This window comes from Trichosurus vulpecula, chromosome 8 (genome assembly GCF_011100635.1).
Source record: "Trichosurus vulpecula isolate mTriVul1 chromosome 8, mTriVul1.pri, whole genome shotgun sequence".
Taxonomy (NCBI): Eukaryota; Metazoa; Chordata; class Mammalia; order Diprotodontia; family Phalangeridae; genus Trichosurus; species Trichosurus vulpecula.
In genome coordinates this window covers 96,258,530-96,546,887 of record NC_050580.1, presented here as the reverse complement: position 1 = coordinate 96,546,887, position 288,358 = coordinate 96,258,530, and the positions used below count along the sequence as shown (strand labels likewise).

The following is a 288,358-nucleotide window of genomic DNA, read 5'->3' as shown; positions in this document are numbered from 1 at the left end:
AGGTTGTGCTGCTAATTAGTCTAGCATAGTTCGAAAACTGGACAGGAACTTAGAAGTGATCTTGTCTAACCCCAACATTTCACAGATGGGGCAGCGAGGCCCAAAGAGATTTAAAACAGATCAAAGGTCACAGAGGCAAGTAAGCGGCAAAGGAAGGAGTCAAACCCAGGTCTTCAAATGTCAAATTCAACCCTCTTTTCACTGTATCGTGTCTCTAGAATCAGAGCAAGAAATCAGTCTTCCAGCTTTTAGGTATTTCTATATACCCCATTACTTTGTGTGTCCCCATCTCATAAGGACATGCATAATAGACTGTCAAAGACAGAGCACAAACCATCACCACTCTGCCTAGTTCCAACCTATATTGTGTCAGTGATGGAAAGTCTGACCTGAGAAACAACATGATTCTCAGCACAATCTTTGAAAAAAGGGGGTAGTGAAGATGTTGAAGCATCATGAATACATCCATCTGGATGAGCACACACTCTAATATTACCTTTATAGCCCCATCACAGGGTTGTTGTGAGGATCACATGAGAAAATGTATGTAAAGTGCTTTGCAAACTTTAAAGGGTTATAAAATGTCAGTTATTATAATAAAAATTAGTTTTATGAACTAAAGTTTCTTGAAGTGTTGGTAAGATGGGTTTTTGTGAAAATCAATTAATTTTAAATTAATTTTCAATTTCCATTCATTGATTAAAAAATAAATTTATCCTAAGTAAAATCTTTTGCTTGCTACTGAAGTATCACCTTGACTTTTATAGGTCATAAGAAATCCCGTAATGATGCTGGATAAACCATATGCTACATGTAGAAACTGGACTTCTTTGGAATGGACCCTATAGTTGAAGTGGGAACTCTAAGCTCAATCCCTTTTCATCACATTATTTTCCTTTTGTATCTTCACCCTCTCCCTTTTTCATCCCTCCGAGGTCGAGGGGCAGCAAGAAAATTCTCAGTCTACTGGGCTTGAAGGAAATCTCTCATAGGCAGAACACTTTTCCAGCCTCCACTTCCACCCAGCCAAACTCTTTCTGGTGTTCCATGGGTTCCATGTAGACTCTTGTCTTGATAAACAAACTACCAATGTGCACTGATCAAGTGTTCAGATATTGAATGGGTCTTTGTTGAATGGCGTGCAGCTATCTATGCAAAAGCTTGATATCCTAACACGATTTAGAGTAGATCTTAAGGATCCTAAGCCAGTAATGGTTTATTCTAAATCAGTGGTAAACTAGGGAAGACCTGAACAGAGAAAGAGTTATTGAGAAGGCAGAATTTGTCTTCAGTGTCCTCTTCCCCTAGAGATGCCCCATTACTGGATCACAGCGCTTTCAACTAGGCTCCTTCACCTATGCTTGGAACCCATTCTTAGTGTCACAGGATCAAAAAATATGAAGCTAAAAGGAACCTAAAAGGGCATATAATTCAGCTCCCTTATTTTAAAGAGGAAGACATGGAACTTCACAGGGATTAAGTGATTTGCTCAAAGTTATACAGGTAATAAATGGCAGAGCTGCTATTCCAAGACAAATCCTCTTATTCAAAATCAGTTTTCTGGTTTATAGGTTCAGTTTCTTCAAATAGAAAATGAGGATGATAATAGATTACCTGCCTCACAGGGTAGTTATGGGGGAAATGCAATGTAAATTGTAATGTATTATAAAAATGGTAACTGTTATTTGGTAGTCATATCCATTCATTTTATACGTGAAAAATTGAAGCCCTAGTGATAAAGTCATTTGGCCAAGTTACAGAGTTACTAAATGGCAGCATTGGGAGTCAAACCCCAGGTCAACTTTCTTCATTACAGCACATTCATTACCTTTCCTTACTCTTCCTATCAAAGTTTACTTTCGAAAGAACTATCCTGGAATGATGGAATCCTGAAGAAGTAAAGATGAAAGCGACCTTGTAGGTGACAGCTATTTTAATACCACCATTTTAAAGTCAAGGAGTTAAAGCCCAGAGAAAAGTGCAACAGCAGAAAAACATCAAATATTTATTAAGTACCTATTATGTGCCAGGCATGGCAATAAGTGCTGAAAATACATGGACAAAATTGGAACTGTTCCCGTCCTTAATAAACATACATTCTAGTGGGTAGAAATAATATATGCAAGGCCAGGTGTACCCTGACCCCAAATGAAAATTCATATTCTGGAGAGATAAAAGCAAGAAAACAAACACACACACAGACACACACACACAGACACAGACACACACACACACACACACACACAGAAGAAGTGGCCACGGACTTGATGACTGCTTATTTCCACAGGGCCTATTTTTATCACCTTGAGTACATCACTGTGGGTAAGCGAGCTAGAGAGCTGCAATTGTTGATTTATATCTTTGACAAGTGTCAGTTTATGTTTAGGAAAAAAGTTTTTGGCAGTGATGGTGGTGGTGGTGGTGGAGGAAGGCCTTTGGTAGAATAGAAGGAACACTAGAATGGGAAATAGGAGGCCCAGGTTCTAGAGTAAGCTTTAATATTCACTTGCTGTGTGACTTTGGGCAGTTTACCCTCTCTCTATGCTTCTATTTTCTTCATCTGTTGCATTTTCTTTCAAGTTGGAAGCTATGTTTCTATAAAATTTAATATCAAAACCGGAATCTTTAAGAGTGGCTCAAGAGCTAGGATGATTTCTGAAGTTCAGCTTTGAAATGGAAACTCCTTTTCCTTATATATACTAGTTTGTTGACAGATACTTCCTGAAACTATTTCAAATAATTCAAGGCTTGGTCCTAGCAACTTTTTAAAGTTTTCATTGATATTTCTTTTCTTTATCAAAATCACTTCCCATGGACTGACTACTTTCCAAAAGAAGATTCATTGGATCATGGATTCAATATTGGGAGATGCATCAAGTGCCATTTAGTCCAACCCCCTAATTTTACAGTTGAGGAAACTGAGATAAAGAGAAGCAATTTGCCCAAAGTCACACAGGTAAGTAGGAGACATAGGTTTTGAGACATAGGTTTCATTTAAGTCTTTTGAGGTCAATATTGGACACTGTAGTGTTAGAGTTCTAAAACCTATCAGTGGTTTTTCTTCTTTACGTTATTGAGGTCATTATGTAAATTGTTCTCCTTGTTCTGTTTACTTCACTCTATATCAGTCATTCCAATTTTTTTTCTGTATTTTTCATATTCACTACCTACAGTGCAATAATACTCCATTACATTCATATTCCACAATTTATTCAGTCATTTCCCCTATCAATAGGTATTTAATTTATTTCCAGTTCTTCCTGGCAATGGCTCCTGGAAGTTATGGTAAAAGCAGATATTTTGTAATTATTAAGCCTATTCCTGGTTTTCCAAACTGCAAAATGGGCTCATTACGCCTCTGAGATTTTCCAATTAAAATATGCATAAAAGAAAACCAATATTATCAAGAAAGGATTCCATATCAATTGTCACAATAGATGAGGAGATGAAAGCATTTGACTTCATAAGCCACCAGGAGGAGCTGATGCACTCTCTTCAGAGCATTAAGTAATGCCTGCTCTTTTTGAAATCAAATAAGCAGGTACTGTGTCTTTATTTTCCCCCCTACTTGGCTCAATAATCTATTAAACAGAAACAACATGATTTGTTTTAGCAAATCAAAATTAGTTGGAGCACAAGGCTAATGAGGCCAAGGTTATAGCATTCTTTCTGGTTAGCATCACAGAGAGAATCAACCAATGAACAAACACTTGTGCACCTACTAAGTGTATACTGTGTAAAAGAGGTAACGTATTATAACAGAAAGAACTCAACTCTGATTCAGACTGATCCACAGTCTGGATCAGTGTTGCAGTTCTAGCTCTAACACACATTGTGTGAGATAGTGGATAGATTACTGCACTTCTTTAAATCTACCTTTCTTTCTTTGTCAAATGAAAACAACGATATTTCAGCAGGTTAAATATGGTTCCATTTAAGCCACTGGCCATGGTGCTGATCTGTCCATCCCATCAAAAAGTACATACACCTAGATATAAGACCATGAGGTCATAGATTCTGAGTTGTGAGGGACCTTAGAAGCTATCAAGTTCAACTTTCAAAAGGCAACAAGCCTCTTCTTTGACCAAGTCATTGTTACAGAGTAGTCCTTAGGCTCTGCAGAGGTTACAGCTATCCTAGCAGCTACATAGGGAGGCACCTACTTTCAGAGGTAGCAACCTAACCACTGTCAATTGACACTGTATTCGTTGTATTCAAGGTGTTTTCTTTGCAGTGTTTTCCATGGATGAGTTAGTTGAGAGGACAAATTTTCAGAATCTTGTTTTCTAAGAGACCCCCACCCCTGCTGTTGTCTGATGATCTGATTCTTGGCTAGTGGTATGTGTCAGGATGATCCAAGTCTGCTAGGTTCTCATAGGCTCAGGACAGACTTATTTGTGCCTTGGAGAACAAGTTCACCTATATAGACCCATTGTTTTACTCTACTAGGAAGAGACTGACTCTGAGTTAGTTAAGCCACTAGTTTGTTGGTGGCCTATGATGGGTTGGCTCTTATGTTAGTCTATCCTTAGATGAAAAAAAGGTGAACTTTATTATCTGTCATTCCAAATTTCTCCATTTTCTCTGTGTTTCCTTTCTCTTGATAGCATACTTTATATTTTTGTGAGACAATGTTTATTTATTTATCTTTGGGGAAAAAAACATAGGTTTCATTCAGAATAAGTCAGTTAGTTGCTGTTGCTTTTACAATTAAGGGCAGCCTATATTTGTATCATTATAGTAGATGTGAATAAAATCCATAAACACAGAAAAATAAAATAATGCAATAATTTTAAATACTAAATAAATTATATAAAAATGAATTCAGGGAAAGAAGATACAGAAAACCATTGCAAGAGTCTCAGTATGAAGTGATAAAGGCTTAAACTAACATAGTAGCAGTAGCAATGAAAATGAAGTAATACATATGAGAAACTGTTTAAAGGAAGAATTAAATTAGTGACTTATTAGATATGGGGGATGAAAACAAGTGATCAAGGAAGGAAACAAGCATTTATTGAGTACCTACTATGTGTTAGGCACTGTGCCAAGCACTTCATAAATATTCTCTAGTTTGATCTTCACAAGAACCTGGGGAGGTAGGTGCTACAATTATCTCCATTTTGTAGTTGAGGAAACTAAGAAAAATGGAGGTTAAGTGACTTTCCCAGCATCACATAGCTAGTAAGTGTTTGAGGCCAGATTTGAACTCAGGGCTTCTTAACTCCAGACCCAGGGCTCTATCTACTGAGCAAACTGGAGTAAAATGACAGGGAGAATGTTGGTCCCTTTAGCAGAAATGGAAATATTGTGAAGAATCAGTTTAGGGGGAGGAAACACTATTAGATAAAAGGTTAGTTCTGGATCTTTGTAAAAATACTATCAATAATTCAATAAGAGCCTTCAAATTAAATCAACTCAAAGTTTAATATTTGGTGACTTTAATGGGGGGTAGCAGCAAAAAGTATACAAAGAAAAATAATAATAGTGGGTAAAATTTATACAAGTGTTCAAGATTTTCAAGGAGTTTTATATACATTTTCTCATTTGATCCTCACAACAACTTGGTAAGAGAGTTGCCATTATTATTCCCATTTTCCTGATGCAAAAACTACAACTGAAAGTGTTAAAGTGACTTGTCCATGGGGTAGGCATCTGAGACAGTAGTCAAACTCAAGTTTTCCTGACTCTGAGTTTAGTGTTCCACACACTGCACTACCCTGCTGCCACAAAGCTCAAGATTAAAAAATGAAAGCAGCCAAAGGTTTCACAATACAAATAAACCTTATGTCCACATATCATGAATATTTTATTCAATAAAGGAAATAGGAGAAACTCAATAAGGCAAACAATGAATAACATTACATAATATTAAATATTATAACAACAATTAATTTGACTGCATTTTAGTAGACAGGACATGAATGGTTACAGACGTGAGTCCTTTCTGAAGTATACCTCTATGTACAAATTTTCAATTTATTAGAGCAAAGATAAAAATCAACATCAAATTAGAAGAAATGATAAAAATGAGAATAAAATGTAGTGTGCGATTGAAGCAACTCTAACCTGATCTACTGAAACAAGCTATTGATGACGAAAAATGGGAAATGAATGAAAAACAGATATCAGCACAGACTATCGCCATTTCATAAGGAGGTTGAATCAATGTATATCAATTGCCACAATAAGAAGGCAAAAAAAAAAAAAAACCACACCTAGAAACTGCCTCAAGTACTTGTTTTGCCTAACAAAAACACTTACAGCAGCCAAAGGAAACACCGGCTAAAAATACAAACCTTTTTGTAAACTATTAGGGAGGAGGATTCTAGACAATTATGAGCAGTATCACTTCATTAAACAATAAGAAATGGAAATAAAAAAACAAGATTTCAGAAGACTTGAGAGAACCAACTAAGCCTAAAAGCATTTAATGGTGAACCTAGAAAGAGAACATCAAACAAATGAAAAATAGGAAAATACTGACTAATTTCTACACCAAGCTATTTTGGATTGAAGACTTTGAACTCTAATATCCCCATTCCCAACACAATACATGAGTTACTAGAAATGGTATTAAACAAAGATAAGAAGAGCAGTCAGACCAGAAAAGGTATAGCCAGTTGAGGTCTGTGCTAAAAGTTACAGTTATAGGGCACTGAGGAAATAATTCTTAAGATATCTGAAAGAATAGAGAATACCAAATTCTTGATATTCAAAAGAGTGGAGGATACCAAATTCCTGGAAAATATCATGAACGTTATTACTACTTAAAAAGGTGATTAAAAATATTAGCAACTGCAAATTTATCTGTCTACTTACCCATCTATACTAAATCTTTACACATATCAAGGACATCCTTGATGAATATATGAAAAAGGAAAAGGAAGGTTTTTGGATATGATATTCTATGACAGAGCATTTCTTAAAAGTCATGCAGTTGACTGAAAGATAGAGAATATTACATCCTACTATGCTTGTTGTTTGTTGACTACAAAAATAATTTGATTTATGAAATAAATTATTGCCTTAAAGACTTTCCTTCAGCAAGGTGATTTATATACATATATGTAGATGTATACAAATCACCTTTCTGTATATATATGCTTGCTATATATATACATTGTGTGCTATATGTGTATGTGAAAACTATATATCATTACTTAAAAGATTCTGCAACAGAATTAACCTTTTTTTCAATGATCCTCTGACAAGTTAGGCACAAACCAGAAGAAATTATGTTCAACAAAGAATATTGCTATAATCACGGAGTATGTCCAGTACAGAATCTAAATGAAAGAAATATTCCCTATGGATGCTGAAGCTATCCAGATGTTCCTGTTTATGAATAATGTTAATACTGATCACATAAAGCCCTATAACATGGCAAATCCTAAATGAGACCCATAATCATTCAAGAGTTTGACTTAACCATCCACATGGGAAAACCCAAATGGATAATGAATGCCTATTACCCACATTGTGACATTCAATTAGGTGCACATAGAGCAATTCCAATACATATGTATTAGATATGCTACAAATGAACAAAATTCTCAACCTCCAGCATTTTGGGGGGGGGGGTATTTGCAGGTGAGTCACTTGTGGAGGATTTATGGGAGAACACAAAGTTCCCAGAAGCTAAGAAGACATTTTTGGGATGAGATCTACACTTTTGAAGGAAATACTCATGTGAAATAGGAAATCCACTAAAATATCAAAATCTCTGTATCTATATAGTCTGGTCATAAGCCTGGGGTGCAACCTCTCAAAAATATATAAAGCATCAGTGGGAAGAGTGGGCATACACAGGTAATACATGCAGCCAGGACACCCTTGGAGAGACATACATAGGGAGCATATGTGACCATGGTGCAGATGGAGGAGTAATCCCATTGCTCTCACAGTCCTCTAGGAAGTTGATGTGCTACTTCTTTTTTTTGGGGGGGGAGGTAGGGCAATTGGGGTTAAGTGACTTGCCCAAGATCACACAGCTAGTAAGTGTGTCAAGTGTCTAAGGCCAGATTTGAACTGAGGTCCTCCTGACTCCAGGGCTGGTGCTCTACTCACTGTGCCACCTAGCTTCCCCCTGATGTGCTACTTACATCAAGGTTTCTTCCCACTTATCTCAATCTATCAGATGCTGCTTAGTTTACACCTTGTCTCAAATCTGCTTTGAGATGCTGCCGCCACTGCAGTTTTCACCAGAATGCTTGAGTGTCATCTGAACTGTCTCCACCTTCTGGTTCAGTTGAAATCCTTAACTTTCTCATTCTCAAGAAAGAGTAGGGGCTGCCATGCCTTCTTAGCATAAAACCAATATAGGTTCCCCTGTTCTTTTTTTCAAAGGCCAAAAACTCTTGCTTCAGTACCAGCAAAAAACTTCCCCTATCTTATTTTCCCCTCAGAGTCTTGGCTACTGGGACCTCTCATCTTCCTACCAAGAATATTCAGCCCAGGCACCATAGTCTTTCCATATCTATTATGAACTTAGCAAACATCAACAAATATGAATATTTCCATATACAAAGAATTGAAAAGGAAGATCATATATGAAATTATAAATCTCCATCATGTGCAGCTTGGTTTCTTAAGTATATATTAAGTTTAACACTCCCTAATGCCCCCTAGCTTGTCTGTCTCCCTTTGAACTTCCTTCTGATTTCATGTATTTTTTAATGCCCTTTTGGCATTTTTCTTTCCTTTCTTTTTTGTATGTACACTACTATCATTTCCCACCTACCCTTTCCTCCCCCTCAAAGTTCTTTAGAGCAAAGACAGGGGCCCTCCCAGCTAGTCAATGCTATCATTCTTAGCTTTTTCTTTGGATTCTTTCTGATCCAGGTGCTTGAGCCTTGCTCCTCATCTTACACTGATTATTCCATATGTTTTCCAAATTTCAGTCTCTGACAGTAAAGGTTATTTGACTAATAGCTATCTAGGGTTTGGAATTCTTCATTTTTCAAGTCCAAAGTTGCTTGCATTCTCCTTTATAGATGAATGGGTGGGCAAACAGTCACAGAATGCTAAGTCCAGGGAGCAAGTCATTATCTCTGCTACTTACCTACCTGCATTTTTTGTTAGATTTACATGCAGAGATAGCCAACCAAAGTCTGCAGGGAGCTTTACCACATACCTGACATGTATCTATGTATGTGTGTATGTTTGTATGTATGTATATATACACACATGTATAATTCAATGGACCTGGTGCTTTACTCACCTGAACTATATAATAGTAAGTGGACCTCTTCCCCATCTTCTTAGAAAACACTGTAGAATTATCAAATTTGACTTTTCCAGGTGTTTTGTTAGTCTTGGGCTTCTCATAGAAAACCATTGTTTTTTAGATACTCACCCCTGTGTATGTGTATGTTCTAAATATCAGTAATTCAGGGGGGAAAGAAGGAATTTTATTATTCTAGATAATGAGGAAGGATAGAAAAATGTTTCATGGCTAAATGCATTTTGACTGATAGGACTTCGAGAGTGAAAGAGAAAGATTGACATTTGTTTTCCAGCTCCAGCCAAAAGCATTTTCCCAAAAACAAGTGGGGATGACAAGAGAACTGAACGAATATCATTAATCATCTACCCCCTTTGGGTATAGGTATCTCTTCTTCCCATAGTACACGATAGCCCCAAAGCTCTACTCTCAGAGCTGAGATCTGACCCAGGTCCTGTTTCATTAAAACACAGGACTTTGCTGCTAAGGAGCTCTTTAGAGGTCATGGAGTCTAAGACATTATACAAACAAGGAAACAAAGGACTAAAAATGTGAAGTGACTCACTCAAGGTCCTACAATTAGTGAGTAAAAAGCCTGTACTTGAACCCAAGACCCTGGTTCTGAGTCCAGTGCCATTTCCAATCTACAATGTTTCTGATTGTCTGATTCATTTTAACATCCTGGCACACAGGAGTTAAGATAATGGCATCCTGTGGGGTCTTTGAAGCAGCAGAAGATACCATGGCTCTTGCTTTTGGGAGACTAAAGATGTTTAATGGAAATTATGGAAGGATGAAGCTGCAGGCTGCCCAGCAACAGATTTTAAGCCTTCCCTTCCCCCCCTTTTAATGCATGCAACCACTTTCACAAAGATTTCCATATTTTCCCCTTCTCATTTGGATGCCAGACTATGCAGAGAAACTCGCGATGCCTTGGTCTCAGCCAAGCTGATTGATTTCTTGGCTAGGGCAGCCTGTAATTTACATGGCAACATAGCACCTCTCCCCATAGGCCTGGCCTGCAGTTGGCTAAGCACAGTCACGGCACCTAACGGGGCCACTTTATGAGCCATAATTTTCTCCATTCAAATGGTTCCCCTCTGATTTGAAGACACATAAAGAACCTGTCCATGTACACAAAGCAAATGCTCTGTCAAAATACACAGCCCTGACAAATTCTCCTTTGACTTATAATGTACCGGGAAACCAGCCGGGGGCTTTGACAGAACCGAACAGAGGCCCTTCAAATCATATTCTGTTGGACTGCTGCGCTGTCTGCCTGTAATTGGCTCTGACTATCCATCTCCCTTTCTGTCTCTTTCAAAGAAACGTGAGTCACAGTTAAATTCTCCCAAATAAACAAGCTATATTTTAAAGTTGTGTAAACCTACAATTTTATAAGGACTAGATGTTGCTGATACTAAATTGGCTCAAACACCTTCTATTTTATGTCTAATTCTGGGTTACTTTCATCAAGAAACATATATACTCACAATGTCATTTTACACAAGAGTAGGATGAATATAAATATATAGAAATCATAGATTCACATTTTCTTTTTTTTCAAGTGTATGTATTATTTGTCAAAGACCAATCTTCCACAAAGTTTAAAGAAATATCTAATCTTGCAAGTGCAAATAATCCTGCCATTAGTAGAAAGACTAAAGAAATTCTCTCTTGACATGCCCTGGAGGTTTGTTGTATACAACAGGTATAGGTTCTTAGAACATCTCTACTGGAGATGTTTAAAGAAATTGACAGAATAGAGAATTCAAGAATCTGCTCATATCAAGTCTTAAGATTTTTACATCCAGTCTGGCATTGGATCAAAAGGATAAAAAATATTGCAGCTATTACAGAAAATCTGAGGATGTTCACAATAAAGTCAGAGAACCTGATTTCACCACTTAGTAGCTATGTGCACAAGTCACTTATCCTCTCTTGGACAAAGTGTCTTCATTTATAAAATGCCCCTCATTTGACTAGATGATTTCCAACATCCCCCTTCCAGATCTTAACCTATGATTCCATAAATAAGAAAGAAATTATGGAAAGATAATTTCTGCATTGGGAAATAACCCAATGAAAATAAAATGGTAGTTTAAACCTATATTATTTATCTGAAACATGCCAAAGTATGTACAATTTCAAAAATATTTACTACATGCTCTAAATAAGGTACCAGACTGGGGAGAAATCAATATAATGGGCCATAATTGAAACCATAGGAATGAATGAGGTTTTTAAAAGGGACAATGTAGAAAGAGAAGGACTGAGGACAAATCCTTGGGGACCTTCATGTTTGGTGGATGGAAGGAGGAAGAGCCAGAGAAGGAAGCAGAGAAAGAGCAGAGAGGTAAGAGATCCTAGTGTCACAGGTGAGGGACAAAAGATACTAAGAAGTAATGGGTAGTCAATAGTGGCAAATGGTGCTAGGAGGTTAACAAGAATGAGAACTAAGAAATGGTCACACATTTGGGAACTTACGTGGTCATTGTCATTCATGTGGTCACACTGCTCAGAGGGAGCAGTTTCAGTAGAGTGGTGGGAGAAGTCAAATTGCAAGGGGCTGAGAAAGAATGAGTGGCAAGGAAGTAAAAATTAATAATATAGGAAATTTGGTAGCAAAAAAATGGCACGAAATGGGATAGTATCCTAACCAGGTAGCAGGTGAAAGAAGATTTTGCCTCAAGAGGCAGGTACAACTTCTATATGTTAATGCCTAATCTCCAAAACTCTTGCTCTTCCCTCAATTTAAAATATTTGTGCAACTTTATTTTGACCATAGAGTGAAAACGTATTACTTTTGTGAACACTAATAGCCACCATGGGCATAGGCAAGTGTTAAGATGGGTGCAAACATGTCCCTGTAGGGGACATGTACGTGCTACCTACCTTATATTATTTTAAAGTGCTACTGATGCTTTTTTATACCATAGTCCTTTGCAATATTAATTCCCCCACACCTATTCTTTTTAACAAAGAAAAACAGTTGAACAAGTCAATGGACAAGAAGATCAAGTCTGACAGTGCATACAATAGTCCTCGCCCACTAGTCCTCCAACTTTTTACAAAGATAAGTGTTTCATGATCTATTACTTAATAACAAGATTTTTCATTGCAATTCATTGGAAATTGGATAGCTTTCAGTGCTATTTTCATTTACTTTACATATTGCATTTTTATTCTACTTCGTTTGTTTTATATCAGTTCATGTAAGTCTTTCCTCCCAAACTCCTCATATTTGTCATTTCTCATGTAACAATAGTATTCCATTACATCTATACACTACAATTTGTTCAGGTATTCCCCAATTCATGGGTGCCCACTTTATTTCTAGGATTTTTTAGCTGCCATAAAAATCATCATTGTGAATATTCTTGCACATATGCTTGTCCAGTATTCTTAATGATCTCATAATCTTGGGTTCCTTTGTCGACGATGCAGTAAGATCCCAGAAGGAGGCTTATCTTATATTTCTTACTATTCCCCATGATGTCCTAGACATAGCTATCACATTGTTTTTGTGCTGTTTCTTCTTTAGTACCAAGTAAACACTTGAATTTAATTTAGTAAGCATGCATTAAGCCCCTGCTCTAAGGGAGGCACTGGGAAGGTGCTGGGATACTTAAATAGTGAAATAGATCTGTGGTTGAATTCAGGAGTTCTTTTCAGTGATTCAGATACCATCTATGCCCATTCATCCTGTCTGACTCGTCCATGTTCTTCTAAAAATTTGCCACGGATGAGTCCAACCAGTATGCTCGAGCCCTTCTTTGCTTTCTCTTGGCAATTTTGTCCATCCCACAGTCTCCCTTTTTGTTACCACACAACCAGCCCATCTTCTCTTCCTATGATAAAATTCTTTGATAAAAGGAAGTCTTTACTACTGTTTTTTTTAGGAGTTTTTCATTCATACATTGTGGCCTACTCATACTCATCATGAACCTTTCCACCGTCCTCTGCATGATGCTATATTTTAGCTCTTTGAAAGCAATATTATTCCAGATCCTTCTGCCATACAGCAACACTGGAAAAATATTGGTATTGGGAAAAATGAACTTTGCTTTCACAAGAAGTTTGGGGTCAGTTGAAGAGCTTTGCAATTTCGTTAAAGCAATCCAGTCCACTCTCTTCTTTTTCAAGTATGAGCTTAGCTCATTGTCCATAGGCATTATATGTATAAGATATATGTATAAGCTCTATAGAGAGGCTATTTCAAACGTATGTTGAAATCCATGTAATAGTCAGTTTCCATCCATTTGGTCTTTCCTGTATAGATAGACAGACAGACTAAGCTCCTTTGAATGATTATGAGTTCTTTCAAGAGTATCTTCAACGTTTTCGGGCTTGATACAATCAACAGACTCAGATATGAATCCATAGAGTACATTAGCATCCACAAAGAATACCTCCTTTACCTGTCTTCTACACTGGAGCTCCCCCATAATGATGGCAAATACCTTTGGCAAGTACACATCCATCTACCTACCTTATTCTTCTACTGGTATTTATTGTCAGAAGGTGATTAAACAGGGTTATTTCTGTGGTGACTATAGAAGCAAAAATTAAATAGTGCAAGTACTTACACTCTAGTAGGGTGATACATGTACACAGATAAGTGGACGTAAGGTAATTCAAAAGGGAGAATACAGGAATAGCTGGGGAAGTAAGGGAAAACTTCGCAGAAAAGGAAGCAACTAACCTGTGCCTTGGGGGAAGATAAGGATTCTAAGAGATACATGGGAGCCAGATGGTGCTAATGCAAAGATGTGGTACATGGAATGTTCAAAAGAATGTATGCTCCTTGAGGGAACGGACTTTTCTTGTTTTTTTTTTTTTTAAATTTACATTCCCAAAGTTTAACACAAAACAGGTGCTTAATAATTGTTGTACTGCTTAATCGAATACAAGTTTTGAGGACTAGAACTAGATAGTATTCCTAAATTGAATAGGATTAAAAAGCTTTTATTTTATCCTAGAGGTGTAGGAGCCACTGAAGATTTTTGAGCATGGAAGTGACATTATTAGACATGTGCATTAGGAAGATTGTTTCTTATAGCTGTGCGATAGCTGGATTGTAAAGGGAGAAACAGGAAGCAAGTACATGAGGCAGGAGCTATTACAATTGTGCTGTCCCATCTTTGTTACTCCCCCAACTTTCTTTTTTTTATCTTTCCCTGTCCTTGAGTTTTGTCCCCCAAATTATTATTTATTTTTAACATTAATTTGAGTTCCAAATTCTCTCTCTTTCTTGCCCCTCACCCGTCCATTAAGAAGTCGACATGTAATATGAATTATATATGTGAAATCAGGCAAAACATTTTCACATTAGCCACTTTGCAAAAAAAGCAAGAAAAATAAAGTGAAAGAATTATGCTTCAATCTTCACTCAGACTTAATCAGTTCTCTCTCTGGAGATGGTTAGCATTTTTCATCATAAGTGCTTTGAAATTGTCTTGGATGACTGTATTGACCAAAAAAAAACTAAGTCATACACTGTTGCTCATTGTACAATATTGCTGTTACTGTGTGCAATGTTCTACTGATACTTCTCACTTCACTTTGCACGAGTTCATATAAGTCTTCTGAGATTTTTCTGAAAACACCCTCCTTGTCATTTCTTCTACCACAATAGTACTCCATCACAATCACATGCCATAACTTGTTCAACTATTCCCCTATTGATGGGCAGCGCCTCAATTTCCAATTCTTTGCCACCACAAAAAAAGCTGCTATAAATATTTTTGTGCATATAGGTCCTTTTCCTTTTCCTTTCGTCTCTTTGGAATACAGACCCAGTAGTGGTATTGCTGGGTCAAAGGGTATGCACAGTCTTATAGCCCTTTGGGCATAGATCCAAATTGCTCTCTAGAATGGTTGGATCAGTCCACAACTTGACCAACAGTGCATTAGTGTCCCAATTTTTCCACATCCATTTCAACATTTGGCATTTTCCTTTTCTGTCATAGTAGCCAATCTGATAGGTGCAATGTGGTACCTCAGAGTTGTTTTAATTTGCATTGCCAGGAGCCATTAGGAGTCCTGAAGCATCAAAGGTTTTAGTTGCTCGTCTATGCATGCTCCTCATGTATAGGCACCTTATGCCTTACATTATGCAAGTCCATTCTCCCCACTGGTAGTGTGTCTATTTGAGTGAGGGTGTGTCTCATGTTTGAGTGGTGGGGTGGAAAATGTTCTTTTACAAATCTTTCTGTTATACTACCTCATTAAATATTTCTAATTTAAAGAAATTGCGTTTTCTCTCAGATTGGAAAAAAAGTAAACAGATCTGTGGGGGGTTTATGAGCTAATCTTTTTTGAGTGGATGTGGACTCGAGTACCTTGAACTTATAGTAGTTATTCTGAGGAGTTTACCAGTGCTGCACACAAATCACCTCCTTCCTCTCAATATACCTAAATAGACAGGATTCATGATGGGAAATAGTTGCCCTTAGGTCAGGCAAACCTTACAGAGCCTGAAAGTCAAATCTTTCTCAGGTGAATGAAATAGGCCAGGCTGGGCAGTGCACGAGTAGATGCCCTCCAAACACTCTGTTCAATGTAGGGTGAGGATTTCAAAAGAAGGTCATCCCTTTCTGTTGGATATCTTTCCATTTAACAAGGGTAAGGATGCCCTTACTGAAGCTTTAACTTTGGTATATAGAGGATTTTCTGCTTCTCCCTTAGGTTAAATCCAGTTTTGGATTTGGATTTGATCTTAACTTCAGGAACCCATGAAAGCCAGAGGAAAGTGGGGGGAGGAAGATATGTTATAAAAAGCACCGAAAAGTTTGCCAGAAAGAACCTTCCTAATTTTAAAACTGAGCCTAGGACCAACTGCTTTTGTTGTCCCTCTTTATTTCTTTCTTTTGTCTGTTTCTCTGCAACACAGATCTACACACCCCTAGTAACCAAAGTAGCCAGGCATAGTCCTTCCCATAAAGCAGAAACATAATCACAGAATTTTTGTTGGCGTACCTTTTAAATTAGAGGCTTCAGGAGCTGCCACCATGGAGTAGATTGTAGGCAGTACCTACTATTACCCAGTACCTGCAGTACAATAGTAATTCTAAGATAGTTTTCCTTGGAATGGACTGAGTGTATTGATATCTGTCCAGGAAGCAGTTCTTTCCCTTCTGAACAAACCACATCATTTGGAGAAATACAGCCTCTTAAATGAAAAATAGAATGCAAAAGGCAATGGAAACAGGATGAATTCAAATGCTGTATCCCCTGCCTGTTCTTCCACCAGGTAATTTTTATTTTTTGATGTACTCTAAGCATTTGTAATTTTATTGTTAATTTTACATAGATGCTCCCCTTGGCAACAAAGGGTATGACCTCTCCATTCAGTATTAATCTTCATGAATTTTGCAGGACAAAGAATTCACTATCCTATAGCCAAGTTGATGAAGACTATTTCCCAAATAAGCTAAGAGTCCACAGGCACCAAATATACAATCTGTTACTGGATCCAGATTTCTTTTCTATAATTTTTTAAATAAACAGACCAACAGGGTATGGTATAGGAAGAGCATTAAACTTGGAGTAAGAAATAAGTTCAGATTCTAGTTCTTTCATTTATTAAATATGCAATACTCCAAATTTCAGAGTATTTGCAAGACATAGGAAGAAGACTCTGAAAAATCAACTTAATTCCCTTCAGCAAGCACCTACCATATATCAGGCACTGTGCCAAGACACTGGAGATACAAAAACAAAATTGAAACTGCCCTTGTCCTTTAGAAATTTATAGTCTAAACTGGTGAGACAACATATACATATATGAGTGTATACAAATAGATTCAAGGTAATTTTGAGCGGAGAGCACTAGCTGATGGTTGGGAGGTACAGGAAAGGGGTAGAACAGATCAGGAAAAGGCTTCATGTAGAAGATGGTGTTTAAGCCAAGTTTTGAAATAAACTGAGAATTCTAAGACGGGAGCCAAGAAGGGAGTGAATTCTAGGAATGAGAGGACAGATAGAACAAAGATGCGGAATGAAAGGTGAAGTGTCCAATAAGATGGTCAGTGTGGCTGGACCATGGTGTATGTGTAACAGAGAATGCTACTGTTGCAGCTCTTCATATATAAAAGACCAGGGAACCTAGTTTTAGGGGAGTAGGGATAGCCTAGAATGGATGGACTTTGACAATTCTATCTAAATTAATTCACTTACTCAGTGCCATACCACTCAAATTACCAAAAAATTATTTTGTAGAGCTAGAAAAAAAATAATGACAAAATTCACCTGGAAGAACAAAAGGACAAGAAAATCAAGGAAATCAATGAAAAGAAATGTGAAGAAAGGTGGACCAGCAGTACCAGATTTCAAAACAAACTGGTACTGGCTAAGAAATGGAGTGGTGGATCAGTGGAATAGATTAGGTACACAGCACACAGTGGTAAATGATCATGGTAATCCAGGGTTTGATAAACACAAAAATCCGAGGTTTTGGGACAAGAACTCACTGTTCAACAAAAATTTCTGGGAAAACTGGAAAGCAGTTTGGTAAAAGCTAGATATATACCAACATCTCACACTGTATACTAAAATGGTACATGATTTAGATATAAAAGTTGATATCATAAACAAATTAGGGGTGCATGGATATCTTACCTGTCAAATCTATGGTTAAGGGACATATTTACAAACAAATAAGAGATAGAGAGAATTATGTATGAGATGTAAAATGGATTATTTTGACTGCATTAAATTTAAAAGGTTTTGTACCAAACAAAACCAATGCAACCAAAATTAGAAGGAAAGCAGGAAACTGGGCAAAAATTTTTATGGCAGGTTTCTCTAAAGGCCTTATTTCTCAAATATTTAGAGAACTAAGTGAAATTTATAAGAATGAGTTATTCCCTAATTGATAAATGGTCAAAGGATATGAACAGGAAGTTTTCAGAAGAAGATATCAAAGCTACCAATAGCGGTATAAATAAATGCTCTAAATCACTATTGATTACAGAAATTCAGAATAAAACTACTCTGAGGTACCACATCACAACTATCAGATTGACTACTATGACAGAAAAGGAAAATGATAGATGTTGGAAGGGATGTAGAAAAGTGAGGAATTAATGCACTGTTGGTCAAGTTGTGAACTGATCTAGCCATTCTGGAGAGTAATTTGGAACTATGCACAAAGGGCTATAAAACTGAGTACACAGCAATACCACTACTGGGTCTATATCCCAAAGAGACCAAAAGAAAAGGAAAAAAAGATATATATATATATATATATATATATATATATATACACACACACATATACATACACATATATACATATATATGTGTGTATGTTATATATACATATATATATATGCACAAAAATATTTATAGCAGCTCTTTTTTGTGGTATCAGAGAATTGGAAATGGAGGGGCTGCCCATCAATAGGGGAATAGCTGAACAAGTTGTGGCATATGATTGTGATGGAGTGCTATTGTGGTAGAAGAAATGACAAGGAGAGCGTTTTCAGTTAAATCTGAGAAGACTTATGTGAACCCGTGCAAAGTGAAGTGAGAAGTTTCAGTAGAACGTTGTACACGGTAACAGTAATATTGTACAATGATGAACAGCATATGACTTAGTTTTTTTGGTCAATACAGTCACCCAAGACAATTTGAAAGCACTTACAGTGAAAAATGCTATTTATCTCCAGAGAGAGAATTGATGGAGTCTGAGTCCAAACTGAAACATATTTTTTCACTTTATTTTTCTTGCTTTTTTTTTGCAAAATAGCTAATGTGAAAATATGTTTTACATGACTAAACATATAGAATCTATAGCAAATTATTTGCCTGATCAAAGAGAGTAGAGGAGCAAGAGAGAGAGAATTTGGAACTCAAAATTTTCAAAAATAAGTGTTAAAGTTGTTTTTTACATGTAACCAAGAAAAAATAAAATTTAAAAAATTTAAAAAAGAAAATATTGTTTTAAAATAAATAATAATTTTATTTTGAAAAACAAAAGAATGGAAGGGTCTTGGAGAGACTTTGGAGCATGCATAGATATTGTGTAACTGGTTCTAGGTTCCTAACCTTGTGGTGGACAACAGCCTTATTTGACTGGCAGCAGGTATAGACTCAGAACTATGGATATTTTCAAAAGGTCGTACTCAGCTGCAGCCATGTTCTCTTTGGCTTCTTGATCCTTTTCATAGCTGGAGAACTCTCTGCCTTACCCTCTGCCTCTCGGCCTCTCAGATGCCATTCATCTGAGTCTTATAAACCATTCCTTGCTCCTCTCCTTGGAGCAACAATACTGAATTGGTTGTAAAACTCAGATGCTAGGATATTGGCATGCCAGGGTGAAAGAGGCCTACAAGCTTGCTCTCTTGATCTTTCAAAATTCACAAGGTCAGAGCCACTGCATTAATCTATTTCACCCAGAATGAACTGAGGCAAGCAAAGGACCAAGGCCTGTATTCACAGGGCCACAAGGTGATTTCAGAGGGAGAAGGCCCAGAACATCTTCCTTTGTAGCATTGGTTCTTCACCAGGTGCCATAGGTTAGAGAGTCAAACCAAGAGTGCAGATCCAACTAGAAAGAGAGGGGCCAAGGCTGATAACAAAAGCCTTTCGATAGATGCACTCAGTTCCAATTGTATAATTAACCGCAGCCAATCAGAATGTCTGTGCATGCTCCGATGTCTTTTTTGCCGATCACTTCCATTACATACCATCATTTCTTCCAGAAGCAGGCTCCCCAGTCTCTTCCACAGAGGAAGCTGAGTCAGAGCATTAAGATGAATGTGTAACAGGGATAGAAAGGCAGGTTGCAGCCAAGTTGTAGAGGTCTTTAAAATGCCTACCATGTAAATGTGGCCAGTAAAGAGCTAGCCTGGGAATCAGGAAGACCTCAGTTCAAGTCTAGTCACTGATACCTATCACTTATGTGATCTTACTTAACCTGTCAGTGTCTTGGGTAGCTCTCTAAAACTATGAGTTTCAGAATAATTATTGATCTGTATTTTTCAAAGACTGTTTCTTCACCAGAAGTTTTCTAAACCAGTGAAATCACTGGTCATACTAAGAAAAAAATAGCTCTTGTCCTCAAGGAGATTGTATTCTATACACATAAATCCAGGTAGTGCAGTGGACAAAGCCTGTGGACCTGGGGTCAAGAAGCCCTGAGTTCAAATCCAGCCTCAGACACTTATTAGCTGTGTGACCCTGGGCAAGTCACTTAATTCCTATCTGCCTCAGTTTCCTCATCTGTAAAATGGGGATAATAATAGACTATACCTCCTAGGGTTGTTATAAGGATTAAATAAGATAACTATGAAGCACTGAGCACAGTAGCTGACATACATTAAATGCTAAATAATATTATATAAATATAAAATGCTATGTAAATATTAAATATTTATATAAATACTATAAATATACGTATATAACTACGGATATAAACATATAAATATGAAATGCTATATAAATGTTAGTTATTCTTATTATTACATACATTGTTATTATATTATTATGTGTATATTATATATTTGGGTATTGAATGAATTGAATCCCACACTTCTCTATACCTCAAATTTTCTGGAAGATTCTATAATGCTATGATCTGCCCAAAGCTACCTCCTTTAGCTTATAAGCTCCTTGAGGGTCTTTTGCCTCTTTTGTATCCTCAGTGTTTAGCTCAGTATCTGGCATATAGTAAGTATTTAATAAGTGTTTCCTGACTGGCTGATTCAGGGCAATGTTCTATCCATACTGAAGGATTCTTAATTAATCACAAAAGCTGCTGTAAGCCTCAGTTTCTTCATTTGCAAGATGGATAAAACAAAACTTGGAATATTTACCTTAGAGGGTTATTATGAGGCAAACATGTTGTAAACTGTGAGGTTGTTTATGTTAATTTTAACTACTCTCCTTATTTTTCTTTTAAAAAAATCTGTTCATTTCTTGGACTGACTGCTCAAGATTCCTTGTCACTGCCACACAGGCTCCAGGTAGGAAGGTAACATATGGCATTATTAGTGACACCATTGCTGTCTAAAGGGTAAAAGCCTGAATGCCCATGTATTAGAGGCAAAATTTGGTTTGATAAATCGTTATTCATGGAGTTGTAGATGTTAAACAGCAATATCAGAGACTGAGGGAGGACTAGATTTAATGTAAGGCTCTAGTAATCAGATCTCTTCAAAGAGGCATGGGCTGCCTCAGGGGGTAGTAGGCTTTCCCTCGCCAGTGAAATGACCTTCATGTGAATTCTGGATGATGACTATGTGGTAGAGGAGATTCTTGGTCAGGTATAGGATGGACTGGATAGCCTCCACCTCTAAGCAAAAAGCAAATTGGAAAATTCTGAGTGATTTTTTTCCAAGGTGTATGCATGAGAGAGGCAGCCATGGTATAATGGAAAGGACCCTGGGCTGAGCTGGGACATTCAGGTTCTAACTCTGGCTCTGCCATTGGCCAGCAAACAAGTCATTTCATCTTTCTTGGCCTCATTCACCAGTTGGATGACTTGACCTTTTGTGTCCCTTGTAAGAGATGGCTTGGTGGAGAAAAGATAGAATTCCTGGATTCAAGACGTACCCCTGACATCCCCTGCCTGGGGGACCATGGGAGACCATGGGCAAGTCAGTAATCTCCTCAGGACCCTAAGACCATATGTTACAGATAGCTTTCTGACATGTATCGCTGGAGAAGGTTTCCCCAAAATCCATAAAATCACAGGTTCAGATCATATAAAGGTTCCGTACTAGCTGTAACATTTTATGATTCCAAGGGTATGTGTTCTAAAATACCAAATCACAGAGCATTTGTCACACACACACACACACACACACACACACACACACACACACACACACAAACCTTGTAAACAAATTTCATCTCATATTCTCTCTCTTGTATTCCATGGATTTCCTAGAAGTCCTGCAACATGCCCTCATCTGCCCTCCTCTTTTGAATGCCTGGTCCTTACCAAAGGATTCCAGATTGAAAGCAAAAAAAAAAAACAAAGGGAATAAATGCATCAAGTATATTTAGGGAAAGATATTTTATTGTGTATTCCTATGCAACCAAATTGTGTGTGTGTGTGTGTGTGTGTGTGTGTGTGTGTGTGTGTGTGTGTGGAGGTCTGTGTGTAGGTGTTGTTTTTTTTTTTAACCAACTCTACTGCTTGGCTGTTATAAGATTAAAACAATTTTCTCCCTCAGTAAATACTTCCCTTGAAAACCACTGGAAGCACATAATTCACCAGCCCATTTGTAGCTTCTATTTTCTTTTGGGCTGGGAGGAAATCATGATTGTGTGCTTGTTTTCTCGTCTAAGAGTCCGATGTTGAACAAGTGATGGATAAAAACAGTAATGTTTCAGTGACCGCCCTGAGGTATTTTCCATTCATTTTGAAGTTCAAAAAAGATAGGTAAGCAATGGAGGTACTTTGGTAAAGATGGGTCGGTGGGGCTTGGGGGTAAATTATTCTTCTATCCTCAGTAAAGTGATGGGCACTTTCATTAAACCGGCAGGGGATTTTAAGGTAGCTTTATTCCTATTTCAAACATACATTCAGAGACTTTTTTCCCCTGGATCATTTTCTCCACTGTGAAACCTACTAAGCATTTTAGAGATGCAGTGGATCTTTATTTTAGTTGGAAATAATGGGAAAGAGCAGAACACGTGTGTGTGTATACACACACACATAAACAGAAGCATTACCTCAAATCACTCCAGATTTGAATGAAAAAGGCATTTAAGAGGAAATCATGAAAAGACTGCACAGTTGATGTCAAGGAATAGAAAAACTTGTGTTTGTCCTTGAAAATTAATTCATCTGTCACTGATCAGCTGCCCAAGTTTGCCTGGTGCTTTTGGGGGAAAAAGTATTACTGTTTATTGCAAATTGCTACATGGACATGGCTAGTACCAGAAGGATATAGAGAAATGTTATGCTGTGCTGAGAAACAATGTGGTTTTCCTCACTACTTATGAAATATTGTCAAGAAATCTTATATAATCTTATCAAATCCAAGAGAGATATCTTGTTAGAAAACAGCTGTTAAAGCTACATTTGTTCTGAATCAAGCTTTTTTTTCCTTTTAATAGTCAACAAGCAATCAGACCCACTGAAGTAACTGGCAAGGATTATTTTGGATTTTGGAATACAAACAGCCAGGGTGCTCATGTCCATAGGCCTAAAGAATCAAAACTATGGTAGGCAGGAGAACACGAAGTGAAAGCAGATATCAGAGAACTCAAGCAATTGGTCACTTGACACACTCAAGAGCAGTGAGAAGGTGGGGAAAGGAAGTGAACATTTCAAAGACAATCCCTTATCCAAGCTCAAAACATTAATTTTTCAAGATGTTTTCACTGCTATTAGCATAATTCAAATTTAATGAGATAGGTAAGGCAATCTCCCTGGCCATTTCTTCACCAGCTACTTAAATCCTATTCTTGCTCAAGTCAAGACATCATCCCATGATGTTATTGGTCCTCTCCAAAAATGAAGGACAAATAACAACCACCACCACCACCACCATCATGCTATCTGGAGGACTTAACACCTGTATCTCTAGAACTCCCGCTGTGCTGCTCCACTATCCCAACTAGTGGTTGCCTCAATTTCCCACTATATGTAGACCTAGATATGTAGATCTAGCCTTTCCTTTGCTTCGTTCCTCAGTTATTTCTTTGCCAGCTACTGTGACACCTTGACTTTCTGTTCCTCCATTCCTTCCCACACACCCCTACTGACTCCTTAGCAGTTCTGGAAATCATAATAAAAATTCTATCATTGCTTCTGGAAAAGGTATATCAATAAACTCCCCTATGCCTCCATTCACCATCCCTGTAACTTTTCAAACTAAAACACTCTTCTCTGGCTACCATTCCCCTGTATGCATTGTCACTCCAAAAAGAATGTAAATTGATTAATGTTGAAGAATATTTTTGCCTTCCTATTTACATCCCTGGCACTCAGCACAATCTTTAGAACATAGTAAGCATTACATAAATGCTTTATCATGCATTCATTCATTCGCTTTTAAGAGATAAGAAGACTGGCAGGGCAGAGCCAAGATGACAGCTGGGAAGCAGGGACTTGCCTAAAGCTCTCGCCCAGAACCCTCCAAACACCTATAAAAATGGCTCTGAACAAATTCTAGAAATGCAGAACCCATGAAATAGCAGAGGGAAGCAGGTCTCCAGCCCAGGACAGCCTGGTGGTCGCTAGGTAAGGTCTATCGCACGGAACTGGGAGCGGAGCAGAGCAGAACCCAGCGTGGGCTGCGCCCGGACCAACCAGACCAGGAGCTGGGTGGAACAGGCCCTAGCGCCCTGAATCAGTGAGCTGAGGCAGTTACCAGACTTCTCAACCCACAAACACCAAAGACCACAGAGAAGGTTAGTGGGAAAAGCTGCTGGGACAGAGTGAAAGGAGTTTGCGGTTGGGCCACCACCCCAGGGGGAAGCAGAGGTGGTGCACCTACAGAACTACAGCTGCAGTTGCTTCTGGCCCCAGGCCCACCTGGTGGGAGGAATTAAGTGGCGGATCAGAGCAGGAGTGCAGAGTCTGCTTAGATCGAGGTCTGGGTTGGTGGCTCTTGGAGAAGGAGGAGCACTGGTGTGGCAGAGCGTGCTGTGTAGAAATAGCTCTGAAAACAACAGCACAGCCCCTCAAGCTTGGGACAAAGTACTCTCTACTCTACAAGCAGTCATACCCACACAAAAAGCTCAAGGGTCAAGTAGTTGTCTGGGAACATGAACAAACAGCGAAAACGAATTCAGACTCAAACTCAGACTCTGGAATCTTTCTTTGGTGACAAAGAAGACCAAAACATACAGCCAGAAGAAGTCAACAAAGTCAAAGAGCCTACATCAAAAGCCTCCAAGAAAAACATGAACTGGTCTCAGGCCATGGAAGATCTCAAAAAAAGATTTGGAAAAGCAAGTTAGAGAAGTAGAGGAAAAATTGGGAAGAGAAATGAGAATGACATGTGAAAACCATGAAAAACAAGTCAATGACTTGCTAAAGGAGACCCAAAAAAATACTGAAGAAAACAACACCTTAAAAAAATAGACTAACTCAAATGGCAAAAGAGCTCCAAAAAGCCAATGAGGAGAAGAATGCCTTGAAAGGCAGAATTAGCCAAATGGAAAAGGAGATCCAAAAGACCACTGAAGAAAATACTACCTTAAAAATTAGATTGGAGCAAGTCGAACCTAGTGACTTTATGAGAAATCAAGATATTATAAAGCAGAACCAAAGGAATGAAAAAATGGAAGACAATGTGAAATATCTCATTGGAAAAACCACTGACCTGGAAAATAGATCCAGGAGAGATAATTTAAAAATGATTGGACTACCTGAAAGCCATGATCAAAAAAAGAGCCTAGATATCATCTTTCAAGAAATTATCAAGGAGAACTGCCCTGATATTCTAGAGCCTGAAGGTAAAATAGAAATTGAAAGAATCCATTGATCACTTCCTGAAACAGATCCCCAAAAGAAACCTCATAGGAATATTGTGACCAAATTCCAGAGCTCCCAGATCAAGGAGAAAATACTGCAAGCAGCCAGAAAGAAACAATTTGAGTACTGTGGAAACACAATCAGGATAGCACAAGATCTAACAGCTTCTACATTAAGGGATCAAAGAGCTTGGAATATGATATTCCGGAGGTCAATGGAGCTAGGATTAAAACCAAGAATCACCTACCCAGCAAAACTGAGTATCACGCACCAAGGCAAAACATGGATTTTCAATAAAATAGAGGACTTTCAAGCTTTCTCAATGAAAAGACCAGAACTGAATAGAAAATTTGACTTTCAAACACAAGAATCAAGAGAAGCATGAAAAGGTAAACAAGAAAGAGAAATCATAAGGGACTTACTAAAGTTGAACTGTTTTGTTTACATTCCTACATGGCAAGATGATGTGTTTAATTCATGAGACCTCAGTATTAGGGTAGCTGAAGGGAATATACATACATATATACACACATATATATAGACAGAGGGCACAGGGTGAGTCGAATATGAAGGGATGATATCTAAAAAAAATCAAATTAAGGGATGAGAGAGGAATATATTGAGAGAGGGAGAAAGGTGGAGATAGAACGAGGTAAATTATCTCACATAAAAGTGGCAAGAAAAAACAGTTGGTTGGAAGGGAAGAGGAGGCAGGTGAGGGGGAATGAGTGAATCTTGCTGTCATTGGATTTGACCTGAGGAGGGAATAACATACACACTCAATTGGATATCTTACCCCACAGGAAAGAAGGAGGAAGGAGATAAAAAGGGAGAGAGTAGAAGGGAGGGCAGATAGCAGGAGGAAGTAATCAAAAGTAAACACTTTCAAAAAGGGACAGGGTCAAGGGAGAAAATCGCATAAAGGGGGATAGGATAGGAAGGAGCAAAATATAGTTAGTCTTTCACAACATGAGTATTGTGGAAGGGTTTTGCATAATGATACACATGTGGCCTATGTTGAATTGTTTGCTTTCTTAGGGAGGGTGGGTGGAGAGGGAAGAGGGGAGAGAATTTGGAACTCAAAGTTTTAAAAGCAGATGTTCAAAAAAAAAGTTTTTGCATGCAACTAGGAAATAAGATATACAGGCAATGGAGCATAGAAATCTGTCTTGCCCTACAAGAAAGTAAGGGAAAAGGGGATGGGGGGAGTGGGGTGACAGAAGGGTGACTGGGGAACAGGGCAATCAGAACATATGCCATCTTGGAGTGGGGGGAGGGTAGAAATGAGGAGAAAATTTGTAATTCAAACTCTTGTGGAAATCAATGCTGAAAACTAAAAATATTAAATAAATAAATAATAATAATAATAAAGAAAGACTGACAAGTGGCAAATGATGGAAACTAGCTATTGGGTTGGTCAGGAGATGGCTTAAGATTAAAGGCTTTGTAGGAAGTGTTAGGTAATATTGGTGAGAGACTGAATTGTTAATGATATACATGCATACAAACACATACTATGTTTGCAAAATATTCTGACATTTCTTAATTTCTAGATGGCATTAAGTAGTTAGAATTATCCCAATTAACTGACTTAATACTTGTATTCTCTTTCACCATCAGATAATAAAACCTTATATTTATATACAAAAAGAAATAAGAAGACTGAGGCACAGACATATTAAGTAATTTTCTTAATGTCACCCCATTAGTTCCTGGCAGATCTTTGGACTCCTGGCTTTGGGGGCCTCTGCTGAGAGTACACTGTAAGTAGCTTTGTCTTTACTCCATAAGGTTGGTAGATTGATGTTTCTAGAGCCATTTTGACAAGATACTGGCCTCTTTATTTCATCAGATTGTGGATGATCCTCTTCTAGCTTTAAAGATATAGTAAATACCTATCCCTTTGGAAATTCTGGATTCTAGATTCCAAATATTCATTGTATGTATCATGACAAACTTTTGAAGCCTCTTAAGTTCTACCCTGTGATAGCTGGTACTATTACTACTTCCTTGGGGGTCACATCTTCCTTACTAAATGGGAAATTGTGGCAGGTATCAAAGGCATGTAAATACCAAACAGAAGCTTTCTCTTACACAGTCAGAAGAATTAAAAGAACATTTAAATAAAGAAGAGCTTTGGAAGGAAACTGGGTAGCTATCTCAAATGTTCTCTGCTGGGAACCCCATTTGTCTGTGCCCAGAGTTTGCACTGTCTTTGCACGAAGGCTTGTTTTGTAGTGGACACATCAGAGGAGTATGGAATGGAAGAGAGGACACTTCCTCGAATTCTGTTGGCCAGATATTATACAATTCTTGAGGTGAGGTTTTACAAATAAAATCTGCAGCCAGATGAGGAGAGATCTACAAGGAAGACCAGAGGAATACTTTGCTTAGTGAATTCACTGCTCCAGAGGTTACTTCACCCTGCACCCCAGAATGGACCACTAATCTTGCCTTATTTAATTCTGACAATTTAGTGTTTGCCTTCCACGATGGAAATTAAATGCTGAGCTGGCAGGAAGTGCTCTTGAAACCTCATGGCTGTGGCAACAGCTTCATTTTCAAGTCATTGTTTGCCTAAGCTTGGGCTCTGCCCTTCGGTATGGTTTCCCAAGCAGTCCCACTTAACTGGTCTTTTTTTCTTAATCATAAACGCAGGTCTGTAGGTTTTAATCCTTCCTGATTTAGGCATTATTTTTAAAGGTGGAGTTACTTATTGCTGCACAAACCTTGTAGGTCTGTATAAGGCTTTAACTTCCAGTGTATTTTCATATCCATTATCTCATTTTCATAAAAGCAAAGAATCATAGAATTTTAGAACAGAAAGGGACCTTACCACCCATCTGGTACAATTTCCTCATTTTCAATATGAGAAAACAGAGAAAAAGTGACTCATCCATTATCAGGGAGCTGGTCCTAATAGCACAAGTTCTGACATCCTGAGTACAAGTTGAGTCTTTCTCAATTGAACCCCACTGCTAAAAGTTGGAAGGGACTTCAGGTCTCTTCCTTGCTCATAAATCTTCAGGGCCTATAGAACTTTAAAAGCTCAGTTCCTAAGCAGAGTATTTAAAGCCTTTTATAGTCTGATTCTAACCCATCTTTCCATATTTGTCTCCCATTACTTCTCTCCACAATCTTGGTTCCAGAGTCATCAGGATTTCACTGGGACTTTTAGGTCTAGTACCATGATGGCAGTACAACTACAGGCAGTTTCCTTTCCATTTACCCACTCTGACTATAGCCCTCAGTCTACCTCTGCATCTCTGTTCTCCCATATTTTTTTGGTTCCATTTTTCTCTGTGAAATATCTTGCTCACAACTCCTTAGGACCATACCAATATTCCCTTTTTCACTCCTTTTCTATTTTTAATGATATAAGGGAGATACCAACTAAAACTGGCTGTTTCTATCAGGGAGAATGCACTAGAATGGTGGCTTAGGCTGAGGGCATTAGAAAGATACCCTCAAGTCTTTGGAGACACCCATATAGCCCTGAGGGGAAGCTATAGTCTTGCTCTGGGAACTAAGTTTGCCAGTGAAATTATGAATTCAGAAAAGGACACAAGGTTTGTAAAGGTTACGTTAATGTTCTTAAAATTGGACATGCAGGACTGTAAACAATACTCCCTATGCAGTCTGACCAAATCATAGTACAGTGGGTCTATTACCTTCCTAGTCCTGTACCTTATGCCTCTCAACAGCAGATTAACCTTTGGTTGCCACATCATACCATTGACTCACATTGAGTCTCCAGGTCACTAAAATCAACAGATCTTTTTCAGACAAACTGGTATCTTAATATTTCTTCTATGAAATTGATTTTGAACCCAAATATTAGATAAGGCATTTATCCCTGTTAAATTCTTCTTATTAGCTTTGGCCTAATGTTCTAGACCAGGGGTCATTAAACTGTGGCCCATGGGCCAAAAGCAACCCACCATTTGTTTGTATGGCTAATGAGCTAAAAATGGATTTTATATCTTTAGAATGTCGATGTAAATTTGTACTCTAAATTTTATATTTTAGATATAGATTTGCATTTAAAAATGTAAAGTATTTTTACATTTAAAACCATTCTTAACTCACAAACCATATGAAAAGAGATGACAGACCAAATTTGGCCTAGAGGTTGCTGTTGTTCCCACTCCAATTCTAGACTATTAAGATCTCTTTAATTCCCAACTCTCTGTGTGTTCACCATAACTCCCAGCTTTGTGTCATCTGCAAACTTGATAAACATGTTATCTATGCTCTTATTTAATTAATTAAAAAAAATGCTAAATTAGCATACAGCCAAGTCCAGATCCCTGGGACATTCTCATGCAGACCTCCTTTTAAACTACTGACTATTCCTTGGTTTTAGCCACTCATTCAATTCCAAGTTAACCTAATAGTACCATCATCTACCTCATATTTTTTCTGTTTTTTTTTTACACCATCATAGCATGAGATTTTTCCAGATGCTTTCTTAAAATCTAGATAAACTATATATTTACTATATTTCCTTAATCTGCCAATCTATTAACTCCATCAAAGAAGAAAATGAATTCAGTTTGGCATGACCTATTCTGATGAAATGACACCTTTTGTTTGTGATCACTGCTTATTTTCCTAGTTGTTTATTAAATATTAGAAGGATTTTTTAGCATCTTGCCAGGAATAGAAGTTAAGTTCACCTGCTTGTAATCAAAAGGTTTCACTCCATTTTTGAAAATTGAGTCAGTATTTGTCCTTCTACAATTCTGTGGTAACTTCCTCCTTCTACACAATTTTTCAAAGATCTCTGACTATGGGGGAGTGGAGCCAAGATGGTGGAGTAGAAGCAGGGACTTGATTGAGCTCTCCTCCTAAGCCTCTCGAAATACCTGTAAAAATGAGTCTAAAAAAATTCTAGAGCAGCAAAAGCCACAGAATGACAGAGTGAAGCAGATTTCCAGCCCAAGACAATTTGGAAGGCTGACAGGAAAAGTCTATCGCACCCAGCTGGGATGGAGCACAACCCAGCCTGGGTGTTGCCAGCATACACAGGACTGAAGCAGGCCTCAGGGCACTGAAACTGCTGCTACAGTTTCCATATTTCTCAATCCAAAACACCAAAGACAGCTTCAAAGGTCAGTGGGAAAGCTCTCTCACCTGTGTGAGAGAAGAGCAAAGTCCGGCCCCAGCCCCGGGGCGGCAGCAGCAACTGCTTGTATAGTTCGGGGCCTACAGACAGTGGGAGAACTGAGCAGCTGATCTGGGTCACAGTCCTGGGGTGAGAAGGAGAGCTGGCCTGCTGGAGCTGGTGGCAGCTGTGGAGAGGGAACCCTCCTCACAGTTCCAGGGCAGAAAAGAGTGTTTGTCATTGCTCACAGACCAGAGCACAGGCCAGGAGGGGAGTAAACACCTCTCTTTTGATCATACCACTTTGAAGGAACTGAGAATTTACAAGTCCCTAGAGATATCTCTAAAAACAGCTGCACAAAACCCCTGAAACTTAAGGCTGTACACCCTCCACTTAACAAAGAGCTCAAAAGTCAAATAAGTGGCTGGAAAAATGAGCAAACGGGGGAAAGAGAATATGACTATAGAAGGTTACTTTCTTGGTGAAAAGATGTTTTCTTACACACTTACTGATGAGGAAGATCAAAGCATATAGCCAGAGGGAGACAACAAGATCAAGGCTCCTACATCCAAAGCCTCCAAGAAAAATATGAAATGGTCTCAGGCCATGGAAGAGCTCAAAAAGGATTTGGAAAATGAAGTAAGAGAAGTGGAGGAAAAATTGGGAGGAGAAATGAGAGTGACACAAGAAAATCATGAAAAACGAGTCAACAAAAGATCCCTGACTATGGCTCAGCTGTTATGTCTACTACTTATTTCAGTACTCTGGTGACTTAAACTCAACAAGGTTGCTAGGTGCTCTGCCATTATCTCCCTCCTGATATTGGGTATCAAAGGTCTATTACACACTTTTATTCTGTTCCTTCTAGTTCAAAGAGCAATCTTCTTGTCAGAGAAGATGAAAGCAAAATAAGAGTTGAACAGAGCTTTTCTACAGAATATCTCCTGTTGCCCTGCTCAATAATAGAAAGATGGCCCTTTGGAAGGATTCCTGTGTTCTCAAACAGCTTCCCTGAAACAGCGAGTTTACAACATTTGAGCATTCCATTTCTCCTGAGGGAGGTACCTGTAGGTATAGCCATATTTTCCTTTGTAACAAGAATCAGAACAAGAGAGCCCCAACCAAACAGAAGCCTGCTGAAACTACTCCTTCTAGGCCATATTATTTGGTGGGGATTTCAAGATGTGGAGAGGACATGCAGACCATGCTTCACTTGTGAATCCAGTATTGTGTTACTCACACCAAAATCTTCAAGCACATCCATAGCACCTTTCTTATGAGGGGCGTGAAATGTTGGCCATGAGCCAGCCCTAATTATGCTTCCAATTATCGTTTGATCAATGCACTCTCGACCTTTTCTCACAAGCACAGGGGCTTTCAACAGCAACAACCCTGCAACTTCACAGCTCAGAAATCATTTCACTAAAAGAGCTGGCGGAGGAGGTGTTCCATGTTCCATGTACCTGACTTCCTAACATAAGGCTGACATGTAGCTATTGAAAACATAAAAGGTACCATCTTGCCCACATGAAACAGTCCTGACATCTCATTTAAATTATTGGAGCTGCTCTGGTCTGTAGGAGAATCTACAGCCCATAATAATATTGAAAAATTGGGGGATTTCCTTTCTCTTTAGGATTGTAAAACAATGTTCTTGAGGGTGAAACCCCAAGCTTAAAATCTCACAGGATCAGGGACAAATTTGTTTGTCTGGTGAGCTCACAGATTCCTTCCATATCCAATTTTCCCTGCCAAAACCTGGGATGTTCCATGGTTCAGTTTGAAGCATTTGCCATGTTTTGGTCTGACACAAAGCTGTCCTCTGGTAATGTCTATTTTCCAGATTGGAAAGTTCAGCCTTAGGCACGGTTTATATGGTGTCAAAACAACTGGTTGAAAAGTAGGACCGTTCATGCCATTGGACCAAATTTAATCAAATTGTTTTGCTTGTACTGTGTAGACAGAGCTTGCAAGCTGAGTCTGTTATTTGTCTTCTCTTATGATAACTATAAAATCATAGAGGGAAAAAGTCTGCAGTTTACCAGGATTATCTGGATCATTAATTTGAAAAAAAAAATGCATTTCAGAGACAGGAAGAGAGGAAAATATTCTTTGGGTAGTCCCTGTGTGCAAGGATTCTCTGCCCCTGCCCATTAATGAAAGTAGCTTTCTTTCATAATTAGTGAAGGGGGCAAGGACCCTTTCTTTAATTTTTGCTTGAGGATGTGGGGTTGAACCTTACATTCCTAGCTGTAGGCTATTGTCCACAGAACTCTAAATGCTACTCAGTGAGAAATATTTTTTTTTCCTAACAGAAGGTTTTGTAACTGTAGCAGATAAACCCAGCTTCTAAAGTCAGCTTGCTTAAGACAAAGGAAATAAAGAAACAGTAGAGAACAACCTGAAGGATTACTCTACCTGATCAGTAAAACCCATCCAGCATAAGCATCTGAGTTGATCTTAGTTAAGGCATTCCCTGAAGGTGCCAAGAGAGTTCAGGGACAGGTGGATATTCTATTCACACTTGGCAAGTATCAGGCTTGTAAAATCTAAGTAGGCAGGCAGGAAGACATTCTTATATTTACATCTAATTATTCTATGTTTAAGATGTCTGTCTGCTCAACCACTTCAGATCATGATGCTTGCCTGGGTCTAGAGGCAGAAAAGGAAACAGAAAATTGAGATAATTATCTGAGTATTTTAGGCCCTGTCACTTCTTCCCCCAAATTTTTGTCTGAAACATATAGATGAGTCCAGATAACCTGGACAAGATATGGATGATTCCCTGGCATCCAAAGAATATCCAGATAATTCAGCAGAAGTGTTTAGGAAGGGATGGAATAGGGACTGGATCTGTGATTTCATTGATAGGTAGGGAACTCCCACATGAGGGAAGTTCCTCTTCCAAAGCAGGCCACCATACCTTCTTTGCAGCTCATAAATAAAGAGTATATAGTTTGCCTAGCCTATTGAGAGATTAAGTGATTTATGCAGGATCACATTCAGCAGGTGTCAGAGAAATGGCTGGAATCCAGGTTTTTTGGCTCCAAATTTATCACTCCAACTGCTACATCATGCTGCCTTTCAGGGGTAGTTGCGAATCAAATAATCATGCAGCTAAAGTAATAAATACCATTTAAAGAAATTGTCTCTGTGTTATACCAGTAAGTATAGACATATTGGGTGATTTAACTTCAGTGTTTACAGTAGCCAAAACTGTCACCTTTTAGCTCTGATGTGTCCTTAAGAGATATAGTTGACAGATTAAATCTAACTGGCTCCAGTGGAGACGTTAGTAATGAAAAATAACAACTGATGTGTCTGTAGTGATTTAAGGCTTACAATTCTTCCCAACAACTATGTGTTAGGGAGTATTATTGTACCCATTTTTCAGATGGGAAAACAGGTTGAAAAGACTTGTCTGTGTTCACACTACCAGCATACGTCAGAATCAGGACAAAACCTCCTATTTACAAATCCAGGGCTTGTCCTCCTTTATTACTCAGCTTCTCTAAAAGTTCTAATATTGTCAAATCACAGAGAATGGAGGAGAACAGGGAGGGGAGATGGTCCTCTTTTGCAGAGAATCATCACCATGATATGACAAAAGCACATTTGCATTGTGTACCTTGTATGGACCAAGGCTCTTAATCTCAATCAATCTATTGATCTATTTCCTAGCAAAGATTGACCCTTGTGGTCATGATTTACCAAGTAAAATGTGAGCTGTATCGGGGCAGTGATGATTCCGTTTTTGTCTTTTTATCCCTAGCACCTAGCATCTTGTAAATAGTACATACTTAATAACTGCTTGCCAAATTGAAAAACGAGAAAAGGACCTAACAATGTATTTTTATCTGTCCTGAAAGTAAATGAAAAGGGATAAGGCAAGTTTTTTTAGTGTCAATAAAACATTTATATGTGTATACGCACATCTATATATACAGAAGAACAGGTAACAATAAATAAAAAGGGGGCACAGTAGAATAAGAAGTATTTTGGTGTAATTAAGCACAGATTAAGCTAAGAGCATTGGGGAAACCTAAGAACAATGTGACATTTCTTTTCAAAAGTGTATTGGGGAAAATAGGATGCTTGAAGAAAGGCCATCAGTGCTGAAGCAAAAGAAAGAGGAATAGAACTTACCAGAGTCCACCTCTCAGTTTCCCAGGCTTGCTTCCTTTGAGACTCAAGTCATATCTTACCCTCACCTCACCTGGTGGATTGAATGACTGACTATTAACCACTGGGGCCTTCCTCTCCTGGGGCCAGGTAGAACTATCTGCAGCTGGCAGTGGGGTGAGGTAAGGGAGGCTAAGGCAGGTTTTGAGACATTATCCCATTAGTACAAGTCCAGCCCAACAGAACTGATCTCTATTATCAAACATGTTAAGCAATAACAACTTTGGCAAATCTTATGATCCAATCTCCTCCAACAATCCACTTTAGGGAACATTTCAGCTTAAGAATTTAAATTTAAAAATAATGAGGTGTAATGGCAACAGACTGTGATGCCTGTACAGAAGCTCCTTAAACACAAGAGAGTAAATGCAGACACAATGCCAGAAATCACATATCATAGGATTCAGAGATAGAAGGGATCCAGCAGATCATCTGGCCCAACTCTTTCACTTTGCAGATGAGGAAATTGGAATCAGGGGCACAAAGATTTTCACGTGGAAGTGACCTTAGAGATCTGAAAACTAAATCTTGAAGAAGGCAAGTGACTCTCTAAGATTACACAGGTAGCAAGAATGAGAATTGGGGCTTGAACCTTAGGTGCTCTGCTGGTAAATCCAGTGTTCTTCTTTTTATACCACTCTGCCTTTCCAATAATATTGTCAGAGCTCTGATTCCTGTATCAGAGAGATTTGAGATAGGACTAGGGGATTGTCAAGTTGTTTGGGGTAGTCTACCATAATCCAAAAGTTGTTTTCCTGAAATGGTCCTACAAAATCAATAGTCATGAGCTCATGACCAGGGTTTCCTTGTCAGTTTCCACAGAAAAGGAGTAACATTTTGCAACTGGTCATGCATGGTAGTCTGGGATGTGCTATTCTCTTATAGATGTTTCATTATCACGATCAATTCTAGGTAATCAATTCTATCATTGCTTTCATGTGAATGATTCCTAGATATTCTGTATGTACCATGGCCAAGATAATGGGATTGACTATCTTGTGTAATAAAAAAATTATTTCCCCCAAAAAGACAGCCTTTATGTGCAAATAACTCACATTATTAGCTTTTATTAGCATGTTGGCATAAGCATGGAGCCAAAGATTTTCAATGTGGCTTCTGTGATGACATAATTATAGGTGTAAACTTACCCTTAGAAGAGAGTTTCACTAGAGGCTAGTGTTCAGCACAAATTATGAAGGTATAGCTGCAGGTATGGAGACTTCTGGAGGACTCCTGACTATCATCAAAACAGCTAGGGCTTCTTTGACAGTGTGTGTGTAGTTCCATTCTATAAGTGACATGACATTGCTCTTGAGTTGTAAGCAATAGGTGCATTTAGCATTTTATGGCCGAGCATGTCATAAGGTGAAGAAGTAGTAGTGGTGAGAAACAGTGGCTACTATTCATTGTGACACACTAGTACAGGTTCAAAAGCCAATGAATACTTTACATTGGGGAAAACATCCTCTTGCTGGTGAATCTGATGCCACCAAATGTCATGTTTTAGTAGGTGATGTAGTGGTTCAGTGATGACTCTCTTTGATGGAAGAAAAACATGGTAGAAACTAGGTGGTCCCAGGAAGTCTTGAAACTTGAGACTTTACTTTGTGTTTGGAAAAGGCATGACACAAATTGTGAGTAAATTCTCTTGGATGGTGGGAATATGAGCAGCATTAATATAGTCATGCTAGGAAGAAATACTAGAAGTTTTGTGTGCACATTTCTCCCTCTTTTTTTTTCCAATAAGACATTTGATGAATCAAACACAGTAGAAGTCTGAAGCTTTCCTGGAGTATATTCTGTCATACTCTTGATGAAGTCACCATTAAAATAGGGATCCTCATATGAACTTGAAAATCTCATGGGCAACAGCTATTATAAACTAAAGACACTTAAATTGGAGTTTCTCTAGATGGGTGATGATTGCTTGAGCATCTGCAGGAATATCACTGATGAAAAGCTGCTGATAAGCTTAAATAAAGTCAAGTTTCCCAAAACCTTCCCCCCTCCTTACATAAACTACAAGAATAGCAGAACTGTCTGTTGGCATAGGACTGTGACTGTGACTACAGATAAAATGCTTTATTAACAGTGTTTTGGAGACTCTGGGGAATCTCTTTTAACTATTAATTTTAATGCCTATGTAAAAGATATAGTCCAATGGATATGAAAAATTGGTTTGAAGATGTTTTCTAGGATTAGTCATTATCTATATTCCTCCCCCATACCTTCTCCTTACCCTCCCCAAAAGACACCCCTCATTACAAAGAAAAAAAATTAAAGGAATAAGAGGGGAGAATAATGGCAGCTAAGTGGCACAGTGAAAAGAGTACTAGGCCTGGAGTTAGAAAGAGCTGAGTTCAAATCTGGCCTTAGACACTTAGAGGCTGTGTGACCCTGGGCATGTCTCTTAATCCTGTTTGTCTCAGTTTCCTGCTTTGTAAAATGAGCTGGAGAAGGAAATGACAAACCATTCTAGGACCTTTACCAAGAAAAACCCCAATTGAGATCAGAGTTAGACATGACTGAACAACAAGAGGGGAGAAAAATCAGTAAAACTGATCAACATATTAAAAAAACTGACATTATATGCAAGGTATGTATACACATCTGTGGACCCCAACCCATCAAAAGAGTTGGGGGAAGGTATCATCTCATAGCTCTTCTTTAGGGCCAAGCTTATTTTTTTTTTTATAATTTTGCAACCTTCAGTTTCATTTGTTTCGTGGCAGTCATTCTATTAACATTGTTGTAGCTGCTGTATGTATTCTTTTCCTGGCTCTGCTTACTTCACTTTGCATCAGTTCAGGTTAGTCTTTCCATGCTTCTCTGTATTCATCATGCTCATTTCTTCTAGCATAGTAATGTTTCTATGCATTCATGTATTAATTTGTTCAGCCTTTCCCCAACCAATGGACATCTTCTACTTTGTTTCCAGTTCTTGGCTGCCACAGAAAGTGTTGCTTTTATGTCACTTTCATTCCAGTAGCTTCTCCCAATCATGAAACCCTTCACTGTAACAAAGTAGCTTTGTTGTTGTTTTGTCGATTAGTCATGTCTGACTCTTTGTGACCTCATTTAGGGTTTTCTTGGCAAAGATACTGGAGTGGTTTTCCATTTCCTTCTCCTGCTCATTTTACAGATGAGGAACTGAGGCAGACAGGATTAAGTGACTCACCTAAAGTCACACATCTAGTAAATGTCTAAGGTTGACTTTGAACTCAGGTCTTCCTGGTCAGAGCCACTGTCCACTGTGCCACCTAATTACCAAAAAAGTAGCCAAGCTAGACAAAACACACTCACACATTTTCTGTGTCCAATAACATGTCTTATTCTGTACCTGTAATCCACCAGCCCTTCGCCATGAGGACAGAAGCATTCTTTACCACTAATACTTGCAAGTCAGGATTGGTCACTGCATGGATCAGAGTTTGGTATTTTTCAGTTTTGCTTGCTTTTGAAAGTATTTCTATTACTGTGAAAACTTTGGGTTTTGGGATTTTTTTTGCTGTTGTTGTTCTTGGTTCAATCTGGTTCTTTTTAAAAGATCAAACTGGGAAAGAATATATTCAGTTCAACAAGGAATTTCAGACTAGTATCTAGGTGAATAAGATATTTGATAGCATACATATTTGAAAGACCTTTTAAATCATGTCATATAGGCAACTACCTACTTTGCCCATTTGTAAGGATGGCTGAGACCCTAGCACTTTTGTAGAATTTGCCCCAGGTAAAGGCCAGGGATGACAAAGTAAAATTATATGGAAACCAATCAAAAGCACAAAACAGCACATACCCAATATGGGTTTCCAACAGAGGAAAACATGCTGCCTGCTTTTCTGGGAAAGAACTACATGATTGGATAACCGTAGTTTATTGCCAGATTAAATTCTTCCATATAGGCATTTGAAAGTTTGAAGTAGTAAAGGATAAAAAGCATTTTTCTCTTCAAACCTTCTATTTTCAGAAAAATACAAGTTTAAAAAAATAAACAACCAATCAGGAAGTTTAGATTTGGCACGTGTTTCATCTCATAGAGTAAATGCTGCTGTCCTTCTTGAATTTTCCACTTCTATTGCTTCACTTCAGGCTCTTGGATGAAGCTACATTTGGTCTCCTTAGCCACAAGGGGAAGCAGACAAATTCATAATTTTCTACAATTTCATCCTTTAAATCACCAGTCAATTTTCTGAGGCCACAGACAAACTGAGACAAAATGTGAGCATGGAAAGAAAGTGTATGTGATATCCATTCTTGATCTTCCTATGAAAGTTAAATTTGCTTTTTAAAAAAATTGTGCTTGATAACCATTTCTACTCCATTGTTCAAAAATTCAGTAAAGATTCACTGAGCCTCTACTATGTGCAAGACACTGCTAGGGAACATACAAAGATGAATAAGACACAGTTCTTGCCCTGATGAAACTTAGTATAGTACAGTATATCTTCAGTGAATAAGAATGAATGAATGTATATATACACATATACATGTATGTACATATATATGTGTGTGTATACACAGATGCATATATACATTATACATAAACATGTATATATATTATATATACATATACACTTTATGGAGGTGGGTGAAATAGATTTGGCAGTAAACAAGAAAGAGAAAATAAGCAAGAAAGTGTCAATCATTTTTCTCATTGGGATGGACTGAATTTCTTTCCATCCCTGTATGCTGAGAATTCCAAAGTTTTTCCTTAAATAGAACCCTTCTGAAGGGTGATTAGAGACAGAAACTGGAAACAAACTCTCACCGACATAGTTATTCATCATTCCCAAATTACTTTCTTCACAACAACCTTGTAAGGGCAGTATTATTTCCATTTAATGGATAAAGAAACTGAGCCACAGAGAGGTGAAACAGCCTTCACAGTCATATGGATAGTAAGTAGAGAAGCTAGGACTTAACTAACTTTTCTGATCCTTGTAAGTTGAGTTGGCTGTCTTTTCCACTGTCCCACATCATCTCTCACAAAACTGTAGGGGCTTCCAGTTGCACTATCCTGTATGCATCCTCTGTAGTTCACATCTAATATGCCACTAGTAGTGGTAATAATATTCAGAACTTTCCAGGCATCCATGTGTACCTAATGTTCATACTGTATCAGCTATACTACTGCTACCTACACCTCAAGGAGATTAAAGGAAGAGGTTAAGGTCCTACATGTACAAAAATATTTAGAGCAGCTCTTTTTGTGGTGGCAGAAAACTAGAAACAAAGGGGATGTCTATCAAATGAAGAATGGATGAATAAATTGTGGTATGTGAATATGATGGAGTACTATTGTGCTATAAGAGATAAGGAAACAGACGATCTCAAAAAAGAAAGACTTATATTAACCCCATTCCAATGAAATGACAAATGCTTGAAGTATTGAAGCAGATAGAGAACTTAAACATAAATGATGTTTTTCTAATAATTAAAAGTAAAGATATGAATTAATGCAAGGAGATATTTATATTTACTTCTCATCCATCAAGTAATTACAAAGCACCTATCATGTATTCAACACTACGTATTAGGTTATGGCAAGAAAAAGAAATATAGAACAAAGTTCCTGACATCAAGGGTCTTATAATTTAGTGATAGATATATGGTGACAAAAATACAAATAAATAACAAGGCAAACTTGCCAGAAGGTAATATATCTTAAGTGTTTAATAAATACTCAATAATGCAATATTTGGACAGCTAGGTGGTGCAGTGGATAGAGCACTGGGCCTGGAGTCAGGAAGACTCATCTTCCTGAGGTCAAATCTGGTTTTAGACACTTACTAGCTGTGTGACCCTGGGCGAGTCACTTAACCCTGTTTGCCTCAGTTTACTCATTTGTAAAATGAGCTAGAGAAGGAAATGGCAAACCACTCCAGTATTTTTGCTGAGAAAACCCCAAATGGGATCATGGAGAGTAGGACATGACTGAAATGATACAATGACAGCAAGACAATGCCTACTATAGAAGTTCAGATGGGAACAGAAAGCATTGCAGACTTCAGTCACTATAAAAAGTAGGCCTTGAATGTTAGTTAGAATCAGTTAGATTAACAAGAGGGGCTCCAGGTGATTTGAATAGCATGAGCATGAGCAAAGCCCTGGAAGAGGGAATATATGTGACTTATTAGCAAGTGGCTAGGTGGAGCAATGGTTAGAGCACTCAGTCTGTAGGCAGGAAGCTCTCAGTTCAAATGTAGTATTTTCTAACTGTGTGGTCCTGGGCATGTCAGTTAACATCTACCTGCCTCTGATTCATTAGCTTTAAAATAAGGATAATAATAACACTTTTCTTTCAAGGTTGTTGTGAGGACTAAAAAAAGATAATATTTATAAAGTGCTTTGCAAACCTTTAAGTGTTAAATGCCAAATAGTATTACTGCAGCTAGGTAGCGCAGTGGATAGAGTGCCAGGTCTGGAGTCAGGAAGACTCATCTTCATGAGTTCAAATCCAGCCTCAGATGCTAACTAGCTGTGTCACCCTGGTCAAGTCACTTAACCCTGTTTACCTTACTTCCTCACATGTGAGATGACTAGAAAAGGAAATGACAAACCACTCTAGTATCTTGGCCAAGAAAACCCCAAATGAGGTCACAAAGAGTTAAACATGACTGAAATGAATGAACCACAAGAACATTACTGTTATTATTAATTATTACTACAATGTTATTAATATTATTAGAACAGTAATTAAACCAGTCTGGCTAGAGAAGAGTGCTTCTATAGGCAATCAAAGGGGTTAGAGCTGAAAAGTTAGGTGGCAAATTCATAGACAGGTTGTAGAGTAACATTTAAAACCTATATCTGTGCACTAATAGTGGACACAAATTAATCTGCCCTGCTCAATGTAAAACAGGCGTTTCACTATAAAACCATATGAACTTTATTTTTACGAGCAATAATCATCCAAAGTGTAGATCGAAGAATAGTTTGCTTTCACATGGGCTATTTTTGAACTTTCATGGAAAAATTTAGATCTCACGATAGTCACTTAGCTTCAGCAAAAGCCTTCTGGTTTTATGCTACGGCTATTATCAACTTCAGGTTATTAGTAATTCCTGCCATTTCTTTAATGCCCAAAGTGCGCATAGCAAGTCACAATAGGGTGAATGTGTCAAAGAATTAAAGCTTTGCCCACAATAATTAACAAGCTGAGGCTCAAGTGGACTGAATAGTAATGAGAGATATTTGAATAGTGTATAGTTTGTGGTCACTGTCCCTAGCACAGTTCACGGAAAAAGAAAGAAGAAAAAAAATCCTAATTGTATGTATGTATACTTCCTCTAGTGCCTTTTCTGTCTTAGGAATAAAATATTTAATTGAGAGAGTCCTTTAAGGGTTAGTGAATCAGTTCTTTGGGAATGGTTAGTGGCCTGTATAGCATCAGGAGTCCTACCTGACACTAAGATCGGCTTAATGATAATAACCTCCTAGTGGCCTGGGTTCGTTACTCACCTGCCAATGTCCAATGACAAAAAAACAACTATAGCAATAATGATTTTGTTCCACAGTTATGATGAATTTCAAGATATTAGTCATCCCTGTCACTTATTTAGAGCCTGAAGCATGTATGGCACTTTACAATAGAAAGAACATGTCAAAGAACCAAAGCTCTGTCCCCATAATTAAGCTGAAACTGCATGGCAGAGTTGAATGAATGTTGTCCTCAGAGTTAGGAGAACCTAGGTTCAAATGCTGCCTCTGACAAATACTGGCTGTGTGAGCTGGTATAAGGCAGAATAAGGACTTGATCTAAGGAGAACAGATCTCAGTGTTCAGAGAATGATTAGGTAGATGCCTACGGACTAATTTATGTGATTGATGTAAGAGAGATGGGCAGTCTTAAGAATGAAACTCTGAAGATTCAAACACATATTTCCAATGGAAAAGAAAAAGGAGAATTGTCTAGAGAGAACTAAATACATAAAACTCCTAAGCCGTCTTAGATTTTGAAAAGGCATATAAGCGAAGGAAGCAAGGATTGGCAATAGAGAATGAATTCAAAAGCATGGTCCAGTCCTGTAAAAATAGTGTCAAGAGGGCTAAATCTGGAATAATCTGAGGCTGGTAAGAGTGCTAAGTACAAGAAAAAGCATTATTTTAAAGCTATATTGGAGGAAAGAGGATGGTAAATGTTGCTCAGGGGGATGGGATAATGATAATGGATGATAGGGGAAAGCAGAATTACTCAACTCTTATTTTTGCTTCTTTTTTTTGTCTGCCAAGGAGAATGATCTTTGAACTGAAAAGGGCAAAGCAAAAATGGCTAATAGTTGGAATCCAAGATAAGTAAGGAGATAATAAGTACTTACTGTCATTGATGAGTTCAAGTGACCTGGCCAGACAAACGGTATCCTGTCATAATGAAAGAACTAGCGGATGCCATCTCTGACAGACCGTAGAGAAGTGCCTTGGGACTAAAGAAAGCAAATGTCCCTATTTTCTTAAAAGAGAAAATGCAATGCCAAGTGACATATTAGAATGTATAACTCAAGAGATAGTTAGTGAATATCTCAATGAGCACAAAGAATTAGCCTGGCTTCATCAAAAACAGGTCATACCATGCTAATCTCTCTCTCTCTCTCTCTCTCTCTCTCTCTCTCTCTCTCTTTCTCTCTCTCACTCTCTGTCCTCTCTTTCTCTCTCTCTCTCTCTCTCTCTCCTCTCTCTTTCTCTCCTCTCTCTCTCTCTCACACACACACACACACACAAAGTATCAATTTTGTCCAAAATGCAATAGATTATTTTCTCCACCAAACTACCCTTCATTATGAAATTCACTGTTTCTAATGAGGGAACCATCTTCCTCCTAGTGGCCTGGGTTCACTACTCACCTATCAATATCCAACCAATTTCCAGATCTTGTTGATTCTACCTTCACATCACTTCCCTTCTTTCTCTTCACTCATACAGCCACCATCCTAGATCAAGACCTTATTAACTCTTGCTCAGACTTCTGTAATGGCCAAATAATTGATCTTCCTTCCTCTCATCTCTTTTTAATCCTCTCTCCCACACCATTGCCAAAATAATCCTCCCAAGCAACAAGTTGATTCCCTGCTCGAAAAGACCTCAGTGGATCTCCATCACCCCTAGGACTCCTCAGGTTAGCATTTAAGACCCACCACAATATGACTACTAACTACCTTTCCAGTCTATTTCATGTCATTCCTTTTCATTCATTTTATTTTCCAGAGAAATTCATGGGAGAAGAGATCATAAAAATAGGAAAAGGACCCACATGTACAAAAATATTTGTAGTAGTCTCTTTTTGGTGGCCAAGAACTGGAAATCGAGGGGATGCCCATCATGTGGGGAATGGCTGAACAAGTTATGGTATATGAATGTAATGGAATACTATTGTTCCATAAAAAATGATAACAGAGCAGACAGTAGAGACTTACATGAACTGATGCTGAGTGAGGTGAGCAGAACTGGAACATTTTACATGGTAACAGCAACATTGTGCAATGACTAACTTTGACAGACTTATCTCTGTTTAGCAATGCAAGGATCTAAGGCAACTCCAAATGACTCATGATGGAAAATGCTATCCATATCCAGAAAAAGTACTATGGAGTTTAAATGCAGATCAAAGCATACTATTTGCTCTCTTTCCTTTTTTTGTTTTGTTTGTTTCTATGTATCAGTAAGGCAAGATTCATGATCTCAAGGATGACCATGAACATTCCTGTATGGTTTGGAATTGCAAAGTATGAAAAACTCTCTAGGTAGAAGGCAGAGGAAGTACAACATTTATTTAGACACCAGAGGATCCAATTCCAAGACCAATGACTCCAATTTGATATAGCAGTAATTATATTCCAAAACCAGTAAGCCCACTTCAATGTAACAACAAGGAAATTATAACACAGTATTATAGCAAGGAACCGAGTCATCCTGTAACCTTGCCCCCTGCTAGGACCTTCCTGTAAACAATCACTCAGGAAGCCTAACTGCTTGCCTGCGTCCTCTCCCACAGTTCTGAAAGCCCTTGTAGTTCTCAGCATCCTTGCAGTCTCCTGGATTCTCTGGATTCTCAGTCCTCCAATCTCTTGATGCTGTAGATTCTGAACTCTTTGATCTCCACAACTCTCTATGTCTGCTGCCTCAATGTCTTCTTGATGTCTGCTTCTCAATTCTGCTTCTCTCAAATGCTGGACTCTCTTTATGTACAGTTCTAGCTGGCATTTGATTGGCTAGAACACAGGTCTCTGGCTGAATTAATACACATCTGATTGGCTAGAACTCAGTGCACATACAATTGGCTCTGGTCTTAGCACCTCTCCTTAGGGCCCTGAAGGCTTCATACCTCTCATGGCCTAACTAGCAAAAGGGTGTGGGCCTGGGACCTCAAAAGGGTGGGGAAGATCTGTAATCTATTAACACCACATTCTTCTTTCTTATGGTTTCTCCCATTGGTTCTAATTCTTCTTTACAACACGACTACTGTGGAAATATGTTTAATATGAATGTATATATAGAGCCTGCATCAGATAGTATGCCACTTTAGAGATGGGGGAGGGGAGAGGTGGGGAGACAATTTGTTATGTGAAATCTTATGGAAATAAATGTTGAAAACTAAAAATAAATAAACAAACAAATAAATGAAGAAAGAAAGGAAGGAAGGAAGGAAGGAAGAAAAAAAGGAAGAAAGAAAGAAGGAAAGGAAGAAAGAAAGAAAAGAAAAGAAAGGAAAGAAACAAAGAAAGGAAGAAAGCAAAAAGAAAGAAAGAGAGGGAAGGAAGGAGGAAAGGAGGAAGGAAGGAAGGAAGGAAGGAAGGAAGGAAAGAAAGAAAGAAAGAAAGAAAGAAAGAAAGAAAGAAAGAAAGAGAGGAAGGAAGGAAGGAAGGAAGGAAAGAAGGAAGAAGGAAAGAAAATGACAGAACAGAGCCATAAAACCTATATCCTTTAAGATAAATGACTATTCACTTGGTGGCAGAAGATTAAAAGGACTAGTAGTTAGTGATTTCCTGCTCAAGAGCACATTTGTCCACGTGATTAAAACAATAGTGAGCTCTGTTGCCTTCCTGTGACATATCTAAGACTTAACAAAGAAGCTCCCAAGATTAACCAAAACTGGCAACAGTTTCCATTTCTGTGATTTACATTGGCACAAATGGCACCTCCAGAAGAAAAGTAAAAAGTTTTGCCCATGATTATGAAGTTTTGGGCAAGAAATGGAAGACCATAAAAGCACCAATGGTGTTTTCCTCACTTTTGCCATTGAAGACAAGGGATGTATAAGATCAAAGTTAACTTAGGAAGTGAATAGCTGGTTAAGAAGATGGTATCTAAGAATGGTATTTGGCTATCTACATCGCAGCCAGGGGTTGCCTGGAGCCAGCGCCAACCAGCTCTTGTTAAATTGTGTGAGTACTTACACTTCAGAAATCAGCAAATTCTACAAATCAGGGCTTGATTTATTGTTTGGTGAAATGTCTAGACTGAAGAAAGTGATAGAGAAAATACTAATAATGCAAATTAAACTTAAAAATATGCACATATATCTTTTAACAGAGAGTTGATTGTTAAACATTTACCAGCACACTCCTGATCACAGTTTCTAACAAGTGGTTTACAGATTCCTGGCCAAAGATGGAGTACACTTGACAAAGGGTGGTAAGAATGTGTTTTCCAGGTATCTTGAAAATCTAATAAAAAGAACTTTAAGCTAAAAAAATGAGGGAGAGAGAAGATTGCCTGCAAAAATCCTCCAGGTTAAATACTACAGGGAACAGCCACAATGCAGAAAGAACAGCAGCTGGGATACCCACAGATTTACAAGAGACAAAATCCAAGAAAGGATCCAATAGAAAAAAAAAAACTCATAGCCTCAAAAGTCTATACATGAATGCCTTGTGTTTAGGTAAAAAAACCCAAAACATTCTAACACAAGGAGGGAAATTAGATCTCATAGAGTATCACTGAGATTTGGTAGGAAGAAATTCATGATAAGAATAATACTCTGCATTGATATAACTTATTCAAAAGAAATAGGGTAGTTAAAATTTGGGGGCACCTTTGTTTATTAAGAGGATATACTCATGTAGAGAAATCCAGGAACCAGAGGGAAGAAGCATGACAGAGGGTATTTGGGTGAAAATCAAAGGAGGGAGAACAGAAGTGATTTTGTCATTGAAATATATGACAGACCAAAAGTTTGGAAAAAACACCATCAGCCCAATGCAGAAGCATGATATAATAGTGATGGAGAGCTTCAATTATTTAGATATCTACTGAAACTCCTTGCCAAAAACAGAGGAGGTAAAATTGTTTTTTTTTTCTTGACTTAGTAATAATCTCACCATTTTAAAGGTAGAAGGGAACAAGGTGAAATTCTATTCTGGATTTGATTCTCATGAATAGGCAGGAACTGGTTGCTGAAGTGGAAATGATGGGAACTTTGGAAGAAGTAACCAGTCTTTCCTAAAATTTTGATAGAGTAGAGGAAGTCTAGCCATTGTCTGACAGGGACACTAGATTCTGGAGAACCTGATCTCAAAGCATTCCAAGGAAAGCTAAGTTGGATTTTATGGAGTAAAATGTTTTAAGGGAAGTTAGCACTTAGGGGATGAGATGAAATTCTGAAAGACACAAAGGAAAACAATTCCATTGAAGAGGAAACAGAAGTCTGAACAGACCAATGTGGATGCACAGGAAACTCACCCACATTTTTTAACGTAAAAAGGTGGAATCAACAGCAAATAAATGTATGTGTTCATAGTCCAAAATTTGTGTTGGAATGCTAAAACTTATAGTGAGCTGAAACTGGCAGGGAAATCTAAAGACAACAAAAAGAAATGTATTATCCTATACTGGGAGAAAAAGGAAGATCAAAGGAGAGAGAAGACGTTTCCTTGGGGTAGTTGGATGGAAACAAGCATTTATTTTTTTTCTTTTTATTTCTTTCATTTATTTATTTATTTATTTTTAAATTTTTAGTGTACAACACATGGTTCTACATAATTTTGAGTTCCAGACTTTCTCCCCTCCCTCCCCCCCCCAAGATGGCATGGAATCTCATATAACTACCACGTATAATTTCGCATTGAATTAATTTATACACTAGTCAAGTTGTGGAGAAGAATTATGACCAATGGAATGAATCATGAGAAAGAAGAAACAGAACAAAAAAAAAAACCCCAAAAACAAAGAGAAGAAAAAAAGGGGGAAAAAAGGCAAGCATGAAGTGTGCCTCAATCGGCATTCAAACTTCATAGTTCTTTCTCTGGATGTAGATAGCATTCTCCATCGTGAGTCCTTTGGAGTTGCCTTTGTACCTTGTGTTGCTGAGAAGAGTGAAATCTGTCAGGGTTGGTCCTCATGGAATCCATATATCTGTGGTTTGTGCAATGTTCTCCTGGCTCTGCTCCTCTCACTCAGCATTATGTTGTGTAGGTTTTTCCAGGTTGTTATGAAGTCCGTATCGTCCCCATTTCTTATGGCACAATAGTATTCCATTACCTTCATATACCACAGCTTGTTCAGCCATTCCCCAATTGATGAGCATCCCTTTGATTTCCAATTCTTGGCTACCACAAAAAGAGCCGCTATAAATATTTTGTACATATGGGTCCTTTTCCCATTTGTGTGATTTCTTTGGGATACAACCCTAGAAGTGGTATTGCTGAGTCAAAGGGTATGAACATTCCTGTGGCCCTTTGGGCATAGTTCCAAATTACTCTCCAAAATGGCTGGATCATCTCACAACTCCACCAGCAATGTAACAATGTTCCAATTTTCCCACATCCTCTCCAGCATTTATCATTTTCCTGTTTTGTTATTTTAGCCAATCTGACAGGAGAGATGTGGGATCTAAGAGTTGTTTTGATTTGCATTTCTCTAATCAGTAGTGATTTTGAGCATTTTTTCATATGCCTATAGATAGCTTTAATTTCTTCCTCTGAAAACTGCCTGTTCATATCCTTTGACCATTTCTCAATTGGGGAATGGCTTGTATTCCTATATATTTGGCTCAGCTCCCTGTATATTTTAGAAATGAGGCCTTTTTCAGAGATACTAGTTGTAAAGATTTTCTCCCAATTTTCTGCTTCCCTCCTAATTTTTGTTGCATTGGCTTTTTTTTGTACAAAACCCTTTCAATTTAACATAATCAAAATTATCCATTTTGCATTTTGTAATGCTCTCTGTCTCTTGTTGTGTCATGAATTCTTTTCTTTTCCATAAATCTGATAAGTAAACTATTCCTTGCTCTCCAAAATTACTTATAATATTATCAAAGACAACTGCCCAGAGGTCCTAGAACCAGAGGGCAAAATAGTCATTGAAAGAATTCACCGATCACCCCCTGAAAGAGATCCCAAACTGAAAACACCAAGAAATATTATAACCAAATTTCAGAACTACAAACTGAAGGAGAAAATACTGCAAGCAGCCAAAAAGAAGCAATTCAAATATCATGGAACTACAGTCAGGATCACGCAGGATCTCTCAGCTTCCACATTAAAAGAGAGGAGAAATTGGAATACGATATTCCGAAGGGCAAAGGAGCTGGGACTACAACCAAGGATCAATTACCCAGCAAAACTAAGCATAATGTTTCAGGCAAGGAGATGGACATTCAATGAAATAAGGGAATTCCAGACCTTCCTGATGAAAAGGCCAGAACTCAATGGAAAATTTGATCTCCAAATACAAAACTCAAGAGAGACATAAAAAGGTAACCAGGGGGAAAAACACCACAAACCTTATTAACCAATAAGGGCTGGTTGTTTACATCTTTAAGTGGGATTATATCATCTTATGTATGTTTTATATATATATACATATATATGTCAGTCTTGAGAATGGTACAGCTATTATGAAAATTGAAAGGGATACCATAGAGTGTGAATGCCTGTATAAATTAACTGATATAAGGATAAAAAACATAAGTAAGAGATGTAAAGGGAAGGCTATGAGAGAAGAGGTAAGGAGGTAGTAGACAAGGGTAAATTACACCAAATGAAGAGGCACAAAAACATAGTAGAGGGAAAGAAGGGAGGGGAAAGAGGAGTATTTGAGCTTTACTGTCATCTGATCTGGTTCAAGAAGGGAATAACATACCCTGATAAGTTTAGAAATCTAACTTGTCCTACAGGAAGTAGAAGGGGAAGGGGGGAAAAAAAGGGATGGGGTAGTCAGAAGGGAGGGGAGCAGTAGCAAGTGGGAAACGGTAAGATAAGGGAGGGGAATAAAGAGGGAGGGTAAACTGAGGAAGGCGGTGGTCAAAAGCAAAACTTTGTTGAGGAGGAGAAGGGGAAAGGGAGAAATAAAAGCATAAACAGGGGGAAATAGGATGGAGAGAAAGACACAGATAGAAATCATAACTGTGAACGTGAATGGGATGAACTCCTCCATAAAACAGAAGCAGACAGCAGAATGGATTAAAAACCATAATCGTACAATATGCTGTTTACAAGAAACACATTTGAAACAGGGGGATACACACAGGGTAAAGGTAAAAGGCTGGAGTAAAATATATTGCGCCTCAGCTAAAGTAAAAAAAGCAGGTGTAGCAATCCTAATCTCAGACAAAGCAAAGGTAAAGATAGATTTAGTTAAAAGAGATAAGGAAGGGCATTATATCCTGCTAAAAGGCACCATAAACAATGAAGCAATATCATTGTTTAACATATATGCACCAAGTGGTAAGGCATACAAATTCTTAGAGGAGAGGTTAAGGGAGTTACAGGAAGAAATAGACAGCAAAACTATAATATTGGGAGACCTCAGCCTCCCCTTTCTGAACTTGACAAATCTAACCTCAAAATAAATAAGAAAGAAGTTAAGGAGGTAAACAGAATTTTAGAAAAGGCAGATATGATTGACCTGTGGAAACAAGCGTTTATTAAACACATACTCTGTTCTAGGTATTTCCTGAGGCCTTCGTAAACATCTCATTTGATCCTCAAACCCTGAGAGGTAGGTGCTATTATTATCCTCATTTTACAGTTGGGAAAACTGGGTCAAACAGAAGTTAATTGACTTGACCAAGGTCACACAGCTCATACATTTCTGAGGCCAGATTTGAGCTCAGGTCTTTCTGCTGCCAGGCTCAGCCTTCTATCCATTGTATTACCAGTTATCTCTAGTAGATAGAATGATATTAACTGTCAAAAGAGAGAATACAGAGTTATTCAGTTCTTATTTTGTTCCTGTTTTCTCTTCAAAAGAGAATAACATTTACCCTGGAAATGAGAGAATGACTAACAGAGAGTTGATACCTAAGGGAATTAAGGAGATAGCAAGACAGTATTTGTTGTTGTTCAGTCATATCTGACTCTTTGTGGCCCCATTTGGGTTTTTCTTGGCAAAGATACTAGAGTGGTTTGTCATTTCCTTCTCCAGCTTATTTTACAGATGAGGAGGTGGAGGCTAACAGGATTAAGTGACTTGCCCAGGGTCACACAGGTAGGAACTGTCTGAGACCAGAATTTGAACTCAAGAAGATGATGAGTGTTCTGACTCCAGGCCTGGCACTCTATCCATTGAGCCACCCAGCTGTCCCAAGAGAGTAATAACTGCCCTTCGAGTCACCTGCCCAGAAAGTTTAGAAACTGGAAGGTGGTATTACTGAATCACTGTTAGTGACATCTGTAAGATTGTGAACAATGAGAGAGTGCCCTCAGGACTGGACAAGGTAAATTTTCATCCAATTTTCAAAAAATAGATTCTGCAGATTTGTGATCTATGATCCTGAGTTCAATTCCTTAGAAAATTCTAGAATGGCTCATTAAAGTGATATTTCTTGAACCTCTAGGAAAAATTTGGAATAAGCTTGCAAAGCTTCACCCAAAACAGGTCATGCCAGACCAGCTTGATTTCCTTTTTTCTAAGCCTACTAATTTGGCAGACTGAGAGAATGCTGTTAAGAGAAGACCCAGATTTTGGCAAAGCATTTAATAAAGCATTTCATAATAGAAGAATGATGGAAAGAAGTGCACTAGGTGATAATATGATTAGGTTGAACTGGAATGGGTTGAGTAGCTGAGCTCAAAGGATACTCATTAATGACCCGATGTCAGCTTGATGAGAGGTGTTTATTAGAGTGCCCAAGGGACTTGTGCTTTTATCTGTGCTGTTAAACAGTTATTGATGACTTTGCCAAATGCATAGATGGTGGACTAATCAAATTTGCGGATGACAGCTGGGAAGGACAGCTAATACACTGTATGCAGAATTTGTATGAAAGAAGATCTTGATGGTCTAGAGCCCTGAGCTGAAGCAAATAAGGTGAAACTTAATAGGGACAAATTTAAAGTCTTACATTTGGGTGCCAAAAAAATGAACATCACAAGCACAAAATTGGGGAGGCATGGATAGACAGCGGGGAAGTTTAGTGGATTATAAACTCAATGTAATCCTGCAGCTTGATGTGGCAGCCAAAAAAGCTAAAGCAATCTTAGGCTGCATTAAGAGGGGCACAGCTTGCGGGAATAAATGGGGGGTATTTGTATTGCACTCTTCCTTCATAAGACCTCACCTGGTATACTGGACCTATACCATGGTTCCAGAAACTGGGCATGTTTAGCCAGAAGAGAAAACCCAGGAGGAACCTGCTAGCTATCTACTATCTTCAAGGCCAAACTGGAAGCAATAGGTAGAAGTGTCAAAAAAAAGTAAATTTAAGCTTAATATTCAGGAAAAACTTTCTAATAGTTAAAGCTGTCTAACAGTGGAATGGGCTGTCTGGAAAGGTCATGAGTTCCTTCTTGGAGGTTCCAGAAGAGAGGCCAAATGACCACTTATCAGGGATATTATGGTGGAAATTCTTTTCATGTATAGGTTGGGCAGATGGCCACTACGGTCCCCCTTCCAACTCTCAAATTCTGTGATTCTATTTTACTAGCTGGAAACTCCATTTCCCATCTCCACGTATTTGCATAGACCATCCCCTGTACCTGAGTACCTGGTCAGATCACATCTAGACCATTGTGTCCAATTAGTGGTCTTGCATTTTAGAAAGTACATCAAAAAGCCAGGGATTGTCTTCCGAGTAGAGAGAATGGGACAGAAAAGAGCATTGAGATCATACCATGTACCATTTTGAGTAAGTGGGAATGTTTAATCTAGAGAGAAAAATTGGTTGATAAACTTTTACTGTTTGCTATGTGCCAGACACTGTGCTTAACCCAAGGAATACAAAAAGAGATAAAAGACAGTCCATGCCCTTGAGGAGCTTACAGTGTAATGGGGGAGGAGACTTAGTGAAAACATCAACGCAAGCATTTGAAGGGCTCTTATTTGGAAGGGAGATTAGATATATTGTGCTTGGACTCAGAAGGCAGAATTAGAAACAATTCATTTCAGGCACACAGAAGCATGCCCTAAAGAAAAACTTCCTACCCAGTAGAACCATCCAAAAATGGAATGGGTGCCTCAGGAGGCAGTTGGCTCCTTTACTCTAGACACCTCCAAACAAAGATTACCTTGATATGCTATGGGGGAATTCTTTCTGAGGCATATGTAAGACTATCTGAAGTTCTTTCTATCAATCAAACTGTGATTTATCTTTGTCTGCATAATCTCATTTGACTTTCTTCTATGGGCCTTGCTTCTGTGTCTGCACTTTATCATTATGCCCTCATGTGGGGCCACCCAGGGAAGTATCCAGGGAAAGACCTTGTATAGAAGGGCCCAGCCATATACACCCATTGACAACCAACTACCACCTAGTGGGCGAACATGACAACCTAGCTGAAAGAGCAAGGCAACCTAAGGGAAAGACAGGAATCAGCACGCCAAGTAAGTTCCAACTACCCTCAGCAGCAATTCAACCACCCACCACCTCCACTCATACCCCTATAGACATAGCTCAGCACCCTAAGCCCAAGAACCCTGGGAATGGCAGTGGCCCCCACGCCACTGACCTAGCTTCCAGGGAAGCAATCTTTATGGAGATATGACCTGGTGTCTGCTTCTGCAGGGGCTTTAGCCTCTACCTTCTTAGCAGCCACAGCTCCTGAAAACCAAAAAGCAAAATTTCACCACAAAAGTCCTTGGAACTATCAAGTGGTTCTGCATCAGAAACGGATGTGGTTTTATCAGCAGAAAGGATATCAAAGTTTCATCACCACCTCCTTTGCCATTGCCTCTTAAGGACCGTGGGATTTTCCATCCTTGACTAAAATGACCTTACATTCTACTTGGGGGGTAGGAGGGTGAAGAAAGATAAGTGGATACCAAAGAAATACTAGTAGAATTTTGGAGGTGAAAGCATGGACAATTGGAGAAACCGGGAAAATCTCTTGTAGGAGGTGTCACTTGAAGGGAGGGAAGAATCCCAAGAGGCAGAGGCAAGGAAAGTGAGTACTCCAGGCATGAAGGGTGGCAGGACAGCATGAGCAAAGCCAGGCATGGAACCCAGTGTGGGTGTATGTACCAGGGGGAGTAATAGGAAATCAGTCTGGGAAGATAGGGAGAAGTCAGCTTGACATGGGCTTTCAATGCTAAGCAGGAGAGTTTTCTTCATCTTCTTTTAGAAGCCAAAAGGAATCAGTGTAGCTTAGCTTGTGAAGAGAGGAGAGTAGGTGAATGGTGGTGCCACTGACAGAGAGGAAGAGTGGGTTGAGGAAGAGAATAATGGTTTAGGACATACTGAGTTTGAGATGTTGATGGGGCGTTCAAGAGGACATGTTCTGATAACACAAATAATCATTTTTAGAAGCACTTTCTTGGAAATGCATTACAAATTTTACCTAATTCCCAATTTATTACTCTGTCTGTTCCTGTTGAATACTATTGGGGGGAGCAGCTAGGTGGTGCAGTGAGTAGAGTACGGGCCCTATCGTCAGGAGGACCTCAGTTCAAATCCAGCTTCAGACACTTGACATACTTACTAGCTGTGTGGCCCTGGGCAAGTCACTTAACATTCTGTGACTCAATCTCTTCATCTGTAAAACAGAGATGACAATAACACCTACTTCCTTGGGTTCTTGTGAGGATCAAAAGAGATAACAAATGGCATAATAGCAAAGAGTTTTGCGAATCTTAAAGTATCATACGAATGCCATTACTATTATTAGGGCAGCTAGGTGGCACAGTGGACAGAGTGCCAGGACTGGAGCCAGCAGGAATTGAGTTCAAATGCAGCCTCAGATATTTACTAGCAAGTCATTTTACCCTGTTTGCCTCAGTTTCCTTACCTGTAAAATGATCTAGAGAAGGAAACGGCAAACCCCTCCAGTATCTTTGCCAAGAAAGCCCCTAATAGGGTCACAAAGAGTTGGATATGACTGAAATAACTGAACACAACATTATTATTGTTATTGTTATGGGTTTTTTTAATTAGGAATTCTCTCTGATCCAAGCAATGTCTACTTATGGTAAGTAGTAATCACAAAATAAAGACATGTTCCACTGCAAAATTTTTTTAAATGCATAGTTTAGGCTTATTTTTTTATTTGCTAAAAGAAAATAATAGTAATGTTAATGTGAGCATAACCTTGAAGAAATAAATTCCTGAAACCAATCACCAGACTTTAACTCTGCTGACTAAGGAACAAGGAGGTACCACTGTTTTTCCCCCTAATATATAATATTTTATTTTTCACCAATTTCATGTTAAAATAATTTTTTTAACATTTGGGGTTTTAAAGTTTTGAGTTCTAAATTCTATCCCTTCTTCCCTCCTTTCCTCCCTCCCTGAGACAGTAAACAATCAGATATAGGTTATTCACGTGCAATCATGTATAACATTCCCGTATTAGTCATTTGCACAAGAAACTCGAATAAAAGAAAAAGAAAGTTTAAAATAGCATACTTTGGTCTGTATTCAAACAATATCAGTTCTTTCTCTGGAGAGGGATAGTATACTTCATCATGACTCCTTTGGTTAGTCCAGGATTACTGTATTGCTGAGAATAGCTAAGTCATTCACAATTCTTCATTGTACAATATTGCTGTTACTGTGTACAACGTTCTCCTGGTTCTGCTCACATCACTATGCATCAGTTGACGTAAGTCTTCCCAGGTTTTCCTGGAATCATCCTGCTTGTTATTTCTTATAGAACAACAATCATATGTCACAGCTTGTTTGGCCATTTCCCAATTGATGGGCATCCTCTTGATTTCTAATTCTTAGCCAGGAGTTACCACTCTTAATTGGCTTATGTAAGAAATCATTTCTACTCCTACTTTAGTTACCATAAACAAAACTAACTTTCTTAGTTTTAGGAAATCAAGAGCCTTCCAGGAAACTGATAAAAATTTTTTTACATTAGCTTTTTATCTAATCTTTTATCCAGGATGATTAAGTTTGTGGTTAAAATTGGTCTAAGAACTTCAGACTAGGATATTGTCAAAATATTATTTTTAACATTTTATAATTCAGCTGAGGCCTTAGTTGTATAATGCTTCCATACCAGGTTGCTTATCATACATACCATGGGTAAAACTTGGTTTTACCTGATTACATATGGCCTCTCATACATATTGTAATCCATATTCACAAAAATGAAAAAGGGAATCCAATTAAAGTAGGAAAGATGTAGTAATGATCTTATGATATATGTAACATATACAATATAAAAATTATATATATATAAATATAAAAATATAAATATATGTTATATATAATAACCATATATACTGATCCAGTGTCTTCTAGTGTTTTGATTTCCATGCAAAGTTAAGTAGTACTTCTTGCTATTAAATATTAACATACATCCATCCCTTTGTCTCTCTAAACCAAAGCAATTTACTCTCTTGATTATCAACTTTGGGGATTATCTGCAAAACTGTTTCCAAACCTGATTTCCAGTCACCACCTAGAATTTCTCAATATCATTCCTCTAATCACCCAATTGTATGTGCTTAGGGAAGGTAAACTGAGCTCAAGTAAATTGTGATTGGAAACCCAAATCAACTAGGTGGCACAGTGGATAGAGTGCTGGGGCTGGAGTCAGGAAGTTGTTGTTCAATCGTTTGTGACTTTTCATGGCCCCATTTGTGGTTTTCTTGTCAGAGACACGAGTGGTCCAGCTCATTTTACAGATGAGGAAACTGAGACGAACAAGGTTAAGTGACTTGCCCAAGGTCACACAGGCTAATACGTGTCTGAGGCTAGATTTGAACTCAGGTCTTCCTGACTCCAGGCCCAGTGCTTTATCCACCTAGTCATCTATCTGTCAGAGTCAAGGAGACCTCTGTTCAAAACCAGGCTCAGACACTACTGGCTGTGTAACCTTAGGCAAGTCATTTCAACTGTGTTTGCTTCCATTTCCTCAAATGTCAAATGATCACAATAGCCCTTGTCTCCCAGCATGGTTGTGAGAATCAAATTAGATAATATCTGTAAAGTGCTTAGCACAGTGCCTGGCATAATGGAAGGAGCTATGTAAGTGTTAGTGAATCGATAATTTATGAAACTATGAAATTATGAAATAGGGGCAGACACACGCAGTTCTTTGGGTCCATATCATGAGAGACCATGATCGGCAGTGGGAAACTGGCCAGCAATTACACTTTAATTAAACACAGAGGGCAAGAAGTCCAGAAGGGCTGGGACACGTGATGAAAGGCGCTACAAAGGCAGGCAGCAGCAAGGGGACAGGAAATGGGATGGAGGAGAGGCACAGAACATCACTCACGTAACCTTGGATTCGAATGGGGAGCACTTGGCAGTATGGACCCCTCAGAGATGGAAGAGAGTTTGGGGACAGGAGTTTGAAACCTCATTTTTATAGGATTTATTTTTTGGGAAAAATAGACCAGCTCCTATTTGTGCCACCTCAGGGTTAGTTTATTAATATGTACAAATCATCTCAAAGTTATTAGTAAAACTTCAAAGTTGTCATTCCAAAGTTATCAGCAGCTTTTTGATGTTCTCCTGGTCTGGAACTGTGTAGGTGTGAATCTTATCTGGATTTCACATATCAAAGAACCGGAACCTTGACAAGCAGTGCCTAGACAATTTCCCCCATACAGCCCATTTTACCAGAATGTGAATTTGGATTAATTTTGTTGTTGTTGTTGTTGTTTGGTCATTTTGGTTGTGTCTGACTCTTTGTTACCCCGCTTGGGGTTTTCTTAGCAAAGACACCCAGAGTGGATTGTCATTTCTTTCTCCAGCTCATTTTACAGATGAGGAAACTGAGGCAAACAAGGTTAAGTGACTTGCCCAGGGTCACACAGCTAGTAAATGTCTGAGGCCGGATTTGGCATCAGGTCTTCCTAACTCCAGGCCCAGCACTTGATCCACTATTCCACCCATTATTAACAATATTAATAGTTATTAATGAATGTGTTAATTATTAATAATGCATTATTGATTGTTATTGACTAACCTTAATGGTTAATATATGATACAATTTATAAATTTTGCTTCTTTGATCTTTGGAACTCTTTGTACCTGACTTTTAGGTTCCCTTTTGCAATCTCACTTCCTGTTACTGATCCTTTACACCAGCTGCCATAAACTTACTATGCTGACTAGAAGGTGAGGGGGTGGTCAGGGAAACCAGAAGAAGATACAATTTTAACACACCTAGCTATTATTATTATTATTAATAATATTAGAGTTCTTTTGCCTATACTATTTAATCAACAATAAATTAATCATTAAGTATTTTATCATCACTAATGGCAAGAGTAGGAAGACTAGAAGTCAATAGGCTCTATTACTAACTGGCTAAGTGACCTCACCTCTCTCTCAGTTTACCCATGTGTAAAATGAGAGTGTTGGACTAGATGAACTCTAACATCCCCTCCAGCTTAGATATGCATTGATTAAGGCTACTATATACTTGTTATTGGTTTTTTAAAATTTTGCCACTTAAGAAATTATGAAGCATTTATGATAGTTCTGAATCTACCACCAGTGCTCTTCCTCACCCCCCCCCCCTTTTTTAGCATCATTAGAGTTTGTGTAACACGTAGAAGGCTAAACAGAGTTCTTATTTTTCTCTTTCTCTCCACAGAAAATAGAAACCTTTTTTTCAACACCCCCAAGCCCCTCCCAAAATTTTTAGGGAGAAAAGTTTTCCTGCATCTGGGTTCTGAGATTCTTATGATGTCTGTGCCCTGTGCCCAGGGGAGGCTGTTAATGACCTCCCAGGGATAACTCAAATTGCTGATTTAGGGAAGCCCATTCTTGACCTTGACACAAGACAGGACAGGCAAGGGGGAAGAGCTTGCGAGGGAATTAGTCAAAGAAAAGAGATCATGGAAGGGCTCAGGTCTCGCCAAGTTCCCCCCATTCAGCAAACACCTGGCTGAGTTGGAAAACATGACCGGCCCAACCTTCCCATTGGAGCCGATTGAAGCTGTCAGCTCTGGGCTCGTCACCCGTTGCACTGGGAGGCCCTCGGGCAGCCACAAGAGCCCTAATTAGGCAGAAATGGCACTTCTACAACTGACCTGCCAGGACCTTTGGCAAACCATTTAACATCATTAGTTAACATTTTTTTAAAGTGTGAATTTAAATGAACAGCCAGTGGCTTTCAATGGAGTTTGTCGGTGGCATCTCCCCCTCCCTTCTCTGTGTGTGTCTGTGTGTGTCTCTCTCTCTGTCCCTCTCTCTCTCTCTCTCTCTCTCACTCTCTCTCTTTCTTGCTCCCCCCCTCTCTCTTTTTTCCATGAATAGTTCACTTGTTTTCTCCATAGTTGGGGGTGAGGGGAAAGAGAAGAAGGAAGACAACCAGGCTCTCTAAGAAAGAGCAGAACATGTCAAAAGCACAAACAAGTTCCAAAGAGCTGAGAGACAGTCTCTTCTTCTCTTTGTGTGGGCCACCAAACACAACCAACCTTCCTGTGATCCCAAAGCAGCTAATAACCAAGAGAAATATGGCCAGACTGAGCTGTAGGCATACCAAGAATAAACATAGAGCTGTGTTATTTCATCTTCTGAGTTCTTCAGGTGACTAGTCCCTGGATTGTTCACACCCAGGCATTCAGTTTTCCTTCTATTCCTTTTTATCTGAGACATTTATACATCAAAGGAAAGCACCTATTACAGTTTCTTGGTAAATACCCATGTGTACCTGATCCAGAGCCCATGAGTTCTCTATAACTAGCCCCTTCTCTATATAGGAAAGTAAAAGAATATGATTCTTGGGATAATGATGTCAGATATATACCTGAGGAGGACATACATTAATTATTTCCTATCCTACCTGAGGTTCTAATCCTCTAACTTGTGTTCCATTTAATTTCTTTCATTTAATCTCTTTGCACTCTTAGAAGATAGCACGATCAGTCAGTGAGAGGAAAGAATTCTACTGCCAAAAGGTTCTTTTTCCTCTACACTATCTCAACACCAACTAATAGCTCAAGGGTACTGAGCTCCTGAGTTGGGGAACTGCTCTTAATTTTATTTGCTATATCACTCTGTCCTTAATTCCTATGGGTTCCTATTTGTTAAACCCCCTGCCCCCGCCCCAACCCACCACGCTCAGCATTACTGTTCAAAATGTCTAATTAAGAAAAAATGTGTTTCAATAAAGTCCTGGGACATAAAGAAATCCAAAATAAAACCCTGTATCACCCAGATGATGACAACAACAAATTCCCAATGCTTTATCTGCCTCGTTGCCATGCATGTCCCAGTTGTATACTGGGAACCAATCTGAATGTCTGCTCCATGAAGGCACCCGAAGTTCCACGTTCAGATATATGCCAGTATTTGGCTTTATTTGTCCCTGAGTGGAAGAAAAAAAAAGCAAAATCAAACAGGAATCTTGTTCTGACAAGAGTGGAAAATGCCTCTAAATGCTAACAAGGAAGGAGAAGAAGAAAACAGCTTTGGTGTTGACCAGGAAGACTGTGAAAAATACTAGGAAATATCCCTCAACGACAAATGGGAATGAAGATGGGTATGGGAGGAGAAACTTGCTCATCATAATGGAACATTTAGTGCTTTTAAGCTAAATACCTCAGCATATTAAGCAAATAGAAAAAAGCCAGTTAGAAGATGTCAGCAAATTGAACCACACAATGTTCAGAAAGCCGATAGGAGGTGTCTGTCTCTGACCCTTTTTCCCATCACATGCCTAGTCCGAGTCGGCTTGTTTAGGGTTGCCTCTTCTCTCCAGCTGGGGAGCTTATTGAAAAGCTCTCGCTCCCTGCCTGGTTTTGGCACATTTTCTGCAGGTGCCTCCTACTGTGGCCACAATGGGCTGCTAGGGAGGTTTAGACCTGTCAACAGCTACAGGAGGGGGACGCAGTCATTGTCTTAAAGGGCCAGTGACATTGTGTGCAGCTCTGGACCCTGCAGCACGGGCACCTGCTAATGAGATGAAGCCTTTCTCCTTCTCTCTCTCTTTCTCCCCTTTAATGATTTAACTTGATCGCTTCGGTTCTTTTCTGGAGGGGGGAATTGCTTCATTGATCATATAAAGTAATTGCCTGTAAAACATTGCTCTGCAACAACTACTCCTTCCCTGGCTGAAAATGTCACAGCAATTGAAAAGCTCTTAGCATGGTTCAAGAATGAGAAGACTAAAGAGAACAGTGTCTTTGCATATATCCCCATGTACTCATGCGTTCCCACAGTTGCGAGTCTGTGGTATGACCCATGGGTTTGAAGTGAGAGATTTCCCTTCCCTTAATACACACTGTTAGTTTGCAGAAAACCAGAGACTAATGGAGTATATTAAAAACAATAACAGCAAAAATCTCTCCTAAATCAGAAATACAAGTTGGAGATAAATTGTTTTTATAATGCCATTTCCCCCAGAATTCTAGGGGAACTTATCACCAAGTGGGCTGATGTGTTGACATTTTAGTAAGGAGTCTTCATTTTTCATCAAGATAAAACTAGTACATAGTTTTGTCTTATCACATGGCCAGAGGACAGTATTTCTATCTAGGAGGGAATAGGGACAACTAAGGGGAATTGTTGCTTTAATTGTTCAGGGTTAGACAACCTTGCAGACCTGTCACTTGGCGGCAGCAGTGACACGTGTTTGAAGGAACAGGACCACACAATTATGAGTTTTGCTAAATAGCTTTATTAGGCAATAATTTCCACTGCAATGCCAAGGAGCAATTCATTTGGGGGGCGGGGAGGGGGAAGATTCACTCTGTCTTAGATGTGAAACTACCGGAGGAAAAAAAAACCCAGCTGCTGGTGGATCTTCCATTTTCTCCTGACAGGTGAAAGAAAGACAAATTTATGTTTGATTAAGAAACGGGGCTTTATATTATTCCAACAATGCAATTAGTAAGAAAGGCCAGTGCAGAATGCTCCTGCAGTATTGCGAATTCTAGAGCAGAACTACAGGTGAATTACCTTTATTCTAAATGAGCTGTGGAGTAGGAAGGTTTTCACAGAATCATCAACTTCCCTCCTAAATTGGAAGAATAGGAGTGGAATGTTGCATTTGTGTCATTTTAGCCAAATACCTGATTTAAATAAGAATATGGGGAATAGCCATGAATATGTTGAAACATGACATCTGAGTGGAAGTTTTTACACTCAGGCTGTTTATATAGAGGATTGGGAAACTAAATCCAGGGCATGTGTGTGTACACATATACAGCATACATAGATGCAGAATTGTGTTATTTTTTAGTATTTAGAAACTGCTTTAGTTGAACATTTTAAAATCTTATTAATAATCCACATAGTATTCAGAGAGTATTATCATTCTTCCAAAAATGTACCATATATAATACACTATATTTTTCCACTATCCACCTACAGAACTGAATTTAAAATATATGCCCCTTCCCCCAAAAAGGTCCTGGGATGCACTAAAAAAGTTAATCTTTAATATTCACAGCAAGTTGATGTTGTTTTGTCAGTAATTTTTTGTCATTTAAAAAATGTTTTTTCTTCCACAAAATAAAGAATCTCATGGTCCTTTCTAGCTCTAATATTCTATGATTCATGGTCTAAATAATTATCTTTTCCTTGGGGAATAGATTGATGAGTTAACTACAACCTGTAGTTAATTCTATCAACATCTCTTGGTAGGTAGAAATAAAATCATATTGACTGAGTGGAATTTACGGACAGACAGTAAGAAGGTGAGAGTACCAATTCTGAAAATCCGAACATCACTGAGTAGGCAATGGTAAAGGGATACAAGAGAGGGAAGGGAAGCAAGTGAGGTGGCATTCAGTATCTGGGATGGGGTTAGCTTGGGGGGGGCACAGAGTGGAGGGTAGCGGGAAGGTTGGGGGGAGGCGGGGAGGGAATGTCTGGACCAGGAAGGAGTTGTGAAAGGAGGAGGGAGGTGAGGATAACTGCTGCCACTGTTTGTCCTCCAGCCACATGTCCTTTGAATGAACTCCCATTACAGTGTGAAAGAGTGCTTGGAAAGTTTTAACACCATTTCATCTTGTTCCAGAAAAACAACATTTGAAGAGGAGAAAAACTAACAAAGCAAGCAGATCTTCAGCGGAATGAGTGTCAAATCTAACAACATCTATGGAATATATTTGATTTTTGTCTTCTCCTTCATGGATATCTATGGATATCTGTGGATATCTTTGACTGTCTAATGATAAATAATTCAAGAGGTATGAATACAATTTGAGAATTAGGAGAGAGCTAATCTGACCAGTATAACTTTTTATGTATATGAATCATCATAGCACATTTACTAATATGGATTGTCCTAATACAGTTTAACTTCTCCAAAGTATTCATTAACCTTCAGTTTAAACTGTCTGAACTTCATGCTAACTCATTTGTAAAATGACCTGCTATGTATTTAAAATTAAGATGAATTTAAATAATATATCTTAAACATCTGCATCATTATGCCATTTATATGGAATTGTTAAAGTGTATACAGGGCAGCGATAATTATGCCCAAGCATTGTATATGTTGTTTCTTTATGGCTTTTAAGTGTGTATTTATATAGTAAGAGACATGTCACTTCAATCTAAGAATTCTATTTACTTGGGAAATCCACATGTGCACATTTATTACAATTTTATATCTCATCCACTCAAAGTCAACCCTTCGAAATGTAAGCATCATCTTAAGTAAAAAAAAAAAAAACAACTATGGGGCTGGGATTAATAATATTTTCTTAAATGTTAATATAAAATATAGATGTTTTTTCCAGATGAAATTGTGATGTCAGTATGTTCTTTGCTTTACATCTAGTAAATCAACATAGAATGAGATTCTGTGAGAAAAAGAATTTAACTGTAAAAACATAATTTTATGTCTTTTCAGTCTAATTTGGATAGTTCTGAATAAACATTTTAACTGAAGCTGATATGACTGAAGTTACAGCACCAAGTATACACGAGCATTGACTTTTCTTCTACCCAAGGAGGTTATAATAATTATTATTTTCCTTTTTTTTCCATATTGCTCTTAAAGATGCAGGCAAATATTAATACACGACAAAGTTATCCTTCTTTCAGGAGTCAGAAACACCAGGAATAAATGACTTTTTTCCATGGCATATTTTTCCTTACTTGCTTGTTTGACACAGCATTGTAAAGCATACCTCCCAAAATTTCATTCTCTAAAAACTGCATCTTGTTTCTTCCCATTTTTTCTTAAATATATTGATTTAATAATAGTTATATTTAATTGCAAGAGGCTAGTCACTAGTGAATCCTTTTGTAGCCTACTTACATGTAAAGGTCTAAGATTTTGCAAGGGATATCTGGAAGATGAGAAAGGAGGAAATAAGGGCTCACACTTTGTCAGAGAGAGAATAAAATATATCTATATCATAAATTGATGTGATCTCATGGAATGTTCCTAATGTGAGAACCAAGCCTTTACTCCAGATGATGCAGTGGTGTTTGTAACATAAAGTGTGAACCATAGTCCTGAAATCTAGTTCCGTGCCAAGGAGCAGAGTGCATTATTCTTAGCATCAGGGCTTGGAAAAGAGGGTTAAAAGTTCAAGGCATGCCCCCAAGTGATTTAGAGTGTAAAGACTAGCCAGTGCATGTAGGGGAAAATGTTATTTTTAGTGAAAAACTATTTACCTTTTCTTTTTTATAGAGTATATTGGAACAAGGGGATAATATGAATATAAGTGCACAATTTTTTCATTTTCTTTGAATTCTCTCATGCTCCTACAAATTTGTAAAGATTTGCAAAAGTATAAAAAAATGGATTCATGAACAAAATCAAACATTTTCCTTGATAGTCATAATTAAGAATTAATAATAAACAGCCAAGGTACATAACATGGTAAATTCGAAAGGTTCTAGGCTAGGAAATATTGAGTGTCTTATTTCTGAACATCACAGGTACAAGAAATTCCCATTCTTTTTAGCAACAAAAACGTCAGTTCTATACAAATTTTTATTTGTTTTTTACCCATTGGTAGAACCTTTGGTTGGACATTTTTACTTTCAAAATCAGCACAGATCTATTATCTTGCCTAAAATGATGACAATTTGAATATAAAAATTTTAAAAAGCATTTAAAACTAGGGAACCAAAGTTTATGTCAGATGGGTGTAGGAATACAAAATGTAACAAACTAACTGTGGTTAATAGGAAGATTTCTTACACTGAAAAAGCATTCTTTTTTTTCTACAACAGAAATTCAATAAAAGAACTTTAAAATTTTTTTAAACATCCTTAAGATATAATGTATTTCATAATGATTAAAAGGTAATAACATCTCATGTCTGAGAATTTTAGCTTTATACAGCCCCCTGCTTTTATAGTTTGTTTCAGTCTTCTCTCTTGATCTTCAAACTTTTACAAAGTCTGAAAGAAATTAGGTACATATATTTGGTATTACACATTGAAAAGGATGGACACTAACAAATTTGAAATATATCAATTATTCTTATGAAAGTTTTACTCTATTAAAAAACAGTCCACTTATATGTTGTGTGGTTAAATAAGCATGATTGCTTAGTGAACTTTGCTGGAAAATCTCAGAGGAGCAAATGAACTTATTGGGACTATACAGTGCAGTCCCACACCATGTGAAATGGTGAATGAGGCAATTATCCAGCTATTTCAATCCAAATCTCATTTTTACCTGAGTTAATTGCATATTGCAAATAAAAGCATCTTTTGGACCAAATTATCTATATAATTGCTTCAACTATCCATTTCACTTGCATATAGAGATGAACTCACTGAATACTACAGTGAAATGCTTCTAAGATTTCCCATTCTAACATATAAAATAATGATATAGATATTTATGCTGATTTTGGCCAAGTAAAAGACAAATATGTGGCAAAAAAAATCCATTTCCATTCTTGGAATAAGATTTAATGAGCATTCTTTTACCTACAATCTGCTTTTCAAATAACAGTTTAGAACCACAAATTTTCCCCACCCACCCACCCAGGTGGTTGTTTTTATTAGGAGAAACTGACATTAAATGCCAGGATGTATTTAAAGAGATTTAAAGTAAATTACATTTCATGGTTTTGTTTTCTCACTATAAAACATTCCTAGTTAACAACAACAAATATTAGTAATTCCATTATTTGACTAAAGATTGGGGGGCATCTTGGAATGGTGGAAAGAATTCTGGATTTTGAGTCGAATCTTTGGAGTCAAGTGTATTTTCAAATCTTCTGTCATTTAGCACCTGTAAGGCTTTAGACAAGCCACTTAACTCTGGGCCTCACTGTCCTCATCTAGAAAATGAGATTTTAAGTAGAAGACCTCTAAACAGATTATGTGACTCAGTTATCCTTGTAAACATCTAATATCAAATATGAAAAACTTGTTGTAGGACACTTAAGAATCTTAGTGTATCCCCAATAATTTTGGAAATTTTGTCTCATGCTTTTTAGACTAATATACAAAACTATTTGAAACAGATATAGATAGACTATAGTAATGTTAGAAATTTTGCTTAATATGCTAAAGTTCCATTGGCACCTAAAGTTGGAAAGGATCTATGAGTTTAGTCTTATGAAACATGATTCTTTATTAAACTAAAATTTCTATATCCACTTGTACCAGTGAAAAAAGAAGGTTCCTTTGTCATTTAACAGGATTTCAAATTTTTTTTTAAACTCAAGACTTCTGGATGAGGCAAAACAGGTGACTTTTTCAAAGAAAAACCCTCTCTTCAATAGAAATGTTATACATACAGGTAACATTTTTAAGCATTTCTGGAAATTCAAGAAAAAAACTACTTCTAAAAAGTTGAGTATTATTATAAGAGTTTGTGACAAGATTGGAAGCCTTGGCCGTAGGGAACTATGGAATATAACAAACAAGTCTCTTGGTCTTGCTAGTAGGCTAGTAATACTCCGAATCAAGTCGAATGAAGTATGTGTTCAAGAAAAACTGAAAGTCTCTTTAATTATAACCCCAAGTGTCCCACAAATTAAATATGATTTATTTATGTTTATTTAAGTGCCCCAACAAAATAATTGGGTTGTTTAACTCAGTAAATTTTATAGTCCAAGACACAAGTCCTGGTTTTGTGATGATGACTCAAATGGATCTCTAACCTTTTCCATTTGAGGGCTCTCTCCAACAACATAGGTAACAACCCAACTGTTTAATGATAGTTAAAACTAAAAAATGATTCTTTGTCATAACAACAAACTCACGTAGTAATGACAAAGAAACCTTTTTCCTAAATCGAATTCTCTACATCTATGTTCCAGTATGCTCCTTGTGGTGAAGAGGAGTAATAAACTTTTAATGTGCAAATTCTTCCTTCATTAACCATAAAGCCAATCATTTCTTTTCTATTTTCACACTATTTACGGTAAAAAGTTAGAAAATCAGGTCTCTGTAAAACTTTTCACAGGTATACATTTCGCTCTGTGGCATTCTGACCTACATCACAATACAATAAACTTAGGTTCTGTTTATTATTATAAAGTAGAAATAATTACTCAAAGAATTCTGGGTAAAAACACTTGTCTGAAGGATTTTTGGCCTGATTTATACTTTTCCTTTTTTTTTCAATTCATTAAGTAATTGTCCTACTGTCTTCATCATTTTGCTTACCTAAACAAAGTCGCTATGTTGACACCTTGAAAAACATCAATTAAATTGGCCATAGTAACATGTCCAAAGGTATCACACTATCTACCGTTCAAATATTTTGGGAATGCACGACCTTAAGTCTGTGTCTGACAGACTTTGATAGGATCCCCAACTAGAAATCAAACACTGGAACCCTAGTTTCCTGCATTATTTGAAAAACCAGAGAAGAATGGTACAACAGCTTGGTTATTTTGTACAGATGTGCAAAGGTTATAGATGAAAGAAATTGCCAGCTAGTTTCATTCTTTAAAATGATCATAAATATCACTTTTAAACAAAGTAGTTCTTCCTTAGAGGATCATAGGATTTAGAATTGGAAAGAATTTTGCAGATTACCAAATTCTACCTCCTTTGGTTTGTAAATGAGGAAACCAAGGTATACAGGTAATAAATGGCAGGGCCAATATTAAAAGATACCTCCTTTAGCTCCCAGTCCTACTTTTTGTTACACCTGATTATTATTTCACTCATTTCAAGTAGAATATTTAAATAAAGCCAACTCAAAAGCTTTTAAATCTATGGTGCATACATAGGCTTTAAACAATGTCCCATTTTTTCTCTCCTGTTCTGATTTTTTTCTTGTTTGGTGTTTGGTGGGGTTTTTCATACATTTATCTAAACTGTTCATAACACAACCCTGTATGCCAGGTGTGGGTAGATACTCATTTTAAATAAATGCACTACTATAATGGTGCTATCTTTGATGAAAAGTGATGCTTCAAACTGTGGTTATGAAACAAATATTTTATTAGTCAAATAACTGCTTTTTGTTACTACTTCAAGGATTTGTGGTTTCACTAATGTGAATGCTCCTTCCACCCATGCATATTGTTGACTTCCTTGTCTTAGTATCCTTTCTTGTGTCATGGATCACATTGGCAGTTTAGTGAAGCCTATTACCCCCTATAAAATACATAGGATTACAAAGAAAACCAAATATATTGAAATGTTTTTATAAAAATATTTTTAAAGAAAACAAGTTCAGGGGCCACAGGTTAAGAATCTTGGCCCTAGTAGATGGTGCTCAAAAACCACTGTGGCCAATAAAGTTCATCATCCTGTGGCCAATGTGGAAATCAGCTTCTCCAAGCTTAGCTAGTTTGGTCCTTGGACAATAGACACACAGTCCTTCACTGAGCCCATATTCATTCCTAACACTTGTCATTTTAAAAAGAGTTGTTATATTTGCATAAGATTGGGTAATAACATTTCTTCCTCATGAAAAATGTATGGAGGAGGTCAACATTAAAAGCAATGTGGTATGGCAGAAAAAGAACTGGATTTGAAGTCACAGGTCCTAGATTTGAATCCCAGCTCAGATAATCACTACCTTTGTGACCTTAGTCAGGTACCTTAATCTTCTAGGACCTTAGATTTGTAAAAGGAGGAGGTTGAACTAAATCACCTCTTACTGTTATAAATCTATTATTCCATGATCTCTGCTTATTGCTAAGGTTTCTTCCAATTCTAAATCCTTGATCCTATGAACATCATTATTCCCACTTTTAAGACAAAGAAAAAGGAAATATATTCAATCTTTTCTGTCTCTATGGTTTCATGACTGAAAGCACCTGAAATCCTGTTAATTAATTTTCACGGAAAATTATATTCAACCCAGACGTCAAATCCAAGAAAAAGTATTGAATAAGCATATGGAATAACCCTAAAAGTAACAATATTCAAATAAGTTATCTCATAAAAGAAGTTGAAGGCATCAAATTTCTCTTCAAATAAAGGTTTCAGATGGTGTCAAAGTAACAGGAAAACAAACCAAATGAATTAGATGCACAATGATATAGTGAACAGTGCACTGGCCTGGAATTCAGCAGGCCTGGGTTGAATCCTAATTCCATCACTTACTAGCTGTATAACCTTGGGCGAGTCTAATCTCTTTGACCTTTAGTTGCCTCATCTGTAAAATAAGCCCAGTAATTATTCAGTTATTTACCCTACAAAGTAGAGAGGAAAATACCTCGCAAATAGTACAGTGTCATACAAATGTGAAGTATTCTTATTCATGTTGGAAATATCTGGTACTGGTTTAGAGATTCCTTGAAATATAGGTAGAAGAAAGTTCAATGCCCTTAAAAATAATGAATAATGTTCAATAGATAGCAAAGCCTTACCTGGCAAACCTCTAAGGGAATAGCTGTCCTCTCATCCCTCTCTCAACCACATCCTCTTCTATGCATGGTATTTCCAATGCGGGGTAGAGAGGACATTTGATAACACCAAGTTCCTTGTTTTACTCAGGGACTTTACAGTCAGCAATATACAGAACTTATTTGGGGGACTTCAGGCTAAAAATAGTATCTCTTATGTACAACAGGGAAATAAAATTAAAATATTCATTTTAATTGTGAAAACTTGAAGTTCATGAATAAAACCTTACTTTGATGCTTGCATGTTTTTGCTAAGAAGATATTGCCCACACCAATGCAAGTCACAATCTCTCCCTGGCTTTTTACTCTTTTAAATTCCTACTTCTGTTTCTTCACAAATCCTCTATAGAGGTAACTCTTGAACGTTCTGAAAGCCTTCTTTTTACTTTTTGAGTTTTTTCATACCTAGGGGCAGTAATAAAACACGAGTAAATCCCTTTGATAATAATGTTTGATATAGTCAGTTAGCCAATAAGAATTTATTAAGCATCTATTATGTGCTAGGTACTGTGCTAAGATTTGGGATACAATGAAAGGCAAAAAAACAGTTCTTATTCTCCATGGGGAAGACAACATGCAAACAACTATGAACAAACAAGATGCATACATGATAAGATGGAGATGATCAACAGTGAAAAGGTATTAGCATTAACGGGAATTGGGAAAGGCTTATTGTAGAAGGTTGGATTTAGGTGGAACTTGAAGAAAACAAAAGAAGACAGGAGTAGAGATGAGGAAAGAGAGAATTCCAAGAATTGGAGGATGGCCAGTGAATATGTCTGAAGTCACAAGATGGACTATCTTGTGTAAGGAACAACAAGAAAGGACTTCTGGGTCATGTGAACAAAAGATGTTGGACTAGACATTTTCTCTAATCAACACAACATCTAAAACCTTTCCAAAACAAATTATGCACCAAAGATAAAGCAACTTCAGCTTTGTCCATGGTCTAGGACACCCAGAATCCAAAAAAGAAAAAAAAAGGTTTCAAAAACTCCACACAAAAACCCATGACCTAATACTCACTGACACTGAGCTCACTCAGCACTCTTCACCTCCCACACTACTGGCAGTGAGGCTGCACTGACAGACCCAAGGACCCAACAAAGGCTTATAACACAACCCACTCCCAAACTTGAGTCATCCTTCCATCTTTTCAGTGCCATAGAGATCCTGGCTCTAAGCTGCATAAATTTGCTCAGACCTCCACAGTCCTATAGGAGCAAAAGCTTGCCAGGAGATGCAACTCCTTAGCACCAACACTGCAAAGCTCTGAACTGCCAGCACCAGGGCAGACAACTCTATAGCACCAACAAAGCTGATGCTTGGGCAGATAACCTTTATGGCACCAGCACAGCTACTCTCTGAACTGCCAGGGTCTGGCCAGACAACTAAGGAACTGAGTGAATAGGACAAGACTTCTTTGGGGGATGGAAGGGAGGGGAAAAGGACTATGCAGTACTCCATTAAACCTAAGGGAAAGAGTATAGCATTCAGTTGGAGCCAGTTCTGACCACTCAAAAGTCATCTGGAGCAGAGACCTAGGTTAGTGTACCAATGTGGAAAGAGGCTGAGATGCTTTGAGACCCAGTCCCCAAAGAAACCACCATCAGAGTTGACAAAGTGAAAAAGTGAATAGGGAAAAACCAGGAAGAAAAAAAAAGATCGAAATTACCAAACATGTCAGGAAGAAGACTTAAAGACCTTGAATTTAAGCAGATAAATCAAGAAGGGAAAATGTTAACAACAGAAGGAACTATGTTCTACAGATCTAGTAAATGAGTTCAGGCATCTATGAATAAATACTGTAAAACAAAAGAAACTGACCCAATACTTGATGAGACAGAGGACCCTGTAGAATTTGAGGGGAAGAGGAAATCATAACACATTGTTCCTGAGTGGTTTGAAAGAGAAATGAGAATTATGAGAGCACAATTTTATATCCTGCCCTGAAAAAATAATAGTCAAAATAGACAAACTGGAATCTGCAATGGAAGTCACACCAAAGAAACAAAAGAGAGAACAATAAAATAAGAATGTGAATATGGAGAAGTGAAGGAAAATCTGATGAAGAGAAGCAAGAAACAATAACATTAAAGGAAATATGTTTCCTACCTAAGCAAAATATACTGCTCTCAAAGCTAGAATATGTTGAGGCAACCTAAAGATCATAGGTATCCCAGAAGAATGCAACAGCAAAAACAAAACAAAAAATCTTAAAGCAACAATGCAGGAAATAATAGAAGAGAATTTCCCAGAATTTTTGAACTTAGAAAATGATATACTACTTGAAAGAAGTCACAGATCAACCCTCCCTCCAATCCTCCCCTGCAAAAAAGACAAACAAATAAGTGGTAACAAGTGGTTAACCAATACTGGTTAAATTTAGCAATTAAATTTAGAAATAACAAGTCATGCAAATGATTAGGAGAAAGACCGTCAAATACAAAGGAAATAAAATTCGAGTAATACAAGACTTTTCTGCACCCACCAGAAAACACAGGAAGGAAACAAATACTGTGTTAAAAAGAGCAATGGAACTCAGGATGCAGCCCAAAGTTATCTATGCTGCAAATCTAAGCTTAACATACATGAAAAAAGATGGACAAACATTTTTAGAAAATCAGAACTGAAGAGATTATTTGCTCCTCAAACACCACAAATAGAAATGCAGGAGGATTGAACAAATGCAGGAGCTAAAGACAGCAACAGCAATAGAGTAACAGCAGAGAAATCAATAAGGAACTTCTTTTTTGATGTACACAAGGAGACACAGGTGAAGGAGGAAGTCTGATGGAGGTAATAGGGAAGAGATGGACATGGGGCATTTTAAACAGTGGAAAAGGGAAGTCTATTGGGCAAGCTTTATAAGGCAATGGCAGAAACTGCCTAGAGGGGAGAACCTAGGATTGAAATCCTGGAAGCTTTGATTTCATGAGGAATACTAAGAGAAAGACCACTCCATTTTAGGCACATAGGTACATAGGAACATGAATAAAAGAATGAGAATCTAGAGTAGACAGAAAGAGGGTGGATAATGAAGGAAGTAAAAGAAATCTCTTTTGGGAAGGGTCATAAAAATGAAATTTAAAAAATTAAAGAACCAGACTAGTTGAAGGGGAGGAGAGGAAGGAGGAATCTACTTGACTAATGAAAGGGGAAAATGGGGGGAGGGGATTATATAACCGTACAAAAGCAACATAGAAAAAGGAATTAATAAGCAAAAACTCAAAGGGAAAGGGATAACAAAGGAGATGAGGGAATCAGGGGTGAGGGGAAGAGAACCAATGGGAATAGGACCACCTTATAATATAAAATAACTGAAGGAACATGGTACTGTGTTCACAGCCAAAGAAGGGAAACATTATAACTTGAAAAAAAAAACCCAGTATTAGTGAAAGATAGAGGAAATTATAAATCTAACTTATAATTTTAAAAGTGAATAGATTAAATAATCCAATAAAATGAAAAGGACAGGCAGATTGGTTAAGAAAATGAAAACTCTTCAATCTATTGCTTAGAAACACATTTAGACGACAAAGATATACACAAAATAAAAGTGAAGGCATGGGGAAAAACTTCCTATGCATCAAGTGAATCCAAAACAGCAGAAGTTGCAGTCATGCTCTCTGAGAAAGCAAAAACAAACATTCAAAAACTAGAAAGGGATAAACAAAGAAACCATATTATGCTGAAAGGAACCATAAAAAACAAAACCAATATCAGTAATAAAGTTACATGCTCCAAATACCTTAATCTCCAGATTCATAATGGAAACATTATCAGAGCTTCAAGAAGACATAGACAGTGACATGATAATGATTGGAGACTTCAATATTTCTCTCTCTGTTCTGGATAAGTCTAAGAAAAAGATAAACAAAAGGGAAAATTGAGCTGAGCAAAAACTGCTAGAGAAAGTAGAGTTAAAAGATTTATAGCATCTTCTAAATGGTACAGCAAAAGAATGTACATATTTCTCAGCACTATATGGAACTTTTATAAAACCAATCACATTCTAGGGGCTAGAGATATTACAAATGAATGTAAAAAGGCAGAAGGAGTTAATACATCCTTTACAAGCCATAACAAAATAAAAATAGTAATTGATTCAGGGACCACAAACAAAAGATGCAGCCTAAGATTTAACAAAGAACAAATCATAGAAACAACGCATAACCATGTAAGAAATAACACATAGAAATGTCTGGAATGCAGTTAAAGCCATCCTCAAGAGAAAAATCAAAATGTTATTTAAAAAGATTAAAAAAGGAAAAATATAATTTGTGAACTGGATATGAATTAACAATTTAAAAAACAATAAATAAGCAAACATAAAATAACATGAAAGAGGAGATATTAAACATTAGAGGAAAAATATATAAATTGAAAACAAAAATCCCATAGAAATGATCACTAAAACGAAAATCTAATTCTTTGAACATTAATGAAATTGATAGACCCTTAGCAAATCTCTCCCTCCTTGTCTCTGCCTTCTGGCTTCCCTCTCTCAGCTAAAATCTTACCTTCTATAAAAAGCCTTTACTGGTCTCCCTTAATGCTAGTCCCATTCCTTTGAAATTATCTTCAATTTATCCTGTATGTATCTTGTTTGTATATAACTGCTTGCAAGTTGTCTCCCCCATTAGATTGTGAGCTCCTTGAGGGCAGGGGCTGTTTTTGCCTTTCTTTTATCTCCATCACTTAACACTGTACCCAGCATGTAGTGGGTGCTTAATAAATGCTCATTGACTTGATTCATACAAAATTTGAGCAGGAAAAATCCTCTCCTATAGCATGACCCACTCTCCTGAATTTTCTGGTTCTAGCTCCCAGTAAGACTGAGGGACAGATCTAAAAAGAGATGGCAGAAATACCCTCAATGTATTCATCCATGTATGTATAGTGAAGATATTTTATAACAATGCAAAAGTAGTCATGTGGGTCCATAGTTGTTCATATCCTCTCAATTACTCTTTTTTTGGGGAAACAGCTGTGATTTTTCAACAAGGAAAAAAACATATCTGTATGTAAGTACATATGTGTATATAAATATGTGTATATGTGTATCAAATGTGTGTCACCTCTAAGGAGATTCTTCCTGACTTTAAGTTCTTAAGTGGTATTTCTGCTTCCTCATTTATCTCATTGGTTAAGAATTTGTTAGTTTGAAAAAAAAAAAGGTAGCTGTTAGGCTGTCATGTTTCCAAAAATGGAAGGTTTATTTAGTCACTTGGAGAGAAACTTCAAATTTCTATTTATTAGGGTTCAAAACCAGGTGTCAATCATACTCTACAACTAGGTTTAACATAATCTGGGGAACAAAGGCATTCAGAAACACGTTGTCTCCCGTGGAGTTAAGGAAGATAGCAAATATGTTTCAGCTGCAGCAGAATCACAATGATATGTTTAATGATGTCCTTGGCTTCTTTGTTTAAAATGAGAAGCTGGTAAGGATGTGACAGTCTTGAGAGAGAATAGCATTTATAGAACACTTTAAAGTTTGCAAAGAGCTTTACAAAAATCATCTCATTTTATCTTTACAACATCCCCAGAAGGTAAGTGCTGCTATTCTTATCCCCATTTTGGATGAGGAAACTGAGACAGAGTTTAAGTGACTGGCCCAGGATCACACAAGAAGCAAGTGAAGTGGAACTCAGGTCTTCCTGACTCTAGCATTCTAGCCACAGTGCCATCTTGGAAGCTGTACAAGATTACAAAAAAGCCTAAATACAATATTCAACTTTATTCAACAAGTGTCCTCAGTCCCCTCCCTTCCTCTTCCTCATTTTTACCCTGCCCCCTTCTCTCACTCCTCCTCTCCCTCTGAAGCTCAAGGTTGACATTTCTAGCCTTCTAGAATTTCTGCCTATCTAGAGGGAATTAGTTGTCTGGGAGACATAGAGATAAAAAGACTTGGCGAGAACCACACAACTAGTAAGCGTCTGTTAGAGATGGACTTTGGCCTTCCTGACTTCCAAAAGTGGGGGAAGGGAAGGGAATAGGGATTTTTATATTGCCTATTCTATGCTAGGAACTTTGCAAATATGATCTCATTTGGTCTTCACAACAACCCCGTTAGGTAAATGCTGTTATTATCCTCAATTTTACAGTGGAGGAAGCTGAGGCAGATTAAGTGATTTACCAAGAGTCTCACAGCTATTAAATCCAAGTCCAGATTTGAACTCTGGTCTTGCTGACGCTAGGCTCGGCACTCTATCCACTGAGCCACCTAGCTACCTTTATCCACTATGCCATATCCCTCTCCTTTTCATTTAGTTCTCGTTGTTTTTGCCCCAGTCTTTCTTCTCTCTGTACTCTAGTAGAAGGTGCCTAACTGATCTCCTTGCCTCCAGTCTCTTCCCCCTCAAGTCCAATCTCCACACCGCTACCAGATAAATCTTTGTAAGCCATTTGGCATTCCCCTACTCAAAAAACCTCTGATAACGTCCTATTGCCTTTAGAATAAGGACCGTCTTTGGCCTCTGCACCATTTATTCATTTTCATTCACTTGCACTACTTTCTGTCCTCCCCTCTTTCTGTTCCAGCTTTATCAAATCTTCAAAGCCCAGCTCAAATGTCACTTCCCCCATGAAGCTGGGTCTCTGTTAACTACCCAAGTGAACACGAGCTAATCAATTTCACTTCTATGCACCCCATTTCCCTCAATTATAAAGATAAAGGGGTTGAATTAGATGATCTCTAAGGTTCTCTCTAAATGCTATGAATCAGTAAAATTTAAAAGCTCCCTCCATCCTCTGAGGAGCACTGAATTTGAAGAGGATGTGCTAACTCCCAGTCATCTTTGTCAAGCAACTTCATATCTTTGAATTTGTTTGCTTATTTATAAAAATGGTCATAATGATAGCACTTTAGGGTTTGCAAGGCACACGTTATATAATCTTATTTGATCCTCACAATGGGAGTGGGGTGGTGGGGAGTAGGTACTGCTATTCTCCCTATTTTATAAATTAAGGAGGCTTCAGTGACTTGCCGAGAGTGACCAAAAAAAGCATCAGAGGCATGGTTTGAATATGAATTTGAGTGGTCATTTTTTGTGAGATCTTTTGTAAAAGGGCAAGGAACTGTCTTTAAAGATGGGGTGGGAGCACCGTGGGTGGGCAGAGAGACAGATTGCGTTCAAGTCTCTGCTTTGCACCTCCTTGGTGCCCAGGGGTTTTTTCATCTGAAACCTGAGAAGTTTGTACTATGGATCATAAAGGTCTCCGTGATATCGGGACAAGATGCAAGCAGACAGTGCACCAGGGGAAGGAGGGAAGGAAGAGAGAGAAAAGAATGGAAAGGGAGAGAAGAGGAGGGGAAGAAAGGAGAGAAGGGAGGGAGAGAGAAAAAAAACTGAGTGATTGAGTCAGAGATAGAGAGAAAAGAAAGGGAAAGGGAGTGGAAAAGGGAGAGAGAAAGGAGAAGAGAAGGGAGGGGAAAAGAGAAAGAAAGAGGAGAGGGGAGGTTGATAGGGGAACCGAGAGATAAGGAGAGGGGAAGAGAGAGAGGAAAAAGGGGAGGGGAGGGGAAAGGGAAGGGGGAGGAGGAAGGGAAAAGAGACGAGGAGGAGGAGGAAGGAGAGAGAGAGAGACAGAGAGAGGGAGGGAGAGAGAGACACAAAGAGACACAGAGAGAGACAAGGAGACAGATATAGGGACAGAGAGAGGAGAAGGAGAGAGAGGAAGGGGGAGAGAAAGGAAGAGGGAAAGAGAGAGAAAGGAAGGGGGAAGAGGAAAGAAAGAAAGGGGAGAGGGAAGGCAGAGAGAAGTGGGGAGCAGAAGAGAGATGGAGAGAGAGGAAAAGGGGGAGGGGAGGAGAAAGAGAGAGATAAGGGAGACATAGAAAAGAGAGAGAGACAGGAATGGGGTGAGAGATGGGGTAGAAGGCAGAAAGAACCACGAGCCAGAACTAACTAAAAGAGCTCTCGCGAGGTGCGAGCTCGGGCCATTGTCATGTTGCCTAGCAACGCCGAAGACGCTCACGAGTCTGGGGCTCGCTCCAGCTGTGGTTCTGGCCGATTGCGACGATGGGGGATGGAGGCGGTGGCCGAAATAATGCCCATGAGTTGTACAAACTGAAGCAGCGGGCCGTGGAGTACTATCAAAGGAACGATGTGCCCCAACAGCTGGAGGACCTGCTCAACTCCACCTTTTACCTCCAGCCGCCCGACATCTACGGGCACCTGGTATGCACTTGGGCTGGCATCCCGCCCGACTGTTCATGTCACTCTGCCAGGGGTTGCCCAAAGCGGCTGCGCGGAAGAGATTGCACCCCCGAAAGGCGCGTCTAGCGTGCTGCGTTCTGTGGCCCTTCGGATTGGGAATGGGAAGGGCTGAGCTAGAGAAGAAACGGCTGGAGGGCAGTTACCATGTATCCAGTCAAAGGGAATGGAAAAATAGACGGAATTGAGAGTGAAAGAGTGCATGCGTGAGTGTGTGTGTGTGTGTATTTGTGTGGTGGAGAGAGGGGAGGGGAGAGGAGGAGAAAGAGAAAGGTGGAGAGGGCAGAGGAAGAAGGGAGAGACAGATGTGTGTGGTTTATGGGAAACAGGAATGTGAGATTTAAAAAATAGTCATTGAAAATTGAATAGCAATATCTCTCTCCTTCAAGTCAACAAGTGTTTATTGAGCTAGGTGCTCAATAAATGTTTGCTCTTGATGGGAGATACAGTTTCATAAAAAGAAATATAGACCCAAGGGAGTTCTTAAAAGTTATCTCCCCTTCATTTTACCCATGAAGAAACCAAGGGGAAGATGGGTAAAGGAACTTGCCCAAATTCAGACGCAATGAGAGAACCAGAACTAAAATCAATGTCTTTTGATTTCTAGTCTTAGGCTCTTTTCATAACACCAGGTTGACGTAACATAGCTCATTCCCTACTGTAGTTTAGACTATAATTGAGAAGAAAAGACCTGATATATGAAACAATTGAAGCCCTAACCAAGTTAATCATGGTAAATCAAATAGTTGAATATATGACACACATTATAAACATATTAAGATTTTGGAGAAGGAAAAGATCAATTTTCAAGCTTCTCCTTTTAGATTGTAAACTTGAAAGCTGAGACTGTCTTTTGCCTTTCTTTGTATATTCAGCACAGTGCCTGGCACATAGTAGGTGCTTAATAAATATTAGCCAACTGAGAACAAAGTAGGCTGTGGTGATTAGGGAAGGCTCATAGTAATCATGGGACTAGGTTTGGATCTTGAAAAATGTTTAGAATTTGACAAGGAAGAAAAGACACTCACTAGAACTGTACATATAGGGTACCCAAATGATCACAAAACCAAAAGAGAGTCTATTGAGCAAATGTCCCCTGGCAATTTTTACCTATTAGAAAGTAGGAGGCTTCAACTACGAAGCTTTCTTCTAGCTTTGTCTATAAACTACTTTTGTCATTGTACTAAACTAAATAAAACCACTTAATATCCATGTAACCTGGTTTTGCTGTAGAGTAGAAATCAAAAAGTGGATGCCATATAATTATTTTCTCATATATAATTTCAACGAGCCCCCTACTCGTTCTACAATATAAATTAACCTTCAAAACTATATCCAAAGGGAGAAAAAACCTTTAGATTATTTTTTTGCTGTAGCATCTTCTCTGATACATTGTCAAGTTCTGGTATTTGGATGTATATTTTGGATGCTTATATTGTTTGTTTTAGAATGTATATTATTGTCTGTCGTGCAGAATGTGAGCCTTTAAATTGATACTATATGATGTTACAGTAAATCAACAATGTCAGCATGAAGTAGGGTGTAGTTTTGTTTCTTAGGCAAATTATTTCCTCTCTTCCTCTTACCTCCTAGCTCTTATAACACTGTTACGAGAGGAGGATAGTTTTTCTTCATTTTGTGTACTCCTCTCTCCCCTCTGTCACCTGGTTTCTTTCCCATTGAAAATAAATGGTATTTTAAGAGAGCTTCCTACCTCATCTGCACTTTCCATCTTCAATCTCTTTTCTTGAAATCTCTCCAAATGACTTCTGCCCTCTCCACTTCCACAAAACTGCTATTACTAAGGTTTCCAACAAACTCCTTTAATATCTAGGATTATTCATGGATTCGTGGTGAGTGAAATACAGCTGCTGCGTTTTTCCTCAGCATTACAATGTTAGATAAGATATCTCACTGAGAGCAATAGAAATTGGTTGACTCAGGATTCCTAGACGAAATTTATATGGATGATAACATTCTCTGCTGCCAATTGACCCATGTATTTCAGATTGGGTATATTGGTTAGAGAATTAGGTTGACATTTGGGGTATGCATTAAAAAATATCATGGGGCACTTTATGTTGGTTCAAAATTCATCTTTCCATGCTGTCATGCTGTCTGAAGAGGCAAAGAGCATTGGGATAAACTTGTATCTCTGTACCTGAGGGAAGAGTTGTTCCAACTGAGCTGTCATGGTCAAGTTCAGGCATTAGGAACTGAACCCAAGAATAGGTTTAATACAGGCAGCAAAGTAAATTACATGATTGACACTTTAAATAAAAAGAAATTTGTTATTTATAATTTTACAATGCTTATTTTTTATTTTGAAGGCAAACTGCTTTTCGAAGCTTGCAAAGGCTCCTACCATATACAAAGTAATAGGGAGAGTAGTACTGGATGGTATGGGTCATCAAACTCTCAAAGTCGAAGTATTCTGCACAGTTCAAAACAAGGTTAAGGTATGGAGCTGCGTGGTTTTCTTTACTGTGTTTTATTGTGCTTTATTCATGACAGTTCTTTACTGGGCTTTGGGTTTCAAGGTACTAACAGAATAATGGTGATCTATTTGAATTTCAAACTAATAATAATAATAATTGTATTACTTTCCCTCTGTGACTACCTCTAATTTGTCTTGTATATATGTTGCTAGGATGTAGTTTTTTGTATGGTGTCTCCTACTTTAGACTGTGAGCTCCTTGAGAACACAGACTGTATCTTTGTAACTCCAGATCTTGGCATAGCACCTGGCACATAGTAGTTACTTAAATGGTAGCTGACTGACTAACTAAAAACACTCTTAAATTCAGTCATAGTAATATTGTTTACTTTCAGAGAGAAAACTTAGTATAGTTGAAAGAACACTGGGTATAAGATCAAAAGATTTGGATTTGAACTCTGGCTTTGCCATTTAATGACCATGTGATTGGGACCTATTTTTTTCACCTTTCTGTATCTCAGTTACACCATACTTAAAATGAGGATGACATCTGTGCTCCTTTATAGCTCTTATACTCTATGATTCTAAGATATATAAATTATGTAAATAACACTGTCATCTATAAGTGATTTTTAAAAGTCTTTAAAAATATACTAAGGAGCTTTAATAGACAACAGTGACTATCAGTCGACAGCATGATATGACCACCAAAATAGCTTATACATTCCTTGCCTGTTCTAGTATCCAGAACCAGGAAGGTGGAGTTTACAGTATTGTAACAAAAACATTCCAAAGGAAAAGAAGAGCAAGAAAGCAAAATGGCTATCTGATGAGGCTTTACAAATAATTCAGGAAAGAAGGAAAGTAAAAGGTAAAGGAGAAAGAAAAAAATATATCCAACTAAATGCAGAATTCCAGAGAACAGCAAGGAAGGATGTAATGCTTTCTTAAATGAGCAATGAAAAGAAATTTTTAAAAATTACAATGAGAAAGACATGTGATCTCTTCAAGAAAATTAGAGATATCAAGAGAACGTTTCATGCAAAATGTACATAATGAAGACAAAAAAAAATGACAGGGATTTAACAGAAGCAGAAGAGATTAAGAAGAGGTTTCAAGAACACATAAAAGAACTATACTATCCAAGAACACACAAAAGAACTATATATTGAAGATAACCACAGTGATGTAGTTACTGAGCTACAGCCAGATATCCTGGAAGATGAAGTCAAGGGGTCCCTGGGAAGCATTGCTAACAGTAAGTCTAGTGAAGATGATAGAATTCCAGCTGAGCTATGTAAAATCCTAAAAGATGATGCTGTTAAAGTGCTACACTCAATATGCTAGCAAATTTGGAAAACTCGATAGTGGTCCCTAGATTGGAAAAGACCAGTCCCAATCCTAAAGAAAAGTCATGCCAAGAAATGTTCAAATTACTGAACAATTATACTCATTTCACATGCCGACAGGGTTAAGCTTAAGATTCTGCAAGCTAGGCTTCAGCAATATGTATACTGAGAATTACCAGAAGAGTAGGCTGGTTTTTGAAGAAGCAGAGGAACTAGAGACCAAATTGCCAAAATTCACTGGATTATGGAGAAAGCAAGGGAGTTCCAGAAAAACATTTATTTCTGCTTCATTGACTAGTAAAGCCTTTGACTGCATGGAGGGCCACAAAATGTGACAAGTTCTCAAAAAGATGAGAGTACCAAGATCATCTTACTTGTCTTCTGTGGAACCTGTATGTGAGCCAAAAAGCAACAGTTAGAACTGAACGTGGAACAACTGATTGACTTAAGATTGGAAAAGGAGTACCTCATTTATGCTAAAAGACTCAAAAGCTGTAATTAAGGTTGCCAGGAGAAATCAATAATCTCACATATGCAAATGATACTACTTTGGTGGCAGAAAGTGAAATTAAGAAGCCTCTTGATGAGGGTGAAAGAGAAGAGTGTAAAAGCTGGCTTGAAGCTCAGCATTGAAAAAACTATGATCCTAGCAACTGGTCCCATCACTTTTTGGCAAATAGAGGGAGAAGAAATGGAAGCACCATCCACTTTTATCTTCTTGGGCTCAAAGATCACTACAGACAGCAACTGCAGCCATAATATTAAGACACTTGCTCCTTGGATGGGAAGCTATAGCAAATCTGAATAGCAGACTAAAAAGCAGAGATATCACCTTGCCCACAAAGGTCCATATAGTCAAAGCTATCATTTTTCCAGTAGCAATTAATGTATGCCTGTGACAGTTATACCAGACGAAAGCTGAGTGCCACAGAATCATTGCTTTCAGATTGTGGTGCTAGAGAATACTACCACTCAAAGAGATCAAATCAGTCAATACTTAAAGAAATCAATTCAGGTTATTCACTGGAAGGTCAAATACTGAAGCTAAAGCTTTAATACTTTGGTAACATAATGAGAAAATGGGACTCATTAAAAAAGTCCCCGGTGTTGGGAAAGATAAAAGGCAAAAGGGAATGGCAGAGGATGAGATGGATAAAGTATCATGGAAGCAATGAACACAAGCTTGGACAGACTGTGGGATACAGTCACGGACAGAAGGGCCTGGCATGCTATGATCCATGGGGGTCACAAAAAGTCAGACATGACTGAACAACAAATGTACATTGTCCTGATAATCTGTTGATCACCATTATTTTTAATATCTCTCTAGAAATCTGTCTGACTCACTCAGAACTTATTCTTTGCTTAGACCTGGAGTTTGTTTCCTGGAGGTTTTGTTTTATTTTTATTTTTTCAATTAGAGAGCATTAGGAATTTATTATATCCACATTTCCCCAACCTAAATAACACCAACAACTTAGCCTAATATATTGTCTTCAGTTCTGTGTGTAACATTTTAAGGAGACATTGGCAATCAGAAACATGTCCAAAGGAGCATAATGCCCCCTTCTTTTGGTATAAACCTAAATTTAAATATTTTAGGTACCTAACTGATTTGTTTTGGGCCTTGACGCAGCAGAATGAAATAGCAGAAAGACCACTGGACTGAGAGTCAGAAGACCTACATTCTAGTCTCAGCTTTGCCACTATGAGACCCCCATCCTTCCAGTTCCCCAGCCTCATAACCTAGGTGTCATCCTCAAGTCCTCCCTCCTTTTTACCCCATTACATCCAATTTGTTGCTAAATCTTGTCAATTTTACCCTCATCACATCTGTCACATAGGACCCTTTTCTGTCTTCTGACACCATCCCTGCCCTTGTCCAGGCCTCCATCACTTCACCCTAGGCTGTTATAGTAACTTTCTGGTTGGTCTCCCTGCCTCAAGTCTCCCCCTACTCCAGTAAATCTTCCGTGCAATTGTCAAACTGATCTTCTTAAAGTACAGGTCTGACTATGTTAATCTTCCCCCTTTCCCCAATGCAATAAATTCCAATAATTCCCTGCTACCCCCAGGATCAAATATAAGATCCTCTGTCATTCAAAGCTCATCATTATATGACTGCCTTTGACCTTTCCAGACTTCTTTCATCTCATTCAATCCCGCATACTCTTCAAATGAGTGTCACCAGCTTGCTTACTTTCTTCAGACATCTTCCAATTCTCAGCACTTTCACCTGCTATCTCCCATGCCTCAAATTCATTCCTTCTCACCACTATTTCCTGGTTTCCATGAAGCCCTCCCCTTGCTTATAAGAAACCTTTCTCAGTCCCTCTTAATGCTTATTCCTTTCCTCTATTGATCATCTCCAACTTATTATGTATATATCTTGTTTGCATGCCATTTCCTCTCTTACACTGTGAGCTCCTTGAGAGAAGGGACTGCTTCTTTTGCCTTTCTTTGTATCCCCCCAATTAGTATGATGCCTAGAACATCATATAAATGCTGGTTGACTGATTGACTTTGGACAAATCATTTCTTCTCTCTAGGTCTGTTTCCTCCTTAGTAAAATGATTGATTTCTGAAGTCCTTGCCAGCTGTCTGTCATATTCTATACCAATATAATCAGTGTTATGAACCTAATCAAAGTATTGTACTATTGCTGTAAACTTTACATAAAAAGGAGCTCATTTATAAGAGCTATTTTATTGTCATAGGCATTTTTGGTGTGATAAACTTAATACTATATTTAATAGATAATTGTTGTTAACAAATAACTTTGCTTCTGTCTAGTTCTTTCTAGAATAATAATTATCATAAAATTTATTACTGTGTTAGAACCATAGATTGCTAGAGACTGGAAAGGGGCTTTAGCACTCAATTATCTAGCCTTTCATTTTATAGATGGGGAAACTCACAGTCATAAGTTTGTGCCAATCAGTGCTAGAACCAGGTTTTGTGTGTCTCAGACCAGTGTTCTTTCCTCTACGCCATGATAATAATACTAATTGATTACTTAAAGGCACTTTGAGGCTACAAAGCATTTTATATTCCTTACTTCATTTCATCATTTTAACGTCCTTGAAAGATAAGCATTGCAAGGTGCTATTAAATATTTAATGCTGAGGTGCTAATGCGATATAAAGGCTGAGATCTAGGAATTTAAAGAGTTAATTTAGTTTGGCTTCCTGGAACAAAATGACATTTTCCCTTTCTCTCTCCAAATGATGACAAAATATCTCATTGTTAGGATGCATTATTTCAAGAAGAAAGAGTGCATTTGTTCATTTTGGTGATGTGTCTACAACTTAACTGGAAAGTAGAATCAATTTGTGTGACTTTCAGAGCATTACTTCTGCTGTCATCTCTTCTCACTTCGAAGTGCTGGAAACTGCGATGCCTGAGGTGGTGGATGCAATAGAATTAGAACGTAATGAAGCCATCAGTGTGGCTTTGCAGTGGGTAAACGAGTCAATGACCGAGCTTCTGGAAGGATTGGAACCAACCCAACAGGAGGTGGTGGATCAGTTACTTGCGTAAGTTGAGTGTCTGCTTCATTTTGGTTTCATGTGCCATGGTGAAGGGTCTCTATTTTCTAAGGGGAACTCCCTTACTGGTTAGGAAAGAAATGCTAAGTTCTGGAGCTGGGATTTGAACACAGGACTGATGACTCTAAACCCAGTGCTTCTTCTATTACACCATACTTTTTGCACATGCCATTCATTTATTTGACAAATTTGCTTGATTCTAATTCCAGGCTAGGTCCCATATTTGTTCTCTCCTTTCCATTTCTACTGACACTACCAAAATCCAAGCCCTCAGTATCTCTGGATAAACCTTTGTAAGAGCTTGCTAACTGGTCTCCTTGCCTCCAGTCCTGCCCCTTTTCACAGTTCTGTCAAAGGAATCTTCCTAATTCACTGATCTGTTTATGTCAATCCTTTGCCCAAAGAATTCAGTGGCTCACCATTAAATACAAGATCAAAGTATAATTTCTTATCCTGGAATTCAAAACCCTCCCTGGTCCAGATATTTCTTTCCTTATTTTATACAACTCCCCTCTACAAGATCTACATTCTGTTCAGACTAGACTAGTATTCTTTTCTCTGTCCACCTCAGTTTCCCCCACAGGGTTTTTGTGAGGATCACAGAGATAATATTTGTAAAAAGCACTTAGCACACATGACACTTAGCACTTAGCATACACGGTTCCTGGCATATAGTAGGCACTACATAAATGCATATTCCCTTCTCTTCCCTTCTGCCTCTATGCATTTGAGCAGGCTCTTCCCTCACCTGAAATGAATTCGTTCATGTCTCCACTTTCTGAAATCTTTCTCTTATTTCAAGACCCAGTCCCACTTCTTCCATGAAACTATCACAGACTCCCCCTCCCAGCTACAATTATCCCTCTCATCCCAGTTTTGCACCTGTCACTGACCTTTCCCACAGATTCTGTATGTAATACATATATTTCCTACGTATTCCTACATATTCTACCTGCCGCATGGCTTGTCATCCCATGAGTTTATAAGCTTCTTGAGGGTGAAGTGTATCATTTCATCTTTTCATCTCCAGTACCTAGCATAGGGACTTCCATGATAGGAAGTATTTAATTATAATGCTTGTTGGATAAATGAAGGACAGATAGGAAAAACACAGTAGAAGGGGTCAGAAGACCTTTATTTGAATCCCAGCTCTGCCATTTGTTTGGTGTCTCTTCACTCTCTCAACCTCTATGTCCTCAATGTAAGATGGAGGTTAATAATACTTGCAGTCCTTACCTCACAGATATTTTATGAACAAAAGATATAATAAACAATAAAATGTGGCATCGATGAAATATATTATTATTGTTGTTAGAAAATATACCACCACATTTTGTAATGATTGCCACCTTTTTTTTACAATAATATAATAAGCAAGTTAGTGAAGATACAGTTTTATTCTTCTTTACTTTCTCACGTTGCTTTTGTTGTCATTCAGTTATTTTTCAATCATGTTTGACTCTTTGTGAGCCCATTTGGGGTTTTTCTGGCAAAGATACCAGACTGGAGAGGTTTTGCCATTTCCTCCTCCAGCTCATTTTATAGATGCAGAAACTGAGGCAAATAGAGTTAAGTGACTTGCCCAGGGTCATACAGCTAGTAAGTGTCTGAGGACAGATTTGAACTGACAAAGATGAGTCTTCCTGACTCCAGGCCTAGCACTCTGTCCACTGTGCTACCTTGCTGCCTGCAAGTTTGTCCATGTAAATTAAACACACACACACACACACACCCCTAATAATTATTCAGATTAGATGTTCACTTTTTTATTAAAATGTCATTTTTCAAATATTTCTAAAATAAGAATATGTGGAATCTAAGCTTATATTTGATTGATTTAGGACCAAAATTAACTTCAATTTTAAAACTTTCTTTTAGAAACATCATTATTAGCCTTGGAAATTCAAATGAGGGCTTGTTTTTTCTGAAGCAGTAGTTTAAAAGTAGAGTTAATCCATGAAACACTAATAATGTCTCTGTGGGCAACTCTATGACAAAATTATATTCTCGAAAAGAGTATTATAATAGAATATTTTTGACCCCATCCAGGAATTTTTTTGCAAGTAAAGTACAAGAAGATAAAGAGAGTAAAGAATTAGAACTGAGCCTGGAACAGCCATTATCCCTGGGGTCTCTTGCACCCCAACCATCACCACCACCACCACCACCTCCACCGCCACCTCCAAAGAAGAAAGGACAAAGAGGTTTGAGCTTCATGAATTCATGGAAGGTTCTTTAGCATTTGTGTGAGAAAGGAGGAATAGGAGATCCCATTGGTTCTTTTGACTTAGATTCTGTCTCCATGGTCACTTTGAAGCAGATCTGAGCTAGATTTTGTAACCTGCTCATCATGGAATTATGTCTCATACTTACTAAAGTGGTAGATCTTTAACCAGAAAGCTGTGATGGGACTGCCTCCTCCCTAAGACTTTCCTTGGTTTGCAGGCCATTGCTCTCCCCTCCTATCATTTTCTCTGCCCCTTCTCTATAGCTCCCAGATCAACAATGAAGCATAACCATGCTTGTTGGCAGACTAGAAACCCAGACCCTATTTGGGGGCAGGTCTCTAAGGGGAAATAAAACAGCTCCTTAGAAGGGAGCTTCCCTGTGTTTGAGCATGCCCGTGCTGGATCCCTGTCACGTATTCATCCTTGCTGGTTTGGTCTCAAATGAATATGCAAGTGTAGAAATGACCCCCAAAGGCTATGCAAACTACCAATTATAGCTATAATAATGTACTAATAGTTCCGCTAAGAAGGAAACATGAACATCTAACAAAACACTCAACAAACCAAAAAGGTTCGAGAAAATGTCTCCCATGTCCACTTATCATATGTTTGTGTCTCTTTTCCAATCTTCCAGGCAGGAAGGAGACTATTGCAGAGAAACCAATACCACCAGCAGAGCCTCCTGAGCCCATACTCCATGGTAGTATGGCCATAGGGGCTGTATCATTAGCTGTGGTTAAAACATGTGCCACACTGACCAATACTCCATTGTATTTAAATATTGCGTCACTGAAATACAAACAGGTCAGTATCTATTGCAGGGTAAAGTTAATTGCACAGTCAGCAATGAACTTTTTGTTACTCTTGTTTTCATGTGTCCCCATTTCTAGGAATCACCGGGAGCACTGACTCTTCCATTATTGATGGTCACCATGCTCAGCTGTGGAAAGTCATCACCTGGAAAACTCAATCTGATGAAAGAAGTCATCTGTATTCCACACCCTGGATTAACAGTTCAACAAGTATCTCAGGCTGTCTCACAATTTTTATAGAAAAATACTCTTCTCAACAGTACATTTTTCTTTTAAGTTCACTAGATTTATGGCCCCAGAGGTGGAGGAATTAAAGGAAAGAAATGGAAAAAACCTTTCTGGAAGGGGTGTAGTAAAAGGAAGAGATGTCACAAAGTAGGACATGAATCAAAATTAGACCATCTCCATTTATTCATTTTATTAAATAGCCTTCAAATGGAGTATATGCATCTAATCAGCCAATCTTCCCTAATAACTAATTAGTTACATAATAGCAATACTGACTCGTTAGGGAAGCTGGAGTTTGTTTATTAGTGGAAAGTACAGTAGATCTGGGCAGCTAAATGGTACAGTGGATGGAGAACTGGGCTTGGAGCCAGGAGGATCTGAGTTAAAATGTGGTCTCAGACACTTACTAGCTGTGTGACCCTGGGCAAGTCACTTAACCACCATTTGCCTCAGTTCCTCATCTGCAAAATGGGGGACACACTGAAAAAGATAAAGCAAACTGCTCCAATAGCTTTGCCAAGAAAACCCAAAATGGGTCATGAAGAGTTGGATACTACTGAAACAACTGAATAACACAATTTCTCTTTGGTGGTAGGTTTGGCCTCTCCATGATGTAGCAAATATCTATATTTTAGACTTTCATGACAAAGATGGGAATAATCAATTAAAAAGCATTTATTAATCTTCTCCTGTGTGCCAGACATATATGTACTAGGCACTGGAAATGGAAGACAAGAATGAAGCGGTCCTTGCCCTGAAGGACTTTACATTCTAACAGCGAGACCATGTAGCCAATAAATACGTGTATATATATATGTATATATATATATATGTATGTATATATATATGTATATATATATATGATACACATAATATAATAATGCATAATAATAACATATGTAATATGTTTACGAAGTAAATACAGAGAATTTGGAGAGAGGGTGGAGAGGAGGAAGGGGAATATTGCCAAGTTAAATTGTGCAGTGGATAGAGCCCTGGATCCAGAATTAGGAGGACTTGAGTTCAAATCTTGCCTCAGAAACTACATATGTGACCCCAGGCAAACTACTTCATTTCTGTCTAAGTTGACTCATCTGTGAAGTGGGGATAATAACAGCACCTATCTCCCAGGGTGGTTGTGAAGATAAAATGAGATAATATTTGTAATGTGACTCATCACCTTAAAGCACTATATAAAGGTGAGCTGTGGATGTCACCGCTGTCATCATCGTCATTGTTTGTTGTAGCTGGAAGGACCAGGAAAGGTTTCCTGTAGAAGGTGGTTCTTGGGCAGAGTCTTGAAGGAAGCCAGGGACCCTTAAGGGGCAAAGGTGTGGTGGAAATATATTTCAGATATGTACACAGTTGATAGGCATGGGGCGAGGAGATGGACTGTTGTGTGTGAGGAACAAGAAAGCCAATTTGGCTGAACTACCTACCCAGGGTGTCTGGCAGTGAAGTGCAATGAGCAGAAATCAGTGCCTGTGTTAAAGCAGCTATACGTTCAATGGAAATTTTTCCATTCAAAAGATACAAAACTGCATTTTATGAAGATCGTGATTTCATTTGCAGGGTATCACAATGCTTCTAGAAATTCAGAAACAAATTATAAAGATTATTGACAAAGTAAGTAAAAAGATTTAATTACTGTTTAATGTGTTAATATGTACTCATACACTTTCTAGTATCAAATCTGGCATATGTTATGGAATTATATAATGACATTGTTCTGGAAAATGTACTGTCTTTTTTACGGGGTCCTTTTGTCAGCTATGTTTATATATTGTCTAATGGGTGAGGGTCCCAATTCTTGTTTCATGTGGAGGTTTCACTGAGATTTCAAAAGGAAATAATCCCAACGTAGGGCCTTGTCTGCCTTTGGAGGGAACAATTCTGTGATTCCATGAGCCTAAAGTCACATACTGAATGTAAGAGGAAACTCTGGCCTCTGGAATATGAGGTAAGAATCTTCTGTGGGAGGGAATAAGAATAAAGCCTGGCTTTAAAATAGTAACAAAGGAAAAGTATTGCTTTTAAGCCTTTGGACTTGATGCCGACTTTTGGGGACAGAGTCATGTGTTTGAAACCTAGACTGAGGTGCTCAAGTAATAGCCACCATTTTCTTATTAACTATACCGATGAAATTAAAGACCTACTCCCCTTCCCCCCAAAAGATAAATTTAAAAAATAAAATATTCAAATTAATGAATGTTGGATGTCAGCAGTGCAAGAGACCTTGAAGATTCTCTAGTTCAGCTTATATCATTTTACAAGTGTGGAAACAGCCCCAGAAAAGCGAAATGATTTACATGAGGTGATACAGAAAATGGATGGTAGAATCAAGCCTAGGAACCCAAGTCTCCTGACTTCTGGAGAAAAAAGCACGTTTTTCCCCTTTATACCATGCTTCTTTTGAAAGGAGATATAACAAAATTCCAAGTGTTTAAACATAAAAAATATGACTATTATGTTACTTGACCAAATTCTTTTAAAAGATGTTTTACGGGTTAGAATACTAACAATGTGGAGAGAAAAATGTTATTTTAAGGGCGTAAGGTGGCATCAGATTTTTTTAAAATAGTTAAGCACATCCATCCATTAGTTCTTCATTTTAAATCCATTTTGAAAAATGGACTGAAGAAATGGAATATTTTCAGTGGGTAATGACTGTCATCAGTCACATTAAAGCTCAAATCAACACAAAGCATTTATGAAAATGAATGAAGGCACCAAAGGCATGGCTTCTCTTTTCAAAGTGGAAAATGCCAAGTCTGGGACCACAGTTTATTGCCATCACTATTCTTTGCTTCAGTTACAGAATGCTCGGCACTGATATTTTGGGCCAATGGGGGTTGGTAGAGATAAGTGACAATCACATTTTCCCCCCTAGATTCTTTCCCTGTAACTGCATGCACTACTCCATGAGGTTACTGAGTAGCAAATGCTTACTAACAAAAAGTTCTGTCTGTTAAGTTTGGATTTTAGTTTTGTTTTTCAAAAATAATTCATCTATAAAGAAAACATTCATTCTGGAACACATTTTATTTTTTCACTAAGTAAAGGATGGGAATCTGGTTTTATGCCATTACTGAACAGAAGTTCGGTGAGTCAAGAGAAGAAAGCTATATGTTTTTGCCGATCAATCAAATGTTAATTTAGCCTCTACTAGGTGCAAAGCCCCACGGCGGGAGGGAAGATGAAAAGAACTATATATGGTGACATACTAGCCTTCTGTAATCTTGTGTTTCGCTATGTGGAGGTGACAGTGCAAAGCAGACAGAGGATGCATCCTATATGTATACATTTCTGACATAGGACTGTAAAAGAATGAGACTGATTTCAACAGATAGACCAGAACTCATTAATCCAAATGCATATAGTTACCTTTAAAGCAATAACTTCGGAAGGCTATATATATTTATTCTAGTAATGCTTCCATAATTCCACGTGCTTTTGGACTCCTTTTTTATAACTACCTCCAAAAGCCTTTTTATAAGGCACACAAGACAACTATTCTTTTGTAGTCATTTCATGCTTTTTTTGAGCCTTAAGGAGTTTTATCCAGGTTGATTATCCACCTTACCAAGTTAGGCTCCAAAATGACTTTTGGCTTTTTCCAAAAATAAAATCCACATTCGGAGGATGGTGATTTGCCACCATTAAGGATATGGAAAGAACATAATAACTAATCATATGTTGTAGACCTGGAAGATAATTCCTCAAAAGGACCTTGCTGTATACCTTTTGCTCTCCATCACATTCATTCCCAATCGACAGATAGTTACACGCCAAAAAAGTTTTGGGAGTCATCGACAAGATTTCACACATGTGTATTAAAAATGTTCTACGTTCAGTCTCTATGTAAAATTCTCATGGGTTACCTAAATAAAAACCCGATCCCAAAGATATAAACAGAAAAGCTGCAACAAATACAGACAGAACCTGTGGTTCTGTATCATTGCCGTGATGGCTCGGAAAGCAAATATGACTGTTGCTTCTGCTGATATGTTTCTTTGAATCCCATATGATTCTGGATCAGCTTTCTTTCTTGTTTCTCACAGCCTCATACTCCAAAACCAGAGACCAAAAAAGGCCATAATGGAGGGAAAAAAGGTTCAGTAAGTAAATCATTCAATAAACATATATTCAGTGCCTACTATGCTGTGCTAAGCACTAATAAATTTGGATTCCAACCTTGTAAATAATTCTACAGATATATGGGCATATTCTTTTCTTTCTTTCTTAAATCAGATTAACCAATGGTTTATCTAGCTTAATTTTTTTTTATAAAACCAGCTCCTAGTTTTATTTATTAGCTCGACAATTTCTGACTTTCAATTTTTATTAGCCTTACCTTTGGTTTTCAGGATTTCAGATTTGGTGTTTCATTGTGGCTTTTAATTTATTCTCTTTCGAGTTTTCTTTAGTTACTTGCACAATTCATTGATCTGCTCTTTCTCTATTTTATTGACATAAGAATTAGAGATAGAAATTATTCCTAAGTACTCTTTAGCTGCATCCCATACATTTTGGGATATTGTCTCATTGTCATTCTCTTTAATGAAATTATTGTTTCTATGATTTGTTCTTTGACCCAGTCACTCTAGGATTAGATTATTTAGTTTCCAATTAATTTTTAATCTGTTTTTCTACTGCTATATGGGCATATTCTCACACTAGAAAGAAATATAACTCCTATAGTCTTTTGAAACTAGGGCCCCCTCCCAAGACAACCAATCTAAGTCCTGATGGAAGGACTCTTACACACGTGTATAATGCCTCTTATGTCTCCTCCACAAATATTTTATTTTTCAACCTTGTAAGAAGGGTTAGGACATTTGATAGGTACAGGGTTCTGACAAGCTGAATCAAGCTGTTGGATATGTAACCTTGCCTAAACAGGCTGCCTGCTTGTTAACACCAGTAGTGAAATTTTAGAAAGTGGTGATAACCATGTACGTGAAATAGGATTATTTCTAGAATTTCTACAAGTGAAGGGTTGCCCAGTAATAACTCATTCAGACTTTTATCAGAGACAGCCAGGACTTAAACAAACTAGAGTACTATGGGACATTTCTACCTGTCCTTTTACCTCAATTGAGTTAAAAAACCATTTCAAAGACACTGATGCCACGAATTCAAATTGGGTCAGGAAAGCCAAGGAGTAGCATCCCTCTTGGTGACAATCTGTAAATATAGTAGCAAGAAACATATCTTAGAATAAAAGTTTTGCAACAAAGACAGCTCCTAAAAACAGGATATGTTGAGTCAGTAACACATTCAGATTGACTTAATTTTACTATTACATTCTCATGAAAAGGGAGAGTTCTATGTACTTTATATAGCTAATTTCCACCAAGGCCAGCCAATTCTCTAACAATTGAAGATGACAACCTAGTGAGGTAGGTAGAGAAAATATTATTTGCTCCAATTTTCAAACAAGGAAACTGAGACACCATGATGTTAAGTGACCTGCTTGTGGTCCTGTACCTAGCATATGTTAAAATAGAATTAAAACCCAGATTTCCTGAATCCATGTCTCCTCTACTACAACATGATGCCTCATTTTAAACCTATTTATTGTGTGCTTTTGAGTATGACTGACTTATATCCCACTTGGACTACTCATTTGCAGTATTTAACCTAAGGAGAGGTCAGAACTTTTTATATAACTAATGTTGTCTAGACTTGCCGTATGAGTGGAGCAGACCTCTACCAAAGCCCTTCTCCCATATAGGTCTTTCCCCACTGACTGCCTGGGGTCTAAAATCAAATTTCAGAACTTCATCTCATTAACTTAAGACTTTGATTTCTGTTAAAATTTAAATCTCTGTGGGTAGAGTAACACTTTTTACTTGCCATAAACCAATCAGTAAACATTTATTAAGCACCCACCGTGTGCCAGGCACAGTGCTAGAGTGGTAGAGACACAAAAGAGGCAAAAGATACTCCCTGCCCTCAAGGGACTCACACTTTAATGGGAGAGACAACAATTATGCCTTAGTATGAATGAGGATCACAAATCCAAGGTCCCACTAAAGCAGGTATAAGGGACAGAATTTGAAAGTTCCAGCTCCCAAAATGAACTTTGCCTTTTAACAACTGAGGAGTGGAGGGTATTACCATGACAGTGGGTACTGAGAAGTAGAGAAATAACATATAATACTCACAGCTAAGCAAGGAAAATCCTGCCCACAGATGAATATGGAACTATTACCAAATCTTCTACATCATTAAATTTGCTTCCTGATATAGAAAGCTACTGTCGGGGCAGGGGGTGGGGTGGGGTGAGGAAGCTAATTCCACATACCGCCAGGGAAGCCGACTTTTCTAGGATATGCCTATTGACAAAGTATCCCTCTGCAAGATAACATGTTCTATTCATACATACTGTTTTGGTTTGTCTTGCAGACTCAAATAGCTGGCAAGCTGTCCTATATAGGTTGCTTATCAATCAACTACGATACTATTGAACAGCCACTGCTCTTAATACAAGGAATCTGTGGCAACCTGGGACTGGAGCTAGGAATCAACTTGTATTTAGCCATAAACTGTGCCGCACATGAATTGATTGACTATGTAAGTTTTACTTTTGGTATCTTCACATTTTTAGTCTCCTCCATTAAATTAATGCTTATAAAAGATGATAATGTATGTTGAATGAATGGTGGTATGAGAACTGTATTTATGAGTCAAAAGACCTGAGTTTTATACTCTTCTCTGCTATGTCCCAGCCATGGACTTTGGGCAAATCACTTCATCTCTCTCGAGTATCATCTCAAATTGGCCATTCAGTGTGCTATTTTGTATGTCACTTCACCTCTCTGGCTTCAGTTTCCTAATCTATCAAGTGAGGGGACTGGAAACTAAGGGTAATGTGTATAAAGTGCTCTGTAAACCTTAGTGTATTATATACACGTGAACTATCATTATTTATCATCACCATCATCATTAGAGCATCTCTAAGGTCCTTTGCTTTTCTAGAATTCTGCAGCTACATAACTCAAGTCCTTGGAAGTTCAAGAGTGGACATCATTTCCCTGAAGTGATCCCCAGCTATCTTCTCCTTCCTCCAGTGTCTCTGTGAAGAAGTGGTCCTTATCCATGTAAAGGCCAACCCCTCTACCTGTGTCCTTGATCCCATCACCTCCTGCCTCTTCGGCAGATTTCCCCCACATCTAACTTCTCTCTCTCTCTCTCTCTCTCTCTCTCTCTCTCTCTCTCTCTCTCTCTCTCTCCCCTCTCTCTCTCCCTCCCTCCCTCCATCCCTCTCTAGTCTCTTAGTATCTACATCTTTCTTGTTTCACACCTGTGTAAAGATACACTTAAGTCTCCCCCATCCTATCAAAACAAAATAAAACTCACTAGATCTAACCTTCTCCACTAACTCTTTTCCTGCATCTCATATCCCTTTCTCAGCTAAACTCCTTGAAAAAAGTCATTTATACTAGCTGCCTCCATTTCTTCTCTCACTTTCTTCTAAACTCTATGCAATCTGGCTTCCATCCTCATTATTCAACTGAAAACTTTCTCCAAAGCTACCAGTGGTCTCTTAGTTTCTGAGTCTAATGGTCTTTTTCATTACCTCATCCTTCTTGACTCCTCTGTAACATTTGACACTGTTGACTACTCATTCCTTCAGAATACTCTCTCCTTTCTGGGTTTCCGTGACATTGCTCTTTCCTGCTTTATTTTATTTGATCTATTGTAGTTTGATTTTTCTTCTACATAGCTGCCCCTTTTCAGTCTCCTTTACTGGATCTTTGTCCATCCATATCATGTCTATTAACTATAGGTATACCTCTAAGATTCTATTCTGAGTCCGTTTCTCTTTTCTTGCCACAATCTCTAGTTTAATGAGCTCATCGACTCTCATGGACTCAATTATTATCTATATACAGATAACTTCTACCAATGGGCAAAGAAGCCTTAGAGTAAGTGATTATACCCCCAGAGTGCTCTGCTTCCAGCCCAGCTTTTGCAGCCATCCTCTCTGTGGGATATGACCTGGCAGCTGCTTGTTCAGGGGCTGCAGACTGCACCTCATCAGCAGCCAGAAAGTTCTGGGCCCTCAAAGTCCTTGGCACTGTCACGTGATTCAATATCAGAAATGGACATAGTTTTATCAGGGAAAATTACATTTAAAAAGTCATATTACCTGGAGACCTTTACATCTGACTTGCAACTGAAACTCCCTGCGTCTGTTAGCTTCCCTTTTAAAATGTAAGCTTCTCAAGAGCAGGGATTTTCATCACCTGTCTACTTGTACCCCCAGTGCCTTGAATAGAGTCATTGCCTGATTTTTCATTCATTCACTTATTCATCTATATATGTGGCCCTCATGTCTTTCATGAACTCTAGTTCCATACAACAAACTGATTATTAAACGTTTCAAACTGGATGTCCCATAGGTGTCTCAAACTGAATATGTCCAAAACATAACTCAGGAACTTTCCCCCCAAGCCTACCTTTCTTCTGAACTTCTTTATTACTGTTGAGGATTTCACCATTTTTCTATTCCCGGGGGTACATAATCTTGGTGTCATTCTGGATTCTACTCTCACCACCCCCCTACATATCTAATTAGTCATTGAATCACATCATTTCTGTCCCCACAACATCTCTTCCATATGCCCCCCTTATCTACATTCCCACAGCTACCACTTGGCCTTCATCACCTCTCACCTGGATTATTGCTATAGGCACCTAATTGGTCTCTCTGCCTCAAGTCCATCCTCACACATCCCTCTCATATGCCCCCTTCTCTTACTCACATGGCCACCATTCAAAATCAGGCCCTCATCTCCTCTTGTATGGACTATTGTCATAACTTTCTAATTGGTCTCCTTTTCTCAAGTCCTTTCTCCACATTGGCCGCCATTGATTTTCCTAAAGCTCAGATCTCACCATGTCACCCCTCCCACTAAATCAACTCAAATGGTTTCCTATTACCTCTAGGAAGAAATACAGTTTCTCTGTTTGGCATTTAAAGCCCTTCACAAGCTGGTGCCAGTCTACTTTTCTGCCCTTATTCTGCCCATTACTCCTATGCACACATTCAATGGTCAAGCCAAACTTTATTTAAAACAAAATAAAACCAAACACTTATCTATACACATGATGCTACCAGATCATTTTGAAAGTATTCCTCTTAGTAGGAACTCTTTTTTTTTTCCGACTCCTGATATGGTCAGAATTTAACATTACCACAACCACTTAAATGTTCTTCCTAGTTCTTATGGCTGTTACAGCTTTTTTGAATGACATTTATGTTTCCATCTTGTTCAAAGTACCATATTAATTTCTAAAAGGAAATTATACTGGAGATTTCTGCTGTAGGATTATAGCTCTTAATGGCCTTCTTGCTGTTCTTAACATGGAACACTCCTCTGTCTCTGTGCCTTGGCATTGGCTCTCCCCCCGTTTGCAATTCTCCCCCTCCTTAATTCTGCCTTTTAGACTCTCTGGTCTCAAGACTCATCTCAAGCCCCCCCTTCTGCAGGAGGCTTTTCAGGTATCCCAGTTATTAGTGTCTTCTGTTCTAAGGCCCCCCTTGTATTTGCTTTGTATATGCCTACTTATGTTCACATTTTCTTCCCCAGTGTAATGTAAACCTTGAAGGATGGTGCCATATATTGCTTTTTTTTCTATGTCTAATGCATGGCACAGTGCCTGGCACATAGAAAACACTTAATAAATGTTTTCTGATTGACTGTTTTGATAATACCCAGCTGATTCAGTGTAGTGGTGCACACCTATAATCCTGCTTCTTGGGGAGCCTGAGGTTTGTCTATCTCTGAGCTGCAATGGGGTACACCAATCAGACGCCCACACTAAGTTCAGAATTAATATGCTCAGCCCTTAGCAGTGGGAGGCCACCAAGTTGCCTAAGAAGGGGTGAACCTGGCCAAGTCATAAATGGAGAAAGTCAAAGCTCTTGTCTCATTCAGTAGTGAGATTAGGCCTGTGAATTGTCCTTGCATCAATAATTCTGGGTGAGATGGGGACACTCGGTCTTTAAAAAAATACATAGCTGAACATAGAATATTTGGCTGGTATTCTGGCTGCTGAAATGAAATCTAATCCTTCAAGTCTATTTCTCATAAAAATCATAGTGTGTTAGAGCCGGGAGGAACCACGGAAATCATATAATCCAGTCCCCACTTTGGACAACTGAGACAGTGATTCCCGGAGAAGCCAAGTGATTTTCCCAGAGTCATACAGCAAGTCAGAGACCGAGCTAGGACTAGACCTCAGCGTTCCTCACCCTATGTTCTTTCTCCTAGTTCATAGTTAACGATTTTGGGGATCCACAGTTTCGAGCGAGGGACTTTTCACCAGAGTGGCATGTCATTTTAATGATAGGATTGAAGCCAAAGTACTAGTCTGTGCTATTGTGGCATAAAATTATTGCCTCCACATACATCTACATTTGGTTCATATTCTTTTTTGATATGCCACCAGCCTAATGGTTATTTTACATCTCAGGCTGTTTAAGAACAGAAGTATAACCTACCTACAATGACAAACTTGTTTGCATATTGTTGGTGGAAAAGCTAATCTCTATAGTTAGACTCTTGTGAGTGGGCAGGGTTCTCACTGTTGTTCTCTTGTTCCATGAGCTTACTTCACTTTATTGTCCTTGTACGCAGACAGTCGGGTGTCTGGCACCATTTAAAAAAACCTAAATCGAAGTAATTTTTCCATCCCACTCTGTACCTCCAGGTTTCTCTCTATGTATAAGGCTCCCTTTAAAAACAGTGGGAAGAAATCTGTGGGGTCCTAAGAGGGTTGTGTGAATCTGACTCATAGCAGCTACTTCATTTCAAACAGCATTAACCTTTTCCCCAGGTCCATGTTAAAGCTACTATTTGCCATAAAATATGAAGGTTTTTTTTTCCCCTGGATAAATACAATCTGAAATAATCTGTTTTACTAGACCTTTCTAGTTTTCTTATATCTTACTCCCCTTCACATTCTCCGTAATCCAGTGACACTGGCCTTGCTGTTCCTCTCACAAGACAGTCCGTTTCCAGACTTGGGACATTTTCACTGGCTGGTCCCCATACCTGAAACGCCCTTCCTCCTTCCTTCAGATCCCAGTTAAAGCCCTGCCTTCTGCAAGAATCCTTTCCTCTTAATGCTAACGCCTTCCTTTTGAGATTATGGCCAATTTGTCCTGAATATAACTTGTTTGGACATAATTGTCTACATTTTGCCCCCCCCCCCTCCCCGGTTAGACCATGAGCTCCTTGAGAACAGGGAATGTTTATTTTGTAACCTCAGTGCTTAGCATGGTGGCTGGCACATAGTAGACACTTAATAAATGCTTGTTGACTTACTTTGATTCCATGAGCCTGATTAGAAAGACACCACACTGTAGGGACAAGACTAAGTGTGGAATTCTAGTTTTCTCACTTAGTAGTTGCGTGACTAAGCCTGTTTTCCTGTCTGTAAAATAGGCATAATAATCCTTGCTTAGGATTCTTGTGAGAAAAGTATTTTGTAAACCATAGAGCATTATAATAGTTCACATATATATTACTCTTGAACAACAACTTTGATGTGAAAAACATATTCACCATCCTTATTCTTGGGGCAGCTAGGTGTCATAATGGATAGAGTGCTGGGCCTGTAGTCAGGAAGACCTGAGTTCAAATCCAGCTTCAGATACTAGTTGTGTGATCCTGGGCAAGTTACTTAATCCTGTTAGCCTCAGTTTCCTTATCTGTAAAATGAGTTGGAGAAGGAAATGGCAAACCACTCTAATATCTTTGCCAAGAAAACCTCCAAAAGATCACAGAGAGTCAGACATGACTGAAATGACTAAACAACACCCTCATTTTATTTTAACTTTTTACTTCTCTGTATCAGACTAGAGGAAAGTATGAAGTGACAACAGGAGTATTCAAAAATCCATCTGAGATGGTTGATATATATGTGGACCTGATCAATAAGTTCCCTTCAATTACTGCATTAATTGATCCTGTGAGGAAAGAGGTAAGTAAGGTAGTACTCCTTAGCTCATGATTGATTATAAAGTAGAATCGTAAGATGATAAATTTATATCTGGGACCATGTAGGCTGAATCTCTTATTTTGCAGATGAGGAATTGGGCCCCAGAGAGGTCAGACAGCTTACCCAAGGTCACACTGATGGCAGGGTTAGGATTTGAACTCATGGCCTCTGAGTACAGTGCTGGGGTGGGGTAGTATTGTATAATAGAAAAAGTACTGGAACTGGAGTCAGATGACCTGTATTCCCACCCTACCTCTGAATCTCAATTTCCTCATTTGTAAAATGGTACCTCCACCCTCTCTCTGACTCAAACAGGAGTTATAAGGATCATGAGATAATGTACAAAAAGGCCAAATAAATGTCTGTATTATTTTAATAAGAACTAATTTATTTGGACACCACTAGTTCCTAGTTTGTGATCATTTGGACTCGTGTTGCTGACATTTAACCCTGTACCATTTTTTAAACAAGATGACTCAGCAGACAGTTAATGAAAACACACTTACTTGGGGTGATAGCTACATACTCTAGTAGAACTCTGGACTTACTTTCCCATCCAGCGTGCACACTAGCAGGCAGGGTTCCTTGAACAAGGATGGCTACCTCTCCACCTCAAGATTCTAGGGACATCCTGAGGAATTGGGGTGACTCTGTTCTAATGCTGTCAACTCACATCTCCATTCTGGTATATGTTCACTCTAATATCATTCCCCAGTGATTAGTACACTCAGTTTTATTTAACCACTTAACATCAATGAGCTTTTTTACAAAGGGATAGTTACTGCAACAAGTCCAGTAAGATGAGAATTTTCAAAGCATTCCCCTCAAACTGGAACTTACATTCTCCCATCTACCATCTCAAACCCTGGGAAGAGAAGGCGCAAATGTTAAGCAGTTTCAATTCACCCCACTGAATAGTCACTAGCACGGTTGATTAATGAACCGCTGTTGCTCCTAGTCTTTGATTTATACTGCGCCAAATATGGCACTTGAACCTTCGAGCTTCACTGTCTGCCTTCTAACAAATCCTGGAATGAACTCCAGTCTCCAGACTTCTGGCTCTTGATATTCTGACCTTTTGAAGCTCATGTGTTTGTAGACTTCTCTAATACTTCTTTACCTAAAAGAAGGAAAGATAGACACCACAAAGAAAGAAGCCACCACAGGACTGTGTGCTCATGGGCCACATGGCAGGAAGATCCTGTGGGGAGACAAAGGTATGAGGCCTCTAGCCTTTACCAAGGGCTTATGGTGGTCCTTGCCACCTAATTTGAAGACAGCCAAGACGGGAATAGCAAGAGCAGGACATTCACTTTAACTGGTTAAATACCTTCTGAATGCACCTCAGTTTGGGTGCAATGATGAATCAAAAGTCTGTCTTTTCAGAGTGCAGATTGGAACCAGTTACAGAATATTTGGGCATGCTCCAAATCAGGCACTGTTACATTCGATGATGCCTTTTCAGAAGCAAGATTCTTCCCACTTCTGGGAAGTGGCTGGCAGCAAGCAGAGCTTCAAGCTACACAGGCTCTGAGAATGGAGGTTCATTGACCAGACCCCTACAACATTACTTAAGGCCAAGTGTCCTTTTAGCAGTGATTACTTATGTAGAAACATATCATTGCTACATAAACAGACTTCTCCCGTTTTAACTGTTGCTAATAGGGTAATCATGTGCATTTTGATCTGCTCCCCAAAGGAAGAAGGAAAAATTGTGAGTTCGAAAGGATTTTTACATAAAAGATCAGAAGATCCAAAATAAGTAGGATTTTAGAGATTGTATCTAGTGCTCCCATTTTACAGATGAGAAAATAGGCTCAGGGAAGCTGTGATTTGTCATCACAAGCCATCGAGCTAGGATGTGAATTTAGCCAAATCTAATGTTCTTTTCATAATACTCCCAACTTTTACTAGACAACATTTTTAGCCTAATACACATCTATGTATATGCCATATATACATAGATGTGTATATATGTATATGTGTGTATGCATGTATATATATGTATATATGGTACATCAAAAATCTTGATGCATTTTTAAGCTTTCATGGTTTATTTTAAACTATGAAAGCTTTAAAATGCACCAAGGCTTTTGGGACACTCTTTATGTACTTGAAAAAAGACATTGCATTTCAAATAATCTAAAATAGTGAGATTTATTCTTGGTCCAAATTGATCCCCTTGAAAAGAGTCATTTGCTCTTCGTTGACTCAAACTTTTAAGAAAAATACACTTTCCCCATCCCGCTCTAAATTAAAATCACTGATATATATCTTATGTATTTAAAAACTATGGGACAAGATTAAAAAAAACAGAAACAAATAAACACGATTTTCTTTTCTCTCTTTCTATGGGGGAAGAGATTTGTGCTGGCCTCTCCCTGGAGTGCCATGTGCCAGCTCAAGGAATCCTTTCCTCTCCGCAGCTTGTGCTATACTCTAACTGGTGAACAAGATGGCATCTGCTCCCTTCCCCCCCCCCCACAATGCTTCAGTGTTTAATATCACAGTTAAATTATTTGTGGGAGAGCTGGCCTTTGGTTTACATGTACGAGGCTCAACATTTTTTTTTATGGCTTTAACAACCCCAGTACATACAAATGACAGAGATGATGATGTTGATTATCTCATTTGGAAATAATAATCTTTTTTTAATATGATAGGTTCTATTAAAAATGAAAAGGCCTGATTTGTAGCCCTTACAGTATTTTCTAAGTAGATTTTCTCCTTAGTCTGCAAAATGTTACTGATTGACCCTTACTTACCAGTGCAGCGGAGATAATATATCTGATGGAAACAATCGGAGTGAGAAAGATTTCCCACCTTTTGTTCATGTGGAAGCAGTGGAGTTAGTCAAACATTCTGTACTTATTAAAATAGTTTTTCACCTATGGCCTGACTACTTCTGGACCTGATCCAGATGTTTTCAGGCCCTTGTATGAAGGATGTATTAATCTTTTCAACTGTTTTAGCAGCCATCGCCTCAATCTGAGCAAAGGGAAATGGGGTGTGTTTGCTAAAGTGAATATTGTACTCATTTTTGCCAGATTATTCGTATTTTTCTTCTAGATTCCATGCAGTAAATGTCAATAATCATTTGCTTCTTTAACCATTTGAACAGGACATTGAGCAGTGGGACAGCATCTGTAATGTTCTTGGTTCCAGGTGTAACATCATCGCGGGGACCGCATCCAAAAGTGTCCCCAAGCTTCTAGAAGAACAAAATGTCAACACCCCTAAATCCAGTGGGCTGATCATAAAACATACAAATCAAACTACAATATCCGACTTGATTGAAGTTACCAGGCTTATTGAGAGTGAGTAAGAACATGGATTTGAAAGAGCTAGCATGAATTTAATACAATAATGCAAATAGCCCCCAGACATTGAGCACCTCGAGCTTTGTAGAAACTCTAGGTAAACTTCCAGGGAAAAAGAAATCCTTTCTAACTCAGGGAAATCATGTTCAAGTTAATCACTGGGTTCCTCAGGGCTTTGATACTACGCTTTGGTCAGTTCAATTCACAGGAGATACAAGGACAAATGCAAACTTAAGTAGTTTCTGTCCTCAAAGAGCTTACTTTCTACTGGTGTCTCATCTATAGCTTTTGATGTGTTGTCTCCCCCTTTAGGATGCGAGCACCTTGAGAGCAGTCTGTCTTTTCTGTTTGTATCTTTAGTGCTCAGCACAGTGATTTGCATACAATACGTGCTAAATAAACAACCAAATAACTTAATAAGTAATTAGATAAAGGGGTGGGTGGATAAATAAATCATTCATTCATCTAAACAGAGAAGTAAATACAGTTTGAGGAGCGAGAGAGGTCTAGCAACAAGGGGATTCAGCAAAGATTTCTTGTGGCTGACTTCCAGCTGAGCCTCATAAGGGAAACTCAGGATTCTAAGAAGCAGAGGGAAATGTGGGAACAGGCTCAGTGAATGGGTCGCTTTGGTGGCAATATAATGTACGTGATGTGAAATAAACCTGCAAAGGTGGACTAAATGACTTTAAAAGCCAAACTGACGGCTTAGATTTTGTCTTAGAGGGAAAAGGGAGCTATTATCCCAGAGAAGAGCAAACTGGAGTAGGAGGAAAAGGAGAGTGGCCTCCAAGTATGTGAAGGGTTGCCAAGCACAAGAGAGAATTGGCTTCTTTTTTTTGGCATAAGAAGGTAAAATCAGGTGCAATGGGAGGATGCTGCAAAGGCAAATTTAAGCTTGATGTCAGAAAACACTCTCTAACAGAGTATCCAGAAGGTGAATGGGCTGGCTACATAGAAGGTGCATTTACTGCCCCAGCCCACGCCCCAAAATGAGGGAATGATTCACTTCTAGCAGAGACTGTACAACCATTTGTTGGGTGTGTTACAGTGTCGTTCTTTTGTGGGTATCATTTGAACTGGATGGCTGAGAGCTTCCTTCCACCTCTCAAATTCTGTGATCTTCTGAAGATTCTGAAATGACTGAATAGAGAGTTTTGCAACAGTAATTACACCGGACAGCTTTTTTTTTTTTTAAGCAAATCCTACTGTTACATAACATTAAGAATGATGATAAACTCCCTAGGTCCAGTTTCTGGAATGTGAAGTGTGAAAACTACCAAGGAGGCAGAGACTCCCTCCCTACATAATGCTGTCAGTTGTAGTTGTGAAGGTTGGTCATCGCTGATCTATTCGAAAGGAATCAGATTGATAAAGCAGAAAGTAATGAAAACATAAGTGTTTCTGTTATGATAAGGTACTTAGCTATTCAAATAGTTGCATTTATTTCTCCATAGCAATGCTGTCCATCTGTGAAGAGTGAATAATCATGCATAGGAGAGTCCTATTTCTATACAATCTATAAAAGTTAACAGTGGAAGATAAACAATTTCTATGCTTATAGGTCAAAAACGCATTGCCATCTTAGGAAGTACCGAGGGAGAATCTTCTGATGATAGCCTTGCGGATTTGGTAAGTGTTGAAAGCTGTTCAATTGCAGAATGCCCAAACACTCCTTTTATCATGAGTCGGTATTTCAGAGAAATGCAGTCTTGGGTGGAGAAAGCCATGTCACCTTTTATGAAACAGGCCTTCTCCGGCCTGGAAAGCTGCCTTTTGAGATGAGCTAATCTTTGAACTTTTAAGAAAAGAAAAAAATGTGGTCCACGGAAAATGGCTCACATATCCATCTGCTACATTAGTCCCTAAAATGTAAGCAAGACAGGCTCTGGCTGTGTTGTTTATAGCGATGGCAACGTGTTCCTAGTGCAGTGATTAATGACCAGTGATTCAATTTACAGCTATTTTTCTTCTCCGCAAACTGCCCATTTGTAAATAAGGTGACTTTTCTAATGTAGAAAAGAAAATTACCATGTCAACAGCCACCCCGGATGGGAAGGTTTCCTTTTCCTCTAGTGGGAGCAGTCTTTTGTGGTATTAGGACACCAAATTAAACAACTCTCCCCAAATGACTTCCTCTTTCTTAAAGTGAAATCGTCAAATTCACCTGCTCTCTTTTCCCCTCAGGCTGTTGGACTGGGTGTTCGTTTTCTCAAGTTGGGAGGTCTTTCTCGGGGTGAGCGGATGACTAAATACAACCGCCTTTTTACCATAGAGGAAGAACTCGTCCAGAGCGGAACCCTGAGTACGAGCTTCATTCTGGCTTTGTTTTCAGTGGGCAATGAATCAGTGTAAAAAGATGGGAGGAGGGAGAATAGAAATCACTCAGCAGGAGGGACAGGGAATCCAAAGACTATAAATAGATGCTGACAAACACTAGCATGGCATTTGCCACAATGTATATTGTCGTCCTAATGGATGATCTATTTACCTGAATGTTTCAAATTCTCACTCTCCATCTTGCTGAATGGACTCCGTGATGCTTTTCAACAGAATTAATTGATTGGAATCCTCACTCATACCTTTTGTTACACTCCTCATTACACTGAAAGGTTTGCCCACATCATGCAGAAGTTACAGGCAGGTGTGCTGCCGACCGTTCTTGGTGGAAGCCCATTTCCTTATATTAACACGCTTATTTGTTGAGTTTGTGTTTTGACTGGGAAAGGCCAAGGATTCTATTGAAAGGCTTCAGCCTTTCTTTAGAAAGCCAGATTTTTGTATATCTATGTTGTAGACGGTACTGGTCACAGTAATGATGATAATAGCTACGGGCTTATTTATATGATTAATAGAGCTTGATGTACCATATTGATCAGAATTTAGGCATCATTCTTCCCTCTCCCCAATCTGGCTGGCAAACAATCCCCTTCACCCCCTGAGAAACAAACCAAACCAAAACCTTATTGCAACCTACAGCTTCATTCCTTTATACTACAAACACAGCTTAAGGTACACCAGTCTTCCAGCATCAGAAGTGATGACAATGGTTCCCGTCAGCAATGGTCCCCCGTCAGCAATACACTTTGAATTATAAGATTTAAAACTGGAAGACAAAGATGGCAGAGATCATCTAGTTGAGAGGTTATTACCAATCTAGGGCCTGTGAATTTTCTTTTTTTTTAAAAAAATGTTGATAGTTGTATTACAATACATTGGTTTCCTTTCCAATTTTATGTATTTTATTCTATGCATTTTAAAACCTGATTCTCAGAAGGGGTCCTCCATAGGCTTCCCCAGACTGCCAGAGGGGTAGAAGACACAAAAACAGTTAAGGAGCTCTGCTTCAGAGGTTATCTAGTCCCCTGGAAGAAACCGAGGTGAAGACAGGCAAAGTGACTTGTCTAACCTCAGACAGTGAGAGAACCAGAGCGAAAATCAAGGTCACTTGGCCTCCATCTTGTAGAGAGGACATTGAACCACAGAGATGATGACTTCCCCAAGGGAAAAAAAGCAAGGATCCAACACTAGGTCTTCTGACTCTAGATCATACAGCGCTGCTCAGTCCCCTCATTTTACAGAAACAGAAACTGAGGACAAAAGAGGTTCAGTGATTTGATCTAAGATCTTAGGGCCTGGGCGAACAAACCCACTGCTGGTGCTCTCAGGGAAAGGAGGCAGATTCTTTGTCCTTGGGCAGTCTCGGCAACAGCTGCTTCTCTGTTTACTTAGAGATAATCCAGCAGACCTCATCCATTCCATTTCCTCCATACCCATATCCCTCCCTGGGACTGGAGAGTTCTACGAGGACTTGTTAGGAGAGGATGCCTGGAAATCTCTAAACAGCTTTGTAGTCCCAGGGGCTGCTGCTTTGCCTGAACCTGTAGAGGCTTCCAGAGCTCACTGTACTGGGAATGGAAGAGTAAGCATGGGAAGGAGGTAGGGGAGGTAGGATTATAATAATTTCCAAGCTTTAAAGTTTATTGAAGCTTTACCAGTAAGTAGCTATGTGCCACTGGGTATGTGACAATCTCTGTGGTCTTCAATTTTTTAATCTATAAAATGAAAGAGTTAGATTAGAAAAAATCTCTTAAGTGTCTCCTAGTCTGAATAATCCATAAATCAAAAAGGGATTGTTTTTGGAGGGGAGTTAAAGTCTGGGGAGAGAGAAGACAAGTCTCTCAACTGAGGACTAGCTTCCTACTGAGCCTTGAAAAAATACACACACACACACATATCCCTTCTAAATTTCATTTTCTAAGGTTTCTTTTAATTTTTTAGTGATTTTTTTTGTATTGAGAAACTTATTTACTCTTAGAAAAAAACTCAAGATTTTGCATTATTTTTTGATATATATGCATAATAAAACACACATACATACATAAATTTACTTTCCAATCATTTTCCATCATCTTGAGGGAGTAGCCTATATTCAAATGGACATATGTCATCTCATTTGATTCTCACATCAGCGTATGAGATAGTGCAAGAATGATTATTCATATTTTACCAGTGAGAAAGTTGAGGCTCATTGAAGTAGTGACTTCCTCCCAAGGTCACAAAGCCAGTAATTAATAGGGCCTGAACTTGAACTCATAGCTCCTGCTGTAGGGTCTCCCCTGTTCTTTCCATGTCAGTCTGCCTCCTTAAAATAGACACTGACATTTTTCTTTCACTGTTTGGGAGAATCAGAGACCTCAAGACACACAGAAACATCAGTAGAAATCCACTGAAAGTATGGTAATACATTTCTCATGTTTAACAATAATTTGGCCATGAAACATCACTGGTCACCAAAATGACTAAACTGAGGAAATGATTAAATCATTGAACCTTGAGAATGTGTAACCTCAGAGAACTAAAGTGACTTGGCCAGAATCACACGGGATTAGTGGATGAACAAGCTATGGAACCCAGGCCTTCTCCATCTCATAGGCCAGTGGTCTGGCCAAGATGCCCAGCTCTGGTGCTACCCTACCTTGCCTGCATTATCTCAACCTTCTTTCTACTTTGTACTCCAGTCAAACTGAATTGTCTCCCTGTAATATGATTTTCCTGCTTTCCTGACTATGCTGTTCCTTATGCCTAGAATATTTCATCTTCTTCTGCCTATCCATTGAAGTCATACAAAAACAGTCATACCCAAATGCCAGTTCTTTGCAGAAGCTTTCCCCAAGCCACCCAGTCAGCAATGATTTTTTTCCTTCTAGAGTCTTACATAGCATTTTTTGAATCTTTATTCATTTATCATATATTACAGTTTTTTTAAGTATATGTCATTTCTCTCCTAGACACTATAAACTCCATAAGGGCAGGGACCCTGTCTTATTTAAACTTTATCTCTGCACATATCAGTAATTTAATGGTTGTTGGATTCTATAATATGTAACAATTTCTTTAAAGAAGCAATTTTCCATTTTTCACTGAAAATGCTTCTGTATTCTTTGCCTCCTCTTTTCATTTCTTACTTCATCACAAAGGTAAGAGGCAACTTGTACTGTATACAAGTACAGCAGAAAGGGTGCTGGCTTTGGAGTCAGAGGACCTGGGTTCAAATTCTGTTTCTGATGCTTACTACCTGAGTGACCTTAGGCCAGTCTGGGCAACCCTTCCTGGCCTTGGTTTTCTTATCTATAAAATGGAGATTGAACTAGATGGCCTCTGAGATCCCCCTCAGTTCTAAATCTATGAGCCTATGAGTTCTGAGCCCTGGCACTGCTGTTTACTGTGACCAGGGTATGCCCTTTAATCTCTCTGAATGTGTCCTATCTGTAAAATGGGGACAATCATACTTGCCTATTTTTCTCAATTTTTTGGTAAGAAAAATAGTTTTACAAATACGTGCTCTTATTGAACCATTTCAAAAGTTCTTGGTCCGATGCGCTAGTAGGGCATCCATGTGAACGGCAGCACAGGACCTCACTGCTAACAATGGAACAATGCTGTGTCCTTGGCATGGAGAAACAGACTGGTAGCCTTGCTGGCATTCCTGTGATATTGACAACAAAGTACAGAGAAACAGACCCACAGAGAATCATAGAATGTTGGAAATGGAAAAGTAAAGCTATGCGTGATTTTGTACTTCCCCAAACCATCCAGATAACTATCCAGACGACGTGGGAAATCCTAGTAAAAGCACATCTTTTACAATATTGTTAGTGCCTTCACCACCCCATGCCAACTGCACTTTTGGGGATCAAAAAAGTCTGCAAATATGTTGAGTACTAGTTTCACAGTTGGCGATATTTTGCATTCTGGTACAAAACCGCCTTTTCCTCATGGTTGATTCTTCTTCCCGTTGCTGTGTCTCCTCCTCAGGCTTGGCAAATAATCCACAAGTAAGGTCCTGCTGTGCAGCAAATAATCTACACTGCTGAATTAGGGTGTATTGTAAATTGAATAGGGTGGCTGCCCTGCACAGTTAATGTGTGACTGAAGAAAACACAGCTTTAAATGGGTCTGAAATCTTTCAGGATTGTGGTCCTGAGACTATTAAGTGATGTTTTAACCTGTCACATGCATACAGATTTAAAAAGTAACAACTAATGGTCATAGCATTTGGATTTAGGCATCAATCACTTATTTTTTATTTTTTAGCCCCAACTGCAGGGCAAACATTTATTGACTTCAATGAAGAAAGCCAAAAAGCAGAAGAATCACTCATGGCTACTTTGTCTTCTGTCGATGCTGGGAGGAGAGAGAGTGACATCAGCCACTTCATGAAACCTGAAGCAGTAAAATAATGTGGATCTTCTATGATGAACTGCATAGTGTTCCAGTGCAAGTCCAGGTTATTCATGTTAGGAATGACAAACCTTTTAAATAATGTTTTTGTACTCAACTTCACTTTCTATTTTCACTATGCAGTAAAATATTTCTAGCTACCAAAAATGGTCACTACCAACCTTTTTTCATACCCGCCACATTTCAAAAGGGATTTAAAAAAATTCCAATTCTACTGTTTTCTGTTAAGTGGTTGCTGCCATGGGAATACATTAATTGACTGAACCAGCCCATTTTTTTTTTGCCAAGGAAAGCCTTAGATTAAGAAACTGATCTCTGAGTATGTTAATTTACTGTTTTTTTAAATCAGAATTTTTCTGAGAATAAATACCTGAGTTTCCTAGGAGTGGTTCAAACCAAATCATTTATGCTTTTACATTTCATATAGATTGGAAAGCAAATGATTTGAAAAAGATGAAAGCAAGATGCCAATTTCATTGCATCCTCAGCAGGCATCTATGGGTTATTGAATTTCATGAAACCTTACCTGATTCCTTCCCCAGCCCATGTCAGAAGAGATCTTTCCTTCCCATGATTATGTATCACACCAGCCCCTCCCCCCACCCCACTATGTGATGAGCATATTCAAACCCTGCATTAATAATGTATTGCTCTTTCAATATATCATATTGCTCTTGCTTGATTTTAAACTACATGAGGGAATGGAACATGATTGCGTCATCTTTGTATTTCCCCCAGTGCCCAATACAATGCTCAGCACTTAATCAGTGGTTGCTGAATGATCCAATCAATCGATAAGCCCTGAAAATTCTAAGTGTTTACATATATAAACACACCTATATAGTATATAGAGTAAAATTGCCATATGTGAGTTATGTATCATGATAAAGGGGTTAGTGATTTGCTATTCTGCAAGAAATAATTTTTTAAAAAAATGCCTTGGACTAACCAAAAGTTAGTTGGGTTTAAATTTCTGACAGATACTAGAAACTTGCCACACATGTTGAAGATTACCCAAGATGAAGGGATTTAATGTCCCCCATAGTAGAGACGAGAACTTACTCTTAGTATTTGAAATTGACTCAGTGGCAGTCTTTCTCAGAATATGGTGCAGTAGAATTGGTTGGTAGCGCTCTGTAGGTTGGAACAACTGTCACAGTCTGTAGCTGCCACTATCTCTGCTGATACTCATCAACAATCAATGGGATATGAACAGGCTTCCTGTACTTCCCACAAGACAAAAAAAAACACTTGGGAAAGAGGAAGGATGTGATTGGGTGTTTTAGGACACATAACTTTGGCTCATACCTCAAAATACAAAAAGCTGTAACATAGTATAACTGTTTATTGGTCCAGTCTCTTACATTAAGAGCTTAATTATAATTAGTTCAGGCCTGAATCCCCAGCGACTAAAATGCAACCAACTGGAATCAAAACATTCACCTGAAATTATGAATCCAATTGGTCACAAGGTCCATCTAAAGAAGTCAATGGCCTCAAGAGACTGGGCGCTTTCCAAGACAGTCCTCATTTCAGGATGACATTCACTGATGTGCATACAAACATAATTGATTCTGGGTGTTTTTTATCCTTTAAGCTGATGCCTATAACCACAAAGAGACTATCGAAGAGACAATTTAGAAATTAAGAGAAATGAAAAAAGACTAAGCAAACCTATTTTAAAAAAATGTGTGAAGAAATATCCTTGAGAAAAAACTGTTTAAACTCATCTCTTTCCTCTGTAATGGTTGCCCAATAATGTTGCTCATGCCCACATTAATTAAAATTATCTACTATATATTAATGCCTGTCAATGAAGTATAAACTACTCAAGTCCTCTATATTAAAAAAAATGTAACCTCAACAAGGCTCTGTGAAATGACTTTTAAAAATGTACTGTTGTCTAATGCATTTTAAAAGGTCCTGTTTTAGATATTTGACTAATATGTACCATATTCACTTCAGTAATTCCTTATCTACTTTTGCTTCTAAAAAGGGAATTAATAATGGAGAAAGGAATTGTTTGGTGAGCAGCCACAACAGGAACTGCTTCTTAACTTCCACTTGAAGGTTGTATCACTATCAGTGGCAGAAATTCCCTAGCTAATAAGAATTTCAAAAGGCTTTGGTTGAGGGACCTTATAAATGCAATAGGGTTATCTGAAATCACTGTGAATGTGACAATATGGGCTGCTTAAAGCTCTAATAATGAACCAAGATTTTTATTAGAGAGTGCTAGGACTTCCCAGTTTTATTTTCCTACTGAAAAGAGGGGGAGATATTTCTTCAGGCTAGAAGCAAGAAGACCAAGAAATAACTTCCATCAGCCCCTTGCCTCATTCTGGTTCAAAAGAACATAGGAAAAAATGCTAAATTTATCATGTTATGACTCCAAACTGCATCAAGAGAACCAGCAGAAGTGTCTTAATGTTGGGAAAAAAAAAAAACAAACCCCAAACCCAAACAACCATTAATGTTCATTTTGAAATCCCATCTTCTCTTTCCTAAACACTAGTAACAGAAATAAGCCCCTGTATAACATAAATGGTTCAAAATATCCAGAATTAGTTTTATGAAATGCTGCTAATCATGTCTTGAGGTTGTAAAGACTTGGCTTACCCTACCTTCAGAAGTTCGGGACTGCTGCTGGTGACAAAAGAAGCTCACACAGGGAAGACACGATGAGTCTCAAAATTTGGGTAAAGGGGAAACTTGCTAAGAATGTGAATGTGGAAACAAGTATGAGAAAAGAAATTTTAAAAAACTTTCTGCTGACGGTGAAGGGAAGTTAAGTGTTTTGTAAAAGTACGTAAACTTTTAGCTTGAATTGATTAATTTCTAAACTCTAAAACCAATGCATTGCTAAAGTTGCTAAAATTTTTTTGAATGGCCTAATGACTGGATTTTGATGATTTCATTTAGTGTTTTTTATATTGTACAATTAGAAATATTTTAATTTTTTTTCTTAGGAAATGCCACTGAATCAGTGAGGTATATGTTACCATATGGAACACTGTCTTACAATAAAGTTTTGTTTTCTTTGAACTGAGGTTTTTTTTTTCCCTCTAAGTTGAATGTCTGGAAGTCAGAAGGCTTTCTTCGTAAAATTACACATAGACCAGTGGGGATGCATGTAAGTAGTCTCTGCCTGCCACTTAGTGTCTAAGGCTGGTGGAGCATTTGAATTGTAAAGTTCTGAGCTGCAATCTAGAGTAAAAGCTGAGAACTAGAGTTAAGTCTTGCATAGATATCGTGAGCCCCCGGGAGTGGCAGGCCACAAGGCTTCCTAAGGTTCAGTTCTGGAACAGAAGTCGGGTCAAAGTTTCCATTCTGACCAGCAGTGTTATTGAGGCTTTGAATGGCCACTGTCCTCTGCTGTAGGAAGACTCAGTCTCAAAATAAAAACAAAAACAAAAAAACCCGAACATAGCCAGCATCACATTCCAACTGCCACTTTGCAGTATTATTAATGAATTATAACCAAACCCACTGAAACATGATAAAACCATACTCAAGTGGCAAAGTAGAGATGGCTACCAAAATCACCAGTCTACTTTTCACATTGCTTACCGTATCTACATAAATATAATTCCCATCTTACTGCCTTCACCTATATCACTTGTTACCTGGGTATACCTTTAAAATTGCTCAAAAACATACCGAATCTTATCATCTAAAATGTTTCTCATTTCCATTTTCAAAATGCAAATAACAAAATGGGAAACTGTTGATACTTTTTAATAAATTGTGATGAGGTGCTATATAACTTGTCACAGCAGATCAGAAAAAAGTTTAAGGATGTACAGATTCAGAAACTTTTTAAAACAGTTGGTAGCCCCCATATATATCACACAATAGTGCTATTATTTTGGGGTGAGTTACAGTTGTGAAGTGTCACATTTTCAATTCTCTGTAAGGAAACATACCTAAGTTTAAAATTTATTACTAGCAATTGCAGAAAGACAACTCTTCCCCAAATTTAGGAAATTGCCTATCCAGCTCAACCAATCCCTGCTTATTAGCACTCGTGCAAACATAAAATAAAATACAACTACTGCAATTAGTACTTATCATTTTCTTTTGCCCTTAGGTGAAGAACACCTGACAGCTGCATGCAGAGCAAAACTAACAAAACAAAACCATTCGTTTGCTTGAAGAGTTAAATTACCATTACTGAATCATTATCATAAAAAAATCTTACAGTGCATTCAAATACATTACCACGTATTTTAAATAAACACCAATTTTGAAACAACCAAGTTTGAAAAGCTGCACAAGTTAAAAAAAAATCCCTGATTACATTTCTATTTGTTCACTGTTGTGGCCTGAAATATTGTATTTTTAGAGAATACCTACCACTTAATTTCTTTTTAAAAATCCCCTATGTAATGTAGACTAGCAGTGAATCAGGAAAATTATGTACCTGTCACTCACTTTCACCGTAAATAAGAGCTGTGATAAAATGTGGTACTTCTGTCACATCAGTACACGATACTACACAGATCACCACGGTATATGGCTTAGAATGTCTGCACTGCATGGAACTTAAAGGTTTGAGTTTTACCTGACTCTAGCAATCATGCCAAATGCAGTAGTGTATTCCCACTGAAAAATTTCCCATGGGAAATCTTGGCATGGTTCAGCTGCTAGAATTTTCTCTTCCCATACACTAACCATGACTATGTTGAGGTCCACTTTGACTAAGGGAGCATCAGTTACATGTCAGTATCTCAGATGTAAATTCTGTTCCAGAAACCCTCAGAAAAGCATTTGTATTCATGAAAAGCAAATAATTTCAATGATGCTGTAGTCACTCCATCACAAGACAGTCAGGTATGATAGAAACTGACTTCTTTGGGGTCTGTAAAGTTGCCAAAAATGCTAGATGCCAATGTTGATTAAACTACAGTATGGTCATATACATATATAAAATATTTACAATGTGTGGTATATCAAAAGTTAAATTCATTTGGGTAACCTCATTATTCAATAAGTGCCATAATTTTTTTTTCCTCATTAGAGATGATGAGTGGTTAGCACATCATTTAAAAATGGATTTTTTTTTAACCCTTGGAAGGTAATGACAAAGAACAAAAAAACAGGTAGGAAAAATCTTATCCCTATATAGCACAGAAAGACCAAAACCCAAACTGACTTGAAATCTGTGTTGTTACAGAACTTACTAATGTGTACAGCTAAAATACATACAATGGGGCATTAGAATAGAATCTGAATTCTTGAATACATTTATACGTTCAGAATTCACAGCCCTTGACAAGACACCCAATTTCATTATGTGCTTATTGAAAAGGACTTCCAAAAATGGCAGCCTGTTGGCTCATAAGTTAGCAGTTGGAACTGTCTGTCTCTTTGATTTTCTCAACTCTATCTTCTTTACATTCTTGGTTGTTGCCATCTTCATCCTCCTTGGGTTGACTTGACTCATTTTCAGCCACCTGGTCTTTGGTTTGGGGTTTGCTTGTGGAAATGGGATCTAAAAATACAACTGGACCGGCCTGTTTTTCATTGCCCATATCTCTTCTTGCACCTCCAATGTTACTGGGTGGTCTGTGGAAGGAAGAGTTAAAAACAAAACAAGAGAAAACAGAAAAATAAAAAAAAGCAGAGAGAGAGAGAAAATATTTGTCTATGATATTCCTTGGCTCAAAAAAAAAACCCTAGTTAACTTTCAGAATTTCACTAACATGCACAGAGATAGATTTGTATTCAGAGATGCCCGACATTTAACAATGAGGTGGAGCTATTAGGTTAGATATTAAGTGTACATGAAAAAGACAAAGAAAGGAGGTGATGGGGGAAAAGGGAGGAGAGGCAAGTAAGAGTAACTACAAAAGTTGTGGAAAAGTAAAATGTACCTACCTTCTTAATTACATGCTCTTCTCAGGAAGTATAAAGCCAATGGATACATTGTGCTTTTTTCCTCACTCATTGGCTGCTCCTTAGAACTCTCCTGTTAAAACCTCACACAGCTGGAAAGAACACCTTATCCCCTATTCCAGGATCTCTAGTGTTTTCTCAGAGAATACTGTCATGGCTGAGAGTCTAGCTGTGGCTCAGCTTGAGGATCAGAAGGAACACTGCTTGGGCACTTCTGTTGCTCACTGCCAAGATAGATGCCTGCCCCAATATAGCTAGATTGCTCTAAGACAATGTTCTTGAAGGAAACCTGACACCAGTTGCTGGCATTACCAAACGGAGTAATTTAGTTAGAACTGTTGTAGAGTAGAGAAAGAGGCCCAAAAAAGAGGTTAGGAGCACGTACAGAAGAAATCTTCCAAGATCTTAAGCATTAAAACTTTTGCTAATGCCATTTTCAGATCTCTGGGACTAAGGCTCTTTTCCAAAACCAGGAGACATGATGTTTTCTGAGTATACTTAGGTAGGGTCTCTTACCTATTTGAAGCTGTTGCCACAGATGCTTCCTCTGTCCTTTCCTTTCCTCTCTTGAAATTATGTCTCAAATCCCAATTTCCCAATCTGAGCAGTACTACACTTTTGTGAACAGATTTTGCAAGTACCTTCTCAATTACTGAACAGTAGAGAGCTCCCTTGTCTATTCTATGTGTTAGGGACAAGGGCATAACTAGCAGAGGGATACTAAGACCTTGGCCCCAAAGTTTATGGGACACCAAAGTTTAACACATGCTCTTCTTTGGCAGTTCAGAAAGATACTGAGCTTACCACCTCATTAACAAATTAACTCATTAAAACAGGAAGCTTCAATATACACCCATGTTCAAGTCACTACAACAAACTCCCCTACCCACTCAACTCAATTTTTTTTTGTTTGTTTGTTTACTTGTACTACCTTAAGTTTCAATGCTAAGTATATATCAACCAGCTTAATTACTATGCATATAATTGCCAGGGATGTTGCATACTAAAAACTTACTGTTAATGTTTAATATCCCACTTATGGCCAGGATGTAGAAAATGGCAGCCCTGTTGTTTGTCAGTATCCTTATTTTCTTACACCTTCTTTACTAAAAACGCCTTTCCAGGTAGTCTCTATTAATAAGTGAGATCTTAAACTCTTAGGGCTTGAAAGGGATGAGCTTTGGAGGACTCCATTAAGATGGTCAAATAGAAGTTTTGTTACGAGGAACTCTGGAAACCTTTTTTTTTTTTAACTAAAAAACAGATTATTTTCCTTCATCAGGAAATTAACTGTGTTACTTAAGTTGTTATGAGGTGGTTTTTTTATCATCCCAAACCATCTGGTTGGTCTGTCATTCTTTGCTAGAATTACTAACAACTATTAGAGAATGACTCATGGCTATTGGTTTCTACAGTCTAGGGGTAGAATTTAATCTTTCAGTTACTAATGAATATTTCATTTCCTTTAACTCATGGTTAAATTCTACCAATGAGATGAGAATTTGAAAAAACTAGTGATGGCCAATCTAGAACATTAACCAAAGGAAAAGAGGTCTGGGGTGAAAACTTACTGATCTAGCTAGTCCACATCTGCCATTAGCTAAGATCACCGCCTCTCTGGTCTATCCTCCCATTTCTAAAATGTGAGATGGAGGGGATGGACTAACAATTCTTAAGGTCCTTTACCGGTTTTCAATTATGTGATTCTGGTTCATGTTCAATCCTCAGCAATATTTTAGATATGCTTCTAAGTCTGGAAGAATCTCTTTCCCCTCTTGGGCTTTAATTCAACTTTTTTTTTTTCTCAGAAAATTTTGGGAATAAACTCAAGACCCAACACAGAATTATGAACATACTGTCCCCTTAGAATTACCTCTCTAGGTTTAAGTTCTTATGTTCATGGAGTCACTCTGTCTCAGTATCACACAATTACCTAATCTTAATTTCCTATAATTCCCCACAACTATCCTTGTGTATTAGCCAGACTGGAAAATTTAGTGTTCCTTGAAACACACTGTGTGGTCTCTTGCCTCCTATCTTTGCTCGCACTTTTCCCTTCAGGAATGAGCAAAACCTATACAATTTTTACCTATCCTTCAAGAGCCCATAGCATTTTTCCCATTTAGTTTTCCTGGATCACCCCCTCCTCTTAACTAATAAGACAGTTTATAACTCTTATTTTACTTTTATATGATGGTTATTTGCCTTCCTGTCCCTTCAGTAAAGTTCCATTCTGATACCCCATCGTGATATGAGTGACCCTGAGTTGTCAAATACAGTCATCAGAGTATAAGACTTGGCAGGTTTTACCAATCAGTATGGGCTCTGAGTATGATCCCAGCCAGAGATTATGTGATGACAGCCGAGGAACAGCTAACTAAGTTTGGAAAGGGTCATCCCCAAGAGTGTCTACCAGATGATGTAATGTTTTTAGTCCATAACTCATAAAACTATGAAAGAAGTGTAATCTCTGCTAGTGGAGGGGTAAACATATTGAAGAAACCATAGATCTGAATAAGTTAACATGATTTCCCTCCTCTCTCCCCAGTCCTGAGGAAGTTCCATGAAGGCAGGAACCATGCTTTATTTTCTCTGCACTCCCTCCCCTCTACCATGGTGCATCTCACATAACAGGGGTTCAATCAAGATGAGTGTCATTGAATTGTATTTCCCACAGGGTGTTAGAAATTATGCCATTTCAAACTCTGGGAATCTCTTTCTTATACTTAATACCTTTCTTATACATGGGATATTTATAGAAGTTTTCCATATGAACCAATCTATCTTGGGTATAGGCAGAATGCTCATTCAATTTGCCATTTGTTTGAAGGCCAAGAATGAGATCTTTAGAGAAGCCCACACTTTTCTGCGCTATATATGTGTACATGTATGAATGTGTCCTGACCACTGCACATATCTTAGAAAGTGACAGAGATACTTTGACCACTTAAAAGTTTCCCTGAGTGTTTCTGGGCTCTACCACTAAGATGAATGGCCATGCAACGCTTAAAACATCTAGAATTTTTCATGCTAACAGTTTTCCTGAAAACACCTTGGCCTACATATGTGGTTCTTTTATCTCTTTGTGGTAAATAGTATTCCCAACCACAAATTTTCTTAATCTGCTAAATTGGCTAGAACCCTTCCTCTTTACTGTGGGTGCTAACACAGGGCCAGTTCCCTTGAGTTACTGATTTATAAGGATTACTGTAATGACTCTTTCAAAAACAGGCCCAATCAATTAAAAGTCAAATCTGTAGAGCTGAAGTTAACCTTATAGATCACATAGTCCAGCTCCATAATTATATAGATGAGAGAACTGAGACCAGCAAGGTGAAGTCATTTGTAAAGGTCTCACAGAGAGTCTCAGGGCTCAGTTCCAGCTCAGTGACCCCTCAGGCCTGATGGTTTTCATACAATGCCACATCATCTGTGAAAGGCATGTTCTCCATGAAAGATGAAAACCTGCATCATGGCAGTTTTGATGGACAATTTTTTCTCTGCCTGAATTCCAAGATCTTTCCTGGGTACAAAGGCAATTTGTAGCTTTTAAAGGTGAATCACTTCATGCTATCATCATTTGACTTTCCTTTTCTTTTAGCTTTTCCAAACTCCCAGTTTGATTTCACCACTGAACTCCCCCACCTCCAAGTCTGCTTAGCTGGTGGTCAAGAATTCCCTTTGGAGGGCTATAAAAATGTGCATACCATTTGACCGAGCAATAGTGCTTCTAGGGCTGTATCCCAAAGATATCATAAAAATGGGAAAAGGTCCCACATGTACAAAAACTAAATTTATAGTAGCTCTTTGTGGTGGTCAAGAACTGGAAATCGAGGGGATGCCCATCAATTAGGGAATGGCTGAACAAGTTGTGGTATATGAATGTAATGGAATACTATTGTGCTATAAGAAATGATGAGCAGGTGGACTTCAGGAAAATCTGGAAAGGCTTATATGAACTGGTGCTAAGTGAAGTGAGCAGAACCAGGAGAACATTGTCCACAGTAACAGCCACAGTGTGCGAGGACTGATTTTGACAGACTTAGCCCTTCTCAGTAATGCAAAGACCTAAAACTTTTCCAAAGGACTCATGATAGAAAATGCCATCCATATCCAGAGAAAAGAACTATGGAGTCAGAATGTAGAGTGAAGCCGCCAACTCTTTTCTCTTTTGTTTTGCTTTCTTTCTCATGGTTTCTCCCATTCATTATAATTCTTCTATTCAACATGACTAATGTGAAAATAAGTTTAAGAGGAAAATACGTGTAGAGCACATATCGGACTGCAAAGCCATCCTGGGGAGGGAAATGGGAGGGAGGAGGAGAAAATTTAAAACTTATGGAAATTAATGTTGAAAACTGAAAATAAATAAAATGTTTAAAAAAGAGTTCCCTTTGGAGTTTGGCCTCTGTTAATTTTAGAATGGCCCATATTTAACTGACCCTTATTTTTATCTCATTATTAGGGTTTACACTCTTCTTCCATGGAAAGGGTGATCATCAAACAGATGTTTTCACCATTAAAGAAATACCGAGTCAGCAGTTACTCTTCCCTAAAAAAGCCTGATAACACTACTTAGCTTCAAGTTTCACTGTCTTGTCCATGCCAGAAGCAAAAGTTCATGTGTTGCATAGTAATTGTTACATGCTGTACCCAAGTTTCATTTTATCTTCTTTTATTGATCCTCCAAGGAGGATGTAAACAAGATGGGAGGGAGTAAAATAATACAATATTCATGGAAATTCTTATCTGTTATTGCCCTATATACTTTAAAACCTAATTGACATAATTAGAGGAATGGGTGGTGAAATATAACATTAGCCTCACAGAATCGTAGAGCTAGAAAGGTGGCTTAGAGGTGGGCTAAATCCAAACTTTCATTTACAGATGACAGCCTGAGGCCTAGGCCCTTGGGCAAAGTCACACAGTAGGGCTGGTACCTAGAAACCCAGGTTTCCTCACTCCAGTTCAGTGCTCTCTCCATAGATTCATAAGATACTTAGAGTTGGAAGGGTTCTTAAAGACCACCTAGTCCAGCCTGCTCATAAGGAAAATGAGATTTAGCTAGAGGTAGTGACTCGTCTGATAACACCTAATAAGTGTGGAAGTTGGGCTTGTACGCTGATTTTAAGGACAAGATTCTTTCCTACCCTTTACTACTAGATGTTGTTCGAGAAATCCAGTTAATTTAAGTACTTGTAACGGCTGACTTTGGGGTTTGTGTTTTGAAACTTTTGTAGTCTAAAAAACTAAGTCCAAATGATTTGACAATATATAACCCACTCCAGGGCCGACATCATAGGCACATCTCTGGTGGACTATTAGATATGGACTAGTTTTTTTCCAGCAAGATATCATGCTGAATTTCAAAGGTGGTGTCACTTGCTGATAGAAAGGGGAGACCTGGCTACAAAGACACTGCTGCTGGATGAATCATAACAAATGAAAATCATTCTGGCCCAGTAGAACTTTAGGGAATTGGTGAATTTCTCAGTGTTTGACAAGGGATGGAAATTCAGCACTCTTGATTTTTAAAAGCACATCATTGTTTGTATTCGGTGAAATTCCTTTTAAAATCAACTTTCCATGTTCCAATTATATTCAACAACATCCCAGCTAACTGCAATTCATATTAACTAATGCCCAAACAAGCCCTAATAGATATGGTTCTGAGGTCAATTGAAAACAATCAAAGCTCATGAAATGAAGGGGGAAAATGCTCATTTTATGCAAATTCTACATATCACTCAAGCTTAATTTTACTGATAATACAAGGTGGGACATTTTGAACATTATAGTGAATGTAACTTTTAAGCAGTGAGAGTTATTTTATAAAATGCTACCTCTGAAAAGCTGATTGCCAAACAGTACAAAAACGGTTTCTGGAATAAATGCCAAGTTCATTTTTATTTCACTTCGAAGGGAACTATCTTTCAAATCTCAACAGCTGGACTATTTAACACAATCTGGTGAATCAAAGTATAGTTCTTCTCTGGGCTCGCAGTAGGGCGTCTGCATTAGTGCATGGCAGTGGTCCAGCAAATGACGCACAGCCAGACAGTTTGAACTCTGTTTCATTTACAATAAAAATGGATAAAATGGCAATCATATTTACCACCTTCATGGACAGAAGACTGAAAGATTTAAATCTGTCTTTATAAAGTAGTTTACCAGAAAAACTCCAGAGAGGACATCCATTTTATACTTTCCCAAGGTTAAAAAAAAAGAATGAGAGCCTAGAAGCCCTCTTACATATTTTTCTCTGGTCCTTTACCCAGTTACTTCAGCAGTTAGCAATGCCATGATGGCAGAGATGGCTGTATTGTCTCTTTTAGAAATCCTGCTTTTCAGGGCCTTCTAATACATTTGTAGAATTTCTCCCTGTCTTAAAACGTGACCAAAAAATTTCCAAATAAAAGATAAAACTTTCTGCATTTCTGCTGACATGCTGCCATTTTCAAGTGTCCCTAGGAATTGGCAAAACCCGAGTCTGTTTCTGCGATTTTTCTAAAACCCTTTTTAGTTGAAAAGTAAAATTTAATTCTGTATTTTGGGCCTCTTTTTGTCTTCAGGCGGAGAGGGGGAATTCCGGCTATGTTCTTTAACTCTGACAAAGCAGCTCAGCCGGTAACTAGAACAGTGGCCACAAGTCAAGATTTTACTCTACATACCACATAAAAGTTTCACTTGTGTTTATCTTGGAGATTAGTCTTGGGAGAGCTCTTTTTTATAACACATATGTGCCTAAAACATGACAAGGACGCCACAGCTATTTTTCTTAAGTGAATAAATGTGCTAACATACTTCATGACTTCAAAATCTTTTTAAAATGCACAGGCATTTTAAAAGGCAATGACCTAGCTAATAATGCTTACTGCCAATTTTTTCCCTCTTAAAAAAAACATTTTTCAGATGGTGCCACAATTTAGCTGAACATAAAAACTTTGAGCTCTTAAAATACAGCTAGGCATGATTAATCACATTCTCTAGCCAAGTCAGTGCTGCTAATTGTTAGCTCTTACTGATTTCATTTTAGTTTTGTATCTGTAGTGCAAACAGTGGGTGCTTAAACAATGTTTGCCAGGCTGGGCTGGCTTTTAGTTGTGGCATAGATGCTGAAATCTATATGACCTTGATTTCTACCTGTTTGTAATACCCACATAAAATCAGACAAAGAAGAGTATGGGTCTGAGACTGTACCTTAACCTACCAAAAGCTGGAAAAATGAGACAAGTCAACTTAATCCTTGCCACCCTTACAACAATATTGCAGCTTAGGTATGTCACTCACATCGAAAACTCTGATCATCTAAGCATTGCTTAAAAACAGAGACTTTAAAGAAACAAAGTCTCCTGTATCCCTTATGTGGTATAGTCTATATGTCATACAAATGTCTGCCCCCACAAAAAGGTCTTCTTCTTCAAAATGCTTATATTGGCTCTAAGCTCCCAAAACAATTTGATTCTATAATGATAACTTTTTAGATATATGACAATTTATGAGTTTTTTAAGGTTGCCCAAATGTTATGCCTTTTCAACAAACTAACGAAATAAATAAGAATTTTGAAAACTGCTTGCTACTGTGAGCCTAAAATTACATATTGATTTTAGCGAACTACATTTTTTGTTGGTCATTTATTAATTTGCTTGTTTGTTTATTTTTTTTAGGACTAGACCTGTGATTTCATTAGTGAAAAATTCCTCATTCCCATCATGGACATTCCTTCTATCAATGCAGTTCTGTATTTGTTCCATAACTCCTAAAAAACCTCAGATTTGCCTATTTTTAGAAATTAAATTTTGTTTTCTCTATGCTAAATGTATCTAGAAGTGTACACTAAGACCTTGCAGAGACTGCTGAAAGGTAAAGAAAAAAGTACTGCAGCAAAAGCAAATACCTTCCTTAGTATTTACCTCTATGCTCAATTCTCTATGTAGAAAGAAATAAGATATTCTGTGCTAAGTCTCTGGCAATTACCAGTGCTTTCAATCAGAAGTGAATGTTATGCAGAACAAAATTAATTCATTGAGGTATTTACATTTTTGGAATAACCAAAGAGCATTTTAACTGCCAGTTTTACACTGAATGTAATATGTCTTTGACAACTGGTGGGAAGGTGCTGTTAAGCTGTAATTCAGAACCCTTACACAACTATTAACTAAACAATCTTTCTAGATAAGATAGCCCCTTAACAAACAAACTGGCAGAGAGAGGCAGAGAGAAAGAGAGACAGAGACAGAGAGGAGAGAGAGGCAGAGAGGTGAGATGGGGGTGGGGCAGGGAGAGAGAAAGAGAGAGAGGGAGAGAGGGAGAGAGAGAGGGAGAGAGGGAGAGAGAGGGAGAGAGGGAGAGAGGGAAAGAGGGAGAGAGGGAGAGAGAGAGAGAGAGAGAGAGAGAGAGAACTGGATTGGAGGGCTAGGGTGGAGAGGGGAGGAAACAGAATCTCAGCTTCCAGGACATCCAGTTGTTCTCCTAATTTTGTTGTTAAAGCTTAATTGCCCATGTACAAGCTGCACATGGAAAACCTTTTGTAGTTGCATCTTGCTGAGGCAGGGCTGTTTCCTGCAGTGTGAGTAGACAATTCAGTGGTACTAAGATTACAGCAGAGAGGAGAGCAAATCCTTTAATTGCACCAGATCATCAGATTAGGCTGCACCTTCTCTGCGGCTCATTCTGCTAACCAAGAAGTCCACTGCCCAGAAGCCAATGTTTACTAAATGCAGAGAAGGTGAACACACACAAAAAGAAAGAGAAGGAAGACCAAGCCTTGGTCTCGTGGTGGGAGCAGCAGTGTGAAAACACACCTTTTTTTTTTTTTTTTTAAATGTAAGTGTGCACCATAGGGGCCAGGAGGACCTCTTGGGTTTCCTGCTGAACAAAACATTACCTAGAGCCTTCTTAAGGAATAGTTGTGTGTCCACCCAAATTAAATTCCAGCTGAGATAAACATTTAGGGAAATAATTATATACCAAGTTTCCCTAAACAGAGCTCAGACCCTCAATTTCTATTTGGTGGTTTTAATCAGGTTTGGCAACTGCAAGCCAATGATTTGGTCATTTTCAACAATACTTTTCTAAATTAATATCACATGGGAAGTAATAAATTTTGAAAAAGGTTAAAGGTCAAATAAGTCAATCATCCTTTTTGTTACAAATATGAAAGTCAATTGAATTCGGTTTTTGGTTAACAGAAAAGTTTTATTTGCCGACATATCGAAAACTGTTTTTTATTCACTATTCTTAGGTTTTTGAATAGCGGCCCAAATGATATGATCTCAGAAAAATACATAGGATATAGAGGACATAAAGTCAAATATCTATAGAGACACTATCAATCTGAAATACAACTTGAAATAAAAATGGTTACACTCTATATTAATTTTAAAAAATGAAAATCAAAGTCCCGTAGTTATAATATTGGATTTTTTTATCCTTCTGGGCCAGGATGTCACCCTCTCAAACCTCTTCCTCACCCTCTCCCCTCTCCATGTACAAAAACTTGGTAACTGGGGGCAGCTAGGTGGCGCAGTGAGTAGAGCACCAGCCCTGGAGTCACGAGGACCTGAGTTCAAATCCAGCCTCAGACACTTGACACATGTACTAGCTGTGTGACCGTGGACAAGTCACTTAACCCCAATTGCCCTGCCAAAAACAAACAAAAAACCACCTTGGTAACTGCTTAACTGACTAATTAAAGAAAGAGATATGTATCAACTGGAAAAGCTTATACCTGGTGACCGGTGGGTCTGAGGATGACCTAGAAGAGTTCCCTTGCATTTATGGCTTAAGTCAGTTCATACAAATAAGCTGCATCCTCGCTGGTTCTGGCAGACATATGGCCCCTTCTTACAACAAACTTTATAAATGTTTTCTCATATAACCTTCATAGCAATGCGACAAGGTATCTAATGCAAGTACTCTCTCCATTTTACAGATCAGGAGATTAGGGCTAAACTACTTGTCTATGGTCACACGGCTAGTTTGTGGCAGTGCAGGGACTTGAACCCAGGTCTTCTAACTCCAACTTCAGTGTTCTTTTCCACCACACGGGACCATTATTACTCTCTGATGATCATTCAGAACGCAGGGAAACCTCTAAGCTGCATTTCCCAGTTAATGATGGAAAAAAACCCCACAAACAAACCAATAATCTATGAGACTTAACTGTCTCAGTAAGTTTTATGTGATATTAATCTTCCTGAAACAGATTAATAGGAAGAGTAAATACTGAGGCTCCAACTTCAGCAGAGTAAACTGACCTGACCGTGTCTCACAGAAAAGGCAAACAGTTTCCCGTTCATCACCTACAGAACTGTAACCTTTATGGACTTTGAAAGAAACACTGTAGTTTTCTGCTGTCTAATGCTGACCAAAAAACCATGTTCTGGTTGTTATTAGTGACAGGCTATCATTTTTATTTATTCATTTGTTCATTCATTCGTTCGTTCGTTCGTTTGGATCTATGATTTCAATGGAATCACTCCCTCGACTAATGTATACCTGCAATTTTCAGTCTTTGAGAACAGGGAGAGTGACATGGCAAGCACGAAGACTCGCCTGTAGCCATATAACCATTATGCATCAGAAATGAAACTTGAACTCAGGACTTCCTGATTCCAAGGTTTTGTCTCTGAAAATGCTTGGGGAGATCAAGATTCTCTTGGAATCCCTGTCTCAGCTGTTTACTCTCTAGAAGCCTCTTTGGTGAAGTCCTTGGTGATACCCCAGTGAAGGACTAGGCTGGGAGTGTCTACCACTAAACGGTCTGCCTTCCCCAGGAAAGGGTGTCCCACAGACACAAACAGTATTCTTCTAATGACTTATCTCAGACCTAGCAAGAATAAGAAGAATGTACTTCCCCCCCTTTTTTTTTGGCCAAATTGGGATCCTATAATGTGGAATACAACACACCCGTTTGGACCAGATGAATAGGAAAGAAGGAAAGAAGGAGGGAGGGACGGAGGGAGGGAAGAAGGAAGGAAAGGAGGGAGGGAGAAAAGAAGGGAGGCAGGAAAGAAGGAAGGGAGAAAGGAAGAAAGGAAAGAAGGAAGGAAGGAAGGAGGAAGGAAGGAAGGAAGGAAGGAAGGAAGGAAGGAAGGAAAGAAGGGAGGGAGAAAGGAAGGAAGGAAGGATGGAAGGAAGGATGGAAAGAAGGAAAATAGCTTTGGCCCACAAGGTAGAGATGTCCTGAAGTCACCCCTGGGAACACACTGACCATTAAGCAGCATAATGAGAAAGCAGGGCTCTCTTCCATGGAAAAGCCTCCAGAAGCTCACATTGTCATCACAACCAATACAAGCAAATGAAAATCGATCTCTGTCTTTACATAAATGAAAACTATTTTTATCTACTATGCCACAGTGCCTCTCAGAAAACCATGTAAACATTAAACAAAACAATATTCAAAAACAGTCAAAAGGTGAAAAATCTAAATAGTCCCTTGAAGGAACACAGGGGTAACTCTCAATTATCTGTAATAAAGGAAACGGGAAGCACAGATAGCCCACAGTAGTGGATAATTAAAATCAACAAGATTTTTTCCCTTTGGCTTTGTGAGTTTCTGAATCTGTAATGATTTAAACAGGGGCTTGACCTTTATGGTATCAGAGAAACAAAAAGCTTCCAGGTAATCACTAATGACAAGTAGAAGCACAATTTCAAGAAATGCCATCTATCCAGGAGACTGAAGGCAGTAGGGCACAGTGGAGAGGAGAGGGAATTTGGAGTCAAAGACCTCAGTTCAAATCCTGGCTCTGATGCTTCTACATATGTAAATAGGCAAGTCACTGAATCTTTCAGGGGCTCAGTTTTCTCATCTGTGAAATGAGCTGGTTGGATTAGATAACTTGCAAGATGCCTTCCACATTAATGCATGATCCTATGATTATGCCACACTCATTTACTCTAGCTCGAGAATATTTTACATACTTGAAAATAATCATAACTGGATTTCTATCCAATTATTTTACAACAGACTTTCCACTAATCCATTCTGGCCTTCTCCCAAGTAGCCTGAATCCTGAGGTTTTGCAGTGATAAGTAATTTGGTTTTGCTTTGTTTCTCTAGCAAGTTTACCTTTTAAATACATTTTTTTTTCCAGGCCAGTTACAGAGAAGGAAAGAAAGAGAAGAGGAAACCCAGAAGTGTGGTTTGAAAAAGGAATCAACTGTCCTGGAATAAAAATCAGGCGCTTCCCACTTCCCAACCTATGAATATAACTGGGCAATGGCTACAAAGCCATGCAGATGGAGAACTCGGAAATCAGGCCCTCAGAAAGAAGGAAGGGGATAGTTATAAAACATCTCACATGGCTCTCTTTTAATGTTTAATAAAGTTATTCCCGTTCATCTCTGGGGAGAAACCTGTTTCAGTATCCCCCATCCTTCAACCAGCTTGTTATTTCTATAAATCTAGTATCATTCACTCCTGGTCGTATTAAACCACATTTCTCCCTTTTATGTAGTTTGTGGTGATGGGAGGGAAAAACCCAAATTGTCACTCTGCATTCTTATGCCAGTATAAGGGATAAGGAGACTACATGTATTAGGATCAAATGACATAGCACAATGTGGGAGTCCTTTAAAAACAAACAAACATTAAGTGATACACAAATAAAACATCGAAGCTTTCTAAGCATTTATGATAGAAATACTAACACCACTTTTAAAACAACATACTAGAGTATTACAGGCTCTTTTCTTCCTTTTTTTACTCTAAAAACTTTTTTTTTGTGATCAAGTGCTTAGTTTGACTTCTCCTTCTATTTAAATCTTAATAGTGCTATCTCTTGATCCCCAAGTATCTTAAAAAAACCATTCAAAAAATGGTTTCTCCAGTTTGTTTCCTTTTCACTCTCTCCTGTTCAGATCTCAGATTGTCCCCACACGCTAATTACAAACTATTCCAATTTTGTCATGAAAACTGGACCTCTGCATTAGCTTAGTCTCAGGTATTACATATTTTAGAAAGTAATAAAATGACATTTCTTTTCAAGTTCCTACAATTTAAACTTTTTCTTAACATGGACTGGTTTTCCCTAATTCTTTCAAATGTTTTGAAGTAATTAATTTTAGTGTAGCTATTCTAAATTCATAAAATTGATCTGCCTCTATTATATGATTACACCGGAACTGTACCATATTTAAAGGAATATTTATAAAGTGCTTGATGAGATCTTTCACTAGCAACAAAAAAATAAATCTCATAGAAATAACTGTAATGTTTGATGGATGAGACAAGTAATATAAGTGCTTTGTAAAAAGTATTAAAATAGTTCTGGTCCCTTACATGTGGTGTGATTTGTTTTTTGACAAGATGGTCACCATGGTGCTAACTTTAATTCAGTCTTGCAAAGAAATCATGAAAATATATCATCTCATCCCAACTGCTTTGCAAAGACCCACAAGTTATAGTGGTGGTGATAGCGGCCATAGCAATAACAAAAGTCGGCATTTATTTAGCACTTTAAAGTTTGCAAAGTGTTTTACAGACGTTATCTCATTTGAGCCTCACAACAATCTTGTGAGGTTAGGTGCTATTATTATCCCCATTTTACAGATGAGGAAACTGAGGCTGAGAGAGGTTAAGTGACCTGCGCAGGGTAATACAACTAGGAATTATTTGAGGCAGGACTTGAACTCAGGTTTTCCTGATTCCAATTCCATCACATTACCCCTGTGCCATTTAGCTGTCTCAATAGGAAGATGAACTAAATGATTAATGATAGCATATTTTTAAACTTATATTTTACTTTATGATTTGCAAAAATTTTCCTCACAACAATCCTATGAAATAGGTTCTGTAGCTATCATCAATACAGATGAGAAAACTGAAGCTCAAAGAAATGAAATAATTTGTCCACAGTTACACAGTTAGTTAAGTGACAGGGCAGGGATTTGAACCCAGGTCTTCAGACTTCCAAGTATAATGTCCTCTCCTCTGTACTAGGCTGATTTTACAATTTTAATGACAATAATAATGACAGTAAAATCACACTAGCTCACATTTATATAGTGCTTTTAGCTCTGCAAAGTATTTTACAAATATTCCGTCATTTGATTCTTCCACCACCCCAGGAGGTATGGGTGCTATGTTATCCACATTTTATGGATGAGGAAACCGAAGCTAAAATAGGTTAAGGGACTTGCTGTGGGTCACAGGAAGGAGGTGAACTCTTAATAGATAAGCAGCTCACTGCTGGATTCATTCAGCTCTGCAGAACTGGGTGTTTTCTCTTTCCTATAATGTCACTGCTGACTGATAGCCATGTGAAAAGGAGGGCTAACTCTTGGTCACAGAATCCTAGATTCAGGAGGAAATCTTGATCCTACTATTGTAAAGGCCTGCAGAAGCAGCTTTAGGGATTCAGATGAAACTCTACCAAGGCAGGGGCGTCACCAGCAAGTCTTCATCAATAATTCCTCCAAATAAGCTTCTTGTTTTTGTTAACGCAGTTTTGTCTCTTTTTCAGCAAAGGGGAATCCAACAGCTTCGTATTGGAGGGTTCCATTTAATCAAGGCTTTTATGTCTCAATAATTACAACAAACAGTCTACATTTTACTCTGAATACCTATTAACAAAAACTGATAATAACACATGGCAAATAACAGTAATTTAAAACAACTGTTCTTTAAAAACATTTCTCAAGGGCACTTTTTCACAACAACTCTATGTTAGGTAGTATAACTATTATTATGCCCATTTTACAGCTGGGGAAACTGAGGCTCAGGGAGGTATATAAGTCCTGAAGTACTTCTGAGCCCAAGTCTGCTGACTTCAAAGGCTCTTAGCATGCTGACTCTCCCACTAACACTGCTATAGGGTTTTCTCTACCGTCCAGAATCGCCACTGCCAACATTCAGAATGAAGCAGTGGTCTGCAGACAACGTAAGTAAGTTTCAATAACTTCCTTTTTCAAGTGTGGACACATAATCTCAAATACTCTGTCAATTAAGCTTTATGCTGCAAGGCAACAGAAACATCTTAATTTGGAGTAAAGAAACATAGATGGAGAGATTTAAGAGATGGTCTAGTCCAAGCCTTTTTATAGAAGAGGCCAATTAGTACCAGAGAGGCTGTGACTTATTCAATGTCACACAGAAAGTTAAGAGACAGAGTAAGAATTCAAACTCAGGTCCTCCTCGGATTCTAATTCGAGAACAAGACTCTTCAGGCATATAACTTAAAAGAGCATCTAGTGGCTAAACCAGAATTCATGAAGTACTACTATTAAATAAACACTGTGTAGCTTCACTTTTCAGTCTTATATGTCACTGTTAGGTTAAACTTCATTTAGATGCTAAGGTACCGGATCTCTGCCTGTTTGGGAAGTGAATAATTACCATGATAAAAAAAAATCCCCGGACTTGTTTTAGTAGCATAATTGTACTTAAGAAACGGGTTTTTCAGGAAGGTGCTGTTATTCATTAATTGACTGTCAATATGAAAAATACGTGCCGTTTAGTCATTTCAGCCAAAGAATGCCAAGAACTAAATAATCCAGCATTAGGTTACAAAGTTGAAAAGTTAACACAGCAATGCACAGTGTTTGTATTAGTGCTTTAAGTAGGTAAATTAAATTGAAATGTGTCTCTTAGGCAGTCATTGAACAGGCAAGACGAGAAATAAATTGAGCTTCACATATGCCTTTAAAGCGTCTAACAACTGTGTCTGTCAACACACAGATCCCTTTCACTGTCAATTCACCACACATTCTGCAGACCGTGGGCCTGCAATTATTTCATTTCCTTTCTTGGAAATGTAATTTCCACTTACTTTTGTTGAATAAAAGGCAGACAAAAGGTGGAAGGAGTTGCAGTATTTTCTGATTAAGATTATCTGTGTAATATGGTAGAGGGGGAAAAAAATCTATATACACACACTGAAGCATTTCTCAGAAACTAACTTGTCTCAACCCAGTGGCTTTTATGTCTGGGTATCGGTTCCAATGCAGCCAGATTGTTGATGCCAAATTAGGTGTTAAACAAATTTAAACACAGAGATGAAGGGTGAGTATGGATCACCTTTCTGTCTAAATGATTCCAGTCAAAAGGATGGGAAACATTCCTGGAAGGAAAAAAAAATGTGCCTTTGGAAACACAATAAAATTAGCTAAAACTATAAGTCAGCAAAGAAGGTCTTTCATTCTGAAAAAGGTGGGGGGGGGGGAGGTGGCGGGGGGGAGGAGACAGGGAGGTAGAGAAAGGTTAACAACACCAATAAGAGAATGTAGCAGTGGGAAAAAAAACACCACTTGGTAAAAATAGATCCAAACTGAATTTCCAGTTCATTTGTCCAGGATTCACCCTTTGAACTAAGTAAGACAGCACAAGCTACAAAAAGAGGGTCCTTTTTCTCCTGGTGGAACAGGAAATCAGAGGTTTAATTAACCATGATTACAATATTCTGCTGATCTGATTTGTCTCACCTACTTCCTTTTCTTTAAGTGACAAGCCAGATGACATCCTGGCAAGAGAACTGAAGCAAAACTGTAGACTAATTTCGAAAAGAGGCTGGCATTGTTAGAAAACAAAATGATCGTCTACCGGATCTGTTGGAAACATAGACTTCTGTAGCAGGATTAACTCCCTGATGCTGACAGTGGCACTTTGAAGATCCAGGTCTGTTGAACCACATCTCTTTACCTAACCTATTTTCTCTCTTGGGACAGCTCAGCATTCTCTGCTGGTAAATCTTCTCTTAGGGTTGGAAAACGAGGATGTGAAAATAGACATTTTTAAACAGATCCCTTGGACATCTATCTAGTGTCTTCTCGAGTTGGTCAGGCACCAACTTAAGATAGATGAATTAAGTATGTAAATCTTGAAAAAAAATGACTAAATCCCCTAAGATGGGAAATATAACTAAGACAAGCTAAGTTGTTTCTTCATCCAGGATTTTTAAGGTCAAACTTTTATCTGGAAGAAACTGGATACTATTCAATTTAGGGAAAGGAATTCACTTGGAAGATATACTTTCCACCAGCCCTGAATGACATCATTCCTTGAAGGGAACTCAACAGAACAATTACTGTCTATCATAGGAACATGACCCTTCAAATGAAGAAAGAGGAGATGCTAAAAGAAGCAACTATAACACTTCAAGGACTTATGGACTATCTAGAGTATTCTCCAGAAAGAAAGAAAAAATACAAACAAGAGTAATAAATTAGTAATCACAAATTCTGCTACATACTATATAAGAAAGAGCATCATTACTTACTGAAATGTAACCTTGGAACTTGTGCTTCCTTCCAGTTTATGAGGCCCTCCACCTGGCTCAGGTGTTTTGGGGGCCGGGCTGTTGAATTCTGCCTCCAGAGTTTTCTTGTTCAATGCAGTTTTTGTTACACTGGATACAGAACCCAACACTGGCATGGATTTGGACTCTGAAGTGGCTAATATCCCCGTTGGACCTTAAAACCAAACACATACCTACAGTTTAACAATCGTGGGTTATGCCTGTGCGTAGGGTATTGAAAAATAAAATGCCTAGGGCTGGCTGGGCAAACTAGGCTTGCTGTATACAGAACAGCTGAAATCTCTGGGACATTCTGAAAGCCATTCCTATTGGAAATCTGCTCCACTTCTACTGTTCTGTTGCTTTTAAAGGGGTGCTGAGTGACCAACCTTGGAAGATCACCTGGGCATTTCCCTGAGCAGAGTGTATGGCTGCCCTGGGATGAACAAAAACTATTCTCATGAAGCTCTGGTTTACTAACAGCCCTCCTTGAAGCAACCCTTTATCCTTCAAAAAGTTAATTCTTCACGTAACACAGCTCCTCATTTTTAATGGAAAAGGGAAAAGACTTCAAAAGGTTCTTTCAAAAGGCTCATAAGGCTTCTCTAATATAAAACAGCTTTTATAAAACATTTCCATTTTCAATGTGAATGAGAAGTAAGTGGATTTGTTTCCTCCTAACATGGAGACAGTGGGTGAAGAAATTAAGGGATAAATAGAGGTCTAGACTTTTCTGATCTCTAGAAAGGTATTAAAAAACTACAGAATAGGATTTAGTTCACTGGTTATTGTAATTATTGCTGCATGCATTATTATTAATATTTATTAAGCATCAACATGGAGCATTTCTAGCCTTATGTTAAAGGATGCTATCTAGCTGATTTTCCTCACAACAGGACTTTAGCCTTTATTTGTTTTTGCCCCTGAAAACTTATAAAATCCCTGGAAAGGCCAGATCCATGTCACAAGAAAATGGGCAAGCATCAGTCTATGTAGAAAGCAGGGCCCTTTTCTTGTTTATCTTAAAGAGAGGGTAGGAGTGAATTAGGTGAGGTAATTAAATATCCTGATTTCCCTTTGCCCTTCAGGTTGTGGGCATGAAAATAGAGAGATGGTATTAAGGTCAATAAAAGAGTGAATGTAGCCAGAAGGAGACTGCCTTAAGCCATCTAATCTGCATTTCTCTTTCCTCATTTCTGAATACACTAGTTCCTGCTGCTCATTCCGGAACTGAAGCCTTATTAAGGAGGAGGGGGAGTGGGCGAGCCCTTGCTTTTCCTACATCTAAAAAGAAATAAAAAAAATACATAATGGTTAAGTTGGACTTTTCTTCATCCTGTCTAAGCTTCCCAATGTTTTTAGAGAGGCACTTGCTGCTCTCTGAAAGACCAATTTTGTAGACCAAATTACTAGGTAAAATGTGGGAATGACAATTAGAGCCATATGAAGTGTTTTACAGGAAAATACACTTTAACAGGCCACTGGAGGAGACCAGCTGCAACTTAGGATTTGGGTCCTACTAACCTCAACCCTGCTCCCAGCTGCCCTAACTGTGTATTTCTTATTATAATCCTCCTGTTTTCTGCCTGTCACCTTACATTTGAATACATCTTTACCTTTTCCATAAGCTTTTGTGTGCAGAATAACACACTGTACATAGTGATATCCACTTCCTTCCCACTAGAGACAAACACACCTGTCAGGACATAATCTCAATAAGTTCCTCCAATTGCTTCCAGGGGATGGAGGGGGTTCAAAGAGTCCTTTTTCTTCAAATTCTCACCATGACTGTAAATTTGCTCCTAACACCCTCTATACAATTAAAGGTAGGTTTCACAGGATACAGAGCTGACTAGACTTGAGATGACCCAGTCTAATCTCCTCATATAACAGAAGAGAAAACAGGAATCCAGAGAAGGCAACTGACTTGTCCAAGGTTACACAGGTAATAAGTAATAGTGCTGGAATATGGACCGAGGTCTTTAGATGCCAAATCTGGTATTAAAGCCACTGTACTATGCAGTCTCTTATTCTGTTCCTCTGCATTTAAATCTCCCCATTAACATACTGGAAAACTTCTCATTTCTGCTGAAAAAACAAATATCTGAGGAGCATTTTGAATGAAATGTTTGTCTTTCTGATACCTCTTCACTGACTGCTTTTAGAGGGTCATCATCTTGCCTCAACAGCGACAGGAAAGGAGTAGAAGGCAAGAAATCCAGCTAAAAGCTAACAATCTTGCTTATAGCTTACATGGGTGATAGTCACGCTCAGAAAGAAGAATCTAGTTTTACTTCATTCAGGTTTCAAAGCCGCTCCTAGGAAGGGAGTAATTGTAAGATTTTTGGAATTCAAAAGTTCAAGGGGGTATTTAGTTAGTACAGTGAGTTGGGAATAAGATAGTGGAATCAAACTGACTTTGAAAGTATAACAGTAAGTTAGGCAAAATCCAAGATGAAAAGTGAAAGGGTAGAGATAGAAAGCTCAACAAACTTCTACATTAGCCAGCAGAAGAGGCACAGATGTGTTTTTTTTCCAAATGCAAGGTACTTTTTCAATAACTGATCAAACATCACAATATTAAGTGCTTCCCTATGTTTAAATTCCATTAATTTAGTTTCTTTTAGGGAAATCATTATCAGCAGTAAAACTGGTAAAGAAACCCATTGGGAATAACTTCTATCATGAGAGAAATAGGTTTCTTTCCTTCTCTGATCTCCCCCCCCTCCTGGTGACTTTTCTCTGGGTTTTTCTGCCACTGTTCTCTCCTGGTTCTCCTCCTATCTGTCTGACTATTCCTCAGTCTCCTTTTTACTCCTTGCTCATCATCCATTTCACTGTGGTCCATCCTCAACTCAGCTGTCAAAATAATCTTCCCTATTCAATAAACTCCAGTGGCTCCCTATCACCTCCAGGATGAAAAAGGAAATCCTTTGTTTGGAGGATTTTTTCAAAGCTCTTCACAACCTGTCCCCCTCCTATCTTTCTCCAGTTTTCTTAGACCTTACTTCCCTCTACCCACTCTATGAGCCAGTGACACTGGTCTCTTTGCTGTTCACTGCACAAGAAACTCCATCTCCAGATTCTAGGCATTTTCTCTGGCTGTTCCCCATATCTGGAATACTTTCCCTTCTCATCTCTGCCTCCTGACTTCCTTCGAGTCACAGCTAAAATCCCATCTTCTACGAGAAGCTCTTCCTGATCTTCTTTAGTGTAAATGCCCCCTCGCTATTGATTCTCTCCAATTTATCCTGTTGTTGGTACAGAGTTGTTTGCATGTTGTCTCCCCCTGTGAGCTCCTTGAGAGCACGGATTGTCTTTTGCTTTTCTCTGTATTCCTAGTGCTTAACACAGTGCCTTGTACGTCACAGGCACTTGATAAATACTATTGATTCATCTCACTCCCCCTAATAGTAGGTGTTTCCCAAGGTTCTCTCCTAAGCTCCCCTATACTTCGTCTTTTGATAACTTCGTGAGCAACCATAAGTTGAACTATCATCTCTAAGGCAGATAAATTACAGATCTTTATATTCAGCTCCAGCCTCTCCCCTAAGTGTCAGACTACTGGACATTTCAAATTGGATGTCCCAGAGGGAACTCAAATCCAGCATGTCCCAAACTGAACTTATTATATTCCTCTCAAATCCCCCTCCCTTCTGAACTTGCCTATTTCTGTCGGAGACACCGCCGTCCTTACTGTAACCTCAGCATTACTCTCAACTCCTCACTCTCTATCACCCCACATATCCAGTCAGGTACCAAATCTTGTCACTTCCACCTTCAAAACATCTCTTGCATCTGAGTCCTCCTCTCTAGTGACCTGACCATGTGACTACTCTCTGTGGAAGCCCTACATAACCTGGCCTCAACCTATTTTTCTCATCTCAACAGACATGACTTCCCCCTCTACTCTGTACAATCCAGGCAAATTGGCCTTCTCTCTGACTCTTACGACATATGACTGCCTATCTTTGTACTGGCCATCTGCCATGCCTGGAATGTAGTCCCTCCTTACCTTCTCTTCCTTCAAGATGTAGCTGAAGCACTATCTCTCACATGAAGCCTTTATCTGTCACCCCAAGTTCTAATGTCCTCTCCTTCTCAAAATACCTTGTATCTATTTGCATTGTATTTACTTCACATATTTCTATATGCACTATATGTATTTATGTATGCACTTGTTATCTCCCTGTCAGAATGGCAGCCCCCAGAATGCAGCGTTGTTTCACTGTCTCCACCTGTATCCCTAACACTTGGCGAAGTGCTTAGCACATAGCAGGTGTTTAATACTTACTGATTGATTGCTTATTCTTTTAGAATTTTATTACTCTAATTTTTACGCCAAAATAAAAGATATACAGCTGCATACCCACCCCTCTCATAGAAAAATAATTTTTTTTTAAAAGAGAGAATTATATTGCAATTTGACTTGCTTGAATGAATCATCTGTCTGACCAAACCATTATGTTCAAATGGAAGATGACCTCTGACAGACACGTTGTAGAAAGGATTCAGGCTTAAGGTAGTGGTTCGACCAGATGGTCACTGAGGTCCCTTCCAATTCTGTCATTCTAGAATTGTAACTAGAATAATTTTGGATTCGATAAAAGCTCAAATTCTCAACATATTCTGTTGCTTTCTCAAATGTCTAATACCCTGATGATTTGAACTCTCATCCTGTAGACACTATGATTCCCTGAATGTTTAAAAAAAATTCAGAAAATCTGCAATAGGTGATGGTCAATTTCTTGTGTAGCAACAACAAAAAAATCTTAAACGCTGCTTCAAAGTCTTAAGAACCATTTTTTTTCTGTCTATGGGATCACAGAATTTTAGAGTTGGAAGAGACCTTAGAAAACATCTATTCTAATATCCTCATTTTACAGATGAGGATACCGAGGCTTAGAGAGATAAAGTGATTTGTTCAAAGGCATACTGTAATTCCACTAATCAGCAAACTGCCCTAATGCCTTTAAAATATGACCTGACTTGTAAAACTTTAATTTATGTAAAATGGTTATATAATTTTTCAATAAGCTAGGTAGATGTGCAAAGTGTTTCTATATCTGGATTTGTCAAATCATCATGGTGTGGTGGGAAATGTTTGGAATCAAATGTCCTGAGTTCAGATGAATCCTGTTCTGCTACTTACTAGTCATGTGACATTGGGCAAAGAACATATATTACTAGGTCAAAGTTACTTTGAAGCTGAAGATGATAATGTATGTAAAGCACCATCTAAATGAGAGTCACTACTATTAGCGATATTAATCACAGAATGTTAGAGCTAGCATGGACTTAGGAGACTGTCTAATCCAACAGCCCCGTTTTGCTGAGGTGGAGAGGGAAATGACTTACTTCTCTGGTCCTTAACTTCCTCACATGTCCATCGAATACTTCTCACTCACATTAGAAAATTCACTCAATAATTGGGAAGAAATTATTTCATATTTAAAGAACGAATTTAAAGACAAATACTACAGAAACTGAAGAGTAGGACTGTGAAGAACTCAAACCAGCTTACTACTGCTATCTGGTTCTGTTGTCACCTTTCTGCGCCGTAAAATTCTTTCTAACTCAGTTTCATTGTTTTCAGTATCAAGAGATTTTAAGTTTCTTGAACTAGCAGATGTGTTAAGTGTCTCCTAAAGTAAAAACAAAACAAAACAAACAAAAGATTAATGTCTTAATACAACACAGAGAAATTTATAAATTCAAACAACAAAATCATTACCAGAATTCAAATGGAATTTAGAAACAAAACACAAATATCTGTCACAGAACCAAAAGAAAAAAAAATGTGAATTCCACTGAACATCGTGAGGATTTCTTTTTCCTATAATCTTTTTAGGAAGTTAAAAGATGCTACTGAAGATGTGGATGGTAAGTTTCATGTGGAAAGAAGACAACAGCTGTGTTTCTTTATGAACTACTTCCTACATGAAGTTCAATAATGGAAAAGTTCTGTACATCAATGATTCAATTTCTGATGTTTGTGGAGTCAATGTTGAAGAGAACAAATGTGATGAACTCACCTTGGAGAGAAGCACATCTTGACATGGCAGCCATGTGCCAAGGAACCCAAATCCTTGCGGTACTTGGAAAAAAAAAATTGCAGCTGATCCTTCAAACACAATGACTGTTGATTCATGGTTGCTCAAAGCAAGTGGAGTTATTGCCAAAGGAGGTCTATCACAACCTCAAGTTGGCTACCAGAAGAGAGGTTGCAGCAAATGCACCATGATTCAGGTGAGAATTAGACAAAGAAGCAATACAGCTCTTTGGGGGGAGTCAGGGGACAAAGGAAAGGAAGAAGGTGATTTTCATTTCATTTTTCCTAATGGAACTGGTCTAGAATATATCCAAAGACCAAAAGATTCTGGAAGAGGTAGAAGGTACAAAAGTTGTCCTTCACACCATCAATGCTTACTGTGGCTTCAAGGAAGACAGAGATGACCTGGTAACTCTAAGATCCTTTGGCCTGATTCCTCTGTGGTAAGATTTCTGAATGGAGATCAATGGAAACATCCCCACAAACAGCCATTGAACACACACACACACACACACACACACACACACACACACACACACACGCTACTGCTTTTCCTTACATTATATGTAAGAATGTATCGCAAGATGTCAAAAATCACCACCAACCCATTTTATATTTCATGACATGCCTACTGTTTTTTACAAGTAGTTTTCCTCAGCTATTTTACAGGTAGGACTTCTAAAAGCACAATACTGACTTGATTATAGTGAATACTAAATCTGGCATCATTTATTTACTCAAATGGTAATTCTTCATCACTTAAAATTTCTAGTGCTAGAGTTTGAATGAGGTGACTGTCATCATTGGTAGATCATGACCTAAGTCCAGCCTTTATCAGCCTTGAATTAAGTACAAGTTATTGAATGCCCCCATTTAAAAAAATGTTACAAATCATGACTTATAAAGTTAAATGGTCAGAAATTTCAGAGTGTGCAGCTATTTTGCCATTGTGGTTGGAAATTTTTTCATTGCTTAAAGGGGTCACACTGCCAATCCACTGGCAAGCCCAAACCAGGTAAATTAACAGAAGAGCTCGTGTTCTTTTTAGATGCATGCTCTGCAGATGCTGACTGTGGAAATAGCAGCCACTTTGTAATTTTTAAAAGAATCTTGTTTCAGGAAATATATCTATAGATATTAAATCTATACTTACTACCAAAAAATCCAGAGGGCACATTTAGAGGAATACCATATCATATACTATTTTGTGTAGGCCAAAATAATTACTGTATGCTGATTATGACAGGCAGTGTCACAGAAAAGACAGTCCACTTTACTGCATATATAATGCTGCACACCTAACCCTAATATCCTTGCCTCCTGTCCCTCACCTCTACTCCCAGTTTCCTTGTATGTGTCATCTTCCTCAAATAGAATGAGAACTCCTTGAGGACAGAGACCATTTTGCTTGCTTGTATTTGTATCCCCAGAACTTAGCACCAAGGGCCTAGAACATATTAAGGGATTAATAAATTCACTCTCTCTCTCTCTCTCTCTCTCTCTCTCTCTCTCTCTCTCTCTCACACACACACACACACCTTTATGTCATCTACAAATCTGATAAGAATGCTATCTCTGCCTTCATCCAAGTCACTGATTTTTATCTACATCACAGAAACACTCTCCCATATTCATTCTTTTTTAATATCTGGGTAACCCCCAACAAAATTCAAGGCTTGAGAATTCCATTGTCTAGTAGATTCCAGATCTCTCAAAGCCAAGATCTCTTCCTTCATCAAAATGCCAATACATGTGGTTTAACCAAGGACACTAAAATGTAGTGTTACTAAAACTAAACTACTAATACTAAAAAATACTAAACAAAAGAGATGTCACTATATAACTCACATTTGTACTTGGGAAGGAACTAGGTCAAAAGAACATGAAGTTTTTGATGTGTTACTCAATACTAGGCAATTAATAATAATAAATATTTGTTGACTTGATTTGAAATTGCAGACTCATAGAGCCAAAGGGGCCAAACTTAAAGATCAGTTGGTTTAATCCTCTCACTCTATAGATCACAAATTTACTCTCTGAAAATGTCATTTCGTTAACTAAAAAAAACTCTTAATATCTAACAGTGTAAAGTGGCTTTCAAGTGACTAAAAAAAGATTTCTTGGTTCTCACAATTCTTATAATTCAATGACAAATTCAGTGACAATAAAAATAATTTTAAAAATTATGTGGAAATGATCTAAGTTCATACAGAAACTTTAAAAAATAATTGGCTTTCTGTCCCACTTAGAATAGAGCTAGGTTCCTCAAATTCTCCTGACTGTGCACCTGCCAATAATCTATGACCTGACTATAAGCAGCAGGCCCGAATGCCACCATGCTTTTCACAGCCAAAGACTCATTGCATTTCGGCACATAGCCCTCTATTGCACCATCTGATTAGCAGAATTATGGCTTTGCCTTTTGCCTTACATTGTTCAAGGATTTTTATGATTATCTCAGCCCAAAAGAATAAGATACTATCTGGCTTCAATATTTACTGCTTCCCCATTCAAAGGAACACTTTTTTCTCTTTCAAAGGAAGTTAAAGAACTGGAAGAACATTACTACATAAAATGTGTGACTGAAAAGCACTAGCATTAATGAGGTTGGGGGGTGTGGTAAAAATGTAGTTTCTAGTCAGGTTTTATGACAGCAGTCATTTAATAATAATGGAAGATGGGCCTGAGAACAAGTAACAGCAGCGTATAAAATGTGGTAAGCACAGCACTTCACGGTGATAATGCCAGCCTGAATGTACACACCAAGCATTCTGGGAAGGGGTTCTTCAGTAAAGTGATTCATCTTTTGAAGATAAAAAAAAAAATCCTCAGTCTAGATGTAGAAGAGAATGTGAGTTTGTCATAAGAACATATTTTTGTTTGAGTAGTTTGCCTGTTGTACATCCAAATGAAATTCTAAAAATTGGATGTTAGAAGACATAAAATTTATGTCACATACATTCCTACCTCAAAAAGGTACACAGTTCTGAGGAAAGGCCTTAAGCTTATAACACCACTGATAGGAAGTTAACTCTGTTTTCCAGCATTATTGGGAAATGGGCATCAGAGATTCAAGTTATTAGAGTTGACATATATCCCTAATAGATCTGACAGATTTTTTTTAAATGAAAATATAACATAAAAAACTATATTAAAAAATTTCATTAATCTTTCATAATTCAGAAGGTACATTAGGATCTTCTATTGCCTGACACTGTTATTATTAGTATCAATTAATAATAACAACTCACATTCCTATAGGGCTGCAAGATTTCAAAGGTGCTTTCCCACAACAACCCTGTGAGACAGGTAAGTACTGCCATTATCCCCATTTTAGAGAAGAGAAAATTGAAGGTCAGGGGAGATGAAACGTGATCTAACGTATATAAGGTCATACAATGGTCAAGTGCTAGAGCAAGGAGTTGAACCTGCGTCTCCTGACTCCAAGCTCCAGCATTCCTTCCATTACATTGTACTAGGACATGTAAAAGTCCTGGCTTATAGAAAGTTCTTACTAATAGAACACCGAATAGAGAGTTCTCTGCATAATAGTCCTGTTAGATAACCACATTTATTCTACAACAGCTTAAATATGCTATTCTGTAGGTTGAACGGACTACCACTGTTAACCAGTGATATGCATCACTTCAGAGCTAATCCTACTCACCTAAAACTAAAGCAAATAACTGAGCTCTTTTGCGTTAACTCTACAATTTAAAGACAGACTTAATGAAAATAATTTTGTTTACGACAATTATGTGGATGTCTGCATGAAATGCATAATTAGCACAGTAACAACAAACACAGGAGTATTTAGTCCTGCACCTCCCGCCCCCATGTTTGTTGACGTACTGTGCATAATAACTGGTATTGAGAATAGAATCCTTCGTATCCTAAACACTTTCCAAGCAATGAGTTTGCCGCTGAAAACTCAATGATTAATCAGGGTAGTGCAACAGTCATTTACAGATTCAGTGATGGCTCGTGCACATGCCTGAACTATAGAATGGAAAACAATGGCTAAAGATAAGGACACGAAGCAACTTAAAAAAATCTTTGAATTTCCTTTAGAGGATAAATTCAATTGTTTACAAATGAATCTTTTTTTAATATGATTTCTCATCAAAGGTTCAAAAGAAAGAATACAAATGAGAATGGGTGACATCACTCTATTACTCAGTAGCTGTCCTGTTTCCCACAAATTCAGGGTATTCTCAAATTTCCACGTGAATGTCAGAATTTTCCTCTCACATACTAAACAAACTTCCATCTCTCTAAAAAGCCCTGGTGTACTTCTATTGATTAACAAGCATGACGATTCTAATATATGGGTCAACATTTATCTTCAAAATGGAATTCTAGAATTAGAAGAAGAAGAATAGGAAACAATCAGTTTGGCAATTTAGTGTAACAAGTATAAAAAACTGATTAAGGCTAAGGCTTGAATGGAAACTACAAATGTGTTATTTGATATGTTATTAGCACCTGTGAAAGAGAAAGGGAAAATAAATATGGCACAAAGCAAATAATCGGAGAAAGAAACAAGGCCTCATAAAAGGCCTCAACATATATGAAATGTAATTGTTCAGAAAAAAAAATTAGATTTATAAAAACACTTTCCTCTAATCCCCCACTAAATGAAAATGATTGAAGATAAGCTAAGGTTTGTTCTTACCAGTATTCCTTTTAGTTCATTCACTGCACTTTCAGAGCCTTTTGAAGATTCTGGCTATAATTAAATGGGGAAAGGGGTGGGGAGGAGACAGAAACAGCAGGTGTATTATTCTGAATTTAAAACTACTAAGCCACAGAAATATCCATTTGTCAAAAGGTGCTATCGGTTATACTGGCAACATACATGAATTGCATCATTTTGTTAGGTCCACTTCTTAGGGTAAGAAAAAAATAAAATTAGAAATGTTAGTGTTCCTATGGAACAGTTATATGGAAAACTTATAAAAATAGTTATGTTCAAAGCAGCGTGGACTCCCCCCAGTCAAGTCAAAGACCAACACCTCCTATGTAACTTGAAAAGTTGCCTGAGGCACTGAGAGCCTTGGCCTTGACCTGGCCTTATGACACAGACAGGTTTTATCAGAGGTGGGACTGAACCCAGGTTTTCTTGACTCCAAAGCTGCTCCTCTCTGTCTACCACACTATGCTGCCTTTCAAACACAAGATAATGGACTTAAGTACATATAATGTGGCTTCTGTATTTAATTTGATTAACATCACAGCCAAAATAGATGTCAAATAATAAGTTTCAAATATTTCTTTTAGGTCTTCTCAGGACTGTCCCTGGCACACTTTTTCATTTTAGCTACTTAATATATCCTATCGAGATGAATGGGAAGCAGCCGTACTGAACAAGAAGAAAGGGAGAGGGCACAAAACTCCTCTCTCCACTTCTTTGGGGTCTAGCTGGACACCTATTTACCATAGACTATCAGTGACTGCCACCCCCTCCTCCCTCTTTCCTTTTAGGAAAGTCATGAGGAAGGGACAGTGGGCAGAGAGATTCAGAAACACAGAATGGTCAGCGCTGGAAGGAACCTTGGAAACATGGTCCCTCTTTCCCTTGTGATTTTACAAAAGCAAAATCTTGAATAGTTTAAGACCGTTGTTCAAAGTCATGGAGCTAGAAAGTTGTAGAGTGGGAACCAGAATCCAGTTTCACTAACTCCCAGCACTGCTCTTTCCACTACACTAGAATGAAGGAAGGGAGAAATGTGAAGATGGCTGAATCTGAAGCCCTAATGAAGCTCTGGACGCTCAATGGCACCTAGCAAAATTCCTGTTAATGCTCAATTCATCCCAGTTGATGATGAAGATCAATTCTGTTGTGAGACCTTCCCACAAAACTTTCCTATTGTTTCCTATCACAGGAAGGCAGTGATCAAGAAAAACCAATACAGTAATTAGGATTACATTAATAATAATAGCTATCACATTTAGCATTTTGAGCTCTGCAAAATACTTTACAAATATTATCTCACTTGATACAACAACTCTGGAAGGTAGGTGCTATTATTATCACAAATTTATAGATGAGGAAACTGAGGAAGATGATAATTAAGTTACTTTGCCCAAGGATATATAGCCAGTAAGTATCTGAGGCTGAGAACTCAGGTCTTCCTAACTCTGGGTCTAGCACTCTATCCACTGTACCACTTTTCTCTGGACATGGAAAAATGACCAACACTTCTCTCCAAACAAGAAGTGATAGTTTTAAGAGTAACTTGCAACTTCCTCTACCTAAAGGACAAAGGAGGCCTCAAACCCACCCTCCTCAGCAAAAAAAAAAAAAAAAAAAAAAAAAAGTGGAGAGAGCCAGTCAGGTAGAGGGAGGGAGGGAGGGAAAGGGCAGAGAGAGACAAAGAAGAGAGGGAGAGAGAGGTTTGTTGCTTATATGCAAACTAAGCAAAGGAGCTAAACTTTCACTGCCAACAGTTTTCCTTAAAGATGCCACATGCCATCAGTGCCAGTCAAAGCTTTGGAGACACTAGCTTAGTCACAGGACCCACAAATTCATTTAGAAAACATGGCCTCTGGGCAGGCCTATGAATGCAAATTGTTCAGCCAGAAAGCTGGTGCTCTTGAACTCACTGCCCAAGCCAGCCAACTGGAAGGCAGCTGGGAACATACACTCTCTTCACTTCTTGCACTACAGGAAAGCAGGGATGGTAATGCAGAAAGGGGCCTGGACTTTAGCATGCATCAAGCGTGAAGGTTATTAAAAAAAAAAAAAAAGGATTACTGACCAGTTAAGTCAAAACTAAATCTACACAGGTTAATTATTACCAGCGAAAAAACCAGTAGTCCACTGATCGTTGTTCAGTTTCTTTCCAGATTTTGAACTGACTTTAAATAATGTGTAACTGCTGAAAGAGTCATGTGAAGAAGAAAAAAAAAGATGACATACCAAAAGTGGGGTGGGAGGAACATAACTAAATATCGATAAGCTTAAGAATAATAATTTTTTAAAAAACATTTCTTCCTAGACAACATAATTTAAGATTTATTTGGGTCAGTATATTACATTGGTTTTGTAATAGTTCAGGTTTGCTTATCTATTCAGAGTAGCTGTGTTTATTAAATTATAAAAAATATTCTTTTAAAAAATGCCCCTTCATTTTTATGGTGCTTTCACTTGCATTCTTATCACTATTATTATAACCCTTCCAGTCAGGCACAGAGATTGTATTATTTCTACTTTCCTTATAAGCTGAGAAATAAAATGTGGTGTAATTTTCAGGTTAACATGACAAGTATATACAATTATTATCTATTAGAATCAGATGTCTAGGGCAACATGTGACCTCAGAAGCCAGCTCGTTCACCTCCTTCATTTGATGAGGAAAGTGGGACCCAGGGTCTTTAACTTGTCCAGGATCATGCAGGAAATATGCATCAAAGGCAAGATTTGAATTTGGGAGATAGGTTCAGGACTAGAATCTAGATCTCCTAATCCCTAGTTAAGTACTTTTTTTGTTGTTATATCACTGGACATGAACACCAAAGAGCCCAAAACAACAGAAATTACTTGAGGCAGAGGACTTTAGTCTAAAGGCTAAGCCATCTTACCAGATGTAAATTCTGTATCTTGGTTAGGAAGCTGTTTTGGATTTTATGGGTTATCAGAGTAAGAATGAACCTCCTTATGTGGAAATCAGTTACTTTCTATTTGATAAGTTACTTTCTGATCAGTCCAAGCTGAAAATATAGAAGATTGCTCTCTCATCTCCCTATTTATTCTCTTGGGGTAATCTACACACAGTGGCCACTCCGGTAGTAACCTAGCCAAATTTTCTTCCTACTTATGGCAAAGCATAGTTTGAATGTAGGTACAGAAGCATATGATACTAACAGAACCCCAGCTAACCCTAAAAGGCACAGATCTATATGGGCAGAGAGGCACTCCTGAGGGTAAGAAAGAGCTTTCAAATTGGGGGAGGGACTTCTAATTAAACGGAGGAAACTATCCAGCAAAGTGATTTTAAAAATCCCATAGTCAGCATCATTTCAATGAAACAGGAATACAAAGCAAAAAGAAGAGCATGGTGCTCATCACTGTATTATAGGATCTCAAAGTTGGGAAGGACCAAATAATTTAACAAAATCTTCCACTATATTTTCTTCACATCTGTCTTAAAAGCAATTTGATGATTCAATTTTTTAAAAGTAGCAACTCTGGATCTTTTCAGTGTTTTACAAAACTATCTCTGTTCTGCTGGCAATATAAACTTCCTAAATGAACCTTAATCAAATGAAAAATCAAGGAAGCAAGGAACAGAAAACATCATGGGGATGGACTACCTCACACCTTGTCTTTTATTTGTGGGATAACTAATTTTAATGTCATTATCCTTTATTAAGGAAAAAAAGAACTGGAATATTTCGAATACTGCATGGATTTGGGTTTGCTACAGAACTAAAACATGTCTCTCCCCAGCCCCTCCCAAGCAAAACTGCACAAAAATAATGACATAATTGACATAATGCAACTATGTCAGTCCTGTTCCCTGATGTGATTTCTACAAAGGTACTACTCTATATTGCATTTTTCACTTCTAAAGTAAGCACCAAAACAGGAAAAAAAGGAAGAGGATTCAGCTGCTTTATACCTTGGCCTTTGGTCTGGTTGCCTGATTAACTGGTCTAAGATGAACTCCCTTCTTAATCCTATCCATCATTTCTTCAACTGCTTGTCTCTTGAGGTCTGTGACTTCTTCTGCTGTTCAAAGAAAATACATTTCATTGAGTTTCAAATGAAGAAAGCCCAGGAAAACTGTAAGAAGAAATATTTTCTGCTGTGAAGTGAGAATTATCTTCTCAGTCCACTGCTACTTTTCTGCAATTTTTGATTTAGAAAGATTGCAATGTGCCACACCACAGAGTCACTATTCAGATGCCAAGAGTCACAGAGCACCATGACTCTATTCAGGTGAACAGCAGTCAGGTAGCAAAGTTTCTGTAACAGAGCTGAGTCATAAAAATGGGAAGGCTTTTGTTGTTGTGTTTTTTTTTTAATTAAGGCATTTAAGTCAATAATGACTCCCCCACATCAAACAATTAAAATGAATTTTGCCCTATTTGTCAGCGTAATTACAGACTTTATTGAACACTTGGTTCATTTCTGGAATTTCTCCAGGTCTTATTAAACCCAACTTTGCACTTAATCCTAAATAATCATGCCTTTTTTCCTTGAAGGGGATTTTATACCTTATTGGCAGACGTCATATATTGTCCCTCCAAGAAATTAGTGTAAAGGAGGAGAAAGTATCAAAGGTTTGACTAAAAAAACATGAGAGATATTTTCCTCATTGGAGGAAATCCAGACAAAAAGCAAACAAATAATAAGAAAAATTTATTTTCCCCCCATGTCCACCTTTTTAATGATAAATCACATGAATACAAAACATTCACACAAGCCTGTTAAAGGCATTTTAAATTTTCTGTTGGACAAAAACATAAATCTAGGAATGATTTCAATTAAGTAATTAAATTTTAAAAGAAAGTTCATCTACACTGTAGGCTAACCTTTGTGGTATAAAACACTATTAAATCAATTGAGATTTATCTAGATTCAGTGAATGTACCTGATATGAGTTACTAATTCAAGGCCATTTGCTATTATGCTGAAATTTGGTACTTTGTCTCAATCGACTTCCAGGTCAAGCTATGCTTACATTAATTATTGGGCCCTATACAAAAGTCAATCATTTGCAGTCTGTCCAAGGTTCTGGAGGATTATTAGCTCTAAGCAGGATGAGCAAATCTGGATTCCTTCAAAGTATGTGTTGTTAGTTGATTTTGAGTGGTCCTTAATATTCTGCTTATTTGGGCATGCATGCCTTAGGCATCCTAAAGTCTCAGTTTTTGAACTGGGACCAGAATCCATATGCCTAAGCCAGTTGGCCCTGACACAGTATGGCACTAACAAAGCCAAGATCAACAGATTGTATCTTCAGAATGGGCGGTTTGCCTTTTTATATTGTTACTGTCTCAGGGAACCCTTAACTCCAGTTAATCATCTCACAAATGGATACTGCTGTTCACAAAATGAGACAATTTATTTGTTCCAGGCACGGTGGGTCAGTAGTCACCTAAGTATACACTAAGGCCAGAGTGTTACTTATTATGTTGCACACTGCTACAACTTGGAACTTTCCTGATAACCTTAATGTATAGTTAGTTCATAGATGTAAGATGTCAAGAAACTGAGATATACCAATGAATCATTATGGGTAGAACTAATATCTTTTGCTGAAACTGCATTAAATTGGATGACACAAACCTCAGGTCTGCTATTTTGGCACCTTTATAAATAAACGACTCATTGAAAAGTAAAAGGTGGCTTCTAAAAAATGCTAAATTTAAAAAAAACATTCTGAATTAGGATGGAAAAATTGCACAGCAATTGATGGTAAAACACTTCCTACTAACCCATCAGCGCTCTGGAAGACATGACTAAAGCCCAATTAATCACACAAGACAAAAGCCAATTAAGGCAGACAGATGGAACATTATGGTCAAAGCTATTTTATTCGTCTAAAACATCTAACATAATAGGAATTTTAAACAGTTTCTTATATTTGTTGGTTAGGATAATATTGATGATTCAGAGATGGATAGCTATCTGTATTCTACGGAGATTTTAAATGAGAATTTAAATCTTTAGTTTTTTTCAAATAGAAAAGCCTAACTGGCAGAAAGGAAAAAAAAGATACCAGATTACCCACACAAATACAATACAAGCTTCAAGTTATCTATCTATAAACATACAATATAGACATTTTTTTCTTTCTCTCACCCTCATTTGTGTTCACTGTTGAACTAGCCAAAAACAATCTATATGAATTTCAAAATGATTAAGTGGCTTTATAAAACATGGAAGAATAGCCTACAGAGAACTCATGGAATATTTTGTAATTCTTTCTGTAATGATACATGGGTAATTGTCTCACAAAACCATGTAATCAGAGGGACAAAAGAAATATCCAGTATGCTGGAGACTAAAGAAAAATGACAAATGAAGACAATTCTAATGTTACTGAACTACCCACCAAATAATCAAATTTTCCTAGGAAATAGTGCCGTGAGGTTAGTCTTGACTCAATAACCCAATGCAATTAATCGAGGCTTAAATTTTTAAGATCTACTTGAAAAATAAATAGCTTCATAAGAGAAAAAAAACCACCCTCTATAACTGTCTGTTATTAGCTAGAGGTGATTAGGACTTTTTTTTTTTGTCACCTTTTATTATCACTTAGAGGTGATTGGAATGAGTTTCTGAATTTCACTGGATTCCCTAAATCTAGTAATTGGTGGGAGGGTGGGGAATCTTTGCTTATTCATTCAGTCACTTATGATATTCATAAATCATTCCTTGCCACTCTTTGGAAAAACTAGAGGCAGTACCGTGCACAGCAAAATGTACTGGATTCAATTGTGACATTGGGCAATTGGTTTAACCTCTTTGAGGTTGTCTCCTCATTTGTAAAATGGGGTTAAAATACCTTATAAAGTTGTTGTAAGAAAAACACTTCTAAAATCTAAAAGCATTATAGAAGCGTGATTTTGTCATGTTGACACTGATTTGATTTTTTTTAAACTAAGGGTCATAAGCATAACTTTTATCTAAAGTAATTATAAAGTTCCCCTCCCCGCCTTCAGTTTTCTGATTCTTATCCCTAGAAGTACATTTGGTAGGAGACTGGTAAGAACTTAAACTCAATAGACACATCTCTTGGGAGCCAAAAATTGGCCTAGTAAGTTGATTCTTCATAAAATTAAACTCTTTTAAAGTCATAATGGCATCTTAATTTGAGACCTTAAAATATATGTAAAATAGCTTCATACACCCTAACTAAATTCACCACAAGTTACTTCATCAAACAGCAATAACTACAGTTAAGCAACAAGAAACCAGTTTTCATGGGCTCCTATGCTCAAGGAAGTCACAGTACAAATGGTCAGCTGTATCTCATGGGCCACTGTAGGATGCAATTCCAAATATGCAAGTTATGTTGAGACCGAACTCCAGACTAAACATTCCAGTTTCCAGTTATGAACACAATAGGAAGTTCCACAGTTGAAGTCTGGAATTCTCCCATTCATGTATTCCTTCATACATTTATGGTGTAACCACCATGTCTAAGGTGCTATGAAAAAAATAAGTCACCACCAGGAGCACAGAGAATGCTGTTTAATCTGCATGTGTTGTTGGTAAGGTACTATGTATCCTTTCTATCACTATGATTTCAAAGTTATTCCCAGATACCTTTCAAAACACCATGGGCAGATTAAAATGCTCCATTGTGCAGCTGGCCAAAATTGTTTTCAGAAGCTATCAAATAATTATAACTCTATATAAATATTTCTACTTAGTTTCACAAAGCAACAATCTAATGGCAACAGCAGTCATGAGGAAAGCATTGCTACATTTCAGTGAACTGCGAATAAAATTTCATTTTTAGAGATTGAGAGGATTCAGAATACTAGATGCTTTAGTGTTATGAAAGGGTATAGTCGAGGATAACATATTCAAGATACATTCTGCGTCAGGCGGAATACATCTTATTCTGAATGACCCCACTGAACCTTAAAAATAAACACAATCATCCTAAAGCAAGATTAGACCAGAGACAAGTTCAAATTGCATAGCTGGGGGGAAGTTAACAATGAATAATCAAGGCAATTGGGTAATGCTGAGAAACTGCCAAAGGCAGAGCTGTTTCTGAATCCAATAATCCTCAGACCAGGATTCTGCCTTCCTGCCATTCTAATGCCATTACTATTTCCAGGAATGACCACAAAAAGTGGGAAGACCCCAGTTCCCAAGTCTCCTTCTGATGCCTCCCCAATACCTGAAGAACTAATTGTTCAGGGTTACTATCAAAACCTCTGTGGAGAAACTACATCAAATCTCTATTCATAAACCTTATTATTAACATTTCAGAGCCAGAGAGATTTCATATTGGGCAGTATTCATGCATAAATGACTAACATCACATAACTGAATAAAGTGAACAAAGGTGACACTTACCAGTTTCTGGCTGAGCTGCTTTTTCTTTCTTGGCTCCACTGCTGCTTGGATGGGATCTCTTTCGTATCATGGACATAAGAGACCTTTCAAGAAAAAGACCAGGAGAAGCCCCTAAATTCCTCTTCACAGTGATATTTTTTTATAACTCTGAGATATCACAATTTTTATGTTTTAAACAACTAATAAATGTTTAGCTTCTCTGTATGAGCATAAGCCTTTTAACTGAATATCAAGGACATATATGGCTGATATTGCTTCCTTATTACTCCTAGAGTTTCTGAACACAGAAAAATGTGACCTGCCTCTGTCTAGGCATGGAGAGAACTACAGTGGAAAGGACAATAGGTTTAGAGTCAGAGAAATTGCTCTGCTACTTACTATTTGTGTGACCTTCAATAAGTCATGTCATTTATCTGAGCCTTAGTTTCCTCATCTGTAAAGGGAAGAGTTGGACTAAACAACCTCTAAAGTCCCTTCTGGTTTCAAATCCATGATCCCACCAAGTACTGCAAGGCTTGCTTTTGATTTTTTAAAAATAATTATTATCCATGAAGAAAAAAACAGTTAAGAAGTCAAATGTACAGTTAGATAATAAAACAGAAGTCTTTACATCTAGAATGTTCTCAGAATTACTTTCAATTTTATGGATAAGGCAGGTAATTCTCAAGACTTTGTTTTAAAGGATAACTTAGGACAAGTGAAAAACCTTTTAACAGTCCAAAGAGGAAAAAAAAAATAGTGCATACAATCTAAAAAAGCTCTTATCTGCTCAGTCTCATTTGATATGGAAAATCATAATGCCTTAACTGAAATTCCTAAAGGCAGAAAACAAAACTGGGGAGGAAAAATAAACTAATCCCACTAGTTTCCCAAACCTAGGAGGAATTTGGAACTTTAAAACCTCTTCCTTCTGTACTCAACGAATCTGCAGTCGTTAGGTATTCTCCATACCAAAAGAAGAGTTTTCAAGTAATACACTATCTTCAAAAAATGTTTTCAGGGCAATATGACTGGTCACCATCTACTTTTGTACTTCCCAACACTCTAACCAAGATATGTAAGCCTTTCCATTTATTCTTTCCTCAGCCAGGCTAGAAGTACAGGGACTATTAACAGTTCTGATCCCACCATCAATTAGCAGAGCTGCTTTGACCCGTTTTGGACCTGGGCCGGTTTGGCCCTCTTTATAGGCATTCTGGAGGACCTCCCTGCCTCATATTAATGACAAACTTAGTGTGGACACCTAACTGAAAGAGCCCCACCATAGGTCAGAACTCCTGAGCACAAGAGATCTGCTAGCCTCAGTCTCCTCAGTAGCTGGGACAGTCCCATGGGAAACTCACCTAGCTATAAACCAGTCTTGAAAAATGTTGCTACCATAAGGAAATCCAAGTGCTTTGGTACATTTAGTTTCAAAAGTATAACCATCTTTACAGATTTACTTACCGGATTGGATTAGGAGGTGGTGGAGGAAGTGGTGGAGGAGGAGGCGGCGGGGGTGGCACTGAATTTTCTGACTGGTATACTCGTTTCTGGAGTTCATCAACTATATGGAGAGCAAATATGAGGGGGGAAAAGCATTTAGTGGGGAAAAAAAGCAATCATGGGCCTTCAAAACAAAACAAGATTAGGACTAGAGGGTTTAGAGACGAAAGAGGCCTTATATTTTATCTGATCCAACCTCCAAATTTCACACATTAGAATATAGGCTCAAAGACTGAGAAAGTTAACTACCTTTCCCAAAGTCACATAGATTGTCACTAACAGAGCCAAGATTAGAAGTCACTACTTCTGACTCCAAATGCTGTGCTCTTTCTACTTTCCACAATTGTGTAACTCAAATACAGGGCGTTTCAAAAGCTACTAAAACGTTTTAAAATGTACAAAGATCTTTGGGATACCTTGTACTATCAATAAGGAAAAATCAGAAAATAATACCAAGTCCCTTCTAGAATATCATGTTTTCTACCATATGGCTCTACTTTTCCTCTAGCTTAGTGCTGTTCCCCCATAGGTGATGTCAAAAATTGCAACCACCTGCTATAGTTACAACTGTCGAAAATTAAGTCAAAAGAGCTGGTTGGGTAGGTGAGTCAGTGGATAGAATGAAGAGGAAAAGTTTATTCACAAAAGAACAAATCAGCTAATATAGATTTTCAGAACTTTAAATGATCACCTTCAGAAACAGGTGGGCCAGTCATCAATTTCAAGAATAACATCTAACAATGGATTCTAATGGATACCAAACTCTCCTTATTCTCATTGACAACGATGGCAACTTGTTTTTTGAGGCAACTAGTGACAGCATCTGAATTTTAACCATTTTATTAGTATTCTTTTTTATATTAAATTTAACAGCTTTCGGAATGTTTGTAATTTACAATCTCTGTACCTATGAGAAAGCATTATGGCACTAATCATTAACTAATTCATTCAGGTAACAATTATTTGTTGAGTATGTGAAAAGCTATGTACTAGAAGCTTGTAATCAAGAAAGAAAGAGAAGCCATATATATATATATATACATATACATAAACATATAAAGTAAGACATTACAAGGGTACAGATTGAGGGCTATGGAAATTCAAAAAAGAGGCTCCTCTCAGTTGAGGAAATTTGTGGAAGCATGGGAGGTGATTTTTGAGTGGGGTTTTAAAGGAGAGGTAGGATTTCAAACGGAGATCTAGGGGGAAGATATTATAGGCATAAAGCATGCCTTGAGAAAAGACTCAGAAATCTCAGGTCACATATATGGAACAGACTCATTGAACAGAGCGTACATGGGATTTTTAACATCTTCTAAAAAACCACTCAAAAGAAGCAGGCCCAATAATATACATGGGAGAAAATGGATATAAAGTGTCTATTTTCCAGATTACATATAGCATGCAGCTGGCTAGATAATCCATTGGCAGTCAATTAGTACATACACCTAAGACTGATAGAACAGATATACAACGACCAAGGCCCAGAACTGAACCATCAGAGTAGGCTGGATCACACGTAGAAAGTTACACACTTTTAATAATCTTAAACTGCTGACACATACCACACGCATACATGTGTATGCATATATGTATTGGTCAGTCAATAAACATTTATTAAGCACCTACTATATGCCAGGTACTATGCTAAATGTGTTAAATACAAAAAGAGAAAAAAGACAGTCCCTGCCCTCAAGGAATACACAATCTGATGGAGGAGGAGGAGAAAGCAGGAAAACAATTATGTACAAATAAGCTACATATGGGATAAATAAGAAACAAGAGAAGGCTCTAGAATTGAGGGATTAGGAAAGGCTTCATGTAAAATGGGACTTCAGGTAGGACTTAATGGCAGCCAGGAGGCAGAGATGAGGTGGGAGAGTATTCCAGGCATGAGAAAGGACCAGAGAAAATGCCAGGAGCCAAGGAATGGAGCATCTTGTTCATGGGCCAGCATGAATCAGAGTATATGGCAGGGAATAAGGTATAAGAAGAATGGAAAGGTAGAAGGGGCCAAGGTTACGAAGGCTTTCAACAAAAAAACCAGGATTTTTTTAATTTGATCTAGGAGTGCAGTAATGAAAGCCTCACCACCAGGGATAGTAGCTACCATGGTAGTAAGGTCAGAGGAGATAAGGGGTAATACACAAAAGATAAGATAGTATAAACAACAGGACCTAGCAACTGATTAGATATGGAAATGAGAGTGAGGCATTGAGGATAACACTTACGTTGCTAAGTTGGATGACTGGGAAGATAGAAGAACCTTTAACAGTCATAGGGAAAAACGGGAGGGTTTGGTGAAAAAGATGAGTTCAGTTTTGGACATGTTGCATTTAACACGTGTATAGAACATCCAGTTTGAGATGCCCAAACAGCAGCTGGAGAAGTGAGTCTGGAGGTCAGCAAAGAAGTTGTTGTTTAGTTGTTTTTCAGTCATTTCTGATTTTCTGTGGCCCCTTTTTGGGGTTTTTTTTGGCAGATATTGGAGTGGACTGCCATTACCTTCTCTAGCTCTCCATCCTTCTCCAGGAAACTGAGGCAAACATGGTTAAGTGACTTACCCAGGATCACAAAACTAATAGGTTATCTGAGTTTATCTGAGCCCAGATTTGAACTCAGGTGTTCCTGATTCCGGACCTGGCACTCAGTCCACTATGCCATGTAGCTACCCCTCAGCAGAAAGGTTAGCACTGGACAGATCTGAGATTCATCTACATAGAAACAACTGAATCCATGGGAGCTGATGAGATCACTAAGTGAAATATTACTGAGGGCCTTGAACAAACTGTTGGGAGACAAGCACTATTAGCAGCACAGAGGGAGTGAAATGATCAAGTATTGCATTATGAGGAGAAACAGTAGCATGTTGGAGAAAATAAGAGGGGGAAGAGAGAAGCGGCTACTTGAACATTTTAGTCATGCAGACCTAAAATGGACATAGCAATAGGAATGGAAAGAGAGGTGATGATGACAATTTAATATTTCACTGGCAGAATTGATAGGATTTGGTGACTCACAGAATGTAGGGGGCAAGGAATCAAACATAATTTTAGCGATTTTATCATGCATTGTCTCTCTAACAAGACTACAAGTTCCTTGAATGCAAAAGCTATATTTCCTTTTATTTATAGTGCTTAGTACAGTGTTGGGCATAAAGAAGCTACATAATAAATGCTTGTTGAATTGAAAAAACTGAGGAGCCCCAGTCTCTGTTCCTCCCAACGACAAAATCAACAACAAACATAATTGTCTATCATGTATAAAGACCATACTACGAACTAGGGGCAGAGAGTGGGAAAACATGCCCTCAAAGATCTCATAGACTAATTAGGGTTGATTAAAAAAACCCACATAATTATGACACAAGGCAGATAAAAGGAGAGGAAGAAGGTAAACCAAGTGCCACAAGAAATACACTGGAAAGGTCCTTTTCATCTGAAGGATTAGGTACCTCGAACAGGTAGTACCTAAGCTGGACTTTGGGAGAAAAAGACAATTTATTTGCCAAGTTAAAAAAAAAAAGTTTAATGAGCATACACCAAAAACAACCACATGATAATGTTTAATTTTTACAAGGGAATAAAACTATTCTAACATTTCACCATTTGCTAACATTGTAAATCAAACTATCAAATTTTACAAGTTACAGATTTCTGGCTTGTTAGCAACTTCAAACCAGATAGGAGGCCCAGATGGCAGCAGTTTAGGGTCCCAATGTGAAACTTGCAAAATAAAAGTACTCTTGAGATTAATCAAAGAAGATTGCTCCTTAGAAGAATTTTACCCATTTGAAAACAGTACTCTGACAATTTGTACAAGGAGTCTATAAATAAGGACAGGTCCCCCTTTTCAGTTAGCAAAGTAAGAGTTATCACCATTCATAACCTGAACTAAACGGTCCTACATCGATGGAAGGCAAAGAAAGTGTCTGCTGCTCCTCTACTGGGTAACTTTGATTTGAGGGCGGATGTTCCATCACGGTATCCTTACGGGACTGGGACAGCCAAGCAACAGTGCACAAAGCCTCGGTGGGAGGAAACGGGGAGTCTCCCCGGAACTAGTGAAAGATGATTTTTTTGTGCTTTGAGTTGGGAATCTGCCCCCTCGACTTCAGCCTTCGGACAGCCTCCCGCATGTGTTTGGGCTGCAGCGGGGGCAGCTCTCCCCATTTCTCGCACACATCCAAAGCTTCTTCCACCACTTCCCCGACGAAAACCTTGGAGATGCCTGACATCGCAATGACGACATTCTGAGACACCGAGGTGCCCGTGATGGACTGGATGAGCCGTTTGATGGCGGCCTTGGGGAAGGCGGACCGACGGTACATTTCATAGCGATTTAGCTGCTCTTCGGAAAAGGAAGAAACCAGGATCTGCATCTTCTGAATTTCGTCCTCGTCTACTTTGTGCTCTTTCTCTTTCCTCTCTTTCGTCTCGATCTTCATCTTCTTGGCCGCAGGAGGAAGTAACGAGTCTTCCCTTCCAGCCCCAATGAAATCCGACGCTTCCTGGCCCTTGAGCTCGGCGTCTTCGGCCGAAGCCTCCTTGGAGTCTCCGTTCTCTTCGCCGTCTGTGTCCTCCGGGGCCGCGTCGGGAAGCTGGGCAGCTCCCGGGACCGGCTCAGGGGTGGCGGCAGCTGCAACGACAGGCACCTCGTCCGACGCGGAGCCCTCTCCTGCCTTCTCCGGGGACGACTCACCGGGATCGTCCATCACGGCTCTGCGGGGCGGAGGAAAGCGCGGAGCCTCTCCGCCAGCACCCAGTGAAGCCGGGCCGGGAGAACGAACTTCCGGCGGTCGCGCCGCGATGACGACACCCTACGGAGCGTCGGAGGAGCCAGAAAAGATCATGTTTAACAGAACGAAAAGAAATGCGGAGAGGCTGCATCTAATGAAGGAGGAGCAGGCTACAAAATGCAGACCGGGAAGGCTTAGAGCAGGCAGGAATTAAGAGCCAATTTGGTTCAAGTATAGAGCATATGCAAGAGAGAAGAGTAAAATAGGGCTAGAAAGGTAGTTGGAGGTAGGCTCTTTAAGACTTGAAGTGCCAAGCTAAGGTAACTTATATTTTATCATAAACTCAATGGAGAGCTAATGAAATTTTATTTTTTTTAAAGAGTAAGAGGGTCGGACCCTTGCATTGGGAACATCACTTCAACAGATGTGTGAAAGGGGCCTGGAGAGGGAAGAGAATGGAAGCAAAGAGGCCAGTCAGGAGGCTGTTAGAATATTCCAGGGAAGAGATCCTGAATGGGGGGGGGAGGGGTCAAGGGGGTGACAGATGGAAGGGAGGAGTGAATAAAACCAGATATTGTTCAGTATGGGATAGTAGTACTGGACCTAAAGTTAGGAGACCCGAGATTAGAATTAGACCCCACAAATTACCAGCAATGTAGCCATGAGCACATTCCCATTTTGTCGTTCAGTCACGACACCATGACACCACTTGGGGTTTCTTAGCAAAGATACTAGAGTGGTTTGCCATTTCCTTCTCCAACTCATTTTATAGATGAGGAAACAGAGGCAAACAGGGTTAAGTGACTTGCCCAGGGTCACACAGCTAGTGTCTGAGGCCAGATTTGAACTGAGGAAGAGGAGGCTTTGCGATTCCAAGCCCACTGCTGTGTGTACTGTGCCAGCTAGCTGCCCCGTACCATTTACTAAATATTACTGCAGCAGGATCCTATGACTTCACTATGGGATTTAGGAATACTGTATCAAGTATGTTGCTGCAAAAATTGTTAGGATAACCTTATGTGAGATTTGCTTATATTTCTAAAGTCTACCGCAAAATTTAAAAATCTGCAACAACAAACCTCACTGAAGCAATTATGGAGAGAACCATCTTTCTTTTAAAAAATTAACCTCTGAAAGAAATTTATTCCACTGTGTGTGGTGATCCAAAGTTTACAAGTCCCATGCTATCTTTCTAGTATTTATTGGTTTCCTCATCAGTATAATACAGGAGTTGAACCTGGTGATTTCTAAGGTTCCTTCCAGCTCTTAGATCCTATGGATATATTCTTTGAGTTATGCTTTCACTAAGTTTTGAGGTTACACATATGGAATACTGGGGATGCAGTGTGGTACAAAGGATAGAGAACCAGCTTTAGAGTCAGAAAGACCTGAGTTCAAGTTCTACTTCTGACCTATACCACCTATGTGATCCTAGGCAAGTCACCTTACTAATCAGAGCTTCTGGATACAAGCTGCACATGGTGCATTTGTGAAAGGAATATCCTCATTGGAAAATCAAGCCACACACAAGTATTTATTAAGTGCCTACTATGTGCCAGGCACTGTGCTAAGCACTGGGGATAAAAAGGCAAAAAAAAAGAAAAACAACAACAACAAACAAACAAAAACAAAAACAGATCTTGCTCTTAAGGAGTTCACAGTCATAGGAGGGAGACAACATGCAATCAATATGTATAAACAACATATATATTGGATAGATAAATTCCTCATTAATGAAATCACAAATTTTGGCCCCCAAAATGTGGGTTACTGCATGCACTATACTGTTAAGTGTGGTGTTAAGAATATTATTATCCATTGGGTGTCACGAAATGTTCACTATGCTGATGGCTACAGGCTGTCTTGCTTAGGTTAAAAAAAAAAAGGCAAAACAGCACACAGTAGAAAGAGCAGTATTCCCTGGCAATGTCTGAAAACCTAAAAAAAAAATCTCCCAAGTTTGGCATATTTCCAGTTTGTTTCAATTAATTCTTAAATCCTAGATAAGAAAGCTCAAAGTTCATGAAAAAAGCCCAAGGACCAATGGATAGATTGTTATACCACCTCTTGTAATTCTGTAAAGCTAGAACAGTTTTAGCTAAGGGAAGTTAAATGCTAACCCTGCGTCTGCACAATTTTACCTGAATGCTTTAGGTTTTTAGCCCTCTCCTCAGAACTCTGACACTTCAGCTCCAGTTCCTTCTTATCTTCTTCCAGGAGCTCCAGTTGCTGTTTGAGATTATGGATCTCCTTCCGGAGTGTTTCATTATCTAGCTGCTCTTCCAATTCTTTAACCTGTAAATTTTAAACATTTCATTTTGTTACTCTTATCCTTCAGCAGGGAAAACAGAAACGATTGTTCTTTTGACTATATTTCATAGGCAGATATGCCATGGGATAATTAAAAGTTTACTAATTCTGGACTGAAGATTATTACAATCAGAATCACAGAATCTGAGAATTAAAAGAGACCCCGGTGGCCATCTAGTCCAACCTATACACTCCCACTATCACCCACTTGACATGTGGTCATCTGGCTTCCGTGTAAGGACCTCCAAGGAGGAGGAACTCCCCTATTCTTCAGGCAATCCATTCCACTTGTGGATGGTTAAGACGTTTTATTATTTTTTTTCTGAAGCAAAACCTCAATTGGCCTCTTTGTAACTCTCTCCCCTGTGTCCCCACTCCCTGGGGCCAAATAGAAGGAGTCTAATCTCTGATTCACACAATATCTTTTCAAATACTTGATGCCAGCTTCCATATCTTTCTTAATCTACTCTTCCCCAGGCTAAACAGGTGTACTTCTTTCACTTGATTCTTTTGTATTGTGGAGTCCTTCACCATCCTTGGTGCCCTCCTCTGTACACTCTCCAATTGATCAATATCCTTTTTAAATTGTGGTGCCCAGAACTGAGAGTGATACTCCAGAAGAGGTCTGATAAAGGTAGAGTGGAGTGAGACTATCACTTTCCTGTTCCTGGACTCTGTCTCTCAATGCAGCTCAAGACTTCATTAATTCTTTTGGCTGCTACATCAATCACCCTAGTAACCTGTACTGAGTGTTTTTAGGAGTGCACCGAACACCAGATATTTTTCAGAACAACTCTGTAATCAATGCTTCCCCCATCTTGTACTTGTCAATTGTACAATGCAGCTAGGTGGTTCAGTAGATAGAGGACCAGCCCTGGAGTCAGTAAGAACTGAGTTCAAATGCTGCCTCAGATACGCATTAGCTTTGTGATCCTTGGCAAGTGTAACAACAATCTGGCTAGCAGCAGCTGTAGAGGTGTAACACCCAACAAGACTAGCAATAAGAGCTGCCAGCACAGGTTCTTTTGATCTGCTTTATTCAGGAAAGTAACTTCAAGGGGTTAACAATCTCACTTTAATCACACATGTAAATATAACTCATTTAATTCAGGAGGAAAAGCCAGCAACCTGAACTTCAGAGCAAATACAAATTACAAACATCAACAGACAGACCTTGTCTGATTCAAATCACAATTCATAGTTACCAGAAAAGCATCAACATCTGAGTTTGCGTGGTGGGGTGGGGGACACGCGGAGTGGGAGCCCTGGGGGCACAGCTCTTGACAATGCTGGCCCAGAATCTCCATGAGTGAGAGCCCCAGACAAAATGCTAACCTTTGAGTTTTTATACTTTCCTCCAGAAGGATTCACACCTAATCAGCAAAAGGGTGTGAGCCTGGGGCTTAGTACCTAGTTAGCAAAAGGGTGTACCTGGAGCTTTGCACCTACTAAGGCTTAATCAAAGGCACTTAATTAATTTAGCATTCTAAAAGAGAAAACAGTAAAAAAAAAAATCCCACCTTAATTACCAATACAGCAAGTCATTTCACCCCATTTGCCTCAGTTTCCTCTTCTATAAAATGGGGATAACCTCCTAGGATTGTTGTGAGGACCAAAGGAGATAATAATTCAAAAGCATTTAGCGTAGCACAGAGTAAGCATTATATAAATGTTAGCTATTATTATTATTGTTTTGAATCTGAGCACAATACCTTACATTTGGCCTGACTGATTTTAGATTGAGTCCAATGCTCTATTCCATCAAGATCCTTGTGAATCCTAACTGACATCTATTGCATTATCAATTTTTCTCAGCTTTATGGCATCTGCAAATTTGATAGGCACACCATTTATGCCTTTATCTAAGCCTCTGATAAAAATGTTAAACAGCATAGAACCAGCAAAGATCTTCACTGGGGCCCTCCTGTCATACCCACCTAGAACCATTAATAAGTACTCTTTAACTCCAATCATATAACCAGCTCTGAATCTATTTAACTGTATTATCATCTATTCCATCTCTCTCTCTCTCTTTTCTATGAAAACAGTATGAAATAACTCTATCAAAAGCTATGCTAAAACATAGAAAACCATTTTCACAGCATTCACCCTCAATGATTAGCTTAGAAATCAAGCCAAAAAAAAGAAACAAGGCTGGACTGGGATGACTTGTTCTTATTGAAATTATGCTGACTCTTTGTAATCACCATTTCCCTTTTTTGAACTTCATCAACTATAAGAAGCTGATTTTGAAAAAAATTTACTAGGCCCAAACAAATGGCAGAACCTCAAATAGTCTAGAGATGGGTGAAAATTTACTTAAAGCAGTTAAAGCCCTCCATTTGGATTCATGTTCTAGTAAAAAAAAAAATCAGTTATTTTGTAAACTTTCAGATCTGAAGTGTGTTACTCAAACAACAAACATTTATTAAATGACTTCTTGTAGCAACAATGTGGCTAGCAGCTACTGTGGCTATTTAAAACCAACAACAACCAGCACACAGAAGGCTGCTAACACAGGTTCTTTGATCTGCTTTACTAAGGAAAGTAACTTTAAGGGGTTAATGATCTCACTTTAATGGCACATATATAACTCACTTAGTTCAGGAGGAAAAGCCAGCAACCTGAACTTCAAAGTAAATATAAACAAATTATAAACATACACAATATAAACAGACCAAATCACAATTCATAGTTACCAGGAAAGTATCAACATCCCAGTTTACAAGTCAGGAGGCTCTTAACACAGCTGCCCAGAGTCCTATGCCGCTCTTCCAGCAGAGAGCCCCAAAAGTCAAAGGCCAACCTTGGATCTTATATATCCCTGTCAGGGCCTGAAGGATTCACACCTAATCAGCAAAAGGGTGTGAGCCTAGGGTTTAGTACCTAGTTAGCAAAAGGGTATGGGCCTGGGGCTTTGCACCTAGTAAGGCTTAATCAAAGGCATTTGATTACTTTAGCATTTCTAAAAGAGAAAACAGTAAAAAAGTCCAACCTTAATACCAATACACTTCTATATGTCAGGTATTGTACTGGCACTTTGGATACAAAGTGAAACTTCCTGCCCTCAAGGAGGTTACATGTTATCACAAGAAACAACACTGATCCGTAGAAGTATTTCCAAACTAAGTACAAGGCAATTTTAGGGAAAGGCTACACTGATCAAGGCTATGTTGATCAAAAATAGCCTCATGCACGAGGTAGGGCTTAAATTGAACTTTGAAGGAGCTGGGGATCCTTGATAGGCTTAGCGCATATCAGGCATGAAAAATAGCCTACCTCTAGAGATGGGAAAGAGGATGTTGTATTTGAGGAAGAACAAAAAGGTGGTCCGAGGAGAAGTCTGTGAAGGGGAGTAATGTGTAATAAGCCTAGAAAGGTAAAGCTACATTGTGAAATATTTTAAAAGCCAAACCAAGGAGTTAATATTCGATTCTATAGACAACAGAGAACCACTAGGTAATTACTCAGGAGAGTGACTGGTTAGACTTGGGCTTTAGGAATAACACTTTGGCAGCTTATATGGAGGGTGGACTGGAGAGGGGAAGGATTTGAAATATGACAGTCATTTAGGAGGCTATTCAATATTCTAGACGAAAGGTGATGAAATCCCAAGCTAGATGATTTGATAGCAAAGGTCTAGAAAGATCCAGTAAAACTGAAGAGTGCTGTAAATTTTTCCAAGAGCATGAACTAAACTACCAACAATACTACAGCTGTATGTGAATTACCTGGGACAAACAATGATTCTGATAGTCTCATTTTCTGATAGTAATTCTCATGTATGTGTGCTTCTACTGACAGTGAGATAACTTAGAATATCTGATCCTGACAAGATGAAACTTGACTGAGTTGGTTTCTCTACATTTAATTAGCTCTTTGTCAGCTGAGGCTGGATTTTGTGCCACATACATGTTTTATTGCTCTCTTTTGTTGTGTTTTTAAGAATGGATACAACTCTAGACAAACATGAAAAAGGAATATAGTTCTTAAAGAGCACACTTTGATGACTGATAGAGATGTTGAAGTGGCTGTTGGTATGGAGAAGTCAAATGTTTTAAGGATCATTCAAGTCCACAATGAAGCAGGATTAGTTGCACTGAAGTGGAATTTAAAGTATGATAGAAAATGAAAAACAATGCCAAGAACTGACAGACTGAAGAACAATCTAATCCTCAAAAATAAGCAATGATCTTCAGGTAGATAGGTGGTACAGTGGATAGTGTCGACCCTGGAGTTAGGAAGACTTGAGTTCAAATTTGGCCTCAGACACTTACTAGCTATGTGACCCTGGGTAAATCATGTAACCTGTGTTTGCCTCAGTTTCCTCAGCTGTAAGATGGGGCTTATAATATCATTTCTCTCCCAGGGTTGTTGTGAAGATCAAATTGGATAACGTTTCTAAAGTGCTTGGTAAAGTATTTGGTACACAGTAAGTGCTTATTAAATGTTCATTCTCTTCCCTTCCTTAGAAGGGTTGTTAGTGGTTCTCTACAAGGTAGCACAAGATTCTTGAAGTTGGAAGAATAATGAGGGGAAAAACAACCAAATAGTTGCTTGTGACCACTATGAAGAAAAAAAACTTATCAGCAATACAGTTTAGAGCTGGAAAGAGGTAATTTTTTACTCATGAGACTTTTTTATTCAGTACTTTATCAAAACTGTTACCAGAAGTCCAAGTGATCCTGTAAGATCATCAAACATATACACTCAAAGATTGTTTGAGGGATTTTTTTTAACTTCCATTAGATCTGAAAGGTTAGCCCTCATAAAGGGAATGATGGACTCTGATAAATATAATGATATACTAAGACATAAAACTTTTCTGGAATTACAGAAATTCTTAAATGGGGATGGACTCCTGCAACATGGATTTTGCACCATGCCACACATCATGAAAGGTTAAGAAATTCATCAAAGACATGGAAATAAATTTCCTCCTCAAATGGTCTTGAAACTCAACTGATTAAAACCAAACTGAAAAACTATGGTTTATAATAAAGGCTAAACTTGGAAAAATGGACTGTTCATCAGAGTGATACTTAATATTCAGTGTAATTAAACAAATGTGGTTTCATGATGAAGAATGAAAGATGTGTCTTGATCTTGCAAATTTAATGACATATCATGTAAATCAAGCAGCTACCTCAAAAGGAAATCTTGCATATTGACATACACACATATAAAGTCGTAGATAATAAAAAAGAGAGAGGATCCAAATATACCAAAATGTTTATAGCGGCACTTTTTGGGTTAACAAGGAATTGGAAAGAAAACATATGCCCATTGATTAGAGAATGGCTAAACAAGTTGTGGTACGTGAATATGACGGAATATTAATGTTCTTTAAAGAAAACATTAAGGGATAAATACAGAGAACTCTTAGAAACTTATATGAATTTATGAAACATGAACTAAATAGAACCAGGAAAACAACAGACATAATGTCTCTTGCAAGGTAAATTGAAATTCAAAGAACAACTACAAAATAACCAAAACTAAATAGTGAAAAATTTTAACGAATAAGGAAGAGATGTAAAAAAGACACTCCTTTCCCCCGATCCTTTGCAGAAGTAGGGGCTCCACGGGTGTGACATAGTGCATATAATGTTTATTTCTGATGTACTGATTGATTTTGCTGAAATTCTTTTTCTTTTTTAAATTCTTTGCTATATGGGATGCTCCCTGGTAGAGTAGAGGGGAAGAAATACAAAGAGAAAATATGGGCAATAGAAAAACAAAAGATATCATTAAAGATACACATTAAAATATTTTTAAAGATGGAAAAAATTCTAATGTTAATCGTACATCAATCAATGTAATTATTTCACTTTATCTCAAATAATTCATACACAATGGCACCTAAGTAGATTAAGTTAACTCTGTCCCTCCACCCTAACCCTTCCATGGTTATTTTGTAAAAATATTAGCACACACAAAAAGAAACTGCAATTGTTATTCAACAGAGGGGACGTGTGAGCATTAACAAATAGCATCTTATAAACCCTTTCCTCTCTCCACCCCCAGCTCCACCCCCAAACATATTAAGTGCTGCCAGTGTTGATGTAATTTTTCTAAAGTAGATATTTTAATTTTAAAGTCCTCATTCCACCTCTTTCCCTCTCTCTTCTCCCACTTCCTCTCCCTCTAGCTACTACAATGACTGTCCTTTTCTTCTTGAAGCCTCCAGTTTCCCCATGGGTAGGCTATGTTGGCTTGAATGGCACACTGAAAGAACCACTCACCAACTCTTCAAATGTATACAATTTGGGCTAGTTGACAAAACTAGCCTTTCTATAAGCAAGCAATTACTACTCCCATGGGTCTCTTTTCCTCTCTGTGAAAGTTAGGGAATAAAGCGTCAGTATTCCTAAAGATAAAATTTGAGAATACTGTTCACTTTACTTCAAAACCTAAGACATACAATCAACTCTCAATTATCCAGTTTCTGTATTATCCATTCCCCTTACAAATTCTGCTTCCTTCCCTTGCTCCTTCCTATCTTTTACCATTCATTCGAACTTTAAATACAGTGCGTCCTTTAGTTCAATTTGGTAATTTTTTTTTGGTCAAGTCTGGCTGCAAGAAGACAGAAACCAATGAATAACGCAAAGTGTAGAATTATGTACGTAGACTTCATTCATCCATTCTGCACTGACCCCTTAGTTAGAACAAATAATCAATAACTAGCTAACTGTGTTTAAATTTAAAAGAAAAAAATGGTTTTTTAAGTCTTCTGAAAGAAAATCTAGCTTTACCTTTTGTTGATGTTGAATTCTCTCTTCTTCTAAGATCTGGGTGAGTTTTGCATTTTCCTCTAAGGTTTTCAAAAGCTGCTGGTCAGGGGCCGAGCTCTGCAGCAGAAGGTGGCTTTGTCTCTTAAGCTTGTTTTGTTCAATGAACATCTGCAAAAGTTAATAACAAAGAAATAGACAAACTGTTCCACTTAGATCTCCAAGTGCAACTTGATGAAAAGAAAAAGAAAGCCCCATTGAATTTTCATTTCCAGGGTAGGTAAAGGAATACATCTTAAAGGCTCTTTAGCTGAGCTAAGATGCTGGAAGAAAAAAAAAAGACAGCATTTAACGCAGCTGTATAAATACATACCAAAAATATCCTAGACAATTTTCAGGGGCCCACTTTGTGTTTCCTCCCACAGAGATTACAACAGTAGTTAGCAAGAGTGAAACTGATTTTTTCTTTTTTACTTAACTAATTTTTTTCACCCTATACATGTAAACAGGAGGGTGACCCCAGGGTCAGATTTTTCAAACTCTGAAATTAGGCTGATTTTTCCGGATCAGTATTCCAGTCTTCATCTCTACATCACTTCAACTGTACATTACTTTAAAAAAAGATATAAAGGCCACATGTCCCATAATCACAACTAGATAAACTCTTACTTTTTTCCAAGAAGGGCAAAGATTTACCATAATCCTCCAAATAGACATGATCCTAAAATGTAATCACCTTTTGAGGCCACTTTCCTCCTTCCACCTTTCCCTTTCAAGGACAGGGCATGAGAATAATCTATTAGCACTAAATTCACTACCAGGGGAACACAAACCAGCAGGTGGCACAGAACCTTGCAAACAGCACACATCCAATAAACATTTGTAGAATGACACAGGGTGCAAGCTCCTTGAGGACAGGGGCCATGCACTCTTCATCTGTATTTGACCTGGCCCTAAGTATCAAGATACATAGCAGCACTTAATTAATGATTCTTAAGTGAATCAGGGACAGGGACAGGCAATAATGATTTCGCTTTGCTTGGAAAACAAAACATATCAATTCCACCATCTGTAGGAACTAGAGGCAGGAACAACATGAATGCTGCCGATCGGCTCTTTGGAAGCATGTGCTTCCCACCTGTCAGTCTCTCATGTGTAGAATACACTCAACTACGATACTTTTTTCATGCAGAAAAAATGACAGAACACTATTATTTGCACCCTGATTAATTTTCAGAGCTTGGCATTCACAAACAGCAACATCAGCTGCAGGGAAGCCTGGCATAGCCTGTCATCCAGCATTATTTTGTAAAATGTGTGCATTTAAAGCCTTAGGACACTTGATTTCCTATAGGACTCACTGCCTGTGTTATTTATTGGCACTAAGCATATGCCATGAGCATCAGAGCAGTATAATGGACAGAGTGCTGAATTTCAGGTCAGACCTGAAGTTGAACCCTGGCCCTGTCACTTGTGCCACCTTAGACAAGCAATTTGTCTTTTCTGGGCATCAGTTTCCTCATCCATGAAAATGAGAGGTCTGGATTAAAAAGCAAGAGATAGAGCGCCAGACCTGGAGTCAACATGCCTTGAGTTCAAATTCTGCCTCTGACACTTATTAGCTGTGTGACCCTGGACAAGTGACTTAATCCCTGTTTGCCTCAGTTTCCTCATCTGTAAAATGGAGATAACAGTGGTACCTACCTCCTAGGGCTATTGTGAGAACTAAATGCCATAAAACTGTAAAGCACTTAGCACAGTGCCTGGCACATATTAAGCACTATGTAAGTGTTAGTTATTAGCATTATTATTATTATACAATTATAGTGGCCTCTGGGAGCACAGGGAGCCTGTCCCAAGGCTTCTTTTGGTGATATCTCATGGTCCCAATCATGGCGTTTTGTAAGTAGTAGGTATTCAGTAAATACTTTTTGACTGAGTAGTGGAGAAGAAATCTCAAAGACCAGTATTTGTAGCTGAATGACTGAGTAAGAAGCTTTGGAGTACTGACTTCTCCTTTTAGATTGTAAGCTCCTTGAGGGTGGGGACTGTCTTTTGACTTTCTTTGTACCCTAAGATCCACCACACAGGAGGTACTTAATATATGTTTATTGACTTTCTCTAATGGATCCACTGGGATTAAGTTCAATTGCAATTCAACAAAATTTATCAAGTGGCTTCTATACACAGGGTTAAGACCTAGTTCCTGACCTCATTGAGTTTACATTCTAGTTAGATCTACCTTTGAGGCAGCTAGGCAGCTCAGCAGATGGAGCACAAGACTAGAGTAAGGAAGACCTGAGTTCACATCTTATTTCAGAAACTTACTAGCAATGAAACCCTAGGCAAATCACTTAAACTTTTAGTTCCTCAGTTTCCTTATGTGTAAAATGGGGACAGTAATAGCACCTATTTCATAGGATTGTTGTGAAGACCAAATGAGTTAACATAGGCACAGTTCTTCGCAGACTTCAAGCACTATATAAATGTTAGCTGCTATAGCTGAGCAGAAGGGAAAGAATAGGATGCACACACAAGAAACTACAAGAAACAGCAACATATGGGAAATGCATTATGGAGACACAAGAAAAAAGCTACCTGAGACTGCAGGGAGGGTTGCTCCCTGGAAGGGTGAGGGATGTGCCCCTGAAGGAGATGGCAATGGAGAGGAACTTTGAGAGATGAAGTGGGACAATGGGATGCAGGCACAGGGAACCGCTTGAGCAAAATTCAGGGAGGCAGAAAAGTATGGTGAGGGAAGGGAGATGACAGGGGACACCTTGGCTGGAGCACAGAATATGGAGAAGGGAAGGATGTGATAAGAGTTAGAGTAAGTGATATCAGATCATAGTAGGTCTTGAATATCATGCTAAGGAACTTAACTCAGGAGGCAGCAGGGAGTTACTAAAAGGTTTTGAGCAGAAGAATATAACCAGATCTATGTAAGGACCAGACCTAAAGAAGTCTGTTGACAAATAATTTAAATTATGAAGGGCTGACTCGGAGTCAAGTGAGCAAAACCACTCTCTTAAGATTCAAAAGTCAAGAAGCAGAATTATCTCTGTCCAGGTACTGATGTAGTCTGTTAAATCATCTCATGCTACTCTTCCTCATCAGCCTTCAGTTCCAGATACTTCACTGGGTACCCCCACAATACCTAACATTGTTTGTCCCATAGGAGGCTGTCAAGAAATATTTATATAAATATATACACTATATAGTCCTATTTCCATTAGAAACTAGTAGGGGAAATAAAACATACACATCAAACTTAATCTGTTTTCTTGTTTGTATATGCCCCATTAAGATGGAAACATCCTGAAGGTAGAGACTATGGTTCATTTCAGTCTTCATAAGCCTAGTGCCAGCAGGGAGCTTTACCCAGAGCAGATCCTTTACAAACACCTGTACACTACAAAGTTTGCCATATGACTAAATGTCAGGTGAGTGGGACAAACAGTGGACATTAGGGGACCTGTCATGAGAAAGAGATCTGTGTGGGCTAGGAGAGAGAAAGGTTTGGGACTTAACTTGGACAGGGAATAACAGGGCAAATTTTAAGAGAGGAAAGGGGACTACAGGAAGGAGGAAATGGACGATCAAAAACTTAGAGGTATATGCCGCAGACAACATAATCCCTTGCGGTATTAGTAATTGTGTGACCTCTGGTAATTTCTCTGAGTTTAAGTTTCCTTCTCTGTACAATGAGGATAATAATACCTCCTGCCCAAACGACCTCTCAAGGTAATCATTAGGATCAAAGGAGGTAATGCATGCAAAAGGGCTTTGTCAGTAATAAAGCAAATTTATACAAATCTATACAAATATAAAGGACTGCTATTAATGTCAACATTATTATTACAAACACATATGCAAAATGAGGCATGCATGGCCTGGAATTCATTCCTCCCTCCTTATATTCATCTCTCAGAATTCCTAGTTTTCTTCCAGGCTCCACTTCTATAGGGAGTTTTCTTGATTCTCTCCCAACTGCTAGTGCCTTCCCCACCTAGAAGCACTGGTATAGAGCACTGGACCCAGAGTCAGAAAGACCCAAGTTCAAATCTAGTCTCATCCACTTACTAGCTGTCCAACCCTGGTCAAGTCACTTAACTTCATTGTGCTTCAGCTTCCTCATCTGTAAAGTGGGGAATAATAATAATATCTATTTCCCAGGTTGTTGTGAGGATCAAATGAGCTAATATTTATAAAGCACTCTGCAAACTTTGAGGTTCTACAGAAGTGCTAGTTTGAATTATTATTATATTATTACTATTTCCTACCTATATATCTGTATGTTGTTTTTCCCAGCTAGATTTTAAACTTCTTATGGGCAGGTATTGTTTTACTTCATAAATATTTGTTCATTTTAAGTTATATTAGCTAGCACATGGACCATATAATCAATAAGTGATAAAGGTATCTTCCAACAAAAAGCTGGAAAGATATATTGAAAAATCAAGGCACAAATTTTCAAATCTTAATACAGTCCAAAAGAAACAGCCGAGTTAGGAGTTGCGTTAAGTGTTCTGAGTCTCATATTTTCTAGTACGATTTCACCATTTCTTGTTTATTTTTTCCCCTTATGCTGTTTTCAATCTGATTTTATCTTTAAAAAAGAGAAAAAGATTCACTATCACAATAAAGCATATTTGCCCTAGATTCATAAAAATGTTTAAGATGATATCTTGGGGTTTTTTTTTGTTTTTTAATGTTCAGCATTAATGCAAGTATCCCTATTACTGGTACTATTAAATGCCTCTGCTCCTGTTCTCCCATCCCCATCTCACATTTCCATTTTGCTCTCTCATTGGGGTTAACATGCCAATGTTGTTATCACCACCAATAAATATTTATTACAGACTTGCTACATGCATGGAAGAGTAGCTAATTCATTTTCCTTATTCTTTGTGGAATCTTGCTTCTTCCATCTCTCCTCTCCACTACTACCAGGGCCTTCAAGGTCTTCCCCAAGAATCTTTGTATTCTAACAGTTCTAATAAAAAATGGATGGGAAACTTAAAATGTCTCTCAAAATATGGCCCTGGCATTCAAGTCAAAATCAGCCAACCTTTTCACTTTAGCAATGCAGCTATATTCATGTTGCTATCTCCTTCCCCCCATCCCTCACCACCCCATTGCTTATTTATGTCCATTATTCATACTTCTACAGCTTTTTCCCCCAGAGGGCTCTGACACACTTTGGTTCCTTTTTCCCTCCACAGTAATAAAATGACAATATTTACTTGCCTTTCATTAGAGTTTCTGAAAGAAATGAATCATAATGCTTTGAGGCAGATCATCTTCGATTAAACCTTTCCCAAAGCACAATGGCAGGATAATGACATTTAAGCTTGGATAAGCTATTTCACCAAACCAGAAACTGATTTTCAAATGTCGTCCTTACAACCCTGATTCTTTGGCTTCCTTCTACTCCTCCTTTTCAATCAGGGCTTTCTTTCTTTCCCTTCAATCAATCAATCCACAAGAATTAAATGCCAACCAAATGCTAAGCACAAGGGATATAAAGTCTAAAGTGAGTTAGTCCTTGCTCTCAAGGAGTTTATATTCTAGAGGGAAACAACATGTGAAAATGTGGGTCTATTAAAAATAAATAGCAGGTGATTTTGTGGGAAAGACATTAGTGGTTGGGAAGAGATGGGGTTCAGGAAGTGTTTTATATAAAAAGTGATGCTTGCGCTAAATCTTGGAGAAAGCTAGAGAGTCTAAGAAGCAGAGGAAAATGAGGTGGGAGGAGGGGGAAGCTGAACAATCTATACAGATCATGAAGGCAAGCAAGAGTATAATATATGAAAAACGGAAAAAAGGACAGTTTGGCCAAACTAAAGAGGGCATGAAGTCAACAAGCATTTATTCAGCCTCTACTACGAGCCAGGTACTGACTGTGCTGAATGTAGGTATACAAAAAAAGACAAAAAGCAAAATCAACAAACAAAAACCCCCGTCTCTGCTCTCAAGGAGCTCACAGTCTAATGGGGGAAAGTAATTTATAAGAAGACTAAAAAGATAGATTAGGGCCAGTTCCTGAAAGGCTTTAAATGTCAAACACAGGAGTATATATTTGATCCTAGAGGTAATGAGAAACCATTGACATTGAATAATGGAGCTGACATGGTCAGACATGTACTTTAGGAAAGTCACTTTGACTGCAGTGTGGAGGATGGTCCAGACAAAGGGAAGGAAAAAGGCAGGGAAAACTATTAGAAAGCTATTGGAATAGTCCAGGCCAGAGGTGATGAGAGTCGAAACTGAGGTGGTGGCTGGGTGAGTAGAAAGAGGTGGAGTCTTTTTTTTTCCATTTCTCTGGATTTATTATTAACATCTGCTTGTTTCTACGCACATGCTAATCCCATTTATCACCATCACAACAATCCCAGCTTCCACTGATACTTCCTAGTGATGACAGCAAAGTTACTGTTGGACTCTCCATTACTCAGACACAAAGAGGTGGATTATTGTGGAGAAAGAAACAAAATGATTCTGCACAACTGATTAACCATGTGTGGTGAGGTAGAATGAGGAACAAGAGATGATACTGACTGGAATTCATGTGACTGGAAAGATGGTAGTGACCTAGACATAAATAAGGAAGTGCAGAAGAAGAGTGAGTTTTACAGGGAAAGATATTTAGTTTTCTTTTGGACATGCTGAATTTGAAATGACTAATAAATTGTCGAGTCTGAAAAGTGGCTCTGAACTCAGAAGAGAGATGGATATCTTGGAGACATGCATTGAAATGATTATTAAACCCTTGAGAGGTGATGAAGTCACCAAATGAAGACAGAGAAAGGAACAAGAACCAGCAGGACAGAACCTTTGGGTATATACTAGCACATGGCTAGGGAATGTGAGAGATGATGATCCAGCAAAGGAGACAAAGAAAATGCTCTAAGACAGAAAGCAGCATGAGGAAAATTCATAGAGGAGTGAGCGCTCAGGAGGGGAGGGCAGTGAACAATGTCAAACATTGCTCAGAGGTCAAGGATGAAGACTGAAAAGAAGTCATTAGATTTTCTAAAGAAGATGCTCCTTGCACTGTTATCCTTTAAATAGCTTCCTTAAGTTCCACAGCATGATACACAGATTCAGGAGACTACATGTAAATAAACCTTATTTGAGTCACTTAAACAGTTCCAGTTACAGTATCTATCATTTCAAAAGGTCAACAGGACTAAGTGCCACAGTATTCAAACATTTTAACTGCCCATCCTAGTCTTCCACCTGCTTTATAATGGCTTCTTTTCTCTCTTCTTCTTATTTTTCTTCCTCCTAACCCCTAAGCAGGAGTTGTTAACCTGGGGTCTGTAACCTTAGATTTTTAAAACATATTTTGATAACTATTTTAATAGAACTGGTTTCTTCTATAATTCTATGTCTTTTATATTCTGAAGAGGGGTCCATAAGCTTCACCATGTTGTCAAAAGGGTCCAAAATACAAAAAAGCTGCTGTAAATGTTGGATTTTCCTAGTCGGCTGACTTTGACCTTTCCTTTTTCTCTCTAATCTCTCCCTTGGTGAGTCAATACACCTCTCTAATTTCTACTGTCAATTCAGCAGATGACTCTCAAATCTAACTCTAGTTCTAACCTTTCTACCAAGCTCTAGATCTGAATTTTGAACTATGTCTTAGTCATACAGACCCTCCAAGCTAACACGCCCAGAACTCATCATCTTTCTACACAAACCTGAATTTCCTCCTAATTTCTCTTTTTCTATTAAGGGTATTATTACTCTTCCATGTTCCAATCTTAACACCATTTTTGAGAGTCATCTCTTTCCTACAACAAACAGGTATCAAGTATTGTAATTTTTCCACATCTACCCCATTTCCATGCTCATCGCCACTTCCTTAATCCAGCTCCTCGTTATCTCTTATCTAAGAAAATATAATTGCTCCTGGAGAAACCATTAGACACTGATCTCTCCCCATTTCAAGCCATTCTATACAGCAACACCAGCTGAATAAACCCTATGCACAAGTATATACTTTTGCACAGCTTCAAAAAATCTTTGCTAATTCTTATTTCAAATGCAGGATCAGAGATTGAGAGTGAGAAGGATCCTTAGAGTCCCTGTCTAGTCCAACCTCTTTTATTTTATAGGTGAGGAAATTGAGGCCTGAAGAGTTTAACTGACTTGCCCAATTTGTGCTGCCAAGATATCAAAATGCATTTCTGCCAGCCTCAATTCTCAAGTCACAACTATGCCTTGCTTGTTACAGTTGCATTTGTCACAAACCTAATGGCAACAGAAGCAGTACATGACCTTTTGAAGAGGTTCCTATGTATGTAGTACGGCTGTATCTTCAACGTAAAGTGTGAGGTAGAACCTCTGACTACAAATGCAGCATTCTTTCCAGTGGACCGTTTAAGGCATCTAGAATCTGGGTCTGCCCCACAATTCTATCTTTGTTTTATGCTGCTCCTACCTCACATACGTCTGCAACTAAGCCAAATTGGAGCTTCCTCTTCCATAAGCCTGTCACATTGTTTTTCTACCTCTATAGTCCTCTGCTCATATTTTTCCCTCTTCCTGGAAAACTGTCTTCCCCCTTTTTCCACCTGGTAAAATCCAATCTATATTTCAAGACCCAGCTCACATTCTGCCCCAGTTAGAATAGATTTTTCCCTTTTAAGAGGTACTATTATCTCAAGTGAGATAATAATTCTAAAGTACGTAGCACAGTGCCTGGCATGTAGTAAGTGCTATATAAATGTTAGCTATTATTATTATTATTGTTATTAAAGAAGGATCTTAACAGCACCTACCTCAGGATTGTGAGGACCGAATGAGATGATAAGTATAAAGCACTTAGCACAGTGCCTGGCACATAGTAAGTGATAGATAAATGCCAGGTGGTAGTGGTGGTGGTAGTAGTAGTAGGAGGAGGAGGAGGAGGAGTAGGAGCAGGAGGAGGAGGAGTAGGAGCAGGAGGAGTAGGAGTAGTAGCAGTAGTACTAGTAGTAGTAGTAGTAGTAGTAGTGGTGGTAGTAGTAGTAGTAATATGGTATAGTGGGAAAAGACCGAGGCTTGTTGGGAGAGGCATACATCTGAATCTAACCTCTAGCACTTACTAAATGTGTGATCAAAGACAAGTTACTCATTAACCCTTCTGAGCCTCAGTTTCCTCTTATGTAAAATGAAAATTAAAAAATACTGTAGTGTTTTTGCACTGGTTTGTCAAGTGAGGAAATATATACAAAGTATCTTACAAAGCTTGAAATTGTCACCTATTGTTAATACCCTGCTCTAAACTCCCACAGCTCTCTGCACTTCTCTCATGTACTTATGTTATTTGTACATCTGTCTCATTCCCCCTAGTAAACTGTATTCTGTCTAAAGGCAAATGGAAACCTTTAACTTTTTTTTTAATCTTTTTATTTCCCTCAGTGCCTAGCATAGTACTCTGTAATCAATCAATAAGCATTTATGAGGCACCTTCTATGTCCCAGGCACTGTTCTAAACGCAGGGGATACAGAGAAAGGCAAAAGACAGTCCCTGCTCACAAGAAGCCCACTCTAATGAACCAGATCGACCTGCAAACAACTGTGTACAAACAAGCTACAGATGGGATAAACTGGTGGTAAACAATAAAGCAAACACAGAAGGTCTGCTGAAGAAATGAATGAATCAGTGAATTGAAAAGCACACAGACAAAAGGAACACAATCGGAGTGCTACTTGCTAGCACACTCTTATCTCTAAGGGTAAGAAGAGAACCATTACAACTGGGGAGTGAGTGGGATAGTGGATACACACTATGGCAACATTCCAAAGCCAGTGGAAAAATCGCCTGACATAAAGATAGCATTGTGGAGTAACTGAAAAGAATCATGGGGATAGAGATCCTTTGGCATCCTGCCTCATCTACACAGAAGAGTGCCTCAAATTCCCAAGGCTCTCTGAAGCTTCCTGACAACCTGGCTGTGGGCAGTCCAGCCTTTAAGTCCTATACTTAGGTATATGGTGGGGCATTAGTGGACGATGAATTTTATGTGCCATGTTCTACCCCTGCCTCAGAAAGTCAAACTGATGTGTCATTGGCAAAGATCTTTGTTGATTTTATTTTGTTTTGTTTTAAAACCAGCCCCAGTTTTGCTTTCATGAGCCATACTCACCTCCTGTGCAAATGTCTCGGCTTTCTTCCGAAGATCCTTTTCCAGTTCAAGGTTCACCTGCATTTCTTCATACTCTTCCACTGCTAGTATGGACACTGTTAAAAAGATGAGGATGGGATCATGATTAAGAAGCTTATTATATATGTGTTTAAAGAGGCAGGTAGATGGAGCAGTGACCTGGACATTGGACCTGGAATATGGAAGACCTGAGCTCAAATCCACCCTCAGACATTTACAAGTTGCGTGACCCTAGATGAGTCACTTAGCCTTTGTTTCAGTTTTCCTCATCTGTAAAATGGGGATAATGGTAGCACTTCCCTTTCAGGATTGTTGTGAGAATCAAATAAGATATTGCATTTTGCAAACCTTGAAAAGCTATAAAATGTTAGCTACTATTTTGTCAAAGATGCAGATCATTTGATCAGAACAAAGAAGATCTGTGTTACATACTGATGTGGCTCTGAGTAAATAAATGACTTTGCTTCCCAGATCCTTGGTTTCCCTACTTAAAAAATTAGAGGGCTGGATTAGATGATCTCTAAGGACTCTTGAGCTATACCATGAAATAGTTTTAAATAATGTGGCATGTTATAGTACAAACAAAGAAAGAATCAGAAGTGACCCAAAGGATGTCATAAAAGAAATGAATGACTGGGAAAAAAAAGATGGGCTAGCCCCAAGCCAAGAGCAAGGGATAAATGATGGACAATCTATATGGCTTCATCGATAGCCACAAGAGTTTCACGGAAGAGGCAAGAATGGATGGGTTGTGATCAACATCACTGGAGTTATACCCACATCAATGAGATCACAGATTCAGGAATGCTGGTATGTTTTAGACAGGAAAGGAAGGACTGTGGACTTCACAAACTGAAGAAGCAGCATTAGAGGTTTACACTGACACTATTAAAAAAAGCACATTGGAAAACATCAGACCAATTTCTTTGTCACCTTTTAAATTGTGTCATATTTTGTTAAAATGCAATGCTGATGGAAGGGAAGGAGTAATGATACTGACAGACATTAAGCATATTACAGGGGAGGTACTCTGTTCACTTTCTCATCCTCTTTTGCCAATGTGCCTCAATCTTAACCTGCAAGTCATATCAATAAAATATATATATATTTTTAAAGAGCTCTCTTAATAATTGCTTTCACTCACTGCTCTGTCGATGCACTTCAGTCCTAACTGGCTAAGGACTGGTTTCCAGCATAATGACATAGAATTTCAAACTCCATACTCTATAAATCCTCTGCCTCCCTGGACAAAAGCCTAACAGTCTTATGGTGGTAAAGCAATATAAGTGGCACTTTGTGATGTGGATTATAGGTCAGTGAAAGTCAACTGATTTTCCATCACATTTTAAAAAGAAAGTTTATGAACAAGACAAAAACTAAGACAATTTTAAGGCCTATAGCCAAAGCCTCTTTTTCATGGCAAGACCCTATAGGAAAAAAAGGTGAGCTGTGACATGCAATGCCTTTTGATATCCCCTGATTCTTATTCAAGGAAATCATTCTCTAATGTACACTTATAAGCAATCTAATGTCAGCATTATTAACCCTTCATAACAACATGATTTTTAAAAAAAATGTATCACTATCATAAAAATATAATATAAGGCTCAGAGAGTAAGCTTGTTAAAAACTCAGCATGGTCCTTGAAGAAATCAGGCATGATAAACTTAGGGCCATATCACAATCTCTTTGGGCCTCAAGCTTTCAGTATCTATAAAACGGTAGAGAGGGTGGCACGCCGCAAAGAAGATGAGATGGACCAGATGAACTCTAAGGCTCCTGCAAAATCTAAGACCTTATGATCCTCCAATAAAAAGAATAATATCACTTAACACTAGTATTTTGCTTCTTAAGGGTTCTACAGATCAACAGCTAATGATGTTTTTATGAGTTGCTGGGATATCTGCAACCTAATGGCAAAGATTCTTTACAGTCCTCATAGAAACTGAATTTAATCATTGGAAACCCAGCTAGTGCGAGCTCCTTGAAATCAGGGGCTGGTTTTTGATTTCTTATTATCTCTGGCACTTGACACTGTGCCTGGAACTTAGATACTTAGCTAATTGACTGACTGACTACTGCTACAAGTAGCAACAGCAGCCAGAGCTGACACTGATATATCACGTTAAAGTTTGCAAATGTTTGAATAACTATATTACCCAAGCTTCTGACACATATGGCCTGTGCGACTGGGCAATTCACATAACCTCTAAGCGTCACCAACAACTGTCTGAGATTGTAAGCTATGAAAGAGTTGGTGATCTGCATTGGTGGAGGCTGTTTCCTCCCTCGAAGTTCTCTTCACTGATAAAATTACAGGTCCAGTCCTCCCCCACCCCCGCTAAAAAATTAGTCTTTATAGAAATTGTAAGGTATTTATTATAAGGAAGTAATATTCCCATTTTCAGATAAAGATACTGAGACTCAACAGATAAGTGACCTCTTGCCCATGGTCACACAACTAAGTAAATGTCAGAGGTGGGATTTGAACCCAAATCTTAAGACAACACTACCTCTGCTACGCTACTTTAATTACTTTTGCAGAACAAACAGACACAAAAGCTCTGTCCAGAATTCACATAAAAATGGGCAATATCCAAGGCAGCAAGTAGTTACAGTTATCCCTTCCACATTGCAACTTTCCCCATCATGGTTCTGCCATATTGCAGGTTGGCATAAGAAATTAAATGGGAATTTTGGGGGAGTTTTGTGAAAGGCACAGACGACACACAAAGGCCAGCAGACAACACAGAGCCTATGTCCAAATACTTAACCCAAATTTTACATTAAGGTACTATAAATACTCCATAAAAGAAAAATTCAGACTTCTCTTGTACAAAGGGAGGTCCAAAAAATCTTACATGGATTTTCCAGATCACAGGGGTACCCCATCCCTAACCCCCACAATGTGAAAGGGATAACCGTATATTTTCTATAGCTACTATAATGGAGATGAGAGTGGTATTTAAGTTTTTAAAAAAGGATGAATTCAGAATCATTTACTGTAGGCATGGCCACTGTGATGGAGAACACTTGAACAAGTGTGGAATGGGCTAATCCTTCGGTGGTGAGTTTTTAAAATGTTTCTCAAGAGAAAGCACATCTAATTATCCTTAACATAAAAGGAATAGAAGAAAAGTAGTGTGTGATATATTAGTATAATGAATTTGAGATTCTAGGAAGCAAAGCAAGAGGAGGGGGAGTGAGGGAACTCCAGGGACAGGAGATAACCTCTGCCCCACTGGATGAGGAGTCCATAGACCTAGGTTCTACTCCCTAGGCTTCATCATAAATGGATTATGTGATTCTGGGCAGTTCTTTTCATTCTCTGGGCCTCAGTTTCTCTATGTATAAAATGAATGGGTTGTACCAGATGACCTCTAAGGATCTGCTTAAAATTCCTTAAGACTATATGATCTATTGGTTCACTTTCCAGGAAGAGGATGGCAAAGCAGAATTTGAGAATTCATTTCCACAAGAGCAAGAATACCTAGGCAATGCTTGAAAATAGCATGAAGCGATGTAACAGATACAACTGAAGTGTAATTATGCACAGCTTTTGGGTGGGGGAAACTTAACATACATACCTCTATTGCATTTTTCCAGCACTTTTCTTTGTTCAAGAACTTCTGAATTCAAAACAGCTTTTTCTTGTTTAACTTTATTTACCTAAAAGTTGTGAGATTTTTAGAGGAGAGATAACAGCCAACAGTGTAAAATGAAACCATATGGTACTGTGTGATTTCTGTTTTACATTCAAGACATATTTATGGCTACAAATAGATTAATGTATCTTCATCTATAAGAGCTCTTCTCAAAACCAAACATTAGGGAGACAGTCTTTGTACAGCACCCATTAAGAACTGAAGTCTTATAAAGAATTTGTCCTTTTCAAATTCTAAATACTGCTCTAGTCACAGAACAAGTTTTTGGTTTTTTAGCTCTAGTTCTCTGCATGAGAAACACTGATAATATTTAATACAAAAATAAAAACCAAGGACCCTACAATGAATACAAATGAAATCTACAGCCGCACTTCAGGATAGATCATGTAGCATGGACCAGGAGTTTGACACAAAGCTCTATCAATTGCTATAGTCTCTAAGACTATGTACTGGGGGTAGGAGGCATTGGGGGTGGTAGAGGTAGAAAATCTCAGATCTCTGAAGTATTGGAGGTATTATTAATATTATGATGGAAAAAATCTATATTTTACGTTTGGTTTGAATGAATAATTTACTCTACTCAATATCCATTTGTAGAGTTCTATCTAAAATAACAACATTTTCCCCATTCATACTGGCATTTTTTTTTTTAAAGAACCAACAACAAAGCAGTAAAATGATCGCATGGAATTGGCCATTGGATTGTAAAACTTTGAGAATCATTTAGACCCCTCCCTCCTCATTTGGGAATTCGTGCTAGGTTTAAAGATATTCAAAGAAAAGGAAGAATTTCCCCAAATGCCTTTGACAATCTAGTCTCTCAGTCTATTAGAAAGAACACTGGAAATGTAGCCAGGAGAACTGAATGTTAGCTATGGGTGGATTACTAACTAGCTATCTAATTTTCAGTAAGTTACTTTTCCTCTGGGAGACTCAGTTTCTTAATTTGCAAATGAATGGACTGGACTAGGGCAGGTGGTCTCTAAAGTCCTATTCAGTTCTAATATTATAATGTAGTCTTGTTTATCCATAAATGACCCTATTAGAATGAAAAAAAAATTTCCTCATCCCTCGATTAAGTTTAAGTTCTAAGGCAAAAGATTCAGTGACTCCTCTCTCAATATTACCAAGCACAATTGCAAGTGGTTTCAGTGGCCATTGACACAAACATTTAAAGTTAAAGGAACTCAATGCTTATATCAAAAGTAACTGGCTTCACAGCTGATTGGTTTGTTTTTTCTTATCTGCTTCTAAAAATCCTTAAAAAAAAGTTTCCATTTTATCATTGTAATACATACTTCCTCAATGACTTCAACAAGCTTGGACCTCAGGTTTTCTAGTTCAATAGCCAATGTCTTCTTTTCTTCCTGAACAGAAATAATCTGATCACGAAGCTCTAGATTTTTCAAAGAGAAAAAGATAGAATAAAGAGGAAATAAATAGATATTTTTTAATGAAAATAATCAGGTGAAAAGAACCCAAAATACTTGCCCATGTATTGCATGCAATGTGATTCAGTATCTAAGAGCAAAAGGCAAGGGCAAATTTTATTGAGCTTTTACTGGGTTACTCCCACCACAGCAACAGTTACCAAAATTCATACACAATGTATTTGCAAAATATCAAATGCACCGGTCTTTGGTTTCCTTATATTCCACAAAACCCATATTATGAAAAAAGCATCTGGCATTTTCAAAGTAGATATTTTTAAAAAAGCTTCCAGCAAAACCAATTAAGGCATTGTACTAATTTCTTTTTTATTTCTTAGTGGTCATGGGCTCTTGTCACAATACAGTATAAACAAACAACAGGCAGTTTACACTTTGGAAGGTTTGATTTGAAGGAAAAATCCTGAATAACTGCCAATTTATAGCCCTTCTGACATTATGTGAACTGAGTCAGAATATAACCTAGGTTGATAGAAGGGTTAATGCCAGTAATTTTCCCTTCAGAATTGTGAATGTTTTGTTTCTTAATTTACTTCACTTATATATTTTTTATTATTGGGACATAATGGGTGAAAATTTGAAATTGACACTTATTGGAATGAAAATACTTTACAAAAAGCAAATGCTAAAGATTCTGTTTTATCTTTAAAGTTGATTCATTTACTCAAATGTTACAAGAAATGTCAATAAATTAGCTCAAAATATTTGGTTCTATTGCTCTATTTTTCCCAGTTATTATTCCTTTTTTAAGTTCCTGTTCTTGTAGAGAATTCAATTCAGTGCAAAGCAAAGAAATTCAACAAATACTTAAGAATCTACTCTGTGGAAAAGAGCATCAATAAAACTTTTTTTTTTAAAGAACCTACTATGTGTAAGGCATCGTGCTAGGCCCTAAGGAGAGAGAGACTGGCCTTGTGATTTCATTGGCATAGGAAACTCTCACAACCAAGACAGGTTGGTACTTTCTCCATAGCTTATAGTCTCAGAGAACTCCAAGAGTACTAAGAGGTAAAGTCATCTGTCCAGGGTCACACACCAAATTAGATATAGACATAGATATCGATATAGACATAGACATACATGTATATGTATACACATAAATATATATATATGTATATGAATTCAAGTCCTCTCTCTGATATATGTATATGTGTATATACATATATCAGAGAGAGGACTTGAATATGTATATGTACATATACATATATCAGAGACAGGACTTGAATTCATGTCTTCCTGGCTCCAAGGCCAGTTTTCGATCTACTTTATTCCATGCTTGCTCATATGTGGCTCAGGGATTATAAAGACAAAAATAAATTAGTCCCTGCCCTTAAGGAACTTACACTCTAGTTTGGCTGGATGGAAGGAAGGAAAGAAGGAAGAGAAGGAGAGATGGAGTAAGGAAAAAAGCAGGGAGGAAAGGAGGAAAGATGATAAGAGGAAAGAAAGAGAGAATAAGGGAGGGAGGGAGGAAGACAGGGAGAGTCTTCTATGTAGTAGGAGTTGTTGTGTTGTTGTTTAGTCGTGTCCAACTCTTCCTGACCCCATTTGGGGTCTCCTTGGCAAAGATACTGGTGTGGTTTGCCATTTCCTTCTCTGGCTCATTTTACAGATGAGAAACTTAAGCAAACAGGGTTAAGTGACTTGCCCAGGGTCACATAGCTACTCAGTGTCTGAGGCTGGACTATGAACTCATGAATATGAGTCTTTCTGATTCCAAACCCAGGGCTCTATCCACTTCAACGCCTAGCTGCCCTGTAGTTACAGTAATGAATTCATGGATTCCTACGGTGATGAATGATGCAGATAACTGGGTTATATTATGTTTTTTTCAACTATACTATAAGCACCCTGAGGGCAGAGATGATGCTTTATGTTTCTCTCGTATCTCCAAGAGATCCTACAATAACACTGGATCCATAGTAAGTGCTCAATAAATAATGACTAATGCATTGATTCTTCAGGCCCCAAATCTCAAAGTACAGAATCCCAAGCCAGAGCTCAGCAGTACAAGTATGAGGAGAATATGGCTGGTACTATTCTCACCGACAGTAAGACAATGATCACAAGCTTAGTTACAAATCCTACCTTTTATTTGCTGTTGACATTGTAGAGAGTCACAAGTCCCAGAGGTTCCCTCTGTTTCTGTAGCTGAGTCTTCATCATCAATATTTATCTCTTCGGTTATAACATCAGGTCCCAGTTTAGCCATATAGAGCATGCTGATTCTTTTCAAAGTCTTATTTTCTTTATTTAACTAAAATGAAATACAAGTATAACAGTTACGATAACATTGAAATAAGAGTCTCGGCTTTAAAAAAAACAGAACAGATAAATTATTCACATAAGAACTAAATGTTGGCTAACATCCACAGCAGGAAATAACAATTAGAAAATTCATTAATTAAAGGCTTTGTTTATACTTCCATGGTGAAGGACAATAATTTATTAGTTTAAGTAAAAGCTCACACCTGGATTACAATCATCAGTACATGAAAATGTTGGTTAAGCCTCATTCCTGCTGTGGACCACAGGAAGAATGAAATGCAAACATAACTGGGGAAATTTCAGGACATTTTGAATTTATTCATGGACTTAACCAAGGAATCTTACTTAAAACAATTTCAGCAACAGAAGCATAAGTGGAATCCTAATACACGAATTAAAATGATTTTCCCCCTAATGTAGGTATTGGTTGAGTTTGTTCTTTACTTCAATGTTATTTGATCTTCAACATCAGTATTTACCTAATTGGTTTATACACATATGCATTCAAGTATGTATATACCAACATACAAATGAATGAATAGAAAAATATGAAATTATACAATTTGTCATTATTATACAAAGAAAAACACACATATACACATACACACATAAAACATTACAGATATGATTTGGAAGGAATCTTGGAGACTGCTCAACCCACATCCATCCACCCATTCTTCTCTTTCCTTCCTTTTTTTTTCTTTCCTTTCTCCCTCTCCTTCCTTCCTTCTTTCCTTGGTGTTCCTTATCTCACCCAAATGAGATAAGGAGATAAGCCACTCACAGATCCCATCCTTCTATTGAACAGCACAAGATCTTTGACCTGTTGTTTCCAATCTAAGCTGCATCACTGTCCTTAACCATCCTGGTGCCCCCACACTCCCATTCCATTTTGGTGCCAGACAGTGCAGAATCTATTACAGCTTAGAATTCCTGAGCTCAAGTAATCCAATACTCTAAGCCTCCCCCAGCAGCAGAGATTACAGGTTCATGCCACCATATATCCAATGGCCCTATATCTGAACATATAACATTTCCAACTAATGCTACAGAAATTCCAAGAAACTATTACTTCAGATGTTGAAGTAGCTAATTCCTACCTCCCTTTGTCTGAGGATCTGAAGATCCAGGTGTCTAGAAGAATGTGTGCTTTAAAGTCCTGAGAGGTTTTATGCTGATGTGTTGGGTAGGTGATCAGATCAGAAAGATACTAAAGAGAGGTACATATGAGAGAATCATCTCAACTGAACAGGAGGGAAGAAGGTTGACATCCATACCCACCTTGAGACATAGGCCTACTTTCCTGTTTTCAGAGGGCAAACTCATATTGTACACTGACTAGTTCTCTACTTGAAAGTCAACAAGTAAGAATTCCTGCATATGGAGTAGTTGTGTATTCGCATTATTTTTTATGGAGCATTCCTATTTTTACAGTGCTCTCAAAGGCACCATCATATATGATTCCTCTATCAGACTATTCTCTAATCCCATCAGGCCCATCTTTTTTTTTCCATAGCTACCTAGTGCCATAGAAAAATTCAGGACAAATTTGGAACAAATTCATGTCTCTTGACCTAATATGACTTGTCTTGTGAATTTTAGTATTTAAGTAAGCTGCTGTTCCTGAGCCTTCTCTATGTAAAGTGTGCATGGATCACAGCAATAACTTACCACAGAAAGTGCTCAGAGTTCATATAAAAGAGAGTAAAGCTCTACATTGACAAGGAAGAACAAGTGAGCCAATGACTATGATAAATAATTTTCACTCCACAAAATAAAACGAAAAGATGACAGAAAATTCCCAAATGGCCTGTGTTCTAGGGTCTCCAACTAATGCAATTAGATTATAATTTCAAAATGTAGGAAACTTAAATAATTCAATTCACATAACTTTTATTAAGTTACATGTAATATAGGTAATGAATGCACTGTGTTAATCACTGCAAAGATGTACAAAATCTAACGGGGGAGCAAGGATAAGATACGTACCCAAACAAACCTAATATAAAATTCCTAAGAGAGCTATAATGTATTATGAGATGTCAAAGGAATAAAGGCTCAATTGTGGCCAAGAACCTGAAAAGGTTCCATGACAGAATTGTCATCTGACCTATGCCTCAAAGGACAGCTAGGATTTCAGAGGATAGAGAATAAGGGAATATCATAAAAGGTTCGTCAAGGGGTTTTTGTTGCTTTTTTTATTATAGGGGCTTATGAAACAAACTTTGGAAATGCATTCATTCCACTTAGGCAAGCAGTAAAATGGATTCATTCTAACTAATGGATTCATTCTGTCCTCTAACAGAGGACAGAACCAGGAGCAAAGGACACAAGGTACAAAGAGGTTACTGAGACTTGATGTAAGGGAAAAATGCCTAACCTTTAGAGCTGTCCCAAAATACAATATGATACCTTAAGAAATGGTGGGTTCTGCCTCATTGGAAGATTTCAAGCAGAGAGCAAGGTTGGGCTGGGAGTGCTTCCCAATACTGGTTGGACTAATGTTCCTTCAAACTCTAAAATTTTGGAGATTCTGATTACCTAGCTTCATTTGAAGATATCCAGTGAAAGGAAATGTACTATAGGCCAATGGAATCAATTCTACCTTTGAATAGCTCTAATTGTTAGGTTTATCCTTACATCAAACCTAAACTTTCCTCTCTTCAAATTCTACCCACTGCTTTATTTGCTGAGGTCAAACAAAGCAAGACTAATATCTTCTCGATATGAGAGCCCAACAAACACCTAGACAACAAAGTCTTCTTTTCTGTAGGCTAAGCATCCCAGTTTCTTAAACCAATCCTTGAATGGCATGGTTACCACTTTCTTTTATATCTCTTGGTTGTCCTCCACTGGACAGATTCCAATTTGATGATTTCCTTAGAACATGGTGTCCAGAACTGAACACAGGACTCCAGATGTGATCTGACTCACCAGAGTAACAGAGGACTCTCATTTCCATTGTCCTGGACACTACATCTCTCTTGATCCCGCATAACATTACATTAGTTGTGTCATTTTTCAGTCGTTTCTGACTTTCCATGACCCCATTTGGGGTTTTCTTGGCAGATATACTGGAGTGGTCCACCATTTCCTTCTCCAGCTCTTTTTACAGATGAGAAAACTGAGGCACACAGGACTAAAAGATGTGCCCAGGGTCACATAACTAGTAAATGTCTGGGGCCAGATTTGAACTCAGGTCCTCCTGACTCCACTGTTCTACCTAGCTGTCCTGCATTATGTGTATTGGCTGCCCTTTCAAGTTGTTACCTCATATAGAGCTTGGAATCTACTAAAAAACCCCAGGTGATGTTCATAATAAATGATCACTGACTGACTGACTTGCTTCCCTCCATTACACAGGAGGACTATCCATAAGCCCACAGCATAGGATTCTACATTTATATTTATTGTGTACTGTTTATTTATAAACATATCTAAGTATGCAGAGGTGGTGTATCATAGTACAGCAGAAAGATATATCTACAGTAGATAGGAAGCTGATCTTTTTTAAAACCCTTCACAGCCTGGCCCCAACTTGTCTTTTTAGTTGTTATGAGGATAAAATGAGAAGATTTGTGAAGTACTCTGCAAACCTTAAAGCACTATATAAATGCTAGCTTCAAATCCAGTAGTAATCTGATACTTAATACGTATGTGGCAAATCATTTGGGCATGTCTACTTGGGCAATTCACTTCAACTCCTTGGGCTTCGGTTTCCTACTATGGAAAGTGAAGGAGTTAGAGAAGATGGTCTCTCTAGTCCCTTTCAGCTTCACATCTATGACCATATGTGGCACATTGGGTATTAACCCTTCCCCCCACATCATGAACATAACTGAAGCCCTTTGGGAGATTGTGGACTATTTGTGAATTTCAATCTGTGTTGTGAATTCCATTTGGGAAGAAGATTCTTCAGGGAAAGACCCCAATACTGTTTGCTCCGTTTCTTGCCTATCTGATTCCAACCTCAATAACCTGGGATCCAGATGGATTTGGGGAAGAAAGGACATGAGAAAGTGCACTGTGCTAGCACAACTAGAAGCTGACTCTGTGTAATGGGTTGGTAAGAGCTTCTGTGACTGGCAAGGGATCTTCTGGCTGTCCCACAGACACTCCCCAAGGAATCACTAGAGTTATAATTTATGGAAGCAGAAAAAACACTCCATCTCCATATCAGCACCTGATCTCCAAATTGTATTGGAAGATTCTGAGAAATCGAGTGGGACCTATAATTCCTCTAAACTGTCTCTCTTGAAATAGAATTTATAAGAACGTACACTTAGGGACTTCTGCTCTTTCTTAATGAATTTTAAATGGGATGAAAATATTATGATCCCTTATATAAATCAACAAATTTGGTTTTCCTTCCTGGATGTCAAAGGAGAATGTCCCAGTATGACCTGAATTTTTCTTACTTCATTAACTGAAAAATTCAGGCCACAATTTGTAGTCCTACCTTCAAAAATTTAGGGTAATATGGGTTTGTTTTTATACTTTCTTCACTTCCCTTTTAAGAATTATTGCTTAAATGCAAGGATCCAAGACAACGCCAAAAGACTCATGATGGAAAATGCTATCCACATCCACAAAAAGAACTATGGAGTTTGAGTGCAGATTGAAGCATATTATTTGCTCTCTCTCTATCTCTTCTTCTTTCTTCTTTTGTTTCTTGTGGTTTCTCCCATTGGTTCTAATTCTTCTTTACAACATGACTAATGTGAAAAAAAGTTCAATATGAATGTAGAGCTTATATAAATTTACATGTCCTCTTGGGGTGGAGGACATGGAGAAAATTTGGAACTCAAAATCTTATGGAAGTGAATGCTGAATACTAAAAATAAATAAAATTTTTTAAAAAAAGTATTGCTTGAGTTTAAGAGAGCGAGGGAGAGGGAGAGGGAGAGGGGGTGAGAGAGAGAAAGAGAGAGAGAGAGAAAGAGAGAGAGAGAGAGAGAGAGAGAGAGAGAGAAAGGGAGAGGGGAGGGAAGGGAAAAGGAAGGGAGGGAAGGGAAGAGGGAAGGGGAGGGAATAGAAGAGGGAAAGGAAGGGAAGGGAGAAGGGAAGAGGGAAGGGAAGGGAAGGGGGAAGGGAAGAAGGAAGGGAAGGGAAGAAAAGGGAAGGGAAGGGAAGAGGGAAGGGAAAAGGAAGGGAGGGAAGGGAAGAGTGAAGGGAAGGGAATGGAAGAGGGAAAGGAAGGGAAGAGAGAAGGGAAGAGGGAAGGGAAGGGAAGGGGGAACGGAAGAGGGAAGGGAAGGGAAGAAAAGGGAAGGGAATTGCAGTATTTTTTAAATGAATAGAAAAAAAGATGTTTGGAAGGCAACAGACATGGAGAACAGTTCTGAAACCAATGTACTGAATGTATTATATAATTTTGAAAAGAAAAGCAAACTTTGTGGAAATGTGTAGGCATTCAAATGCAATATTCCTTTTGTTCCTCTTGGTATACAGGAAGTTTTGCTAATATTTGACAAATTCAGAATAACAAAAAATAAATAAAATCTATTTTGCTTCAACCAGAATAAACTACCTAAGCATTTTTTTCCTCTTCCATCAAGGTACTTATCTATCCGCAGACAGCACCTTTGACATAGTAAAGAAATATCAGTTTGGAGCGGGCAGCAAGCTGAATCTGGCACCAGGTCTGAGGGAGGGGTGAGCAATGAGCCTCTGGCTGATCAAAGACACAGTCAGGGAAGTCATAGAAGGTAGTCATTTCAAACAGATACAGAAATACCCCTCAAAGCACAGAGCATTTAAGAAAGACTCCAAGGAATAAGCTGACCTTGCCCAACTGGTCTCCTTGATCTTCTTCATACAATGACCCATCTTCCATCTCTATCCCTTTGCCCAGACCATCCTCCATGCTTGGAATGCACTTCCTCCTCACCTGTGATTCTTAAAAGACCCTAGTTTTCTTCAAAGTTCAGCTTGTCACTTCCTATAAAATAACCTTTCATAATTTCCCCCAGCAGCTAATACCTCCATCCACAATCCCCAAATTACCTTGCATTTACTTTGTATATTTTGCATTTGCTTATCTGTATTTGCCATGATAGAATGAATATGAACTCCCTTCGAAGAGGGACTATTTCATTTTGGTTGTTGTCATCTCCAGGACTTAACACAGTGCCTGGCCCATAGTAGAATCTCAACAAGTGTTCATTGGTTCATTGATCTGATACTTAACATTTTCTTGCCTGTAAAGTCAAAAAGTTGGATTGGATGATCTCCAAGGTTTCCATCTAGTTCCAACATTCCTATGGTTCTATAATTCAGATTTTCAGAAAAGGTCCAAATAGGCTGAACTTCAGGCCTGAATGGCTTCCTAAGGTACCAACAAAATGATGATAGGTCAAGTGTCTGCCAATTCTACCTGAGCTTTCGGGTTTTTTTGTTTTCATTATTTATTTTTAGTGTTCATCCCAACTTTAGATTTAGAGTTCCAGCTTTCTCCCTTCTGCCCTTCCTCCACCCACCGAGAAGGCAAGTAATATGATGCTACTTGTATGTGTGAAGTTGTGCGAAACATTTTCATATTAGCTGTACTGCAAAAAAGCAAGAAAAACAAAGAAAGTTTTAAAAGTATGATCCAATTTGCATTCAGAGTTCATCAGTTCTCTCTCTGAAAATGGACAGCATTTTTCATAATGGGTCCTTTGGAGTTGTCTTGGACCATTGTTTTGATCAGTCACCAAGTCTTTCACAGTTGTTTATCATTACAATATTGCCATTACTGTGTACAATGCTCTCTTGGTTCCATTCACTTCACTTTGCTTCCTTTCATATAAGTCTTCCCAGGCTTTTCTGAAACCATCCCATATGTCACTTCTTATAGCACAATATTATTCCATCACCATTATATATCCCATTTAATTTCTTCAGCCATCCCCCAATTGATGGATATCCCCTCAATTTTCAATTCTTTACCACTGCAAAAAGAGCTGCTATAAATATTTTTGTAAATGCAGGTCCTTTTCTTGTTTCTTTGGGATGCAGACCTAGAGTAGTAGTATTACTAGGTCAAAGGGTATACACAGTTTAATAGCCCTTTGGGCAAGTTGCAAATTGTTCTCCAAAATGGCTGGACCAGTTCACAAGTCCACCAACAATGCATCAGTGTCCCTATTTTTCCATGTCCCCTCCAACATTCATCATTTTACTTTTCTGTACATGTTAGGCAATCTGATTACTGTTCATCCTTTGTTTTTTTAAAGAGGGCCAATGACATCATAGGATGATGTGTTGACATGCACACGAGTTGGACTTAAGTGAGACAGATAGTTGCAAGGGGGTACCTCAGAGTTGTTTTAATTTGCATTTCTTTAATCAATAGTGATTTAGAGCTTCACCCAAGGTTAGTGGCCTCCTGACAATAGTTCCTGCCTCTGGCCCAAGTATTAAATCTATCTTGACTATGGAACTTGTGGCAGGAAAACCCATCAATTCTTCACAAAACAGCTCAATTGACAAAGTTGCCGGTTCAAGGGCAAACCAAAAGCTGCACTCTGATCTGGTAAGACCACATTTGTCATTTCATATTCGGGTCTGGGAGACACATTTTAGGAAGGATGTTGACCAGTGGGTGAGCATGTAAAGAAGGGCAACCAAGATGGTGCTAAGACATGAGAACCTGCATTAGAGGCCTGTCAGAAAGAAATGGGGATGTACAGCCTGATGAAGATGAATCTTACTTGATAGCTAGTGTCAAGTATTTATTTATAGAGCAGCCAGATGGAAGGAATAGATTGTTTAGCTTAGCCTCAGGGGGCAAAATAAGACTCAATGGGTAGAAATCACTAATGAAAATCAAGGACTGATGTAAGGAAGGACTTCCTAGCAGTAGAGGTCATCTCAGTAGAAGTCTTTAAGCATAGCCTGGATGAGGACTTCCTAAGTATGTTCTCTTGTTGAGAAATGGCTTTTGATTAAATGGACTTTGAGATTCATTTTAATTGTGAGAATTTATGTTTCAACCAGTACCTTGCTAATATAGCTCTAACATTTTTCCCCCTTCAAGACATCCTTTTTATATTATGTAAAAACAAATACATCCCATTTACACACTGGAGACCCGAAGTTCAGCCTAACTGGATCTTTATTAGAAATCTGAATTATAAAATCATAGGAATGGAAACCTTGGAGATCATCCAATCCTTACAACAATGCAAGAAAATTATTATTCTGACTAATTAGTTTTACTATCATCATAGCAAATTTTAGTAGTATATACATAAATGACAGGCTACTATCCATTTGAAACCATCTATATTAACAAATAACACTCAAGAAATAAGTCTTTATGACACTACACTATAATAGAATCCTCTATCACATGATGCACATAATTCTATACTTTCAAAAAGCACTTTCATAAGCATTATTACCACACTTTGTATGATTTGTTTCTTACAACAACCTAGGGAGCCTGGTACTAAAAATATTACTATCATCATTTTACAGATAAAGAAAGCAAAGCTCAGAGAGTTGAAGTGGCTTGGCCAAGATCACACAGCTGGTAAGTGGGAGGTCTAGGACAAGAACCTCCTTCTTCTGAGCTTCAAGATCTGTGTTCTTTCTGTTACAGCACAGTCTCCATGTATACAGTTTTGGTACTGGCCAACTTTTTGCCAAATTTAAGTAAAGTACAAAATAAGAAACATAGTACTGACAAATTAACCTACTCTGTACCAATTACATAATTGTTCTACATTTGGCAATTTAGCAAATACACTGCAGAACAACGACAACAAAAGGATCCCTGCTTGCTTTTAAGAACATTGTGAAATGTCAAATTGTACAAGAGAAATAAAACGTTCCATTTGGCAATAATTTGTTGTTAATAATCTAGAGAGATTAAGAATCAATTTGAAGGTATTTTGTTGCTAAGAAATTTAGAAAATGTATTCAATAAAATCCAATTGGCAACTCAACCAGGACATGTAGTCATTACTCATCTTTAAATGTCCAATTTTCAAAAGATCCCAATGAGAACTACAGGATTTACTATATAAGTTACTGTATTTTCTTAACCAGTTAACATACCTACAATTGTTGAATGATATTAAAGTATGGAAACCAAAAGTTTCATTTAGCTAAGTGCTCCTTTTTCGGCACACACTTAAGTTATATCTACAAACATAAAGGGTACCCCTATCTTCAGAAGGGACTGCTTTAAGGGTGATAACATAAACAATAAAGATCCAAGTAGATGTCAGATGACCATGCCTCAAGGATATTGCAGGGAGATTCATGCTCCAGAGAGAGACTGTACTAAATGACTTCTGAACTTCCTTCCAATTTCAGTTTATGTGATTGTAAGCTAAATCTTATAAAATGTTCGAGCTGGAAGGGAGACTCACACATTATCTAGTTCAACCCCTTCATTTATAGCTAGGGAAACTGAGGGCCAGAGAGATGAAGTGATTTGTTTAAAGTCACACACCCTGTTAGTGGTATAACCAGAATGGACTAAGGCCTGGCTGGCAACCTAACTTCTAAACTCTGAGTATAGTGAGTTTCATATCACAGATCTTCAGCAAAGACTGGATGACCATTTGTTGAAGATTTGGTATAAGGATTCACACTACAGGTAAAGGTTAGCCCTAGACAAACTTCTAACTCTGAGATTATATATCCCTATGACTGTTCTCCACTGCAGTCTACTTCTCTTACTAACTGGAGACAGTATTTTTTTATTGGATTGTATGGTTGCAACTAGCACATTTGTTAATCTGGAAAAATCAAGTCAAAAACTGCTCCATTCTTTGATACCAGTGATTTTCAAGCAAACACTTGCTATAATGGATCTTTCCTCCTATATGTTCCATGTTCCAAAAAAGAGGAAACAGGGAAGGAATTCTAATACTAATAGGTTCCAGTCATGTTAGGCAAAGTAACATGACAGAATGGTATTAACTTTTTTTTTAAAGTTATGGGCCAGCAAAGCCAGTACCTTGCTGACAAAGTATCAGAAGAGCAGAAGTTTACATACACGGATTAATTTTCTTAGTTAGGCTCTCATTAAATATCTTATGAATTCTAATGTAGTGTCCTTATACAAACAATTAAGTAAATACCTCCAGGAAATACATTGCTAATGCATCTAAATTAAAGAGATTTCTTGCTGATAGGATTTCAGTCATATCCAAAGACGTACTTTTGGAGGAGGGGGAGAGGGAGAGAAAAAAAGAAAGAAAGAAACACAGCCCGCATTGCTAATGAAATTTGGTTGAAAATTGCTGTAATCCATTTTCTGATGAAGTGGCTCAGATGCATTTTACCCAACCCAAAATACATAAGACAGAGATAAAAACATTCTTTAATAATAATGTACTTCTGATGAGATGGAATATAGAAAATTACACACTTGGTAAATTCATCAGCTAGAAGCAATCAGTAGAGCACTGGAGGTCACCTTTAGCATGTCCTCCGTTTGCTTTCATAAACAATCACCTGAAATGGAATGCTTTGGCTGACTTTTTCATTTGATTCAAACACGAAATGCTCATTATTCTTTTATGTCACACCAGGTTGATTTTAAACTTGTTCATCATTTAACCCAAATGCATACACATTTGAAAGTAATGTTCAACAGACTGCTATGGAACTCTATGTCTTCATCAGCAAACAAAGGCTGACACACTCAAAGGCATCCCTTCCTACAATCAAGGTTCAAAGTTGTTTGTGTCTTTATGGGAGACATCTGTATCATCATTTTCACTATTTTTAAACTATATCAAGTTTCTTTCATGATCAAACAGTTGAAATTTGGAGAGAGAAAGAGAGGGGGAAAGAGAGGGAGAGAAGGAGAGAGAGAGAGGGAGTGAGGAAAGGAGAGAAAGGGGAAAGAAGGAAGGGAAGAAGGGAGGAAAGGGAGGGAGGGAGAGAGGAAGAGAAAGAGAGAAAGGAAGAGAGAGACAGACAGAAAGACAGAGACACAGAGAGATACAGAGAGAGAGTGACAGAGACAGAGATGCAGTTGTGAAGGAAAAAAAGCAATTCTTTAAGAAAAGAAAAGGAAATAAAAGGTCAAGCTAATTGCCTCCATTTAAATATTCTCACCTTTGTTGCAAGAGCTTCAGCACTTTCTCGACAAGTCTTCTCTATTTCCAGATGGTTCTGCATAAAATTTACTTCCTCTATAACCATGTGAGAAACTAAAAATGAAGAGAAAAAGTTTTTAGCATTAAAAAATTAGTCAGCTGTTTCCAAGAGTTCATGTCCCATGATTGTGAATGTCATAATTCTATTACTAGCTAGTCCTTTAACTACTACCAGAAAATGTTAAAACTATTTGAACTCTCTGAAATTGGCAAATGTTTTAATTTGAACAGGAAAACAAAAAATGGCTAACTTTATAACTTTCCATATAATATACACACATATTTAATATATATAAATATACTGCCCTTTAGAAAGCAAGCAGAAAACTTGTTAGTGTTATGTTAAATAAAGGAAGTGTCTCTCTTTCTCTCTCTTAACTAAAGAGAAGTGTCAAACATGACACACAGTTCCTGGCAGGATATCATAGATGAATTCAGAGGGAAAATCAGTTAATCAAAATTAAGAGAAGATTCACACTAGGAAAATAAACAATTTGTCCTAAGTACCCATTGATCATATCATGCTGGAGTGACCATGTGGTAGCATTAAGCAAAGCAGGAAAAAATCTATTGCTACATATTCTTAATTTGTAGAATTCATTGCATAGAAGTTACAGCAATGAAATAAACTCTGGGGGAAAAAGTCCAGAAAAAAAGTAGCTACATCCTATGTGTCAATGAAATTATATAGAGAATAGAAACTCTTGCATTATATCTAGTAGGGTTAGAAGAAAAACAGAGCTATTTAATTTTTTAATGCTTTGCCATTAATTTAAAAATACTCCTTTTGAGATTTTCCTAAGTTGGTTCATTGAATTTGTTACCTGAAAGCTCAAAGTAATTGGAACTTGCATTGTGTTTTTTAAGTTCAGAGAAGAAAAATTGTATCTTTTCCCACATTTGGGGATTAAATAAAATGCATTGTCATAAACTGAACTGGAGACATATGGATTTATTGACTCTTGTCACTCACAGCCAATCACAGAACACCCAAATGTGTGAAGCTTCCCAAAGTTAGGCAGAAGGCCCTGGGCTTGCGTCACACAACTAGAGATTACTTTTGCTTCATTTAAGCTTAATTAACCTACAATTATGATTAAACTCGGAGAAAAAATTTCTCTCCAAATTAAATACAAAAATGTATTACTTCCTAAGTCTGTCCAAAGTTCTTATTATGTTAATATTCAAATTCATAAAGCAGCACTAAGTGGCCAGAAACATCTCTAACCTTGACATTTTTTCAGGGGTAATAATAATCTGCAGCAAATGCAGGCCAACCAAAAACCACTTAACTAATTAGTAGTTGCAGTCACCGAGAAAAACATGAATCAACACTGTTATTACAAGTGGCACATTTGAGTGGCATCTAATTATGACTTGATGAGCACGATACTTGCATTATCAACATTACTACTGCATCCCATCAGGGACTAAAAGCTGCTGATGGCATTGACTTCGAGAAACTCCCACTCAATGGTACAGCAGCACCCAACAATCCCCTTGGCAGGGGCACCCTCACTAAATGACACGTTAAGCATAATTACTGGTAGACATTGTAAATAAACAGGATTGGAAGTGAACATTGTACCAAGTGCATAAGACACAATCTGACACATTGGAAGTGGCAGCCGTAATTGCGAGTTTCTTTGACTGCTCAAGATCATTTCAACTGCATTTCTCAGAGGACAGTGATTATAACTGTGGAGACAGACGGCATAATGGTATCAGCACTGCTGACAGAGCAGTGAATTAAATTGTATCTGCTGTTGTGTGAAAGCCTTGATGAGAGGTACAGATGCCTTAGTGGTCTTATCATTATAACACAATGGTCATGTTGTCATCAACCTTTCTGGCTCCAATTGAAAAGAAATGATTGTGTGTTGAAGCCCCCCCCCCCCTTTCCTCACCACCCCCCTCCTCCCCTTCTATCTCTTGTTCTGAATAGAACCAATTTTCAGAGAGCTATGAAATCACGCAATAGGGCCTAAAATGCAGCTGCTTGGCATACAAACGGGTCCCCATTAAACTGGAATCACACACAATATGTGTTTATGCCAGAAGAACAAATAAAAGCTGAGTACAGGCCAAGTTTATTCACAGACACAAAGCCCGTGTAGCTCTTCATCAATATAATTGCCTTTTATATTGTAGTTTAAATAATAGGCTCTATTATTTCCTTAAAATCCTAATATTCTCGGCATTTTATCACTATGTTTACAAGGTATGTTCTTCAAAAAATGTGAAGGGAAGAGAAAAGAAACCTATACAATTTTACAACATCAAATATTACTTTGAATTTTTAGTCTTAACTACTTGACATTTTCTGCCACAATCTGGTATTTCCAGTATCATAACAAAAACATAAACACTCCACACTTTTCATTGGAATTTGACTTTTTTCATTCAACAACATTCTTACTTATGGAAGAGTTAGAAGATCATTTTAAGGTAGCAAAGTTTAGGCCTAGTAGATACGCACAAAAACAGTTTGTAAAAAGCTGCCATGTCATTTAACTTGATAAACTTAGCTAGATGGCACAAGTTTATGGTATTCCCACCCTTCTCCGCCCCTGGCCCCCACCCATCATTCTATGAATGCTATTCTATCAGGCACAAGTATGTGTTTTAGAAGAGACAGGTCTTCTCTAGCAACACCCTTCTCTTATCAAGAAACTTTCTCATTGGGTTACATACTAAATTAGCAGAACTAAACCTAGCCTATCTCTTAACTTTCTGATCAGGTGAGTATGGAAAAGCCTAGTTCAAACTGCATTGTAATTGCATTCGTGAGATTTTTATATATTTGGAATGATAGATGAAAAAAGAAGAACAGAAACATAGTAACAAAATCCCCCTAGATCTGGGGTTCTTAATATTTTTTTTCGTATCATGGACCCCTTCAGCAGTCTGTTAAAGCCTATGGATCTGTTCTCAGAATAAAGTTTTTGAATGTACAAGGTAGAATTACAAAGATACCAATTGCACTAAAATATCACTATCAAAATATATTTTTAAAAAACCAGTTGCATAGGCATTAGGTTAAGAGGTCTACCCTACACGTTAACTACTACTTTTTCCAAACTAGTTTAAAACAGTTATAAGTTTAATCAGTTATAAATTTTAACCAGTTATAATAAGTTACAAGCATATCCATTAATGTTGCCAGTCAGCAAAGATCCAATCATAGAACAATTATGTTTATCTGTTAGACACAATTCTCTTATTCTCCTGAAACTTTAAACTAATTTTTCTCAGTTAGACTATTGTTGTTTTTATTGTGAAGAGAAGTCAAAAGGGCATTTGCATTGGAAAGTAACACTATGGATCAGAGATGTTTCTTGAGAAAAATCTCTCAGTCGATGAGATGCAGGCAAGGACTGTGCATATTTAAATAGCACATGGTACCATTCTCACCCAACATCACACAACACGGCATAGCTATGAAAACTAATATGTACCCAAAAAATAAGAATGAATTTTAGTTCTAGACATACAGCAAGCCCAAAGGGAATCAGGTTTCAACCTAAGAGAAGTCTAAAATTAATTCCAAGGGATCTCATGAATATGATGATGTTAGTCATCTACCATAGGTCCATCTTAGTGTTCTTTTGACCTGTGGTGACCAATAGGATGAGACAGGCCTGAACAGGAGAAAACGGGACAGGCAGTGAAACAAAAAATGTGCATAATACTGCCTGATGGCAGCCATGAAAAACGTAGTGAAGGTAAATATACCAACGGATAATTTTCTAAAGTACTATACCAATGACCCTGGTTCTCAAAAGCTATGCTTAGCAAAATTCAAGTACTGGCAGGTTCAACCTATAATAATCATTTTAACAACTCCTCTACAGAGCACTGTAAGGTTTACCAAGTCTTTGACCTAAATTAAGCTAGCTCTTCATTGCTTTCTTTTAAACTTTAAAACTCACAAATCTAGTATGTGGCAAATATCAAACGCGAAACCAAAAACTTCATCAAGGCTAGTTTCCTCAAAGAAAATGGTAATTTCAGTGAAAAAAAAATCCATTTTTATGCTGAATCTTTATTCAGATTGGGGGAGGGAGAAAAGAATGAAGAATGATGAAAATGGCAGCTGGGGTGAAAAAATGCATAAATGTCAAAGTAACAGTCAATTTGGGGGTCATGGTCCCTACTATCATCTCCCCCCCCCAAAGCAGTCATAAATTCAAGTACAAAAACCTGAACTATATCCATTGCATATAGCATGAAGTCAACAAAACATCAATAATTCCAACACATTATAAGAGATACTGTCAATGCTACCATAATAACTCTTTCAGATATGACACAATGTCAATACAAGTGTGAGAACGCTCCATTAATACTGCATTTAGGGACTAGGAATCCCTAAGCAACCATAATTCATACATTCATAAATAAGAGATACTTCCATCATAGTATACTGGCCTCAAAAGACATGGGATGTCAACAACACTTTCTTCAGCTTGTCTTTGTTGCTGCTAGGCACCATAAAATAACCCAGCCCTATTGAAATTTAACTACAATGCTGAATTTTAGTGCCTTTTTTTAACACAGATAAAATGTTTTGTTACAACAGTTACCAGGAGAAAACACGGTAGGATACAATTTAAGAGCCTGATTATTTTGCGTGGTTTGCAGTCGGCTGGAGAGTAGGCCCTGCTTCTAAGAGAGAGCGCCTTAGAAGTTGGACAGCTGAGGTCGCTACATACTCACTCCCTAGCCCCCACCAATGTTTCCCTCCCCACATCTAAAACCTCACCATAGGTGGCTCAGTCACGTTCTACCCCCAAAGAAAACGTAGCAACAGATGTACACATCTTAAAAGAAAATCATATACCGAACATTCAACTGCATGGGTTAAGACCATTAAGTTATCTCTCTTTTACTGTTTCAGAAAAACAAAACAGATAGAATTATAGCTATAGATAGAAAAGGTAAAGCTATAGATATGAACAGGGATATAGATATAGATGATAGAAATATAGATGACATAGATTATATATGGATACAGATGTAGATATATAGATATGGCTAGGGATAAAGATGATGGAGTTATAGATTTAGACACAAATACAGATATAGAAAATATAGAGATATACAGATATAGACATAGATGATATAAATATGGATACAGAAAGATATAGATTTTAATATACACACAGATACAGATATAGATGATATAGATATTGATAAAGATGATAGAGATATGTGGATATAGATTATATAATAATGATATAGATATGGATGATAAAGATGAAGATAGTAAACATAGAATAGAAAGATATGATGACTGACTTGACTATCAGCAAGGTAGCCCTGTACTTCTGTGAAAGTGACACATAGTGAGAGTGCACATGCTAAGGCATCTGCTATGTTTTACTACATGAATAAAACTGAAACATCTACGTACTTTTCTGAAACTCCTCCAGTTTCTTAACAGCTTCATCCCGTTCCTGTTTAATTTTGTCACACTGAAAAGGAAAAAAAAAGGATAGTGATATTAATTTAATTCAAGTCAATAAGACGTATTATAAGCCTATTATATAATAGTAAGAAATGCTAGATATTAAAAATAAAGACTTCAGACTAACTGTAACAAGTTTTGAGGCAGGGGTTAGGTAAACACAGGCAAACTTTATGAGCAACTTCTCAACAAAATGTTCAGACATGATTCCAAAAAAAAGTTTTGCTGGAGGAAAAATTAAAAAGCAATGGTTATTCTTATCTGCTCGAACAATTTTGCTAAAATAGTATTTCCACCACTGTATTCTGCTATTTTTCTAAGACCTTCCAAAAATAGAGACATTTTATTATAATTATCTATTCAATAAAATTTCTGTGACACATACTCAATCTAAAAATATTCACTCTTTAAGAGAACTCTTTGGCTGTATAACACTAGCTTTTGTTAATACAGTGGCTGTCATGGGCATTGGCTAATCCTCTACTTCTCTCATGTAGTCATGGAGGTCAGGTAGAGTCTCAGTAAGCTATGAATTCAGAAGTTTCCTCCAGGATCAGATGATTTAGCTGGCCCACTAAAACTCATACAATGGCTGATTGATGAATGAATGAATGAAAACATGTTTTTTAAGCATCTACCATGGGCCAAACTCTGTGCTAAGGGTACAAACACAAAAATGAAGGCAGTTCCTGCCCTGCCCTCACAGAACTTACATTTTAATAAGGGAAGACAACTCAAATAAAGGAGTAGTGATCAGGGAGGGATATTAAGTTGGAAAGTTATAACAATGGTAGGTAGAGCCACAAAGGAGGAGATGGAGATACCTTTCCAGGAGCAATGACAAGAGTTAACTATTATGGTTTCAGAATGATAAGAGGCATAAGAGTATGTGTGAAGCAACATGACAGCTGAGGAGGAGATGGCTAGGGAGTAAAGAACATTTGGATTACTAAGTAAACACCAATCAGGCAGCTAGGTGGTGCAGGGAGTAGGGCATCAGTCCTGGAGTCAAGGGGATCTGAGTTCAAATCCAGTCTCAGACACTTGACACACTTACTAGCTGTGTGACCTTAGCCAAGTCACTTAACCCCAATTCCTGCCTTCCCCCCTTCAAAAAAAAAAGTAAACACCAATCAGGATTACAGATAAATGGGTTCCCCCAAAGCAGTTTCTTTTCAGGTCTTGGGGTTGATCCCCAAACCCTGGCAAGGTACATCATAATTGATATTTATATAACACTTTAAAATTTCTAAAGCACTTTGTATGCATTGCCTCATTTGAGACGTAACAATCCTGTGAGATAGATATCATGGGCATTATTATCCCCATTCCACAAATAAGGAAACTTAGGCTCTGAAAGATTATGTGATTTGCCCATTGTCACAAAGCTATGAAAAATAGGATTTGGACCCAAGTCTTCCCAATTTGTATTTCAGCACTTTATCTACTATGCCTTGCTGACTCTCTCATCAACTCATACATCAGGAAGAGGCACCTCACTCCCTCAATTAACAAGCATTTATTAAAGGCTTTTATTCATATGCCACTGTATGCCAGGAACTCTGCTAGACATTGGTGATACAAAGACAAAAATTCATTTTCGGTTTTAATCAAACCCTTAGTCCCCTCCACTGAGACTGCCAATAGTAGCAGAAGCATTGAATAGGGACAGCATTCTATTCACACCTAAACAAAGACTACCAGCTCACTTCTCACACAGGCCACCAAATAACTGTCAAATACCGGTAACTTTCAGCCAATGCCAGTCTCAGATGGTGGCACATCAACAGTCCAGATGTTAAAGATTCCATTACCAAAATCCACTCACTGATCAAATCTTAATTTCCTTCCAAAAGGATTAGGTAGAAAGGCTCTAGCAGAGTCCAGGCCAGAATGGCCCGGCCTTTTTTTTTTTTATTTTAAACAAAACAAACAACAAAAAAAAAGCAGGTGACCAATCTCTACAAGCACAGTTTTTATGTAATTCCTGCCTTCATGAATAGCAGATTCTCTAGCTGTCTACAAGCCTACAGCTGTGTAATACCAAAGGTCTTCATGTGTCTGTGGCTTCTATTTTCTGCAACTGCATTATGAGAGAACTGGCAGCCACAGAATCTACCATCTGCTATGGATATTGAAAGGAAAAAAAAATTTACAAGTGCAGCAAATGTAGCTTTACTTATCATAAGATGGAACAAAATCCAACGTAAAGGATATGTCTATTCACTGAGCAGGGGTCCGAATGACCAATTAATACATTATTTTAGTAAGTCTTGAAAAAGATTGTACTTTCTCATTCAACTAGAAAAGAAGAGGAACATTAAAAATATTATAGGCCTTTTAGGTGGAATGTTGTATCTTCAGTTATATTACGCTAAGCCACACAGTCAAAGAACCCACCCCCACCCCAGCTGCACCATTTATATAAACTGCTCCCTTTTTGTGTAAGAATTGCCCGCAAAGACCTTGCAAAAGCAACAGATGTTCTCGGGACCACATTGCTTAATTGTAATTCCCAATGATTCTCTGTTGCTTACAACTCACATGGAACATAGCAGCATGATTGCTGGCTAGTTTAAGCAACCTGGATAATATTACGCCTGCTCTATAGTCTCTATTTTGGCTCTTTATGAAGTGGCAAATTGATCCATGGTTGGCCTTGTGGGTTTTGAAAGCCCTTCATAGTGGAGGCCCTGGCTATTTTCCAGATTTCTTCCTTGAACCTCATCCAGGCAGATACCTGGCTTCTGACACTGACTCTGAACTTCTGGGTTTTGGCAGGCAGGTCTGCAGAGAAGGTCTCTGTAGTATGAATTTGTGACACCCAAAGATGTCTTGTCTAGATCCTTTACACAATCTTAAATTATGATCAACTTTGAATGATCTGCATTAACAGTGTAACAATGAAACAGACTATATACACCTGAAAAAATATACACATATGTATACATATATACATATACATGCAATTATTACACATATGAATCAAGAAGTAGCCAAAGACAATCCAGAAAGACTACAATTGTAAGAATGGTGTGTGTGGGGCCATAATAATCATTTAGTTCCACACTTTTCTTTATAGATGAAAAAACTAGCCCAGAGAAGTGATCTGCCTTCCCTAAAAACATATAGCTAGTAAGTGAAGCAGATTAGAATTTAAGCTTTGATTCTGTGATAACAGAAGTTCTAATCTTTTCACACACACACACACACACACACACGCGCACACACACACACACACACACACACGAGCTGGTCTACCATATGTCTTCCTTACAAAAATCTTATGAAATAGGTAGATATAAGTATTACTATCAACTTAACAGATGAAAAGGCTGAGGTCCAGGAAGCTAAGTTCTTGTCCCTGATTATGCGAGCAGAGCCAGACCTTCTGAAACTTAGTACAGTGTTCTTTTCAGTAACCATTGTTGCCTCTTGACTGATCTCAATATGGAGAACTAACAACTGATTGCATTTGGCATCTAAGGGAGTACTTATTTTTTTTTTAAAAAAATGTTCTATGTTATACTACTTTCCCATTTTCCTCTCCCCACTCTAAGATTTTTTCATTTATTTTCCCTCAAAAGAAGAGCCTATATATACTAATATGTATACTTTTCATATATATACAGAGTATGAATATGATGAGAATTTATACATATTTACCTAATATGGAATAAGCTGCTTCAAATTACTTTTTAATAACAACTACTATTGTACTGCTTCATTTGGACAACTCAGGCTGGACTTTAACCACAATTTATAAATTCCTACAAACATATTCAGAGCATACAATAAATTAAACTATTTTAACTTGCAAGAAATTCTTTCTAATCTCCATTCCCTCTTTCTAAATGTTTTTGAAGTTCTTTGTTTCACTCCAATTTTAACAGGAATAAGAAGTGGGAACTACCCTAAAGCTGTATTACTGTATTCTCCAAATTCTAGGTATTTATTGTGTGTTAGATGGAAACACGTGTCATCAGAACAGAGATCCTGGTTCTTTGTTTCTGGATAGATTGCTGTTAATAAGAGACTCATTTTCACTTTCAAACTGCTAAGTAATTACTTTTTTTTCCCCCTGGCACAACCACTTGCTATTCTATCTCAAAGAAATTGCATGTATATGGATGTATTATGCATGAACACTTAGCACAATAGATGCATATCTTGCTTTTTAAAGTGATTTTTATTGAATCCTTTAAAATAAAATACTTTAGAACCTTTACTCCTGAAAACTATACAAGAGGAGGCAATGTTTAACAATACACAACTCAACTAAGGCACAGACAGTATCATATGGCCAGCTTCTTGAAACATAAGTCTTGGAAAGTATCTGCCTCTCTCCATTTTCATTCATGGCTCCTGGCAGGGTGACAGAAACCACGGATGTGCTGTTACAGTATATCACCAGAACTACTTCTACTCCAAGCATTCAGATACTGACTCACTTCAAAAATCTAAGGACCTCATACGAAATACAAATGTTTTCCATTTTTAAGGAAATCACTATCAGAATATGTTCTCTCTCTTTTAGTGACAAATCTGGGGGTTTTACAATCCAGTTTGGATTTGGCACTACCCCACCCCACACACACATACATTCCTTCTCTTTTCTTCCATATAGGAAAAAAAAAGCTAACTCCAAACCTCAATCAATTGTGATACAGCCCCTTGCTCAAGAGCAAAGACTTTAAAATGTGTCTTCAATTGTGTGGCTGCACAATTGGCCAATGAAATGTGTGGATAACACAAGTATAATGATGTCAGCAATGATAAATTAAAGCTTTTATTTAGTTGGAAGCCTACTTAGTCCTTCCGCTGTTTTCCAAAAGGGAAAGAATATAATTAAGAAAGTTGTTGTTGACTTTAAATAGAACAGTGGAGCACAATAATTTTCACTGGCCCACCCCCCTCCCACCCTTGACCATATGTTGGTGAACCAACTCCATTTTACAGATGTCAATCTTAATCTTTTATGGGCAAGGGAGATCTACACTCTTATGTTCTGGTCATAATTTATGTGCTACATCAATTTCTCAAATTAAGTTTTGGTCTTACTCGCCTTTCTGAATCGGTCCATCTGCAAACTTAATGAACGTGTACTGACTTCAACCTCAAAGTTATTGATGAAAACAAAATTCAGGTAAACTCCCAGGTAGCAGGTTAACAGTGTAACAGCCCAACAAATCATCCCAAATAGGAGCTAATTAAAAAATCATTGGCATTTACCTTTAGAGTTTATTATGTGATTATATATTTGTTTACAACATCCATACATAATAATTCGTTACCAACAATCCTTTGAGGTAGATGATACCAATACAATTATCTCCATTTTACAAATAAGGAAACTGAGAATCTGAAAGCCCAAGTTACCTGCTTCTGATCACAAAGCTAAAGAGTCTCAGTGCCAGGATTCAAACCCAGATCTCTCTGACTCTAAGACCAGCCCTCTTTCTACTATGCCATGTTGCTTGAGATTGTTTTATATATAGCTTTATATTATGACAGGGATATAGTTTACCTTCCTAATTCTGTGGACATTTCAAAGATTACGTTAAGTTTGCAATCACTATAAAATCTTTATGAAATCTGGGAAATGGTCAAAGCTCCAAACAAAGCTACCCTCAGTGGAAAAAAATTAAAGATAACCAAAAAGTTGGTTTCCCCAAATGATTTTCTATAGTAAACCCTCACAGTCACACAGTGACTGAAAAGGACAGACAAATATGATTGTCCCCTTGTATAAATGCATGTTGATTATGAAAACAGCATTGATTGGGGGAATAAAAGCTCCCCTAGGGGATCTCCTCAGACAAGGTGTCTCACAAGCTTACGTTGGGATCACACAAGAGTCCACAAAAGACTCAGTCACAGAAATAATTGGCAATGATAACATGAGTATCAACATCAAGCAAGGCATTGCCCAGGGAGATGTCTGCTCACTCGAGATATTTAGAGTCATATTTAGAGTTTGTCCTGAGCAAATTATAAATAGATTGATTAATAGATTGGTGAGATTCTCTTGGTATTACTGTTCCTGGATGGAGTTAAAGCCTATCAATGGCATAGGGCTACTTTAAGGGCCATGATCACTAAAAGATGTGGGCCTGGCAATCTGAGGAAGAAAAACTGAGTGTATGAAGCATGTGTATCTCACAGATTATGGCATGTAGTTGGATGAGCAGCCAATAGAATGAGGGTTTGGGTTTTAGGTTGTGTTTTTTTTTGTTTGGACTTGTGATTTCACTTATGTGAGGAATTCTGGGTAAGGAAAATATCTACCAATGCAGATTAGATTATATATTATAAATGCAATTTATAGCCTTAGAGAGCCATCTAGAGAGGTAGGTCAAAGAGGGCACTTGAATCTATATCTTCCTGAATCTGAAGCTAGTTCCCAGCTCAGTAGACCTCACTCTTCATTCATCAATATAAATACATTAGACAGGCATGGCAGATAAATATGACCCAGAGATAATTACATAGGAGTTGCTATGTCTAAACAATATTTGTGAAACTGTCCATCACTTTCAATGATTCAGAACTGTCTGCTACCACAAAACACCATATCCTTTTTAACACTGACTTCTTCTCAGTGATGTTATATGCCTACAAATTATGGAAATGACACAATATCAAAAAAATCGAGCCTACTGGAGACACAAAGGGAAATGGAAACAAATATAGTGGGTGGTGAAAGTAGGCTGCTGCTGACTGCCAACCATGACTTGTCATTTACACCAACTCTCTTCGACATCACTGAGAATATGTATCTCCATAAAAGGAGATGTCATGTAGTAGGTAGGAGCTATAACAGATGGATAGCTCAAGAACCATGCCAGTATTCATAAAATATTAAAAAAAAACCAGAACAACCTACCATTGGGGAGAACCCACGGAAGATTTATGGAAAGACATGGATAAGAATCACATAGGATAAGAAGACATTGATACATTTTGATCTATTCTAGTGTCCATACTGATGATATAATTGATCTGAAGTGTCAAAATGAGTTTCCTATTTTGAATACAGAACTAACAAGTAGTGACTTTAAAAGAACATTGTGTGGTTAAGTCTGAGATTAAGAATATACTCTGGATAATATTAAGTAGTGACTTACCCAGGGTCATTGAATTTCTGGCAGAGTTAAGAATTCATATACTAATAATCAAAAACTGAGCAAATGAATAGCAACACTGAAGAGGACAAAATATGTGCTCTTCAGTCATCAGGAATAATTCTACTTTAAGAATGATCCCCTTTCCTCAGGTAATTATGTACCCACTGAAACTTCCCAGTCTTCTTATACCTTAATCTTACCCCCAAACGTACTCTTCAATTCGGTGACATTGGCCTCCTTGCTTTTCCACGAACAAGTTACTCCATCTCCTGGCTCCTGGCTCTGGCCCCCCATGCCTGAAACGCTCTCCCTCATATCTGCCTACTGGTTTCAGAAAGTCCCAACTAAAATCCTATCTTCTATCAGAAGCCTTTCCCATTCCCTCTTAATTCTTCAATTATTTTCTTATTTATTCTGTACATAGCTTATTTTACATATTTATTTGCTTGCTGTCTCTCCCTTTAGAATGTCAGCTCCTTCAGGGCAGGGACTGTCTTTTGCTTTTATATCCCCAGCACGTAGCACAGTGCCTGGCACATAATAAGCATTTATTAAATATGCACTGACTGACCGAACATATGGTCTTTTGACATTTTTATAGCTTCCTGACAAGAGTAGTGAAAAAGAAATATGGCCAAACTTAAGACAAGATAGCTCCACCTCATCTACAAGTTTCATTCCTCTGGCATTTAAAAAAAAATTCAGCATTAAAGTGGAGCCCCTGGATATGGATATCGGCTCAAGTAGTTTTTTCAATTGATGCTAAGGCCAACTCACTATCAAGGATGTCTGTTAACTCTTTAGTTCACCAGTACATATATTCTGGACATACAATATAAATGAGCCTGGCCCAGAGATGGAAAGGTCACTACTTCTTGCCAGTCATATATTCCTTAGCTGTGAAACTCCACCCTATGGGTGAATTATGCTGAGTGGTAGACAAGGACAAAAATACCTAACCAACTATACATAGTTAGTCCCTCTTCATATGCCACAGAGTGATCTACTAGGAAACCAGAGTTTGCTCAATCATCTTGCCATCTACCCTGATACCATACACATACCCCTCTCCCTATTTCCACTTATTGCTCTAAGAACAGTAATCAAATCAATACCACTATTGTTACCGGAAAGGATATAACAACTGATTGTGCTATGGCTGCTCTTGAAATCTCTATGACTTCCCAAACCGAAACTCCTTTCCCTAGCTTCAAATCTCCCATACATGCTAGTTCCCACTATTAGAATGTAAGCTGCTTGTAAACTGGTAATTGGTCTAGCCATGCTGGAAAGCAATGAGGTGCTATGCTCCAAAATGCACCAAATGGTGCACATCCTTTAACCTACTGTACTCTTCTAGGCTCATACTCCAAAGAGATCAAGACAAGAAGAGGAGCCATTTATACAAAAACATTTATAACAGCTCATTTCATAGTGGCAAACAGGTGTACCCATTAGTTAGAGAATCGATGAACAATTATGGTATATGAATATAATAGAAAACTGTTATTCCATAAGAAATTACAATAGAGATAATTCAGAGAAACCTGGAAAGGTCTATATGAAATGATGCAGAGTGAAGTGAGCAGAACCAGAGGAGCAATTTACGCAATAACAGTATCATAAAGACACACTACTTTGAAAGCCTTAAGATCTCTGATCAATGCAATGACTAACCATGACTGGGAAAACCAATGATGACTCATGTTACCTATCTCCTGACAGAGAACAATAGATTCAAGATGCAGAATGAGATAAAGATTTTTAGACATGAACAATTTAGGAATTTTTCTTGCTTGACTATGGCATAATTGTTACAAAGGTTTTGCTCTTCTTTCTTTTAAGTTAAGGGTGGGAGTAAAAGGAAGAGATAACAAATGTTCGTTAATTTAAAAACAAAACAAAATAAGAAAATTACAAGTTTCTTGGTAGCAGGAAATATCTGAGTTTTGCATTTCTATCATCAGTACCTATGACAGTACCTGGCACATAGTAGACCTTTAATAAATGCTCTTTTCATTCATTTGTCTAAAGAGAGACAAACAAAAAGGAATCTGATCTTTTTCTCCTCTAAAACAAAAATTATCCCCACATTAAAGTATGTGGTAAAAAAAAAAAGATGGGGAAGGGGAGTTTATTTGGTCCTCCTTATCCCTGATAATTGAAATTAAACATCTTTGATATAGGGGGTATTTGTGGGTCATTGCAAAAGGGTTAGCCAGTCATGGACATAAGAGAACTGCTCTGATGAGAGGGAATGAGATTCTCCATTTGCCATTGCTAGAACTAAAGCTGCTTTTACTCTTTCTACTCTGGATAAAAGGCTTTTATTACATGGTTTTTTCCATAGCAATATACTCCCTCCTTTTGGTAAAGATCTATAATAATAAAATGGCTTGTCTTTTAACAGAGCCTAATAAACAGTACATTGGGAACTTGAAACCACTCCACTTTGTTGCACCCAATCAACCACACTGGTCTCTTACCCTTTCTTCTCATTTCTGTTAATAGTTATTTTTGAAGAACTAGCACAGAAACAGATCAATAATACATACTGTGCATGGATATGATGGAAGCTGACCTATACTCCATGTAGAGAGATATGTAAATAGTTAATGGTCTGAGGTAAATTAATTCCACGTTCAATCATATGCTCCTGTAACAAAATGGTATGTTTTACGTCTAAAGTCAGAGTTTTCTGAACAGGTGGTTCATTTAAAGCACCACTGTAATAACTAGGTCCTGTTCTGTTTAAATCAGGGCTTCTTAAACTTTTTCCACTGACAACCTCTTTTCCCATTTGTTAGTTGGTGCTGCATGGTCTGAGGGCACGTGCAATGCAAGTGCCTATGCTTTGTGGTAACAACCAAGACTGCAGGAAAGTTGTGCAATGTAACATGGGCAAGGGCTATTAGAAACACCTCGGATTCATCATGCATTTGATTTTGAATCAATTTTTGGTCCTTGCGTGTTGAGAAACCTGTTACTGGTACCAAATTCTTCAAGACCCCATATGGGGTTAAGACCCACCATTTAAGAAATGCCGGTTTTAATCTTCATGTAGGAGCAACATGGTACAGTGGAAAGGGAGGTGGACTTGAACGCAAAAGACCTGGATTTGAATCTAGGCTATTCATTACATACTATCCAGGCCGGTCATGATATACAACCTGTGGAACCTTAGGCAATTAACCTCCATGGTTTTGGATACCTCCTCTGCAGAATGTGAGTGTTGAACTAGATGATCTCTGTGGTCCTTTCCACCTCTAAATCTATGACACTGAACCTAATATACACAAGATACTATGTTAGGCACTGAGGACAGAGAAGCAGCAGAAGATACAATCCATGTTCTCAAGGGGTTTATAGTCCACTTGGGTAGCTAGGACATAACTATAAACAGACATCAGTACGAGGCAATATAAGGGAATGACTGACAGTTAAGTGTCACGTAAGTTCTAAGGACAAAAGGCTCAAATTAGGGTTCTCCAGCAGGCTTGTTTCCCTCATTCAAAACCTCGATCCCCTCCATCACCCCTCTGTCAGTATTTTTGGTCATCTGTGCCTAGAGTAGGCAAACTGCATCTACCCTTGGTACAACAGGAAGGGAAAACTATGCTCACGATTTCAGGAAACACTTATGATCGATTCCCATTCATTTGATTCACTTATTCAACAAATATTTATTAAACACTTACTCTACCCAAGGCTCAGATCCAGGCCCACAAATGAACAAGGATAAGAAAAGAGGAAACAACACAGAAATGTTATCCATTCTTATGGTCATGTTATCTTTTTTCTTCTAAATTTTGTCCTTCACAAAATATACTGGAAACAGAGTCAGAACTGGATTCAAATCCTAGATCAACAAGCACAGATTAAGAGCTGGAAAGGACCACAGAGGCCATGTGGCAGAACACCCTCATTTGACTTACTGTTGAAGAACTGAAGCCAAGGGAGGTTAAGCAATCTGCTCACAGTCATGCAGCTGGTGTCTGAGGTGGGATACGAACCCAGGTCTTGCTGGCTCCAAGTTCAAAACTCTATCTATCATACCATGCTGCCACTTCCATGATTTGCAACTTACTTAACTTGACACTTAATTTCTTCATCTATATAATAGAGATATTCATACCTACCCTCCCTTACCTCAATGAACTGTGACTGGATGGTACAAAGCTGGGAGGGATAGCCCAAAATCTTAGGTGACAAGAACCCAATAGGCTAGGATGTTGGGCCAAATTTAATAAGATGAGATTGAGTAGGGATAAATGTGAAATTTTTTATTTGGGTTAAAAAAATCTGCTTTACAAATACAAGATCGGGAAAGTGTGGCTAATCAGCAAGCACAGAATTTCAGAGTTGAAAGGGATCTTAGGAGGCCATCTAGTCTAAACCTTGCCTAAAAGAATGGCCCTCAGTTCATCTGAGAAAATATCTGGGGGTTCTGATGGATTCCAAAGTGAATAAGAGCTAACAGTGACACTGTGGCAATAAAAACGAATGCAATCATTGGCTACCTTAAGTGAGATATGGTGTCCAGGACTACAAGAGTTGACGGTTCTCATATGCTCTGCTATAGTAAGAACACACCTGGAATGCTACTGTCATTTCCAGGCACCCCATTTTAGGAATGCTAGTGATGAGCTAGAGAATATTCTCCAAAAGTTTACTAGAATGCTCAAGGACCCTAAGATCATGACATGTAAATATTGATTAAAAGAACTGAAGATAGTGGCAAGATGACATAGTGGATAGAATGCTAGACCTGGAGTTAGAAAGACCTAAGTTCAAATTCAGTTTCAGACACTTGGTAGTTCAGTGACCTTGGATAAGTCAATTTGAACTTTACCTGCCTCAATGTGAGATGGAATTAATAATAGCACCCACTTGCCAGGGTTGTTGAGGATGAAATGAGATTGTATATATACATATTCACATATGCATATCAAGTGCTTTGCAAACCTTAAAGTGATGTGAAATCTTAGCTATTGTTACTATTATGTGACAGCTATTTTCAAGTATTTCATGTGAAATTTGCTCCAGATGGAAGGACTAGGGAAAATATATGGAAGGTACAAAGAGGCAAATGCAGGCTTGAAATTTCCTGATAATTAGAGAACAGAGAATTTGAGCTGTCCAGAGAGGAACTGGCTGCCCCACACCGGTACTGAACTCACTCTCCACTGGAAGTTTTCAACCACAGATTGGAAGACCATTTATTGGATTTGTGGCTGAGGGGATTCTTGGTCAGGTATAAAATGAACAAGATGGATTTTGAGGCCCTCCCCAACTCTAATATTCTTTGAGTCTGTAATCAAATAAAAAAATACACGTGAAAGAATTATTTTATAAATGGCAAAACATAAATGTAAGGAATGATAATGTTATAACACTGTCATCGCCCCTTCCTTTTGCTGACGCAATGAGTTCCCCTTGCTTTCCCACTCCGTTGTTGCCTTTTCCTTTGCCCTATGTCATTGGGCAGGCAGACAAGAATGATCAAATCCAATTATTGAATAAGAACTCTTCTAATGCTTTCTTAGCCTCTTTTCTTTCTAGGAATTTAGATTTGTGTAGGATTCCCAGCAGAGGAAGCTGTCCAAGTGTTAGGAAAATGTGGCTAGGTACACCTGCATTTTCTTCTTGTCTTACTGCTAATCAAACCCCAGTCCTGTGTTAATTCCACCATCTGCCTCTTTCACTCTTATTCCGTGCTACTGAATGCAACTGGGAGAAGTCATGACCCATGGGTCCACAACAAATTTAGGTTATCTAATCTCAAATGGGACTTCACTGTGACAACAAAATCCTATTCTTTCCTAATCAATCAGCTATCCTGGTGGTGTTGAACTCAAATAGAAATGAATCCCTGCAGGCTGCATATTTACTTACAAAACCACAAACTGACATTATCTATGTGTAATGGCAGGCAAAGTGGGACTTTTGCTGTTTTTCCTTTTGGAGTACTTTTCAGCACTTAGTGCTGAATCAAGCGCCTTTGATTGAGCCTTGCCTTTGTTTGAATCAAGAGTCTTTGATGACCTGCTTAAGTCACAAGAAAGCCTAAGTCACAAGAGTTTGAGTTACATGGTTGTGATGCCCTTGGACCCTGAAGAAGTGTATATATACTCTAAGGTTAGCGTTTTGTGGGGGGGCTCACTCATTGGAAGAGTGTTCGTGTGATTTGGCCAGGAAAGACTCAGGGTAGCCATTAAGGAGTCCCCGGCTTTGAAAACCCAGATGTTGGTGCTTCTCTCTCTGGTAACTATGTATGTATGTATGTAATGGTCAGACAGCTAGAAGTCCTGTCTGTTGACTCGTGTTATTTTCTCTGTTTATAATTTCTGCTTGTAATTTCTGTTTGTGTTTTCTTTGAAATTCTGGGAGCTAACTTTTTCAAGTGAAGGATATATGTATGTTTAATTAAAATGAGATTGTAAACCACTTAAAGTTGCTTTCCTTAGAAAAGCAGATCAAAGAACCTGTGCTAGCAGCCCTCCTGTGTGCTGGTGTTATTGGCCTTACACCTCCACAGCAGCTACAAGCAGCATTGGTTGTATTGAATTTTTGTTAATTTTATTAAAAATTTCCCAATTACATTTAATCTGGTTCTCACAGCCCTTGTGGCTGCTTGCAAATTAGACACCTCTGATCCATCATACTCACCACAACATATATTCCAAACCTTCTCATTTCTCCTCAAGCCTCTCACGGTACACCCATCTCCAAGCTGAGGACTTTGCCTAATACTTCATTTTTAAAAACTGAGGTCATTTGCCAAGAGTTCCCTCTTCTCCTCATCTCATATCTCTATGACATCATCATTAAATATCTCCTCCTACACTTCTACCTCTGATGAAGCAGTGCCCCTTCTTCCCAAAGCCAACCATTCTACATGCACCCTTCCTCCTATTCCTTCATGTTTTCTCTAGCATATTGCTCCCATTATCATCTTCAGTCTATTTAATCTTTCCCCATCTACAGGTTTCTTCCATTGGCTGACAAACACATCCATGCTTCCCCAATCTTTAAAAAGCCCCCACTTGCTCCTACTATATCCTCTTTCCTCTTCTTCTCAGGGAAACGGGGGGGGGGCGGGAAGTCTATATTCTGTGCCTCTACATCCTCTCTTCTAAACCCTCTTATGTAATGTGGCTTCGGGACTTTCAATTAAAAGCTTTCTGTCCAAAGTTACCAATGATCAAATTTTAATTACCCAATCTAATGCCCTTTTCTTATCCTTCTTGACCTCTCTGCATTATCTGACACTGTTGGTCATCTTCTCCTAAATACTCTCTTTCCCCTGAGTTTTTATGACATTGATCTTTCTTGATTCTCTTTCTACCAATCTGACCACTCCTTCTCAGTTTCCTTTGCTGGGTTTTCATATACGTAAGTGTACGTATACACACAGACATACATACACACACATATGTATATACACATGCATGTATATACACACATACATACATATACACACAGTTACATGTGCATAATATAATTATATATCATATTCATATGTGTATAAATATATGTATATGGGTGTACATAATACATATACTATACACACACACACACACACACACATTTCATGTCCACAAATTAGGTAGCTCCAAAATTAGGTAATTATGCTAGTGTATGACATAGGTGCAGATTTAGCAACTTTGTTTTTATCTTTGAATTTTGTGTGGAAGGGAAGAAGTGATTAGCCATCCCCGCCGACCCAGGTACCATAGAGTCCAGATATAACCACATTAAATTATGTGCCCTTGGCAAAGTCACTCACCCATTCTAGAGCTGAGATCGTGTCTAATTTTGAAATGCTATCCACCTGTTCATCAGAAAGAATGCATACCTTCTCCATGAAATGATAAGCTTATTTACAAAGTAAATAAGATATGGTCCTTGCCTTCAAGTCTCAAGAAATTTGGGAGGGATGATAAGAAATGATATCCAAGGGGCCTTTTTGATCACCGCTGCCTCTCTTTTCCCTTTCCTCCATCTCTTTCTAATCAAACTCTCTATTTTTCTCTCTTTGTCTTTGGTCTCTAGATATTACTTCCCTCCAATCTGTCATCTTGTGTTATTTCAAGAAAAAAAATTTGTTAACACATGCTCACAATCATCAAGGAGACAATTTTATGGGGGGAAGTAGAAGAAAATTATTTTTCAACTGTATAAAAGCCAATAATAAAAACCTCTTGCACAAAGCTTCCAATTTCCATTTTGTGCCAAGCATTTTTTTTAACTTACAGATTTACAATTACTATATTCAGAGTAAGCAGAGACAGAAAAGACTTCTGGAGTCATTTACTCTAAGTATCAAAAGAAAAAGTACAGAAAAATTTCCTCCAGGATTTGGACCAAAGTCCTAAAGCTTAAGTCTCTGGGGACTTAGTGCCTACCTCTAACAGGTACAATCTAGTTACTGAAAGAAAGCACATTTCTTCAAGCTCATGTGCCATGCTACACATTTGCATCATGTAGTTAATCTCACAGAACTGCACACACTGTGTGACATGTCTGCTATTCTTTACCATCTGGTGCCTGTAGTTGACATTCAGTTTGAAAAACACATGCAGGAAAAAAAAATCTACCCTCATTCATTCTGAGCTGAAATAGGTAATAGAACAATGAGCTTTGCAACCCAGCCTTTTGGAAAGATGGAGAAGCAGAATTAGAAGTGAAAAATATAGAATATTTTTAAATCACCAAACATTATGAAAGACAAACCTTCTCTTTTGTTTTCTTGTTTTCAGCTTTAAGATCTTCATATTCACCAATTGCTATAAGAGAAGAGGGAAAACAACATTATAACACTCAGAAATGAAAAATAATCAAGCTTATTAAATTTAAATTTCATTCATCTGAATCCAGAAGGTCAGAACCTTTAATTATCTGTATTTCCCCCAACCAGTCCATTTGTAGGAGGAAGAGGCAATTATCAAGGAGAAAAAGTCACAGTATAAATTTGTTGAAAACAACAACAAAACAACTTCCAGGCAATTAAATTAGATTAGGATAAATTTAGCCCAATCCCTTGTACCTCCAGTCCTCCGCACTGAGAATTCAGTTCCAAATCCATGACCGTTGGCCACTGCAACATCCTCAATTATCAAACCAAGATTATATGCTATTCATTAAACTCTATTTATCAAGTCAGAAAAATGACTCACAGGTTTTACAAAGACTTCCTATATACAGAAATAAAAAAGGACTGCCCACTTTCAACTGAGTTTTAACACCTCAAGCACTCAAATTAGTCAGTATTTGATTATATATTAAAATTTAGCTGGCAACCCACAGTGTATTAGTTGCTGTCAAATGAACAATACAAAAATATCATTCTAACAAGGGTGATTCATACCAAAGATTTTGGCCTCTTTAGCACTCCCAAAATTATTTTTATTTCAGAACACACACTAATAGATAAATGCACCTAGAAAGTCAAAGAAACCAAAGTTTAATAAACTCACAAAGACAAATTCCATGGCCCGTACCTAAAGTTCAGGCATGCAAAATTGAAGGCTTTGAAGGAGAGAACGGAAACTAGAGAGCCAAAAGGAAGAGAATGGATGAGACCAATTGTTATAGAACATCCTCCAACTTCAGTTTCATCATCTGTAAAATGAGAAGATTCGAACACAATGTTTCTAAGGTTCCCATCATACCTGGCATTCTATTTAAGCATATCAAAGGTAGGGCTTAAGAAAACCATTTAGCCTAATGGTTATCTGCTTCCCATTCCACTCTACTACATGCAACAAATTCCAGGATTCCAACACTTAATTAATACTAATGACTTTCTTGATCTACTGAAAAATTCCACTGCAATTCAGAGTTTAAATAATGTCTTAAAGAGGATCTGCATGCACAAAAAAAAAGTCTATGGCGTGTCTAGAGGGGAAAGTAAGGAAATGAGTTTAAAAATAATAACAACAGTAGCAACGGCAACAACAAAAACCCACAGCTTCTCAATACCATCGATTACCTGAACCTTTGTTTGCCATTAGTGCTACAGGTGTTTGCTTCCAACTACCAGAGGTAAGGGAAATCTGAGAACAGCTCACAGGAGTTATGGATCTAGAGCCTGAAGGGACCTCAGAGGTCATCTTATCCCCTCTCACCCCAAGCACCTCCCTTTTAAAGATAAAGAAACCGAAGCCCAGAAGGCTAAGGTAGTAGTAAGAGACACAGCTGAGATTCGAACTCAGGTCCTGTGATCCTAAATGCAACATTTAGCTAATTTATTGGAGAGAAATAATTTTGGTTTCCTGTAGAAGCAACCTAAAGGGATAAGAATGCCTCCTGTGACATGGTTACACAAATAATTAAAATTCAAAATGATGTAAAGCAAACCCCAAACCAGCAGAAACCGTGAAACCACAACAGCATCTAAAGGAAACACAAAACCTCTATTGTTCTTTCCTTATTTTCCCCAACTGTAAAGAAAAAAGGACATTTTCCCCAAAGTTTACCTTATGAAGCAGTTGGCTAAAGAAGATGACTTTCAAACTGATGAGGTGCCATTATCAAAAAATAATAAAAGAAATGCTAAAGCCCCTTATTAACAATTGGTACATTATATCAGCCTTAGTATGGCAAAATGGGAAGGGTCCTAAACTTAGATCGAAGTCAGTAGAACTTGGGTTCAAGTCCTGGGTCCACTACTTACTAGTATTGTGACAAATCAAATAACTTCTCTGAGCTTTACTCTCCTCATCTGTTCATCTACTACCTACTTTGAATGGTTGTTTCAAAGAAAATTCTTTATACATTGTCAAGAAATTGAGCAATTCTAATTCCAGTATTTCACAGCGTCCATTTAAAAAGAAAAGAAAACAGAAATAAAGAAACTTTAGCTGGTCATTTAGTATTCAAAAGTGGCTGGAAATTAAGTTGAAAAGTCAAAATTTATTTACCATCCCATTCCTAGTAACCTAGTCTGTGGTTATGCATGCCATAATAAAGGCTTACAGAATCATGATCTCATAAAGGCACTAAGGAGTTATTTTTCTCTTCTTTTCTTTTTTCCTATTTAACACATCTGATAGATGTTTGAAAGCTTTCTTTATCACACTATAGTATTCTTCCCTTTATATGGCTGATAGCACCCAGATGGAACACTGTTGATTCCCTCAATTACTAGGTCTTTATGGAAAGCATTAATTAAGAACCCTTCACCTATGGTGTCTTAATGGACATCAGGTGAAAACATGTTTTCTTGTAAATGACTACGTGCAACTATTTTTTAAGGTTGTGGGCAGGAAGGGGAGATACGGGAAATGAGAGCCAAAGGGTAAGGGAAAGAGAGCCACGGGGGGAAAGATGGGGGTGGGTGGGGAATGTCCATTAAAAAAAGAAAGAAAGAAAGAAAAGAAATTCGTATTCATGTTTTGAATTACTCTTCAAACCTACAACAAGCTTATGACCATGGACACTAATCTATCTCAGAAATTTAATTCTCTCTCCCTCTCACTTTCCCTCTCTCTCTCCCTGTCTCTCTTCTCTGTTTCCTCCCCTCTCTTCTCTCTCCCTTCCTCATCTCTCCCATCTTTTTCCCTCCACTGTATGTCTCTCTCTCTCTCCCTCTTCCCTCATCTCTCTCTCTCTAATCTCTCTCTGACTCTCCCCTTCCTCTTCCTCCTCCTCCTCTTCCTCTCTGTCTCTGTCTCTCCCTCCTTCCCTTTCCTTCTCTTATCCCTCTGTCTCTCCTTCCTTTTCTGTCTCCCTCCCCTTATCTCTTCTCTTTCTCTCTTCTTCACACACACACACACACACACACACACACTCCCCTTCTCCATCCTCAGCCAACAATGCTATACCATGCATTAACTGGTTTGGGTGAAACAATAAAAGGGAGCTATCACCATTTTTGTCTTAGAGTAAGTTCTCACAGTACAGTCTGCTCTTTTTTCAATTTGTTAATGCTAAAGACTCATTTTAACCCCAGAATGTAAGGAAATCTCTAGCACGCCAGGAAGCCTTGCCAGTCTATCTCCAGTTTCCAATCCATCCACCAGGCTTTCACATTCTTCACGTGAAAAGATACACACTCCTCAGGAAAACCCAAAGTGTATAACTTCCTCTTGCAGTGCTGGCCTACAGAGGTAGAGGATAAGGTGACTAATAAAAAGGAGTTTTGATCTGCAGTAGGTGACGCTGTTTTAACTATAAGAAAGGGGTACTGGGAAGAGTCAATGGAAAATAATTAGAGGAGCAAAGAAAGTGAAGTAGCAGAGATGAAAATGGAAACATATCTAAGATAAAAGAATGAGGGAAAAATCTACATTCGACTGGACTTCCCAGCTTCCTATAAGTCCCAACTAAAATCCTGCCTTCTACAGGCAGCCTTCCCCAACCCCTCTTAATTCTAGTGCCTTCCCCCTGTTAATTATTTCTTATACATCTTGTACATTGCTTGTTTGAACACATTTCTTTGCTTGTTGTCTCCCCCCATTACAATGTGGGCTCCTTGAGGGCAGTGACTGTTTTTTGTCTCTTTTTGCATCCCCAGTGTTTAGCACAGTGCCTGGCATACAGTAGGTATTTAATAAATACTCATTGAAACTATAGGCATTTACTGAGCACCTACAGTGTTCAAAAGAATGGGAAGAAAAGTTAAACAATATAAAAGCAAACCAAAGAAAATAAGGGAAACCTGCTTCAAGAGTGAAGTTGATTCTTTATTCCTCAATATTAAGTAACACTAAGGAGAAGTTTTTTTCACCATAAGTTCTATCATGGAAATCAAGAGAATTTAACAGCTTAGAGATCATTAGGTACTCATCCTAATTGGCAATGGAATATGACTCAGGACCTATAGACTATAATTAAATGGTGCAGGTGTTTTTTAAGTAGTACTTCTACATTTCCTGTGCAAGATCCCAACATACTAGTTAATTTTATCCCTATAACAATCAGGTAAGGGAGGGAGGGCCAAGATTAATAAACAGGTCTCCTGACTCAAAGCCCTCTTTCTACTAGACCACACTGTCTCCTTGATTTGGCTCAACTCTATCACACAAGACTTGGCCAAAGAATAATAAAAGACTACCCATGTCCCATCCACTATGTTTTAGGATGAGAAAATCTAAGAAAAATAAAGTCTTCTATGACCATCGAATATAACCTGAAATTCACTGCCTAAAATGAGATGTTCTAAAGTGAATGTTCATAGGATCAGCATGTATATCTGAGAAAGACAGAATACAGAAACACCTCCTAACAATGGTACAAGAAGGAAATGATTTTTCCTCTTCCCCTAATGGTGAATAAGGACCTTAGTCATAAAAGACTCTGTTCAATTAGGACACTAGTCCTTTCTACACAGATACCAATGGGTTCTGCACTTAAAGCCAGAACTAAAGAAAGAAGAGCTATTTATACCTACCTTGTTAATTAAAGCATTAGGGAGGCAGGGAGAAAGCACTGTTAGAATATGATCAAATAACAAAGGTGACCTACTGAAATCACATCTGGAAAGAAATTAATGGCAACTGTGAAATTCAGTGGTTCTCTGGGAAGTACACAGTACTTTCTCTAATAATAATGAAGTACCATCAATAAAGTATAGGCAAGGCTCTCCAATTTAACTAAATAAAATAGCCAAAAATTGGGTAACTAAAAATCCCCAAAATGATCCTAAAGTTTAACTGTCCACATTATGCTTCTCCATATAGAAACCTGATGTTATACTTTTAAAATAGAACTCTAAGAAGAGCCTTGCACATGGGGACACAGGGGCCCTAAGAAGTTAAATGAGATGCGCCAAATCTTAAGGTGGCAAGCAGCAAAGCCAGGATTGGAAATAAAAGTTAAGAGTTTTCTATGTCATACATCAGCATGCTTTCTCTCATGAGTAGAACAAAAGTAAAGGCTACGTAGCCCCAGTTACAAAGGATGAAAGTCAAAATATAGTCAGATATGATGACAAAATTAGATTTAAAATTTCATTGTTCTAGATTGTACATTAATTTTGATGCTCCTCTGTAATACAAGGAATCAATGTGCTATATAAATGTTAGCTAACTGCTTTTTCTACTAGTTGTAATAATAATGATAACAACAACAACTACCATGATAAAGAGATTTAAGGTTTGCGAAGCACTTTACATGCTTTATCTCATTTGATCTTCACCTGGGAGATAGGTGCCAATATTACCCCCATTTTATAGATGAGAAAACTAAGGCAGATAGAGGTGAAGGGATTATTTGGAGTTGTGGCTCAGACAGAATTTAAACTCAGGTCTTCCTGACTCCAAGTCTAACACTCTATCCACCATGCTACACAGCTGGCTCTAACAATGGATTTTAATTCATTTGGCAGTGCATAGCTACATCATAGAGTCTATGGGTCTGTTTCAAACTCTACTTAGACCACTTGCGATTTGTATTGACTTATATTTAAAGATCCATTTAGAGGTGAATTACAGTTGAGCAAAGGGGATTTCAGGCTCAGTATTGCAAGTACTACTAGATTATCTAAATATCTGTACAATAATCCGGTTCAGCAACAATCTAGTTTATAAACAGAAACCACATGATAATATAACTGATGAAAAGAGATGCTATAACATCTCTGAAATGAGATAAAGAGGTGATTATGACTTGTATCTGAAAAGTGACATATGAACATACTTTTGGGTCTTATTATGACGTTCATTTGGGTTAATTTTATCCAGGACTGGATAGCAAAATAATATAGATATGTTGTAAAAGTTTCAACTGTGATAACATCATTCACCTAATATGAAGGAGGAAGACCATAATAAGGCTGGGGCCAGGAAACGCCTACTGAAATAGATTTTGAAATGTCTTTGCATTGCTTGATTTCAGATGGATTTAATTTTGAAGAAAAAAGAAGGCTCTCATAACTGGTATGGTGAACACAAGACTAAATTCAGTGACCTGACTTGGTGGTGAAGTCCTTTTATCTTTCTCCTATGCACACCAATGTTATGAGCCAATGTTACAACCAAGTAAGAGTTTACTTGAATTTTTATTAAGACTATAATCATTAGCTAAATAACCTTATGGCATGAAAAATAAAATAACATTTTGTTTTGTTTTAAAAGAAGTCATATCTTTCTAAGTTTCAACTTTAAGGGAACTCATTTTTGAACCCATTTTCATTCAAAGAATGGTCGATAGTAAATAATCTCATAACAGGGCTTTCTTATCTACAAGTGGTAACCTTTCCCATCAGAATTTTGATCCATATGTTAATAATAACACGGTATTTCCAGGTTTATTAGGCAATAAAGCTTCATGAATTTCTACATATTCACCACTGTTTTACATAAAAAATCATAAATCTCATCAAGGGCTATACCAAGTCTATAATATTTAAATTGCTGTCATACCTGGAAAAAAATTCAGACCAACCAAGTGATCAGTAAATAAAGTGAGGCATTTATTCAGGGTCAAGGAATTGCAATTCAGGACAATACGCTGCCTTTTCAGACAGGGATGTCTGGGGAGACAGAGGTTGACGCAGTCATATTTCAAAATAGAAATGAACACTTCAGGAAATAAGAGATGTGAACAAGGTATGATCCAAAGATGCTATTTCTCTGCATCATTAAAGATGTCTATCACCTTAATAAAATGAAGCCCAAAGAAAAGACGAGAATTATCTCAGTATCTTCTTGAACATAATCAGTCACACTGGCTTCCTAATTTTTAACAGGTACATAATATAACCTTCCAGAAAGATATGATATAGGTAATTATGCCACTTGATAGAAAAGATGGTGGAATGTTTTCAAGTAATTCAATAGGTGAAGTAGGTGTGATTTAGAAGACAAGGAACCCAGAGAATAAAAAGCATAAATTAGAGAGTGTTCATATTATGACAGGTATAGGCATTATATTTCACTACTTTCTTCAAAAGTAACTTCATTTATGACATAACACTGTGGATCTGATTTTAAATAGATTGTCAACTGTGCAGCTGACTGATTTTTGTCCTTGGGACCTTGCCTAGGGGTTAAAACTAGAGACTTACGGACAATAATTTCTTGTTGTTTTTCACTTTTTAAAATATGTCACTATCTATGAGCTGGTGAAGTTTCAGGGTAAAATCTGCCACGTGGGTAGGTCAGGTAGAATATGATCCTCACTTTGGAATCGAACTCTAACTTTCAAAGGACACACTGTTTATTTGATAGAGAAATGTTCTTCTTTACATCAAAGGCAAGGGACAAAATACTGTCAGACCAAAATATCATTCAGAATGTTTACTAAGGAGTGATGATGATTACTGGCTATTTTCAAATCTCAGCATTCCCCCATCAGCTTCAGCAAACTAGAATATGGAAGAAGGCAATTTGCAATTATGCCCCAAAAGTCACCAAACTGCACACACCCACAATTCTGCCCCAAAGAGCTCAAAGAAGGAAGAAAAGGACTAACATGTACAAAAATACTTATAGCAGATCTTTTTATTGTGACAAAGAACTGGAATGTAAGGAAGTACCCACCAATTACGGAATGGCCTAACCAATCAGGGTATATGAATGTAATGTAATACTAATATGACCTAAGAAATGACAAAGGAAGAGTTTCAGAGAAACCTGGGAAGTCTTGTATGAACTAATGAAGAGTGAAATGAGTAGAACCAGAAGAACGATTTCTACAATAACAACAACAGTGAAAAGACAAACAACTTTGAAAGCCTGAAGACCTCTGATCAATGAAGGACTAATGATGAAGAATGCTACCCAATTCCAGGCAGAGAGGGGATGGACTGAGGGTCCAGAAGAAAACATATATTTTGGGGCACAGCCCATGAAAGAATTTGTTTTTTCTGTTACAAAATTTTTGTTTTTCTTTCCCAGTGGGAATGGGGGAGGCAGGGTGGGGAAGAGAGAAAACAGATTTGTGTTCATTAAAAAAAAAGTAATTGAAAAAAACAAACATGGAATCCTAGAACTTGAAGAGACTTTAAAGATAATTTAGTTCAGGCTTCTCACCCAACACACAGAGGTTTGGTTAATTAACGGACTGATGTCAACCTAGATAGAGTCCTCTAATACACCACCACAGGGCCCTTGGCCCTATGCTTATCAACATTTTTAGCCATAGCTTAGACGAAAACTTCTGAAATTTATGTATGACACAAAGTGAGAAAGAACAGCTAATAAGAGAGAATTAGGATCCAGCTACAAGAAGTTAGAATAATTAGCCTCTAGCAAGATTAAATCTAATAAAGACAAATTTAACTTAGGTTAAAAAAATCAACAACACAAGTATAGGATATTAGAGAAGTGAATACAAAACAATTCATATGAAAGAGACATAGGCATTTTAGTGGACTGCCAGCTCAACATGAGTAAACAGTGAAACATGGTATCCTCAAAAAAACCTAATTCGATTAGATTGTATTAATAGTAAAATAGAATCCAGAAGAGATATGATAGTTCCATTGCACTCTGTCATAGTGAGGCCACATTTGAAGTATGATGCCCATTTCTGGACACTGCACTTTGGTATGGGCATTCACAACCTAGGGCAGGTCCAGAAGAAGACAACCAGAATGATGATGGGCCTTGAGATCATATTATCCAAAGACCATTGAGGAAACTAGAGATGTTTAGAAAATACTCATATGAAGGAACTGTCACATAAAAGAAGGACTCAACATTGCTCTACATGGCCCTAGAGAGAAGTAGGACCAATGAGTAAAAAAATTATAAGAAGGCAGATTTAAGTTCAATAGGAGGCCTGATTTCTAATGGAATGAACTTTCAAAAAATAGAATGAGTAACTCTGGGGGTAGTGGGTTCCCTGGCACTAGAAGTCTTTAAGCTGAAGCAATATGACCACTAGTTAAAGATGCTATTGCAGGGATTCATGTTTCAGGTTAGGGCAACTGGGCAGCACAGTGGATAGATTGCCAGGCCTGGAGTCAGAAAGACTCATCTTCCTAAGTTCAAACCTGGCCTCAGATACTTATTAGCTGTATGACTCTGGGCAAAATCATTTAACTCTGTCTGCCTCAGCTTCCTCATCTGTAAAATGAGCTGGAGAAGGAAATGGCAAACCACTCCAGTATCTTTGCCAAGAAAACCACAAATGGGGTCATGAAGAGTCAGGCACAACCGGAAATGACTGAACAAAAACAACAACAAATGTTTCAGGTGGGAGTTGGATGTCATAATCTCTGAGATTTTTTCCAATTCTTAAATGACTTGTTCAAAGTGATGCAGCAAGCAAACACAAAATGTTTATCACATTTGTGAAGTTGGAAAATGTATGAGAGACTCAACAGCAAAAAAAAAAAAAATCTATTAAGTTGGAACAACGGAAAGGGGCAGAAGCAGGATCCAAACTCTGACCTCTCAACTCTAAATCAATGCTTTTTCCATTACACCTTGGCATGTTCATCAAGTTACCTCTTCTACCCCTACCTTTTCTATTTCAAAACCATAGCTTCTCAAACAATAAGGTTAAATGGCATTGAAAAATTAATGAAATCAAGTCACCTATCATCACTTAGCTCTGAACCAAGCATACCCCTGCTATTTATACTCCTGGAGTTGGATTAAAAAATTATGTTCTGTATTAAAAGGTCTCAATGTCAGAATGACTAAAGGTATGAACAATTCAAAAGTAGATATACATTTCAAGAGAGTCACATTTCAAAAAGTATCCTTGCCAATCCACGACCTCTGGAGATGGCCTTGGCTGATGAGACATGATATTTGCAAGCGCCAATTCCTGACTTTTTATTTTTCTACTATGAGTGTTCAAAATAGGTGATGGCTCATCCCACAAATTTATAAATCTTTAATCTGAAAATAGGATAATAATGAGCTGGGGTCAAAGTCAGGAGGAGGTGGGTTCAAGTCCTACCTGTCATAAACTATTTGATCCTGGGCAAGTTACCAAACAATTCAGTACCCTGGGCAGAATTTTAAGACTGCAAATTGTAGAACATTCACTTCTGAATTGGTAGAGGAATGGTTCCTCAGAAGGATGGTTCTGGATACCAATGAAATCATATGCCCAGAGAAAAACCAAAATCAAAGAAGGGAAGGAAGGAAAGAAGGAAGGAAGGAAGGAAGGAAGGAAGAAAGAAAGAAAGAAAGGAGGGAGGGAGGGAAATCTGAAGGCAGGTTTGGTGAACCAGAAAGAAAGAAAAAGCCGACACCAACTCATGCAGTGGGGAAGACCCACTGAAAGGACAGTTACATGATCAACATAGGCTGCATATTGAAAGTCCCCACCCTCAGTTAATAAATGGTCAGCTCTAGGGTGGTAGGGTATAAGAAGTATGTAAAAGAGATCCCAAGAGGCTTCATGAAGAAAAGAACTGTTGCCTGGTAATTGCCATTAGCCTAATAATATTGGCCAGATCTGTAAACTGAACTTTAAAGGGGTAGAACATAAAACCATAACATTCTGGAGTTTAAGGGAACCTTAGAGATCGATCATCTTGTACAAGCTCTTCATTTTAGAAATAAGCAGACAAGGCCCTAAAATGATTCATGACTTTTGTCAAATTTCAAGTCAGAGGGGCAGATGGGACTAGAAAAAAGTATTTCTTTCTCAGCTCAACCGTGTTCTCTCTCCTTGAGGTTGCATAACAAGAGAACACTCTTGGATTAGAGATTAGATAGAGGCAGCCAACTGGGGTTGTGGAGGATAGACTACATAACACAGGACTTGGAGTCAGGAAGTCCTGAGTTCAAATTCTACCTCAGAGATTTTCTAGTTGTGTGACCCTGGGCAAATCCCTTAACATCTCTCAGCCTCAGTTTCTTCATCTATAAAATGGGGTTAATAATGACACCTCACAAGGTTGTGAGAATAAAATGAGATTATATGTGTGCATGAAGCATTCTGCAAACCTTATAGCACTATATAACGCTATTATCATTAGAGATGTTTTGTAAATATATGCTCATTTTGTGAATCTTCTCTCTTCGAATTACCTCCTGGGACAGGTTTCAGAAACAAAATGTTGCTCATGAACTTCTCAGTTTAGGGTCCCTTGTCACAAAGGCAGTCTAGCACATAGTCCCTGGCTGAGTTCCTAGTGCAAGAATAAAATACACCCATTGTTTCAGCTTTAGTCAAGTACAAAGAATGCTTGTTTATATAGCAATCAAATATTTATTGAGCACTAGGGAAGAAGAAAGATCAGTGACTTTACAAATTAAGAAATAGTTTTCCAGGCCTAGCTTTACCACTAACTTGAGGTGACCCTGATCAAGTGACTTGGCTTCTCTGAGAATGTCTCCTCTTATAAAATGAGGTGATTTGACTAATGATCTCTAAGACCCCTTCCAGTTCTCAGTGCTATGATCCTTTCAATTCTAAGATCACCTTCAAGTCTAATAGTCTAGGTTGTTGTCAAACACTGTGTTAGCTAAATACTGTAGATTACTACAACAAACTTTGCCCTTACCTCACTATTCTACTACCTTGAATGAGCAAACCACAATTAGGAAGACATATTTCTTACCTTCTTCACAAAATCATATCCTACCACTCCATAGTTTAGCACATCACAACGGCACAAAAAAGGCATTTAATAAATGTTTGTTAAGCATATGAATAAATGACAATGTATTACAATGGCAAAAGTAAAAATAAAAAAAAAAACCAGGGTTTATCTTCAGATTTAAGTGCATATTAAAAGAACTGGTACCCATTCCTGGGATCATGAATGGCAGGTCTAGAATAGGGAACTGCAACCTTTAAGTTGTTTTCTTTTTTTCCTCAGATTTTAAAAAACTAGCCAAAAAGATGACCATTGGAAGAAGCAAAAGGGGAAGGGTAAAATAAAGTGTGAGGACTTGAGTCAGGAAGAGCTGTGACCTTGGGGCAGCTAAGTGGCGCAGTGAGTCAGGAGGATCTGAGTTCAAATCCAGCCTCAGATACTTGACACACTTACTAGCTGTGTGACTTTGGGCAAGTCACTTAAACCCAAATGCCCTGCCTTCCCCCCTCAAAAAAATATATGTGACCCTTGGAAAATCCTTCAACCTCTCTGAACCTAAGACAACTCCCAAAAACTTAGTTACCCAGAAAGAAATCAGTGATACTTCCTCCATGAATATAGGCATAACAACGAGTTGCTCTGTGATTCCATACACCAACCCAGTGACTTCTTGGCCACCCCTCAAGTGTATGTGCCGTCTATCTTCCACTATCAGAATGTAAGCTCCTTGAGGACAGAGGCTAGTCTTGCTTATCCTATTTTTATTGCTAGTGCTTATTACAAAACCTGGCACACGGTAAGCACTTAAATCCTTATCCATCCATCCATCCATCCATTCATTCATCTATCACACATCCATCCATCCTCACCCATCCAGAAGAGAAACTGAGATGGCCTATTAATCCTAGTTAAGTCATTAAATGAAAAAGAAACACTGAACTTTTGAGACCCTATCCCACACTTTTCAGTTATGGTATATGACTGTATAGAAGCATTCACAGTTTTAGTTGTAAGAACCTTAACAAGCTATTTAATTTAATCCCTGGCCTTCAGGGAAGTAAACTATTAGTATGGCCATTTTATCAATGAGGCAACTGACACCTAGAGATTAAGTGACTACTCCAAGGTCACAGCCAGTGAGTGATCTGGAGAGGGAGTGAGGGAATAAACCCTGCCTTCCAATCAAGAGAAATGTACATTTCTATAAATTCTCACTTCCTAAATTTGCATTACATTTTTTTCTGGGCAAACACACAGGCCATCCCGGGGTGGGAGGAGAAAGGGGTATGGAGTATGAAGTTCATACTCGTTGGCTGACAGCTTTAATTTTAAATAACAGTTGATTATCTTGAGGTTTTTTTTAATATTTAAGAGAGACTGTTTAAAACCCACAAAAGAGTATGCAGAGATAAGTAAATCCACACACTTCCTCTAATATCAGCAGCTAACCTCTCTAAAAGCAGAGATCCCCACATAGCTGGAGTGTTGACCTACTGTCTAATAAGTTGCTAAAAATGGGAAGTGATAAAACACCTTCTGGCCTAGAAAACATGACCTAGCTTTGAAATGGGGGAGGGGGAGAGAATGGAAACCAGTCCAAGCCAGAATTTAAAAAAATGGAAAGGACTACGAGAAATGTGGCAGGCCTGGACGCCTCTGGTATTTGCAGGGTGGGGATCAGGGAGGGCTTGGCAGGAGAGGCAATATGCATCTATTCTAAAGGTATCTTCCCTGTCCATACCAATGCATAGCACCGGGCAATCACGCGCAACGTGTCTTCGTGTCTTTGTCCCGCCCAAACCACGGAAGCCCGAGCCCCTGGCCCCCCACCTCCAGACGCCTCCTCCGATGCTTTGCATTTTTCTGGGCTAGGGCGATGGAACCCCGAAGTCCCCAGCCATAGGATAAGGCTCCTAGGGATCGAGGCTGAGCATTGGGAGCGCCCCTCCCCGGTAAAAGGCCGGGAGGAAGGGGAGGGGGCAGTGCACCCCCCACCCGGGCTTCCACCTGCCCAGGGCAGGGCGTTCTCTAGCTCTCCCGCCCCACCTTCCCCCCCCGCCCCCACCCTTTGGTGGGCAGCTGCAGCAGCCACCGCCCCCTCCCCGCGGGTGGCCTTCTCACCTTGCTCCTTTAGGCTGGTGATGAGCTGCAGCTGCTTCTCCTCGTCCGAGCTGTTCATGTCGGCGGCAGGGAGCAGGGGAAGGCAGAGGGGCGAGAAAGGGGGAAAACGAGGGGAGGGGGCTGCCCACGGGGGTAGAAAAAGAAAGATGCCGGTCCCTTGCCGCCCTACTACCCGGAAGTCGGGCTTCCTCCCGCTCCTGCTCCTGCTCCTCCTTCTCCTCCTCCTCCTGGCGCGGAGTGGGCGAGTGAGATCATCCTTACACACCTACTGCCGCAGCAGCCTCCGCCACAGCCACGCCGGCGGTGGCGGTGGCTCTGGTGGTGGAAAGCGCGGCTGCTGGCCTCACCTGCGGCCAGGGCCCGGGGAGTAACAGGAGCGCAAGCTGCAGGGGCGCGAGGTGTCCCCAAGGGACTTAGGGCGTAGCGGCAGCTGTCGCTGTCCAGGACCCCGGGCGGCTTCCCTGCGGCACGCGCCAACCCGCCCTCCTGCAAAGAGAATGGGGGGCGGGGACGACAGGGGACTGCGAGCTGCCCCCCAGCCTCAGGATGTTCGGAGTAGGGAGGGAGGGGGGGTAGATGGCACTTTGCTTTCTTCTCCTCCACACCCCACCCCCCCAACACAAAGACCCTACAGAAAGAGAGAAATCCCCACCCCATTCCCGATCCCTTTACAATTTCTTAGAAAAGCGTGGTATTCGTGTTAACTGTCACCTCCTTGAAAACCCATATGGTTAAGGGTTAGGGAGAAGAAGCAAGACACCCAGAGAGATTTTGTGCTCTGCTGACCAGCGATTTCCCCAAAGAAATGTCCATTTGGCTCTTCCTGAACCAAAATGGGGAATAAACAGGGACACAGATCCAGCGTAGTGAGCTGTGGTTTGCCCACAGGAGAATATCTTGGGCTTTGGTAAGGCAAGACACACCCACCCACTTTCTAGTCTGCATCGGGGAAACTAAAAAGAAATACTAGCGGAAGAGGAATGGGCCAAATTGTCTTGAAGGACAGTCTACAAAACTGATCTGAATATGCATAAATGATCCCTGGTGGTGTTAGAATCGTCACTTGGGTCCTATTGGGTGTTGTGTGACCATTATTTTCCCTTATGAAATAGGGACTGAACCTGTGATTTCCTTGGCATAGGGGGCTCCACAGGTGAGGAAATTCTCTACCAATGCCGGTGGGCATTCCCCGAAAATTAGTCTTAGACAGATGTGAAGAACTGTGGTGTCATACAAATAGAAATGGAGGCCTCTAATTCATACATAAGGATGCCTGCAGGCTGCATATTGGCTTAGTTTTAAAGTGTAATGATATTTATGTTTTATTGTTTATTTAAATATTTCCCAACTTCATTTTAGTCTGGTTCCAGCTGTACTGGGGAGTATTGAGACACATGCTTGACATCTCTGACCTAGAGCACTCTCCCAGGGTCACAGGGGTCACAGGAACAGGATATGTCAGAAATCGTTGCTGGGCTCTGAGGCCATCTGTCTATTCACTACACCATACTGCCTTTCTTTTTCCATGATGGCCTTGGTTAAAATATGCTGGAGGCCCAGGAGGAAGGTAAGGAAAGAAGCATTTATTAAGCCTTTACTACGTGTTGGGCACTGTGGTAAGCACTTTATCCCTTTTGACCTTCGCAACAACCCGTGAGGAAGATGTAATAACTTAATATTTACTGAGTGTTCACTAATTGCTTGACGTTCTCCTGGTTATTATAAGAATTTGGTGTATTCATTACCCCAAGCCCACTAAAGAATCTTCACCATTGTGAGCCAAAGCATTTTTTCCCTCAGCCACAGATGGAAAATACACTTGTCCAAAGCTGCGTCTTTATGGAGGAAATGGGGCAGCGTTAATCAGGTAATATTCTTAGTCCACCTCCTTACAAATAGCTCTGTTCTGGGCACCAGACAAATAAGACATACAGTGTTCTGGTCAGAAGGGATGTCTTAGACTTTAAATTAGTCCCAATTGTGAGAAACGTGGTTTTGGCGATCACTGGACTTCCTAGGCAGGGCCAAAGTCCTGAAGAAGAACCCTGTGATAATCCCTAGGGAAGGCTGTACAGACCACAGGACTCCCAGAGGAAGACCAAGTGGTAACCATCCCTTAATCTGTGGGGATCACAGGGCCTCCTAGGGGTCAGACCCTAAGGAAGACCCAAGTGATGGCCCCTTAGGATGGCAGTAAGATCACAAGGCTCCCGAGACAGGGCCGGAAGTCCCATGTGATGTCCCCTTAAGAAGGCCATGCAGACCACAGGGTTCCCCAAGGGAATCCAGAGTGGTAGCCCTCTTAACACCACAGTGGGGTCACAGGACACCCCAAGACAAGATCCAGGAGTAAGCCTGGTGAGCTTCCGCTGCCTGTTGCTTCCCTTCACTTGACCTTAGGAAAATCCATGTGATTTGCCCATTCACACCCAAAGAATTCAGGACCAGAGTGGGCAGAGGAAGGCATTTTATTACCCTCCCCAGGAGAGTGGGTGTAGTGCTCACGGGAACACTCACACTGATACAGCTGCAGGAACAGGGGTAACCATTCCCTCCACTCCTGCTAGAGTCATGGTTAGTTTACAATCTTTGTTTTTTACATAGTTTTCCTAGGTTATACAGTTTATATAAATAGGATAATACGGATACAGAAGCAAAAGTGAAGTTAATTAGATTTTCCTTGTCTTAGTTTAGGATTAAACTATATTCTTTTACTTCCCCTACTTTCCCTCTTTAACATATGCAAATTAGGCCTGGATTCTTGACCAAGACCAGACCCTAGATAAGCTTGAACTGGTTCAAGTGGGTTTGGCCTCTAATTCCCCAGACTGCCTTCTCAAAAAGCATGCACATGCTTAGAAGCCTCTGACCTCTCACCTGACTGACCTTGAGGCCTGGTCTCTGCTAAAGCTGGGGTGGGGGAGGGCAGGAAAGCACACCTTTAGTTCTGTGGAAACAAAACTCCTCCTCCCATTTCTTACACAACTCAAATATTATTCCATACAGTCTTTACTGATCACCCCTCCTCTAACCTCCTGTGGCCTTTACAGCCTGTCCCAGTCTCATGGCACTTACAAAATGGCACCTCAGACATTATCTTGTCTGGTCCAGCCACTTGAGCAATAATCCCTTGCAGGCCGTTCTTTCAAACTGTCACCTGACCTTTGCTTGAAGATATTCAGTGAAGATGACTCACCACTCCTTCCCAAGGCAACCAGATGCACATTTGAATAGCTCTAAGTGTGAGGGAGGTTTTTGTGAAATCAAGAGTAAATTTGCCTCTTTGTAGCTTTCCTAATTCTGCAGTCCAAGGCCTAAATCTAACCTCTGCTTTACATGACAGCCTTTCCTTCAAGGTAGCTTAAAGAGAGCTCCAGGCTTAGAAGGAAGGGAATAAACATTTAGATAGCGCCTATTAAGGGCCAATCCTTTTACAAATGTCTCATTTGAACCTCGCCACAACCCTGGGAGGTGGATGCTATTATTATCCCTACTTCACAGATGATGAAACTAAAGCTAACAGAAATTAAATAGTTTGCCCAAGGTCACACAACTATCTGTATCTGAGGCCGAATATGAACTCGGATCTTCCTGACTCTAGTTCTGGCATTCTCTCTACTTCACTGCCTAGCTGCCTCCAGATAGATGACCACTTGTAAGATGTTCTAGAGAGAGGGAATTCTTTTTTGTGTATGGGCTATGTGAGATGGCCACTAGCATCCCTTCCAGTTCTCAAATTCTGTGATTCTATGAGTTCAGTCAGGAAGAGAAGTTAAGTTCACTGATTTATAATTCACAGGTTTTACTCTTACATTAGAACAACTGTTGCCCAATCCTATGGCACCTATCTCTCCTTTTCTCATCCATCCCAGCTCCCATTTCTTTTAATGCCTAGATGAACAAGGTTCCCAGCCCATGTTTAATCCTATAGAGTACAAAATGCTTGTCAAAGGGATATGGGGAATATTTAATAAATCTCTGTTATCCTATTGAAATTAACCCAAGTTTTTCTTATGTGTATATGCATGGTAAACTCTAGAATTTATTTCAATTGAAGGTTTCTTGAAAGCCAAGGGTTGTGAAGACCAAAAGAAGTTAGGAATCCTTGACCTAGGATGTATTTATCTGGGCCTAGGTCTTAAAATCATTAAGACTATCTAGGTATTCTCTTCCTATTATCTCTGTACTTAGGTAACAGTTTACTATTAGGCATTTTTGCTTTGCCTTTTTTATTTCAAGGATTGTTCTACTGGATAGAAAAAACCAGATGAAAAATCAGTTAACATCTGTTATTATCATTCTATCTACCCTAAGCAGTAGTATTGTCCTTTCTTTGCTCTTCTTTTCACAAAAATAACCTTTTTAAAATCTATACCCTCTGCTTGTCCTTAGTTTTTCTTATCAGAATCAGTTCCTTTTGCGTACTCCTTACACTATTCTTACAGCACTGTGCCGTGCTTTTGTAATCATCCTTTATCAGTGCTTTCAGTCATGTCCAACTCTTTGTGATCCCCTTTGAGGTTTTCTTGGCAAAGATACTGGAGTGGTTTGCCTTTTCCTTCTCCAACTCATTTTACAGATGAGGCAAACAGGGTTAAGTTACTTGACCAGAGTCACACAGCTCGTAAGTGTCTGAGGTCAGATTTGAACTCAGGAAGATGAGTCTTCTTCACTCCATGCCAGGCACTCATATCTACCACTGTGCCACCTAGCAGCCCTAGATCTTTTGTACCTATCTTTTAAAAATCTAAGTAGTTTGGTGAGTTCCCTGTGCATCCACTTTGGTTTCTTTAGACAGCTTCCTCCTTTGCTTCTCATCAGAAATATTTCTCTTCACGTCCTCATAATTTTATTCTTAAGAACTTCCCACTTATACTTCATTATAATTATGTATGTATATATCATCTAGACTTTAAGATAAATGAAGGCAGGGAACATATGTTATACTTCATGGCTGAGAATATGTTAGCCACATAATAGATGCTCCATAAATATTTTCTGAATAATTGAACTATAACATGTCCTGTACCTTTCCAGTATGATGTGAATTTTGAGTTGGTTTCCTACTACTGTAGATGAATATACCGTCCACTCATACTCCCGCACCTGGTTTTTTGTGAACCTAAAGTCCTGATTTCTGAGATTACACATTAGAGTTATAATAATTATAATTTGGGGCAATTGATCAGAAAATCAAAACTACATAAGTATAATGGAAAAGTACTGGGCTATGAATCAGAAGCTCTGGGTGCTGGCCTGCCTCTGCCATTCACTAACTGTATGACCTTGGATTAATCATTTAATGTTGCTGAACTTCATCTTCTCATCTATAAAATGGAATAATTCTCTTACTACTTACTTCTCAGAATCAATATAAAGACCCAATGACATGATATTATATGTATAATATATATGTATATATATAATTTATGTATGTATGTGCATATTTATATATTGTTTGTAACAGGGTATCAGTGGTTCAAAGGACTCTAGTACATAATATTTTTGAATACAGCTTTAGGACCATAAAACATTATATAAATGTCCATTATAAACACCATGCTTCACTCTACCACTTCATTACCAGCTCATTACTCTGTATGTAGCAGGTGAAGAAAAGTCCATTTCTCAGTGGGACAGATCAGGGAAGGAAGGATCAAAGTGTTCATAGAGGAAATGGCATTGATGCTAGGTGGCTTCAATGGGCTTGAGATTGGAGAAAGGCAGGAGATGAAGAGAACATTCTGGGCATGGGAAACGTGAGCAAAAGCAGAAAAGCATAGGTTGATTTGAGAGAGAAATGTTAATTGGAGGGTAGACAATTTGGCAGGGGAAAGGAAGAAAACATATTTTCACGTTACTTTTGTGTAACATTTGGGAAATTTCAGTTAGCTCAACCTGCTGATTGCTGGAAAAGTCCATGAATACTGACATTCTTCTGTTGATGTAACAGTTGCAAATCATTGGAACATCATGATCTCAGGAGTACTAAAATTACAAATATACCAAAGCACAGTGCATAAGGAGATAGAAGCATTGCCAGAAGTGATGTAGAACAAGAGAAGGAGAAAGACCAAAAGGTATAACTGATGACATGACATGAGACTGACAAAGAAGGTCCACCAAGAATGTTTAGAGAGTGATATCATTAATAGGAAGCCCAAATACTACACTGGTATCCCTACAGTTTTAAAAGAATGAGAAGAAAACCTCCTTTAAGATATTGGGCACATTTTCTATGGTGAATTTATGTGAAAATACAGCCAAGAATAGCTTGAGATGAGAAGGCAAGAGGAGGGGTTGCAATCTGCATAGGAGAGAGAATACCTACATAAAAATTCAATAACCAATCCTCCAAAGTACTGTGTACTTAAGAAAGAAAACTTGGTATAAATTATGGAGAGCGCTGAATCTCAGGCAAAGGAATTTGAGCTTTTTTTGATAGGGAGTCATTGGAAATTTTTAAACAAAGAAGTAACATGGTGGCCCAATGTATAAGGATGATTAGTTTAGCAAGGGTCTAAAAGACAGATAAGGAAAGGGATAAAATAGAGGCACAAAGACCTGTTTGGACACTATTGCCATCTTCTATTTGAATAGTAATGAGGACTTGGATTTCAGTGGTAGCGATGGAAATAGTAGGGAAGAGATGCTAGAGATACTTCAGAGGCAAAATTGATAGTAACCATTGGGATTTGAAAAATGTGTGAAAGGAAGGAGTAAAAAAGAAAATCAAGTTTTCAAATGACTAGAAAAAGCATGTATTAGAATTAGACACTGTGTTCCAGCAATGTCACACTAGGGATATTAAAAAGAAAAACAAAGACAGTTCCTTACTCTCAAGTAGCTTACTTTCTAATGAGGCAGACAATGCATATAGGAGGGTAGTGGCTAGGGAGCAGGAGTGTGCTGAGCTGGCTCATTAAACTAGTGGGTTTATCATTTTAGTGTGTGTTTTACCTTGCCTTTCCAAAATGTAAATTCTTACATGGCTTTCCCTTCTACACACCAGAGACTCTAGTCAAAATGAACCTACTCTCTAATCTGCAAACACGACTTCCTTGCACTTTTCCCCCATCTATGCCTTGGCTCATGCCATTCCCTATGCCTGGAATGATTTCCCTCCCCATCTCTGCCTATTGAATTCTCACCTATGCTTTCTTTTCTGAAAAGTTTTACCTTCAGGCCTCAGCAGTAACATAAACTACCATCTTATACCCCTAAGCTCTTCACTTTCTTGACCAAGTCTTCATCATCCCTAGTAATGCTCTCTACATTGTTGTGGTTTTTCCCCTAGATTCCTTCTGCTAGCATCTTTTGTTCCCCATATGAATCACCAAAATTGAGGAATGGTTTTTGGGCTTGAAAAGTCTCAGGAGGCTTTCCATCATAGTCATTCTATAATGCATGACTGTCTAGGTTCTTAAATATCATGCCAATGGAGTTCTACCAGTCTGGAAAAATTTCAAGTATGGGAACTAGTGTTGGCTAGAATATCCACATAAGGATAAGCCCAGTTTTAGAGTCTTATCACCAAACTGACCACAGGAAGATGAAATTTTAGGAATAGCTAACAACTCTTAAAAACCATCTTCTACCTCTTAGACAGATTGACAGCTTCATTGGTGAGGTGGTGCTCAGATGTCCAACATCATAGTTTCTTGAAATATCAAAGTAAATCTCTATAAATATGTCTTATTCATGGGCAGCTAGGCAGGTGCAGTGGATAGAACACCAGGTTTGGATTCAGGAAACCTCATCCTCCTGAGTTCAAATTCAGCATCAGACACTTATTAGTTGTATGACCCTGGGCAAGTCACTTAACCCTGTTTGCCTCACTTTGCTCATATATAAAATGATCTGGAGAAGGAAATGGCAAACCATTCCAGTATCTTCACGAAGAAAACCCCAAATGGGGTCACAAAGAATTGAAAAATGACTAAACAACAACACCAAAAAGATACTGGACTAAATGACTTTTAAGGGTCCTTCCAATTCTAAATCTGAAGAGTGGCCTCAAATACTCTGAATCTGTAAGAATCTATGGCACACCAGAGAAGAGATAGGAAAATGGTTCTCCTTTTATTTGGAGAAGTGAGAGATTTCTCGTATACCGTGATATTGCATATTGTAATAGTGTATATAGAAGCAACTTGGTGGCTCAGTGACCTGTAGTCAGGAAGATCTGACTTCAAATCCAGTCTCAGACACTTAGCAGTTCTGTGGCCCTGGATAACTCATTTCACCTCGGTCTACCTCAGTTTCCCCGTCTTCCAAAAGGGCATAATAATTGCACCTAACTCCAAGGGTTGTTGTAATGATTAAATGAGGTAATATTTGTAAAGTACTTAGCATAGCACATAGTAGATGCTTCAGTTTTTGTTTCCTTCCTTTCTTCCACATGATGTCAGTCACAGTTGACATGTTAGTTACTTTTGCTGAAATGCTTTTTTAAAAAAATCTTTTTTGGTCATTGTTTTACAAGGAATGGCTTGCCAGTGGAGGGGAGGGGAGATAAATTTGGAAATGAAGTTTATATAAAAACAAAAAGATAAAAAGGATGAAAAATAAACAAACAAACAAAGAATATGTTACCTTTCCTAAGAGCAAGCGTGGAAAGGGAGGGACAGCATGAGGATGATGGCTGCCTGTAGCCTGGCAGAAGATTGAGGTATGAGAGTGTGGGACCCACATATCATAGCTCAGGGTCAGGGATGCAGGGATGCTTGAAGCACAATTTGCCTTATATAAAGTCTGGTCCAGAGACACATTTCATTTCAGTACAATTCAACTTGATTCAACAACCATTCAATAAATGCTTATCATCAGAAGGCATTGGGTTATGTAATTAAAATACAGCATGGTTTCTACTCTCAAAAAACTTATTATCTGTGGATCAGGACATATAACAGTAACTATCAAACAAGGAAAAGTAAGAGAAATATAAAAGAGGGATCCAACAAAGTGCTGTAAGAAATTTGAGAAATGATTCACCTTGGAAAAGTAACAGCCATAACAATAGTAGATCGATTGATTGAATGGTTAACTCTTTAGTTTTGCAAAACGCTTGGCTTATGTTGTCTCGTTTTAAGGGCAAAGCTTAATGAATTAGCTGGCATATGAATTTACCCTTAAAGGAAGGGAGTAATTTCAATATATAGAGGTTAGGTGGAGGTTGTTTTAGGCATAAGGCATGGCAGCATCAAAGGGGTGGAAATGAGAGAGAGAGAGAGAGAGAGAGAGAGAGAGAGAGAGAGAGGAGAAAAAGAGAGGGGTGAAGAATAGTACAGTCTGGTTGGAACAAAGGATTTACGAAGAAGATATCTTATATCAAATAATATATGATAATGTTGAAACAAGATTTCTTGAGGGCCTTGAATGTCAGACAAGAGTTTATTCATATATTGATGAAAAAAACCCACTAGTTTATGAGAAGAACAATATGATTATAGCAGCATATTAGGAAGATTATTTAGGAAGTAGAGTGAAGACGGGATAGACCAGAAGCAGGAAGGCCTATTAGGAAGCTATTATAATAGCTTAGGTGAGAAGCAAGTACAGCCTGAACTAGGGTAGTTTCAGTGGAAATGGAGAAGAAAGAATATTGTGTTAGAGTCAGAAAACCAGGTTCATATCCAGGCTGCTATCTACTACTTATATGACCCCGAGAAAGTAATTTTGCCTCTTTGAGCCCTAGATTTTTCATCTGTAAAATCAGGGGAATGGATAGGATAATCTAAAGGTTTCATTCTAGCTCTAAATCTAAACAAAGATGTGGATGTATTAGATATTATGGAAGTAGAAATGAAAGAATTTGGCAATTGATTGGATTGTGAGGTGAGAGAGGAGAAATTAAAGATGACTGCATTGCTATGAACCTAGAAAAGTAGTAGGTGCCTAATGCTATTCAATCAACATGTATTTATTAAACACCTACTATGTGTGAAGCATTGTCCTACGTGCTAAGGATAAAAGGCAAAAATGAAACAGTTCCTACCCTTAAGAAGCTTAAATTCTATTTGGAGATAACATATACCTATGTAAGTAAAAACAAAATGAATACTTAAACACGAGATAATTTGGAAGAGAAACAGCTGGGGGCATCAGGAAAAGCCATCAATAGAAACAGAAAAGTTAGGGAGAGGGCCAATTTAGGGAGAAAGATAGTGAGTTCAGTTTTAGTCATGTTGAGGTCCCAGTAAAATATCTACATGGGAATATCTAGTAAACAGTTGGAAATACAAAATTAGAGCTCTGTTGAGAGGTTGGAGTCAGAGATAATTTGAGAGTCATTGGCATGGAGGTGATCACTGAACCCATGATAATTTGTAGTAATAGGTGAAATGACTAAGGGAGAGAAGAAAGGAGGTCCAAGGACAAAACTTTGGGGAATATCTTCATTGCAGGAAGAGGGAAGGAATAAGCTGCCATCAAAGGAGAGAGAGAAAGAGCAGTTAGAGGGACAAGAGAATCATTAGAAAGTAGTCATCCAGAAGCTAAGGGAAACTATTGAAATCAAGGAGTCTATAGTGTTAAACATGGTGGAGAGGCCAAGAGGGGGTGGGGAGAGACCACTGGACTTTACCATTAGGCAGTCATTAATGACTAAAGGGGGAGCTATTTAAATAGAGTAACTTGGACAGAAGCCCTATTGCAAGGAGCTACAGAGTAAATGGATAGCAAAGAAGTAGAAAAAAAACACATATAGACAATTCTTTCTAGAGCTGAGCACCAAAATGAAAGAGATATAAAGCAAAATGTCAAAGAAGTTGTAGAGTGAACAGGAAGTATTTTAAGGATAAGATAGGGTGTCAAACATATTGTAAGCAAAGGAGAAAGACTCAGTAGAAAGTAAAATATCAAAGACACATGACTGATGGAATAAAGTCATAAAGGAGATAGAAGGGGCTGGGATCAAAGGCATAGGTGGATAAACAATCCCTTCCACCTCTTTTTAATACAAGTACATCATAGGAAGGTTATTTCCAGGGCTAGCCTTACAGATCTTACCTGTAAGTGAAATAAAGTAGATTCATAAAGTGTTAATGTGTAAGCGACCAATTAGTCCAATACACACATTTATAAATGAGGAAACTGATAAATGAATGAATGAAAAAAATTGTAACTGTCTTGTATATTAGTTCTACGAAGTAGTCACTTTGAGTCTCATATGTATTGAGCAGACAGCACCTACTACTAGTATGAGTTTCTTAAATGGTGTAAGTCTGATGGGAAAAATGATTATATCCCTCATTAGTAACCTCAAGTGAAACTTTTCTTCCAGGGAAGATTTAATCACATGGGTGATTAAATGGGTGGTATAAATGATTTAATGGGTGGTATAAGGGCTCCTGTGCGAAGGTGAGTCTCCCAAGAGGAGGGAAGTGATAGCTTCCATGTTTATATGGGACTCTTGTGAGTCCTTAGGAAGCAGTATACCTTGGTCAGCAGTTACTAGATCACTTGAGCTAGGAGTCTGATCAAAGGTTACACTTACCTAGGCCAGTTTTGTCCATGTGGTGAGATTATAAAACTGGGCACAGCATGAAGTTTCAAACATAAAAGAGAAGAGACCCATTGGTACCCACATTATAAAAGTTCTCCCTGCCATTGTGGATTCTAGACTTAGAAGAGTCATGTTGCAGCTGTATGGACATTGCCTGGAGAATTTTACCTATAAGTGGGTGTTGTAGGGACAGATGGAAGCTAAGCAGTTTCAAATTCTCAGCAAGTGATGAGAACAGATTGTAACCAACCAGGTTAGGGAGAAGACAATGTATAGAAGCTGAGGCAGCTGGTAGAATGGAGACAAGAGTTTGAGCCACCCAAAGTTTGGAATTAACATGAGCAGAATCTAACCACAGGCTGCAATGAGCCAAATTCTTCTGGCAAGATGAAATGACTCCCAGTCTCTGAATATATCATGCAAAGGCTTGATTGGACTTCTGGGAGCCAAAATGGCAAAGTAAGCAGTAAATTGCTGTAACTTTCCCATATTCACCTCCAAACAACCATAAAATGGTGCCTCAAAGCAAAACCTGGACCAGCAGAACTAGAAAAAAGAAAGGGTGAAACAATCTTTGAGCCCAAGAAACTTGGAAGATCAGCAAGAAAGTTCTGTCTCAGGTAAAAGGGGAACACAGTCCAGGACAGGAAGCATCCTAACAAGCTAACTGCAAGCCCCACCTCAGTAAACCAGCTGGGGATCCTGAGACCCAATGTGGTGGACTAGGCAAACGCCAACACCAGGACTCCACACATGCCTCAGCATAGCCAGGGCAAAGGGCAGACTCAAGCTTCAAGAAATGCCATGTGCTTCAGTGTAGCCCTGGGCAAATAGGCAATCTCCACCATCCAGACCTCTACCTGCTTCAGCATAGCCCAAGGCATACAGGTAGACACCAATTCCTTGGGTACCTAAGCAAACAGGCAGCCACCAGGCTAGCGCAGCTCACCCCCACCCCACCCCACATGCTTCAGCATAGTCCTGGAGAAACACACTACCACCAGAAGCCCAGATGGCCACATGCTTCAGTGTAGCCAGGGAAATGCAGAAACAGCTCACAGGCCTCCGCACATGCAAAACACCAGCACTGGGGTCCCAGCTCAGCACCAAGTAAGCTGCCAGACCCATATGGCCTCCAGCAACATCAGCTACATTTCCCCCCCCCCCCACTTCACCCTCTCCTACAGCATCCAGCAGGAGAGTCCCCCATGGGCCTCAGGGAAACATCAGTGCAGCACCAGGTAAATAGCCAGGGCCTGCAACCCCTAACATAAGAAACCTGAGACAGTGTCCCTTCCACCCCATACCAGAGCTTGAATTTTTAAAAAAGGAAAAAGGCCAAAAAAGATGAGCAAAAACAACAACAAAAATAGAATCTGGCCATAGAAAATTATTATGGTGACAGGGAAGATCAAACCACAAACTCAGAGGAGGACAACAATGTCAAAATGCCCATGGGCAAAGCCCCAAAGAAAAATGGGAAGTGGTCTTAAGCCCAGAAAGAACTCATGGAAGAGCTCAAAAAGGAGCTTAAAAATTATATGAGAGGTAGAAGAAAAGTTAGGGAAAGAAATGAGAGTGATGCAAGAGAATTATGAAAAAAAGAGTCAATAACTTTGGAAAAAGAAAACAACTACTTAAAAAGTAGAATCAGCCAAATGGAAAAGGAGATACAAAAAGCCACTGAAGAAAACAACTCCTTAAAAAATACAATTGGCCAAATGGAAAAGGAAGTACAAAAGCTAAATGAGGAAAACAACTCTTTAAATGTTAGAATTGGGCAAATGGAAGCTATTGATTCTATGAGACATCAAGAATCAGTCAAACAAATTCAAAAGAATGAAAAAATAGAAGAAAATATAAAATACCTTGTGGGAAAATAAGCTGGAAAAATGAGCTGGAAAATGATCTGGAAAATAGATCCAGGAGAGACAGTGTCAGAATCATTGGACTACCTGAAAGTCACAATCAAAAGGAGGACCTGGACAGCAACTTTCAAGAAATTATCGAGGAAAACCACCCCAATATTATGGAACCAGAGGGCAAACTAGGCATTGAAAGAATCCACCAATCACCTCAGGAAAGAGATCCCAAAATAAAAACTCCAAGGAACATTATAGCCAAATTACAGAACTACTAGATCAAGCAAAAAATACTGCAAGTGGCCAGAAAGAAACAATTCAAATATTTGGGAGCCACAATCAGGATTACACAGGACTTAGCAGCTGCAACATTAAAGGATAAGAGGTCATGAAACATGATATTCTGGAAGGTAAAGGAGCTAGGACTACAACCAAGAATCACCTACCTGGCAAAATTAAGCACAATACTTCAAGAGAAAAAACACGGTCTTTCAATTAAATACAAGAATTTCAAGTTTTCATAAGGAGAAGACTAGAACTGAATACAAAATTTCATCTCCAATATCAAGACCCAAGAGAAGCCTAAAAAGTGAAAAGAATACATATCCATACATGGGAAGATGATACTTGTAATTCTTAAAAATTGCACCACTAATAGCATAGCTAGATGGAATATATATAGACAGAGGGTATGGGTATAAGGTGAATTTGAGGGAATGGCATAAAAAATAATTAACAGTTGAGAAAGAGGAGTACACTAGGTGCAGAAGGAAAGGAGAGGTAGAATTGAGTAATTTATTTCACATGAAAAGGTACAAAAAACCTATTACAGTGGAAGGAAAAATGGGAGGGTGGGCGATGGGCATTGCTTGAGCCTTACTCATATCAGTATTGGCTCAAAGATGAAATAGTATGCACAATCGGTAGAATATAGAAATCTATCTTACCCAACAGGAAAGTAGGAGGGGAAGAGATTAAATAAGGGGGAGGGGGGACTGACAGAAGAGAGGGAAGACTGGGGGAGGCAGTAGATAGAAGAAAACACTGGTGAAAAGGAAAAGGGTAAAAAGAGAGAGGGGATGAATAGGAGGAAAATTAGGATGGAAGGAAACACACAGTTACTAATCATAACTGTGGATTAAATGGAAGTGGATAGCAGAGTGGTTCAAAAACCAGAATCCTACAATATGTTGTTTACAAGAAACACACTTGAAGCAGAGACACACACACAGAGTTAAGGCAAGGGGCTGGAGCAGAATCTATTATGCTTCAGCTGAAGCAAAAACAAAGCAGGGGTAGTAGTCCCAATCTTAGACAAAGTAAAAGCAAAAATAGATCTAATTAAAAGAGCTAAAGAAGGACACTACATCTTGCTAAAAGGTACCATAGAAAATGAAGCAATATCAATATTAAACATTTATGTACCTAGTGATATAGCATCCAAATTATTAAAGGAGAAGGAATGAGTTACAGGTTCATGATCAAACAAGAGATAGAGAGCATTGCAAAATATAAAATAGATAATTTTGATTATATTAAATTAAAAAAAAACTTTTGCACAAACAAAACCAATGCAATCAAGATTAGAAGGAAAGCAGAAAGCTGGAAAACAATCTTTACAGCAATTGTCTCTGATAAAAGCCTCATTTCTCAAATATATAGAGAACTGAGTCAAGTTTATAAGAATACAAGCCATTCCATAATTGATAAATTGTGAAAGGATATGAACAGGCAGCTATCTATAGACATATGAAGAAGTGCTCTAAACAACTTTTGATTAGAGAAATGTAAATTAAAAAAGCTCTGAGGTGCTACCTCACACATATCACATTGGCTAATATGACAAAAAAGAAAAATGATAAATGTTGGGACACTAATGCACTGTTGGTGGAGTTGTGAACTGATCCAACCATTCTAGAGAGCAATTTGGAACTATGCCCAAAGGGCTATAAAAATGTGCATACTTCTTGATCTAGCAATATCACTACCAGGTCTGTATCCCAAAGAGATCCAAAAAAGGGGGGAAAGGCTTATCTATAGGTTCAAAAATATTTATAGTAGCACTTTTTGTGGTAGCAAAGAATTGGAAGTTTAGGGGAAACCCATCAATTGGGGAATGGCTGAACAAACTGTGGTATATGAATGTAATGGAATACTATTGTGCAATAAGAAATGATGAACAGGGAGATTTCAGAAAAACCTGAAAAGACTTGTACAAATGGATGCAAAAAAGAGCAGAACCAGGAGTATGTTGTACACAGTATCAGCAGCATTGTGTGATGATCAACTATAAATGACTCAGCAAAGCAATGATCCAAGGCAAGTACAAAGGACTCCGGAAGGAAAATGCTATCCATATCTAGATAAAGAACTGATGGACTCTGAACACAGATCAAAGTACTTTCTTTACTTACTTTATTCTTTTTCATTTTTTTCCTTTTGATCTGTTTCTTCTTTCACAACTGTGACTAATTTGGAAATGTTTTACATGATAGTACATATATAACCTACATCAAATTGCCTACCATTTTAAGAAGAGGAGAAGGGAAGGAGGAAGAAAAATTTGGAACTTGAAATCTTGTAAAAATGAATGCCCAAAATTATCTTGACATATAATTAAGAAAATAAAATACTATGGGGGAAAAAGAAAAAAAGGAAAAATCAGCAAAACCATTCAATAAATTGAAAAACATCTGCAAATACAAAAAATTATGAAAATATCGTTCCTTCTGTGGTGAGGAGGTAAGTAGATGCCTCATGTCCCAGCTATATTTATTTCTCCTCTTGTTGTGTTTGTCCTTCGTTTTTGAAGAGGGCCATGGCATCAGGGAAATGATGACATGACTTGCAGTTGACTTTGATTTGAGTAAGGGAGGGCTGTGCAAGGTCACCAGCCTCACTTTTTCCTCCAGAGCCATCTGGAACCAGTGACCAGATATTCTCCTGTCAGATATTTCTCCTGTTAACGCTTCAGGGATTAGGGCACAGTGAAGTATCTTGAGTTGGAGGATTAATGCTTGTGATTATATAAATGGGTAAATGAAAATTAATATTGAGACTCATTTATAATTCCATTTAACCATGTTTATATTTCTTTGATTAAATATTTATTCTAAATATACACAGATGCTTGAATTATTAGGAAATTAAGAAATTAAAGGAAGAGTATGAAGGGGAGAAATTTTTTCTAGAGTAGGATGGAAATGGGCCATGATATTTGATTGGACATATCTACCACTAGACTACCAAGAAAAAAGTAATATTACCCACGAAGGAGTGGACCTAAGGGGAGGGAGGCAGCTGGCTCTCTTAGAGCCAAAGAGAACTGGCAGTTACCAAGAATATATTCTAGAGTTGTTTTGCCTGCATGATTGGTGGGTACGAATGCCTGATGGACAATGTCTAGCCTTACTAATGTACAGGATCGTTGCACTAGTCATAGTGCACCTTAGCAGCTACAATGTTTTTTACTTCCTTTCTGTGGGTTGAAATAAGGGCTGTCTTGAATCCAATATATATTGTCCTCTTGAGTGCTTTCTTGGGAGGTGGGAATATTAAGCCTACATTTATGGAGAACTAGATATGAACTGTATTCTGATAGTCTCAGGGGAAAGCCTGGATGGGGGCATGAGCCAGTGAATAATTCATGAACAAAGCATGAGATTAAACCTGGTCTTTGTGGACCTAGAAGGTGGGGTGCTATCATAGGTTATGTAACTATTCAGGACCTAGTAATTATTTAGATAGTAATTACAAAACTGAGTCGAAATCTTATTTGCGCGATTATAGTTCACTTCCAAGCAGATCTTAAAAAAAAAAAAACGAAGTGTGAATGCATTGTAAGCCTAAAATTTCTACGTATGTGTGGGTTATCATTATGGATTACATTAAATGGGGTTGATAAAAGCTATGAACATTCTGATAAAAAGCATAGGAAAGGAAGTATCCCTTTCTGTTCTCTTTTTTCTTTTTTCATATTCTGAACGCAATCACTAGGCAATTACATAGTCTGCCTTCAGAAACATGGACTGAGATTTGCAAAGTTCTCTCAAGTTTTATAAACAATGATGACATTTTATGAATAATATAATAATGGTGTTGACTGAAATTTAAATATAACTTTAATATTTGCAAAGTATTTTAAGTGCTTTCCCCTTTGAGCTCTACTTCTGGCTTTCTTGACTTTTTCCACCATGCCACAGAAGGTCCCTCATCATGGCAATTCACTCTGCCCCTTTTGCCCCTTCCTTCAATTGCTCCATTTCTCCAACAATCTCTATTTTTAGGAAAGTATCCAGTCCAACTATGTCTTCATTCCATTTCTGACTCTCTGAACTTCCTCCATCATCCCTCCAAAATGGTATTTTCTTCTCCCATCCCCTGCTTTTCAGCTTCCTTTTATGTGTTGCCTTCCCCATTAGAAGGTAAGCTCCATGAAGGCAGGGACAGTCTTTGTTTTTGCTTGTATTTGTATCCCCAGTGCTTAACATAGTGCCTAGGTGATAGTAAGTGCTTAGTTAATGCTCATTGACTTATTGACCTTAAGTAGTTTATTCCATTTAATCCTCACAACAATTGTGTATTACAAGTAGCTACTATCATCTCCATTTTACAAAGGAGAAAACCAAGATTCAGAGAGACATAGAGCAAAGTGTTGGAGGCAGGATTTGAATAGGATCAAGGCCTCCTGGCTGCTAGCATGAGACCTCTATCATAGGCTTGTAGAATTGGAAAGAGATGTTAGTGATCATCTAGACCAGCTCATTCATTTGACAGAGGGGGAGACTGAGGTAAAGCGACTTGCCCATAGTTACAGAAGTAGTAAAAAGAGGAGCTTGGATTTGAACCTCTGACTTCAAACCCAGCTCTTCCATAAAATCATGCCAAAGATTAGACCTGTCACCACTTTAGCCTGTTATCTAAACAATATAGAAAAGAAATGCACATTTTCAACAATGGAATATGGTAAGCCATGCTAAGTGTACTAGTGGTTCACTTCAGAGTTAATCTATGTAGATAATGTTAATAACTAGTTTTCTCACTACCTTTATTAAAAAGGATAAACTCTCCCATGATAAGTCCCAAATTTTCTTGGCTCATAAAATTCCATTGTTATTTGTCTGTTTGATTTTCTGACTGATTGAGAATGCCATATAATATTTTAGAATTAAGATTTTTAAAGGTTTACAGGTCTAGGGAATGTATAATATGTATATTATATGCCTGTGACATATATACTAAATACAGATATATATATATATAAAACATTCCTATATATATATATATATACATAAAATTCATATATGTACATTGGAGATAATGATGTATACTAAGGAAGGGACTCATAACATTACAATTTCACTCTTCTTCAGAGTTATAATTTTAGAAATATTGTAACTAGTTCAGATAAAATCACTATCATTGCCCCCAACCTTTTCTTAGGGTATTTTCCCTCTAAGGAATCCTCCTCAGGGTATTCATATATCGTGCTTACTTATTTTATTTTAGGGATATTCTAATTTTCCCCAAGTATTTCAAAAGCAATCTCTGGGACAGTTCCAAGTCCACTGACATGAAGGTTGCCAGGAGATAGCCATTTAATGACCTTTGCTCTAGAATTGACCTTGAGAAAGTCACTGGCTTCTCCAAGTCTTGTTTCCTCCTCTATATGAGGGGATTAGACCAGATGATTGTTAAGGTTCCTTCCAGCTCTAAGTCCCATTATCCTCAGCTCCTGTGATTTTCATTGTTCCAAGAAGGATTATACTCACAGTTCAGTGTAGGAGTTTGAAGTCAGCTGTATAAAAGTATGCATTATCAGTGGAATGCACCTTCACCACAAACTCGTATCTTGTGACAGGTTGCTTCTTTTTTTTTCCAAGGAAAACCTGGCAATGTCGATGAAAAATTGTGGCAGTCCTTGGAATATTTATAATTGCTGGGGAAGAGTGTCAGGCTTCTATGAGAACCTGCTCAGTGTCTCCTTGATTGTCAGTGTGTGAAGGGGAAGCCTCCCATCAAATGTATATAATTGGATGTATTTTTTCATGCTTGACTGAAGGCAGGCAAAGCTTCCATTACAACTGTTTGTGGTGGTGTACAAAGTTCCATGTTTTAAAAATGACTGGTTTAATTATCTCTTCCAATTATACAGTAATTAGGTGACACTTTTGAGGCTTAAGAGTGAGTTAATTAATTATCAAATCTATAATCAAACTGAGTGGCTTGCTCCTGTACTGAATCTGCATCTCCTTGAAACTCAACCAGTTTACTCTTCTTGAAATTGAAGTAGCCTCCCAAACAGTGAAATCCAATATGATATTATCTTGAAGGCTGGAATTAATTATTAGGTTAGCTATTAGAGTTGCTTGCTGAAGTCTGGTCTCCAGTTACTCTATGGATCCTTTATATGATGTGAATGCTATTGGAGGAAGATATGTTTCTGTTCTGTGTAACAGCAAATGAAAGATTTAATATTACAAGTATCAATTTAGGTTGTTTTTTCCATTAACCCCCAAAGTGCCACACGCAGTTCACAAAATATCATTAGCCGTATATCATTTGTTTGATAAACATTTATTAAGTATCTATGATGTACAGAGAGAGACAGCATGGGGAAGTGGACAGATGGGTAGCCTTGGAGTCATGAAGATCTGAGTATAAATTCTGTCTCTGATACACACTGGCTATATAACCATGGGCAAGTCACTTAATCTGTTCCCTCAGGCAACCCTTTAAAACTAAAAATTACAGTGCTTCCCAACTAGCATTGGTGGAAGGAATTTCCATGCTGGGGGTTGCTGATGCCAATGAAGTCACAGTACTGGACTGCAAATAAGTTAATTAATTAATGAAAAGTATGCACATACAACTCTACAAGGAGGTAGGGGCTGTGGGGATTAAAATTATCCAACCTACAATAAAAGAGACTGAGGTAAAGCTCTGAGCCAATGGCACTTTATTAAAGAGTCCATGGTCCCCTCTAATAACGTGGACCACAGATCTTCCTTATGATCTGAGATGTCCCCTCCTTCCAGGGCCCTATTTTTATGGGGCTAGATATCTAGACATTCAAGAATGGCTATACCAAATACAGAACAATTTCATTGGTTGACATATCATACATAAGCAAAAATGATTTTTCAGCAGGGTCACAAGTTGGGTGAAGCAAGGAATATCTCCACTGACAAGGTAGTCATGAGATGGTTACCTGCCTGTGTAGGACAAGGGAGAATGGTCTGGAGGTACAAAAATAAATTGGAGGACTTTCCATATAGCTGAGTCATCTCTGCCACACTTGGTCACCGTGACAAGGAAAAACAGGGGTGGAAGGCCTCTAGCTAGCTTCCTATGATCACATAAGCGAATTCACAATTTGCAACTCACTGCTCTGGGGCCAAATATACAGAACTTATAACCATTACCCCTATAGAATGATATCAAATTGATTGATGCTGATTGGAATAGAGTAGGCGTCCTCAATGAATCAACTCTCTCAGCCCCATACAGGGAAAGATAAAATGATTTACTTAAGGAACCTTAGAGAGTCAATTAAAAATATTAATTGAAACAATAATCAGCAAAATTGCAAGATGTAAAAAAGTCCACATAAAGAATCATTTATACACACACATGTATATGTATGTGTGTCTATATGCATATATATGTGTGTCTATATGTATATATATATGTATGTGCATGTATGTGTGCGTGTGTGTGTGTGAGATGCACATGTGGCACACACACTCAACTAACACAACCCAGCAGGAAGAGTTAGAAAAAGACATTTTATTTAAAATAACCATAGAAGTTATAAAATATTTGGTAATCTACCTACCAAGACGTACACAAGAATTGTGTGAATACAACTATGAAACACTCTTTATGGAAATAACAACACACACATAATTGGGGAAATATTAATTGTTCATAGGTAGGCTTAGCCAATTAGCACTACTAATTAATTTACTTAGTGCCATAGCAATCAAATCACCAAAGGATTAATTAATAGAGCTAGAAAAAATAATAATGAGAGCGTTGAAAAAAAAACCAAAAGTCTCAAAGGAAATAATGGGGCAGAAGTGGGGAGGGAGTGAGGAGGAAGAGGACCCAGCAGAATGAGATCTTAAACTATGCTATAAAATGACAATTAGCATGGTTTGGCATTGATTAAAAAAATAGAAAGTTGATCAGTGAAAAAGATATATACACAACATACAGAAGTAAATGAGCATACCTAAGTGCCCAGAGTCTAATAGCCTCTGGGCTCACCCAGAGCTACTGGGGTGTGGACTACTATATGATCAAAAAAAAAATTGGGAAAACTAAAAAGCAATCTGTCAGAAGCCAGGTATAGACTACTACTTTACCATATATTAAAATACATTCCAAATGGACACATGACAGACAAAAAGGATGGCATCATAAACAAATTAGAGGAGCAAGGAAGAAATTACCTTGCATACCTATGGATAAGGAACAATTAATGACCAAATAAGGAATGGGAAAAATCACAGAAAATAAAATGGACTATTTTAATTACATAAAATTAAAAAATCTTTTGCATGGATTGAACAATTGTAGTGAAAATTAGAAGGGACACAGGTAACTAAGAAACAAAATCTTAACAGTAAATTTCTCTGATAAAGGTCTCATTTCTAAGACATATAAGGAATTGATTCAAATTGTAAGAATAAGAACCATTTCTCAATAGATAAAATAGCAAAGAAAATGAACATACAGTTTGTTCATTGTAAAAATTTCAATTTACTTTAAAAAATTTCAGTGACTTAGTGCTTGACCTAAAAGAGCTTATGATATAAGCGGAGAGATGAGTATGCCAACAGATATGTAACAAATTAGAATACAACTCTCTACTAAAGTCCTACTCCAAAGTCACTTCATAGTAAGAGGTGATCCTGGTTACTCAAAGGGTGTATCAGTAGACCCCAAGTTCTGGAAGATCCTACTGGGGCTTTGAGCATGGATTCCACCAGGACTAAGGACTCTATGTCCATCGTCCAAAGTTAAATCCAGCTAAATCAGAAAAGATCTGCATTGGAAAGTAAGCCAACTGGTATTAATTTTTTTGGGGGGGGGGAGGGGGCACGTAGAGCAATTAATGAATCAACAAGTATTTATTAAGTGTGTGCTATATGCCAGGCACTGTGCTAGGCACAAATACAAAGAATGAAATCATTACTATTCTCAAGAAGCTTACATTCTAAGAGGAAACAATATATATTTGTGAGATACACATGTGGCACACACAATTAACACAACCCAGCAGGAAGCGCTAGAAAAAGACATTTTATTTAAAATAGCCATAGAAGTTATAAAATATTTGGGAGTATATCTACAATGCACACAGTCATATACACATATATAGTATGTATGTGCATGTTTATATGGAATACATATTAAAAGAACAAATACAAAGGTAGTGAGATACAAAATAACGAATGGGGGAACAGGGAAGGTATTTGTCTCTGGGAGTATCAGAAGAAGCTTCATACAGGTGGCGGTGTTTGAGCCGTGCCTGGAAAGAAGAGAATGATCTTTGAGGCAGAAGTGAAGAGGAAATGTCTTCTGTTCCAGGCATGAGGAGACAGCCAGTTCAAAGGAGTGGAGATGGGAAGTAGAGTGTCCTGTGAGGAAGAGAGACAAAACCAGTTTGGCATGATCACAGGCTGTGGAAGGAGGAGTAATGAACAACGAGGCTGGAAAAAAAAATAGGTTAGGGGCAGGTAGTGAAAAACTTTAAAAGTCAAACTGAGGAAGTTATATTTCATTCTATAAATAATGACCCTGGCTGAGGTGAATAATAATAAATCATGGGATTTAAGGAGACTGAAGAATTGGGAAATGTGGGAGTTTAGAGGCATCCACATGGATATTAAAGAGTTGGAGAGGAGGGGAACAAAGTAAAACAGGTGCTAAATTGGTTTCAATAGATCAAAATTATTTTCTAGGTTAGGCATAGAGAAGCTGTGATCTCTTTTGTTGATGTATGAAGCCACACTGGCAAAATCAGAAATCTTTGAAATACTGAAGCAAATGTATGAGATAGATAGGTGGTAGAGTAGATAGAGTGCTGTTCTGGAGTCAGAAAGACCTGAGCTGAAATCTGGCCTCAGATACTTACTAGCTGTGTGATCCTGATCAGGTCACTTAACTTCAGTCTTCCTCAGTTTCCTCATCTGTAAAATATGGATAACAATAGCACCTACCTCCCAGGGTTGTTGTGAGGATCAGATGAAATAATATTTGTTAGCAGAATGCCTGGAACGTAGTAAGCACCATATAAATCCTAGCTATTATTATTATTAAGAAGAATATGATACTCTATGCTTTCAGATGAAGGGAAAGTTTCTTAAATCTGAGTGCATAGTGGAGTAGGTGGCATTTGAGCTATTCCTTGGAAGATGAGTAGAATTTCAACAGACAGAGATAGAGGTGGCAGAAGGCATTCTAGGTCTGGGAAACAAAGGCACAGGGAATGAGATTAAGTATTTGGAGGATTGTGGTTCTGACAGACTCCTAGCCATAGGATAATCATGTACTCATGCCTGCCCCCTTGCTTTTCTGCTTAGCTCTTCCTTTCCCGGGAATCAGCTCCTGTCCTTCCTTCTTAGAGACAAGGTCTCTCTGCATACCACTTCCCCTCACCTGTACCTCCACTCTGAAAATATTCTGCACAAGTCTATTTCACATTTGTAGTGGGGATACTTTTGGTGGCACAGTTCGATTAGATGGCCATTGGGTCCCTTTGAAAGCTCTTAGAACTGTGATTTTGTGATTCTGCAAATAAGTCCAGTTTCTGTACATTATTTCCGATGTTCATATATTGCTTTGCTTAGGGCTGAGAAAGTTTGTCTTTGTTGTCCTCAGCCTTCCCATTCGGTGTGCATGAACTTTCCTCTGGTGGTGGTATAGTTCTTTCTCCTCCAGAAGCCTCATGACCTCATCTTTTCACTCTTCCACCATCAATCTATACCATCTCTTAGAAAAGCACACCAAACTCATTTACATTAAAGTATTAGTGGCTGATAATAGCTTAAATGCTCCCCCCCTCCCCAGAGGACTATGCATTTAAATAGGAACCCAAACTAAACTAAAGAGAATTGCAAGCATTATCCACTGGGTGGGGAAGCTATACTTAAGAGAAAGACTACTACGGTCTCCAAAATTGTACCTTGTAGCACATCAGACTAGTTCTCTCTAGAAATCTGTTTCATCTGGAGCATCTTATTCCTGACCCTAAATAGATAAATGAGGAGTTGCTGTCTTAATGACTTTCCAGTTGATGACCTGTATTACTGTCTCTCACTTTAGGGTCTTAACAATGAGAGATCACAGGAGTGTTTCTGCCATCTCCCTCTTTGTCAGTAACATGAATAAGGTATCCTCACCCCCTAGTGGTGCTTCTGTAGGGTTGGTCAGTGCTCCAAGAAAAGGGTTTTTTGATAGTGATATGTTTAGCATGGGCTCACTTCTAATTTTGCATTCCAAGCAAAATTACATGGTAGAAAGAAAATACTGGACTGGCAGTCAAAAGACCTGGGATCTACTTTTGATTCTGTCATGAACCTAGATATTTGCCCCCTGGAGCAAATTGTTTAAACTTTATGAGCTTCCATTTCCTCATTTAATTATAACTGCCCTGCATACCTTACAGGGTGGCTGGAATGGTCAAATGCGAAAGTGACTATGAAAACACCTCAAAAAGTGTAAGTATTACATGCCTACAAGGTTATTATTGTTATCCTAGGATCTATTGCCAGTCTTCCTTAATTTGTTCAGTAAGGAAACTCAGGTTTCTCTAGTCATCCCTTTAGCCTGGCACATAGGAAGTGGGAAGAAGTCAATAGTCCATTTCTTTCTCTGCTGCAAATAAGTGCATTCTAATGAACCAGCCCTGGGCATTGTGAGAGTTCAGCGACCTCACTACAAGCATCCCTGAGAGAAGAGAGGATGAATTGGAAGCTTGTATTGACCTGATAACACATATTCTTTATCACCTAATCCTTCCATGTTCTTTGCACTTAAGGCTTCTGATACCCAGCACATAAGATTTCCCAAGGGACACAGTAATGAAAGGAGAATACATATATTAAGGAAAGTCACCCAAGAGCAAAAGATTGCTATAGGCAGCTGCTCCACTATGAAGAAGTCTCACCTAGCTCACTCTGTCTCTCTCCTTTCAAGTTAAGCAACTTGGCAATCACAGTAGAGTGTACTGGTCTTGTGCTACCAGCCCTTAAAGCCCTTCTCTTTTCTTTTCTCTGATCCCTGCAGGCAGAGAAAGAGAGAGAGAGAGAGAGAGAGAGAGAGAGAGAGAGAGAGGGAGAGAGAGAGAGAGAGAGGGGAGGGGAGAGGGGGGGGAGAGAGAGGGAGAGGGGGAGAGAGAGAGAGAGGCTGGAGGGGGACATCCCCAACTCAGCTGCCCTGGCTTCCTCATTATTGTAACTGTGATATACCTGCTTAAGGTGAAAATAGACGCTTCATAGATGTCATCTTAGAATGCCACTGATTCATCACTCACAACATCTACATTCACATTTCCGATTCTGAAGCATCGATGATCTAAGAAGGCCACTAGGAATTATCGTGAATCTTATTTTAAGTGTTTCATTGTGTAGGAGTTTCCAAATGAGTTCTTTCGATGTCATTTAATATGGTAAGCCTCTTCTAAGAGTTAGATGACACTAGATGATGGACTTGGTGTCCATATAGTCTCAATGATGATAATGATGAGGATAAAATATTATCTGGGGGCCCATGAACACAACTGTAAACCTGGAATTTGAAAGAGTCCTGAGAAGAGTTTTTTTGTTCTGTTTTCTGATAGGAAGAAAATAGGCATTTAAAAATTCTCATATTTCACTCCATTGAAGAGCTCACCCTCTGGCTCCCATTTAGAGATTACTTATTTAGAATCATTTTTTAAAAAAGTATGACGGACATTTAGAAACACCCAAGACACTCAACAACAACAACAATAATTATTTCAGCTAGGTGACAGTGAATAGAATAGAGCACTGGATATGGAGTCTGGTCCTCTAATGGGTAGGGAAACAAAGCTAAGTGTTAGTTGGGTAAATCCACAAAGTCCTTGACAAAGAGTTCTCATTCCCCTTTAGACAGAGGTGTAGTTGCAGGACAGAATGTGACTGATAGTCTGAGAACACAGAGATCCAAGTACTTAGCACTTCCAACCAATGGAACCTGCACAAACTGCCATGGTACATCTAGAAATCCCCAGCACTCAGATTCCCAGGATCTAGACAGTCACCTTGGGAAATGAATGACAGTGGTACCTGATGTTTACATTTTAATATTTCTTACATACCAGTGTAGCACTCAGGATGTTCATTTATGATCAATTTCACTGTATGTCCATCCCACTGACTCTCTGTGATACCTAGCCTTGTTGGTATCATTTATGTAATTTTTTCTCATTGTGAACTCCCACTGGTAATATGCCTCAGCCCATTTGCACCCACTATGCATGTTTCCATTGTCTTTTGTGATATCTTTGATTTTGATTCTTCAGTAATCATGATTCCTAGACAGCAGCTGTAGGATGATAATGGCGACTAAACAATGGGATTTGAGTCAGGAAGTAGGTCGCAATCATTGAAACCACTACATAGGATTTTTAGTAAAGATGTCAGTGTGAAAGGTAATAGAAAAGCACAGTTCTCCTACATAAACCCTACCAATTATCTGAAAAGAATCCCCGGATGACCAATGACAAAGAAAACCAAAAAAGAAACATAAGTAAATTCCTCCCTCCATGCCCTAATTGCACAAAAAGACCAGAAGCCAATGGGGGTAGGTAAAGGTGTCATAATGCCAAAGCCAAAATGAGCTCAGAGAAATGAAGAAGCCAGCAAGAATAATCCAGACTAGCTGGGGGCAGAACCCACAGTGGACTATCTGATTACTGATACCAAAGCTAGAGACTGAGGTAGAAGGTGAGGTCTAATACTTGGCTTGATGTTAATATTTGAAGAATCCTTGAATGAAGTTATTTCTTTCATTATGTCCTCACAGCAGTGTCCTTGAAGATGGATAGAATCTTAATATATATGTTGGAGATGCTTTGTTGAAGAAGAGCACTTGGGTCTAGTTTTTATAATGAATAAAATATATGTTTCTAATCAACACACAATAAAAACAGCAGGACCTTCTATTTGTTATAGTTCTTGCCAATTGTGTGACTGTAAGAATGTGGTATATATTGTAGAAAATTGTCTCCATGAAAATTACCTATCCCTCCTTTTCATGTTTTTGTTAAGGATGCATTCATAGACCCTTCTTGTAAGAATTTTATAGAGATAAGAATGTAGGGTTGAGGGTCAGTAGTATATTTCTTTTTGGTTGCCTCTCCTGTCCCCAGCTCTCTCTCTTCTTCTTCTGCTATACCAGGGATTCTTAAAGTGAGGTCTACAGTCTCCAAGGGGCCCATGAATAGATTTCAAGGGGGTAGTCTGTGAAAATGGATGGGAAATAATTATAACTTTATTTCAATGTAATTATTTTCATTTTCAATCCTAGGTATTTTATATGTTTAAAAACATTATTCTGAGAAGGCGTCCATTGACTTTACCAGACTGTCAAAGGGTCTAGATACAAAAAAAGGTTAAAAAACCCTGCTCTCTTTCTGTCTCTCTCTGTCTCTATCTTTCTGTGTCTCTGTCTCTCTCTGTCTTTCTCTATCTCTGTCTCTATCTTTCTGTCTGTCTCTGTCTCTATTTCTGTCTGTCTCTGTCTCTGTCTCTGTCTCTGTCTCTCTCTCTCTCTCTGGAAGCTCATCAGCTCCCATGGCCTTGATTCTCCTCTCTATGCAGATGACACTCCAAAATCTATACGTCCAGCCCTAGTCTCTCCCCCAAGCTTCAGTTTCAGATGGCCATTTGCCTATTGGGCATTTCACAATGTATATTCAACTCTAAATGTCTCCAACTGAGCTCATTATCTTTTCCTCCAAGCCCTTTAAACCCTCGCCTCTTCCAAACTTCCCTATTTCTGTCAAAGACACCACCATTCTTTCACTGTCACTGTCAGGTTGGTAATCCAGGTCTCCTCACATTTTTTCACCTCATATACCCAGTGAGTTGCTAAAAGTTGCTATTTCTCCCTTCACAACATCTTTCACATCCAATCCTATCTCTCCATTCACTCAACCATCAACATAAACCCTCATCACCTCTTCCCTAAATTATTTCAACAGCTTTCTTATTGATCTCTCTGCCTTGAGCTTCTCTCTACTCCAGTCTATCAGAAACACTGCTAACAAATTTATTTTCCTTAAATGCAAATCTAACCATATGATGTCCTTCCTCAATCAACTCCAGTGGCTTCCTATTGCCTCTTAGACAAAAACCTTTCACAATATAGCTCCGATCTCTTTCTAGCCTGATTGGAGTTTACTTCCCTCATATACTCTACACTCTGGCCAAACTGACCTTCTTTCTCTTCCACATTCATGATTCTGCATCTTCTGTCTCCATGTTTTTGCAGTGATCATCCCTCATACCTGTATAATAAGACTGGTAAGCAGGCATCCACCTGGTTGGCTAATGCACTTCTCCATGTGGAAGAAGTTGGAAAATCTATTTTTTAATATATTTTTTAAATTTTTATTTTTAGTTTATAACACACGGTTCTACATAATTTTGAGTTCCAGATTTTCTTCCCTCCCTCCCCCCTCCCTCCCCAAGACAGCATGGAATCCCATATAACTTCCACATATAACTTCGCATTGAATTAATTTACACACTAGTCAAGTTGTGGAGAAGAATTATGACGAATGGAATGAATCATGAGAAAGAAGAAACAGAACCAAAAAAAAAACCCACAACCCAAAAACAAAAACAAAAGAGAGAAAAAAAAGGGGGAGAAAAAGGCGAGCATGAAGTGTGCCTCAATCTGCATTCATACTTCATAGTTCTTTCTCTGGATGTAGATAGCATTCTCCATCATGAGTCCTTTGGAGTTGTCTTTGTACCTTGTGTTGCTGAGAAGAGTGAAGTCTGTCAGGGTTAGTCCTCACAGAATCCATATATCTGTGGTTGTGTATAATATTCTCCTGGCTCTACTCCTCTCACTCAGCATTATGTCATGTAGGTTTTTCCAGGTTGTTATGAAGTCTGTATCATCACCATTTCTTATAGCACAATAGTATTCCATTACCTTCATATAACACAGCTTGTTCAGCCATTCCCCAATTGATGGGCATCCCTTTGATTTCCAATTATTAGTTGCCACAAAAAGAGCTGCTATAAATATTTTTGTACATATGGGTCCTTTTCCCACTTGTGTGATCTCTTTGGGATACAACCCTAGAAGTGGTATTGCCGGGTCAAAGGGTATGAACATTTTCATAGTCCTTTGGGCATAGTTCCAAATTGCTCTCCAAAATGGCTGGATCAATTCACAACTCCACCAGCAATGTAACAATGTCCCAATTTCCCCACATCCTTTCCAGCATTTATCCTTTTCCTGTTTTGTTATTTTAGCCAATCTGACAGGAGAGATATGGTATCTAAGAGTTGTTTTGATTTGCATTTCTCTAATCAGTAGTGATTTCGAGCATTTTTCATATGCCTATAGATGTCTTTAATTTCTTCCTCTGAAAACTGTCTGTTCATATCCTTTGACCATTTCTCAATTGGGGAATGACTTGTATTCCTATATATTTGGTTCAGTTCCCTGTATATTTTTTTTAAATAAATTTCTTTATTTATTTTTAGTTTACCAAGCACGGTTCTACATAGTTTTGAGTTCCAGTTTTTCTCCCCTCCCTCCCCCCTCCCTCCCCAAGATGGCATGAAGTCTCATATAACTGTCTTCCCTGTATATTTTTGAAATGAGGCCTTTATCAGTGACACTAGTTGTAAAGATTTTCTCCCAATTTTCTTCCTCCCTCCTAATCTTTGTTGCATTGGCTTTTTTTTGTACAAAAACATTTCAATTTAACATAATCAAAATTATCCATTTTGCATTTTGTAATGCTCTCTATCTCTTGTTGTGTCATGAATTCTTTGCTTTTCCATAAATCTGATAGGTAAACTATTCCTTGCTCTCCCAAATTGCTTATAGTTTCAGCCTTTATTCCTAAATCATGAACCCATTTTGACTTTATTTTGATATATATTGTAAGATATTGGTCTATGCCCAGTTTCTGCCCTACCATTTTCCAATTTTCCCAGCAGTTTTTGTGAAATAGTGAATTCTTAGCCCAGAAGCTGGCCTCTTTGGGTTTATCAAAGAGTAGATTGCTATAGTTGTTGACTTCTCCATCTTGTTTACCTATCCTATTCCACTGATCCACAACTCTGTTTCTTAGCCAGTACCAGGTAGTTTTGATGACCGCTGCTCTATAATACAGTTTAATATCTGGTATGGCTAGGCCAACTTCTCTAGCATTTCTTTGCATTAATACCCTAGATATTCTAGACCTCTTGTTCTTCCAGATGAATTTTGTTATTATTTTATCCAGCTCTGTAAAATAATTTTTGGTAATTCAATGGGTATGGCACTGAATAGATAGATTAATTTAGGTAAAATTATCATTTTTATTATATTCGCTCAGCCTAACCATGAGCAACTGATATTTTTCCATTTATTTAGATCTGACTTTATTCGCGTGGAAAGTGTTTCATAATTATGGTCATAAAGGCCCTGGGTTTGTCTTGGCAGATAAACTCCCAAATATTTTATAGTGTCTACAGTAACTTTGAATGGAATTTCTCTTTCTATCTCTTGCTGTTGGGCTTTGTTAGTAATGTATAGGAATGCTGAGGATTTATGTGGGTTTATTTTATATCCTGCAACTTTGCTAAAGTTGTTTATTATTTCAAGTAGTTTTTTACTTGGTTCTCTAGGATTCTCTAAGTAAGTCATCATATCATCTGCAAAAAGTGATAATTAGAGAATCTATTTTGACAGAAGCTTGGTGGTATATAAAGAGTCACCTTGGATGGACTTGGAATATGCATTCTGTAACTGGTTTCTTTCTACTAGACACATGATGAAGGGGAGCTTTTTTTGATTGCCTGTGAAGCTAGTGCTGGAGAATAATCAAAAGGCACCTAGTCACCCTAGGCCTTGTTCCTGGAGATAGCTGTTTCCTGACCACTGTGTCCAGGTGAGGCGACAAGGACTTAGCCCTTAGTGGAGAGAGAGACTTTGGGTCTTTATCTCTGCACAGGGTCACCAATGTGTGGGTTCTGCTGTTGCTTCCGTCATCTTTTTGTATACTTTCCTTGCTCATAGGTGAAGGAGATTTCAGGTGACTGTGACCTTATGAGCTTTGGAAGGTTAGGAGAACACACCATCAGGAAGTCTGAAAGTGGAGTCCATACTGGGGGTTGCAGCCAGTCATTCCAATATTGAGGTTCCAAATAGTAACTTTCTTTTTTTAAAATATAGTATTTTGTTATTTTCCCCAATTACATGTTAAAATAATTTTTTAAAACTTTTTTTAAGCTTTGAGTTCCAAATGCTATCCTTCTCTCCCTTCCCCCTCCCTGAGATGGTAAGCAATCTTATATATACTCTTTATTTCTCAAATACAAAGAGTAACTTTAAAAATTCAGCTAAGTTGGGATGAGGACTCATGCCACAACTATGCCTTGTTTGGACACTTAGTGGGACCAGTGTTATGTAGAAACTGTGTTAAGTCTGTGATCACTCTTCCTAGGTACCTAAGTGGTATAGGGCAGAGTCTGGTGTTGGAGGGAAGTATCTATACTTTTGTCCTTGCTATATCTTCAAGGTAAATATCCCTTTGTAAAAGCTAATAGATGTTAATCTTCTAAATGGAGCTAAGACATTAATCACTGGCAGCTAAGGGGCAGAGGAGACTACACTAGAAAAAGGCTTCCAGTAGATTGAATTAGAGAAAGACACTGCTCCTTAGGGGTATCCCTAGAATCCCAAGGGGCTATTGTAGCTAGCTTGCCTCTAGGACAGTAAGACCAGAGTTTTTTCTACACCTGGAATATACTTGAACCTTACCTTTGCCTCACAGAGTGCCTTCTCCCAACCTACATTCCCAATGACTGTAGAGGGCAATTGTATCCTCCCAGTCCCCCAGGCTCACAATCTAGTAGTCATCCTGTACTGCTGACCTCATCCCCCATATCCAATCTGTTACCAAAGCCTACTGATTTCACCTTTGCAACATCTCCTGAATACATAGCCTTCTCTCTTCTGACACTGCTACCACCCTAGTAAGGGCCCTCATAACTTCACACCCAGATTAATGTAATAATTGCTAGTGGGTCTCCCAACTCAAGTCTCTCCCCTCTCCAATCCATCATTCAGCCACCTAAGAGATTTTTCCTGACATACAGATTTGACCATGTCACCACCTACTTAAACTCCAGTGAGTCCCTATTAAATCCAGGATCAAATACAAAATCCTGATTAACATGCAAAGTCCTTTATAACCTGGCCCCCTCCTACCTTGCCAGTCTTCTTAAACCTTACTCCCTGATGTGTACTCTTTGATCCAGTAACACCAGCCTCCTGGCTGTTCCACAAACATGACACTCCATCTCTTGGCTCTGGGCATTCTCTCTGGCTATGGCCCATGCCTGGAACACTCTCCCTTTTCTGCTCCACATACTAACTTCCCTGGATTCATCCAAGTCCCAAAGAAAATCGCATATTTTTACTGGAAACCTTTCCTAAGCGCTGTTATCTACCCTTTGTTAGTTATTTCCTATTTATCCTGCTTATAGCTTGCTCTGTATTTATTTGCATGTTGTCTCCCTCATTAAGTTGTAAGCTTCTAGAGGTAGCTAGGTGGTGCAGTGAGTAGAGCACTGGCCCTGGAGTCAGGAGGACCTGAGTTCAAACCTGGCCTCAGACACTTAACACACTTACTAGCTGTGTGACCTTGGGCAAGTCACTTAACCTCAATTGCTCTGCCTTCCTCTCTCAAAAAAAAGTTGTAAGCTTCTTAAGGGGAAAGATTGGGGGTTTTTTGCCTCTTTTTGTATCTCCAGCACTTAGCACAGTGCCTGGCACATAAGTTGCAATGAATGACTGATTGACATATGGAAGGTTTCAGCTGCAAGTCATATAGAAGCGTCCCCTCATCCTAAGAGTGTAGCAGCAAAGCAGATGATAATGCCTCTTCTTTAATGTCATTTTGACCCATAAAATCATATCAGTTTATCATGTTGAACCATGTGACAGTGACAAGGATTTTGGTGACAAGAGCTTGGCTTTCTGGTCTTTAATCACTTCAGTAGCAGAGAAGTCACCAGGCTGCATCTCTACCAAATCAAGTTTTCAGGATTATGGCTAAAAGCATTGTTATTCCAAAGATTCTAGGGTCTGTGGTGCTGAGTTGTCTTCATTGGGGACTGAGGGGAGATGGTGGTGGATGTGGTGGTGCCTTGCTTGGTACATGCTGCCTCCTGTCTCTCCTTCAGAGTGTCCAGTTGTTTCAGTTAGGCTGATTTGCTTGCTATGTGGGTGGCAGATGGTTGCAAGTTGGTGGGGATGTCTGAGCACTTCTCCACAGGAATTAATTTCCTGGATAATGGCAATGAGGGCTGGGTTGGAAGCTGGACCGGTGGTCTGGGGGAGAGAGGAGCTGCTATTCTCAGGGTTTTTATATTTATCTGCCTGTCGGTAGCTGTTGGTCAGTAATTGCTTCTAGTCCCTTCAACGACGAATATGGGGACTAGAATGGAAGTTGGTCTAGTAGTTTGGGAGACAGTATGATTCCCAAGAGTCTTGGATGCAGGGTTCAAATCTCCTTCAGCGTCTGAGGGGAGATGGTGGTCAAGGTGGTGGTGTGGTGGTGGTATAACTAATCTATCATTGACTGAATTTCTTTTTTGCATTTAAACTATATCTTTTCTATTTTTTTGGTCATCCTTCCCTCTTTGAGAAAACTTTGGCACAGATTCTTTCATTCTTTTAAATCTGTATTGCTTCTTTTTAAAAATTATTTTTTCAGTTATCAAACATTTTTCTCTCTCCTATCTGTGTCCTACTGAAAAAAGAAAAAGAAAAAAATTGTAACAAACAAGAATAGTCAAGGAAGAAAAATTCCCATGTTGAACATGTCAAAAATGTATGATTCATTCTGCTTATTATTCTATTACTTCTAATGAATTGAGTATCATTCTTCATTGTCAGTCCTCTAGAATCATAATTGCTGACTGAGTCTATCAGAATACTAAAGTCTTTCAAATTTGTTGACTATTATAATGATGATGTTAAAACATAAATTATTCTGGTTCTGCTTACTTCATTTTGTATTAGTTCTTCTAAGTCTTCCCAAATTTCTCTGAAGCTAGTTCTTTATTCAGTTTTTACTGCACAATAGTATTCCATTACATTCATATGTTATATAAACCCCAATTTGGTGCATAGTCTTTAATTTCCATTTCTTTGCCACCACAAAAGAGCTATTATAAATAATTTTTGTACATGCACATATGACCCTTTCCTCTTTCTTTGATTTCTTTGAGATATAGACCTGGTAGTGGTACTATTGGGTCTAAAGTTATACCCAGTGCAATAATTTTTTGGCATAGTTCTCAATTACTTTCCGGGATGGCTGGGCCAGTTCACAGTTGCATCAACAGGGCAGCACTGTATCTATTTTTCTATAGCCCCTCCAACATTTGTCATTCCCCACTTATATCACTTTTGCCAGTCTGCTGAATGTGAGGTGGAATTTCAGAGATGCTTAATATTAATTTCCTTAATTATGAGTGGTTTGTAGGATTTTTTCACATGATTATTGATAATTAGGATTTCTTCCCTTGAAAGCTACCTGTTAATATCCTTTGACCTTTGTCAACTGGAGAAATTTGCTTCTAATGTGAAATTTCTTCTGCATAGGTTTGTTCAGGTCCAGGTGCTCTTCTGGATTTGATCTTCCTCAGGACTATTGTAATTTCATCATAGAACAGTAGTATTGAGGCACTGGGGAGGTAGAGTCCACATGTGGCACGTGGTCAACAAATACTCCATGAATGAGGGAGTAAGAATAAGTAAAGGCATGCAGAAGGAAATGAAACTAGAGAGACACAAAGAAGAATGCAGAATTTCTTTTTGTCATTCTCCTCAAATATGTTAACTGCCTGCTTTTTATTAAAATTGATCTTCAGCACAGGGGAGAAACTAGATTAATAAAATAAGTGACACTAGGTATTGATGAATCAATATACAACAGCATGGAGTCCTGGGCTCCACGTTTTGGAGTGAGTTTTAGCAATTCAAAGAGCTGGAGTTTTTTCCCTTTAATATATTAAATACATTTTGGTACACCCAAGCCTTTTTTTTAGGTACTGTTCCATATTATAGGGTACTACTATAGTAGTAGCATTGGCTTCAAGGGTTCAAGAGAAAAAAGGCACACAGGTTTGTCCCTGTTATAATCTTCCTCAGAGGGTAAATTTCACCCCAAAAGCATGAGCTCTTTACTTTCTAAAGGGGTTAAGATTTATTAACTTTACCAGAAAAGCAAAACCAATGATCATGAACTACTACAAATCAGGTTATAGATAGAGCAGAGTTCAATAGAGCGTAAGTAGAGGTTAGAGGTATAATTACTAGGAATGATTTCTCCTAGAACAAATACAGCTGAGGAGGAGAATGTGCTGGGGTACAGAGGATGTTCTGATCATAGGTATAGTCACTCCAGGCTAGAGGACAGCCTATCCCCTGAGAGTTCACACCTAAAAAGTAGCAATGTGGTACAGTGGATAGGGTGCTGAACTTGAAGTAAAAAAGATATGAGTTCAAATCCCTCCTTAGACATTTACTAGTCATAGTTTCCCCATCTACAAAATGAAGGTGGTGAACCTGATGGACCTGAAGCCTTCTTCAGGCTCTAAATCTATGATGCTATCAACCTATGAACACCATGGTGACTGAGAGGAAAGTGACCCTGAAGAAAGGGATTCCAGAAACAAGACCAGGAATAGCAGTTGATCTGGGGATGATTGTCCCTTTAGATAACATAGAATAACAGAAAACCATTACATGAGACTTGGGAGCAAAGTGTGCCCCTACCATGGAGGAAGTATGTCCCTTAGACGTCAACCCTCTGGAACAAAGCACCATTTACCCTCTCTAGGTATGGTTCCAGTAGTATTAAGTGATCGTTACTATTTAAAATACTACTTTCATTGGAGTAGCATTTTTTGGTCAGTCAGTTCTCTCCACTGTTCTCCTCCAACCTGTTCTTCTGTTTCTCACATCCTATACTTGTATTTTTTTTTGAAAATTTCCATTGACAATATTTTATTCTTTCTCAACTGCATGTAAAAGCAATTTTAATATTTTTTAAAAATTTGAGCTCTAAATTCTCTCCCTCCTTTCCACCCCTTCCCTCTCCCCTCTCCCTGAGATGGTAAGCAATTTTATATAGGTTATACATATACAATCATGCAAAAAAGCATATTTCTGCATTAGTCATATTGTGAAAGAAAACAGACAAAAGCACAAAAAAAGTGAAAAATAATATGCTTTGATCTGCATTCAGACTCCATCAGTTCTTTCTCTTGAGGTAGACAGCATTTTTCAACATAAGTCCTGTGGAATTGTTTTGGATCACTGTATTGCTGAGAATAGCTAAGTCATTCACAGTTGATCATTGTACAACACTGCTGTTACTGTGTACAATGTTCTCCTGGTTCTGCTCACTTCACTCAGCATCAGTTCATATAAGTCTTTCCAGGTTTTCCTGAAATCATCCTGCTCATCATTTCTTATAGCACAGTGTTTTCCATTACAATCATATACCACAATTTGTTCAGCCATTCTCCTGTTAAAGGACATCCCCTCAATTTCCAATTCTTAGGCAAACACAAAAAGAACTGCTAGAAATATTTTGTATAAATAGGTCCTTTTTCCTTTTTGTAGTCTCTTTGAGATACAAACCTAATAGTGATTTGCAAAAGATATGCACAGTTTTATAACCCTTTGGACATAGTTCCAAACTGCTCTCCAGAATGGTTGGATCAGTTCACAACTCCATCGACAATGGATTAGTGTTCCAATTTTTCCACATCCCCTCCAACATTCATCATTTTCCTTTTCAGTCATATTAGACAATCTGAAGGTGTGAGGTGGTACTTCAGAGTTGTTTTCATTTGCGTTTCTCTAATCGATAGTGATTTAGAGCACTTTTTCATATGATTATAGATTGATTTCTTTGTCTGAAAACTACCTCTGCATGTCCTTTGAACATTAATCAATTGGAGAATGACTTGTATTCTTTAAATTTGATGCAGTTCTTTATATATTTAAGAAATGAGGCCTTTATCAGAGATACCTGCTAAAAAAAACTCCAGTTTTCTGTTTTCCTTCTAATCTTGGTTGCATTGGTTATATTTGTGCAAAATTTTTTTAATTTTATATAATCAAAATTATTCATTTTATATCTCATAATATTCTCTGTCTCTTGTTTGGTCTTAAATCCTTCCCTTATCCATAGATCTGACAGGTAAAATATTCTGCGCTCTCCTAATTTGCTTATGATATCATTCCTTATCTGTAAAGCATATTACCTTGGTGTACAGTGTAAGATGTTGGTTTATTCCTAGTTTTTGCCATAATGTCTTCTAGTTTTCCCAGAAGATTTTGTCAAATAATGAGTTTTTGTCCCAAAACATTGGATCTTTGGGTTTATCAAGCACTGGATTACTATTTTCATTTACTACAATATATTGTATATCTAATCTATTCTACTGATCCATCACTCTATTTCTTAGCCAGTACAAAATTATTTTGATGATTACCACTTTATTACACAGTTTGAGATCTGGTACTAGGTAGGCCACATTTCTTCACATTTTTTCATTGATTCACTTGATATTCTTGACCTTTAGTTCTCCCAGATGAATTTTGTAATTTTTTTTTAGTTCTATAAAATGATTTTTGGTAGTTTGATTGGCATAGTACTGAATAAATAGATTAATTTAGGTAAAATTGTAATTTTTATTATATTAGTTCAGCCTACCCATGAACAATTGATAGTTTCAAATTGTATAAATCTGACTTCATTAGTGTGAAAAGTGTTTTGTAATTGTGTTCATATAGTTCTTGGGTTTGTCTTGCTGAGTAGACTCCCAAGTATTTTATATTGTCTACAGTTATTTTGAATGGAATTTCTCTTTCTATTTCTTGCTGGTGGCATATCTTGTTGGTGATATATAGAAATGCTGATGATTTGTGTGGGTTTATTTTGTATCCTGTAATTTTGCTTAAGTTGTTCACTATTTCAACTAGTTTTTTAGTTGATTCTCTAAGATTATCTAAGTATAGCATCATATGATCTGTGGAGTGATAATTTTGATTTTTCATTGCCTCTTCTAATTCTTTCATTTTCTTTTCTTATTGTTATAGCTAATATTTCTAGTGCAATATTGAATAATAGGGGAGATAATGGGCATCTTCGTTTTACCTCTGATTTTATTGGGAAGGCTTCTAGCTTATCCCCATTACAGATAATGCTTGCTTCTGGTTTTAGACAGATATTGCTCATCCTTTTAAGGTAAGCTCCATTTATTCCCAGTGTCTTTAATAGGAATGGGTGTTGTATTTTGTCAAAAGCTTTTTCTGCATCTATTGAAATAATCACATGATTTATGTTGGTTTTATAACTGATGTGGTCAATGATGCTGATAGTTTTTTCTAATATTGAAGCAGCCCTGCATTCCTGATGTAAATCCCACCTTATTGTAGTATATGGTCTTTGTGATATATTATTGTAATCTCCTTGCTAGTACTTTATTTAAAATTTTTTCATCAATATTCATTAAGGAAATTGATCTATAGTTTTCTTTTTCTATTTTTACTCTTCCTGGGTTAGGTTTCAGTAGCATATTTGTATTTTTCTAAGACAGGGTTATTTAAGTATTCTATTTCCTCTTCCGTTAATCTTTTTTTAAAAAACCAACATGATAAAAATTATATTTGATAAAGGGAAGTGGAAAAGCAGATTAAAAATTAATTGGAAACAAAATACTTTAATTCTAAAGAATGGTGGGTCAGAGAACAAATCATTGAAATAATCAATAATTTCATTAAAGAGAATGAGAACAATGAAACAACATAGTAACATTTATGAGATACAGCCAAAGCAGTACTTAGGGGGAAATTTATATCTCTGAATGCTTACATCAGTCAAATAGAGAAAGAGCAGATCAATGAATTGGGTTTGCAACAAAAAGAACAAAAAACCCAAGAAAAAGAATAAATTAAAATTCCCCAATTAAATAAAAATTGGAAATCTTAAAACATCAAAAGAAAGAGTAATTAAATTGAAAGTATTATGCCACCACCACTTCTCATCTTCCCTTCTACTGAAAAAGCTCTTGGATGCCTCTTTCATGTTATATAATTTACCCCATTCTACCTTTCCCTTCTCCCTTTTCCCAGTGCATCCCTCTTTCTCACCTCTTAACTTTATTTTTGTGGCTATCATCCCATCATAGCCAACTCACACCCACACCTTCTATCTATATATACTCCTTCTAACTGCCCTAAAAGTTATAAAGTTCTTAAGAGGTACAAGTATCACCTTTCCATGTAGAAATGTAAATAGTTTAACCATATTAAATCTCTTATATTTTCTTTCCTGTTTACCTTTTTATGCTTCTTTTGAGTCTTGTATTTGAAACTCAAATTTTCTGTTCTGATTGAAAGTCCTCTATTTGACTAAATATTCATTTCCCCCCATAAAGATTATATTCAGTTTTGCTGGGTAGGTGATTCTTGGCTGTAATCCTAGCTCCTTTTCCTTCTGGAATATCATATTCCAAGCCCTCCAGCCCTTTAATCTACTAAATCCTGTGTAATCCTGACTGTGGCTCCACAGTATTTGAATTGTTTCCTTCTGGCTGCTTGCAGTATTTTCTCCTTGTCCTGAATTTGGCTATAGTATTCCCAGGAATTTTCATTTTGGGGTATTTTTCAGGAGGTGATCAGTGGATTCTTTCAATTCCTTTTAGCCTCTGGTTTTAGGATATCAGAGCAGTTTTCCCTGATAATTTCCTTGAAATATGATGTCTAGGCTCTTTTTTTGGTCATAGTGTTCAGGTAGTCCAATAATTCTTACCTTATCTCTCCTCTATTTTCCAAGTCAGTTTTCTGATGAAATATTTCATATTTTCTACTATTTTTTCATTTTGTTTTATTTTATTTTATTGTTTTTGATGCCTCATGTAGTCATTAGCTTCTTCTTGCCCAATTCTAATGTTTAAGGAATTATTTTCTTCAGTGAGATTTTGTACCTCCTTTTTCATTTGGACAATTCTACTTTTTATGGAGTTATTTTCTTCAGTGAATTTTTGTACTTCCATTTTTTTGTTTCTTTTACCAAGCTATTGACTCTTTTTTCATTATTCTATTGCATCACTCTCATTTCTTTTCCAGGTTTTTCTTCTACCTCTCTTATTTGATTTTGAAAATCCTTTATGAGCTCTCTCTGGAGTTCTTTTTGGATCTGACACCAATTCACATTTTTCTTTGAGGCTTCACATTTGGCTGTTTTGACATCATTGTCCTATTCTGAGTTTGTGTTTTGGTTTTCCCTGTCATCGTAGTAACTTTCTATGGTCAGGTTCTTTTTTTGTGGGTTTGGGATTTTTTTTTTTTGCTTATTTTACAAGCCTATTTCTTGACTTTTAATTTTATGTTAAGGTTGGACTTTGCTCCTCAGGTGGAGAGGTACATTGTCATAAGCTTCAGGTTTTTCATGCTGCTGTTTTCAGAGCTAATTTTGGTGACCCATAAGTTTTTGGTTCTTTCAAGGTGCTATGATCTAAGGAGTAGTATGTGCACTGCTCTGGCCTGTGCTCTGGTCTGCAAGTGACCACAAGCTCTCTTTTCTGCCCTAGACCTGTGACTATGATCCCTGCTCTCCTGAGCTGCAAGTTCTAGTGTATTAGTGCTCCTCCTCAACCTGAGACTGTGACCTAGATCCCTATTTGGGTAATGCAACAGAGTCCTGTACCCAGTGCCAGCAAAGTGTCCTCTGTAATTTCCTTCTCATCAGTTGTCCAACTCCCTTAGCATCTGTGGGCTGAAAGCTCCAGGAGTCATTGCTACTGCTTCAGTTGCCCCCAAGGCCTATGCTTGCTTGCTGGGGCTGCCTGTGCTGGACTGTGATCTACTCTCGCCTCAGTGAGACAGACTTTTCTTGTTGACTTTCTAAGTTGTCTTGGCCTGGAAAATTGTTTCACTCTGCCGTTTCATTGGTTCTACCACTTCAGAATTCATTTTGAGATGTTATTTTAAAGTTGTTTAGAGGGGAATTTGGGAGAGCTCAGGGAAGTTCCTGCCTTACTTGGCCCCACCCTCTCCCTGTTCTTGTATTCTTGAGTAATGATGAGTCCTCAGATCATTCTGCCTCAGAAAGTCTCTAACCAACCTACATCATAGACCACTGACCATGTACCAACATGGACCATAACTCTAGGATAATATACCCCTAACAGCACAAATAGAGGCAAGGGGTCCCACAATAGGGGCCTGGTCTCTAGCATGATAGTGTCATTTTGGCCAACTGTGAAAGCCTCTGGCAAGGCTCACAATGGTCCTACAATGAAGGAAAGAGGAAGGTCCTCCTGGCTGTAGGGTCACTGTCTTTTGGGTTCTATCATCCTGCCAAACTAGAAACACTGTAAACTCAACTGAGATTCAGTCAATACAAAGGATGAGCTCATCTCACCCAAGTGGCCAGACATAAGGTGAGAATAACAGGTGGGACCACTTGCTTCATATTATCATGACTGCTTTCAGGTATTATTATACTTGATAAATAGTGTCAGTTAAAGACACCCCACAATGAGACAACACTATTAAATATTTGAGACTAGAAGAAGGAAAGATTGGGACAAATCATCACCAGATACAAAAGTCTAGTTTTCAAAGATTTCAAGGTAGGTTTCATTAGTCTTAATATACATATATATTATATATATATATGTATATATATATATATACATAACACACACATATGCACACACATACACAAGAGAAACTTATGATACACTTATTTATTCAGAAATTTGTTCATAATCCATAGTTGCTAAACAAGTGAATTCATCTAATGATAAGAGAAGAGAAAACCCTGTCACAGAGAAACAGAGTGAGCTAGTGGGCTCAGCACTTTTCTAGTGTCATTGGAATCCTAATAATGAATAAATAGATAAATTCTCTGTATCCTTTTGTATAAGAAATGCCAATAGGTTGTTTTTTTCAGTTTCTTTGGAGAAAAAAAGTTATTTTTATGTTATATACTTTTTCTTATCACTGACCAACAGCCACTTGTACCAAGTCTTTGGATTAAAAGATATAAACACTCTGAACTATAGTCACATACAACAGCACTATTTTTGTGGGATTAAGGGCCTGTGGTGCTGATAACTTAATACTTTTTGAAGGGTCGCATATATGTGTACACAAACACATTATATGCCTATATATACTCTAACCCTAAATGCATGCATAGACATATACACACATAAATATATACACATACATGCATATATATAAAATTAGAATTTCAAGATTACTCTGTTCCATCCAAGCAGGCAAAGATAAAAACCATGATGCTGAAGTTCCAAATTTTGTCCTCTTGCTCACCTTGCCAAAGTAATTTGGAAGCAATTTTCCTTTTTCCTGAGTTCTGAGTTACTTAGCTATGCTTGATTCAAAAGGATGCACTGCAAAGAAAGCAGTTTATAAAGTATTTGAAAGGGAGCAGGTTCAATTGAGGAAGCTACACTATTGTATGCTATGCCAACATTGGGAGGAGGATAGAAATCAAGTGAAATGTATGCATTCATTTCTTCCCCAGCACCTCTGTAATGTCTTGCAGAAATTCCCAGACACATTTATTCCAGCTTCTCTGCCACTTCAACCATGATTTATCCTTTTCAGATTTCTACTACAGAATGAAATGAAGCTCTTCTTTACCAGGAGAAGGTATACAGAGTTCATTTGCAGACGCCATTCATTCTGGATTCTGCAAATAATTGGAATGACCAGAATTCCTCAAATATTTGGAATGACCAGTCATCTAGACTAATGAATATTTCTCCCATGGGGGTTATTGAAAATTCAAAATGCCTTTTTCATGAATAACCCATGGAGACACTTAATGAAAATATTTAAAGAGATAATATTTGCTTTGAGCAATGAACAAAGTAATCATAGAATGTAAATACTGGGACAAGCCTTAGCGATCATTTGGTACAATTCCTTTATTTTATAGATAAAAAACCCCTACAGACCAGAGAAAGAAGAGAGAAATCATATTAGCAGCTTCTTGGCTTGCACATCATAATCTGTCTTGACTCCAATCACACCTAGGGTTTAGACCAGTGACCAGCACATAGTAGGTGCTTAAGAAACATTTATTGACTGATTGGCTGATTGACATGCATGTCAGATAAGTATGAAAAGTTAATACCAAAACGAGAACTAGGACCCTGGTTTCCAGTCTATTGTGTGTTGTATATTGTCTTGGGACTTTGTTCTGCTTTTCACCATAAAAAGCACTGAAAAAAAGCACTTTTTTCTAATAAACACTTGAGAATTTCATAATATTTGAAGTATTTGGGGTCATCGCTATTTGCCTTTTTAGAAACTCTTTTTTTTTTCATTTATAGCCCATATCTGTCAGTGGCATGGAACAGTAACAGCTTACATAGGTATGACAATTTATAGACTATGAAGACCTTTCATATCCATTTCAGCTTTTCATACAGACAATAGTCTTGTGAGGTAGGTACAACAGCTGCTATTATTCCCATCTCACAGATGGGGAAATTAAAGATAATAGAAGTCAAGTGACCTTATTATTAGTGACACATTATTAGTGTGACAATCAAACCCAGGTCTTTTGAGCCTTTGTCCCCAGTTCTTTTTGCCCTGTCAGTGTTGTTTCCCAAACTAATTCAACTACACAATATTTTGTGGCTTGAAATACATTGCCAGACCCTATTAATGTTGATCTAACTAGTGAGAAGAGGGAATAAATCAGGAGTATGTAATGCTTCTTGAATTAAAGAGGAAGTTGGGGAAATGTTGGAGCAAAATAGAGGAAATTCAGTTCAATTCAGTTCAACAAACATTAAGTTTTTGCTGTGTGCTAGATGTTAGAGATACAAATACAAGGATGAAATAATCTCTACCCTCAGGAAACTTAAATTCTAAAAAGGTGTCATACGGATTATGTATTTGGATTCATGTAAGATCAAATTCAACATTTTTGGGGGGAAAACATTACTAGCATCAAAATGTCCTCATAGTGGTGCAGTAGAGAGAGGACTGAAATTGGAGTCAGAAGAACTGGGTTAGAATCCTGATTCTGTCACATACTACCTTGGGTAAGTCACTTAAGCTTAATAGGCTTCATCCTCATCTGTGAAAAGAGGTTTTAGACCAAGTGACCTCTAAAATCACTGGCAGCTCTAACTCCATGATCTTTTGACCATCTATTCATATCAAGTGGCATGAGATGGTGAAGTATCTCTGGGATACAGTCATATTTTCATTGTGGATTCCCAAATAAGTTCCAATTATACCAATTTTAATCTCAGGATAATTCAGTCCTTTCAACACCTCATATACTTACTGACCATTGATATAGATAATGTCATTTGAAGGAACAAGAGACATTTATTGACTATTTTCTGGAGATCTCATAACATTGAGTTATTTTTTCCCCTGATGAGAAAACTCCACAACTTTATTAACCATCTTTCCTAAGAGCATTTACCTTGTTAGCCTCTCCAGATATTATGGGAATTATCTACCTTCTATAAGTGAAAAACTCAGTAGGATTTATCCAAAGATAACTTCTCATAAGGATGTAGTTTCTTCGTTATCTTCATGATCAATAAGACCCATGCAACACTTCTATGTGAATTGTCCAACAAATAAACTTGGTTACAGTGAATCAACATATTGAACCTATGTAATCAGTTAAGATAAATGCCGAGACCAATTGAACATATGCTAAAATTCTAAGATGAAGGTAGATGATGAGGTTTGTTGTAAGAAAAAATGACAACTTCCAAATAATTACAATGATTCATAAGTGGAATAAGCTGCCAGTGGGTTCCCCTTCACTGGGGGTCTTCAAGCAAAGGCTGTTATGACTATTTGTCTGGATTTGATCTTGAGGGGGTTCTTACTTAGTTAGAAATTGATGCCACTGAAGTTCCCTTCCAACTCAGATTCTTTGAATTTGTGATTTTGAGAATCTATTCCTATTGTCTTTTCTTTTTTGTATTCAGTAATTAACAGAAAAATCTGCATATTTCTAGTTTGATTGGATTTTTTAGACAAATTTCCAACTCTTAAAATGAACTTGGATATTGAAGAAAATATACCATGAACCACTTTAATGACATAAAATTGTGTGTCAGATTGCTTTCTCAAAAGGGTAATATAGAATATACAATTTTAAAACCCTAGGAAAATGTTCTTCTGAACTTAAATCTGTACAAAGTTTTCTATATCAATTTGAACTTTAAAAACTTTATTGGTACATTTTATTTACTACATCAGACACTTCCTAATAAGCAACCCATTCCATAGTGATTTCACACAAAAAAAGCTAAGTAAAATCATCCAATGTAGTGATTGAAACAATACATGTAACCTTTTTGATTTTTGTAGTTTACCTCTTATTAACTGTAATTCAAACCTTCAACACCTTTTGTCTGAATTATTACAACTATCTCACAACTAGTCTGCTTCCTCTCTAATCCATCCTTCATGCAGTTGCCAAGTTGATGTTATTAAAACATAGGTCTGACCATGTCATTTCCCTACTCAAAAACCGTGAGTGGCTTCCTAGTGCCTCCAGGATAAAATTAAAATTATAGCAATAACTCAAATGTTTCTCTTTTGTTAATGGTTCACCTTTTTTTCATTGATGATTAGACTCACCTTTGAAGGATATATTTTTTTAGGTTGTAGCTTGAGCTCCATTGCCTTTTGAAAACATCATATTCCATTCTTCTGATTTCTTGAGATTGTAATCTTAGATCATTTGAATGGAATTCCCTCATATTTGAAGGTCTTTTACTTCTCTTCTTGCAAGATTTGTTCTTTGTGTTTGAAATTGTAAAATTCAACTACATGCCTTGAAGTTTCAAGCCCCAACTGGGTTTCCAATCAGTCAGTCCTCTTTCCCCCAGGCACAGAACTTACCCCATCTTGTCAGTTTGGCCACATCACTTTACTACACATGTCTTCTTTTCCTCTTTGCTCACTCTCCCTTTTCCTCATGTAGCCAGGAAAAATCATTTTATTCTGCCTCTGGTGAGGTGAGAAGGGATTCAGCCTGAGTTATTGCAACAGGACAAGGGTTCTTAACCTGGAGTCTGTGAACTCAAAAAAAGGATAAATGTATTTTGACCATAATTAGTTTCTTTTGTAATGCTATATATTTATTTTATTAATTTAATAATAATATTTTGAATAATCCATAGACTCCACTATATTGTCAAAGGGGTCCAAGATACAAAAGGTTAAAAATGCCTGCCATAAGAAAAACAATCAGGGATGCCTGTAGCTAGACTTTGAAATGCCAAACTTTGAGATGCTTGTGCTGACTGCGCCCAGACTGGAGAATGGGTAAAAGGGTGGGGCATATAACTCAGAGCTGTTCAACTTCTCCAGTGTAATTTCATGAAGTTTTTATTTCATGCAGTATTTCTGTTCATTTAGTTTGTATATTCAGGTCTCTATCTGGTTTGTAATTTCTTTTTTCTGAGTTTTCTCGGGAAAAACATTGGAGAGATTGATGCAAAATTACTCTGCCACCCTGATGATCATGTGAACCAACTATATTTAATTTAATTCAGTCACTATTAACATTCCAGAGGATGACTCAACATCTGGGTGATAACTGAAGTACTCTGTCAAGCATGGCACTAAAAATCTAGAAATAATAAAATCCCATTATTTTACAATGTTTTTCAACATTTAACATTGGCCACTATACAGGGGTTTTGTGTTGGGCTTTTGGGTAATCAGAGATATGGATATATGGGTCAAGTGCTCGTCCAATGTGATGTCTACTAGCAGTTTGAGAATGATCACTCAAATAATAAAACATTTAATTAGGACAGAATAGCAAAGTGAATACTTCAACACATGAGATTTGTGATCTCAATAATATGCACACTCCCTCCAGTGGCATAGATTGCAATCTGTCCATATCTTCCCATCTTATTCATATTTTCCCTTAAGTCCTTCAAAAGAGTTGTCTCCCCAACATTGTAGTGACCTTCCTTTTGACTACTTTACATTGTATGGATACCAGTGGAACCTATGTGATGGCCATCAGTCACCAGGGCTTCATATAGTGTCATCTATAAACAGAACATCAGAATTTCCTCACTGTCTATATGGAATTCCTATTCACATTAGATTTTTCACTAGACATTCTCCATGACAGTGGCAAATACTTTTGGAGAACATTCATCTCTATGCAAAATTTAATATTAATAATCAGAGGATTACTGCAAAAAATTATCTCTATTGCAACATTTTTGAGGAATCATATTACATCTGTGTGGAAGATACTTTATTGGGGAAAAAACTTTAAGGAATTGTTTTTACATAATCGAATCATTTTTATAGTCAATAAAACACCAAGTATATTGGGACTGCATATTCTTTATGCCTTTCATACTCAAAGAGAGAGGTGATTCTGACTTTAAACACTGCTGACCTCATGGATGCTCTCTCCCTCCTTGGCTTTTGTAATTCTACTCTCTCTTGTAGTCTTGTTACTTCTCTGACCAATCTTTCCCAGTCTTCTTTGCTGAATCATCATCCATGTCCTCCCTCCTGTGCATAGTTGTATACAAAGTTTCTGTCCTGGCTCTACTTCTTTTCTCCCTCTATATTCTCTTTCTTGGTGATCTCATCAGTTCCTTTCAGTTCAGTTATCATCTCTATATAGATGATTCCTAAATCTTCAGATCCAGACCTTCTTTATCCTTATACAATAACAGCATTAGAAAGAAAAATAACTGAAAGACTGGATAACTCTAATCAGTGAGATGACCAACTGCAATCCCAGAAGTCTAATGATGAAGTTTACTATCCACCTCTTGACAAAGTCTTAGTTTTATTTTTTTAATTTAATTTATTTAATATATTTAGTTTTCAGCATTGATTTTCACAAGAGTTTGAATTACAAATTTTCTCCCCATTTCTACCTTCCTGCCCACTCCAAGATGGCATATATTCTGGTTGCCCCGTTTCCCAGTCAGCCCTCCCTTCTGTCACCCCACTCCCCTCCCATCCCCTTTTGTAGGGCAAGATAAATGTCTATGCACCATTGCCTGTGAGTCTTATTTCCTAGTTGCATGCAAATAAACTCCAATGGTACCCTGTCACCTGGAGGTTTAACTATAAAGTCTTCTGTTCAGTATTCAAAGCTCTTCATAATTCACCCCCATCAACCTTTCCAGTCTTCTTATGCCTTATTCCACTGACCACCACCACCACATGCTCTGTGATGCAGTGACAGGGGTGTATGAAGTGTTCAGGGAGGACCAGCACCTGTGCTGTGAGGGCTTACTGAGCCTTTCTCAGGGCTGCCTATCCACATTTGGTGTCCACCTGCACCCAACTCTCACCTGTGGCTCCAAGAAGCTATAGCACGCACAGAGGCCACACCTTAGCAACTGCCGTGGCAGAAGGGCTAAACCAGGTGGAGGGTAGGTAACCAATGGGTCTCAAACCCATCAGTGAGTTTGGGGAGTGTTTACTCCAAGCACGTAAAGACTTTTACAGGCAGAATTGGTGGATGAAAACATGGCCATGGAAGGCCATGAAGGAACCATGGCCCATGGTTCCAATGACCATGAAGACTGCTGAAGCAGGTACTGTGGAGCACTTAGAGTTTGGTCAGACATAGAAGACGCCAAGGTCATCCACTGCATTCCAGGCCATCGCCAGTTGTCCTGACTTTTGCTTTGCTCCAAAGGCCCTACTCATCACTGAGTCACTCTGTCAATAATCTCATCTCCTCCTCCCTTTTTCCTTCCTCCATCCCTCCATTCTTTGATGCCTTTGTCCCATGGCCCATTAAATGCAGACTTTTGTCATTGATTTCATTCTCACCAGAAAAGACTTACTCATCACTGACTCACTGCCTTACAGTACTCAACATCTGCCCTTACTCATAGGCTCCCATAAAGGTGCTTGCTTTCTTTGTAGAGGACTTCTATGTTCTTGGGTCTCTGTTTGTATTCTCCTTTAATCATAGGATCATAAGTGTAGAGCCAGGAGTGACCTTGGAGGTCAGCTGGTTCTCCCTTGAATAAGAATTACATTCTTAGTTTGCCCTTCTCTTTGGGGAAGGGTCTAAGCATCTCCTCCTTAATTCTAGTGCCTTTCTACTGTTGAATATCTTCAAGTGATCCTGTCTAAATCTTGTTTGTAGCTGTTTGCATGTTGTCGCCCATTCAATAGACTGTGAGGCCCTTGAGAGCAGAGACTATCTTTTACCCTTCTTTGTATCTCCAGTGCTTAACACAGGGCTTAGCACATAGTAGGTGTTTAATAAATATTAATTGACTGACTGAGGTTAGAACATTGGGTCAGTTTCATGATAACCCACTGCAATCGAGATTCTGAAGCTTATCTTTGCAAAGGCATAATTGAATAATGGGGCAGCCAGGTGGCACAGTGGATGGAGTGTGGGGCCCAGAAGCAGAAAGACTCATCTTTGTGAATTCAAATTTGGCCTCAAACACTTACTAGCTGTGTGACCCTGGGCAAGTCATTTAATCCTATGCCTCAGTTTCCTTATTTGTGAACATGAGATGGAGAAGGAAATGGCAAACCACTCCAGTATCTTTGTCAAGAAAATCCCAAATGGGGTCACAAAGAGTGGGATACAACTGAAACGACTGAACAACAATTGAATAATGTATCATTGTAACCTGTGGAAAGAGACAGGGCTCTTTGACTGATGGTGTGGTTCAGAACATTTTTCAAATCTACAAGGGGCAAATTGGGACCGTGTGAGAGAGAAGGGAGCTAGATAATCACCACATGAATAAATAAGTCCTAATAGTAAACACCATGGAGGAGGAAATAGCAGTAACTCTTTGAGTATATAATTAACATTATGAAGAAGATTAAGTGGGTCTATGTGCTGAGGTAATGTAAATATCCCCATCAACTCAATCAGCACCAAATAATCACTAGCATAATATATCTGGGTAAATATAAGCTCTCATTGTTTTGCTAAGCTGACAACTAACTAATCAACCCTCATTCATGAGGACAACGCAACTATGATTAAAAATAAAATCCAAATAGTGTGGCTTCGTTTTAAAACTTTACCAGTTGATTAGGAACATCAGCAGAGCCTTTCCTCGTCATCCCCTCCTCTGAGACCGACTTCATCAATCTGGACAATGAAGGCAGGCCACTGATTGGAGGGCAGACCTGAAAAGGATTAGACACTTAGCATGGCATTCTAAAATACTGTAATTACAGTGCAATTAACCATACTGCATATTAAACGTGCAACTCTGAAATGTGTGCAGACTCACCAATTATAACTAGTTATTCTTCAAAGAATTTTGCCACCCACACTGAATTTTTCTAGTGCTTCTTTGTTATAATTCAGGCATGACAGTCACTAAGATATCCACATTACCACATCTTTGGAGGGACATTGACAAGCTGGAACGTGTCCAGAGGAGGGCAACCAGCATGGTGAGGGGGCTTGAAACCATGTCATATGAAGAGAAGCTGAAAGAACCAGATCTGTTTATCCCAGAGAAGACAAGATCATGATCGCTGTCTTAAAATATTTAAAGGGCTCTCATGTGGAAGTGCAATTAGATTTATTCTGGTAAGTCCCACAGGGGAGATCTAGGACCAAAGCAAGTTAGAGGGAAGAAGGTGGCAGTCAATTTTAAGGAAGAATTTTCTAACATTTATAGTTTTTTTTAATTAAATTGAGTAAAAGACATCATTAAGGGCACATATGAGAGAAAAAGAGGTAGGCTGGCCATGTAGCAAGAATGGGGAATAATAATAGATGGACAACCTAAATATTCCTAGAAATGGTCAGAAAACCAGAGGAAGTCCTTTTGTATGATGAGTAGGTCCTCAATGGATGATTTAATGAAATCTATGTTCAAGAATGGCATAAGATGAATGAATGAAAAAACATTTGTGAAGTCCCTACTATATGCCAACCATCATACTAAGTTGTGGGAGTACAAAAACAAGCAAGCAAGCCAGTCTTTGCTCTTAAGAAGCTTACATTTTAATTAGGGAAGACAACCTGAAAGAGAGCTAGAGTTTGAAAGATGGAGGAGGAGAAGGGTAGGAGGCAGCAAGGGTGCCTGCCTAATCGCATATTTTAGAAATGTCTGACCCTTTGACCCAGAAATACCACTTCTAGGGCTGTATTCCAAAGAGATCACACAAATGAGAAAGGGACCCATATGTACAAAAATATTTATAGCAGCTCTTTTTGTGGTGGCAAAGAGTTGAAAATCAAGGGGATGCCCATCAACTGGGGAATGGCTGAACAAGTTGTGGTGTATGAATGTAATGGAATACTATTGTGCTATAAGAAATTAGGAACAGACGGACTTCATAACTTGGAAAGATGCGTGTGACCTGATGCTGAGTGAGGGGAGCAGAACCTGAGCACCTGAAATATATTTCCTTGAACTCCGGAGCTCTGGGTTTGTTGCTTATTCTCAGTGATTATGACTTGCAATGTTTGGCCAAATTGAATACAACAACAGAGAATACTGGCTCTGGGGTCAGAGGAATTGGGTTCAAACCATACTTCAGATCCTCACTGTCTGTGATTGGGATGTGGCCTGGTTCTAGAGGAAAGAGCACTGGATCAGAAAGGAGAGAGGTATTCAAATCCTTCCTCTGATAATCATCTCCACTTCATGTGTAAAGAGGGAGATTTGGGCTAGATGTCTCTAAGCTCTCTTCTCATTCTATGAACTTATATAGTTTTTAAAGTTTGCAAAAGTTTTTACACACAATATCTCATATGAACCTTACAACAGACCTGAGGTAGATAGCATACTTATTATTATTATCATCCTTACTTTACAAATGGGAATAATACAGATTACACATCCCCACTTCAGAACCTCCTTTGTTATTGTAACTTGCCCACCTACACAGCTAGTAAGCATCACTCACATGGGAAAACTATGAGGAATACCCCCAAATCATCTTGTATCTATTTTGCGTATAACTCTGCCTGTACATGTCTTCTCCTCCAGCTGGATTGTTCACTCTTTCGCGGCGAGGACTATTTCACTTTTGTCTTTGTATCTTTGATTCTTTTTTTTTGAGGCAATTGGGGTTGAGTGACTTGCCCAGGGTCACACAGCTAGCAAGTGTCTGAGGTCGCATTTGAACTCAGGTCCTCCTGACTCCAGGTCTAGTCCTCCATCCACTGCACCACCTAGCTGCCCCTACCTTCAGCTCTCAACACAATTCCTAGCACATAGTTTATAATAAATGCTTGTTTGTAGATTGGTTAATTAAAGGATAACTGGCATTTTATACAGCACCTGAGGTTTACTTTGGGTTTATACATTTTATTTCATTAGTTCCTGACCATAATTCTATGAGCTGAGTGCTAGTGATATTATCTCCATTGTACAGAGGAGGAAACTGATGTTTATAGTCAGTGAAAAGTATTTATTGGGTCAACTATGTGCCAGGCGCTGCCAATAAAAAGAGGGAAAAGATAGTCCCTGCCCTCAAGGAGCTCACAATCTAAGGGAGAAGTACAACCTAAGTATGGAGGTTAAATGATTTGCCAAGGTCATAGTTGCGAAGGTGAAATCAGAAGCCAGATCTCTTAATTCCCAATCCAATGGACATCCCACAAAGCAAAGATGATGAGGATGAGGATGACAACACACAAAGAGACAGGCTTGGGAACCCATAGCAAAATCCTGACTGGTGATTCACTTTAGCCTTTACCTGCTTACATCATCTGGGAGTTAATGAGTAACTGGTTTAAGTCAGCAAGAAGTGAAATTTAGTTCCTGTCAACATCCTAACGTAGATCCAACCTTCAGGGTAAGACCTGTCTAAAAGCAGAGACTTCCTGTACTTGGCACAGCTGTTAACCTTCAAAATGTTTGGGGAATGAGCACAGTGAATAGGCAAATCAAGCCACAAAGTTAAATCCTCACCCCGGATTCTGCATTAGAAAGTGCCGTGTCTATTTATCACACTACCTATCAAATGTTAAGTGTGACTTACATGCTACTCATTTTGCCCAGACTCACCCTCTTGGTTGAGTTATGCCAAGTTGGATTGGCCTCATTAAAGAGAACCAAGGCCTGGGACCCCACTAAATGTACCTAATCCGAATGGTAGTTCCCAATTGCCCAATCACAGAAGAGCAGAAAGGTGAGTATTTCATTTGGCAACAAATTATGTCTGGGCTCCAACATGTGATACCACTTTATGCTATACCAGTCTCCCATGGATTTCTACTTTCTCACTTAAACTTCATGAGGCACACAGAATTTTAGCAGCCTTCATATGACTAATACAAAATACCACCTACGAAATCCTTCTCTTCTTTTAATGTCTACCTCAGATACTTGTTCCTCTAAAAAAATAAAAATCTCTGCTGTTAGAGGTCATCTTTCCCACCTTTAAATTCTTGTGTAACTTCCTATGTGCTTCTTTTAGTGTGTTCTTATTGTTATTTTAAAAATTAATACAACTTAGGTTGCCTGGAACATTTGCATAGAATTCTTCCCCTTGGTGGAGACTTGAAGCTGTGTGCTTGTAGGAGGGTTAGAACTGACATGAGGGCTCTGGAGAGGGAAGGCCTTCTTGGCTTTGAGAGAGAATCTACTGAGTTTCAGACTCTCTTCACGGAGAGAACCATGGAGAGAGAGAATAATAGGCTTTTGGGAAGGTATGTATGTTGGCTCAACATGTCTCTGATTTTCTGAGAGTTTTTCTAGAGACTTCTGGGAATTTCTCTTTTGGTGTTATCAATGCCCCTGTCTCTCACTTGAGCTATCTTGCTCCCAGTGGAAAAAACTCATTCATTACATGTATTGAGTGGAATAACTGCCGTTTCTGTTTGCTCTCTGCTATGATAAATAGGTTTTCTCAGGATTCACTATTTGTAATGGTCTTTTGCTTAACTGGTATTTGGTGAAAAGGAGTCAATTCCATGAATGTGTTTGGAATTCCCTCTTCTGTTTTAAGCAATGGCAACCAGGAAAGCAGTTTGAACCTAAAAAAAAAATTCCCTTAGATCAACAATATTGGGTGGAGGGGCATGTGTATATGTGTGTGTCTGTGTGTGTATGTATATGTATATATGTGTGTGTATATGTATATATAATATGTACATATGCATATATTCATACATATGTGTGTATACATGTGTATACATCTGCATGTATATACATACCTATACTTAGACATGTATGTATGTAAGTGGATAGATAAATAGATCTCTCCCCTTCTTCTGCTCCTCTCTAGGCAAGAATCAAAGTCTCCCATAGAGATGGGTGGGCAAGATTCCAGACATATCCATCCATGGTTCCCTGTGAACTTCATTTAGATGACCCATATAGACATATACATATATACATACATATACACGTATACATATACAACATGGGCAGTGTATACCCTACATGAAGATGACTGACCTTCCCAAACAGATCATTTCAGATATGAGACACTTTCATTTTATGCCTTCCTCACCCAATGCTTTGCCATATACTAGGCACTTGACTAAATGTAATAAAAAATAATATATGTAATATATAATAAAAAATAACCCCATGATACCCTAGCCCTGCCCTATGGTTGTTTTTTTAAGCATCTAAATCCTAAAGATATTGTGAGAACAAAAGAGATAATATTTGTGAAGTGCTTTTCAAATTGTAAAACACTGTATAAATGCTGGTTGTTGTTATTAGAGACAGAAAACCTGAGTTCTAAAGCATGGCTCTGCCACTTGCTCGTTGTGCCTTTGGACAAGTCATTAAATTTTTCAGAGGCTCAGTTTTCTCATCTGCCAAATAGGAATAATAACATCTACATTACCTAGCCAATAAGGTTGCTATTAGAATCAACAAGCAGAACTGGACTCCAATGGACAATATTGTATTAGAACAATAGTCCCATTATACAGGGTGTCCCTAAAGTCTGGACACACAGGAAAAATGCACATTTTGAAATATTTGGAATATTAGCAGACCTTAGCCCCCTTCACTTCTTTTTCTGGGGTATGCTAAAGGAGAAGGTATACTCAATGAAAACCACAGATGCAACACGCTTGATTGAACGCACGAAGAGTGAATGTGCTGAAATTGATGGCAATGTGGAGTTATTGCATCGAGTTCATGTGAATCTTGCAAAGCGCATCAACCTTTGCATCACAAATAGTGGAAATCATATTGAAGATGTTGTTTGTTAATATTCCAATTAAATAAAATGTTGTTGAAAATTTCATTCATTTCATTTCTTGAAAATCTGCATTTTTGCCTAAGTGTCCAGACTTTAGGAACACCTGTATGGATGAGCCACAGAGTTTTCTTTAAATGATGTCTAATTCTAGCTCACTTCCAAAAAACATTGAAGAGAATTTGGTGTTTGTTATCAGCAATAGAATAACATTGCCATTACTGTTCTGCTC

General features: G+C 38.2%; 3 protein-coding genes across 3 annotated transcripts; 1 reads left to right on the top strand and 2 right to left on the bottom strand.

Annotated features, from left to right (window-relative positions):
- The first annotated feature begins 78,068 nt into the window (after positions 1 to 78,068).
- ENO4 (enolase 4) lies at positions 78,069 to 110,946 on the top strand. The gene is made up of 14 exons (XM_036737153.1): positions 78,069 to 78,227; positions 80,594 to 80,722; positions 85,395 to 85,585; positions 87,647 to 87,801; positions 88,460 to 88,629; positions 88,716 to 88,847; positions 90,438 to 90,491; positions 92,927 to 92,983; positions 95,277 to 95,444; positions 100,740 to 100,865; positions 104,005 to 104,200; positions 105,768 to 105,835; positions 106,391 to 106,508; positions 110,801 to 110,946. The coding sequence occupies exons 1-14, from the start codon at positions 78,069 to 78,071 to the stop codon at positions 110,944 to 110,946; spliced, it is 1,869 nt and encodes a 622-aa protein (XP_036593048.1).
- Positions 110,947 to 114,669: 3,723 nt separating this feature from the next.
- On the bottom strand, positions 114,670 to 232,781 carry SHTN1 (shootin 1). The gene is made up of 17 exons (XM_036735333.1): positions 232,270 to 232,781; positions 218,430 to 218,482; positions 202,513 to 202,573; positions 197,056 to 197,150; positions 185,812 to 185,980; positions 183,574 to 183,671; positions 182,198 to 182,279; positions 178,593 to 178,687; positions 168,478 to 168,624; positions 161,551 to 161,704; positions 154,633 to 154,732; positions 153,187 to 153,269; positions 148,763 to 148,872; positions 144,814 to 144,867; positions 139,611 to 139,731; positions 134,069 to 134,261; positions 114,670 to 116,515 (listed from the first exon to the last, which is right to left on the bottom strand). The coding sequence occupies exons 1-17, from the start codon at positions 232,325 to 232,327 to the stop codon at positions 116,293 to 116,295; spliced, it is 1,896 nt and encodes a 631-aa protein (XP_036591228.1). The 5' UTR covers positions 232,328 to 232,781; the 3' UTR covers positions 114,670 to 116,292.
- Positions 158,186 to 159,467, bottom strand: LOC118828604 (transcription initiation factor TFIID subunit 11-like). Its single transcript, XM_036735334.1, has one exon. It carries the CDS (start codon positions 159,383 to 159,385, stop codon positions 158,732 to 158,734), a length of 654 nt encoding a protein of 217 aa, XP_036591229.1. The 5' UTR covers positions 159,386 to 159,467; the 3' UTR covers positions 158,186 to 158,731.
- Positions 232,782 to 288,358: the final 55,577 nt, after the last annotated feature.

Coding starts and splice junctions, on each gene's coding strand:
- ENO4 (XM_036737153.1), top strand. CDS start 78,069: ATGGGGGATGGAGGCGGTGGCCGAAATAATGCCCATGAGTTGTACAAA. Junction 105,836..106,390: donor ATGATAGCCTTGCGGATTTG/GTAAGTGTTGAA, acceptor TTTTCCCCTCAG/GCTGTTGGACTGGGTGTTCG. Junction 106,509..110,800: donor CGTCCAGAGCGGAACCCTGA/GTACGAGCTTCA, acceptor TTTATTTTTTAG/CCCCAACTGCAGGGCAAACA.
- LOC118828604 (XM_036735334.1), bottom strand. CDS start 159,385: ATGGACGATCCCGGTGAGTCGTCCCCGGAGAAGGCAGGAGAGGGCTCC.
- SHTN1 (XM_036735333.1), bottom strand. CDS start 232,327: ATGAACAGCTCGGACGAGGAGAAGCAGCTGCAGCTCATCACCAGCCTA. Junction 182,280..183,573: donor TTGTTGAAGTCATTGAGGAA/GTATGTATTACA, acceptor CACAACTTTTAG/GTAAATAAAGTTAAACAAGA. Junction 161,705..168,477: donor GAATTCAACATCAACAAAAG/GTAAAGCTAGAT, acceptor TAAAATTTACAG/GTTAAAGAATTGGAAGAGCA.